Source organism: Crocodylus siamensis, chromosome 1, assembly GCF_052110815.1.
Source record: "Crocodylus siamensis isolate JL-2025a chromosome 1, ASM5211081v1, whole genome shotgun sequence".
NCBI classification, from domain to species: Eukaryota; Metazoa; Chordata; order Crocodylia; family Crocodylidae; genus Crocodylus; species Crocodylus siamensis.
In genome coordinates, this window is record NC_143395.1 from 103,457,109 (window position 1) to 103,745,466 (window position 288,358).

The 288,358-nt window shown below is 43.1% G+C and overlaps 1 protein-coding gene, 2 long non-coding RNA genes and 2 other non-coding genes across 7 annotated transcripts; 1 reads left to right on the forward strand and 4 right to left on the reverse strand.

Annotated features, from left to right (window-relative positions):
• Positions 1–22,053: 22,053 nt before the first annotated feature.
• TRNAL-UAA (transfer RNA leucine (anticodon UAA)) lies at positions 22,054–22,136 on the reverse strand. The gene has a single exon. It is a non-coding gene; the product is annotated as a tRNA-Leu (tRNA).
• Positions 22,137–32,425: 10,289 nt separating this feature from the next.
• On the reverse strand, positions 32,426–69,543 carry LOC149873123 (uncharacterized). Its single transcript, XR_016439838.1, has 4 exons — positions 69,425–69,543; positions 68,355–68,451; positions 34,005–34,090; positions 32,426–32,793 (listed from the first exon to the last, which is right to left on the reverse strand). It is a non-coding gene; the product is annotated as an uncharacterized LOC149873123 (long non-coding RNA).
• Positions 69,544–97,602: 28,059 nt separating this feature from the next.
• On the reverse strand, positions 97,603–163,555 carry LOC149873124 (uncharacterized). Of its 2 annotated transcripts, XR_016439839.1 has the most exons (5): positions 163,245–163,555; positions 101,703–101,784; positions 100,411–100,605; positions 99,481–99,615; positions 97,603–98,552 (listed from the first exon to the last, which is right to left on the reverse strand). It is a non-coding gene; the product is annotated as an uncharacterized LOC149873124 (long non-coding RNA). The 2 variants fall into 2 exon arrangements; XR_016439840.1 differs by lacking the exon at positions 100,411–100,605.
• Positions 163,556–164,376: 821 nt separating this feature from the next.
• MOXD1 (monooxygenase DBH like 1) lies at positions 164,377–235,455 on the reverse strand. 2 transcript variants are annotated; one of them, XM_090039244.1, is made up of 12 exons: positions 235,099–235,453; positions 213,405–213,551; positions 209,845–210,012; positions 209,635–209,718; positions 189,957–190,136; positions 186,871–186,973; positions 183,106–183,272; positions 181,188–181,379; positions 177,556–177,615; positions 172,305–172,447; positions 165,322–165,490; positions 164,377–164,857 (listed from the first exon to the last, which is right to left on the reverse strand). In XM_090039244.1, exons 1-12 carry the CDS (start codon positions 235,351–235,353, stop codon positions 164,693–164,695), a joined length of 1,833 nt encoding a protein of 610 aa, XP_089895370.1. In that variant the 5' UTR covers positions 235,354–235,453; the 3' UTR covers positions 164,377–164,692. The 2 variants fall into 2 exon arrangements, with proteins under 2 accessions (XP_089895370.1, XP_089895379.1); XM_090039253.1 differs by lacking the exon at positions 189,957–190,136 and having other exon boundaries at positions 235,099–235,455.
• Positions 216,866–216,974, forward strand: TRNAL-CAA (transfer RNA leucine (anticodon CAA)). Its single transcript has 2 exons — positions 216,866–216,903; positions 216,929–216,974. It is a non-coding gene; the product is annotated as a tRNA-Leu (tRNA).
• Positions 235,456–288,358: the final 52,903 nt, after the last annotated feature.

Below are 288,358 nucleotides of genomic sequence, written 5' to 3' on the forward strand. Positions count from 1 at the left end.
TAATTAATTTAAAATTCTGTGCCTCAATTTTTGAGTTATATGGGTTTCAAATAATTGTCACAGCTATCATGTGAAAAGTAACATGTGAAAAGTTTGGTTGTGATCTTCAGAGAAAAGGTGTTAAGGTACTTCCTCAGCCTGACGAAGGGTGTTTGTGCCTGAAAGCTCACTAAAAAGAATTTTCTGCCTGTTTGAGCTAGTCTAATAAAAGATATCGGATTACCCAAAGAACCTTGTCTGCCTATGTCCTTAGACCAACATGGCTACAACCTATACCCTTCAAGAAACACAAAGCAGTCAATGGTCTGCTTTTAATTCATTTGCATAAGTTTGTAACTGATAGGTGGAAAAATCTTAGGTACAATATTAGGTAAAACATATTAGGTACAAACATGCTGTGCAAATGTGTTAAATTTGGGAAGGCAAATTTTCTTATTTTTTTTTATTACCACAAGAAACCATGATTCTACTGAACCTGCAGTTTTTTGGGTGTATATTGAAATGAAATGAATATACACCACAATGCAGTGCTTTTCAAGCACAAATTACTCTGAAATACATCTGGTACAGAACATACTGAGTTTGAGAACAGCCTGTGGCCCAGTATCTGATTTGTTATTCTACACTGCTCGAATTTGTAAATAAATACTCTTTCCACAATGCGATAATCCCTTTAAGCCATCTGGAAGAGAGACTTTAAGTATCTTAAAGAAACAGGAGCAAAGGAATTGCAAAACAGAATACCACTGCTTGTTTAATTTAATATTGTAGATGGCTTTCAGAGCCAAAATCCCACTATTAACTCAGTGAGAGTGTAGAACTGTGGGCTTTGAGTAGTGATTAGAATATTAATAAACTTGGCTGTAGTTGCTATACATGGAAACCAACTAATATTTAAAGAGCCAGGACAGTTGCTTATACTTCCACTTGCTTATTGCCTTTCTGAACCATATTATAATGTGTCAGTGTTTAAACTTGTGACCCTTAGTCACCATGGAAAAGATTACAAAATCTGTGAAAAAGCAAAGGACAAAGGAGATGAGAAGCTAGGCATAGAGACAAGATATAAAAGCAGGCAGCCAAACAGGTGGAATACAAGTCTAGTTATGAGCAAGTTTTAATTTAGGAAAGGAAAATACAGGATAAAACAGTTATGGTTGTGCACTACTTCTCAGGTAAATCATGGAAGCAAAAGATGGTAAAGGTCTTTGGGGAAAAGACTCAATTACCACCCATTTACTGATGACCTGGATAATACTTTTGTTTTCCTTCTTGAGAAGACAGGGGGTTTTGTGATATCTTTTATTGAATAAGCTGTGGAATTGGGAGAAAGCTTTGACAAGCTGTTAGGTGTCTTTAGGTTGAGTACCATGAAGGCTGAGTATCATGAAGTTTTTTAAGTACTTTGAGACTGTCCCTTTCCAAGACATTTATTTTTGAAGAATTTGCTTTAAAGCTAGCTGTTGATTAAAACAAGTTCTATATTAGATCTCCTTGTCCTCTCTGCTGTAAGTAAATGAAAACTAAATGGCATGTTTTTATGGTGGAGGGCCTGGAAGCTAAGTCTTCATACCTCCAATCATGAGGCAGTCTCCCCACAGGTGCGTCAGTGGAATCAGGCAGTTTTTTGGGTGGCTGATACAAGATTGAATCAGAACTGCCACGTCTAGTAATACCAATGTTCCTGTTCAATTGATGTCAATTCTCTAGTACATAAGTCTGATTTAGTTAGCAGTATCTTATAAGAGACCTCTTCTATTGAGTATGGCCTCTTAAGATCTTGAAGACAGAAAGCTAGCAGCAACGCGTCTTCCTCAGAACATACTACAGTCCATTTGTCACTATTCTCAACACCATTATCATATATAAGAGACTGAGTCTAAAGCATGTTTTTCAAATAAAAGGAAAACATCCAGACATTTTTGTAAGAAAGAAATATTTTGGGATACACTCCCTTGATTTTTTTTTTTTTTTTTAATTATTATTTATTTATTTTTAACTGCTTGATAATTTGCAATCTTCATGACTCTCAACAATTAAAACTCATTAGCAAGGTTCTATTACAGGAAACCCTCACTATTTGGGGGTTCAGCATTCGTGGTTTCAAATATTCGTGAATGCCGAACCCGCATCTTAAATAAACTTAAAGGAGCTCCTCACTCGCTGCCACTGGGCTCCTGCCAGTGCTGCTGCACTCCCGCCACCAGGCCCCTACCGTCCCCAGCACAGCCAAGCCACCCCACCTCCCAGCCTCTGGGGCACTGAGTTCATGAATGCAGACACTGTTCATGAACCTAGTGCCTTATTCACAAATTTTGCCATTCACAGCAGATATGTGAACATATCCCCCACAAATGGTGAGGGACACCTCTTTATAAATAAAATTAAAAAAAAAAAAAAAAAAAAGAGAGTAGAGGACTAGAGATCTCACTCACAACGGAATATTTTCTTTAGCATTCTGCTGTCACAGAATTATAGATGTTAGACAACGGAAGGACATGCATGATCATATTGGTGATTTCCAAAAAACGTGAGGATCATTTCACAGCAGATACTCTTCTGCGCCTTGTCCAATCTAACCTTAAATAATATAAACAATAGGACCTTCATGATTCTTCTTAAGATGTGTACCACGTTGAACTGTGAGAAATCCTCTTAATTAGCTCATGTTTTCTTGTGCCTTAATGCCGAGTGCCTGACAGTCAGACTCCTAACATGCAACAATAAACACAGTTTCAGGCATTTGTTCTGCAGTTCTAAATACTTCAACCATAATTTTGTTTTTTTCATGAAGCAGGCTCACAGGTTTATGTACTCTGTTGATATTACACCAATATTGTCCTGTAAACAGTTCATCATTATTCATGTGGGTTATTCTCAGGACAGCATGAATATTTTTAAAAGATTAATACCATATATAAGTGATGTGTTGGCTTGTGAAAAGAGCTGTATTAGCAGCCTGAAGGGCACAAATCCACAACTCACCTGAAAGAAGAGGTACAGCCTAAGCATTGGCATCATATGCTTACCCCCACTGCCCTACACTGTATTACAATCCTCATCTAGAAGGACTATTTCTGGCCCTGCTTCATGTAAATAACTTAAACGTATGCTTTAAGTTCATCCCTCTTCAGAAAAGCATATGTTACAGTTCCACATATATTTAAGTGCTCAGCTGTAGAGGGGATATTGGGAACTCCAGAACTGAGAGGTTTCTCTAATTATTCTTGAACAATTTGGCTGAGACCACCAGCAAGTGTGCCAACAGATGCCAGCTGAAGTGGTTTCAGTGGTGTGTACACCACTGGGAGCTGAACTAAGGTTAAGAACTTCTCTCTCATAAACCACTAAACAATTGTCATATGGTAATGTATGCTCAGTTGTATGAATTATGCTGTTGCATTTACTTTTGCGACTGAAAATTTGCAGCTGGACACATTTCTTCTCACTCTCCCTTGGTTAAAAGGGAATAAAATGGAGATGATTTAAATCCTTGCTGTGAGTGCATCTCAATAAGGTTATAGAAGCTCCAGGAGAAATTTTTTTTTTTTTAAATATTTTTTTCCTAAATATTTCTCAGACTGAAAGAAACCAACTCCAATCCTTTCACAAGTATGGGCTTCCTGAGGTTTCCCCTGTTCCCCTGCTTTACAATGCCTTTAGCTACCTCAAATTAAAAGGGAATCATTGCGCATTTTGTGGTCTGACCATCATCTCAAGCTTCTAGTCACTGACCAATGTTTACAGTTTTCAATTAAGGTCAGAGGAACTATTTTTTAAACAAAAGATAAGAAATTATCATACCAGGAAAGTGACATTTTTACAATAAATCTAATTATTATGATTGACTCTGCTTGTTTGTTCATTAAAAAATGAAGCAGAATGGTCAATGTCTGCCAGGGAAAATACTTTCAGCCATTTCAATTGCTGTTTTAATTGGCCAGGCCTTCCTGCCAGATTATCCTCTAATCTGTGCAAGAATGTTGTTTGGAAAAGATGAAGTATGCCTGACTTGGAGGCCCCATTCATCACTTCAGCACATTCTAGGCCCCATAACTTTCCTTCAGCACACCCAGATCACTTTACTTTTCTAGACTGTATAAAAGACTTATTTGTCACTATCATCTTGCTGAAATGTCTGAGAAAATCAGCGTGTCATGATCTAAAGAGAAGAAGCATGACAGAGCTCATCACCCTCTCCTCCCCCTGAAAAATAGCTTGTGGTTACATTCTCTCACAGAAGCTGTTTTGTTTGACTAACATTACCTGAAAAATTATGGTCAAATTGGCTTTACGGTCAAGAACTCAGACCACCCCTCAGACCACGTCTACACATGTGCTTAACTGCAGAGTATGCTAATTAGCTGCGGAGTAAAATGTCACCATCTACATGTGCAACACTATTAGGCCACAGTAAACCAATTAATGCCACCGTAAGTACTGTTGGGGATAGTACTATTTTACGGAAGGGTAATTAACTGTGACTAAATGTACATCTGCTGCCTAGCCACATGATTCCGCACTTTCAGTACCCTCATGCTGCAGCTAGCCCCTTCACTTTCTAACAGTGCCCTCCAGAGCCTGGGGCCATCCACCTGTGCCTCCTGCCAGCCCAGGCCTAGCAGGGCAGGAGTTGCTCCACCCCAGGTCAAATTGCTCCACCCCAGTTCAAATTGCTGCTGTTCCAAGTGCATGTGTAGATACTGCACCAAGGAGTACTTTACTCTGGCTCAAACTGCTCTGGAGTTTATTGCTTCAAATTATTTGCACACGCTCAGAGTCTTCAAATTAATATCACATATTTAATTGAAACTCTTTTTGATACTGTATGAATAAGCAAGAGTTTTTAGGCCTTTACTGCTTCTGTTCTCTCAATTTAAAAGCATTAAAGCAACTGTCCAAGTTAGACAAAGTTCTGCCCTGTAACTTAACATGCTTGATTTTCTTAGGATGTATCTGAACCTAACCACGTGAGCCTGAAGTTAAGACTGAGGATTAAAAATGTCAAACAAGCCTAAGAAATTTTTAAACTATTAAATAAAACTATTCATGTGATGAAGACACTAGATCTAGGTTCAGTTCCTTGCTCTACTAAAGACTTCCTGTGTAATTCTGGCCATATTACCTAACCATAGGGATCTTATTAATAGAAATATTATAGGGATCTTTTCCAATGATGTACTTGAAAAGGATAGGAAATTTGAGGGGGAAACAAATATTGGAATAAGCTATAACATAGACTAGCATGGAACAGCATAAAGTGTTACAATGATTTTCTTGCTGCTTATCTGAGAACACCTGCAGAGATGGCCCTCAACCTAGTGAGGTGGAGTGGGGCCTAGGAGCGGCCGTGATCCCTCTAACGCCCCCCTACCGTGTCAATTAGGCAATCCCCCACCCTCCATCCTCGCCCGCCACGTCTTTGCTGGTTAATGGTTCAATTAGGGAGGCTGCCTTTTATCTCCTAACCCACGGTATTTGCTGAACTATCCCCTGTTCCGTATGAGGTGACTCGGTGCACCCCAGCCTTATGGGCAATGCGTGCCTCCTAACTCCCCTTTAGCACGCCCCAAGCCTCGCTGCTCTTCTGGATGTCGTCAGGTTCTTCTCTTCTCTGCACCCTGCCCGGCACCCCGGGCTTGTCACGCAACCAACACCCCTCTCTGATGCCCTCAGGCTTGTCACACAACCGACACCCCTTGCCTGGCACCCCCTGGGCTTGTCAGGCAACCAACGCCCCTCTACTCATTAGCCCTATTGGGCTTACTGGTGGTGCTTTTACCCACTGGGGTCGGTGGCCTAAGCCTTTCCTGGCCCCTCTGGGTTCCTGTCAATAATAAGTGTCCAATTAGGCTCAGCCAACCTAAGCCTTACCTGGCCTCTCTGGCCCTTTTGGGTCCTGTCAATAATATGTGTCCAACTAGGCTCAGGCGGCCAGAGCCTTACCTGGCCCCTGTGGGTTCCTACTACTGCAGAAACCCTCCGGAACACCTTCTAGGCTGCACCCCTCCTGGGGTGACTGTCAATCATACATGCCCCTCTTGGGGTTGCTTCTTGCTACCCGTGCCCCGCCTGGGGCCTCCCTTCAACACATGCCTGCTCCCACAGCTTCTCGGCACCTTCCCCAGGCTCTATATAGCCACAGATTCGCCCTCACTGGGCTAGTCACCTTTACAGCACCCACCCTAGGCTTTCACTTGTGTGGCTCCCACACCTGAAGCCCAAGACAAGTCCCTACAGGCTTCACTCTGGTGCTGGGACCCTTGGGCGGAGTCCTCTGCCCTGCTTGGGCCTCTCACTATCACCCATACAGGGCTACCCGCTGTGCCGCCTCGGCACTGAACAGTGGTGCCATCCCAGGCACCACTCGTTTGCCCACACAGGGCACCAGGAACCCCCAAGCAACTGGGGAGTTCCCGTGAGACCTCCTCACACCCTTACAGCCTCACCCAGTCCTCCGGTTTTAGCAATATCAAACAGGGAACACAAAAGCCATGAGCCAACCGGCTGCTACACAACAATAAACTTTCTGGCTATAACATAAGGTCCAGGTCCCACCTGGCTTTCCAGTAAAGCCTCCTAGTCAGGGTTCTCTCCACCCATGCCGTGATGCAGCCACTCACCCTATCAATCTGCTCACCTCAGCTCAACTCCCCTGCAAAGCTCCTGCTCCTACAGCTGCCAAAAGGGAACTGCTAGCTGGGCTTCAGCCTGGGCTGTTTATAAAGGCCTGGCCCTGCCCCCTTCTGGTCACCTGACCAGTACGGTTGACCCAGCAACCATCACCTGAGCTGCCCCCTGTGATTGGCAGCTGCCCTTATCCCTTCATAGGAACAGGGCACCTGCGTGACCCCGTGACACCTAGCAACATATGGAATATATCTTGTTTTTACCTGAGTCATCTGAGTGTCATTCATAGCTACTAAGCTTAAAAATGAGAGAGACCTTGTCACTATCAAAGGAAGGAAGGAAGGTTTTAGATATGAAGAAGTGGCTCCAGGCTCCAATACCTGATACAAGTGTCAGTTATAATGACAGAAAGGGACCTATCGCAGAAGTAGTAGCCCTAAAATTATTCATTAATGATATTTCAGTCTGGCACTTGTGAAAAATGTAGTCATCACCAGGGATCCTGATTTTCCCTGATAAAAAAATTACAAATCCTCTGATAAAAAATTGCAAATTCTCTGATAAAAAATCCAAAATCCCTGATCAAAATTAAAGGCCCCCCCACAGCCCCCCCTGGCCTGCTAGTGCCCCTCACTCTCTGCCACCACCTCCCCAGTTCTGCTCATGCCCCTTACTTCCCCCACAACAGCCCCCCAGCCCCACACATGCAGACGCAGTATACAGACACACAGACAAACACCCCCCCCAACCAGGTAGGTGTGTGTGGGGAGAAACAAAGGGCCTGGGGAGCAGATTAAGCATGGGGGAGGAGAGCATCTCTGTACCTGCTCCCAGGATGGGGGTGACCTGCAGGTCATACACATGCCACCCGGGCGGAGAGGGGAGAAGCTCACATGCAGCGACTGCCACCATGCCACTGCCTCTGGGGGGAAGCTGGCTGGGGGCTGAGGGAGCAAGAATGTGTTGGGGGAAGACATGGAGTGCCAGGCACTCCTGGTGGGGCTTTGCTCAACAATTTCCCATCCCTCAGCCCAGACGGGTGAGCAGGCGGGGTGGGGGGAAACAGGCCACGACCTGGGGCAGGGCAGCAGAGTGGCAAGGGGCACTGCCAGCCCCATGCAACACAGTGCAGTACCCCCTAACCTCAGCTCACTCTGTGCCCACTTCCAGGAGCAGGACCAGGGGGGAGAGGGCAGGGTTGCCCCTCTGTGGGCCTCACACATACTTCCCAGCTTGGGGGGGAGGGGGATGCATGCAGCAGCCATCACCACCAGCACTGCACTGCTGCCATCACACTTCACATCGCTAGCCCATGGCCAGAGGTGGGAAAGCTGCATAGGACATGGTGGTGAGATGGCAGCCACTGCATTTGAGCCCAGGCTCCCCCCGTGTTGGGCAGGCACCGCCCAGTGGTGGAAAAGCTGCATGGGACATGGGGCGTGGTGATGTGGTGGTGGCCACTATATGTGAGCTTCCCCCCCGCCACCCCTGCTGGCTAAGCAGACACATGAGGCCTGCAAAGGGGCACTGCTGCCCTTACCCCTGCTCTGGGCAAGCTGCCATAAGTCATTATATTTACTGTGCAGTATAGATATGCACATGTAGACACATGCCCATACTACACAGTAATTTTGGTTACTACGCAGTAAATGTGCGTGTGTAGACATACCCACTATAATCTACCTGATTCCTGGAATTCTTTCTACAAACTACAGGTGCTAATGACTCTTCATCCTTTTTATAGATCTTTATCTTCCATTAATCAAGCTTCTTTTCTTCTGCTAATACTTCTCTGCTACCCTTGGAATTTTGTCCCTCCATCCAATGTCACAGCTCTACCCACTATTCTTAAAAATTTCCTTTCCTCAGGCCTGAAGAAGAGTGCTTTGCATTCACAAGCTTGCCTAACTTTATGCCAACCATACAGTTGGTCCAATAAAAGATATCACCCAAAGCTGTCCTTACCCCTCATATAATTTCTGGACCATCATGGCTAAAACATTACTCTAACACTACCCTGCATACCAACACTAAGAGGAGGGCTATACCTAAGTCCCAATCCTGTCACCAATTGAGCACACATGCACTTAAATGGACAAAGTGGTGCTTCTGGAGTTCTGCAGTGTGCCTGTTCACAGGCAGTTTTATTGTGGTGAGTGTACTAAGCAGGAAAAGGAGGGAATTTCTTCACAGAAATTGAAGTATGTAGAGGTAGTGCTGCAAGATGCTGTGAAAGAGTTAACACTGGACTTCATCTCTCCTGCTTACTGTACCAGAAACAAGCTGTCAGTCATCTTGCATCACCATTTCTGCAGGAAAAAGCCAGCTGTAGGCCATGACTCTAGCTTTTAAAATATTTAAAAATGCAAGAGGCTTCCAAGAATGATCACTCTTCAAGTATCTAATGGGATGACAACACATAAAGCAGATCACTATGCAGCAAACATTTTACCTATGTCATAACATAGGTAATGGAACCTGGGTGTGATGATAGTTTTGAAACTGTGATGAAAACATGCCATAAAATGCACAAAGGACCAGGCAGCTTCATGCTCATTTCTACCAATATCATTTATTTTATTAGAAAAAGCATGAAAAGACTTTTTTCTTTCCTTTTTGCCACTAATAAATTATGGAATGGGTTCATACACACACACACACACACACACACTCACACATATATTTGGTTGGATTTGAACAGGTCTCAGTACTAAACATGACATAAACTTAGATGTGTTTTCCATGAATTTAAATCTTTCATAACTCTTCAGCATCTATACAACAAAAACAAAAACTAACACATCAAAGAAAAAAGAAGTAGATTAAGGGCATGTTGCACAGCTTTTTTTGTCTCTGGACATTTCACAGTAAATCTTCATGCCACTTTTTATTCTCTCCATCCACAAGGCACAACCATATTATAAGGATGGCCATGGGAGTAGGAAAGTCAGGAATATACCAAAAAGTATATGCTAGTTTTATTTTCTAACAATTCTTTTTATTAAATCAAAAGGTGGGTGGGCTTTTTAAATTGGAAGTTAATGTCCTTTTCTTGCTGATCTGTTGTAAGTTTGAAGATTTTTATTTTTCTGATGGCTGTTTTGAGATGTCATGGTTTAATTTATGCTATATTTTATTCTTGGATTTCAAAAGCAGAAAGTAGGACAAGTATTGTATTAAACGTATTTAAAATAATGCTATAGTTATTATTATATATTAGATACATAATTATATGTGGATATAAAATAATGCAATGGAAACAATGAAACAATAGAGAACGTGCACAGAGACACATATATAAAATGAAAAAAAGAGACCGTTATTTTGTAACTATTTTCAGAGAGCATATCGAGACTATGTTTTATTTTTATGATTTATTTTTATAGCAGTCTTAGAATATTTGTCTTCTTTGATTGGCTGGTGGTGATTTATTTTGGATTCAAAGGAATTGTCAATGTAATGACTGCCATTCTTAGGGTGGAGAGGACTTTTTTTGTTCTGTGACATTTTTTAAACTTGGTCAGATCCTAGATTGATTAGTCTTCTCTGGAAGTCTGTTCCATAGCCAGATGCCTTTAATGGAAAATGCTTGCTAGAGACCATAATTCACAATATAGTTTATAAAGTGCCCAGTGGATGCAGGAGGTAGAATTGTTATTACTGTTAGTTATTTTTACTTTAGTAGCATCTACAAGATCGTCAGGTAATCAGAGCCACAATGTGCCACACAATGTACAAATAAGTAAAATAAAGATGATACTAGCCTTATCCCTATAGATGTGAGGGGAGCCTGCTATAATGTGCTGGAAATTAATTGAATCTTCAGGAGTATGGACATTGATGTGCTCTGGCAATCTTCCGTGTCACATGTCCGTGTCTCTGTGTGTCCCTGTGCTGAAAAAATGGCTGTGGGGCACTTTGAAATAAAACACATTTGATGAGCTTTAGCTCAAAGCACCCCCCCACCATTATTTTAGTGCGGGACACTGATACATATGACATGCAGACACTTTTTATTAATGTGGCTCACTAATTAAAGTGCTCAATGCCATGTCCCAAAACACGTGTAAAAATGCTTATACAGCTCATAGTCAGATCTGGATTTTATTCCTACTTTATCCAGTAGTTTGCTATTTTAGAACAGGTAGAAGTTCTGGAAACTCAGGATCTTCTTCCCTCTGTCTATAATCATAATAACATTTACTAACATTTGTGTGCTTTGAGAATCTGGAGGGGAAGGTGTTCAGGATGAATACAGTATTATTAATGATAGCAGTATATGAAACTTAGCTTGGACTCTTATATTTCAAGGAGAAAAATTCCCCTTGAAATGAGGTTGTACATTTGCTATAAAAGTATTAGGAATAACACAAATAGCTTTTCTCTCAGTCCCATTATTGTTACTACTGCCAATGAAGGCATTTTTGATCACACAACACTTTCTCAGTTGGACATCTCTGGGGATCATGTGGGCAACATTCTACAATCCAAGTCTATCAATCAAAGACTGAAAATGATGCATTTTCACCTTTTGACCTGTTCACTCTAACAATAAAAAACAAATTCTTTCATGATCCTTTGCAACACTTTGTTTTAAAGTCAGTTCAAAGGGGTTTTTTTGTGGTTTTTTTTCCCTCCCAACAAAGAAGCACTATGAAGCCAACATAACTGTTTCCACATCAAGGACAGATTTCTTTGGCAGACAATCTGTTAAAAAATAAGGCACTAGCCATGACTCCTAATTGTTGCAGGTGTTTAATACTGGAGATACACACACACACACACACACACACACACACACACACACACACACACGCAAAGCATAGAAAGTTTACAAAAGTAAGAGAAAGACAAGGGTAAAATGTACTTTGCAGTTTGCCTAGCTTCATAAGTGCCATTTTTGCACATATGCACAGTTTGTGGTACTACTGCATGTGTAGTGTGGATGCTAAGCACACTCAGTAGGCTATATACTGATTGGGCTGGTATGCCTGCGTATGCTGGTTATGTGTAAATCACAAAGTTGTTTCTAACAAAAGAACATGTTACAGACTGGACGGGGAGGGCCCTCATGTTTATGGCTAGCAGCCAAGTGTTTAAGGTAATCACTCAGGAGATTCAAGGCACTTGGGTATGTCAAGTGAAACAGGATGCTTTCTAAGGTGCCCTTCCCAAAGTTCTTACAATCAAATTTTATATTATGGAATATGTGAGAACTACAAGTAATTGAGGAGAACATGGTAAGTAAGAATTGAGATTATTATTACAACTTAGTTTTGTCATGTACACATCTGGATGAGAAGGAGAATGATAGTACTGTTGGCAGCAATAGGAAAAAGGAAGTGGAGATGGGTTAGGAGGAAAGCTAAGGAGGTTAGGTTTTCATGCTGAGCTTGAACTGACCTTGAGCTGTTCAAGATGAAAAGTCAGAGAAAGAATGAAATGTGAAACTGAACAGAAAGAAACAGGTCTAGAGTGGAAAAAATCAAATGGAGATAGAATTGTCAGTACTGGGCTGATAGATGGATCCATGCAAATGGTTCAGGTCATCTAAGGCTATGGTGGTATGGAAGGAGTGGGTAAAAGCTGTTGGGGGACATTGAATTATGACACATTAAAACCTGCCTAACATCTGACTCCCCAGAAACCTCTCCACTATTTACCAGCTACCTTCATCCTCCCTCCGCCCCCAACCTGTCTCTCACCCACTGACTCCTCAGTTTTACATCTTCGCTGACTGGCTTTCTTGCATGCAGACCAGCGTCCGTCTTCTTTATTATTCATTCCATCCAGGAAGAGCACACACCAACTGCAGATGCTTCCTCAGCCTAACAAAGGGTATTTATACCTGAAAGCTTGCAAAGAATTTTTCAAACTATTTGAGTTGGTCTAATAAAAAATATCAGATTTACCCACAGAACTTTGTCTGCTGAATTTTAAGCATGCAATTACATACTACAGAAGTAAGACTGCTTGTAAATAAATTACTACATTGTGTCACCATAACACTTCACTCTGCTGCCTGGAAGACCTGTTGCCCTAATTGGGAGTCCTCGTAATTTACGTTCATTATTGTTGTGTATATGGGGAATCAAAATGCAGGAAAAGACTGTTAGAAGCATGAGTATTTTCTTGAAACAAAATGTATCAGATGCATTTAAAGTGCTGTCTGAGAAAGGCTGGACAGGAGTGACTGGTTGAATACTCTTTTTCTGTGGAGTAGACACGTGTTGTTTTGGGAAATAGAACCACCATCTTTTTTTTAATTGTTTTAGTGGAGTTGAATATTTTTACATGATTTTTAAAGTTGTTCAAAAGGTTGTTAGCTTGCAAATCAGTTAGGAACATTCCATAGGCTTCGGCTGGGATCTGGACCGCTGGGATGCCAGCACGCTGTGGGCAGAATTTTTTTACTGCAGTGAAGAGACTTCCTTTGAAAAAAACAAGCAAATATATGTGAGTAGGTTACATATTTCTGCGGTTGACATATTTTGTGGCTAAAAATATCTAGAGCCCATATCCCACCTTCAGATTCAGCCTCAGAGGCTGACCCAGTTTCAGAATATAGTTTTTCTGTGTGGCTCATCTTTTCTTGTGTCTGAAAATAACGTGAAAAAAGAGAAACCTTAGACCTAAGTATCTGACTTGGCAGGCTCCTGCTTTCCTCTATTTCATTTTAAAAGGTGATTGGTCCAGTTGTCTCTATTTAAGGACAAACATGCAGAGCTTGGATAGCTCTTGAAAAATCTGAACCTGAAGAGTTCCTAAAATCTGATATTTGGACTGGCCAAACTAAAAAAAAACATATTCCTTGGCATTAAAGACTGCAACATTACAGGAACAGATTTTCCCAGCTTGTTGGCAAGTTTACTTTGCTTGTTCATACTTTACCGTTGTGACTTTCTCAACATAAAAGAACCCAAACAATTTTACATAACTAGGCTGATGGCCAAATTCCTACAAGATCTGGACTAGAGGAGAGGTGGGGGAAATGTTTCATTTAGACCCCAGTTCTCTTTGTTGCCAGCTGGAAATAACGCAATGATGATGTAATTAAAATTGAGACAAAAAACTGGGTGGCATCATAGTCCACCAAGCTCCTCAGGGGTATTCACATTCACATTTGACCTCAGCTATCACAAACTGATATATTTTTTAAATTTTAAGAACTAAACTGATTCATAAAATCTAGTAACAACCAATAAATAAAGCTATAGAGCATAGGTGGTCAACAAGTGGGATGAGCAGCCTCTGTGTGGCACTTGAAAGATTGAGAAGGGAATAGACAGCACAGCAGCAGAGAGGGAAGCAGAAAGTAGAGCAGCAGATCAGCCAGGGAATACAGGGCAGGAAGCAGAAAGAAAAGCAGCATTTCAGGCAAGAGAAAGGGATCAGGGTGGTACTCAGGGAAGGTTCAGGGCTAATTTGTGCTACATGTGACAAAAATGGACAACAGCCATAGACAAAAGCAAGCAACTAGTAATCCCTGTAGACAGTCCTGCACTACTGTACACGGAGAATATTTTTTCCGAGTCACATGGTGGTTCATTACTGTAGCCCAGGTACACCCGCGGGGGGGGTGTGCCCTCTCCTCGGATGACAGTGGTGTGGGTCAGGCAGGGTGCTGATGGAGGGGGTGGCTACTAGAGCAGTTCCCTCTCCTCTCTACAGAGCCAGGACGAGACTGAGCGCTTAACTATATACAATTTATTACTATAATAAATGCTTAAGATAAAACATGAAATATTTGCAATAAAGCTTAGCATATATAATATTCCACAATACACATAAAACATATAACTTACAACATATATAATAATTAATACATTTAACAACATAGTTAAGTTTACAACATGATAAACACATATGAAGACTCCACTTATATAACCTGAAGTAGTTGATAATATTTCCTGCACCTACCAAGTAACAGTAAAACATTCATATGTAGCCCAGGTGTACACGGGTTTGTACTTCCCTCTCCAATTGAGGGAATTATTGGCAGGGAAGTGTGCTGTGAAGGGACACGACAGCCCAGTGGCCACCTCTGTCCCCTACAGAGTCATAGTTTCATAGTTTCATAGTAGTTTGGGGTCAGAAGGGACATGAACAGATCATCTAGTCTGACCCCCTGCCACTGGTAGGAGCACATGCTGGGATCACACAACCCCAGACAGGTGTTCGTCCAACCTCTTTTTGAATTTACCCAAGCTAGGAGTGAGGACCACTTACCCTAGGAAGTTGGTTCCAGATTATAGTCACCCTAACAGTGAACTAGTGCCTCCTAATCTCTAACCTGAACCTACTGTCCAGCAGCTTCTGGCCACTGTTCCTCGTCACCCCAGGTGCTGCTGGGGGGAATAAGGCTATTTGCTGTTGATCTCCCCTAATAAGTTTGTAGGCAGCCACCAAATCCCCCCACAGCCTCCGCTTGCTGAGGCTGAACAGGTCCAGATCCCTCAATCAGGTCGCTCAGAGTCAAGTCCAGTCAATCAATTACTTAACTATATACAGGTTTATTATTACAACAAAACCGTTAAAGGGTAAGGACATAGATTATATATATATATGTACAAATTTACAAAACAATAAACCCTATAATACATATATGTATATATAAAGATATACACACACCCAGTTATCATCTAAAAATACAGACGAACTATAGAACAAACCATACCAAAGGATATTGATTGGGCAACCTTATGACTCTATTCATATACAAACTATTACTTCAAATTATTCACATAAACTGTAAGGCACAGTCCACAAATATAATCAACAGTCCTTAGACTACCTGGGTGCCCTCCAGGGCAGGGGCCCCACCCCCAAGGTACCACTACAGGAAAGGAGGTGGGGGGAAAGAAAAAGGAGAGGAAGACCCCAAAGACTCCTAAGCTGCCCCACTATCACCCAGGAGTGGCCCACGTGGTGCCCCTTCACAACCTTTGTGGGGGGGGCTTCCCCTCTGGGGACCCTCTCTCCAGGGTAACTTACTGCTTCACAGTCCCAGAGGGTTGCCTCTTGTTCTCCAAGTCACGTTCTGTTCCCCACCGGGTTTTCCTGCTGCCTGACTCTGCTGCTGCCATCCTGGCTTAGGGTCACAGGCACCTCTGTGTGTAGTGGCTGCATCACCTTGTACTAGGGGTTGGAGGCCTGGACAGCCTTGTGCAGCACCAGGACTTGGTTTGTTCCTGGACCTCTGGGCAGCATTGTCTGCACTGAACTGCTGCCCTGTGTCAGCAGCTGTAGACCTGAGCCACCTCAAGAAGCTACCAGGGTTTCTCATCCTCCCGCTGTGCCTCCTGAACTGAGCTCCCAGCTTCATTCTGGGGGTTGAGGACCTGAGCCACCCCAGGGGCTTCAAAGATCCTGCTCCATGCACTGGCCTGTGCACCATGTCTCTGGCCGCATGCAACAGGTTGCAGACCCAAGCCACCGCATGCAGCTCCCATGAGGGTCTGGACACCGTGCTGCACACCTAAAGCCTAACTGCTGGAGCTGTGCCACACTCTCTGCTCATAGAAGTCTTCAGGGGCTCTTCCTGGGCTACTGCTGAGCCCTGCTGAGCAGCTCTGCTCAGCTTTTCTAAGCCCTGCTCTTCTCTCTTCTCTGTCCCCGACGCATCTCCTCATGCTGGGCACACAGCTCCTTTTATATGCTCCAAGTCTCCATCCCTGAAGTCTTCCGGACCTGACAGTTTGCAGTCTTCAATCAGGTCCAGGGGAGCTCTTCTCCCCCTCCCCTCAGGAAAGGGGTGTGATGTTATTTCTCTTGCTGCCTCCTGGTTGGTGGATGGGCTCCACCAATCAAAACACAGGATTTCAAGCCTGGGATTCAACCCAAGCTTTGAAAGGTAAACCTACTACACATATTAACACATTAAGAACATATAAACCATATAAACTTCCTTAAAGCTATATAGACCTTGACACAAGAATCACCCAAAATAGGGAATGCACTCAGTACCTCCCCGAGGGGTTTCCTTGGAGCCCCTCCCACAATGGAGGGTGGAGGCCGCAGAACCTCCTGTCCTGTTCCCACCTCCTCTGCGGGGCCCGCTGCCCCAGCAACTCATGCTTCCTCTCTGAAGCAGCCAAGGCTCATCCCCTGGAGGCTGATCCTCTCTCCAGTGACGCCTTCAGCTCTCCTCAATGACCTGGCACCCCACACTGGGCAGCCCAGGGCTCTTTCTCTCTCATGGCAGCTGAACCCTTACAGGCTCTGGGTCCCCAGTCTAAGACTGGGGGGCCTCCCTTTCCTGGGCTCTGCTCTGGGCACCGGGTCTCTTTTAGTTAAAGGTGGAGCCGCACTGCAGGGCTCTAGCCACTCGGCCTAGGCCAGGGCTAAGCTACATGTGCTGACCTGTGCACTGGGTGAGGCCTGAGCAGCCCTGAGCTACTCCCAGGGAGGATTCTTCATGTGCCAATCCACACACCATGTGGAGCCCAAGCAGCTGCTCCCAGGGCCAGCTCTCCATGTGCTGATCTCTACGTTGTGTGGGGCCCAAGCAGCCTCAAGCTGCTCCCAGGGCCAGCTCTCTGTGTGCCGATCTGCACACCAACTGCCCAGCCGCTTGCTGGGTTTGCAGGCTCAAGGTTCCTCAAATGGCCCCTAGAGCCTGATCCCCAGGTGCCGATTTGCACACTGCTGAAGCTTAAGCAGGGTCCCAAGGATGGCTGTCTCTGGAGCGCCTCTCTCCTCGCTGTCCCTCATCATCTCTTTCCAGTGTGCTGAGCACACTACCCTTTTATACTCTTCAGGGGCTCCACCCCCAAAGTTCTCCAGATCTGGCTGGCACAGTTCCAATTCAGGTCCAGCTGTTCCTCGCCCCCTCCCTTCGGAAAAGGTGGGGCATTACTTCCCTTGTGCTGCCTCCGGATTGGTGGGTGGGCTCCACCAATCAAACATCAGACCCTCGATCCTGAGACTCAATCCAAGCTCCAAAAAGGTAAGCCTGCTACATTACTTTATACCCTGCAACTTATGCTCTTAAAATGGGAATGTAATCTGTTTATATATATGATCATCCATTTTCATAGATGTCTCATCATTTGCACACTAAGAGTAAAGAAGTGAGTAGATTTTATTTTAGTTTATGTGCCTGGATCCCATTCATCCAAGTTTGTATTAAGGAGAAGTAATGGACTCACCATCTTCTCTCAAAAGGGCTGGATCTGGAAAAAGCAGGTGGAGATCTCTGCGTCAGCTATGAAATAGAAATGTAAGTTAAACTGCTGTTTTTTACCTTTGCATTGTTTAACTTATTGTGGCTTTTAATTTTCCTTTCTTACCTATTAGATGTTACACTGAGGGTTGAACAGACATTTCCACTCCATCACATATTTATGCTATTTCAGCATAAGGAATAACTTATTTGTGTGGTGATACACAAATAGTATACAAAGCTTCCCTTTTATTAGGTACCATTTCTACCACTAGCTTCAAAGCAAAGTAACAGGCTGCTGTGTTTTTATTTCTCTTGATATATCTTAAACTTTGTTCCCTTGTCATCATTGATTGAGGGATGGGGAAAAGGTTTTTGTATTTGTAGAGATGACTTCTGAGGTTTAATCCAAGAATCAGTACCTCACATTCATGGTGCTCCCAGGAGATTCCAAATCCATTCCTGAAATGTAACAACATTAATTATGTGACTATGCAATAATCTATGAGTACAAAAGAGTCCTTATAAGGTGTCACCTCAGCTTGTTAGACAGGAGAAGTTATGTTAGTGAACAGAACACTGGGTGCATCTACAGGTGCATTTATGCCGGAGCAGTTTACTTGTGAATAAACCACTTGCAGGTACACCAGCATGGGGCCACCCCTCCGTGTGGACACCCAGTTGACCGTCACCCTGCTGAAGCTGGCCATTCCCACCGGCCTGTGGTATGTCAGCCACCTCTTTGGCATGGATAAGGCCATTGCCGGGGAGGCCATCCTGGAGCTGTGCAGTACCCTCCAGGACATACTGGGGGACACAGTCCTCCACTTGCATGACATCCTGGTGGTGGTGGTGGGGTTCCATACCCCGGGATTCCCACACTGCAAGTTGCTCATAGACAACACTGCAAGGCTTTCTTCCCAGGCTTAAATAACCTTTTAGACATGGCATATACATATGTAGATAACATAACATTTTTTTAACTTTAAATATATTACCTTCAACTGAAAATACATGGGATAGAATTTTTAAAGAAAAATGCAAACCTCTTCCCTTGGGATGAAGCAGAGGGAATGCCATTTCCCAGAATAGTTAGGTGGTACCCATTTTGGGACCAGGGAAGTTAAGTCTTAAACTCATTATATGATGTTCGGCAAATTATTTTGCATTTCTGTTTCAGTTTGTCCCCTTCTGTAATATGTGGATAATACTTATGTCATGAAACAATGTGAGGATCAGCTAGTTAAACTGATCTATAATACAAATACAAATATTATATTTATTGGAGGAAAGCTATTATTAGCTCCAATAAAAAATATTATATTTTTTAATTAATTCTAATAAATCTTTCATTCATTGGAAAAAAAATTCTTTCCCTCAGGAATCCAAACTATGAAATAACTTGTGACTTTATGGGCAAAGACACTAAAGGAATTTCTAGGACTATAACCATCTTGTAAACCTCGCTGTCTTAGCCATGTCTGCCTTACTGAAAAATGCTTGAGGCCACCCAGAAACATCAAAGAGCTCAAAAAACAATCAAAAATGGCAAAAGCTAAATAGACTTTTGAGTCTACGCTAAAACTAACTGAATGAATTATAAACTATTTACAATGATTTACACTAAACTAACAGGACAGAGAAAGGTAACAATTACTTCCATAAATCCTCAGGTAGGTGGACAGTAAATGTTTGAAGGCCTATTGGTGAGTTATTTTTATTCTTCATTTATAGGATGTAGAGCTCCAGGGAACTGAAGCATGCTCTCTGTTGACAAGAGCAGCTTCAGAAGGTTTTATGGCTTTTGTAGCAAGGCCTAGATTGGGGTTCTGCGGAGACAATGTCAGAAAGAAAATATTTTAGTGTTATTTTATCACAGTCCTTTTGTTCCTTTTTTTAACTCTCCTTTTTTGCTCCAAGTATTAGTTTTACATTGGAGCAATTTCTTTTTTATCCTAAATCAAAGACCTATCACCAATGGCAACAAACAGCCCTACAGGCAATATTTTTTCATAGCATGACAATTACTTTTTTATTTTTTTTCCTGTGTGAATTCAGCATGCTAGAGGTCACACACACTCCTCGTCCAAAGCAGCTCAGATTGTACCAACACCAGGTGAACAGTGTCTTTGTTTAAAAGATTAAATGTCATGCAGTGAAGGATCACCATCTGGTCCACTGTGTGAATCTCAGGCTGTGCCATTCATGTACACCTGTGGAATTCCCTGTCACCAGAGGTCATTGATTCAGATATACTGTGGTTGAATTTATAAAAAAGGAATGGGCAATTTTATAATCAATAACATCTGTGAGATGCAAGCCATGATAAGGGGAAAAAATATCAGTTTTCTGAGCAGCAAGGGATTTCTGCAATGGTCAGGAGCCCAATTTCTTACATTGTCTCAATTTCTTACATTGATAAGGTAAAAAATTCAGGCCAATTTTTTACCTTATCAATGTAAGAAAAAGAAACAGCTTCCTGCAGGACTAACATAGCTTCCTAAATTCTGCTTCTGTTTTTCAGAGCTTGAAATAATCATCATAAATTTGACTCTTATTCTTGATATAAACCAATTTGGAGACAAACACGGGGCAAGACATACAAAAAATTAGCAAACAAAGGATCTTCACTGTTTGTAGCCTGCCCTTTGTCAGAATTATAGCAGTAAAGTCTCTCATTTGATTTCAGAGATTCCCTCACTTAACTGCCCAAAAGAAACTGCACTCCATTCAGGACTGATTGCTTAGAAATCCCAGACAATGAAATGTTATATCTCTCGTGCACCAGTAGCAGAACTGAGCATATCAGCAGCAGGTCAAAGGAATGACATGCCATTGAAAAATGGTGAAAAAAACTTCTCTCCTATGGCTACTCTTCACTCTCCCGGTGGGATCCTCCCCAGGGTAATGACAGAAAGTTGTCTGCACATTAACTGCTTCCCTTTTAGTTCAAGCAGGTTGACGGGAGTCATTCGTACCCTGAAAGGCAGAAAGTCAAGTGAGCCGAACTCCCTTGGACTACCGCTCAAGCACTCACAGATTTGTTATACAAAAACGAGAGGGAAAGGGGGAACTTTCAAAGATATGTATGTCTGAAATTCAATGACATTGAGCATCTAGGCACTGTCCATGCATGGGAGCCAAAACATAGTGGTATGTGCTGTAATAGATAGACTGGTCATGCTTAATAAAAGCTGTACTAAACTGAGGAGCAAATGAGTATACACATTGACAATTCAGCCTGGCCACAGTAGATACAGGCAGCAGGAGCTCATGAATCCATAGCAGCACATTAAAGAGTGGCATGTTCTCTTGCTTAAAATGAGCAGCATGCACTCCAAAGCCCTGCTTCTGGATGCCAGCAGATATGTAGAGTACTAGCCACTTTGCTGATGTACTGACCAGGCTCCTTGTGACATTCTCCCTCCCTGCACTCATAGTTTCATAGTTTCACAGATGTTAAGGGCTGGAAGGGACCTTACAGATCATTGGATCCAAGCCCCTTTGCACTTGGGCAGGAATGACTGCTGGGGTCAGATGACCTCAGCAAGGTGGACATCAAAATGCTTTTCAAAGATTGCCAGGGTGGGTGACTGTACCACCTCTGGGGGGAGCCCATTCCAAACCCTCAGCACTCGACTTATAAAGGTTTTCCTTATATCCAGTCTGAAGCAATCTTCAATCAGTTTGTGCCCATGCTTTCTTGTCCTCCCTTGGGGGGCCTTGGTGAACAGATGCTCCCCCAGGCCCTGATATACGACACTAATATATGCTGCCACCAAGTGCCCTCTGAGTCTTCTCTTCTCCACACTGTACAATCCCAAGTGTTTCAGACTCTCCTCATATGACCTGGTCTCTAGACCTCTAATCATGCACGTGGCCCTCCTTTGGACTCTCTCGAGCTTCTACTGCATCCTTCCTGAAGCGCAGCACCCAGAACTGGATGCAGAACTCCAGCTGCGGTCTCACCGCTGAGTACAGTGGGAGGATGACATCCTTAGTCTTGCTTGAGATGCCTCGCTGTATGCATCCCAGTGTTTGATTAGCTCTGCCAGGCACAGTATCTATAGCATTGGCAGTTTATGTTCAATTTGTGGTTTATCATGACACCCAGGTCTCATTCAGTTGTGGTGCTGGCATGCATAGCGCTGCTGAGCCTTTAAGCGTGGTGTGGATTATTTCTCCATATTAAACATCAGCAGGCAAGCCTGTCCAAGTTGTCTACACTTCCCCATAGTTTGGTGCCCTAAAACAGCAGCTACCAGGAGTGGGATTTGAACCCACGCAGACACATGTCCACAGGATCTTAAGTCCAGCGCCTTAACCACTCGGCCATCCTGGTATAGGTCAGGCAATTTGGAAATAGGCTCTAGGTTTCCACATAGGGTACCAACCATAGTAATCTGTTAGGATCCTGTAAGGGGGGAGATAAAGAAGGCGGAAGACTCTACACTCACAGCGTCTTCTTCTTCTATGTACTTGCACAGGAACTAGCTCAGCACTGTAGTCCACTGGTTAGGACTGGAGGCTGAGAGCCTGGAGTCCATGGGCATTTATAGACATGCTCTGGGACAGGGGAAGGGAAGCACGGTGCTTTAATTAGTGCACCTCTGAGAGCTGCGCTAATTAAAGCACCCAAAGCATCATGCGTGTCAATGTCTACATGCTGAAAAAATGGCAATAGGGCACTTTGAACTAAAGCTTGTTGAATAAGTTTAGTTTAAAGCACCCCACCACCATTTTTCAGCATGGGGAACACTGATACACATGACACTGGAGTCATCTGGAGCACGGTAATTACCACACTTCAACAGACTCAATTAATCAAGTCAGCTCCAATGTGCTTGCCATTACAGCATGTCGGAGAACCTTCCCTGCACATGTATAGGAGCCCAATGGCTCTTATATTAAATCCTGGATTTTCTGCTAAGTAGCAGGATGGCTTTGGACAAGTCATTTTACCCCTGCCTAAGCATAATGCCTACCGTAATGAGTCCTTTAAGCTCCACTGTAATACTACAACTCATTCCTTATGGAGCTTTGTGAAACAGTCACTTCAGATGATGCCTAATCAGTGGTCTGTATATCATATTGAAACCCAAACCACATTCTTCATCAAGTTTGTCACTACTTTTCCTTTCAAGCAAAACTGAATCAAGTTTAACAGGAACTTGGCCTGGTTTATATATTGTGTCACTATTCTGCATGTATATGAGTCTTTCACCGTTTTAATATGAAATCAGGTGGAACCTGGAAATTTAATTTGAGCTTTGTTTTGACGTTTCTAAGGTGATGGTCAACAAGAACTACCAGGAAGGAAACCCATGTGGGTACAAAAAAGTTAACATTGTATGGAAGTTTTAGTTGTGCCTCATTATCTAAAGCCTCAAACAAATGCTTTGCCACTTTGAGAAGGAAAAATGGTAACTATACATCTAAATCCCATTATTTAAAATAGTATTTTAATGTTCCAGTACTCTGTACCTTCAATTTTTGTGTCTTAATCTGTACTGAGATCTAATTTGAAAAGACCTATACCAAGATGGCTTTAACAATTAAAGCTGGCTGCACAGACTTCAGGGAGTTGTGTTGCTCTGGATGGGCAAAGTTTGACACATCCGACAATTGTATTTCAGGTGTATTCATTTGTTTTCCAGGAACAAAGCTCTCCAGAATACAAAAGCGGTTGTTATACCAACAGTTAAGCATAGCAAATGACATACCAGATATTTTCTGAGTCTTTGATGATTGTAATTGTATAGTTATTGATTTTGCTTTCTTCATCTAATTTCCTTTAAAATGCATTAAGTGTGTTGTAACATTTCAAGTTCTGGTGCATGATTTGTGCTGGAGGGCAGGGGAGGCGGGAGTACGCAAACAGAAGAGGCAAGGAGACCATAAAACAATCCCTATGGTGACACTTGCGAAAATGCCTGTCAGCTTGTCTGTTCTCTGGTCGTTTTGCCTTCTATTTTCAAGGCAAGGGGTTTTACAAAGTGAATTATCTTCATGCAGATGAAAATAACCACTTATTTTGGTAAAATTTATAACACCAGATTCTACTTTTAGCAAGGAAATGCAAACAAAGCTGGGAGACAGCTTGTTCCCTGACCCCAAATTCATTCTATGTTGCTATAGCATCACTCCTGAGAAAATGGGACTGGCTGCTTTCCTCTCCTTAGACCTACTCAATGGGCTTTTGTCAGCTGTTGAATTATAGCATTAAAATTTAAATACTAGGGATTTAATGGAGGATTATTATGACACCCTGGTGCATTCTGTGTGTTGCTGTTGGCAACAAACCCAAGGAATGAGTGAAAGAAATAAAAACGAGGAGCTGTCCATTTAAAATCATGCTGGTACTAGTACACATTTTGCATGGAGGAAAATATTTTCTAACTTCAACTATTATTATTGTCACATGAAAGGAGAGTATGTAGCCAAATGTGTTACAAATACTTTTCAATCATTAAGTATCACTGACAGCTGAACTCTCCTCCAGAGCCGTTATCTTTTCCTTGAAATTTGTTTTTCTAACTTATTGTGCAAAATAAATTTATCAGCAGCCAGAAAATGTGCAAGCAACAAAACATCATTAATCTTGTTTCATTTGCTCAATGAATAGTAAAAGTTCTTTAGAAATATTGGTTGTCAAACATGTCAAAGTAAACAGTCAGAGCAACAACTAAATGTTTTGACCATGACTTCCTTGTATCCATATGGGAAGTTTTGGAAAAAATATCCTATGTTGATAAAAGTTCAAGCACAAGTCGCTGAATAGACGAGAGAATGTTGTGTCATGCTTATGCATCAGGGTCATAGTTTTCATGAATTTGTATAAAAAATGCCTATTTAATGGGGGGAGAGAGAGAGAGAGAGAGAAAGAAAAAGAGACAGACAGAAATTTCTTATTTTTTAATTAATGCAATGTGGCTAAAAGTAATGTTTTATTTCCTGTTGCCTGTAACCAATTTGCTTTGGTGTTATTAAGGAGGAAATAATTATATAACAATATAATCTGTTCCATTTAAAGAGGCATTAAAGATTCCCATGTGAAGCTTATCTTTTTTCTCTACCTGATCTTCTACTTTTCACAAAACAATAAAGACTAAATTAATTTCAGGTCTAGCAACACTAACTTCTGAGGAGTCACACAGGGCATCATTTTGACCCATTTTCTTTTTCTAGTTATTTATATGTGTAACATAATGAAGTATAAGTTTTACATAATTTAAAATACTTCGTAACAATACCACTTGGACGAAAACTTCAGACAGCAAGTCAGCATATTCTTCTTGTAGTTTCATGCGAAATACTTAAAAAGCTGGCAGTCTAGAGACCTAGATGAAATACATATCTAAGGCTAATTCCCAATTTTCACAATGTAATGGGGAGCAGTCATACTGTACTCCTTTCATGATACAAAGGGCAAGGACATTAAACATGACCCTGAACTAGTCCACTTGTGTTGACTGAAAGACACCTCTAATAATAAATAGTCCCATTGGTGAATGCAGCTGGAATAGAAGGAAAGAAGGTGAATGTAGCAGACAATAAGAATACACACTGAACGAACATCAACAGCAGCAGCATGTATGGGCAGACACACTTCGTGGGATATTCAAGAGGCCCTAAGAAAATGTAGTGAGGACAGTCAGAGAAAGGGATCATGCTGCTGTTTTCCCTCCACAAATGAAAAACATAAGATTATACGTCTGATCATATCTTGGATTATTCTTGTACATATGATGATGCAGTCTCATTAAGTTAGCTGTCATTAGAGAACCATAAAACATAAAAGACTAGCTATACTTGAATACAAATAAATGTACCTTGGAAAAATCCCTGGCTGGGGTCATATCTAGGGCTGTAGTTTTGTGCATACTCGCCCATCTTGTAAGTGCCATCTTTCAATATCTTGAGGAATAAATACCTGATGGTTTACTGTACTTTTTTGTTCTGATGAATGACAAAAACTATGCCAACAAAAACCTGTAAGTGGCATAAATATTTGTCCTTAAAAATGAGGGATCACAGAGACTGCCTAATAACTTGGAAAAAAAAATAAACACAAAACCACGAATGACAGTATGACATAGTAGATGGTAGATCATCCCACTCAAGGCTTTGTCTAGCCAGGTCTTAAAAACCTCCAAGGATGGAGATAAACATGAACACTGATCTCTTACTGGGATAGTCTTGTTGTAACTGCAAAACACAACAGTCTGATCTTGCTTATGGGTGTCTTCAGTCAATGGAAACAAGAGAGATTCAGTAAAGAGAATTTAAAAATAACAACAGAATGCCTACTCTGTCTGAATTTTCTTCAGAGATAATCCTAGGCGGTCATTAGATCTGTGGGGAAAAATCTTTTCACTTCACTATTTTAAGGTAATTGTCCTAATGTGTTACCACTAAAGTAATTTAGAGTGAACCTGCCCTGATCTTACTTAGGAGTCTCATTTCTTTATCAAGGACCTAACATAACTAAAACATTCTGGATTTCAGTTTCATAGGTTATAAAGCTATTTTTACTAAATTCCATTAAATCTCAGGCTATTTTTCTGTCCCTTTCCATGCAGAATCAACATAATAGCCCATATTTGTAGTGTAAGGACCCCCTATAGTCTCAAACTGTACAGAACCAATGGGAGGAGGGGAACTTCAATTCCATCAATTTAGTTGAATCCTCATGCACTATTTTTAAAATGTTGGGGGGGTTTCCCAAAATTTAGGTGACCCAGTTTTTATACACAACACATTCACTTTTGTACAAGTCAAACATTTAATTAATGGACATTGAATAAACATTTCCAAATCAAGCCAATCCTAATAATTTCCTTACTTTTTGCCAGGTTTTGCTCTTACCTGCATATTTGTAAACTTGGATTAATTTTAATGAGGTCAATAAAAGAATCCCAGTCCAGTGAGGTAAATTAAACCAGATTCAGGACCATGAGCTCCATTGTCATTTCCAAAGCAAGACATGCTCCTGTTGCAGAGTTAAGAGTTTTTTTCACCCGGAAATAGAAGAGCATAAAAAAAATATATCTCACTTGTGTGGCTGACTTCGCAGAAATTCTCAGGTAAGCGGGGGAAATTCCCGTTTCTTTTAGTAAGGTTATTCTCCGCCCTGAGTATGTGGGCACTCCTTTACTCTTCTTTCTCAGACAGGGAAAACCAAAGGAGATTGATGCTGGCAGATACTTTGAACTGCTAGGACTGGCTGCATCTGAACCTGGTACAGACAAGTGCAGAGTTAATGGGATTATTTTGTTCCAGAAAAGTCTCTCTAGTGCTTTCTTTACTGATCACACCATTGTGCTCAATCTCTGACTTCCTTTTCTTGTGGCCACTCCCTTCCTATCTCTTGAAATAAGTCTTGGAAGACTTCTAGGTTGATGGCAAGTCTCTCTCTCTTTGTCTCCTTTTCTGTCTTATGTAGATTATTATAGTACATCATCCTTCACAAATAGCTACATTTTTTGCTGGCCATTTTCTTCATGGGGCTCCATAATTCTTCCTTAATGTGGCTTTTAGAAGTCTGTCATTGAGACAGATGCTCTGTACATTAGTTAGAAGGATTTAAAAATATATATACATATTGGAAGGGAGAAATTAGTGTTTTAATCCTACACTGAAGTATATATTAGATATTGCTACCTAGTATTTTGTATTGCTGCTTCAGGTCCCAGCTGAGATTAAGACTCCACTGTGGTAGGCATTGTACAAATATATAATAAGAGATAATCCTGGCCCCAGAGAGTTTACAATCTGCAAAGACAAAACAGACAAAGCATGGCAGAGAAACAAAATCCCAGAGAGGTGGAGTTGTTTAAGGTCACACACAGTAGGTTAGTGTTCTGGGAATGGAGCCGAGTCTCTTCAGTGCCTGGTAGAGCTAACTGAAAGATGTATGAATTATTTAATATTTTTTTTTTTTTAGATCAACACATTAAAGTTCTTCCCAGTTTCCACATTTTAAAATGGATCATTTTTCTGCTTTTTGGTGAAATTTTAAAGTAAGATTTTTACCAGAATTGTTTTCAAGTCATTTGGGGGAAAACTCAGGTTCCAATAAGCCATTTAGATAAACATGAAGGCGAGGTACAGACATTCCAAAAGCCCACAGCGGAAATGATCTAAGTTGCACAGTTTTCTGTAAGAGGTGTAGTTTAGATCAGTAGTGAACAGACCACACATTCCCCCTTTGGTGGTGGGTGGACATGCAGGCTGCCTATCCTAGATGGGGTGCCATCATTTTTAAACCACTCTATGTGTGCTGAACTTCTATTATGGGTTTAGACTGGCTTCCAATCACTTATGCCAGTAAACGTGACATGTCTGTACCTGGCCTACGTGGTAGTAATATCACTGAAAATGCCATGAAAACAGAAGAAAGTAATTGATAACATCAACACAGATGCAATATTGTTTTGTGGAAAAGGCTATTTTGAATATTAAAAGAACTGAAATGCAAACAATTCAGGTGGCTCCTGACCTTAGTCTGTTACTGTATCTTGTGTACTATGCTCTGTATACCTTTTTAATAAAGTTCTCATATTTGTTCTGTTTTGGTCTTTCAACAGATAATAACAATCTATAAACCATGTATGAAGACTTCATTTAAGCCATTTAATGTATCATGTGATTTTCACTTCTATGATGAAATTGTACTTAATAACAATCTGAGCATCCTCTCTTATGATGAATTAATAGTCATGTGAGATAGTAATAAAATAACTGTCTAAAATATCAAGCAGCATGGGTCAAATTTACCCTCAGCTAAAAGAATAATCAGGAAGGAAGTTCACTCTAGGATGCTTCGGACACTGTATAATCATATTTCTGTTCTATGGCTTTAAGGTCAATTGGATCTAAACAGATCCTTAATTTTCCTACAATCTTTTAAGAAGGGCATTGGCTACTGGGTTTTGTTTTGTTTTCAATTTCTAGTTCTTGTTCCAAATTTATCCTCAGTTTGGTTGTATTGCCAGTGGAATGCTTCTTGGTAAATGCATTGCTAAGTGTTTGCTCTTTTGCAACTGCATTTAGTAAGCACTTCCTAAGAATCCAAGGCTTCAGGGTGTAAATAAAAGCCTGTTTTATGTTACAATAATGTTTTGTATAATCCACTTCCTTCTGCTGAATTAAGAATGACTTTATCTGTGACCGATTCTTTGCTTTTTTAATAACTTAGAGCTGATGTAATGGTACTATCTGCAGTATAAATATTCGGGACATTGGCTTTCCTTTGCATGAGCATAATGTCTAGTCTACTAACTACATGCATTAGTGATTTGTCAAAGCTTGCCTCATTCTGATAGTCTTTTATGGTGTAATATGCTAAGGTATTGAACTTAAGCTCATTTAAATTCCTTAGTTCATTTTTGGGAAAAACTTCCACTGACTGTGTTTTTAAAATGGCACATTTCACCATCCTACCGTTGTGCATTCACTCTATTTGACCACTTTATTTGACTTGGTGACTACCTCAACAATTATATATTTCACAGCTATTCACTTGTGCACAGTTTCCTTCCATTCTAGCGTGGATAATTTATTCCACCCATTTTGTTCTCACTAATCTGATTTTACATACCCTAACAAATTTCCTCTCTTACCACAGACCAAGCATATCTTGTCTGGTATGGGACACTGCTTGCCATTGTCATGGCACCCACTACAAATCATATAGTCCCCCACTCTTAAATTTCACTGAGCATTACTACTGCAGAACATACTGTGACACTAATTTGTTAGGAAATCACATTCTGGGGGGAAAGATTACTTCTTTTTTTCTGATGGCACATTCTTCTTTGTCTGGTAATAGGTTTATAGTTTTTTGTAACATTTCATGCCGCCTGATTATTTTTGAAGGGGACTCCCAATTTAAAACATCTTGGAAGCACTTTTGTGTTTTGTGGCCAGAAGGATTTAGTCCTTTAATATGTTAACAAGACTGTCGATACAGAAATCTATCACCAAGTGACCCATTCCTCTTTAGTGCCTGTCTCATCAAGATACTTTTCCTAAATACTTTCCTGCATGAAGACATTCTTGGTTTCGTGTAGTTTTTCCTGCAGTCTGTGGTCTGTGTACCAAACTGATGTATCTGAATGTCCTCAGGACATTGTGGCTTTGGCATGCAGAGTTTACCACTGCCAGGTTATTCTAGGAGAGAGGCCCAGCTTCTTACACCCTTTGGTTTTACCTGCCGTGTGTCCAGTGAAAAAAAAGGGAGAGCACAGAAATTAAACGTTTGTTTTCTTCTGGAGACTGCCACAGCTCCTCCTTGGGTACGACTGCACCTCTGGCCTCAACACTGAAAGAACATTTGCCATGTTTTTACTTGCTTCTGGAACACTATAGTCAGACTGTAACTAAGTACAGACATTCAAAAAGCCTGAGATGGAAGCACTTTAATATAGCACTTTACTCAAAGCAGTCTAGATAAATCAGAACTGAACAGACCACACGTGCTTGGTTTGGTGGGGGCTGCTCAGAGTCTGGCTGCAGTGGCTAAGGCCAGCAGGCTGGGGAGCACTCCCATATGCCTCCCAGGAAGCTGTGGGAGGATGCTGAGCCCAGCTAAGTAGCCCCCCTCCCCCTCCGACTGGCCAGAGGGCCTCTCTCCCCAGCTCACCACCCCCAACTAGCTGGAGCTGGGGAGTGGCGGAGGAGGTGGAAGGAGCCCCTCTGCCACAAGGACCCCTCCAGCTTGCAGGCTTGGGTCTTGGTGGGGGCTGGGCTGGGTTCACACAGCAGAGGCTCCATTTCCACCCCTCCAGCCATGGTTCCTGCTGCAGTAAAAAGTGGTGCAGCCCTGAGATGTACCTTCTAGCTTCAGCTGAGGGAATGGAGCCTCTCTGCTGCACAGATTTCCCCTCCCCACCCCCCACAAAAGCTTGTGAGCACAGATCTTGGTGGGGGCTGGGCCAAGTCCATGCAGCAGAGAGGTTCTTTTCCCCCAAGCTGCAGCTAGGAGCCACAGCTCGGACCTGTGCCACTTTCTGCCATACTGGGAATTATGGTTGGGTGTGTGTGGGGGTGGGGGGGAGGGATTGGGGTGAAAGGGACCCCTCTGCTGCCTAGACCTGGTGCAGCCCCCACCAAGACCTGAGTCTGCAACCTGGGGTGGGAGGATCTATGTGGCTCCTTTCCCCCACCCACTTCCCGCCAGGCCATGCAAGCAGGAGACAGAGCCTTTTCTATTTCTCCTCTGTGACAGCTCAGGGTCACGTGTATGTAGAAAAAAGGGCTGTGCTACTGCCAATCTGAAAACTAGGGCCTGGCGAAAAAAAACCCAAACGCAAACCCAAAGTTCTTTAGGTCTGATGTCTAGTTCTGGTTCCTGCTTTGTTTTATTTTCCTTTGATTCTATTTTTATGTAGGAATAAAAAAAAAAAGGAATTGTGGAGCTCTCTGCAGACATTCATAATGGAAGCAAGGCCAATGGTCAAAAATCTCTCCTTCCTTCAATTCATGCCACCCTGTTTTCTTCAGTGAAATAGCACAAGGACAACTGAGGTTAAAATATAGCCATGAGAAGAAAATAAAGTAGAAATAAGTTGCATGTTTACTGGAATTAAACTGAAATTGTACTGGAGTAACAAGCAATGCTCAGAGTAATTCCAGATTTTAAACTGCATCTTGCCCAGTTGTTTCCTAGCCAGGCGTCATTATTTTTGATGAGCTCATTTAAATATTTCATTTTATTCCTCAATTTGTGGACAGCTGGAACATTACATTTAAATTCCAGCTGTTATTCTTCATATGAATTCAGGAAAAATCCAAATCCCAGCCTATTATGTTTGTAAGCAAGAAATGCTTCTCTGCAAACTAGATAATACTCTTTCCCCCTTTTACTTAGAAAAATATACCACATAGGAATTCAGAAACTGCCACATCAGACCAATAGTCAATCTAGTCCAGAGTCCTGTTACTAACAGGGGGATAACTAACAAATACTTCAGAGGAAAATGCAAGAAATATATGTGTCTCATGGTTTTCCTTTGCCACATTTTGTATTCCTTCTAAAAGCAAGTTTTAATCCTTTCTATGCAGACACACAACTTTTTAATATTCCTATCATAAGCAGTCTCATTTATTTTTATGTGATTGCTCAGTGCAGTTAAACTAAGCATCTACGTAAACATTTGGAAGTCAAAGCCCAACATAGCTGTAGCTTTCCTTATCCATGCAAATATCCAATCTTACCCAAAAAAAATACAAGTAAGCTCTTGGTCTCAATGTTAATGGGAGTATTTACACAAGATGCAACATTGGTGGAACAATGAGCAACGGCAACATAGGTCATCACTACGGTGATGTAACATCAGCGGGCATGAACCGTGATGCCACCGTTAATGTGCAGATGGGTCAGGAATGACCTGTGTGGCACCAAGACTGCATAGTACCAGAAGTTACTTGCTAAAGCGAGTAGTAAATGACTGTGCAGTAACAACTGTGCAGTCAGGCATATGTGTAGACATGCCCACTGAGTAACAAGGAGTTCCACAGATTAATCAGGGGTGTACTTGGTAGCTGTGTTGGTCTGAGACAAAAAGACTTACAAAAAACTAGAACTCTTACTTCCAAAATGATACCTTTTATTAGACCAACTGGGAAATCACAAGAAAATTGTCTTCTTCTGCAAGCTTTTGGGATCAGAGTAACTTCATCAGGCTCTGGGGAAAGTATAGATGGTACAAGATGATAAAAAGTCCCCATAGGTAGGAAATAAACTTCATTTTTACACAGAGGGAGCTGAAGATGGAAGGCTGTCTCTATCTGGGTCCATGAGAGTGTTTTTGTGAATTGTGCTGAGTAGCTATTTGATGTGTAGATCAGGTATAATTCCTTCCTTGGAGGTGTCAGATGGCAGGCAGCGAGGTAAAAAATCTATCTTGTCGTTCTGCAGTGACGTTTAAAATCCAAAATCAGCTAAAATTTGGCCTCTTCTATGTTTCAGGGGTGTACTTGGTAGCTGTGTTGGTCTGAGACAAGAAGACATACAAAAAACTAGAACTCATTGTGGAAAATAAATTGATTTATCAGTTTTACATCATTCATCTTTCAGTATCATTAAATACCCTTTTTTCTTGTATGATGAAAAATTGTAAATGAATGTGCCCAACATTATTTTTATGTGATTTTTAAATTATTTTCTATACCACCATCACATCTGCTCTTCTTCTTGTTCTCTCTAGCTAGGTACAGACATTCAAAAACCTGAGGTGGAATCACTGAAACCTATACAGGTTTCTATAGATGGCATAGGTTAGATCAGGAGGAAATGGAGCTGAAGTTCACCCTTTCTGCGGGTAGGCAATGTGGGGGGAAATGTAGGCTGACTGCATTGGCCAAGGCCAGCAGGTTGTGGGTCCTCAAGCATACCTCCCAGTGTGACCTGCAGCCTCACCAGGCTGCCAGAGATTGCCAAGTGCTGCTGAGTGCCCCTTGCTCATATGGGGATTCCTGGGTGGGTTTCTGCCCACTCACCCAGGGACCCCCATGCACCCCGCAAGCTGGTACAGAACCAGGGAGATAGGCATGGCTGAGAGCCCCTTCCCATCACCCCTGTTAGCATCCATCTTGTGCTTACTTGGCTCTGTGAGAGCCTGGGGGACAGGGCTGGCTGGGCACTTGGTTGGAATATCTTAGCATGGGGTGGCTCCCTGTGAAGTGGGGTTAGCAGGGTCCTGCAAAGGTGCCTGAGATGCTGGCAGACAGTGACCTAACTTGATCTGCTAGCAGACCTGGTACTAAAGTTTGATTCATCTGTCAAACCTAGACAGATTAAGTCTAATATTACATCAATCCAGGTCTATATTAGACTGGGATCTGCCATTGTAAACCAGTCTACGTGTTCCAAAATTCTGTTCTATTATAGGTATAGAGCGGCTTCTGACCACTTAAACAGGAAAAATGTATAATGTCTGTAGCTGGCCTCTAAACTCAAAATTCCCACGGTCTTCTTGTATATGTGTCTTTATCTTTAATAATTTTTTGTTACCCCTTCTTAACCTTTTGGGAATTGTCACTAGAATTGAACATGGTATCTCACATGAGAAGGTAACACTGATTTATATAACAGAGTTATAATATTTTAGGGTTTATTTTCTATTTTATTCTTTGTTTATTCTAACATCACTTGTTTTGTTTAACAACAGATACCTACTGAAAAGGAAAAAAAATGCTTGTTTACCTGGCTGACCTAACAGAAGTTCTGGTAGTGAGTAGAAAGACTGGCATGTTTTTCTGATGACACTCTTCTGTCCCCTCCTTTTTTTGCTTTTGTTCCATACACAATCAAGTGGTATTTGTTAAGAAAAGCAAAGGGAAAAAAAGGTCTCTAATTGTTCTTAACATTAGATTTCTCTCTTCCTGGTGAACTCAAAATTAAAGGAAACCAGCAATGTAAAAGTTTTTGGGTTTTTTCCCCCCCCGGGCAAAAGAATCAGCTTGTCTATCCAAATTATTCTTCTGCACTACATACTTTCTCCCATATAAAAAAATCAAACCAAAATCAAAATAAATAGCTTAGTGCACAATCAAAGGTACCTTGCTCTCTTTAGTCCCTGAATTCAGAATCTGTTAACCTCATGGTATCAGTTAAAGAAGTCAGAGGCATAACAACCAGGTTCTGTACTCTGGGTGGTGGCAATGGCACCAGTTCTGCAGTGGTGGCAGCTGCTGTTCTTTTGCTCGCCCTCAGTGAGTCCACCACTCATCATGTTGATGAAAGAAGTAATACATGACTGTGTCAGCATGAAAAAGAACAGTAAAACATGCTAAGTTTTTGGTGCTATCATCAGGCTCTGAAAAATCTGGAGATCTGCATTAGCAACTCAAGAAAAATAGAAACGGACTCTTTTGAAACAATAGATCACCCAAGCTTGCAATTTGTTAGTTGATTAAAATATTACTTTTTTAACTGACTGGTCATTTGTACTGGGTAGGCCTCAAAATGTTTGGAGGGAACTTTAGTTTGATTTGGACAAATATTAGCATGTTCCATACAGCCCTTTGAGCATGCAAAACTAGTCTGGCATTCTCTCCAGGGCAGGAATTTTGGTGAGACTTCTGGTACTTCCTCCTTCTGGACAGCCAGTAACTCCACAAGAACATCCTGTCTCCAAGTATCCTGGCATTTCCAATGCTAGTTAAAACCAGGAATTTCCAAGGCAAATGAAAAGGAAGAGGAATTTTATATTGCTATTGATAATTAATTTTGCCATTCCTACAGGAAAAAAATTCAAAGCCACTGTCCCTGTTAAAGAAAGTATTCCTACTATTTCTGTCACTGAGGGGGGACCTGGTGACTGTCTATAAACTCACTAGGGGGGACCAAAAGGGTTTAGGGGAGACGCTGTTTCCCCTAGCGCCCTCTGGCATGACAAGGAACAATGGACACAAATTATTAGAGAGTAGATTTAGATTAGACATCCGCAAGAACTACTTCACAGTTAGGGCGGCTAGGATCTGGAACCAACTTCCAAGGGAAGTGGTGCTGGCTCCTACCCTGGGGCTCTTTAAGAAGAGGCTTGATGACTACCTGGCTGGACTCATTTGAGTCCAGTCTTTTTCTCCCGCCCAGGCGGGGGGTCGGGCTTGAAGATCTACAAGGCCCCTTCCGACCCGACTTCTATGATTATTCTATGATTCTATGACTATGAAATGAAGTTAAAGCCTTCTAATCCGAGCTGCACAACTTGGGTCCAAGCTGCACATTTCATTCTTGATGACATATGTTACAGAAAGTGAGTAAACTTAATTTCCAGATTAGAAATCCAAAAATAGGACAAAAAACACCACTGAAATCTGCATTTGGCCCTAAGCCATGCAATAGTACATATATTCTAATACCACAGGACTAAGTAATAAGTTAACAAGCTCTTTTAGCCTTGCTCTTAGCAACAAGTAGTTGAGTCAGTACACACTGTTACAGACACAAGCAGGATAAGTGAACCACTGCCTAAGCTGTCAACTGTAGAGTGTGGATTAGGTTATGGAGAAAATAAAAATATTAAACGAAGTGTCCCTGATAAATATTGACTCTCTGGCAGGTTCAAAACCCTTAATGTTAAATAAAAATACTTGGTTTCTTAGTGACACTTGACCTATGAAGTCATCTCCAATAATGTTATAATACTTTGGAACAGGAACAAAAAACAAATGAACCACTCTCACTCGGCCAAATCATTACAACAGACTTTGACTAATTCTCTCCACATTCTCCCTCCGTGCTATTTACCACCCAGCATCTGAACCTTGTCTTCTCTGTGTTATGTGCTTGTCTCTTTCTTTTTTTCAAGCTCACAGAATCGCAATTGTAAACATATCTAGTAGTTAAGTAACTACTGCAAGAAAAAAACCAAGTAACAAAACAATGTAGAAAAGAGAGGGAAAGATGAAATAATACAGTATATCACAGGAAGGAAATATCCCTTTCCTTTATATTTTTAAACAACAACAAATAATCCTTTGAATATATTTTGTCTGAATTAAATTTAATGCTTTTTGTAAAAACTAGCAACCTTATACTCTTATTTAGTGAGGACCATCCTTCTTTTCATAGGTTTCATACATTTGTGTCAGAAGAGACCTTAATAGATCATCGAGTCCAGCCCTGGGCAGGAAAGGGCACTGGGGATAGGTGACCCCAGCTGGGTGCTTGTCCAGACTCCTCTTAAAGACCTCCAAGGTAGGGAAGAGCACACCTCCCTTGGAAGCCCATTCCAGATTCTGGTAACCCTTACTGTAAATAAGTTCTTCCTGATGTGTAATATAAATCTGCTCTCTGTTAGTTTGTGACCATTATTTCTAGTAACTCCAAGGGGTGCCCTGGTAAACAGAGCATCTCCTATTCCTTGCTTTCTCCCCCTGATGAATTTGTAGACAGCCACTAGATTTCCTCTCAGCCTTCTCTTGCAGAGGCTGAAGAGATCCAGGGCCCTCAATCTCTCCTCATAGGACCTTACCTCCAGGCTCCTAACCATTTGAGTAGCCCTCTTCTGGACTTTCTCAAGGTTTTCCACATCTCTCTTGAAATGCGGCACCTAAAACTGAATTCAGTACTCTAGCTGCAGCCTTACCAGTGCCGCATAGAGGCAAAGTATCACCTCCCTAAACCTGTTTGTGATGCACCTGCTAATGCATGATAGAGTGCGGTTAGCTTTACTGATCACTTTGTTACATTGTCGGCTCATGTTCATCTTGGAGTCGACTATGACTCCGAGATCCCTTTCTGCGGTTGTGCTACTTAGGAAGCCATCTCCCAGCCTGTAGGTGTGTTGGTGATTCTTTCTCCCTAGGTGTAGCACTTTACACTTATCTTTGTTAAACTGCATCCTCTTCTGTTCTACCCACTTTTCCAACCTGTGCAAATCTGCCTGAATCTGTTCCCTGCCCAGTAGTGTGTTTACATTGCCCCATAATTTGGTGTGGTCCACAAATTTGAACAGAGTGCTCATCCAGATCACTGATGAAGATATTGAACAGCACCGGTCCAAGGACTGAACTATGGGGGAACCCACTGCCCACATCTTTCCTGGTCGATATTGACCTATCCACCACCACTCTCTGGGTATGTCCCTTAAGCCAATTCACCACCCACCTGACCGTGTAATCATCTACGTTGCAGCCATTTAGTTTACTTATGTGAATGGGATAAGACAGTGTATCGAAGGCCTTTTCTCATACATCTGCTTGGTGTAATTTCACCCTAAGTATTGTTATGACATATGGTGGCACATTTATTTTGCTTGTAATGGCTTTATAATTCTAAGCTATATTCCTTTAAAATGGGAAATACTGGTAGACAAAAGTCAGACTCTCAAAATGGATATATTTTTGCAATTGTAATTGTACTTATTGTATCTAATTTAGAACCTGGTCCTGAAAATACTGTCAACTGCAGTTCTTACCTTAGGATGATTTTGTCATCCTGAGGTTGAGTAGCACCATGCAAATTGTACAAATGAAACTAATAAAATACTTGTGCAGGAACACCCTATGTATAAGGGTACCTGGTTTCTATCTTGAATAGGGACATAAACATCAACGTTCCTTGTTGGAGTGAATGTGAGAATAGTTAATCTCTGTGTCTTTCTTTATAATAGTGTAACTCTACTGATCTCAATGTAGCATAAAACTGAAATAATACATTGATAAATTAGGCCCCTTTTTTAACCTCTATGGTTAAGATTATGTGTCCATGGAGAGATAAAGGGGAATAAAAACACATCTATTGTTCCCTCATGCTGGTTACTCTGACTACTAATTCTCCCTTGAGCAGATGACTTAGCAATTGGCCAGGGTCTTTTCTCCACTTTGCACTGGCCAGACAAGTTGAGCTGGTGTGGAAGTTTAATATTATGTTGTATGACAGCAGGAAATTATAACCGTTTATCATCTAGGAGCACAGAAGGATCCTTGTGTGGGAGTTTTACTTCAGAGGTCCACCTGTGAAGCACAATGTCTTCCAAGACCACTCCACTTGTGTAATGCTTTAGGCTCAGGCTATCTCTAATTACAGGTAACAATGATCTAGATCCCAGTTTTTTTTAGTTAACTAAAATTTAAGTCCTGCTACATAAAAAACTATTGAACTGAGCCTGATGCTCTTTGTATACACCATGAAACTTATGGTGACAGATGTAATATCAAAGTTTTGATTCTTTGCATGGTAAGTTTTAATTCTACGCATCCTAATCTTTAGTTCAGTGATTCTTAACCAGGATACTGAAGTGCCTGGCTATCCTTTCATGGGTATCATGCAATGTTAGCATTGTTAGATATGCAAACATGATTCCCAAGATAAACTCAACAATTTCAAATAAGAATAAGAATTAAAGAAATCCTGACCTGTTGTGGACTTTCTGAGTTCTTTGCAGTAGAAAAATATTTGTATCATTTGTCCATAATCAAAAAATGAGTCTAAACTAAGACCTGGGTACCTTTCCAAGGGGTACCTTTAGTCTAACGAGAGATGCCTTGAGTCTATAAAGGTCGGGAACAACTGTTTTAATTAATCTATAAAAGTGAACTGGCCACAAATGACTATCATAATGACAGTAACAAAAATCAAATAAATAATACAAGTTAAACATGAATAATAGAAACCAAAACAATATATTGCTGAAAAGAAATGGCTAAGAAAACAAAATCATGAGGACAGGAACAAAGCATCAGTTTGAGGGGAATATGGTAACTTTCAAATTTTTTGTTGTTGTGAACTGAGGATTTTCCATAATGAATCACATAAAGTAGATTAAATGTGATATTATATGCAAATTAAGCAGAGCATTAAAAAGTAAATGGACTATAGGAGGGACTTCATTCTTGACTCCAATTATTTATTTTAAATACTAATAGGCCAGTTGTTCAGAACTAGTCTTTTTTGGATTAGCTGCACTTGTTCTTTTTTCCTCCTATCATTGGAAGACTTTAAAGATTAAAGTGCTGGATGCCATATAAGGTTATTGATAGACCACTACTCTTTGTTTCTTGAACCATCCAAAAATGGTCCTATGAAGCATAGATGAAACTGATGTTTCTAACCCAAATGACAAATAAATACTTTTACGCAAAGATATACAACTTAGCAATGCAATAATGGGTCATATTTTCCCAGGCCTTGATGACAAGTAATCATGCTTGAAAAAATGAATCAGAAACTTACTGCCATTACTAGTCAGGTAGATTAATGCAGGCAATATGGTAGAACTGTTTAGGAAAGATCTGAAGGTATTATTTAGTGGATGTTCATCATATTAATTACCTGTATACATGTACATTCCTGAATACAATCCACTGAAAAGCAAGCCATTGTTGTAATATGTACTATATTAATGTCATTGATATGTAAATTCTGCTTTCACTGAAGTAGTGTGTGTTGGGAAAGGGGACAGGAAAGGAAGGCAATAATACTTTCCTTTATAAAATTTACAACTCATGGTCATTCCATTTCTGGTTTCCAAGTGCTAGTACATGTAGAAGTGCAGTGGGATCCAGTCATCACTTCAGTTTTGCCTGGTCACACCCTTTATCTGTCAGGCATCACCAACCATGTTAGCTAATCTTTCTCTAGTAAAAGCAGTCATTGAGCTGTATCTTATGTGGTTACAGAAAAGAGGGGAATGGGCTCCCAGCACAGGGGCCAACTTAACTTAGCACTAAAGGTATGCAAGCCCATACTTAATTCTAAAAAAAAGTCTGAAACTATCAAGCCCTTCCTGCTATTTTGAATAGTTAGAATCTTAACCCCCTCCCCCTCCCCAAAAAGCCCTCCATAATATTTGATGGATTTAAGCCATTAAGATGAGCCTTCCGGATAAAAAAGTGTATTCCAAGTTTTAGCTTGACCTGAATTAAAATGTCTGGGTTATAAAATAACTATAAAACAAGGTTTATAATGGAAATAGCAACTGACCTTTGGCAGTTGTAGCGCTAAGAGTTACCGCTATAATATTAAGTTACAACTGTTCCCTGGGCACAGGCCGACAAGTTATATAACAGTAACCATTGCCTGATTACTCAATCTCTTTACCTAACCCTAATTGCATGCTGGACTTCAGGCTCCCATAATAGTTCTCTTCTACAATATGCTCAGAGAAGCTGTCCCTGACGCCACTAAACCCAACTACTGCTGCCTTTCAACAGACCAATAATATGCTGCTTATGACTACCACCCACACTAAGGGACATTATTTTGTTTTTCCTTCTCTCCTTTCCTAGCTGGCAACAGATTCCTGCCTGAAATGACCTAGTCCTGGAAAAAATTTGAGCAAATAATAGATGCATAAACTACAGGTACAGTACATACTGTACTTTAATTCTTGGCATATATGTGAGACAACCACCCAGCTGCAGGAAAGAAAATAAACCAAATTCAAATGTGTGATATAAAACTTTATTTTTTACTCAGGTTTTCTGGAAATAATCTATGCCCCAACAGCAGATCTTGAGAGTGTTTTTTATATCTTGCCTCAGCTCTGTAATACAAGAACTGTCTTGTAGTATGCAGAATTTGAAAGGATTTAGAGGCCAAAATTTTTACATTTGGCTGGCTAAATTTAGGAAGCCTACTACTATGCTGAAGTGCCTAAATATAGGTCTGATTTTCAAAAGTGCTGAGTATTCAATAGCTGTCTCTTAAGTACTCTATACTCAGTGCTTTTGAAAATTGGGTCATTTTTTAAGGCACTGAAATTAGCATTTTAGAGTTCAAATTTCAGTATCCATTTTGAAAAACTTTAAGTTTCAGAGTTGCAGAGCAGCCACGACTCCTACTGATTTCATCTGGAACTTATAACTTAGTAATTGGATACAGAGGCCTCCAGTCAAGATCAGATCACCATTATACTAGCCAACAAACAAAAAAGCAGTGAGATATAGTCTCCATCATATGAAAATATTAAATGTTAACCATAGAATCATAAAATCTGAGGTTTGGCAAGGACCTCAAGAATCAGATAATCCACCACTGCACAAATGCAGGTTGCACTATTCTGACATCATCCCTATCAAATGCTTCTCTGACCTCTTGAAAGATTGAAAGAGGCCAATGAAAGAAGAGCCTCTCCAGCAGAGGTGGGCAAAATACGGCCCACAAATCCGGCTCTCCAACTGATCGGATCCAGCCCACAGGTGGGTGCCTGTCTATTGATTGGATCTGGCCCATGATGCTCTCCCTGGGGTTGATCCCCACCTGCTTCCACCTGGAGCAGCCCATGCTTTGCCCGCTGATGGCCCCCTTCACACACATATGGCCCCCCACACACTCACTCTGCATGCCCACTCCCCCATATGCACATGCCCAGCTCCCAGACACACCCCACCTACCTTACATACTCTCCTCACACACAATATACAAAAGTAAGACTTTATTTTGAGCTATTATGCAATCACACTACTCCTAAATGAGGGCAAAAATTATTTTTGAATTAAAATTAAAATGTTATAATTTCATAGTTAGTTTCATAGTTAGTAGGGTTGGAAGGGACCTGAGCAGATCATCAAGTCCGACCCCCCTGCCATGGCAGGAAAGAGTACTGGGGTCAAACCAGTTTGATTTTTAGTAAACAACTTACTTTTTATTTATAATTTGTTAAAATGATATCTTTTGAAAGATTTTGTATGTGCATCCCTCGACAGCTCACCAAAACTCATTAAGTGGCTTACCAGCTGAAATAATTGTCCATCCGTGCTCTACAGCAATGGTGGCCAGCCTGGACTTCATGGGACCCAAATGGCATGGGCAGCCTCTGTGTGGCACGTGGTAGGTCAGAAAGGAAGCAGGGAACACAGAGATCGGTAAGGCAGGGAGCAGAAAGCAGATCAACAGATAGGGCATGGCAAGATAATCAGAGTGGCACTCAGGAAGGGTCCAGGTTTTACCACTTTGTGGCATGCCTACAAAAAATCTTGGCTTCCACTGCTCTACAGCTTCCCTACTTAGCTTGTTTCACTCTCTTACTATCCTACTTGTTCTGATAGTATGGAAATGTTTCTGCTTTGCCATCTAAATCTGCTTTGCTGATGTTTAAATCCATTGCCTCATATCCTGCCCCCCAGGAACAAGCGAAAAGTTGTTCTTCCTGTTCTTTATGGCAGACTTTAAACATTTGAAAACTGCTACCGCGTCTCCCTTTATTTTTTTTCCCTCCAAACTAAATATGCCTAGCTCTTTCACCCTTTCCTCTAATACCTTACATTCTCTTTTATCATCTTTGTTGCTCCTCTCTGGACTCTCTCCAGTTTTTCTATATTTTTTCTTAAAATGAAGAGCCCAGAACTGCATACAGTGTTCTGGCTGAGACCTAACCAGCACTGAGAAGATTATCACCTACCATGTCTATCACCTTACATACAATATTCTTCTTAATGCATTTCAAAATTGTATGTATTTTGTTTGGTTTGGTTTGGTGGGGGAGGGATTGTGACTGCATCACACTACTGACTCATACTGATTCTGTGATTTCTCAAAACCTCCATATCCTTCTTAACAATACTGTGGCCTAGTCAGTTATTTCCCATTCTGCATTTGTGAATTTGGTTTTTCTTCTTTAGATACAGAATCTTACATTTTTCTTTGCACATAGCCCGTTTCTTCCATTTCTTAAGATCTTCCTAATTGATTGTAATCCTCCTAGTTTTATGTCTTCCACAAAATGACCAAGAAGCCATTTCTGGCAGCCAAGTCATTAATAAAACTGCTAAACAGCACTGGACCTAGAACAGATCTCTGCAATCCCACTTGAAACCTCCTGCCATTCTGCCATTAATCCATGTCTAGTTACTCATTGCTTGTGGTTATTCAGGCAATTACATGTCTGCCCAACAGTAATAAAATCTACCCCACATTTCTCCAGTTTATTTATGAGAACATCATGTGGGACTACATCAGGAGCCTTATTAAAATCCAGATACTTTATGTCCACCATTGTCTCTTCACCCACCAAACCAGGAACCCTAGCAAAGAAGGATACCAAATTGATTTGACAGAATTTGTTCTTAAAAAATCCGTGGTCACTGCTAGAGAAATCTGGATAAATTCTTTCAAATCTTTTAGTTTACCTACCTACAGTAGTTTATAAGGGAGCAATACATAAAGTATCACACTGAACAATGAAAATCCAGATCATGGAAAGAACAGAGACTTCTGGGACATGGAAGTGAAACAGATTCTTCCTCATTCCATGGAACTACAGAGTTTAAGGCTCATTCTGAAAGCAACCATCTTGCAGACTTACTATAATTGCCAGAAGAATCTGGTCCATCCGGCCAAACATACTGACTGCTGAGTCACCTTCCTGGCAAGTCAGCACGGATAAAGAATTCAACTACCTCATGATGCTCCTGTCACATAGCACATGGAGCTTTCTCAGAAATCTGCTTGGCAGAGTTTCAGCACAGGAAATACTTGAGTGAAAGGCCCTGGATGCATCAAGATGTTTAAAGAATTCCCAAGTTCTATGCATTGAACAAATATGATAATTAACGATGGGAATGTCAGGAAACGTGGCATTTTGAGAACAGCTTGTTACCCCTTCTGACCTGAACAGCTAGCCAATAGTTTGGTCTCGTGGATTGTTTCTGTCAGGAGGAGTAATTGATGCCACAGTCAGGTATTCTCCTATTGCACTCCTATTTATTAACAAAGAAAGAACAGAAAATGTCTATTCCTTTGATTGTAGTAGGAATCACGCAACCAGAGGTGATTTCTTTGCTCAGCACTCTGCCCAAAAGCACATCCTCTCTCCTCATGTTTCTCTTCCCATACCACCTTAGTGCTTCTGAGACACTTCCTACATCCAACAACATTTGACAAAACCCTGCCACTCACATAGCTCAGTCTACTTAGAGGTCTTCCATGGCCGTGTCCACATATGGTATGGATGTTTGGTTCCCCGGGGAACTAGTCGTGGCACACCTTGTGCCACCGCTAGTTGTCCCCAGGGAATGCCCATGCCACGAGCCCTCTGGTGCATGGCAAGTTACTCTGGGAGTAGTATGGGAAGCTGGGGCCGGCACTGGGCTGGCCCTGGCAGCCTTACCTAGGGTCCTGGGAGCTTCCCAGAGCTACAGCAGCAGTAATTCTGCCATGCAGAGCCTGACTGGCAGTCACAGCATGGCTCCAGGTGGCCCAGCTCTGCTTTTGAGTGGTGTTCACTGCCCATGCATGCACGGGTATGCTTTTTTTCTCTACAGGTTTTTTTGACCCCTGGATATCCAGAGGTCAAAAAGCCCCTCCATGCTGTTCCCTTATAGTGTGGAGAACAACTGAACATGTGGTATGTGGCAGTGCAGATATGGACACGGTCCATGTAGCTAATGTTTTGGGTGCCCTCCTAGCTTGTTTTAGCTGTTTTAACAGCAAAAAAGGAGATTAAATGCTTTAAATATGGGTAATGAATAAAGGGCAGTTGTCACACCCAGAAGTTTACTGAAGGTTCAGCCACCCTCCTTCATAGGGTTTTGTAAAAACATTGTAGTGTACTTGTAAGGAGCTCTCTGTGTTGCAGGACTCTGCAGTAGCTGCTGCTTCAGTCACTACATGTATTGCATTGTGATCAATCACGGAGGCACCTTTCTTTGCCTCCTTGTATATGCTCCTCCATACATGTGGGGAAGACGCAACTTATATGTGTCTATGCATCTGTCAGTCTAAATGCTCATATGGCAACAAATGTTGTATCTCAGCACTTGTCAAGTAATTAAAACGTAACAACAATTGAAAAAATCCCTTTCTCGGGCCCAGTGACTGAAGTCCTTGAAGCACTGCCAGTTTTTGCTGGTAGTTGCAGCTTCTTAATTTTAGGGATGGCTTTACACCATCCTCCTCATTGTGCAGAACAGCCTCAGACTCTTCTGCATAATGCCAGGGGCTCCTGTGGGGCTATCCACCAGTTAGGAATACCCAGAGTTCAGTGTAATTCCAGGATCTTGTTATGGTGTTTCTAACATGTCCTGAATATTAATTGCTGTTGGAGGAACCAGATATGGAGACTACAAACTATAAGAGTCTCGTGCTAGACACAGATGGACACCTAGCTGAAAAGGGAAGAGAGCATATTAAAGAACTTGGCCCTAAGTTTGTTGTATGTATGTCAAATTGCCTTGCTTTCTCCCTAGTTCAGTGGTTCTCAAACCCTTTAGGCTCCAGGCACCCTCAGAAAATACCAGATTTAATTTCCATTCATTTTTGTTGACCAAAAAATGATAGAGAAATTCTATTGAAAATAACTCAGAAAAATCACAGGTCAGAATGTTTTTTGACACTATGGATTCCTATTAGAAATGCATTTATTTTGTGAATCATGTTAGCTAACAGTGTGGTTCCCTTGAAAAGATCTCAAGATGCCCCAGGGTACCAAAACATACTAACTGAGGATCGCTGCCCTAGTTAATCTCATTTGGTGGTATTTTGAGCAAGTTTCCCACTATTTAAATCTTCCTAATTTCCTTTGTAATAGCCACACCTTTAATATCTTTACCTGCATAAAAGTGAACCAATTTATTTAATGAACACTTAATGCACATATGTTTCCTGGCATCAAAGGTATAGCTAGCTGGGTTGGGAATGTGGTGATGAGTTTACCTATTTGTTTACAGTGGCTTTGCGTGTCATTCCTTTTAAACATAATATTGAGTAATGAAGTTGGCACCATCTAGAGAGAACAGACACCTTTTGCTAAGGACATAAAGAATTCAGCTACCTCTTGATGTTCAACATGCAATAAAACAGATGAAGATTTTTCACTGACTCTTTTCCCTCTTCTCTAATACCTTCCAACCATGTGTGAGCAATTTTTTCAGAGTTATTTATTTGTTCAATTTTACCTTTTTTTCTATTCATCCATTGCCTGAAATACACATCACTTTTTTTACCAAAACAATTTACTAATTGTTTAAAATAATGTGATCAAAATAGTAAAGTTTGGACTTTTTGCAGAAATGCTCACTTGCACTCTTGCTTTGAACATTTGCTGTTCATAACTGAAAGCTCACACTGTATGGTTGTTCTTCTAAATCATGTGGTATTGGGTCTGTTATCTCATTGAATGAGTCAAGTCAGACAGTTAAAATTGATCCCAAAACGGCAACCCGGGCCTTTTCATGAAAATACGTTTGCACAAGGCTTTCATTTTCTGTGACAGTACAGTTATGACATTTATGCCCACTATGGATTTGTTCCAGCGGTGCAATCCTAAATTATACAAATGCAATGATCGGTATATATCATCGTCAAGAAAAAAGTGGTGAGCGAGAAATTTGACTGCAACCCTTTAATTGGTTGGCAAGGTAAAGTCTGGTTCTCCCTGGCTAAGTACAGACAGTCAAAAAGCCTGAAGTTGAATCAATTCAGTCTTTGCAGGTAGTTTAAGCTGTGTAGATTAAATGAATAAGCAAGTGAACAGACATTCACTTTTGATTCCAGAAATGCAAACATCTTCCTGCAGTGGCTCAGGCCAGCAACTGGGATGCACTAGAGCATGCCTCCCCTGTGAGGAGGGGTTTGTGGGGCCAGTGCAAAGCATTCTGGGATGCTGGATGATTGAGAGTTAACTTTAATCCGGAGGGAATTTGGAACAGGAGTTCAATAAACTGATTTAACCTAAATCAGTTACGTCTGATACTACATCCATCTGGGTTTAACTTAAACCAGTTTTGACTATCTTGAAAGCAGTTTGTGTGCCCTGAGCTTCTGTTGTGTTACAGATATGAACGAGTTTCTGATCACTTATGCTGGTTTATGTGTAATTTCTGTCCCTGTTACAGCACAATAAGGCCCACATCCCAACTGGAGTCTTTGGCAGGTGCTGAATTACACATCATAGCTAGCAATAACAGTAGGACAGGGAATGCAGGGGAATTTGATCTTGCACTAGTGAATGTTGCTTATGGCTGTTACTTTTGCTAAACTATACAGCAAATATAAAATCAAACTGATGGGGAATGAGAGGAGTGCCTTCCTTCCATGGCATACTTCTTTTCATATACTGGATACATATTCTCTGTGATGGTTTTACAGGAGGAAGTGAAAAGGAAATAATATTAAGATGAATGCATTTTTAGAAAATCAACATGTTTGTATTCCCAAAAGTTGATTTATGAAATTCTCTTCTAAAGGTTGGGAGTGAGCTGATGAAGCAAACCAACGCCTGACAAAGTAAACTGAGAATTGTTAAAATGCACATGCATGCCATCAACCTCAATCAGCATTCACTTACTTGAATAAGTAATAGAAGCACATACAGCAATTGCATTTGAAGGGGAGAGTGTGAACTTATTTCACTACTGCTGCTTTTTACTACCTGCTTTTTACAAGTTCTAATGGCTAAAACTCATAGATTATAGGGAAAGAGTCTTAGGTCTTGTTTTCATTCAGTTCTTATTCAGACTAACTTCCCCTAGCTTCAGAGAAAGTTTGTCTGAATAAAAACTGAATAAGGCCCTCTGTATTTCAACATGGAAATCAGAGCTGGGAATTTTTAAGGTTATCCGGGAATGCCTCAACATTTTTCTTTAAGGGTTCTATGAAAACTGGACATGAAGGCAGACAGAAACAAAAAAACCCTAGCCCACATAAATGATTTATCACAATCAAATCTTTCAGAGTTATGCTAATTTCACACCCACTGTCTCTGACTACTGGGTAAGAGGATTACTGAACTTCATTGTAAAATAATATTTTCTTCAAACCAATCTCCATTTCTATGTGCTTCACAGTGGCATTACTTCATAGCCTAGATATCTACTATCAAGCAAACAGACTGGCCAGCCCAAGAAACAAACATAGTAGTCAGTCAATAATTGATTGCAGACATCTGCTGAGTGCAGGGCCCACATTCTGCAGTGTTTGTATTAAAGAGCTTTAGTGGCTAGACAGCAGGACTGACTGGTTTAGAATCTGTTACTATAACAGTCCCTCAAGGCAATGACGCACAGATGTAGAGAGGAAGCAGGTTGTCTAATTTATAAGCCGCGCTCCCTCTTCCTGCTCCCCCACCACCACCCTGACATGCCAAATAGCCCAAGTGTCTAATTCCACCTTTAAAAAAGTGTTTGGAAGGAAAAACAAAGTTATTCATAAATTCTGATTACAGCTTACACAGCCTCATCTGTTTGCTTCCTTCAGCATTCTCTTGTTTACTTGCACTTTATGGGTGAGATTTTGACATTTAGCCACGGACTGGAGCAAAGGCCAATGCAGATGCATATCACCCCAAGAAAGGCTCTGGGAAATGATTTTGGTTCAAGAGGCCACTCCTATATTTTACTCCTATAGCACTCCTAGTGCACACAGAGGTCTCCAAGCTATAGCATCTCTTGGTACTGCATTCACAAAGATGATAGAAGCTGCTCTCCACAATGTACCTGGATCACAAAGGGTTTCGTGGGGTCTCCCTATCCCCTTCACCCTCTGGTTTCACTCACCAATAGACATGGATTTTTTTTTATTTCCCAACCAAGAACAGCAAAGGTATTTGAAGGGGGGGTGGGTTTCCATTCCCCTACAAGCTGACTCTTTAGTGAAGGATGGTCTCTGGGCCAGATTCTGACCTCAGTTACACTGATCTAAATCTTGGTAAATTCAGTGGATTTGCCTGTATGAGCACATGTGTAAATGCCATTGGAATCTGGTCCTTTGCCTCTTTACAAAGGCAGGGTTTAAGCAGAGTTATGGCTCTGTCTGTCTGCCCCCTGGTGTTGCTGTTCAAGACTAGCCTGCAACAGCTGAAGCTGGGTGAGTAATTTAGTTTTAAATTCATCAAGTGACAAATGTTTACTTTATTTAAAAAGCATAACTTAAAAACAAAGAGTGGGGGAGATTTTAGACATATTGTAAAAATCAGAAAAGTTAGAGGAGTCTTACAAGTCATGCTTTTATTCTAATATTGTCAGATGCTCCCTGGATTTTCTGGTTTGGTTCAAAAAAGAGTTTTCAAATAACTAAACTGTGGTAAACAAAGAACTTTAAGAATTATCTGAAGAATGTAACCTTGTATCTATATACAAATCTTTTGCAAGTAATCCCATTTTCTGCATGTGCTTCTTTTTTTCTTTTACTGATATTTTTTATTTAGTCTTGTTCATCATCATTGGATTTTTTCATGAACTGCATACTTAATATTCTTTACTTGTGCTGTGTGACTTTGCTCCCTGACTGGATGAAAGTTCCTAAAGTAATGATTAGCAAATATTCTTGTTTGTGCCCAGGTACCCTTGTTCACCTGTAAACATGGGAATTTAGGTGAAGAACAGCTATTTCCTAACCATTTTTTAAAGTTAACTGGTCTAAAGAGGAAGCGTAGAAATATAGTTTGGATTGAGATGGCTGGAATGAGGAAAAATGCTTATAAACACTCTGTTCGCAGTCATCAATCACCTCTAACTTATTACAATAAGTCTCATATTACAATATTTTTATACCAAACAGGTTCACATAATTCAGATATATTTTGGATAAGCATCAGTCTGCTTGTTGCTTATTTAAAAGCACCTTTGGAGATCTTTCAGTTACACCCCCACCCCATCAGTATTAATTAATCCAAGCATAGACAGAAAATAACTATTATCACTTATTGCACATTTATTTCATAGATTTCATATTTCATAGATTTCATAGACATTAGGGCTGGAAGGGACCTCGGGAGATCATCAAGTCCAGCCCCCTGCCCAAAGGGCAGGAAGTCAGCTGGGGTCATAGGATCCCAGCAAGATAAGCATCCAATTTGCTCTTGAAGGTGTTCAATGTAGGTGCTTGAACCACCTCTACTGGCAGACTGTTCCAGACCTTGGGGGCTCGGACAGTAAAGAAATTCTTCCTTATGTCCAGCCTGAAACGGTCTTATATTTAAAAGCTCCACTTTTGCTGGAGTTCCCTGTGATTTCATGGTTTCATAGTTTCTAGGGTTGGACGGGACCTGAGCAGATCATCTAGTTCGACCCCCTGCCATGGCAGGAAAGAGTACTGGGGTCAAACGACCCCAGCAAGGTGTTCATCCAGCCTCCTCTTAAAGACCCCCAGGGTAGGAGCCAGCACCACTTCTCTTGGAAGTTGGTTCCAGATCCTAACTGCCCTGTCCGTGAAGTAGTGCCTCCTGATATCCAGCCTAAATCTACCCTCTGCCAGCTTGAGACCATTATTCTTGGTCACTCCTGGCGGTGCTCAGGGGAACAGTGACTCCCCCAGTGCCTGCTGATCCCCCTCTGACTAGTTTGTAACAGGCCACAAGATCCCCCCTCAGCCTTCTCTTGTGGAGGCTGAACAGGTTCAGGTCCCGTAGCCTCTCCTCGTAGGGCCTGCCCTGCTGCCCCCGGATTCCTAGCTGTAAAGGTCCAGGAGGAAGCAAGCAACCCTGAGAGTGAGTGGTTCAGCGGTAGAAAACTTGTCTATCACACAGAAGGTGTGGGTTTAGTTCCTGAATGCTTATACAAATGGCTGAACTCAGTCTGGCCTTTGGATTCTGTCTCGGTAGCCTAAAGCAGGGATGGATGGTCTAGACAGCCTCCACTCTTCCAAAAAACTCCTGCCTAGGCATATGTATCAAAGGTCTGGGTGACTTCTCATACATACATCATGATCTGGAAAGATCAACAGTTGTCAAATATGCATTAAATTTAGTACCTCTTGGCATTTATAGATGTGCTCTGGGAAGTGGGGGAAGGGTGCTAAAGCATGAAAAGTGTCACATGTCTTATCACCCCTTTGCTGAAAAATGGCAGCGGGGTGCTTCGAACTTAAACTTGTTAAACGAGCTTTAGGTAAAATGCCCCGCTACCATTTTTCAGCATAGCAACACTGATACACATGGTGCTGGAATCTACAGGAGCACAGTAATTACCATGCTCCAGCAAACTCAAGCGCTGTAATTACAGCATGTTGGAGAAGCTTCCCTGCATGTGTATAACAGCACTCCATTGTGAGGTTCTAGAAAAAGGTGCATTAGCATATTTGAATGTACATTAGCAAAAGAACACAGGTTTTCCGTGACACTTTCATGTGCATTAAAATAGGCTAATGTTTATTAAAGCCCACATGTAGGTGCACCCATTGATAACTTTTTATCAGAAACTGTCCTGTTACCTTTACTGATTTTGAATAATGCCATATTCCACTGGAGTCAATGGAACCACTCACTGAGTATGGTGCTACCTAGTTGTTAGGGTTTTAAGCATCTGGTCCATTATAACCAAGTTTTCTAATTATTATATCCTAGTTAGTTAACTGCATGTATTGGAGCTTACCGCTTCTGAAACCAGAATTCAAGCCTTAATTTTTGTTAACATTATAAAAAATATGTGAGAATAATAAGTCCTTTCCTCACCCTGTTTCTGTTTCTCTGCGTGAGTACACATTTATTTTTATCTTCAGCAGAGGTTCCCTTTTTAGCCTTGGCACAACTACCTTTCTTTCATTACAGGTACTAGTGAGGTCATCTTTTTGAGCCCATGAAACTACTCCTGTGACTTAAGAAACTCCTTGCAAGGAGTTTATGGATTTTGTCAGACTCCAACATCCTCTTTGCCTGAGCAACCACAGGCTGGCCAAGAGTAGATCTTGGGTAAAGCCTTCAAGAAGATGATTCTGCTATTTCACAGTGATCTTTGAGGATTTGAAATTTGTTTTCATTTTACAATGAAATGAAAAAAATGTTCACAAAATTGAATTGTTCAACCCTTTGCTCTGTGTGAAACAAAATTCAATTTTTCATTACTTATCACTCCAAATATGAAAGATGATGGACATGAACTTCAATTTTCCACATTCAAAGTTAGTGTATTTAGGTGCAGGGCAATTTGGGCTACAAATACTTACCAGGACTTAGATAAGTTTCAGGCACAATCCAGTGTGCTGCTACACCAGTAGCCAGAAATTACTCTAGGCATTTAAAATTTGGATCTCAAAGTTTCCTAGTTATTTCCATTTTTGTTTCTGGAGGTTTGTTATTTTGAGTACCTAGAGCCTGCTTAAGCTCATTATAATCCAATTTTGATCACAGCAAGTGCCTAAGAAGATGTCTAAGTGACCTGAGGGGCCTGCTCTAAAACACATTAGATGCATGTGTCTTAGAATTGGTAAGAGTCTTGTACTGACCACACTAAATTAAATGCTAAATAATTTATAAAATGGAAACACTTGTGGTGGCTGTGGTTGAAGCATACTTAACTCACATCAACCACACTAAATTCAGTTAAAAAATGACAATCCTGGCAAAGCCTGCCTTTTGCCCATTAGCCTATTGGTTAAAGCAAGGGTGTCAAACGTCTCGTCTAGGCATGTTGGTTCAATAAAATTATCTATAAGTATGTGCCTAGCATCCCTATAGAGTCAATGAGCATTCATCCCACAGTGCCATTCCATCTGGCCCACTGGAAGATGGAGGGCTGGGCTAGAGCTGTGGTCTGCCACAGAATCTGGGGACACTGGACCCTTAAGTACATGGCTTTCTGTGGTAGGAAGGTAAGCAAAGCTCTCGGTCACCTTGCAACTGCTGGATCCCTAGTGCTGCCCCCAGGCCTTGGTGTTGCCCCCAGGCCTTGTCACTGCCCCCAGACCCACTGCAGCTAACACTGGCCCTGTGGATCCAGGAAGAGGTTCAGATCCAAGCCTGGTGCCTGGGTTGAGTTTGACACCCATGAGTTAAATCACTAGAAAACTTAGGTTAAGCACACATCTCTAGTTCCAGACCTTAGCACCATTAAACTTTTCGGAGGAGTGTCAGCCTCCCCATTCACTACAGGGATCCTACATGCACAAATGTAGATCACTTTCTTGGGCCATCATGCCTAGATTTAGGACACTTAGATGTACCTCCAAAATTAAATTGGATTATAGAATCATAGAACATTAGGGTTGGAAGGGACCTCAGGAGGTCATCTAGTCCTACTCAAAGTAAGGCCATCCCCAACTATATTGTCCCACCCAAAGCTCTGCCTAGTCAGTTCCTAAAAACCTCCAAGGATGGAGAGTCCACAACCTCTCTGAGTAACCTGTGCCAGTGTTTTACTTACCCTACTCATGAGAAAGTTTTTCCTAATCTAAACTTCCCTTGTTGCAGCTTAAGACCATTGCTCCTTGTTCTGTCATCTGCCACCACTGAAAACACCTTCTTTGAAACTACCCTTCTTGTATTTGAAGGTTTCTATTAAAACCCTCCTTAGTCTTCTTTTCTCCATACCAAATAAGCCCAGTTCTCTCAGCCTATCCTCATAAGTCACATTCCCTAGCCCCACAACCATTTTTGCTATTCTCCTCTGGATTCTCTCCAATTTGTCCAAATCCTTTGTGTAGTGGGGTGCCCAAAACTGGACACAGTACACCAGATATGGCCTCACCAGTGCCAAGGGGAATAATTACTTCCCTTGACCTGCTAGCAACACTCCTACTAATGGAGCTTAGTGTACCATTGGCCTTCTTGGCAACAAGGGCACACTATTGGCTCATATTCAGCTTCTTGTCCACTGTAACCCTCAGGTCTTTTTCTGCAGCTTAGCAGCATGTTCATCAACATTAGGTTAGCAAGACATTTGGCTGGGATGGTTTAGTCAGGGATGATCCTGCTTTGAGCAAGGGCCTGGACTAGGTCACCTTGTGAGGTCTCTTCCAGCCCTGTTTTCCTATGATCCTATGATCAAGTGTTACAAACTCTCTGACTTTCTCTCTCACTGCCATGTAACAGTCTGACTTCAGTGAACTGACCCTCTCTCATCTGAAATATGCACTGCCTCAATTTCCAAGAAAATAGTCTAACATATCAGCATTTTATCAGAAAAAACTCAATGTGTTTTGTAACATAGGACCACATTTCCAAATTTTTGTAGCTCAGCTCTGCCTACAGAAGTCACATACCTACATTACCACTTAAAAAAAACTATAGGCAAAGGAATTCTGGACTTTGGAGGGCAGGGGGAAGGCTGAATGCCTTAAGAAAGATTCATTATAATGATTTTTTCCATCCTGTTCATTGTGTACCTTCCAAGCGAACATCACTGAAATATGAAATGAGTTTCCTATTATAATTCAGGATGTTCTATTCTCCTCAAGAGCAATTTCACCAAAATGTACTCAGTCCTTATTAAGACAAAACTTCATTTTTCAGATGAGAAAACTGAGGCATGGGGTAGTAAAATGATTTGTTCTCAGTGTAGTGACAGGATCCAAGGATCCAAGCTAGGCTGTCTTTGGTGTATTGATGTTTGTATTGCTGCTACCATAACCTCATATATTTCCATGAAAGAGATTTTTCCCCCCTTTTTCATTATTTTTTCAGGCTGAAGAAAGCCATGTTAAGCAGAAATGGGGTCAGGTCTGGATTTTAAATGTCCTTTCTCACAATTTGTATGGAATCCAGATTCCAGTTTGGCTTGTGATAAAGAAAGATCTAACTGCAATGTTCTGATCCAGATTTATGTAGAGTTTTCAAAACAAAAAAATCATGGGTTTGGATTCAGGGGAGGGGGAATCAGGACCATCTCCAATACTGATGGAGAATTTATTAGCAAAATTCATTCTACCATTCTGGCTAAGCATGATTTTTCTATCCCAAATGTGCAAAAAGTCTCAGAGTTGGATAGTTTGTAAAGCTCTAGCTGATTTCTACCTTTCAGATGCTTACCTCCAAACTCCAAATCTTTCCTCCCCTAAGTTATTTTATACCATTGTTGTCTTCTTCTATAAAATGTTGTTTCTGTGTAGCTAAGGGATTTATTAATGGCAGTGTATTATGAAACAGCATATCAAGTCCACCAGTAAAAAAATGGAATATGGGTTTCAGTTAAGACCATTGTTTGCATACAAAGGGAGTAAACAGATTAATTAAAGTTGCACTTTTTCTGTAGTTGCTTGGCTCTAACAGTGTGTTTTATATGGATTTCCAGATGACTGGCATCCCTGCTGCATGCATACGCACAGGAGTACACCTCAAACCCTTAAAATCTACTGCTGAGGTCTGAGATGACGTAGAAAGAGCAAAATCTTTCCTAATGCTTAAACTCTCCTGCTGATTCAGAACATTCAGCACCTCATTAGTGTGAGCTATTTGTTTGCCAAAAAATGCCAGGTCACAAAAGGAAATCCAACTCATCTCACACAGAGGAGAATCTGTCTCCATCTAGTGCTTATTATCCTGTATTCACATTCAGCTGTGTTACCTAATGTGAAAGTCTCAGATTCTAAATAGAGTAAATGAAAGGAAGGAGCACATTTTGCAATAGAGAATCTTCAAAACCAAACTGCTTGCTTGTGGTACATCACAAGAAGTGCAAGTTTACCATGTTCACAGATAATAATTAACATTTACATCCTGTCAACAAGAGAAGACAAAGGCAAACACGTTCTTTAATTTGTTCTTTGGTGGAAAACAAAAGCTGCGATGGGGTGAGCAATAGAAAGTCTTTGGATCCACTTCTAATATTCAGTTTTGTTTGTCAGATTGTTATGCTCCAATGACTTTAATTGAAATATGTTTATTTGATAGTTAGTAGGGTCAGAAGGGACCTGAGCAGATCATCGAGTCCAACCCCCTGCCATGGCAGGAAAGAGTACTGGGGTCAAATGACCCTGGCAAAGTGTGCATCTAGCCTCTTCTTAAAGACTCCCCGGGTAGGAGCCAGCACCACTTCTCTTGGAAGTTGTTGACAACCCCCCTCCCAATTGTTGACAAATAGAAAAGATAAAAAAAATATCATTTTGGGCCAAGGAAAACATTTTGTTTGACCTGAAAAGAAACATATTGCTCCAAATCACAGCCTATTTAAGGTTTTATAATTTTTGGAAAATGCATCTGAAGGAAATTTCTAAACAAAAAAAAATGTTTTAAGTACTTCAAGCTTGGGGCTTTTTTGTTTTGTTTTGTTTTCTTTTTTCTCCTAATCTGAACGATGTAGCAAAACTGAAACAATGTGGCAAAACATTTTTATTACCATATTTGCATTTTTCACCTGTCTTTAAATTATTGCCAGTCCTACTGGTCCTGCATTAACTCAATACAGGAGGTGGTCCAATGAGTAGAAGACAGAATTACCTGTAGATCAAAAAGCAACTGATCTTTTCTCATTTGTCTCTAAAGTCTGCATCTGTACAGATGATATCTCTCTTGACAACAAGACAATGTGAAGGATGCTCAGCTGAGACCACTGTGGCACAGAAGGCATTTCAAGCCCCAGTGGGCATGTCTACATGTGATGCTATGTCACCATAGCAATGTGTTACAGCGACATATCATCAATGGGCAAAAACCATGATGCCGCCGCTACATTGCCATAGTGACGTGCTCCCTTGGCTACAGCGATGTAGCGGATAAAAATTACCCTGTGCTGTGCGGACAGCATAGTATGTGCTGTTACTGTGCCATCATTTAGTACTTTCTTTTGGAGGTGGTGCCATAGAGCTCATAGACATCAGGGCTGGAAGGGACCTTGCAAGATCATCGGTTCCAGACCCTGCCCAAAGGGCAGGAAGTCAGCTGGGGTCAAATGATTCCAGCAAGGTAAGTATCCAAGTGGTTTTTGAAAGTATCCAGAGTAGGTGCTTGCACCACCTCTGGGGGGCATCTAGTATAGGCCCTGTGGACTCAGACAGAAAATAAGTTTTTCCTTATGTCCAACCTAGAACGGTCTTTCAGGAGTTTGTGACCATGGGGCACTTGTAGACATGCCCAGTGTATCACATGGAAAATCTGAGTTTTTCAACTAGAAAAAATAGCCTCTGGGTCCACAGTTTCACTGATGCTGCAATATAATAACTAGCATATAATATAATAACTAGTATAGTCTCTAGATTCTGGCTCATTTAAGAATGAATTTTCTGAAGTTTCTAAGTGAGATGTGCCCGGTATATAACAAAGAGGTACACACAGCTTAAGATGCTTATTCCAGAAAGTAGTATCTTGGTGAAAACTATAGCAATTGTGGTCCATACAGAATCAGAGGGCATACCAATTATATTTGCCTTTGGGAAGAGATACTATTGTACATGCTACTACAGCTGTTGCTTTTGGCACATCCTAGATACTGCACAACAGAAAAAAAATGGAAAGGGTAAATAAATATGAACTGGTACAGCATCTCAAGTAAACAGGGATCACAGTAACAAATTGGCTAATCTAAGTATAGAGCCAAAGCCTGATATAGCAATAAACACAGAAGCATGAAACTTTCAGTGCTTCAATACTGTACTTGTATTGAGGCAGGCTTTGTAGTTCAGTGACTGCTAAGTGTCTCACCAGTAAAGAGGCTGTTGGTTGTAGCCATGTTGACCTAAGGACATAGGCAGATAAGGTTCTTTGGGTCAATGTGATATCTTTTATTTTCCAACTAAATAGTTGGAAAAATTGTTCTTTGCCAGAACCTGAAGAAGGGTGCTTGTGCCCAAAAGAACAATGTTTCCAACTATTTAGTTGATCTAATAAAAGCTATCACATCTGCCCAAAGAATCTTGTCTGTCATCAGTAAAGAACCACCACATTGTGTTATATGATGATGCAGGGGAGTGGCACAAACAAGCCTTGGATCTACATGTCAGTAGGCATGTCAGTAATGCAGGTGGACTGCCTCAAGTTTCTCAGAGGCAGAGACAAGTAGGCGACCCCAAATACCAGAAACATGGGCAATGCCAACAGCTCTGAATTTCACTGGGAGCCAACTGTACAAAACAAGTCTCTCTTTAGTGTTAAGAATACAGTCTTTTATGCTACTGATTATTCAGACACAAAAGCATGTGTTCTCAGATTCCTGCGATTTCTCATCACCATTCTCAGTACCATTCATTCCTTTTCTACCATGGAATATCCAGCTATATCCTCCCCATTTACTTAAACAAAAGACACCCTAGAAAAAGATCTGATCCTGAAACATACTGAACATCTTTTACATCCAGTATTAAAACTACGTGAGATTTGACCCTGCTCTGCAGCATTCCTTCAAGCATGGGCTTCTGGTTTTCAGAACGATAGCTCTACAAGCATCCAACTGCCTGTAACAGAAAGAGACTGGCTCAGAAGCTGTGCCGAAACTTGTGATGAGCCATTTGGAAGATCTGCAGTAGCAAGGAATTGTCAATTCTCCTAATTTATGTTTGCCTTTGAAGCAAACACAACATCCCTGCAAGTGTGCAAACATGTAAATATGATCATCTTTCCAGTAGAGTGTAGCCAGCCTAAAGCTCAATGGAACTGATTTTTCAGAGAGCACTACCTTTCCTTCTTGCAAACTGGAAAAACAAATTGCACGTAATTCTTTGAATGCAATTATACTAAGGGAACTTTCTGGCATACTTTCACTCAAAATGTTCACTTCTCCTCAGCTCTCATTATTCATTAGAAACCATGCTGTGTTGCCAACAGATTGTTTATGGGAAGCTTTCAAAAGAAATATATAATTGACGCAAAAAAAAAGCAAACCCTTTTAATCAGTTTCTCATGCCAAAGATTAGCTGTGATCCTATCATGTGCATATAATCAAATCCAAGAGGAGGTACTAACTCAAAGGTACTTAATTATAGTACCATTAATTAGCCTAAACTCAATTTACCTGGTAAGTTCTGATGGGACAAGGAGAAACTGGGTCAGTGTATTGCAGCCTGTCTTCAGGAGCCTCATCAAATGGATATAAGTGAGTGTTGTGAAGGAGAATGCAATAATATCAATTGGGAAATATAACTAGACAAAAGATTTCGTGTCTTAGGCTTTCAGAGGGAATGCTTGCCAGTCCTTCCCTCTCAAGACCTTAAAAGCTAAACATTCGCAAATGCTTCATCGTTAAAAGGATGAGATGACATGTTTTTGCTACCCTTTTGCCATGTGAAGGATCTTTCCAGGAGATTTGAAATGTTATGAATCTGCTTTCTCTAGTGCTCCTCTCCTTTGTGCAACAGAACAACTTTTGTACCTAAGCTCTCAGAGTTCATGGCTGATGGTCAGGATACATGGACAACCAAGGCCACCTAACTGTGATTCTAGCCATATACTTGTAAGTTGGGCTGTCAGATGATGTTCATGTTAATAAATGCCCTTATCATGCTGAGATGATGCTTGATTACAAAGCAGGAGCCAGCAGTGTATCTAAGATTGAGAGAATGGGGCACTAGCCCTGAGTACTGACTTGGAGGTGGTGCCTGTATGTTCCCTTACCTCTCCCTCTCCTTTCTCTTCCTCCAACCCTCCGGAGTCTTTTCCACAGTAGGCAAAGTCCAGCCATTGAAGCCAGGCGAGAGCAGCCCCATGCCCCTTAGTACATTTTAGGGAGAGGGGGACAAGCAGGGCTTCAGGAGTGGTTCTGTGGAGTCCATGCTGGCTGGGCTGCTGCACCAGTGAGCAATGGATTCATCCAAATACAGAGAGGAGGGGCAAGTAAGATTTTGCTTCCCCTCCCTAGTCTTCCTTACTCTCCAGTGGTCAGCATAATATCCCACCTCACCCCTGTCCCCTCTACCCCCACTTCTGCCCAGGGTATTGGAATATTTCACTATGCATTTGACAGAAGGTTCCCCAATCATTACTGGCAAATTAAACAAATCTTCCTCCTCCTCAATTTTTCATTACCTCATAATTCGTTGTCCCAAACCCAGTCTGGCTGAACATATAGGGCCAGATTCTATATTACCCATGAAGCATGAGTGTGATTCTGTCCCACTTAGCCTAAGTCCCTGAAAGACTGCTGATACAGAAAGTGGATGTATGGTCCTCCTCCTTTTTGCTTTTTTTTGTGATGATGCTATGGTATAAAGGTAGATGTAATAATGGATTGAAGGGACATGAACATGATGGAATACAATCTGACCCACAGACTTGAAAACATGTCTTAAAACTCAACAAATTAAGTTACCAGGAATTACCTCCAGGTTTGGGAACCCTCCTACTAAGAAAACTCACATGTATATACTAGCTGTTTTCAGCTGCTAGTAGGAAATATCACCTGGGATTTAAGATATAAAGAATCCAAACCACAAAGGCTTATCAAGCAAAATCAGCAATTCAGATTGTATCCAGAAACATAATGGAAACTAGTTCAAGATCTAGACTGCGTATGCTACAGGAGGCTGAATGGTAAAGAAATCGCTACTATACTAGAAGATATTGTTATAATTAATCTGACGGTGACAAAACATGGAAAACTGTCACAAGGTCCAGAATTAGCACCATCCAAAACTGTCACAAGGTCCAAGAGATTTCAGCCCTCTGCTTGACAAGCTCAAAATGACACTCTTTGATACTACTGCAAGAGCTGTTGGATGTAAAGAAGGATATAAAAAGACTTGTGGTTCTGGTCTGCTTTACGAAAAGAAGGATTTTGGGTAGATGTGATTAGGGTGGTGTGAAGCTTCAGTAGTCGATTCGATTCGGAGGAGTTTTGGCTCGATTCGGTTTGACTCTGAATCAGGAATCAAATCAGGAGACCCATTAATCTCTGAATCCAAATCAAATCAGAAGCCTCCAAATTGATTCGGAAAGATTCAGAGAGATTCAGCTATAGACTGTACAGGCAGGCATTAGGCAATGCTGGCAGGTGCAGCTGGGGAAGCAGCCAGACAAGGCCCAGCTTGAGCTGGCAGTCTCGGGAGAAGCTGTGGCTCATCCAGCTGCTCCCCCAGCTGCCTGCCCCTGCTCTGGGCAAGGCAGGCAGTGCTGGCAGCCCTGGGAGAAGCTGCAGGGCCTGGGGGGAATGATTGGGACTGGGAGATCGAACTGAGAAGTGGGGAATTGAACCAGGAGCTAGGGAATCGAATTGGAAGCTGGGGGCTTCCAATTGGGGGCTGGGGGATTGAACAGGGGCTTCCCGTCAGCTCCTGGTTCAATTCCCCGCTCCTGGTTCGATCCCACAGCTCCCGATCATTCCCCCACCTCTCTGGTCATTCCCCCTGGCTCCCAATCATTCCCCCCAGCCCCCATGGTTTCTCCTGGGGCTGCCAGCACTGCCTGCCTCACCCCAGCAGGGGTGCAACCAGGGGAGCAGCCAGATGAGCTGCATCTTGAGCCAGTAGCCCCAGGAGAAGCCACAGGGGCTGGGGGGAATGATCGGGGGCTGTGGGAACAAATAGTGGTTTCCCTGCAGCTCCCAGTTGGATTCTCCAGTTCCTGGTTTGATCTCCCAGCTCCCTGAGCATTTTCCCTAGCTCCCGATCATTCCCCCCAGCCTCTGAGGTTTCTCCCAGGGCTGCCAGCACTGCCTGCTTTGCCCCAGTGGAGCGGGGGGCAGCCAGATGAGGCGAGGCTTCTCCCGGGGCTGCTGGCTCAAGCCAGGGCTCATCCAGCTACTCTTACCGGCACTGCCTGCCTGTATAGTCTAAGGCCAAATGAGATTCAGTTCCAAATACCTTTGGATTCAAATTCAGCCAAACTGAATCAGGATAGTGATTTGAATCACCAAATCAAATCACTGTCCCTCCAAGTCAGCAAATACTTTCCACTTTGCAGAGGCTTAGATGTGATATCTTTTATGAGACCAACTGAGAGTTGGAAAAAGTTCTTTGCAAGCTTTCGGGCACAATCACCCTTCTTCAGGCACAGGAAGTCTCTGCTGTTCTGAGACTCCAAGGAATAAAAGAAGGCACGGTTCCTCCTGTCATAGAGACAAATAACACCTCCACCATTTTCTCCAGGCCATTAGCATTAGCTTGTCGTAGCCAGAGAAAAGACAGATAACTTCTAGGGATGAGGTATTGATAGCATCCTTTCAGACTGCAGGCCTGAAAAAATGTAAACATGATTGTTCCTTTTATTTTACAAAGAGTAAAGGCGGCAGTATTTCTTGTGTTACATGTGTTACTTGTCCACCTGCTTCTCACAGCAGACCCATTATGGAATGTGGTAGACTGCACAGCGCAGACATTTATGTACAGAACGGAAACATTTCCTGCATGCAGTTCCTTGCTTCCCTCAAATGTAATTTATGCATTCATTACCCTGCAGTAGCGTAACTAGGATGGAGAGAGCACCACCCCCAGGCACCAATGCAGAGGGGATACCAGCAGCATCCTATTTTGCCTCTCCTGTCCTGACATTATTCAGGAACAGGAACTGCCATGGTGATGCCATGCTAAGGTGAACATCAGCAAGAACATGTCACTTTTCCCCTTGTCTTATTTTGGAAAAAGAGACCTAAGTTTTTAGCTTCAGTTTTAAGCACCTTCTTGGGTAAGAGCAACGAGATCAACAGAGAATGATTTGTAGGACATTTCCTTTGTTTTCCAAAAGAACTTTCTAACAAATAGCATCTGGAAGTATGGTTTCAATTTGGCTGTTGAAATGTGGGTCAAACTAAGTTGCCAAGACATTCTTTCTTGTCACACACTGCTCAGGCTCTGAAGTTGCATAGAGGCATATATCTACGCTGCCTGCATGGTGAGCCCAGGAATGCTGCCAGGAATATGACCCACCCATTCAGGAGCAATTAGGCAGTGTAGCCAGTTTAGAACAGCCCTGACTGCATGCCAAGAAGCATAACAGAGTCAAAGAGCCTGACAGCAGTGCTGGGTGGGTGTGCAGGGCCTTGCTAAATTACATTGCCTAATTTCCTGGCGTAAGCTCAGGATGACAAGGAGCAAGCAGACAGAGAGTGCTTCTTGCTGGTGCTCCTGGCCTTGCCACAGAGTCACTGTAACCCTAAATGTCTTATGAGTGCTACACTCTGTTCACTGTTACGGTGTGATTATGTAGCAGAGGTTTTCAAGTAAGCTTAGCACAGTTCATTATGGTGCAGCAGGCAATGGTTGCCCCTTTGGCAATTTACTAGAGCAGCTACATGCATGAGCTGTAGGGTCACATATCAAGCGTCTTTTGTTTGTGTTGAAAACACACAAGTTCAGCCACCCTCGGACTGGGAATGCCACTAATTGGCTAAATCCACTCCAGAATGTACGTCCATCGGCTGGCAGAGCGCAAGACAGCTTACGTCACTCTGCCTTTATGAGCACGGTTCAAGCCAGAAGAACAGCAGAGAAGTGGCAGCACCTCTCTTTAAATGTGCATCATCAGCACTAAATTCTGCATCAATACCGCTGCACTACAAAATGTTCTTTATTCCCTTGGCTCCAAGAACCTCTAGACTGCCCAAATCACCCACCACACACCCACCAAAAACTGTAAGTCTCTAAAAATGTAATCAAGATTTTCAGAAAAATATAAATTAACACTGGCATGCTATTATTGCTCAACAACAAAGGCACAACTGTTTGCCTCTATTGTGCCTGCTATGCATGTAAGAAATCCATGTGCTATAGGCAACAAATTCATTTGCTAGGTAAATGACAGCTAAGGACCTGGGGCTAGGACTGGAACTTGGTCTTTAATCTACATGTTTGCAACAGAGAGGAGCTGACAGCTCGTGGTGTTGGTAGGTCTGTCTTCCTATCTGTTGACTAGCTGTTACAGAACCACATGTTCACAAATACATATAAATATGAAAATACAGTACATTGTACAAGCTCATGGGATAGGGACATGTTTCAGGAGAAGTTATAGCTCAGTGGTAGATTATGTCTTGCTTATCATTACAAATACATGTATCAGGAGTGCTCAGATTTTTCACAATTGGGCCCACATCTTAAATAAACAGATTGTCTCATAGACCTCCTTCCCTGCAACTTGTTGTCGCACCAATAATCTTCTCATCTACTGATGATCATATAAAAGCCTTTGATAAGTAGAATAGCTGCTTGCATGGAAAAATAATATTAAGAAAATATCTAATTCCTCATGTTTTATATGAGTCAGCAGACAAAAACAAAGAAGAAAACGAACACAACGTGACTAGCCAAATCTCCATGAACCACTAATAAGGGCCCCATATCTTAACAGGAGTCCTCAGACCACAATTTTGAGAATAGGTCTTATATTGATCAAGTTCAAGTCAGATGAATATTGTCTGATAGCAGGAAAGTGATTATGACAGCACTGGAATCCAAATCACTAGTTGCATTTAAAACTAAATTGGACAATGCATCATAAGTATACCTAAAAGAGGAAACAATCCAGCATGGATGTTAGTTGGACTAGAAGAACTATTAATTCTTTCTTGCCTCATCCTTGTAAAACTGCATAATTTGGAAGTGGTCAATTCAGAGATGAGTTTTAGTAGACCATAATTAACAGACTGGAAGGGTATATCCATCACTATGAAAGTTTCTATGCAGTGTTCTTTTTATATCCAGGCTGTATATCACTCATTGGGACAAATTCTATTCTTGGTTACACTCACTCAAGTCCAGAGTAACTTGATGGTGCCAGTTGTCTTCAGTAGGATTATTCCAGATTTATCTTGTTTAAAGAGAGATGAAGCTGTTCCGGAAAGTTTGATGCTGAGCTTTATATTAAACTTAGTATATTATATTCCTGAACTTTCCGAAAAGTTGAGACTGGAGATGGCATCTCTAAGTAATTCATTATATAATGTAGCTAGGTATATTACAGCAGATATATGTTAATATTTCTGTTGCTTATACTTATGAGTTTCTTGCATATATATGTGTGTGACTGTGTGCCTGTCTAGAATATATGGGGAAGTGGTATCTATAGGATACATTGTAGGGAAAAGACTGAAACATCATTTCTGTTCCTGCTTCACAGTGTTAATAATTTGTCCCCTATTTTCATCTTCCCGCTGGGCTGCCCTTTCTTCAATGCATGTCCCAGGTGACTCTGGCCTATATTGAAGTTTTAAGATAGCAAAATAGGCTTATATGCATCAATAAAAAGAAAGTATTTTCAATTGCCATCTAAGAAATATTTTACTAAAAATCTATAACACCTGTTGTGGGTGCCAAATGGCAAACCCACCTTCTTAGGCCTCTACCTACTTGCTTCCCTTGTTTCCTCTAGGGTTCCCCCTATCCTTCTAAAGGTCTCTTTCTACAGGTCTCTGTGGCCATGGGTCTTGCCTTCCCTAGTTCTGGGTCTGCTCCCCAGTCTTTGTGAGTCTTTGCCTCTGTAGCAGATTCTGGGCTCAAGCTCCAGTCTATGTCCTCTGCCATCTGAACAAACTGTGTCCAAGGTTTGGGGTGTCCCCAGGCACTCTGCCTCTTCTACAACCACAGTGCAGTCCTCCAGGGAACAAAACAAAAAGAAGGAAAGGGACAAAGTCATACATGTCCACTTTAACTTAAAAATGCTCCATCTGGGGTTAACCTAACCCTGAAGGAGTGTTTACCAACAGAAACCAAAGACACAAGGGATATTCATGTCATTCAATATGGACTCTAAGGCTGCCTTCACCCTGACTGCTGTTGAGTCCTTCCTTTGTAGCTCTGAGTCCTGGCCCCAGACTCTTCCATTAGGAGCTCTATCCCTTGTAGCTCCCATAGGCAGACTGCATCTCTCTAGCTTGGGGCTTGGGATTATAAACCCCGTTCTGGGGCAGCTGACTCTCCTCTTCCACTCCAAGTCTATCCGGCACTGTTTGCACCTGTGCTGGGAGGCCATTTTATTTCAGGTTTCTCCACCTGCCAGCTTGACTCAAGGAAAAAGTGGGGAGAGTGAAAGAGGGCCTCTTCAGTAATGGGATAATGGCCCCATTACAAAAACACAGTGAAAATTCAATTGTCCCTGAAACACTTAGGGGCACATTCTGGAAGGCATATAGATTTCTAAAAGATGCTGATAGGCATCCAGTAAAATTTTCAAAAGTATTTAAGCAGATATGGCACTTAGGAGGTTTTTGAAAACCCTCTGATGTCCACATGTATATTTTTATGCACCTATGTACCTCTACCCATTAGTGTGCCAAAGCTTGAAGTCGAATCAAAGCTTCAATGTGTTAAAAAAAAAAGACTTTAGTCCTGGATTATTGGCAACAACGACACAGACTAGCTAATGACACCAAAACAATATACAAAACATAGTTTTCCAGTTTCTCATTAGAATCAGACGTGTTTCTACACTTTATCAAATTTTATACTGTGACATTCCTCAAATTCAGCAGCATCATGTAAAAATATGTGTGGGGAGGAACGTGCTCTGTGGCAAAAGGAACTCAGAACTGGTCCCTCCCTGAACAAAAACAGATGGAAAAAACTGGAAAAACATATGTAAACCACATCAGTGATACATGACCTACATCAAACCTCCCTCCAAAACATCCCAGGCAAGAACCACATCAGAAAAAACTTCCTTTTAGTGAGATCTATTAGACCAGCAGCTTACAAGAAGGAGGGCATGACCCAAAAGTGGGTAACCAAAGGGCAATCCTGAGTCCATCCTATCAACTGAAAAAGCAGTAAATCACAGTAGTTATTGGGTACATCTATACAAGAGACAACTGCACAGTGGTTACTGCATATTTATGTAGAATTCGTATAATCAAGTACTAAATAAATGTGTAGTAACCAGTGTTACTGTGCAGTAGCACCAGCAAATGCCTTTTTAGTGATGCTTCTGCGCAGTGGCCTAATAATACAGCACAGTAGCATATTAACATTGTTGGTGCTGTGACACACTACTATGTAGTATTATTCAGCTACTGCGTGGCCAACTTCTCATGCAGATGTGCCCACTAAAAACAAGGAGAGGTTCACTACTTTTCCTGGCAGGTATAGCTGTTCCAACCCCTGCTTCATCTCCTTTTCTATGATTCAGGAAAACTACTCCCCAGCTTTCTGGAGCTCTGACCGAGGGTCAAGGGCCCATCCATAGATAGCATCACATATTGATGCTGAATACAGCATCAAGGGCCCATCCAGAGGGATGACCAGTCTGTTAGGGCAGTACTGTTTATGTGCAAGACAACAGGCATGCCAGGGGAGGTAGAAGAAGGAAACAAATCTATTTCATCACAAAAATACCAGGCCCTTTTATACAGAAACAACACACTTTCCTAAGTAAGCAGCTCTTACCTTTGCTTATCACCCTAGCACTGGACCACTAGATTCCTCACTCCATGCTATAGGCTAAACAGCAAAATGAAGGGCCTATTGTACTGTGTAACTAATCTCTCTCCACCTGGTTCACCTACATAGCATGGATAAAAACAGCACTGAAGGCATGACAACTGGGGAGCATACCCGGGATCACTGTACTCTGGCTGAAGTGCTGCCACAGCTTGACAACTCTTGTGATCCCTAGACGAGGCTATCTTGTACTACTGTCCCACAACCATCCTGCTGTGTAGATGTACCCTAAGCCTATCCACAATCAAAAATGTTCACATGATACCAACCCCACAAACTTTTCTGCTGTCAAAATAAATTTGGTAAACTGCAGGGTGATTTTGCAGTCATGTAGCTCCTGATCAAAAAAGCTTTGAGAACTACTGTATTGAACTGTGAGAAGGGGTAAGAACACTATGTATGACTGAAAACATTTTTACCAATATATTTCCCAAATATACTACATAAAATACAAATTGAAATAGGAATCCACTAGCATGGCTCTGCTAATTAAATGACCCTCTTATTACAGTCTTTCTGCCTCTCAGTATGCCCCCTTTAATGTTACCTTTAGTAAAAAGTTCAAAGTATTGAAGAAATTATACTTCAGTAGTCTCATTTCTTAGAGCTTCTCTCGAAAAGGAAGTTTAATCACCATAAATTAACATCAGGTTCATTAATGGTCATCCCATGATCAGGTAGAATCTGACTGTGCCATGGTCTGACCATGAAGCTGAATGGCCACCTAAAAAGCATTTGACCATATATCATAGAAACATTCTGGATTTAAAGAGCAAGCGTTTGAGTAGCAATTCTTACTACTTATCTCTAATTGTGATGAGCCTATGACCTCAGCCACATACACTGATGTATGATACATAATATTAGGTAACACCACACAGTATGTATGGGCTCTGTTAATCCCATTTTCAATTTGTCAAACAGATTGGCAACACAGACAAAATTACTGATCCTTTGTTTTCAGCATCATGGCACCTATTGGAGAGGAAGTGAAATCAGGAAGACTCAACTTCCTACTTTATTTAGACACAAAGATGCTGAAATTTAGCTGTTTCTGCTCTCATAATGTAGTTTTTATTACTATATATTATTTGTATTACTCACTCCCTCTGCTCAGCAATTATCCTTTGTTCTTGCATACCATATGGCCCCAAAAAAGACATGTACCTTGTTTTAGGATAGGTAGGTTGAAGAGATGTGGTGCAGCTAAATTGCAGATCTTTCAGCAGAATTGTTGAAGAAAGAATAGCTTGATTAGTGGAACCTCAAGACAAATAAAAGGGGAGTGGGTCATTAAACCCTGAATTATATATAATGTTTTAAATGACACAAATGCTATACATTATACTGATTTTTACTGTCTGTGCTGATTAAGCTATTTGGCTACACCTACACAAAAATAGATTTAAAAAAAATTATCCTAATCTTTCTTGCTCTGGCCAAAGTCCAATTTTGGATAATTGCATGCAGTACATTCTTTATATATGAATTTACCATATTCTAAATATAGGACATACACTTAATACAGCAAGACAGATTTTTTTTTAATAACATGCACAAGCATATGTAGATGCTAAATAAACCACCAAAAGGAATCGTGTTCTCTGAACAATGAAACAGGTAGATACTGATAACCACATACGAAGGGTAATGGAAATCCTACAGAAGAACCACAGAGTTCAAAGTACGTCACTATGTTCCCTAGTTCATGCCAAAGTCTACATGCTCACACACATTTCTGTAAATCAGATTTCATTTTCTGTACATTTTGCTTATTCAACTAAAAGGACAAAGAAAAATAATCAAAATGTTCCTGCATTTTACCTTAAAAGTCTCCACATATATTTGCCGATTAAAACATTTGATGCAAGTCATTGGGGCTCCAATCCAAAAAAGCTCTTAAAATATATATATTTAACACTGAGCACATGAGCCATCCTGCTGAGACAAAGGGATTTCTCAGATTCAGACAGTTAAGCACATGCTTACTTGCTTTGATAGTATAGGGCCTTATGTTTGTGCAAAACATAAAAAGCCAGGTTTTGCTCCTGAACTGTTCCAGTCATCAGCAGCATGCACATCTGCAAACAGAAGTTCCCCACAAAGATATACATTTCCAGTATAATCAATACAAGCACACTTTTAAATAGGACTCAACCCTTCAAGCACTAAGTACTCTGGCCATGATTCTGCCAGGTACTGCCCACACACTTAACTTTGACCATGGGAATACTCACATAATTGAAGTGACTATTTAAGTACTTCGCAAGGTCTGGGCCAGAGTTTTCAGGAACCTGCCAAAGAAGAAGGTAGATATGAATAACTCTACTCTGTTTTAAAATTGAGTAGAGTGTCTGCTGTGAGTCTCAATATTTAGACCTCCTGATCTTGATAAAAACCTAAGGCCCTTTCAACTCTATAAAATGTCACAACATGAGTTCACATGCAGTATTACCAAAGACAACGGCTTTGATATTTTATTAGTATTTACTTTAAAGCGGTATGCTTTTCATGACATCAACTGTAGCATAATAAATAACAACCATTCCACTGGTTTCAACATCTTAGGGCTGGTTTTGTGCCAAAAAGTGTTCTGACAGTTTGTTACGTGTATCACACTACAAATCCTCCAGCCATATATGCTGCAGAAAGGCACGGAGCAGGAAACCCAGTCCTAGGACCACTGTGGGACTAACCAGGATGCTGGTATAATCTGCAGTAATGCCTGGGTTCACCTTATGCCTGGCTGCCCACAGGTACGAATAGTCCTTCTGACAGCCACTGTTCACCCAAGCTTAAGGATGTCTTGGCCTCACTCTCTCCTCCTCCTCCCCCCTCCAGATGAGTGAGAAGGACTAGTATAGAAGCTGAAATAGCATTTCTGTGGTGTTCTGGGTCTGAGCCACACAGGGGGAATCCTCAAAAAACTGGTTAAACCCACTTTCTGGCTGCTTTGTGCCAAATATACTGAAGGATCCCGTCCTGGATCTTGAAGAATAATATATAATCATAACGTGTCTAGCTATAAGCTTCAGTGGAAACGTGCAGAACAGCATATACTGAAACAGTGGTGCTTTCTTTAAACCAGCTTGAACCAACTTACACTGGTTATATTTGAGCAGATGAAAAGAATCTCTAATTAAGTGGTTACAACACTTTGCATAAACATTCTCAGGTAACTAATGAAAACACATTGAAAACATAGGAAACTGATTCTTTCACCTCTCTCTGCTCCATGGAGATGGAATATTGTATAACATGGATTCTGCCCTGTGTTTTTCATTCCAACAGAAGTTTTCTTTGTCAGACTTCTGCAATCAGATTACTAATGAATCAATAAATGTCCCTTTTAAATTTGTTCTATTGACATGATTTTTTTTTTCAAATTTGGGGCATCTTGCGCCAAAAAACTAAAGATAGGTACATATTCAAGTAGCCAAATTTTCAGCTCAAAGAATGTCTGCAAGATATACATCTCTATCATGGGTTATACAGTATATTCTCATATGATTCTCACAGAACTTAATCTCATTTCATTATGCATGAGAGAGGTCCCAAGAGTCTTTAGAATGAAATGGACTTCTAATAAAAATAACACCACTGGCTGTGCTAGCCTTCAGATGCTCTCCAAGGAGACAAATTTATCAAAGGATGCCTGGAATTTACTGTTAATGGTTGTTAATATGCCAGGAAATCACTAGAAATTCCCAGTAATGATGAATATACTGTACTCTAGGTTAAAAGGAACTCTGAACGGTTCCCACCCTGAACAAAAACAAGTGGAAAAACTCATGTAAATCTCAGGCAAACCACATCAGTGATACAGGAACCACATCAAGACCTCACAAACATCTTGTGAACATCTTGCGAACCACATCAGTCATGTATACAGAAAAGTGGACATGTCAAACTCATGTCAGTTCCTTTGCAATATACCAGTGCCCTTGGCAACATGCAAAAGCCACCTCTAAATCACTTACATGAAAATTATTTACGCCAAATACACTCACATAGATGTAATTCTTTCCTTCTTCCTTCTTTCCTGCCTTCTTCACTACTTCTGGTGTGGGTGCCTCTGGCTCCAGTAGGCCATCCTCTGCTTGACCATCACTAAGGTGAGCATGGTGGTCATCTTCAACTTAGAAACCAGTAACAACTATGCTTTGTTAGCAAACCTTGCCATAGTTTGTCTTTGCTTTTCTGAGTCAAGAGAGGGGCCTGAGCCTTAGTCAGAAGCTGTTTCCTTTTGATCTCAGTTGCCTTGCTTGGGAAACTGTCCTGCCTCCTATCACAGCCTGGCCTGGGTCTGGGGGGGGCGGGGAAGGGTTACCTTGTACCTGAGACCTCATGCCAAGCATCTAAGATTTCCAGAACTGCTGTAAGATCCACAAACCTTCCCTACATTAGGGGGAACTGAGTCTCACCTTGAAGAACCTCATCTCCTCCTTAGCTAGGTTCATACCATCAAGCTGATTGATGTCCTCAACCCAACCTGGTGCACCTGGCTCCCAGTTGAGGCCCTGGATACATGGTTTGGCCAGTGCCACATCCACTTCACCTTTCACTCCTGGCTGAAGTGAAGGCAGCCCTCCCATGGACACTGTCACTGCCCTGGAAGATAATCTTCATGAGCAATGAGTCCTCCCTGTATAGAGCTTTCTGGACAATCCATCTCCATTGCTGCCTTTCATCTTGGCCATGGATAGCAATTATGTTGGTAGGCCCAGTGCTCTGCATGCCCAAAGATAGTGGCATTGGCTCTGATTTGAAAGCCTATTCCAAAAAAAAAGGGACAAATGGGTGGATTTTCAAATTGTGTCATGACCTGGAAGTGGTACCTAGTAGTGGTGGCACAGGAGCAGGCCTGCCTGGCCTGGCGCACCTGATATAAACTGCCCATCATGAAGACTGATGTCCTTCAGTGGCAGCTCCTACAAGGGACCTGGGTCACTGGGACTTTTATTCTCCAACTTCACCCAACAATGTCGGTGGCCTGGCTCTACTGTGAGACGGAGGTGGAGGAGCCATTCTTCCACATCTTCCTTGACTGTAGCCACTCTTTACTGTACACAGTAGCCTCTTTTATGTACTGGACTAAGGCCTCTCTGAGACAATAAACATTGTCTCTGTCCTATACTGGGCTGCTCAGTGGAGCACTACCTTCTTGACCAACTTCTTGGGGGTGGGGTGCAGATTTGAAGAACCACAGTGGCCAGCTCTAATAATGTGCTCCACTTTTTCACGTTCTTCATCAGGATGTGGACTTTTTGGGGGGGGGTTGAGTTTGGTAATTTTGCCCAGCAGCACAAGGCAGATCATTTTGTAATGTGGTAGGCATTGATGGAGCACTACTGTTGAATATGGCCAGCAGCTCAAAACAGTGTGACCATGACCTATCTAAACAGGAAAAAGGAGTTTAATTCCTTAGATAGAGTGCAGTGTTAACTGAAGAAGCTTTCCTGTCTAGCCCCTTGAGGGGTTATGAATCCTTCTCTTTCAATTTTTTTTACTTTTTAAATTTTTTACTTTTAAACGGTTTAAAATCTCTTTCTTGCTTTCTTTCTCTCTTTCTTTCTGTCTGTCTGTCTTTTGCTAAATACTTATCCGCTCGGTCAGATTTTTGAGTGAAAGGTAAACACAATATAAAATTTAGAACACACGGACCTTGTAATGTCAAAAACGACAAAACTGCAAAAAGGAAACTTTTAAGGGGGTTGAGTAAAATTTGAGGCACGTCGTGCTCTAATATAAGATCCAGGTAATATTTTTATACTTTTCTGCCGTTTTTACTTCATTTCATGTGATTCATAGATAGTTTGTGCCTTAGAGGCAATGGAGCATTAGAGTTGGCTCTATGACATTCAAGCAGTGGTAGAAAAGACATGGGGCAGAATTCTATCTCCCTTAGTGGACAGCCAAAATATAGATTGCAGTCTACCCTGAGTTTACCAGACTAAAGTGTAGGAGCAATTCTACTACCCCCTCTCGGTCCATATGGAAAAGGATTGACCGCTGGAGATGCACAGACATCTTTCTATTCCCAGAACGGGGGGCCCTTAGATACTGAGAGGGGAAAATAGATTTACTCCTACATTCAGATTTGACTGCAAGCTGCATTTGGCTGTCCAGTAAGCAAGAAAAAAAAATGTCCCTAAAACAAGCTGGTTATTTATAGCTGAAGAACTGATTACTATAATTAATTATCACAAGTTAGATACAGAAAAGACAAATCCGATTACTAGGACAACCTTCTTTCTATACAGGACTTGATTCAAACTGATTTTCATTTAGGCATATCCAGGTCCAGAGGATACATCATATAGTAAAATGAGCTTGGGCCAAGAATAATGGACAAAAACCTCATCAGCAAAGGTTCTACAAATGTCAAAGTTTTATTAAAGGATTTTCATCATTAAGTTACAGAAAGAGCACACTGAAAACACTCTGTATTTGAGTGTTAGACATACCTAACATACTCCTTGTACCTCAGCAGAGCTTATAAAAATATAAGCAAATATTCATAAGGCAGGCCCAATTAATTTAACCTTATTCCTTTCCGAGATTTCTTTAAATAATAAACATCGTGCTTTCCCTGGGAAATTCTCCCCCAGACATGCAAATAAACTCACTATTTTTTATAAATCTGTGCAAGTAAAGACAGTGCTTTACAAACACATATGTGAAGGTTTCTACGTCAATAAAATCACAGTTGACATTTCACCAATATGATACATGAAATAAAGCCTCAATTTAACAAAGCATATGCATAACTTTAAACATATGCATAACTTTAAGCAGGCAAATAATAGTTATGCCTACACGCTTTTGTCAAATAATAACTTATCAGTTTAGGGACAATAATGCAGGTCTGTGGGGTTATAGATATGTCTACAAGGAGAACTTGTCATCAGTTGCAAAAGCTTTTTCATAACACTAATCGTCACCCTGTGGAGGAAATTGAAGAAGGCATGGCATGTCCTCTTTTCTCAAAGATGTGATATTTGAATCATGGTACAGTGCTTTGTGGTGCAAATGTGTAAGAGGGTTTATGTTGCCTGATCTTCCCCACTGTTCCCAGTTTTCACTAACTGCAGTGGATCTTCCATATGCAATAGAACTGCAGGATTAAAGCCTCTATTTACTAATCTTCAAAGTATCTCAGTTCATTTGCAAACTCAAGTGTGGCTGGCTGGGGACATTTCCAACTTTAATAAGAACAATTTGTACAGCCTTAGTGAACTCCCATTCAACCTCTTTGGTATTAAGGCTTAGGCTCACTTTCACTAGTGCTAAGAGTTGTGGGTGATAATCATCTTTGTTTTCCACTTCCCTAATTGACCTTCTTGAGTCAAATCATTTTTTTAAACAAGAACAATATATTTCTAAATCCCATCAAAGCTCTGCTCACTTTTTCACTCATCACTAAGAATGGAACGTAAGTTCTCATCTCAGACCCTCATATCTATTTATTTCTGTCCATGAGCAATCTTTCTCTTTTTGCTGCTAAAACTGGAGTAAACTTCATTTTGTATCAGAAGTTTTGCAGGCCTCCTATCAGGCCTCCTATCATAGCTTTTTGTTACCAGGCCTGCCAGACATCTCTAAATGTTAGAAGGTGCTGTTGGAAAAGTTATTTCAGAAACAGAGATGGCAGCAATAAATTACAAGCAACAACAACAAAGAAACTCAAGCAGAAAGACTGCTGTCCAAAGAACTGCAGGTCTTTTGCTTAGTCCTAGAATAAAAAGGGCATGTAGATCTTGCAGTAGGATTTGCCATTTCCTCATGTATAGGCATGTTTTCTAAAGATGAAAATAACACTGTCTCCTCTTCCACCTTAAGAAGTGTGGGTAACGTAGCTAGAGAACTGAAAACTGGGCCCAAGATTCATCTTGTTTCCCTTCTCTTTCTGGATGATCTAGATCTCTGAAATTAAACTGGAGTTTCATTCCTTTGTGTTTCTCTTAACAGCCCCTGAGCAAAAAAGAAAAATGAATTAAAAAAATAACAAATTGTACCTGTAAATGCAAGAGTGGCAGAGACATCTTTGCTAACCTTCTCTCTGTCAGGCTACTGATCAAGTATTGAGTTTTCTAAGGAAATCAGTAACAGCCCTTGGATGATCTTCTTAGAGCTGGCATCTTCTTAATAGCTTTAGAAGAATAGTTGAATCTTTTTCAGAGGTGTCTGCTGGCTGGAGATACTATGGGTTTAAAGTTTCAGCCAGCAAAGGGCCTGTGATTAAACTCCAAGGAGCCACTTCCAGCACTCTTCTGACATCTGCATCTTCTGTAAAACATTTCTATTAGAGCCTGGGACCACAATCAGACTCAGAAAATACTTTAAGCAGTTTCAAACTAACTTTGCCATGAGTTTTATGAAGCGTCTTACAAGAAACAAGCCTTTTCATGTATTGAAGCAGGTCTACTTTTGCAGCCAAAAATACCCAACCCCTATATCCAACTAACATGCACAGTTTGCTTTACTGTTCCATATAGGAGGTGTCACTGAGAAAATTCTGAGCTCAGTAGATATTACCAGTTCATTTCACACACTAAAACAAGCAGACCATAAGGTTTTCTAAAAGTGAATTGTCTGCCCCATCCATTAAAAACAGAAGAAATCCCCAAGGGGGACTAATAGTACTGGCTTGAAACAAGGATTGTCTGGGCAGACAGTGTGCAATCTTCTCCAATTCAATTCATTTCTGTCCCGGAATTTTGGTTCTTGATCACAGTTCTAGGCCTGGCAGAGTAAGATGATTGGGGTGGAGGGGGTGAGGGGAGTGCTAATAGCAAACAGAACAGCAGCACTGTTACTTCCAGCTGCAGTTTTGATAGATGAACAATACCAGGTTCATCCTAGTCAAATTGCAGCAGTAGCAGCTTATGCAGCAAACTGAGAAAAGAACAGGATTTGAGATAGCTAAATCTGGGCCACTTGTGGATACCTTTAAAAGTGTTATGTGTTGTTACATTTGCCTGTGGATTGCAAGAAGGAACCGAGAACAAGTGGAGAGTATGGCTCTCTGAATAAACAAGCTTGATCATTCTATAAGCTTAACTGATTGGTCTTTTGAGACCAACACATGGTACCAGGGGTGGGGTGTGAAGAAAGAAAAAAAATGGAGCAACTCAGAATTCCAGAGGTGTTAAGGCTGTCCAGCAAACCTAAGGCAATGCACAAACAATACAGAAAGGAGGGCATCACTGCGAAGCAGGCAAGTGGAGGCCAAAGAGAACTGCTTGAAGAAACAATGGTCAGCTGCAAATGCTGTGAGGGTTACCACAAGCCCATGCAATGCCCTGCATTTGGCAAGCAGTGCAACAAATGCAAAAGATTTGATCACTTTGCTAGAGTTTGCAGAAAGGAGCAGGATGCACCATACAAGAAACAGCAGGTGGATCCTCTATGTAATGAGGAAAGGGAAGAATTCCTCATTGGCACAATGCAAAAAGAAGTTCATTCTCCTGAGGATTGGACAGTCAATCACCCTGAACACCAGTCGATTAATTGTAACTTTTAAATTAGATACAGGGGCACAGGTCAGTGTAATACCAGAATGTTATTCAAAAAATGAAAACTAAATCTGTGTACTATGGGAGTAAGCAAGTGAGACTTAGAGCATATAATGGGAACATGATTGCAACTAAGGTTGTTTTTGCACTGCATGTTAGACACAAGAGTAATATAGTAAAAATTCAGTATGTAACGGTCCCGGGAAAGCTAGTACAATTATTGGGTTGTGAACACTGCTAGGCTTGATTAAGAGAAGGGATACCATTGAGGGACTAGAAAGCAAGAATACAGAAAAAGAGTTTTATGACGTGTTTCAAGACATAGGGAAACTGTCAACTGAGTACAAGATAGTATTAAGAATACATGAGGGGCATTTAGGCATTCATAGATTCAGAATGTAAGAGGCTGGAAGGGACCTCGGAAGATCATTAGGTCCAACCCCCTGCATGAAGCAGGAAAGACAACTGGGGTCAGGTGACCCCAGCAACGTGACTGTCCAATCGCCTCTTGAAGATTTCCAGGGTAGATTATTGCACAACCTCTGCAGGGAGTATATTCCACAGTCTGGACACCCTAGTTGTGAAGTACTTTTTCCTAATCTTGAGCCTGAAACAGTCTTCCAGGAATTTGTGACCATTACTCCTAGTTTTCCCCAAGGGTGCCCTGGTGAACAGTTGTTCACTGAGCCCTTGATGTACACCTCTGATGTAGCAGTAAGCTACTACCAAGTCCTTTCTCAGCCTTCTTTTTTTTCAGATTGGAGAGTCCTAGATCCCTCAGCCTTTCCTCGTTTGGCTTGCCATGCAAGTCTCTGATCATACAGGTGGCCCTTCTCTAGACTCTCTCAAGCTTTACCAGGTCCTTCTTAAAGTGTGGCACCCAGAACTAGATACAGTACTCCAGCTGCGGTCTCACCACTGCCAAGTAGCAAATGCAAAAACAGAGCAAGGGCTGCTCTATATTAGCCCAACTTAAATAATGACAAAGAAGATGCTGTAAAACAAGGGTGGACAAAACATGTCCCATAGGCCATATTCAGCCTGCCAGACAATTCCATCCAGTCTGTGGTCCCTCTCTGTAAGCTCCCTGTAAGCCCTGGGCCTGGGCTGCCCCTCTGCAAACTGGTGAAGGAGGTTTGGCTCTGGTTGCTACCACCCCCCACCCCAGTCTGGCCTGACCCACCCCAGCCCCAAGCCAAGGGGCACTAGAGACAAGAAGCTTCTGCCCAGCGGAGCCTTTTGCTTAGCCACCCTGAGGCTGTTCCCAGCCTCCCTGCCTGCAGGGAAATGCAGGTGATTGCCTCACTGGCCTGGGACCAGGGACTCCAGCTGGGGGGAAAGGGGTGGGAGTGCAGGGAGCTGTGTGCTATGGAGATGGGCTGGGCTGATCCTACATGCCGCAGGGGCTGTGTGCTATGGGGCTTGGTTGGGCTGCAGCTGCATGTTATGGGGCTGGATGGGGATGGCTCCATACACTGCTATCATCTGCGCCCAGGGACTGGGGTGGGAGCATGGGAGCTGTGCACTATGGAGCTGAGTGCAGCTGGCCCCACACCCTGCCACCATGTGTGGTTGGGGACTCAGGTGGGAGCATCATAGGGCCGGGTGGGTCTGGCCCCACATGCTGCTACCACCTGTGGCTGAGAACTGGGGTGGGAGCACAGGGAGCTATATGCTTTGGGGTCAGGCAGGGCTGGCCCCCCTCACTGCCACCACATATAGCTCCATGGACTTGCACACTCTGGGGACTCCGAGGCTGCCCCTACTCACCATCCCACACACCCCACATCCATCATACCCCCAACATACACTCAAACCCTCCCATAACCTACAGTTCCCACACAGACTCCCACACCCCCAACCCCTTATCATACCCACACCCCATCCCTAACTGTATCAGGATGGCTAAGTGGTGGAGGCGTTGGACATAAGATCCAGTGGATATATGTCTCTGTGGGCTCAAACCCCACTCCTGGTAGTTGCTGTTTTGGGCTGGACTCCATGATCTCCTAAAATCCCTTCCAGCCCTAATGTGTATGAATCCTCCTATACAGCCCCACCTACATATACCCCCATATATAGAAGTAAATCTGTACTTTGAGTTGTTATGTAATTGCCTCTAAATACATAACACAAAGATATTTTTTAAATAAAATTAAAATAAATTATAGTAGGTGTTAGATTTTGTAATAGTTTCATACTTGGTAGGGTCAGAAGGGACCTAAGCAGATCATCAAGTCCAACCCCCTGCCATGGCAGGAAAGAGTACTTGGGATAAACAACCCTGGCAAGGTGTTCATCCAGCCTCCTTTTAAAGAGTCCCAGGGTAGGAGCCAGCACCACTTCTCTTGGAAGTTGGTTCCAGATCCTAGCCACCCTGACAGTGAAGTAGTGCCTCATGGTATCTAGCCTGAATCTACCCCCTGCCAGCTTGTGACCTTTATTTCTTGTCACTCCTAGTAGTTCTTGGGGGAACAGGGACTTTCCCATTGCCTGCTGGTTCCCCCTGACTAGTCTGTAAATGGCCAACAGATCTCCCCTCAGCCTTCTCTTGTGGAGGCTGAACAGGTTCAGGTCCCGTAGCCTCTCCTCATAGGACCTGCCCTGCTGACCCCGATCATGTGAGTGGCCCTCCTCTGGACCCTCTCGATGCTGTCCTCATCCCTCCTGAAGTGCGGCGCCTAAAACTGAACGCAGTACTCCAACTGCAGCCTGACCAGTGTCTCATAGAGGGGAAGGATCACCTCCTTGGACCTGCTCGTGATGCATCTGTGGATGCATGACAAGGTGCGGTTAGCCTTTCTGACCACGTCCCCACATTGGCAGCTCATGTTCATTTTGGAATCAATAATGGCACCAAAATCCTTTTCTGCCTCTGTACTGATGAGAAGGGAGTTCCCCAGCCTGTAGATATGCTCCTGGTTCTTCCTCCCCAGATGCAGTACCTTGCACTTGTCAGTGTTGAAACCCATCTGCCCACCCCTGCAACCTGCCCAGGTCCAATAGCAGCCTATTCCTCCCTTCTAGCGTGGCCACTTCTCCCCACATCTTAGTGTCATCTACGAATTTGAACAGGGTGCTTTTTACCCCCTCGTCCAAGTCAGATGAAAATGTTGAACAGTGCGGGCCTGAGGACCGAGCCCTGTGGAACCCCACTGCCCACATCCCTCCAGGTCAAATAAGACCCACCCACCACCATTCTCTGGGTGCAGCCCTCCAACCAATAAGTGACCCATCTCACTGTGTAGGTGTCAACGCTACAGTCTCCTAGTTTTTTAATGATAATAGGGTGAGAGACAGTGTCGAAGGCTTTCCTAATGTCCAGAAAGACTATGTCCACTGCAACACCTATGTGTAAGTATTTTGTGACCGGGTCATAGAAGGCCACCAGGTTGGTCTGACAGGACCTGCCTCTAATGAACCCAGGTTGCTTGCCCCTAAGCATAATCTCCCTTGCTGGCCCCTCGTGGACATGCGCCAAGATAATTCTCTCAAAAAGCTTACCCAGGACTGAGGTAAGACTAACTGGCCTATAGTTTCCTGGGTCTTCCTTCCTCCCTTTTTTGAAACTGGGAACCACACTGGCCCTTTTCCAGACCTCTGGCACCATGCCAGAGCACCACGAGTGCTCGTAAAGCTGTGCCAGGGGTCCCACAATGACCTCTGCTAATTCCTTCAGCACTCTAGGGTGGAGATCATCAGGACCTCCTGATTTAAATATGTCCAGTCCCTCCAGAAGTTCCCTGACTAGGTCCTCTCTGACCCGTGGTCTGGGTGTGCCTTCCCTGGGGCCTACAGGGATCCCAGTGTGGGGGATGACCTGGTCCCTGCTCAGAAAAATGGAGGCAAAGAAATTGTTAAATACGTTAGCTTTGCTGTCTGGTGCGAGAACCAGATTTTCTAGCGTGTCCTGCAGAGGCCCCACATTACCCAGCACCTTCTTTTTACCCCCTATGTATTTAAAAAAGGACTTCTTGTTGTAATTGATTTGGGTCACTAGTCCTATTTCCATCTCCACCTTGGCCTTCCTGACCATCCCCCTACAGTTCTGAGCAACAGAGGTATAGTCCTCCGTGGTGATGGCCCCTCCCTTCCATTGGGTGTACGCCTCCTTTTTAGCTAGGAGATGTTCCCAGATGCTTTTGGTGAGCCATGGGGGCTTTTGCACCCTCTTGCTTCTTTTAGTATATGATTTGGGTTTTTTTCCGGTTTCAAGAGGGCACCCCCTCCCCCCCCACACACACACACGCACAAAGGAGTATTTCTAGGGCAATGGGACGGACTTCTGGTGGCAAAGGTCAGAGGTTAGGGGTGGGACTTCCAGTGCCAAGATGGCAACCAGAGGGTAAGGCATGTGTCAAGGAGCAGGGCTTCCCATGCGGCCCTCGGCATCTTACCCATACTTGTTAAGCAGTCCTCCAGCTGAAATAATTGCCTACCCCTGCTGTAAAGGTTTGTACAATGTGCCTAAAATAGTTCAGTTTAAAGAAAAGAGCCCATGATGATCATGAAGGATCCCATAGTTCTGTGGTGATGACTGTCAAACTCAAGCTGAACTGTGCCTACTCACACAGTCTCAGTGGAGGGGAGAAGGGGGTGAATAGTGGAGAGGTACCTGGGGAGTCAGATGTCAGGCAGGTTATAATGTGTCATAAATCCAATGTCTATATTTAGTCCATGATTTTTAGTATCCAGGAGGTTGACGAAGTGGAGTTCATAGGCTCGTCTCTGGGAAGTGTTTTGTAAGTTTCCTTTGAGGATTAGAACTGAGAGATTGGAAAGAGAGTGGTTTTCTTGTGATAAATGTGCCCCCACAGTTAATTGGGGATTAATGTGCCCCCACAGTTAATGTGCCCCCACAGTTTCTTGTTTTTGATAGATTTCCAGTGTGCCTTCATTCTGGTGCACGGTTGCTATTTGGTCTCTCCTATGTATTTTCCATCAGGGTATTTGGTGCATTGGATGAGATATATTACATTTCTGGAGGTGCAGCTGTAAGAGCTGGGAATGCTGATAGCTCTGTTGTGGGGTGTAGTGATTGTGGGAGTGGTGGAGATGTGCTGGCAGGTTTTGCATTTCTTGTCATGGCATGGTCTGGATCCATTTAGCATAGTTTGGGGCTGAGGAAGTTTGCTTCTGGTGATGAGGTTAGTGAGGTTCAGTGATTGTTTGAAGGCTAGGATGGGTGGATCTGGAAAATTTCTTTACGAATAGGTTCTCTTTCTAGTATGGGTTTGTCACAGGCCACTAAGGTGCCTGCTCCTTTAAGAGCAGAAACTGCCCAGGGAGAGGGCCCTATGAATCAGACAGAAACCCCACAGGTGCAGGTTATATGGCAGCAGGCTAACAAGGGGATTAGCCTGCACCTGCACCCCGTCAGCTGACCGGAAGAAGGCAGGGCCCTGGGCACATATAAACCCCAGGGTTGAGACCAACAGGCATTAGTTCTCTGGTAGCAGCCAGGGGAAGGAGCCTCCAGGGAAGAATTGCCCAGAGATGCTGTGGCTGTCTGATATCATGCAACTAGGGCTAATGGGGACCTCACCAAGTACCCTGGCCTACAAGGCACTGGGGGGGAAAATTTGACTCTTGAAAGTGACAGAGCGCATCCTGAACTGCTTGTTTTATGTTATAGCCCAGGGGCTCGTATTTTGGTTGCTGTTTTTAAATCAGTGGACTGGGCTGAGGTTATGGGGGAAAGAGGAGGCCACATTGGGGGCCCACTACAGTGTGGGGACCTCAGTGCCAACATGGGCATGGTGACAAAGGGGCTGAGGAGAGCCCAGCACCAGGGTGGGCACAGAGACAGAGTTGCGGAGAACCCAGTGCCAGTGTGGGCGCGGTGACAGAGGGGCTATGGAGAGCCCTGTGCCAGTGTGGGTGCAGAGACAGGGCTGTGGAGAGCCTGGTGATGACAGGAGGCTAAGCCATAGCAAGGTCCCAAAGATGCAATGTTTAAATACCATCTGCAAGGCTTGGGATGTGGTAAAGGGATGGTCTTGGAGCCACGCATCTAGCCCATAAGGCTGAGAATGTCCCATGAGGCGACCATTTTTTAGCAGGACCCAAAAGGGGTCCAAGAACCCCCAGGGTTCAGTGGGGTCCATCAGGACCATGTCCAAACACAAACTCGAGGGCATTCTCCCTTTTTATCATAATTACCAACAAGATGTGGCAAGAGAGGAAAAGGGTGCTTGTTGGGCAAGATTGACACAGTCACAGAGCCCTAGGGGCATCACGTCTATCCCTGGGGACCCCATCCCATGACAGGGTTGTCATTGTTTGAGGATTTTCCATATGGATTCGAGGGGCGGGGGTGATATGTCATAACCAGCGATGTGCGATTTGTGGGGGGTTTACTTCTGTACTGCAGCAATTCTTCATGTGGTATCCAGGTGGCCTCTGGCTTCTTTACTTTTCATTCCATCCAGGAAGAGCACATACCAACTGCAGAAACTTCCTCAGCCTGACCAAGGGTTTTTAAACTGGAGAGCTTGCTTAATTTTTTTTCCAACTATATAAGTTGGTTTAATAAAAGATACAAGATTCACCCAAAGAACCTTGTCTGCTTAATGTTGAACAAGTATTTGAAATTAGATAAGGCTGTATATGAAGTCTCCCCTTACTCAGTCAGCTGTGACAGAATAGGGAGGGGTGGGGTCAGGTATGTCATCTTTACAACTATTTTCCACAGATGAAGGGCTGTCCGGAAAACAGTGTTTATAAAAACATTCCTGTGCTGATTGTCTGCATTCCCCAGGGGAGGAGAGGAGGCAACATCCACTGAAAATCTGAGGAGACCAGTGAATGAATGAATACCTTCTTGGTGCTGCTGAGCTCAGCCCTCAATGAGATGACTATAACCTGGAAAGTGGAAAGGAATGTGATGGCCTCCGCTCTGTTTGGCAGCATTTACTGTAAGGATGCACAAATTCAAAGAGTAGCAGACAGTCTTTTTTTCCACACCAAGGTAACTCATTTTGCCACGGAAGTGTGGGAAGCTGAATATGCAAACCATGCAGTCTTGTATCCAGCCTGTGGATAAACAGATATCTGCCAAGGCTAGCCATCCCTTCCTCACCCTACATGAATCCAGAATTTTTTATCACCCAGTTTCAAAAAAAAAACAAAACAAAGAAGACTAAGTCAGTGATTCTCAACCCATGGCACCTTGGGGTACTGCAAAATTATTTTAAGGGTGCCATGCAGTGTCACTCCAGATTAGCACTGTTAGATGTGCAAACGCTTGCACATGATTCACAAAATAAAACCAAGGATTTCAAATAGGAAGCCACTGTGTCAAAAGCATTTTGACCTATTGTGGCCTGTCTGTTTCTTTTGCAACAGAAAAAAAATCTTGATTATTTTTCCAAAGTCAAGAAACAGGAGTGAAAGCAGCTGGCATTTCTGAGGTATGCCTAGAGTCCAATGAGGGATGCCTTCAGTCTAAAAAGGTTGAGAACATTGGCCTAAGCAATAACTCGTGCATTTCTAGGTACCAGACTGACAAAGAGGAAGTATAACTGTGTGTATATTTATCAACAGAATGTCTGGTTGTAAATCATGTAATTTTAAATACAAAAAATGGGCTTTCTCTATTTCCGTTTGACTACTTACCATGAACAACTTGTGCCTCCATGGCTGTGGGGGGGCATGGCAGCGGTGGGAGTGTGGCAGCAGCAGGAGCATGGTGGCGATGAATGGTGGAGCTCCCATAGATGCTGCCGGCACTTTTGGCACTGGGGGGTGGGGGGGGTGGTGAACACCAACCAAGGGTCAGCAACATCAGTGGCAGCCAGCAGGGATTGCAGATGGCCCGCAGATGCCACTGGCAGTGTCGATGGCATCTTTTTGTAGGGGGGTGCACTGCCATGCTCAGGGGTACACCCCCTATGCGTGCACCCCCTATGCGTTGCCCCTGCTACTTATTATGAAGCTTTTTGTTTGTGTATGCAAAGATGGCACATAACTGCAATGTCATTTGTGCACACAAATGCACTCACATAGTATCTTAAATCTATCCTTATAAAAAGGCATAACAGCTGTTTTTAACAACTGTAAGAAAATTACTTTTTCAATTAAAAAATGTACTTGTCACAAATATTAGTTGAGAACTTACAGTATTTTCAAGCCACAGAATGGGAAAACTACTGTTACAGATATTTGCACATCATCCAAAATATCTGTGCGTCACTTGCATAGTTACGTGAAATAGTTCACATTATTGTCAACATCGTGACGGATGCATATGATTGGCATATGTTTTTCATTACTCACAGCTTAATGTCAAAACTTTAGAGCAAATACTGGAAGAGCTATAAGCACAAGTAGCAATAGCTTTCTCTCATGCCCCCCACCAAGAGCAACAGCAGCTAAAATGGAAACTCAGAATAAAGATGGGCAAAAATTAAAGTAATTTTAAATCTTCAGTTGTGAAAATCATCAAAAAAGTCTAGATGCTATCTGAAGTTCAACAGAACTATCTAAACTGTTGAGTCTACAAAGGTGGTCTGGAAACCAGCATTTTCATAAGGAGAACAGATTTTCTTATGGAAAATACCTGTTGCAAAATTAGACCTTCTTGCCACCTCCACAACCATTGGTTTATTTTTAATGAAAATGTGCTTATTCATAACTACATACTGGAATGCTTACACTAGAGCTGAAGGAAAAGCTTAACACTGCCGCCCCCCCTCCCCCACCAACCCCCCCCCCCATCCAACAACAACCTTCCCCTGGCCCTGATTTGTTTTTATTCCCTTACAGAAGAACAAAGGTTTGACTTGCTTTAATTTATACATTTGTGTTATTTGTTATTGGTAAGTATTTGGGTGGCCACTAGTTATTCTTGAAAGTGTTTTTGATCCTGCACAAATGTTTATTCCTCTAAAAAAGATTTATACAAACTTCACTGTAACTGTTTTTTTCTGTTTAAAAGAAAAGATTCACTCATAGGAGAAGACAGAAGAAGAAACAACATCCTGTGGTTTAACGAACAGTTGGAGGTTGAAGAGTGATGGAGGGGTTGGATTTGGGGTTGGCTTTTAAGGACTATCAATAGAAATGGCACCAAGCGATCTGTGCTGTCCACTATCTCCTAGCCCAAGGCTAGGGACAGAAATTACACATAAACCAGTATAAATGATCAGAAACCAGTTCAAATTTGTAACAATGGTTTTGAAAATGGCTGAAAGTGGTTTAAGAAAAACCTGGATGGAAGCAGCATTAAACTTAACTGATTTAGGTTACATCAGTTTATTGAAATTCTATCCCAGATCCCCTCCAGATTCAGGTTAAATCACAGTCCTGCAAGCTGGCCTTGGCCCAAGCTGTCTGCTCCAGGTGAGCAGGGAGACCTGCTCTAGCACCCCTTGGCACACGGCTTTAACTCAAAAGATAAAAAAATCATGACTCAGACAAAATAATCCCATGAGATCGCCACCATCCCCATCATATTTTTTAAAATATTAATGATGATTTTGGTGAGTCATCTAAGTTTTGATCTCCCCTACAGCATCTTTATTTGGGTATGACTACAACAGTCAAATGTATAGAGCAAGGGGTCTTGGGCTCCCAATTCAGGAGTTCTGGCTGGAAGAACTGACTGCAGTCACATTAAAACAATTTATAGAAATACTGCCTGGCAATGGAGTTTCCCAACTTCCCCAAATGCCAGTTCATTGTTTAGCCCTACCTCAGCAGAGGCATAGATGTGCCCCAGCCTCACTTCTTGCTGGGCTTCCCTTGGATAGTTGGGTGGTTCTATATAAGGGTTATCTTTTCTCCTCATGAAAATGGTTTTGGCTGCCTGTTCTTTTCCACTGAGAACCTTCTGAATAATGGTGAGTAGGTTTCAGTGGACAGACAAAATGAAACATGAGCTACAAACAAAAAGCTTCCAAAAGAAGCGCTTTTCAAGTCAACAAATTTCAAAAACTATTTATTTTAATCACAATGATGTGAGTTTTAATGTACTTTCTAATGTTCATAGAGACTTAAAGCCTAAAAATGTTAAAAATTGCTTAGGGGAGCATGGGGAGAAGGACTGTTTCCTAGTTGCTACCCTTAACGCAGGCCAATGCATATCTGGCCCTCCCTCAGGGTTGCTTTAGGGAAGCAGACAATAGATCAAGTGTCTTGTCTTTTACCTACAATGTGATCTGTGATGTGCAGAGGGACTCTGCAAACTGCAGCAAGAAAGGAACAGCATCTGTTCAGATTGCTCTCACTGTGCACCAAAGTAATTCCTAAAGTTTTAGGGAAGGCAGTGTCACCATCCACTTCCAAAGGATAACCGGACTGTTGCTCCCTCACAAGGCAGGGTTCAGGGGACATATTTTCAAATCTCAGTCAAATTCTCCTTTCCTTCTTGCTCTCACCAGCTTTAAAATCTCATAGGGTACATCTACACATGCACGTTTATTGCACAGTAACCTAAATTACTGCACAGTATGGATGTGTATCTACACGTGCACGCCCGTACTGTGCCGTAACAATGGCAACTTACACCAACATTTGATACCTGTATGATGCAGGTGTCAAATTTACACCAGCTTAGTTACCATGCAGTAATGCACATGTAGATGTCTTACTGCGCAGTAACATGGGAGCTTCCTGGCTAGGTCTGCCCAGCCACTAGGTGACCAGGTAAAGCCCAACCCCTGGGCTTCTGCCTGACCCCTCTCCTGCTGCTGGGCTGGACTGCTCACTGCAGGGTATAAAATCCTGGAGCCATTTTGTGCCTTGAGGCACAGACTTCAGGGAGCCAACAGGAGCTGCTTGAAACTGCAGCACCCCAGCAAGCCCCATGAACCCGTCCTGGACAGCCTGCAGGCTGCGTTTGCCAGGTCTGTCCCACTCCCTAGCTGCTGCCTGGTGAGTGCTGCAAATGGCTGCAGTTTATTCCACCCCTTGCCCAGCCCTGTGATCCCACCAGGGCCAGCACCTGCTCCCCACTGCTGCTCACCCCCCACATCTCTGTCTTTGCAGGACCATGGTGGAGCACCTCGGCCATGCGGCTCTGACTCCCCGGCTGTGTCTTTGCAGAGGTGCTGTTCCCAACCCTCCAGGGCCAGCATCACAGGGCCAACTGCATGAGGGCCCAGTCAGCTTGCATGGGGCCTGACATCCACCTCCTCCCCCAAGGTGCCCTGGAGCAGGGAGTGCAGGAGGAGGGGGTTGGCCAGAGGCACCCACAGCCAATGCCCTGGGCCCAGCTGACAGGTGCATGGCTGTCCTGGGGCCTAGTCAGAGGGGGCCTGGTGGGGCCATCAGGGCCAGCACCATGATGAACAGCAGTGCAGGGTCCTGGTAATTGCTGGCAGGAGCTGGGCTGAAGCAGTGGGGCACTGGGTGCACTGGAAGGGCAGGGGCAGCCATGGCATAAGGAGACAGGGTGGGCAGGGAGGGAGCTGCCACATGCTGCATGGGAGGGGCTGGGTAGGGATCAGAGGGTGGGGGTGTGCTTTTGAAATGCCTGCCAAGTGCTGGCTGCTGCCTCTCGCATCAGCATGGCTGCCAAGTGCTGGCAGTCATGTGAGCAGAGGCTGGAGTTCTCCCCAGTAGCCACAGGGGCACATGACAGGCTGCTCTGACATGGGACTGAATCTAGTCCCAGGTTGCCTGCATTTGTAGATGCCAGGTCTATTGCTGCACAGTAAATGTAATGCAACACAAATGCACATGTATATGCACCCATGGTTGCCTTCAGGTTAGACCCCATTGACTTAGAACCTCCCTGGATATTTACCTTAGATTTAAAGAGATAATCCACAAACTGTCTAATAAAATAAGCCACAGGATGTTTTGACTTCTCCAAGTAGCACACAGCATATTAGAGCAGGCACCTGAAGCATTCAGACCCTTAGCTGTGACTGTCCCTCTCCTAACATCATGTGTTTGTTCTTATCCAGAGTCAAGTTTCCAAAAAACACAGGATGCATCTACATGTTCATTAATGCACCTTAGATACTGTACATTTAATTTAGTACTTCCTTAATAAAGTACTAATTAAATGGGCAGTACCTAAAGTTACTGTACAGTAGCACCAGTACACAGTTATTTAGTGATGCTTATTGTGCATTAGCTTAATAACCAGGGATCATGGTTTTTCCTTTTCTTTTTTTTAAATCCCCAGTTTTCGGTTAAAAAATGTAACCCCAAATCCACATTTTTCCATGATTAAAATGAAACACTACTATTATAGTTTTTGCTGTGACACTACTGTGCAGTGTTATTAAGCCAATGTGCAATAAGTGTCTCGTGTAGACGCACCCACTATGGAAGAGCAATGTGCAACAGGACAAATCTATGTAGGCAGTCTCTCAGGTAGATCTTTTTGTACATTTTCAGGGACTCCATTTGCTTGTATAGAAATAAATGACATACCATACATTCTGAGTGGTTCACAGAAAATATTCCTACAGGTAAACAATTGTGAAGTTGGGGCGGGGAAGAGGGAGGTGTTTAAACTTGCCTGTAAATCACTGTATGACACAGTTTTCCTCTGGAAACAGAGTTCAGAGAGAACTGGCCTAAATTCAAGTTCAAAATAATTTATCTTCTCAATATCATTTTGCCAGCAGGCTGTGGATCTCTTAAGGATATGGTGTTAATTCCTTTTATTATGGTTTTTCTTTTTTTACTAGAGTAGTTTTTGGATAACGGGAAAGAAGTGTTCAGTGCTCTTCCCTCCTGCCTTGCAAATGTGTGAATTCCAGGGACAACATGAAATTGCTCAGTTGTCAAACATTTGTGACTGTTTCAGATGCCCAGATTCCACTTTTTGGTACTTAGCATGATCCTTAATTATGCATTTTATTATCAACATGAATGCCACAGTGCAGAATTAGGTATTTCATTAGGTGCACATTTAAAAGGAAAAAATGGCATATTGCTTTAAGCATTGTCTGTACCTTAGAGTATTAATGTCCAATTTCTGTTTGTGTCACTTCAGACACATCCTTTAAGAAAAGTGAGGCAAGTCACCTTATTTGTGTAATAGTGGTGATACCTTGCTACTAGGAACATGGTATAATTTATATGCCTTCTGTGAACATGCAGAAGGATCGCAAACGATTGCATGCCTCAACTATTACACTGCATATTTTAAATCATCTCCCTTTACTGCCTTAGAAATGATTGCCTACCTATGCTAAAGGTCAAGATAGTATAATTCTGATGCTAGCTAACATAAGTGAAAACTTCTATCATTATTATAGTCAGACACTATAGAGCTTCAAAACACATCAGAATAACACTGATGTAAGATGATCAAAACTGAAAATGCAAGCTAGGCAACTATAATGATGGCCAAAGGGTACGTATTCACTGTAGAATCAGCCCCCACCTATCCACACAAGAAAACTATCCAGAAACTCAAGGGTACCTATAAGTCTAGAAGAAGAGTTTTGGCTCTGGTTTTCCTTCAATTTGGGCTGGCAATTTTCTTATTTTACTGGAGAACTGAGACTAATTAAGCCAAGGTACTGTTAGTCCTTCAGCTCTACTCCCCACTCCAGCTGAGCTGTATCCCACCCATCCTGGCTCAGTATTCCAACCCCATTCTCCTGCTCTGTTTCAACAATATTCCATCCAAGAAAGTTAGACTACTAATCACTTTTTTCATGACTGAGACCCAATTCTTCACAGGTGTTTAGATACTTAATTCCCACTGGAAACAGAATCCCACAATGCTGCTGCAGGCCACTGCTTCCAACCTGGTCCCCACCACAGGACACAAATCTCTACTCCTAAAAGCACCCAAGGCACTTGTGCTTACTTGGCCACTTACCCCTGTCCTCAACAGTGATGGAGAGGAGAAAATTCTGTTGTGAGGGTAGGCACAGGTAAGAGAACAGCAAGGAGGTTGCTGAGGGGTCACTAGGAAGGGGATGGGTAGCTTGATGCAGTTTTGTGCCTCCAATCCCCCATGTGGCCTGAGCTAGATAAGACCTCCACAGGCTGGGTCCAAAGAAAGATGGCTGAGCTCTGTATAAAGATACTGAAGTGTCTAAGTAGCTTTAAGGATCTGGGACTGTATTCCTAACAACATTTTTAATAAAAACTTTTACTACTGAGCACCATTTGCTTTCACCCTCAGCACTGTCTGCACAAAACAATGACTAGCTCTCCTTGGAAGTGAGTTACATAAAGTATTATTCATGTTAGTGCCACAGACAATAGCTAGACTGCAGGAGACAGAGGAAGATAACATAAACATGAATTTATTGAGTGGCCTGGTTTAAATCATTGCTAAAATACTCATGGTGAATACTACCAAAAATCCATCCTAAAGCAAGAGCTCATGTAGCTAGATGCAGCTGGTCTTGATAGGGGGTTGCCATTATGAATGCTCCAGCTGGGCTAGGTTAACTCAGGCTGACCCTAGTGAAGATGTGTCCAATATATTCAGACAATTATGTAAGCTAAATTATTCAAAATGCATGAGTTTGCAAGTCTAAACTAGACAACTTGTGGACATAAGATTTCTCACTTCTCTTTAACACACCATCAAAGCTTTCACTTCCATCCAAGCACACTGAAACAGCAGTAACAATTGACTGGCTGGTACAATCAAAGATGCTGATTTTTCAAGTGGAGACAGGAGAGTCATCTTGCTGAGGTCGCCTGACTCCACCTGTCTTCCTGCCTGGTGTAGGGCGGTGGACATCAGAGGTCTCTTCCAGCTCCTAACAATCTATGAATCTAATTACATTTAATTGCAAAGTTAAGGACTGTCATGGTCATGAAATGGCTGATTTTAAGGCAATTGTAAATGTGCCCGTCTCCAATGATTGGATTTTGCACCGTCTGGGCCTGGAGAGCTGGTTTGCTCACCAAGGAACCTCATGTAGACCCCGGAGGGTTCCTTGATTACCTTCTTAGTGTCCTCCAAACTCACCTGCTATGACTTTGGATGGCCTTTCAGTGAAGGGGGTCCCCTCTGAGGATGTTGTCATGTGTCCTGGCGGATGTCTACGGGGCTCCAACATCCCCTACACTCCAGCCATATGCCAACCTATGAGACGAGCCTCAGGATCTTTTGCGGCTAGCCCCTGTTGATGTCTTCCTTGGTTCCCACGTGTCCTCTTTCACGGACAAATGCCTGACCAGACCTGAAGGGTCTGCTGACACTTTGCCTCCGGGGTTGTCTCTCTCGATGCCTTGCGCGTTCTACGACAGATGCTGTTGGCCCTCGCCACATTCTCCCATGGTCTTTTGTCTCCAAGTGGGGTCTCTAATTCCCTGAGCCTGGTGTGGTGTGCTAGGCTAACCTGCTCTAGGCAGGGAACTAAAATAGATCCAACTCAGAAAGAAAAACATGAACAGAACACTCACCACTGGAAAACCCCATGCTGTGGGAACAACCCAATGTGAAAGAAAAAGGAATTAAAGACAAGACTATAAGGGGAATGAGACAAAGAGGAGAAAAAAAAGAGAAGAGGAGGGACTGTGGGGAAAGTCCTGTGCTTCCTTCACCCCTAATGCCCCTAGACTAACGCACTCCCTGGGTCGGGACCCGCACCTTCACCCCAGGCAGGGTTTCTCTTATCTCCTCTGGGATCCGCCTCCGCCCTGGGGTCATGGCACCGGCCGCCTCTGGCAGGAGCTCCCTCACTGGCTCTTGCCATCGCCTCTGCTGGCCTCCCTGCTGGCTCCTTTGATCCCCATCAGTCTTCCCTGGCACAGGGATCTCCTGCAGTTCCTGCTGCTGTCTCTGCTGCTGCCAGCCTCAGGGGCTGGATATGCTCTGCCCAGCGGTTCTCCGATGCTCCTCTGGCACTTGGCATCCTCCTTCTCACACTCTCGGGGCCAGTCTCTTCATGATGTCACCCGGCTACAGCTGGACATGGCCACAGCTGATAAACCACTCGGGCAGTTTTCCCTGGTGCACCTCCTCACTTCTTTGGACCCCTGCAACAGGTAGGTTTTTTCCTTCTTTTACTTTCATCTGGGGTCTTCCTCCAGATAAGGCTTCCCCCTTGCCTGATCCTGCATCCCTGGGACAATAAACAATGGTTTCTGCCTTTAAAAATTTCAAATCTATCCTCTGAGTGCAGTGTGCCCATGACATGCAGGTGGCCATCTCCTTATAAATGGCCACCAGCTTGGAAAACAAATGGGCCTAGAGAATTAATTTTCGGTATTCCTACCCCCCACGCCTTCCAAAGTCCATAGTGTTCTGGAGAGAATCAAGGAACTGGAATGAACTGGAAAGAAACGTGTTGATGTCTCTTTTCTCCGAAGGTACTTCACACAATAAGTGAACACATAAAATCCATGTTTATTTTCTTTTAAATATATTTTTGAAAATATGATGCGATCCAAAATATGTGTTTTTGATTTTGCATGCCGTAGCTGGGCCATGAGTGATGTATTTTATCCATATTCATAACAGCATACAAACTTTCTATTCATAGCTTTCCCCACAGTATAAATTTTGGTGGGTATGCTGGAATTTCCTTGTGCGGCCTATGGTAATCCTTTACCTGAGGGCTTGCTTCAAATAAAAGTTTACATTCCTTTGACAGATCACTTCAAATGTAGAGGAATGAGGTATGTGTGTCTTCCATTAAATAACTACATTTACATGTTCAATGAGGGAGGCACATAGCGTTCTTAGACTGGACTGGCTGTAGGAATGTCCAACCCCATTTCCTCTCATAAATATTTCATAATAGAAAAGACTTTAAAAATATGCCAGTTCAAACTGCGGATTGACCCCTCCAATTTCAGCCACTGTAGCTGGGAGAGATTGAAATAAACACCACAAGTAAGCAGTGCCTAGCAGTAGGCAGTCATCTGTGGCAACCACAACCTCCTCTTTGGTCTTAGGGAAGATAGTTTCATTTGGAGGCTATTACAAGAAGGGTGTGGTGACAGATGGGTGGTGGGTGGTCAGGGGTAGGCATCAAAGATATAACAGAAGAAGAAGAAAAAAATCCTTGGAAAAACTTCCAGGTCTGGAGCTCAGTTTTATTTGACTTCATCTAACACAAACAAACATCTGTTACTTTGACGAGAGTGTGTCATAGCAATTAAAGGTGGCCATGGATAAACAAAACAAAACGGTAAATGGAATAAATGCTGACAAAGTCCCGGACTAGTTAGTATCCTAGAATATGTCATTGTTTGTTACAGCGTATATGTCACTGGTATTTTTGATGATCCTGGCCAATCCCATTCATTTGACTTTTATTAGCTATTTGTATCAACACACTTTGTTTGGCAATTTTCCTTTGAGCTGACACCAAGCTGAAACTAACCAGCTACCAAAACATCCATAAGAAGGAAAGCAATGCAGGAAATCAGGAGGAGCTTGTTATTTTGCTGGAATCCAAAGCCACAGATTTCTGCGGTTCCCTCCTGCCTTGGCAACTTAGCCCTAATAAGATATCCTCTCATGTCTTTGATATCCTTCAGTGAGGTGACATGTTGTTTAACCCCAGGAAAAAGGTAAAACACAGAGGGCTCTTTCTCTCCAGTAGCACTAGTGACATTCCAGTGCAGTGGAATAGTAATGAAATATCTCGTGTTTCCCAGATACGGGTCTTAGGTTTCCCGTAAGTGCCTGTCAGGAGGACAATATTTTTTTACTACTGCTCTTGATTTCTATCAAGGCTACTTGTAATCCTCTCTAAATGGCCATAATGAGCATGTGCAAACTTGGCAACTGTAAAATTGGTATCAGAGACTCAGACTGTCACTTAAAACTGAGAAATAGTTAAATGACTGCTTTCTTTGTGACATTTTGTGGTTGATATGTAGCTAGGAGGACTCATTTTCCTCTAACTTCCCTTTAAATGAGGAATATTTGTCTTGAAGCTTTATAGAGGTACACTGTTATAAAATATGGGGAAGTAAGGGTACAATCACGCACAACGTGTTTATGATAAATTAGCATAATAATTATAGAGACTGTGTCTGGGAAACTAAAATTGCTTTTACAAACTTTAATTAATTGAGTGGTCCAAGACATTTATGATCTATATTCAAATAGTAGCCACATTCTATACTTGTTGAAACTGAGGCCCATATAAATAACTTACCAATTGTCATGGAGGAAATTGGTGGTAAACTCAAAAGGTGCTCCAAATGGGGTCATATAGGAATTACATTTGTATTGGTAGAAATGTTAGTCCTGTAAGTGATCATAACGGATAGTTTGATTTAAAAATGGTGCATCAGAAGAAATATAAATCTTGTTTGATGATGGTTAAGTCTATTCTGATTAGGGGACAGACTAGTTTAGTGAGTGTTTGTATAGTTGCCTAGTGATACAAGGTTCCCCACTGACCTCTGATGTTCCAGTGTGCATTGTTCCTGCCCCCCCATAAGGGAGATGCTCAGGCATATGGGATGCGCTTGACTGCACAGCTAAGCAGGGGAAAAACTCTGGCCCCTGGCCATCTCAGGGTCAGGAAAGCCTATCCTTTCTCCCCAGCCCTTTCTTGTACTGCAAGCTGCAGGGAGATGTGGGGGGTTGAGGTAGCTGTTTCCCCTGCACATGACCTTCTTTGGACTTGAGACCTTAGGCCAGAGCCCTTAGTCCCTCAAAAACCCCACCCCAAAGCATCCTAAGACCCACATGCAGACCTGAACAAGAAACCAAAAAATCTCCAAGACCCAAAGACCCAGGACACCAAGATTCAGGCACATCCAGATCCCCAGAACCAAAGATCCAGACCCCAGCATATTCTGGAGCTAGTGCTGGTGTTTCAGGTCTCGAGCAGGGGGGACACAAATGGGAATGGGCCAGAAGACAGATAACCCTGCCAAATTCAGGGCTTGCGGGGCCACTGAGAGCAGATACCTGAACTATGTTAACTTGAGGCATGGGTGAGCACTGCTAGCACAGGTGCTGGCAGAAGGTGGATGCCTGTAAAACGTTCAGGACTTGGGAAGGGTGGGTGGCCTGCCATGCTGAGGCCAGCAGATGGATAGCTCTGGAAAGTTTGGGGTTTGGGTGTGGACATGGAAAGTTGTGTTTTGGTCACTCCAGAGTGCAGGATACATGTGACAAGACCCAGACTCAGCTGGGAATGAGAGGAAACCATGCACCAAGACCTACACCCATGTACCCCAACCTACACCCTCTCAGCCAAACTGTCACCCACTGTGACATCTGGGCTCACCCACAGACACACAGACCCCTGGGGAACCACCAAACATCATGGCAGAGCTGGCCCATCTCCCTCAGTAACCTACAACCTGAGGCAGAACTGAAGTGTTGAGGAGATAAGAGATCTCATCATCATCTGCAGTGAAGAAAAAACCCAAGACCACATCTATAGTGTGCACTGCAACAAGGTATGTGAGCAGACCACTGCAGAGTTGAGAGCATGGGGTCATGACTGGAACTGGTCACAGTGCAGAGGCAAAACAAAATGGATGAAGACCAGCTTCAGGTGAACTCATGACACCAGCCAGACCTTCAGAAGCAGGAAGCACACCATGCTCTTCTCTGAGGAGCTCTCCCACATTCTTAATTGCAGGGTATCTGTTGCCACCCTGCACACCCTGCTGCAGCCACTGGCAGGAAGCCTCCAGCAGCAGGTTATGTAGGAGGGCCCCAAGGAGACAGGAAACTGGATGCATAGGAGTAACTCCTGGGGGGACACAGGGGAACCAGGAGGTACAGTGCAGCTGAAGTTGGATCTCAGCTCTCTCAACCTCTTCCAGGGCAGCAGGGCCAAGAGTACCAAGAAGCAGGACTCAGGGGACAGTTCCAACAACATAGGGGCTCATGCCCTGCTTTTCGATCACCATGCCATGCTATCCACATCACAGGCGGCACTAGGATGAGAACAACTCCTCTGATATTTCCCATGTCAGGGCCAAGGGTGTTCCAGTCCCTTTCCCCTGGTGGCTTCTCAGAGGCCCTTCCACTGACAGACACCACCCACCAGTCCCCCTGGTCTCAGCATGGAGAGCCAAGAAGCATCCACCCCTCTTTAGGATTCCAGCATGGGAGGCTGAAGAGCACCCACTCCCAGTCCTGGTCTCAGCATGGGTCCTGAACAGTGCCCACCCTTTCTCTTGGTCCCAGTGGTGATTCTGATGGTGCTGAAGCAGGGCCTGCTGCATGGGAAGATAGAGGTCATCAGTGCACTGTGTGGATGTGACAGGTGCAGAGTAAACCCCATACCTTCTTGAGAAACATGGTCTATACACATAGATAGGAGGACAGTGTGGTAGCAGGGTGTCAAGGCCCTATTGCCAATAGCCCACCACGCAAGATCGCTACCTGAGGGGGTAATAAGGCTCCTCCCCACTCATTTCCCTTGGTGGCAAGTGACTTCTACTGAGTACCACCCTGCTTAAACCCCCCAACCAGCCAGTTGTTGTTCAGACCCTATGCATGGAGCATCCCCATGTATGCAGACTGTGTAACCAGATAGCCTTTGCAACATGCCTTAAACATCAACAAATTTGGATTACATCTCATCAGTGAGTATAAAAATTACAGAATTAAGAATCCCTACACCTAGCACTTCAGACTTAATTTCTAGATTTGAATTAAATTGGATTATTCAATAATTGAATTAGGTAAAATAATTTGATCAGATTATTTCCAAAGAGAAACAGGTACCAAAGAAGACAGATAGTCTCTAAAGGCACTTATACGCATGCTTGAGGAGGCGGGGGAGAGAGAGCTCTGAGATCCACTAATTAAAGCACTTGGAGTGTCACGTGTATCAGCATCCCCGCACTGAAAAATGGTGGCAGGGTACTTTGACTAAAGCTCATCAAACAAGCCTTACATGTGACACTGGAGTGCAGTAATTACCAGTTCTAGCAGGTTCGATTAATCGAGTCTTCTCTGATGCACTGTAAGTACAGTGTGTCACAGCAGCCTCACTGCACATGTATAGGTGCCCTAATATTTTCAGGACTCAAACTTCATAGGGTTTTTTAGGTTAAGTGCTACTCTGAGAATTTTGTCCTGATATATAGCCAATAGCTGGTGCTGTGAAAGCACTGTAAAACGCCTCTCTCAAGAGGGATTTCAAAATACTTTACATGCTGCATGTACATACACAGACAGTAAGGAACACTGAAATGCAACTGTCCTTGAGGTTAAAAGCCACATTTGTGAATGCCTACAATTTTGCAATGGCAGGCACTGAGGCACTGCAGCCCTGGAACTTTTCGACACTGTATTATGAGGCTACAATGCAATATCACAACATCATTATGCTCCAACACAAAAGCTTCTCTCTGCTGCCCCTGTGAAGCATGAGATTCAGTATTTTTATTCATGGACCCTTATTCTAATACTCTTATTCTAAATCTGACAGGGGCAAAAGGTAGAAATACTGCTGAGTACACTTGAAAGACTGCTGCACTTCCTTAGTCAAAAGACAGATCAAAGACTTTTGGGTGGGTGGAGGGGGGGAGAAAATTCTCACATCTTCTTTGATGTCATTATTTGTTGCTGGCTCTAGGAAATATTTTCATGTATTAAGTGGAATGATCAGAGCAAATATAAAATAAAGAAGAAAATCCTATTTATGAGATGTTAAAATTCTGTTTACTTTCTTGCAGAAAACACTGAAGTGCACTAAAGTCCAGATTTCCTTCTTTTTAAAGTCCATTAGCAGATTTAGCTATCTTTGATCTAATGGTAAGCCTCTTTGCACAGAAGAGATGACATAATTAATCATGTATTGCATAATAGAAACATGTTATAATTAACTATTTGCACTTCTCAGTATGCACACTACTCACGTTAATGGCCTACTTAAAAACATTCCGAAACATTTAGAAATACCCGTTCTGCACACAATCAGTCATCCTTCTGGTCAAGTGTCTTGTTTCTGATGGTTACCAGTATCAGGTACACCTGAGAAAGTAAAGGAAAAAAGTCACAAAACATCAGTGCAGAATAATTTGCTATTTGGAGAAACTTCTTAATTCCCTTAATTTGGTGTCTAGTTTGCACCTTGGAATAGAATTCAAATCCTAGTTGGATAAAGATATGGATGTTCTTGCTATACATGTTTATAATGGATCATTTGCTCTTGAGTGTTACTAAACTTTTTTACTTTAGTGATATCTTTTGGCAGTGACTTCAGCAAGGATGTATGACCTATGTGCAGTACTAAAGACTATAGTATAGATAAAAAAATATGCTTTAAAATACTGTAGACCAGGATGAAAATAAAACCATGTTCAAAGGCAAATATCCTGTTTGGCCTATTCACTTGAATTGTCCTATTTACTTGATCAGGGCTATTTCAGTCAGTAAAATATGGAAGATTAAGGCAATGGGAGTGAAGAGTGCTCAGAATCTTGAGGTTTGAGTCATACTTTCATTCCCTTAAAAAAATGGCATCAGTTATCTGAGTTTAATGCATGGGAGATCCACCTAAATTATAATTTCAATGTTTACAGAAGGTCTTTTAATGTTAGAAATTATTCAAACTGTTGATAGTATTTAACATTTGAAATAAAGATATAGGTGAAAGAGCACACTGAACAATACATTTATTCATATGATAAGTCCAGAGCTATAACCAATTAAATGTACAGTTTGAATCACAATTTGATTATAAGAACTCTAGGGCAGAGCTCAGCTCTAGGCTCAGCTGAGTTTAAATAACATCACTTTTCAGTCTAAATTTCCTGTGTATCCCATCCCAGTGTATTTTATATGTATATGTACAATGGACATCTTAATAACAATTCACAGTAGACCATACAATCCCTATTCATTGTGCAAAGTCAGTAGGTAAATCAAACAAAGAAGGAAGAGATAGAAAGAAACAGACCAGCAAACCAGTTATGATGGTGCAAACTATTTTTCATCATGCCTAATCCTGAAGTGCATTGGAAGTAGAAGACCCAGCAGAGTGCCAGTCAGATTCCTGTGTCTGTCTGATCCTTGTTGTCTTCCCCTCCAGCCTCTGCAAAAAATGAACAGGCTTTTATGTCTTTCAAATCCCATGAATGATGCCTTTCCATTCAAAATAATCCAAAAGTTGGAAAGAAGTATGACAGATCAGTTTCCTCAGCTACAAAAGTGTTTTCTTGTTAGTCCTACATTCACTTGTCCTTGTTTATGTTGGAAAACTGAGGTCAGGGATAATTAAAACATTCAGTCTTCCATTTCAAACTTCTTTATAAATATTGTTGCTGTAACATTTGCGTGTGGTTTCTGATGTTAATAAATGAAATAACTGCTCCTCCTTTATACTATTTTTTACCTTACAAAAATGCAGTCATTTTTTTCAGCATGGAATGCAATCATCCAGTGCATGGATTGCCAGTTGTTCCAGTAGAAAATTTGCCAGTGATGGGTTTCATTAGGATTCAATTGATTCTCTTTTCCTGGGTTCTAACTCCTCAACTCCTCTCTCTAAGATAGTACCAACCTTAACAGAAGCCTGGGTATCTTTACTTCAACTATATCTGATGCACCAATCCCTTTTAAGTAACTTCTCCCTATTGTGGAGTGACTTGAGAACTTCCTGTGCTGTTCAGAAGTGGCTTGGTGCTTTCATGTTACCAAATATCCTATCATAAAGTCCAGTAATACAAAGATGTCTTTAGCTGCTTGAATATGCCATGGGGGTTCAATTTGGTTTAATTCTCCCTAAACTGAAACGTTGGATTTTTTAAAACACTGCTTCATTTTAGGGAGAATTAAACCAAGTTAAACCTCTGTCATGTGTACACAAGGGTGGGGGCCCAATTCTTACCTGCCTCTTCAGTGGTGGGGTGGGGGGACACAGAGCTGCTGGTGGGATGAGCAGTCCCTGAGCTGCATGGGGGCTCCCTAGGAAGCACTTGCCCACTGGCACCTAACCTGGGCAGTCCTGGAGGGTACCGCAGCCATGGAGGGAAGCACCGGCCCTACCACAGCCACAGAGGGAAGCACTGGGCCCCCTGCACAGCTGAGGCAGGCAGGCAGAGTGGAAAAAAAGAAAAGAAAAGAAAAGATTAGGCTCACTGCTTTTTTTTCCCCCTTCAGTAGAGCCTGCCTGCATGGGCTGCTGCTGGGTCCCATAGGCCCCAAGTTGCATGAGGCCCACCAAGCCCTGAGCACGTTGGCTTCCAGCACCCCGTGCACTGTTGCACTTTGTTAGGTACGAAATTAAAACACCTCTGAGGTGTTAAAGGGGTACAAAAGGGCATTTAAGTTGCTTTAAACGCCAATTTTGTGGCATGTACAAAGGCTCTTTAAGCTATTTGCATAATGTGTCAATCTTTACCATCCCATTTTACAGCTATTTGGAAAATCTCACCATTCTGAAGATAATGAAGCTGTTCTACCACATAAATTTGGCTAAAAATCTGTGTGCAATAACTCTTCCCCAGTTTTATTTCCTTTCCGCAGTTCTTTATTTTTTCACCCCATTATTTACACTTCTTGCAACTCTTTATTGCAACCCATTATTTGCAACTCTTTCCCTATTCTCCTTTATAATGGTCTTTTGAACAATGAATTTTTCATGTTTTCTTCCTAACCAAGTTAATTCATTTGTTTTCATATCAGGTGAAAGCTGGGGGACAAGTGTAAAAAATTTTAATCCTAAAATATTTCAATAATCATGATCCATTCTGTAGTGCATGCATCCAGATATATGAGTCAACATTAAAGAAAAGTGTTTGCAAACATGATTCCTGGCAGTATTAATGATCTCATCTACAGTGACATAAGATTACCAGCATCCAGAGCTCAAGGAGGCTGAGTCTCAGAAATGTCCTGTACTTTTTAACATAAAAATACCATAAAACACATAACCATTGCTTCTGGCTGTAAAATATTCTTACATATATGTACTAAGCTGAGGAAAATTACACTTCCAAAGAGTCTGTATGATTTAGAGAGCCAAATTATCTTATACCTGTACAATGCTGTCCACATTAATTCACAAGGAAGAAAATAGTAGGAATGCATCATAGCAGGCCCATACAGCCTAAAAGGATCCTGCCAGCTGTATTCAAGCTATTTTTCATAACTTTGTTAAGTGTAAGGGAAATTACTTACGAGCTCATCCCTTTTCTTTCAACTAGAAAACCATTCTTCTATCAGTACAAAGGAATTCAGAGACACTTCAGATAATCCATAACTGAATGAAAATAGAAAAGCAGAATGAAGCACAATACTATGCTTAATAATAGCCTTTAATTATAATAATAGCTTTTAATTATTATGCTTAATAATAGCCATAATATCAACTTCCCCATTCACTCAGACTGAAGAAGGATCACATGTTGGATCTGAATTGGGCACTCCTTCATGGAGAAGTACAATGCCGACTAACAAGAAGAGAGAACTGGTAGAAAAAGCAATTCTCAAGACCTTTAGGTATTTTTGAGAAGACTCTCAAGTATAATGACAAAACAGAATTTAGTCTTTCAATAGACTGAGTGTTGTAGTACTATATTTGCCATTGTGGCAGGTATTCGTTTTGCTAATGGAAATGCGGTAGGCAGGAGATCACACTCAACCTTGCATATCCCTAAGTGAGCCCAAATCTCCAACAAAAACAGAGTTTAGGTTAGTATTTTTTTTCTGGTAGTCTGTTTATAGCATCCATTCTGCACTGGAAAATGGAGAGCATGGGAAACTGAGGAAACCACTTTTTTTGACAGCTTGACTTCACAAAATTGTTCCTCCCCTCCCCCCAAGAAACCCCCCTCTCAGAGTATCAGGATTACTTTCCCTTCTGAAATGAGTATGGCTATGCATATTTGCTGCAAGCTATTTACAATTTTTCCATGTAAATCGATGTGCTAAGTTTCTATTATGAACTGCACACACCGTGGCCTCATATAGTTAGTGGAAACAAGTTAGAAAAATACAATAATAGAAAATTATGGCTGGAAGGAACTTCAGGAGACCACTTAGTCCAACACCCTACTCAAAGCAGAACCATCCCCAACTATATAATTCCAGCCATGGCTTTGTCCAGCCGGGTCTTAAAAATCTTCAAGGATGGAGATTCTACAGCCTATCTGGGTAACCTGTTCCAGTGATTTACTGTCCTCCTAGAGAGAAAGTTCTACCTAATATCTAACCTAAACTTCCCTTGCTGCGACTTGAGACCATTGCTTCTTGTTCTGTCATTTGCCACCACTGAGAACAGTCCAGCTCCATCCTCTTTGGAATCACTGTCCAGGTAGCTGAAGGCTGCTACTGAGTCCCCCCTCAGTCTTCTCTTCTCCAGACAAAATAAGAACAGTTCCCTCAGCTTCTCCTCAGAATTCATGTGCCCCCTAACCATTTTCATTGTCCTTTGCTGCTTTCTCTGCAATTTTTCTACATCCTTTTTGTAGTGGGAGGCCCAAAACCACACAATACTCCAGATGTGGCCTCAGAGGGGAAGAATCACTTCCCTTGATCAGCTGGTAACACTTCTACCAATGCAGCTGAATACACTGTTCACCTTCTTTCCAACAAGGGAACACTATTGGCTTATATTCAGCTTATTATCCACTGTAACCCGCTGGTCCTTTTCTGCAAAGCTGATGCTTAGACAGTCGATTCCCCAGCCTGTACCAGTGCATGGGACTGTTCTGTCTTAAGTGCAGAACTTTGCACTTCTCCTTATTGAGCCACATGAGATTGCTTTTGGTCCAATCCTCCAGTTTCTCTAGGTCTCTCTGAATCCTAGCCCTATCCTCCAGAGTATCTACTAATCTCCCCAGCTTGCTGTAATCTGGAAACATCCCATCTTCCAGATCATTGATGAAGATATTGAAGAAAACCAGTCCCCAGGACTGACCTCTGGGACACTCCACTTAATACCAGCTGCCAAGTACACACAGAGCCATTGATTACTATCCTTTGAGCATGACAATACAGCCAGTTTTCTATCCATCTTACAGTCCATTCATCCAACCTATATTTCCTTAGCTTGCTTGTGAGATTGTTATAGAAGAACATGTTGAAAGTCTTGCTAAAGTCAAGATATATCATGTCCACTGCTCTCCCCACATTCACAGAGCCAGTCATTTTGTCATAAAGGGCAATCAGTTTGATCAGGTATGACTTGCCCTTGGTGAATTCATGCTGACTTTTTCTGATCATCTTGTCCGCCAAGTGCTTAGCAATGGATTCCTTGAGGACCTGGTCTATGACTGCTCCAGGGACTGAGGTGAGGTTGATTGGTCTGCACTTCCCCAGGTCCTCCTTCTTCCCTTTCTTCAAAATTGGTACTACATTTTCCCTTTTCCAGTCATCCCAGACCTCTCCTGACTGCCGTGAGTTTTCAAAGATAATGGCCAGCAGCTCTGCAATCACAGTTGCCAACTCCCTCAGGACCCTCGGGTGCATCCCATCCAACCCCATGGATTTATACATGCCAAACTTTTCAAAACAGTCCTTAACCTGTTCTCTCCCCACTGTTGGCTGCTCACTTCCTCCCCAAACTGTGTTGCCAGGTGTAGTAGTCTGGAACATGACCTTGCCTGTAAAGATTGATGTGAAAAAGACATTGAATCCTTCAGCCTTTTCCACATCATCTCTCAGTAAGTTGCCATGCCTACCCCATTCAGTAAGGAACCCACTCTTTCCCTGATCTTCCTCTTGTTGGTGACATGCTTGTAGAAACCCTTCTTGTTACCCTTCACATCCCTTGTTAGCCACAACTCTAATTTCACTTTGTTTTTTCTGATTACATCCCTGCATGGCCTACTAATACTTTATACTCCTCTGTAGGCATTTGTTCAAGTTTCCACTTCTTGTAAGCTTTCTTTTTGTGTTTTAGGTCACTGAAGAGCTCCCTGCTAAGCCAAGCTGGTCTTGGTAGTAGTTGCCATACTTACTTGTCTTCCTACACAACAGAATGGTTCTTTCCTGTGCCCTCAGTAAGATTTCTTTAAAATACAACCAGTCTCATGGACATCTTTGCTCCTCAGACTGGCCTCCCAGGAGACCTGCCTATAAGGTCCCTGAAGGATTCAAAGGCTGAAGTCCAGGATTATTCTGCTGTTTTCCTTTCTTGCTTTCTTCAAGATTCTGAACTCAATCAACTCATAGTCACTGCTGCCCAAGTTGCAATCTGCTTCTACGATCCTCACCAATTCTTTCCTGTTTGTGAATAGCAAGTTAAGAGGAGCTAGGCTCCTCTCCAACAATTGTACCCAACACTTTCCAAAAACTTCCTGGATTGCACGTGCACTGCTGTATTGCCATTCCAGCAGGTGTCTGGATGATTGAATTCCCCCATGAGAACCAGGGCTTGTGATCTAGAAACTTCTGCTAGCTATCTGAAGAAAGCCTCATCCACCTCATCATCCTGGTCTGGTGGTCTCTAGCAGTGGGACCAGAGGAAGGCTTAACTGAGACCTTGTGGGTCAAACTTCAAGGAGGGCAGGGGAGAAGGATATGGTGGTTGGGGTTTACTACAGGCCACCACATCAGGAGGAAAAGCTGGATCTGGAATTTTCCAGGCAGCTGGGGAAGGCTGTGCGTACAAAGGATGTTGTGGTCATGGGTGATATAAATTACCCTGTGGTCTATAGCAGACTCTCACTATAACATAACCATTGTTGCTCTCCCCTGACCTGAACCCAGAGACTTTCAACAAGCCTACTTCTAGTTTCATAGTAGATCCCACAAGAACAGCCCAGCCAAGACAGGCAATGAGCACAAGAAATACCCAGCTAAGAGACAGGGGCCCAGGTAGCCCTGGGATTAGGGGGGGCAGTGCATGCACCTTCAAGAGGCCTTAAATGCCTCTACACTAATGCTCTTAGTATGGGGAACAAGCAGGAGGAACTTGCCCTCCTGATAGCTAACACCAACCCAGACATAATGGGGCTCACTTAAACTTAGTGGGATCCAATGCATGACTGGGCAGTAAACATCAGGGGCTATAGACTGTACAGGAGGGATAGAACAGGGAGGAAATGTGGGGGTGTGGTGCTCTACATCAAAGAGCAATACACATCCTCACCAAACAGCACTGGGTCAGAGGAGAGGCAGACTGAAGTGCTCTGGGTCCATATACAAGGGGGGAATCGGGGAAAGGGATTTAACTGTAGAGGTTTACTACAGGCCACCCAACCAGGGGTAAGAGCTGGACATGGAATTCTCAGGTCAGATTGCAGAGGCAGTTAAGTCAAGGGTCCTCATGGGTGACCTAAACTATCTGGGCATCTGCTAGGAAGAGCAGTTAGCCAGGGCTGACTGCTCACGTAGGTTCCTAGCTGAGTTACAGGACCTCCATCTAACCCAGGAGGTGGACAGTCCCACCAGGGAAAACACCTTGTTGGACCTGGTCCTGGCCATGGGCGATGATCTGGTGAGTGCACTGTAAGTTCTCGACCACCTGGGCAATAGCGATCATCACCTACTGGAATTCACCATCCAGTGCAGGGTGTCAAAGGCCTGCAGTGAGGCAGCAGTCCTGGACTTCAGGAGGGCAGATTTCAATGAGGTAAGGAGACTAGTCAGGGAGGCACTGAGGCCCCAGAAGAGAGGCGATTTGGGAGTCCAGGAAGAGTGGTTGTTCCTTAAGGAAATGATCCTCTAAGCCCAAAGGGTGGCAATCCCCATGCAGATCAAAGGGGATAGGAGTGCTCAAAAGCCCCCCATGGCTCACCAAAAGCATCCACAAATGTCTCAAAACTAAAAAGGAGGCATACACCCAATGGAAGGGAGTGGTCATCATGAAGGAGGATTATACCTCCACTGCTCAAGACTGTAGGGGGGCTGTTAGGAAGGCTGTTAGGAAAGCTGTAGAGATGGAACTGGGACTAGAGACCTGGATCAAGGACAACAAGAAGTCCTTTTTTAAATACATAGGAGGTTGTGACAGGAGTATTGCTACTGGAGCCTTTCTGTTGGTGACTCCACCCTCCTGTTATGGGCCAACCACCTGCTTACTCTCCTGCCATGCCTTGATCTTAATTGATTGATGCAATTAGTGGGAGACTGCCCACTTTATGCACCGCGGTGCTAGCGGGTGCTATCTGTGGCTCCTTTTCCTTCCCTACACCGTAGCCCAAGCCTTGCAGATAGTGCTGATGTGGTTTTCACCTGGGCCCTGTTGCAACTTGGCCCTCTCCTTTACCTCCTTGGGGCTTCTTGCAGCCCCCTTACTCTGGGGCTTCCCCCTGCCCCCTTACTCTGGGGCTGGGGTCAATGCATCCCAAATACTGCACCCTCTCTGGCGCCAGGGTCCCCACGCTACCACAGAGTCCTTATGAGGCCTCCTCCAATCCCTAATTGCCTCACCCAGTCCTCCGGTCAAAACAGCGAACACAAAAACACAAAGCCCCTGGGCTATAATGTAAAAAACTCGACTGTCCAGCCAAACAACATTCAATCCCTACCGGGAAAACACTCCAACCCCCAGCAGCAACCAGGGACTACTCACGTAGTCAGGGTTCTCCCCTCTGTCTGCACTGGCCGAGCTCCTCCTCCCTTGGCCGCCAGAGAGGAACTCCCCTCCTAGCCTCCCACCTGGGCTTATATGGGCCAGGCCCTGCCCTTTCCTGTCAGCTGGCTCCCCAGTGGTTGTCCTGGCAACCAGCACCTGTTACTCCAGCTGCCCTGGTAACTGGCAGCTGGGCCTCCCTCTTCTTGCCACTAGGGGTCTCTCCCAAGCTGTTTTCTGCTCTCAAGCACAGGGCACCTGAGCGCTCTGTGACAGGGTAAAAAGAAGGTACCAGGTAATGTAGGGCCTCTGCAGGACATGCCAAGAAATCTGGTGGTCACACCAGATGAAAAAACTAACCTGTTTAACAATTTCTTTGCCTCCATCTTTTTGGGCAGGGACTGGGGCATACCCCTGACTGGGATCCCTGAAGGACCCAGGGGAGGCACTGCCAGGCCCAGGATCAGTGAGGACCTAGTCAGAGAACTTCTGGTGGGTATAGACGTGTTCAAGTTAGCAGGTCCTGACGATCTCCATCCCAGGGTGCTGAGGGAATTAGCAGAGGTCATTGTGGGACCCCAGCGCAGCTTTATAAGCATTCGTGGTGCTCTGGTGAGGTGCCAGAGGACTGGAAAATGGCCAGTGTGGTTCCCATTTCAAAAAAGGGAGGAAGGAGGACCCAGGAAACTACAGGCCCATTAGTCTTACCTCAGTCCTGAGGAAACTCTTTGAGAAAATTATCCAGAAGCACATCTGCGAGGAACCAACAGGGGAGATCATGCTTAGGGGCAACCAACATGGGTTCATTCGAGGCAGGTCCTGTCAGACCAATCTGGTGGCTTTCTACAACCAGGTCACAAATTCCTTGGACACAGGTGTCACGGTGGATGTAGTCTTTCTGGACTTTAGGAAGGGCTTCAACACTGTCTCACACCCCATTCTCATTAAGAAATTAGGTGAGTATGGCATCAATACCTACACAGTCAGATGGGTCGCAAATTGGTTGGAGGACTGAACCCAGAGAGTGGTGGTGGATGGGTCTTTTTCAACCTGGAGGGATGTGGGCAGTGGGCTCAGTCCTCAGGCCTGCACTGTTCAACATCTTCATCAGCAACTTGGACGAGGGGGTGAAAAGCACCTTGTTCAAATTCATGTATGACACTAAAATGTGGGGAGAAGTGGGCACACTGGAAGAGAGGGACAGGCTGCAACTAGATCTAGACAGGTTACAGGGGTGGGCGGATAAGAACAGGATGGGATTCAATACTGACAAGTTCAAGGTACCAAAATGAACATGGGCTGTCAATGTGGGGACGTGGTCAGAAAGGCTAACCGCACCTTGTCATGCATCCACAGATACATCAAGAGCAGGTCAAAGGAGGTGATCCTTCCCCTCTATGCGACACTGGTCAGGCTGCAGTTGGAGTACCGCGTCCAGTTCTGGGCGCCACACTTCAGGAGGGATGAGGACAGCATCAAGAGGGTCCAGAGGAGGGCCACTCGCATCATCGGGGGCAGCAGGACAGACCCTGTAAGCGGAGGCTACGGGACCTGAACCTGTTCAGCCTCCACAAGAGAAGGCTGAGAGGAGATCTGGTGGCCATCTACAAACTGGCTAAGGAGGACCAGCAGGCTATGAGAGAGTCCCTGTTCCCCGAGCACTAACAGGAGTGACAAGGAATAATGGCCATAGGTTGACCAAGAGTAGATTCAGACTAGACATCAGGAGGTGCTACTTTACAGTTAGGGCAGCTAGGATCTGGAACCAACTTCCAAGGGAAGTGGTGCTTGCTCCTACCCTGGGGTCTTCAAAAGGAGGCTAGATAATCACCTAGCTGGGGTCATTTGACCCCAGCATTCTTTCCTGCCCATGGCAGGGGGTCGGACTTGTTGATCTGCTCAGGTCTCTTCATGATCTGCTCAGGTTCCAATCCTACCTACTATGAAACTAGGGATCGAGGAGAACACCACCTAGTTTAAAGCCCTCCGCAATAGGTTAGTGAGCCTGTCTGTGAAGATGTTCTTCCATCTCTTTGTTAGGTGGATCCCTGTTGTTTGACCGCAGTCTTTCACTGTGGTAACTAATTTTCTTTCAGGTAAGAAACAGTTTTGTATATGAAAAAAGAAACCTGCTTTAGAATAGTAGGTGCCAAAACCTGGTTTCATCAAAATGAATGGAAAATTTGTCATTCATTGACTTCAATACAATACATGTGAGATTTGGTCATAGTGGCTGCTTACAGATATTAAAAAAAAAAAAAAAAAACACAAAAAATTGGCCCTTTAAACTTTGCATGCTCCCACACTGGGTGCAGTGCATGCCCAGAAGAGATATTGTGTTGGTTAGACATAATTTGCCCAACATCTGTATAGATTGGGGGCTTTAATGGGGCTTTTTGGGTACTTTATAGGCCTGTGCGAAGCGGAAAGTATTCGCTTTGGATTCAGCGATTTGGTGATTTGAATCGCTGTCCTGATTCAATTTAGCTAAGTCCAAATCCAAAAATATTTGGTGCTGAATCTTATTCAACCATAAACTATGCAGGCAGGCAGTGCTGGCTGGAGCAGCTTGGGGAGCAGATGGATGAGCCTCAGCTTGAGCCGACAGCCCCAAGAGAAGCCGTGGCTCACTGGCTGCTCCCCCAGCTGTCCCTCGCTGGGGCAAGGCAGGCAGTGCTGGCAGCCCTGGGAGAAGTGGCAGGGGCTGAGGGAATGATCGGGAGCTGAGGGAACTGAGGGGAATGATTGGGGGCTGGGGGAATGAACAGGGTCTTCCCCTCAGCTCCCGGTTTGATTCCCCAGCTTGTAGTTCGATCCCCCAGCTCCCAAATCATCCCCTCCAGCTCCCCGATCATTCCCCCAGCTCCCACAGCTTCTCTTGGGGCTGCCAGCGCTGCTTGCTTCATCCTGGCAGGGAGGCAGCTGGGGGAGCCCCAGCTTGAGCCAGCAGCCCTGAAAGAAGCCATGGGGGATGAGGTAATGAACAGGGGCTTCTCCCCAGCTCCCAGTTCAATCCAGCTTCCCAGTCATTCCCCTGAGCCCCCACAACTTCTCCTGGGGCTGCCGGCTCAAGCCAGGCTCGTCCGGCTGCTCCCCCAGCTACTTCCACCAGCACTGCCTACTGTCTGCCTGTCTCTGAATTGATTCGGAGGCTTCTGATTCAATTCGGAGATATTAATGGGTATCCCAATTCGATTTAGATTTGGAGATTCAGCCGTCAAATCAGGCCAAATCTCCTCCAAATTGAACTGGCTACCGAAGCTTTGCACAGGCCTAGTGTTTTTATCTAATAGCTGACTGAACCGGCTTTAGATAAAAGCACAAAAAGCCCACTAAAACACCCAATCTATACAGACTCTGAAGAGCTGGGTCCAACTAACATGCTGCTTCTTTTGGTAAAGCACTTTTTTTCCCATGTCTGTCAGAAGCCTGTGATTCCATTACACATCTCACAGTTGACCTACTCTCTGGGTTGAGAAGTGGAGCATGACTTCAGCAAAGCTGGCTAGAAGAATTGGGCCAAACTGTATTCACTGCTAGAGTCGTGTGTGTGAAACTCAGCTGAAGTTAGTAAATGAACCATTGTATTATATCAAACAATTACATGAATCAGATTACAGCCTGTAAAATGGAATTACCTTTAAACATTTGTTTTGATCCATTCCCTGGTACTTATCAGATTTAAATTTTTGGCAGCCATAGTCATTGTTTTCCCCACTAAAAATCCACTCTGAATTACTTCAAGATTATACTTTTATCTTATCGCTATGCACAGAAAACCAAAAATTCCTTGATAACTGTAATCTACATATGAGCTGCCTGTAGGATTGAAAGATTACCTCTCCCTTGAAATCATATCCTATTTGGGTATGGCTTAGGCTATCTCAAAAAACTGCATTTCCATTTCATACTTTCTATTCCAATTTGTAATGTAACCATTTTTTCAAGACCAGCAAAATAATACAGACTTCAATATTTCTGAAGTAATATGGAAATTCTACTAGATCACTCACTTATGGAATGAAATAGTGCAGAGGTAACCTTTGCAATTTGTCTCTTGGTTCACTATCAAGCTGGTTCTTGAATAGTGGAGCTTATCAGATAGGAGCAGATTCCACTATTCATCCCCAAACTGTGCCTAACAGCTGGTACTATGGAGTGGGCAGGCAGAAAATTGAGTGACTCTTGTAGGCTGTGAACAGATGTAACTTTAAACCATTTAGAAAGAGAAGGAGACTGGAAATGTACTTCATCTGTTCCAAATTAACTATTACTTACTGTAGTGGTATAAGTGAGCTAAACTATTGTAACTTTAACATTGAATGAAACAAGATTATAGTTATAATGGTTTTCACTTTATGCTGATATAATTATCTGTGTCCATTTTCTTAATATTAACTTTTCAGCTGACTCCCAGTAGATTTGAAGAAGATGCCTTACCTGTGTCCATTTTCTTAATATTAACTTTTCAGCTGACTCCCAGTAGATTTGAAGAAGATGCCTAAAAGCATGCCTCTTTTTTAGTTTTACCTACTACCTACTTCCTGGTTTTCCATTTATTGCTCCAGGTCCTTTAAAGAGTGGCTATTATTGGACCAGGCAGGATAGTGAAGAACAATTTTATAGTTATCATGTAAAACCTCTTATTCCTAGGCAGATGTCAGGCAAGTTTTCTCCCTTGTTCCCTCAGTGTCAGTGGAGGATTTCATTGTGAAATGATACATTTAATACATAATTAGTGATATCCTAATCTCATGCTATGGTAGATAGCATGTTATTTGTCTGTTAGCCTTGTGCTTCATACCTTACTATGCAGCCAAAATATGAAGAAGTAGCTTGAATAGGTAGCTTAAACATGTGCATATTTTTATGCACTTGTGCACTCTATGACTTGTTGCCAAGATGGGTACTCCTAAAATTAGACTTCCAAGAAATCTATCTCATCGGGTGAAGGCAAGAGAAGAGTACGGAACAGGAATGAGACAATGTCCCATTGAGTACTGAGGATATGAATTTATTTTTCATTTCAACTAGTCACAAAGAAATCATCAGGAACCCAAAGTAAAATTAGTCATGAGTTTTAACATTGGCGAGCTCTCAGTACTATGTACTTATTGCATGTTCCAACAATCTGCAGTTAGTCCAAGCTAATAATCACAGGGAACATAGATAAACATGACTTACGCTATTTCTCATAAGTGTAAATGAAACAGAACACAAAAATAAAAAATACCTAAAGTATAAACACATCTGCTTTTCCAGCAGCCACATCTGACTCTTCCAGCAATTTTTCATTTTGTGTTCTCTTTAACTTTCTTTCTATTCAGTTTTTAGAAAGCTTAATACAGTAACATGAATGTATTCATCAGTTCAACCATTACACATCCAGGAATTCTTAGTAGCTATATAAACAGTTTTAAGTTACAGACAGCTCGTTCCAAGAATATACCTCTTCTAAGAAAGTAGCCACCCACTTAAAGTCTGGGAAACAAAAATGGCACTAGAAAATAGAACTCAGTGAACAATTTCACTTGCATAAACATCAGCTAGAAAAGCAGAAGGGAACAGAAATGAAACTCAGACCTGTTTTGCAGTGCTTGAAAGGGCAAATATTATCTGCCCGTCCTAAGATATTTGACCAAATTAGCTATAAATCAAGAACAATTTTAAAACATTCTAGAGACCCTCCTTTATAATACTGCAACCTTGAGAATTCCTGAGATTCTTCAACTGCTGGATATTAGTGTTATATAGAGGAAACTGAGTACCAAGTAGAAAATCATAGGAACATAGGGGCCTCCCAACCTATCGAGTCCTGTGAATGTAGGGAAACATTTGTCTCCAAATCCCCCAAGAGTCTTTGCCAATCTGACCTGTGTAAAGATTCTTTCCTAACCCCAAATCTGATGACTGGTTAAGCCCACGACTCAGCCACCCAAGAGGGTCTATGTACCATTAAGAGCACCAGAGCATCCCAGCCAAATGTCCATCTCTAGTCATACTCAGAGTCCAATGATTCAGAAGAAGGTGAAAAAATACCAATGAAAATAGACCAACTCCCTCTCTGCCACAAAAAAACCCCCAAACAAAACCAAACAAACTATGTACCAAAATGCAAAATAATTTATGGAGGAAAATAAAAAAATTTCTGGGCTACACTGACAACCAACAGTATTCATTAAATATAGCATTACTATAGAGCTCACACATACAAAAGCATTTGTTCTTTCTGTGTTTTTATTAAAATCATTCCACCAGCTATCTCAGTACTACAATGGGCTTTGTGCATCTGCAAGCTCATATAACCAAATGTGACAGACAAAGTTGATCATATCCAGAAGTGGATGCAGGATTTTACAAAGCAGGGTGTGGCAGTAGTGACCAGTACTGCTGGGGTGTCTGCACCCTGGCTCCCAGCCTCCTCCCCCACTCACCAGGGTGCGCAGATCATGTCATTGGACCAGCAGATAAAAGTTACCTCTCCTTCCCCTCCCTGCTCAAAGGCAAGTCCTCTCCCTTCCCACTTCCCTGCTGCTGCTGCTGCCATCCCTCCAGTGAGCTACTCCAGATAGGCAACCAGGGGGCTATGTTAAGCCCTGGACAGCAGAAGCAGCAGCAGCAGGCACACAGGTTCTCCCTCCCTGTGCCTGCTTCTGGGCTGGCAAGGAATATGTGGAGGTCCAAGCATCAAATGGGAACCCACATACCACTGCCGCTGTCCTGAGCACAGGATTTGTGCAGCCTGGCTCAGCTCCCTGCATCCCCAGGACAGTGGGGACAGCTGTAGTAGCAGGGAAGGAAGAGGAAGTGGAAGGGATGCACCTCTGAGCATGGAGGGGAAGGTAGGAAGGAGAGTTGTACCTTCTTTTGGAACTTAAAAAGGTCCCTACTGTTACTTCTACCATATGGTCAGAAATGGATTTGCAGCCATACCACTGCACCCCCTCTGGACCTGTCTCAAATCGTATCATCCTGTAGTAGTTGACCTAACAGAAAATAAAGGACTTACACTTCAACTTATGGAAGATTTCCATTTTTTCAGAGTCAAGATCTGTGTGCACGTGCATGTTTTTAGTGCATGTGCGCGTGGATTCATTCTATCGCCTTTGTTCTCATCCTTCCAGCTGTGCCCCCTACCCCCCCCCCAAAAAATACATATATATAAATCTTCCAGACCATCTTCCAACATGAAAATATTACATTGCCTTCACTAAGCAAAGCAGAATTGGTGGCAAGCTTACTCTGTGTCACATATTTGCATTAATGAGAATAAAAGAAAAGAGTTGACAGTACATTGGATCAGAGCCCCTTCAGCTGACAAAGTCGCACATCCTCCATTAATACCTTTTAGAAATAGTATTTCAGTATTTTCTTGAGCTTCAAATCTCTTGGTAACCATAAATTTATCAGTTTATTTTTTTTCTGACTCAGTGTAACCATTTAAGATAAAGGTATCAAATCTGCTTTAAATAAATAACAAAACTCCCATTGATTTTAATGTAATGCAGCCATCCCAAGGCCAAAACTTTTTGTTTTGCAGTTGTATTGTATACTACCAGTATTACACACCACACTTTTTATTCAGTGAATTATGCTTCATTTCAGGAGCCAAGGTGCCTTGTTGTGATCTCACACCAGTGAGAATCAGTAGTGATTTCACCAACGTCAGTGGAATTACACTGCTGTAAAACTATATAATTTTTTTCAGAATAAACTCTAGTTTCTGCAGGACATTGTATTGGGACACAACACTATTGTAAGACTCTATCTATACTACACTGGCCTAAGAAACCATGTTTTCATTTAAAATAGTTTGAGGAAAGGGTACTGTGATTTAAAGGCTTATAAAAACAGTTACCAAGATTAAATTAATAAGATTAAAGAGATTTCCTGTGCATTAAGTAGGCCATTACCAATTTAACTCATTCTTGGTGCGTGTTGTCCAGTTCTCCACTAATTTTATAGTAATAGACCTCATCCTAGCTACAAGCAAACAGTGGCAACTCTTTCTTTGAGAGAGGTAAATGAAAAATCTTATCTGGCAAATTCTGGTGTATTCATTCATACATGTGTTATTTGGAGATTGTTCAGCTTTTCACATCCTGAAGACATTATAGACCAATTTTCAACAATTATTTTATGGTGTAATGAAATGTGTCCTACAGCCAGATACGCAACAGCATTAAAATCATTCACTGATTAAAGGAAGAAGCATCTACCTGACTCACATGAATGTTGGTGTAATTGGAGTTGTACGTATGGAGGGAGGTGTCATCGGTTGTGATCTTGAGGTACAGATGTTAAAAAAAGGGATTTATTTTAGCAGTTGATTTCTCATTACAAGTAGCTAAGCTTTCTTTTCACAAACAAGAGATTTGACTATCAGTCCAAATCTGGTCCTTTGACATTAGATTTTCTGTACTCTGCTAGGCAAATATACTATTTACATAGGACCACATAGCCCCATAGCCCTTACCTTCACATCCCCATTCTTCATTCATTTCTATTTAATTTGGCCCTTTTTTGTTTTGCTTTTGTATTTTTACTCAGGTGCAAGCACTTTGTATCCTAATGGAATTGAAGGTTCAGTAGTAAATTCATTAAATGCCAGAAGATCCATGACTCCACCCATAAAATCCCAAGAAGTAAAACCTGCAAAGATAAGGTTTTAAATGCTGATCAGCTGCCCCTCTGAATACCAGGTGCAGACCCTTAGCTTGCTTTTCTGACTAACTTGCTTATTTAAAAGCTAGTTAATACTGGAACTATTTTTTTATTTATTTTCTTTACAGCGACTGGGCTAAAGCCTGCCTTCTCTTACATCTATGTAAAACCACAAGTGTAAATAAAAGGGAAAAGCACTCAAATTCTGCTTTCAGTCCCATCAGCATAGTCCCATTGAGACCAGACTAGCATCAAAGTGAAGGAAGGACAAAATTAGCCTATCATAATTCTGAAAATATTTCTCTTTCTTTTCCTCAGATCAAAATGCAGACTATATTTCAGTGGCTTGAATGTAGGCCACACTGTATAGCCTGTTGTAGTGCTTTTTAGAGACACTGGGCTGCCTTCAGCTCTTCCCCTACCTCTTCCTCCAACTCCTGCTGTACATTTGAACTTAGAAAAAGCATTTCCTTCTCTTCAGATGCCTTTATTTTGCAGCTGACATACAATATCAGGAACATGAACATCTGCCATCCTAACAGATTGTATTAGATCTTTTACAGCCCGTATAATGAAGTGCTGTTCACTCATTAACAGGAAAGGACAAAATCATTTTAAAATGTTTCCATTAATGCTTCTCAGCATTGTCTCTGACAGCAGGGAGGAGAAAATAGTGTCCTACCTTGTAGGTTTTCAAATGTGGAGCTGCTTTGGCTTTGCAGTCCAATGACATTCAGCCTGCTCAGCCATTTCCTTGCAGGGTTTTTTGGGAGGAGGGGGCAGAGCAAGGAGAAGGAGAAGCAGGGGCAAGGGAGGGAAGACTATGAGGAGCTATGGGTTGTAATACAGTCAGAAAACTCCATTTTGTCCCCTTCTCCTCCCAACTCTTTGATTTTCTTCCATCTGAAGGGATCAGGGAAGGATTTGTTTAACCTTGGACTAGATCGAATTGAAGTGTTGCTGACTGATGGAACAAAAATGCTGAGGTTCTGAGCCAATGTGTCTTTACCTGAAGGTACCATAAGAAGGAAAAATTAAATGCCAAAGTACAAAATGGAGACTATCTGGCAAGACAGTAGAATGACAGACAAAGAGATGCAAAAAACTAGAACTCTTGGTGCCAGAACAATACCTTTTATTAGACCAAATTTGGCATCAGCCATGTTTCAGGAGTGTACTTGGTAGCTGTGTTGGTCTGAGACAAAAAGACATACAAAAAACTATAACTCTTGGTTCCAAAATTATACCTTTTATTAGATCAACTGGAAAATCACAAGAAAATTGTCCTTTTATGCAAGCTTTCGGGATAAAAGTCCCTTCATCAGGTTCTGGGAAAAGTATAGATGGTACACATGGAAGAGCTGAGAGTTAGAGTAGTTCATACGTTACATGTGAGTCAATAATTACTGCTGCAATAAAAAAATCTATTCTGGCAAATCTATTTTAGGATGTCATATATAAGATATGAGAGGTAATCATTCCGCTTTAACAGCACTGCTGAAATTCCAGCTAGAATACCATGCCTGGTTTTGGTCACCACACTTTCAAAGGAATATAAAGAGACCAGAGAGAGGCCAGAGGACAGCAACAAGAATAGTAAAAGGTTCAGAACATTTGACCTGGAGGGAAGTCAACAGAACTGGTTTTTAATGTAGAGAAGGGAATAACTTCCCACCATCTAAAAGGCTATGATAAAAGTGACGGTGACCGGTTGATACTCTTGCCTACTGGAGAATGACTAGATGAATCAACTTAATTTGCAGTGAAAAAGGTTTAGCTTTGATGTTAAGAAAATCTTTCTAACTGTTAGGATGATGAAATACTGAAACAAGCTAATTAGGGAGGTAATGAAATTACCTTGATACACACTTGATAATCTCTTTGTGGTAGCTTTCAAACGTCCATTCCACAAGCCTATCACAATTTTAAAACAATTATATAAAACTGTGTGTGTCTACAATGTTAAACAATCAACCAATTTATAGGAGCAATATCATTAACTGCTACACCAGCTCACCTTCACAGCACCACCTGTCATGTACAGTATTACTTTTTTTATGAGAGAGAGCCAGAACTTCAGCTGCACTAAGTTTAACAATCATAGCAGGTAAGTTAAACAGGGAAGAAAGATTGCTTTATGCCACGTTCCTGTTACCCTGATCCTAGACTGGCCAGTGTCCCACAGTCTCTGGTATAGCTTAGAGGGTCCCTAAATGCCTGTTCTGGTTTATACTGACTGCAGAGGTCTCTTGAAGATTCCTGAGCAAGCTAATGATACGGCATCCGATAATGTCTTCTTCTCCATCCTAGCCTCTTCTGCTTCTATCCGGCACCTGGGCTTCATTCATGGTGGCTTATGTTGTTCTTATCTTTTGCTTTAAAGATGCTTTGTGCTATTGGGATGATATAAAATGAGCCAAGTGTTTCATATATTCTCAGACATCACTTTCTGCCATGTCAACACACCAATCATTAAAAAAAAAAAATTAAAAGCTTTTCTGCTTTTTTTTTAAGAAGCAACAAAAGGTCCCACTAGACTCCTCTTTGCTATGAAGAGACAAAACTTTCAATGAGTCTAAATGACTTAAGTGCTTTTGATAGTGTGGTGATGACATAATATTTGGTGACATATTTGTAGTATGCTCTCCCATAAATAAGAGAGCAATTAATATGATTTCCAGTCATCTCCTTGCCTTCAATTAAAATAAAAGGTTTAGGGCATGGTTTGAAAGTATTCTTTTTTTCTAGGTTTCCTCACAAATACTATGTTACACTTGTCTCTTGATCAAAAAGTAACATTACGATCTCCCTCTGATGGTAAACTTTGGTATTTACAAAAGAAAAACCTTTCAAGTGAGTTTGTAATCTTCACCCAGCATTTTCCTGGTCTAGTAAGTAATAAGTAATTATAGTTTTAGAAACAGAATCTTCTTGAGAATTAATTCAATTTTGTATTTGAATATTCAACCCTGATACCTGTGTATGTACATGCATACACACACACACACACACACACACACACACACACACACACGCATTAATGAGTTGGTGCACTCTTTTAACCTTATAAGGAAACGTGATTTCCACTCCAGTCGGTTTACAGTCTAGTCCAAATGCAAGCAAAGCAGTTCAGGTATATATATATATACACAGAAAAGAATACCTATCACATAGCAACATAATGTGTTGCTAGTGTATATATTCGTTACAGATCTACGCACTCACAGTGGGTCAGGCTCCTGCCTTTGCCAAATTCAGCTCAGCATGGAAGGTATGGCTTCCTTATCTTCAATGTACCTGTAGTCTAACTTACATTAAAACAAGTTAAAAGCTTCTCTAATTCTTTATGGATGGATCCTCAAAAGTATTTAGGTGCCTAGTCTGTATTTGGGTACTTAAATCTTACTGAATGGCATTTAAGTAGAAGTTGGCAATGCATACTTTTGTGGATCTGTGCCAAAAGGATCAAACACAGCTGTAAACTGACACCACAAAGCAAAGGTCTTTTCTGCCTCTAACATTCACATTGAAGTGGATTGCTTGTGTAGAAACCAGTTTCCTGGTACCATGCTTGATGGGAGTAATCTTTCCTTCTCCAATTAATTCCTGGTCAAGAAAAAATGGAGATTGGTCTCCTTCTATCATTCAGATGACAGAGAAAGGTTGGAATTGGGCCAGAGAGCATGCATTTTACTCAAGGTGTGGGGAGAACATGTACAACTGAGAATACAGATGAAGGAAGCCAAGAACAAATTTTGCTTTGGTTTCACTATTACATGGTAGTTATTGCATGATTGCAGAATTTCCACATTTTTGTGATTTGATTCTCATTTGGCAAATATGTCAGTGACTATTCTACCACTTTTGTTGGCTTACCCAGAAAATACCACCAAAAGTTTTCAGCATTTTCATAGAATCATAGAAGTTAGGGTTGGAAGGGATTTCCAGAGGTAATCTAGTCCAGCTCCCTACCTGAGGTACTATCATCCCTATCCAAACCATCTGATACAAACCATAATCTAAAGTCTACATAAGACTGCCATCAACTCTGACACAACAGATCTAACACGCTAACCTTGTACAGGTAAAGCAGGGGAGCCATAGCAGCCAAAGTCCTGCTTCTGTGAAATGTTGTCAATATATGCTCAATAGACCCTGGATAGAAGGCGATGCCCCTGTGACAGGAGGCAAGCCTGGGGATGAGTTGGCCTGCCCATCTGTTCCTATAGGGCAGTACGCACAGTCTTTCCTGCCATGACTTTGCTGTTCCCATAACTGGTGGAAAATGCAGGGGACTACTCATTACAGGCCCCGATGCCAGTGGACACTATCCACTGCTCCAGACCTCCCCTACATAGTGACCCATGCCTCTCAGATGACATCATAATTTCTTACTATACTATACACTTGGCCTAAAGCCTGACCAAGCTTAGCCCTCATTGTCAGGTGTTTTTCACACACACATTCACACCACCCTCCTCCCACAGGGTCTCTTTCTCACATTGAGAACTTGTTCCGCCCTGCTCTCTCTTGGAGTGGCTCCCGTAGACCTTGGGGCTTTATCCAGATCATGTCTTGGGTGGCAGACTTAAAGTCTGTTGGGCCTCTCCTGTGCCCCTCACCTGGGTAATGGCCAGCCAAGTTCCCAACTCAGGCCAAGCTTGCCTTGGCTCCTTTCACGGCAACTCTACATAAACATATACAAACACACACTGGGCCCCTGGCCCCACATATTGGGCTCCCAGCCCTCAGTTCCCCTGTCACTAGAGCTCCACACTGCCACCTCACTGGGGCTAACTATATGCCCCTTCATGGGCTTGGTGTCTTACACCCCCAGGGTCTCAGATGCCTTTCCTTCAGCATGCCTGGCACCATAGTGTGTATATTCTCCACTGTATAGTGGAGGCTGCAGTTTTAAGGTGCCCCTACCCACTTTTCACCAGGGCAGTAACTGACCTGGCATTTCCTGAAGGCAACGCCACCACTAGGAACCCCAGCAGGCCACCCTTCCCCTTCAGGATGCAGTTTCAAGTCATACCCAAGACCAGGAGCCTCCAAACCATCCCCCAGAGCTCCTGCCTTTTCCTCCAAGGTATTCCAGGAGCAGCTCAGACTGATGTTGCCTCCTTGGCTGCTCCACCCAGACTGCTGCCTTTCTTGTAGAACAGTGAAAGAATGCATGCACCATATGACAAAATGTGAGAAGTTTCTAGAGGGTTTGAACTCTCAACCTTGATGAAAGCATGACCTACTTTTAAGATCTGGGCATGTGCAGTGTATAATGGTAATGCAACTGTTTAGCAATGTTAATATGTTAATCAATAAGGCAGTTACGATAATGCTGCTTGTATTGAGTTGAAATAGATCTAATTGATTGGTTCTTTTAAGTACTGCCCGGGTCTGAATTTGATTGGGTATTGTGCAAAGGGCAATGATTGGACCATTGGGTGAGTGACAGGTGGTGTGATTAGAAGGCTATAAATCCTGTCCAGAGCAACCAACAGGGGTTCTGGGGGCTCAGGCTCAGCCTTGCTCTCATCCATTGCAGAGATGTCTGCCATGGATAGCTCTGTTGTTGAGGTTGTGGACACTCAGACTCCCACTGTCAGTGAGGTGGAGAAGTTTGAGGAGTGGCTGGAGCCACATCTTAGACAGAAGCGTGCCTGGTTTTAGTAAGGGATGTGACCTTCTGCAAAGATGGAGATTCTGTGCTACTGCTGGGTGACATGCATCTCAGAGAGGAAATGGGCTGAGAAGGCAGCAAGAAAGCTATGCTTTGGTGCATGTTAGCATGTGTCAGGAGCTTGTCTAACAAGGCAAAGGAAGAGGTTGCCTTGAAGGAGAGCCTGAGCCAGAGGTTGGCGGACATAGACTTAGATAAGGCTGTCGAACTTGAGTATCTGCAAAGTGAGATTGACGCTTTTCAGGCTAGTTGTATGAAGGATGCTCAAGACATTTGCAGTTTGAGGGAGGATTTGAAAGCCAGACAGAAGCAGCTCAGGTTGGAAACGTGTGACAGGAAGAGGTGAAAGCAGGAGGCTTCTGATTTAAATCTGTGGGCACTGACAGTTATACAGCTCCCCACTGTAACTCATGGTGCTGTTGGGTCCTCAGGATTGGGAGATGAGCTGCAGTTTACAGTGGCTGTGTCTTTGCAGCCAGTCTCTCCCTAGCCCTGTCCCTTCTGCTTCCAAGCCCAAGTGCTGTCTTCAGAATGGGAGGAGGGAAAGGGTACCGAGGGAGCTTGTTCTGGGGGTTGCCCAGCTAGTGCTGAAGGGTGGGGTGGGAGTATTGGAGCTCCAAGGAGGCTTCTCTCCAATCCACCCACCCCATCCTCCAGCACCACTTGGGCAACCCCTAGAAGAAGCTCCCTCGGCTCCCTTCTTTCCCTCTCATTTTGAAGACAGCATGGGGAGCAGAGCTCAGCTGCATCAGCCAAGCCCCGCTCCTGGCCGCACTGACAGACATTAATGAAGGCATTCTGCTTTGGAGCACCTTCATCCAAACCCTTCTATAATGAGTTCAGACTGTCACACAATTGGCCATTTTTAAAGCTCTCTTCAAGCATGCAGTTCTGTCAGTACAAGGCTGTAAAGTGTTTTCAGTGGCCAGTTGCATGACAAACTGTCACATCTGCCAGCAGCCACTGTCACATCACTCTGTGATCTACCAACACTCCCAAATCCCTTCCATAGTACTGCCCTCCAGGTAGGTGTCATTCTTTTTATATCTGTTTTTTTATTATTATTATTCCTTCTGAAGTGTAGCACCTTGCATTTGTTATCATGGTTCATTTGTGAAGAGGAGCTAAAGAGTAGAAAGGTTGTGGCAGTGCTAGGTGTCCAAAAGCACTTGCTTGGATGAGTTAAAAGAGTCCTATGGGACACTGAAGCATCCTTATTGTTACCTGCAGGATCTCTTATCCCACTGCTACCCGCCTCTTCACATATCTCAGTAGAACCAAGACCTAATAAATAAGAATAAGAAATTCAAACAAAAGCTCAGAACAACAAATACTCTGATGAATATCACCTATGAATATTTTACAAATAGTTAACATGGACATGCAAAGAAGTGATGAATAATTCCTGATATATTCACAAAGAGAAAAAAATAAGTTCTTAATGGGGGCAAGTAAGAGGCTAAATTGGATGGATTTTTTTTTTGTAAGGTCTACTTTGATGATGGGTAAAATTTAAAAGCTCCTAAGCAACTTGCAACTGTAAGTCCGATTGGGTCTCAGTGAGACTTAGGCCCTAAGTGCCCAAGAAGCTTTGGAAAATTGGGTTTAGATTCCTCTGTCATGTAACAAGGAACCCTAACCCTCTTATTGGGAGGAGAGGACCAGGAAAGAAAAATCAGTGAGGCCCCTTTAAAACCAGAACATTTGTAGCCCAAAAGGGAGGGAGATTTTTAGTAGCAGAGATAATCCTTGCCAGAGTGAGTGGAGTGGTAGAAGTCCCAGCTGCCAGAAGAGAAACCATGCTGAAGGTAAGAGCAGGGTTTGGAATAGAGGGGGATTTGGGTGGACAGCCCCCCCCACCCCCCGCATAAGAGATGAGAGTCCCCAGCCCACCTTGCACCTTTCTAAGCAGTTAAGGTGGTGCCAGTGGCAGCGGTGGCAGTGTCTCCATCTGGCTTCCAGATGCCATCACTGCAAACCCCCAAACCTCCTGCCCACCCCAAGAGTTGGAGTGTAATTTGAACTCTGGGTAAGAGCAGAGACCTCCTGAGGCAAAGCAACTGGCTTTGGTCTAGGGACTTATCCCTGCAGAGCCCAGTTTGCAAATAGCTGGTTGCAGAACCCATCAATGAGAGGCAATGGGGAGAGTAGCAGCACTTGGGCCAGGTGAATAGGAAGCCCAGTCAGCTGATCAAAGGGGGAGGGGCTGACTGGGATATAAAACTCTCCTCCAGTCCAACAGACTGGCCCCAGTGGCAGAGAAAGGGGGAATTCTCCAGGGAGGCAAGGATGAATGCAAGTCCAGCAAGAAGGGCTTCAGCTCCTCTGCTGGTGGAGGCAGAGTGAGTGCATGCACTGTGAACTTTTTATTTTAACCCAGAAGGGATCCTGGGGAATGAGTGTACGCAGAAGATGGAGGACTCTTATGCTATCTGCTAGCACCTGATAGATTGGGGTAGCTGTGTAGGCCTGTGGCTTATTTTCTGTGTGTGTGTGTGTGTGTGTGGTTGCTCCTAGGAAAGGAAGATAGGCAGAATCCTCAGCCAGGCTGGGGCCTGGGAGGAGGCCAAAGCCCAGACAGGCCAGGGGCCTAAAATAAAGCAACGCAGGTGGGAGCATGACCTGGGGCTGAAGTCCTAGTCATAGGCAGAGAAGGTAAGGGAAAGAGGAGGGTAGATCCCCACATAAACTAGCCAGACCTGTAGCCTGCGGACAAGTAGGGGGGGAAGCAAAGCACCCACAGCTGGGCTCCAATTACCCAAAGCAGCCTCTAAGATAGCATATTACTTCCAACATCGAGGCATGGCAGGTTGGAGAGAGGAGCCAGATTATGGGGCTGGGATAGGCAGATGGGCATAGTACAGTCACAAGGGGGCATTGTGACCATTCCTTGCAGGTCATTTGAAGTAGTTTTGAAAATATTCCTCCCCCAGCAATCCTTAGCATTAATTTGTCTACTAGCAAAATATTTTTACAGCATCTTATTTTAAAAGAAAATATATTAATACAGAACAAGGAAAGAAAGACTCAGAAGAAAAGAAAAGTGCAAGATAATCAATATAATTAAAGAATCAGGAAAGCCTGCAGGCAGGGACTGGTTGTCTGAAAGTAGATAAGAGCAGCCATGCCTTGCAGCTTTTGGTATATCAGCATCCAAGGACAAGGCTAAATTCCTGCAGAAGCCCAGTTTCTCCCTTTACCATAAAATTTTTGGACTTGTAGAGCATACGCTCTTTAGGAGAAGGATTGGTTTTGAGCCAATTGTGACAGGTCTTTAAGCTGTTAAATTCAGCCTCCCTTTAGCTTCTCATGTACACTTTGCACAAGAACCTCTCATAATTAAGAGTCCCTGAAGCTAGAAAAGCACCTCCTTTCCCTGTCCTCCCACAGAACATACTTGGCCTCAGAGGGACTATGGGACCAGGGTTGCCAACCCTTCAGGACTGCCCAAGAGTCTCCAATTAGATGCAAATCTCCAGGAGACTGCTGAGAGTCACCCAGGAGATAAATGATAGATAATAATAAATATTAAATGTTGAATCCAATTTATACAATAGCTCAGTGAGTTTTTAAAATGTAATAGTAATGTGCATTTGCCTTCCTGACAAAGTCTATGCACTATAATATGTAACTGATATAAGCAAGCACATGGGCTTGTTCTTATTGTCTCATGGGTACACTGGTGTTCTGGAAACCACCCAGAATAGATTCAAACAACGCTGGCAACCCTATACGGGACATGGAAGATGGGACCACCATTCTCCTCTGTCCTGTGAAAGTAAATATGATAATACCTGAAAGGCTGCTCCCCTACCTAAATACATGACTACCACGAGAAGGATATAAAGAATAAGTAGAGAATCTACAAAGAATGTAAGAAAGGAATAATCAGCAAAGGGAGTTGTATATCAGAGGTCAAGCAGTGCAAAAACATAGTGGCTGAGTTAGACCTTGTAAAGAATGTTAAAACAAATAGCAAAACTATCTTCAGCTATATAAACAGAGAGACAAAGGAAAGAAATGGGGCCATTATGTAGTGAGGATGGAGTACAAATTAGGAATGATTTAGGTATAATCCAACAATTAAATTAGTACTTTAGTTTTGAATAAGGATGATGTTGAACATGGATCATGTGAAGGAGAGTATGAAAACAGGAAATAACTACAAACACTATGGAAGCAAAACTTAAAAAGAGGGGTACTTCAAGGTCCAGTTGGAGGCTGATTATATTTGCACTGATGACCTTGGCACAAAATGGAGGACTATGTTGATTAAATTTGTTGACAACTCAAAGTTGGGAGGTATTGTCAATGCACAGGAGGACTGGGATATCATACAGAAAGAAATGGGTAACCTTGAGCATTGAGATGAAATTTAGTTAATACAATGCAAGGCCCTCCATGAACAACAAAATCTTCTGTTACAAAGCTAGGAGCTCAGTGGGTAGAAATGATTGAGTATGTGAATGACCTTGGGATACTAGATGATCACAAGATGCTTATAAACTGCCAAAGTTATGTAGGTTTGAAAAAGGGCAAATGACACCTGAGATGTTTTAGGAGAAGCATTTCCAGCAGATAGGAAATATTAGTACCATTGTACAGGTTACTCATTAGACCTCATCTGGATTACTGTGAGTAATTCAAGAAGGATGAAATGTCCTAGTAGCCCTTCTCTATACCCAGTCGAGGGAGTGGAGAACTTACAGAGGGAACTAAAAGAGCTTGGCTTGCATAAGCCCCTCCTACATGTTCAATATACTACACAACTAACTGGTGAATCATACAATTAACTTAGACTGGCCACATATGAGCCACAAGCATAAAGTAACTGTCACACAATTAATTGGTAGGACACACTGACACCAGCCACATGGGCAAAGTAAGTATCACTTGATTAAAAATGACTAGCTATAAAAAGACCCAGCCAGCTATAAATTCATGCTTGAAAATGCTGTAATAACTTTTTAGCTGGTTTTCTATCCAGTTTTAATTTGAACATGTAGCTGGGAAATTTCTAGTTTAGCAAAACAAATGCTGAGAGAGAATATGATTGCTCTCCATAAATGTATCAGGAACAGGGTAAACACTAAAGAAGAAAAAGGAACTATTTAAGCAGGAGGACTAGGTTACCACAAAAACAATATATATTTATGCTAGAACTTAATTATATATGAAATATATATAACAGGCTCTTGGCAAGTAAAGATGCCATGGGATAACATGCACAAGCCCCACATTGGAGCTTTCTGTCCTGCATGATTGTGGGATCAAGCATTAGATCCCATCATGTCTTATAACCCATGCGGGGGGAGCCTGTGAATGTCCAAATTTGCAAATAAATATTTGCTCTTGAGTATGTCTTGTGGGACCTTGCCATCCGAACACTGTGTGCTATGATGTATTTTGGAGACCAAGAAGGGGTTCAATGACAAGCTTCAGTCATAACTTTAACTCCTTTTGACATTTTGTTTTTATGCAGATTTTTTCCCCTTTTTTCTTTGTCCCTTTCGGAAAAATACTACAGAATATATTGATATTAGAGCAGCACCCTGAGGCCCCATCAGGGTAGAAGCCATGTTGTGTTGAATACTGTTCAGACACTAGGGACAGACCTTCAGAAAGACAAAGCCTAAATTGATTCACTCATTGCAGGTTAGTCTAAGCTGTGCAGCTTAAAGTGGTTACTAGCTGGACAGGCATGTTCTGTTAAACCAGGAAAAGCAGGCACATGCCTGCTGTGGCTTAAGTCAGAAGCTGGGGGGGGCGGGGGGCTGCTAGAGTATGCCTGCCAGCCATTGCCAAAGGGGAGGGAAGAGAGACACCCTCCAAGGCTCTCACCGCTCCCCACTGGAGTGGAGGGGGCATGGCCAGGCACCAGCTTGGCAGGGGGGAGAGGACCAGCTGATACCAGACTGAGCAGTGGGGATGGGGAAAAAAGTATTTTCTCTGAAGCAAGCATGTATCGAACACAGTAATTTGCAAAGCCTACAACAGGAAGCTACCAAAAATCTTTACCTGAGATAAGATACAGCCTAGTAAAACACTGCATACACAACTTACTCTAACTTAAAATGTAAACCAGGAAGCAAGGGAAAGCCTTGCATAAGTCTTAGACAATCCTGTGTCTCCTTGCATCCAGGCATTCAGAAAGGCTTTGTTTAGGCATTCACATCTTTTGCAGGTTCTGCTTTATCATGTAAATGTAGCTCTCTGCATTCTTTGATGAAGCTGTTTGAAACTTCACTTAACTACATCTCCAGCACATAGTGATGATCAGGGATCCTGGTTTTCCGTTTCCCACAAAACAAACAGAGAAAACCATGGATTTACCATTTTTATCAGAGAAAACATGGATTTTCTCTTTTAGAAGAGAAACCCACGGATTTCCCCCTTTTGCAAAGAGCTCTGCAGGCTGACAGAGTTCCAGCCTACAAGAGCTGTTTGCAAAAGGGGTGAGGAAACACTCAACCCTGCCAGGAGGGGAAGGGAGGGGGGAAGGGCAGGACTCAACACTCACTCTAACTGGAGACTGCTTCAGGCTCAGTCTTCTTGCTGGAGGTAAGTTGGTCTTGGGGGTTGTGGGGCAGGGCTGGGGGGGAAGCTGGCTAGGGGCTGAGGAAGCAGAGAGGTTTGCAGCCAGCCAGGCACTCTGGCTGGGAGGGGGTTTGCAGCCTTCCCACTCCCAGCTGGAGTACTCAGCTTGCTGGAAAACCCTGCTACTCCTGGCCTGCTGCAAACCTCCCCACTCCTTCAGCCCCAGCCAACTTGGACACTCTCCAAGTGGGCACTCTGGCTGGGAGGGGGGTTTTCCAGCTTGCCAGGAGTGGCAGAGGTTTGCAGCTAGTTGAGCACTGTGGCTGGGAGCAGGCAGGCTGCAAACCCCCTCCCAGCTGGAGTGCCCGGCCAGCTGCAAACCCTGGGTTGCAAACGCTGTGCTCCCCACCCTGCTGCCCTCACCCAGGATCTCCAGAGCACAGAGTGTGCAACTGGTGCAGCAGGGCACAGCAGAGCCATGCATAAAAGCTGCCTGCTGCTGAAGGTTCTGTGCTGCCCTGGCCACACTTCCTCTACGTACATTGGGGCAATGCTCATCTGCCCTGCCCCCAACCCCCACACAATTCTGGGTGGCGCGGATCCCTCCCTACCTCTCAGGAGTGCATGCTACCACTGGGAGCTGGCCCTGCCTGAGCCTGCAGCAGGCAGGCTGCAGTGGGGGAGCCAGCTCATGGTCCTGCTGTAGCAGCCGCTGCCTTCCACTGGGGGCAGGTGGCTGCAGGCCTGGGTCCGTCACCCCAGAGCCCTGGCACCTGGGGGCCCTGTCCAGCAGGGCTGGGGGGGGGCATTTAATTTTAACCACTGATTTTGGGGTTTTTATCAGAGAATTTGTGATTTATTTATTTTTTTTATCACCAGGACTCCTGGTGATGATGATGATGATCAGGGATAGTTGATTGAATCAGCTTTAGATAAAAGTGGCGATGAGCCCCAGTGAAGCAACAAATCTATACAGATTCTGGGGAGATGAGTCAAACAAATGTGCTGCTTCCTTTGGTAAAGCATTTGGGGGGGGAGGGGCGTTCTTTGATGGGTTTTTTGGTTTTTGGGTTTTTTTGGTCCCTCCCTCCCCCCGTCTGTTGGAAGCCTTAGAGTCCTAGAAAGGGAACTAAGAAACAGTCCAAAAGATTCACACTTTGCAGAGGCATGAGATTACACCTCTGCCTTCCAGCTCAGTGTTGCATTCTTCAAGTCACAGGATTTCATAGCTGCCCTCATTTTCATTTTATGAACCCATGAAAAGTGTGAACGCATCTCATGTAGAAATCAGAACATAAAAATGAAGATAAGGAACTGAAAGAATGCCACCAGGCTAGGAAACTCATTTAGGATCTTGTCTAAAGCCTGTTAAAGCAAGCAATTCCTATTGAACTCAATTGACTTTGAATAGGCCCTTAAAATATTAATAAAAGACATTAACAGGGGTGTGTGTACTCACGTACATTTGGAGCTGATTCAAAAGGGCAGCAGATGTTATGATACAATAAATGATAAAAACTTCCTGAACAAGTTCTCTAACCAACAGCCTATTACAGGGATTGGCCACTGTTTCATGCTGCTGCTTGTAACCTAGCCACCCCTGTGGGCTGCCAGTCCTCTTTGCAGCACCTTGCTTCACAGTCCCCAAGTTGCCTGCTGCTGCCTCTTAATGTGTCACTGCCTCCATCATGTACCAGTGACTCCTGTCCCTGATGGCACTGGGGAGGGCCAAATGCAGCTGCAATGGTAAGCAGTTGTTTGAGGTGGAGGGGGGACAGAAAGCAGCAGGGAGGGCTATGGCAGGGAGCAGTGGCACAGTGTCAGGCTGAGATCCATGCTGGCTGGATCCAGTCACGCTGCTGGCCGAAGGTTGTCAAACCCTGGTCTATTATACAAAAGATGGGCAGCAGCTACTCCTCTTCTGACTATCTTTTAAAAGGAAAGAGACAGTCATTTATACACCAAGGAGCCTAAGTGGCAGAGCAGTTTTAGACAATGTATATCAGTTTCACATTGGCATCTGATTCACATAACTAATTGAATCCAAAAAACATAGGATTTCAGACTCTTCCTATCATCATTTCTTATAGATTGGCTTAGGCATCCCCTTCACCCTCTCAATGTGCTCATTGTTGTAAGTCACATGCTGAGTTACCTAGCTCTCCGTCTTCACTGTGTAGAGAACACATGCCCCTGTCACACCAGGTCATGGGCATCCAGGTCTGGGGTTACTTGGCCCAGGTTTGTGGCTGTGGCCTGACCTCTGTCCCAGTTTGTTACTTCCATGGCTGCAGCTGGGCACCTAAATATTAGGTGCATTGTTGGTCATTGTTGCCACCTCAAAGTCCCTTTGTGGATTTGGACCTTAGTCCAGATGTATTCATAACATTGTCACCTTGACCCATCCTCCTTCATCATCCCAAGTTATTATTCCCGTGTGTTTCAAATTATCTGCATTTAATTTGAAAGATCTTTTCTCACATGTTTGAACAGTATTCAGCACAACATGGCTTCTATCCTGATTGCGGCCTCTGGGCACTGCTTTAATATGTTCTGTAGTATTTTTCCAAAAGGGGCACAGAAAAAAAGGGGGAAAGAACGTAAAAATAAGATGCCAGGCCAATCAAAGAGTTACAGGTCTGACTGAAACCTGCCACTGAACCCATACCTGGCCCCCAAAATACATCATAGCACACAGTGTTCTTAATGGCAGGGTCCCACAAGACATACTCAAGAGCAAATATTTATTTCACAAATTTGGACTATGTGGAGGAATATAAATATTTTGTGCATTGCCTGGGCTATTTTGTGATACAAGAATATCACAAATGCACATAGAATATCACGTACAATTATCACTGGGCAAACTGTGCATATACAAACCTAATGCTTTGTGTTTCGTTTTCTAGTAATGATAACTCTGAGATAAATATAGGTGTATCCTCCAGCAGCATGCCTGAAAGCTCTGAGTAACTTGATTGCTGGCCAACCACATCAGTATTGTACTGTTTACGGTCCTTTACTCGCATTCATAGTCAGGCCCACAGCGTTTGGAAAGTTCAAGTGGACTGGGTGTTCTTGGCCAAGGATCAGGTGTTTTTCCACAGCTGGGATGGGAAGTCAAGTGGGTACTCATGAATGGGAGGAGAACTGGATATGTTCCTATAGCTGGGACAAGGTAATTTTTTGGTCAGAGGTGTAAGCTAAAGTAAGGACTGGTTGTACACATACCTTTTTGGGAAGAAATGAGAGGAACTTTTCTGCTGAAAATCTGATATTTGAGAGGCAAAATAGCAGAAGTGTAGCTGGGCAGCTCCATGTCCAAGGAGCAGCTATGCATGAAGCAGCACCAGCTGCCTTTGGGCTAACTGCAGCAGTGCAGTCAGTGGCTATTGGCAGCAGCCACTACTTTGGACACTGCTCTCAAAGGCAACGACTGGGACTGTTGTCCCCAACTGCCCTGCTTCAGTTAACTCTACTGCAAAATAGTTCTGATAAAGATGTATTTGCTATTTCTGTTTTAAGAGGTACTAGCTACCTACCCACCACACAAATTCATTAAGCCAAGAAGTGTAGTTTCAGGAAACTGAAAAGTAATACCTGGTTCACCCTGAAAAAGAGCCACTGTATAGACTAATGCAAGAAATTCCCTATTGCCCTTAGCAATAAAATTATTCACCCTGTTTTTAGCTCAAACATAACACTGGCCTCTATATCTTCGCGTGAAATGAAATGCACAGCTTGACTTTAAGTTGCATACTATTTGTCCTTAAATAATTACACATGAATAACATCAAATGCCTCCTTGTTCTCAAATTATGACACACAAAAACTAAGAAAGTATTCATAATTTTCACTCCCTCAGTCAAGTCCCACCCCTAAGCTTTTCTGCCCTCCAGACTGCAGATTTTTGTGCAAGCTTTTGCAGTCTTTCATCATAAGCAAACTGAGCCATAACTAATTATGTTTGTTTCCATTTGGAGTCCTTTCAGCCTCTGCTGTATCATTTTTTAAGGTGAAGCTTCAGAAGTAGACACTAAATTGTGTGCTTCACCTCTCAAGAGGAGTTGTGGCACAAAGTTGGCTTGATGTACCTCCTGGATGCAGGGGTACAGCAGAGATCAGAATAGCTGGTAGGGCTACATTATCTTTTAGCTCAGCAGCCTAGTGGTTTGAGAGTGGGCAACCTAGTAAACCTCCTTTGCCCAGAGCAGGTTTTGATCCAGTTTCTAGCAAAGGGCCCTAACCAAAGGGCTTGCTCAGTTTACCCTCTAATCATTTTCTAGAATTCGGCCCATAGGGCAGCCACAGGGGGTGGGGGGTGATATATGCAGCTAGGAAAAAAGCAAGCCAGAGAGGAGCATGACTTGGGCACTGCCCTGGAAGAAAGGCTGGCCTTGGCCTGTGCTATCAATGAGGCACAAACTGTCTCACTGCTGTCTATCCAGTGAACAATAATTACAAATTAATAACAAGCTAGTGGGGGCAAAAGCAGGGCCCAGGGTCACCTCCCTTCCAGGGAAGCATCTAACTCACTGAGCCATGCTTCCTCTGTCTTGCTCTGCTTCTGCCAACCCATTATCCAGTCTTACCTGTTTCTTCCTGTCATTTCCGAACACACTGCCTTGATTCTTCTGTTCTGTTTTCCCTCCAGTAATGGGCTGCTCTCTGTACATTGCTCTCATGCCTTCATGGGTTACCTTCACTTCTCAAGATTCATCCACACGATCATCCTTTTCATCTGATTGATTTTAGGTTATTAGTGCAGCCTCATGCTGTATTTGTCCAAGTGTAGCCAGAAATAAAATGAGTCAAGCCACTGATGCAAGTAAGAGTACAACTGCCATACTAGCCAGCACTGATAATATTTTACTATATGATATATTTTAACCATAAAGTCAAACTAAGAATTAGTTGCCGTCAGCAGATTCAACAAACAGAAGTTTAAGCTTGGATTCTCATGTGCACATTCAACTCTCACATTCAAATGTCTCACAGTTTAGCTTTCCTTTCCCCCATCCCATGTTCAAAATCTTATCTAAACTCCATATTGTATATAGCTTCACTTCTAGACCTTTATATTCTTTGCCCTACGCCCCATCAGCCATACTTCATGCATATATTGTTTGTATTACAAAGCCCTCATAGTCACAGAGCTGGTGTTGAGAGCTCCCTGCTGGCAGGAGCTGGGGAGCTTGTTCCCCGCTCAGCTCGGCACGTGTTCCCCACCCAGCTCCATGCTCACAGGGCTGTGTGGGGAACAATCTTTCCAGGACCTGCTCCGATTGTGGAACTGTCCAGGTCAGGGGCAGGTCCCAGCCCCATGGCCCAATCAGTAGGGCTGTGCAAAACAGCACTGTATTGTTTTGACTTCCATTTTGGTGTTTCAATGGGACAGTGTTTTGTTTCAAGTTTTGTTTAATTTCAAAACCACTGTTCCATTCTGTTTCATTTCATTGAAACTTTCGCTTTTTCACTGTTTCTCTCATAGATTATAATGGGGAAGCACAGAACTGCCTATAATTTTGTCATTTCCTGCCTGATTATGATGAAACTTGCAGGGATGGTAGCCCCTTCTAAGGTCACAAAGCCTGCCAAATTTCAGAGATAAGTGCAGGGTTTTCTGGGAAACTGTACCTCAGGCTGATGATAAGCAAAACTCATGACATAGGTGACACTGTGTGTGTCTTAAGGTTCACCCTCACTGGCACTGGGGCCTCTACATAGCACAGTTGTGTGCCCCAATGAGGCTTCAGCCTGGTCCACCACTTTAAATGACAAGAAGTAATAACTTAGTAAGCAGCACAGTAGCACCAGCAGTATCTCAGGCAGCCAAACTGTCACAGAACCTTTCTTTCCTCTCCTGCAGGAGTTTCTTCTCCAGCATGTGTGTTAAGGTTCACCCTCACTGGTGCTGAGGCCTCTACAAGACACGGTAGTGTAGTCCAGTAAGGTCTCCTCCTCCCCTACAGACTCAATCGGGTCCACCATTTTAATGACAACAGGTAATAAAATAACTTAGTGAGCAGCAGCACAGTAGCACCAGCAGCATATCAGGCAGCCACACTGACTGTTACACACTAGAGCCTTTTTTTTCTCTCTTGCAGGAGCTTCTTCTCCAGCAGCTGCCAGAGAACTCTCCCTGCCAGCCCCAGCCCTGGGGCTTAGATGTGCCCAGGGCCCTGTGTCCTTCTAGTCAGGTGCTAGGGATTTTGGTCTAAGGACATAGCACTGTCAGACAAGGTCTTTTCCTTTGGGTCAGTCTAATCTGGTATCTTTTAGCAGACCAACTGAGTAGTTACAGAAATATATCTTAGCAAGGTTTTGGGTTGGAAAACCCTTTGTCAGGTGAGGAAGCACCTGTAGTTGGTGTGTTTGTACATGCTGTTCCTGGATGGAAGGAATAGTAAAGAAGTCAGAGGCTGGCATGCAATGCAGGCAAGAAAGCCAGTCAGTGAAAATGCAAATGGAGGCATCAGGGGATGAGGGACAGGCTGGGGTGGAGGGGGAAAAGGGGATGTAGCAGTGCAGGTAAAATTGGAGAGGTACCTGGGGAGTCAGATGTTCAGCAGGTTCTCCTCCTCCTTCCTCATGGCCCCATCCCATACCTCCAAGTTCATACTGGCACAGGACCTCAACAGGGACAGGTTCTTCCTTTGCTGGCTGGTGATGCAGTGAGTGTCCCCTCCAGCTCTAAGAGTGGGGCATTAAATGACTTTTAAAAACTGAATAAAGGAAATAGGTGCAGACAGAGTGAAGACAGTGGCATTCACTCCATCTGCACCTGGAGCTTGGGGACCCCCAGCAGTGGGAGGTTCACCTTGAGGAACACCAGCTGCTCCACCAAACCAGGATCCAAGCAGGTGTGGTGGGGTGTGACTGCATCACTATGCTAAACATCTTCTCACCCGGAACACTGGTCAGTGGACAGGACAGGTGTTCCCAGGCAACCATGGCCATATCCAGCCACATCTGGCTGTGACTTCTGCAGTAGGCCAAGGGTTTGCACAGCGGTGGCTCCACATCCTCGGCAAGATAGGCAGCCACCAAGGCCTGAGTGCTACCCTCGCTACAGGGATCACCTGGCTAAGGAGGGCATCGCCAGTGCTAAGGGTCTCGGTGACCTCGAGGAAGGGCTTGAGGACCACCAAAATCTGGGATATGGTGTTCCACTCAGCTCTCTTAAGGGGGCCACTGATCCCAATCTCCCAGAGCAAGGCCATCTCTTGGATGGCCTTTTGTTGCTCCACCAGCTTCTTGAGCATCAGGTATGTGGAGTTCCACTGAGTCTCCATATCCTGCATGATTTGTGCTGCGGGATGTTCATTCTGCTTGTTTGTCCCGCAGCATCTTGCCCCCCTTGATTCTCTGGTGGAAGTAGCCTGCCACCTTCCTGCATTTGGAAATGAGCTTGCTGGAGGTGCTGGCACCATCACCGGAAGCATTGTCCTCCCTCCAAGGCATCCCTGACAATGAGGTGGAACTTGTGTGGCATCGTGGACCACCTTGACCATATTGGCCCGATTGATGGTGACCATGAGTCCATGGATGAGCTCACCCTGCCCAACAAGCCACCCCTTCACCAAGTGGTTTCATGGTCCGTATGATTTCTGTTGCTGTGTGGGACTCATCCATCACCTCAGCTTGAAGAAGAGCTCACCGGTGTCCTGACTGGTCACACCAGTGCCCTGTGTGGGAGAGGTGTGATCTCCAACCCGACTGCTCCAGATGTCTGAGGTGAAGTGTAAGGCCATCTGCAGACCTGCCTTTCACAGCTCCTCCCTCACGTACTCCCTGCATGCCTCATAGAGGTATGACACCACCATCCTGCTGAATGTGGTGCATACAGGCACTTGATTGGATGGGGCCATGAGTGCCATGAGCCACCTGAGCCCTGGCCACTCAACTAAGGATAAGGGCTGGCCATCAACACCAAGCATCTCCCCAATGCTTTGGGTGATCTCGCTCACCTTTGCAATGCACCTCCCTTTCTGTCTACCTTACCCCCACTGTTTCAGGGTGGCCTGCCTCTGCATTGCGGGGATGGGGGCTTTAGCACGAGAGAGGGAATTCCCTTTGGGCATGCTCCCACTGGTTCCAGGCTGAGGAGGAGCAAGGGCAAGAGGGGTGGTGCCTGCAGAGATGCATCAGCATCCCTGTGTTGCTCATGTGTTTTGTTCCCTTGCCCCGGCTAGTTTTGGCTCAGCAGTGCAGGTAGATAATGTGTGTCGGATCATCTGCCAGTTCAAAATCTGCCTAGGCCACACTATCCGCTCACTTCTGGAGTGTGGGTGCATGCATAGATGCTGCAATTTCCCCCTTCTCAGCTGGCAGAGGCACAGCAACAGGAGGAGTAGACTCAGCTGAGTTGCTTGCCTCCACAACATCTTCCTCGGCCTCCTCTGAAATGCCTTCTGGGGAAGGAGACCTGGCTCTAGGGGAAACTTGGGTGTGGAGCACAAAATCAGCTGATTCCATCCCCTTCCCCAGAATTTCCCTTGCTAGGGCACTGAGATCCAGCTCCAGATCTTCCTCTGGCACTGGAAGGCTCAGCATCAAAAGTGAAATGGGGGTGGAGGAGACTGTCATGCTGGTGCTGCTGCTTGTTGTCATGGTGGTAGTGGGGGGCAGAGGTATGGCTGGTGCTCTTGGAGGGGATGCAGTCACAGGCACAGACACGGGCAGTGGCATTGGCTCTGCCCCCCTCTCCTTGCTACTTCTGGAAGGCTCATCCCTACTAATTGTAGGAAAGAGGCTGCATCTCAGTTTGGGGGGGGAGGGTGGAACTTACATCTCTCCCTCTACTTTCTCTTCTGCCCCTCTCCAAAGTCTTGCCAGCTGCCTTTCTACCACGCTTCATGTGTGTTTCATAGTATCTTGCTTTTATACAAATATATAAATGTATCTCCATTCCTATATAAATTCTATAAGGTGCATAGTATAAGCCACAAGGTATAAATGTATAGATATAAAATATAAATGTATCTCCCTTCCTATATAAATTCTATAGTGTAATATACAATATAATTATAACATTGAAAAGAATAAATCAATGAATATAATAATAAAATAAAATTGTCTAGAAGAAAGCAAAGGTATTGTGGAATCCCACGTCCTAGGCTAGCTAACATGTAGGAAATCATTCAAATCACTGTCTAACACTACTGAGCTGCTGGAAGATAGTTCAGTAACTGTCAGACGCTGCAGAAAGCAGGCTAGTTCAAATAATGCTGCTTTTTATGCTGATTTTCCATCCCTCCCCCAGAGCACTGGGATTGGAAGGGACCTCAGGGAGGGATCACAGTCACTGGCCAGCTACACTGTCAATAATGAGAGCAGTCCTTCTGCCCTCATCCCCTGTCTTCCTCCTCCCTCTCCTTACTTTTTGTTTCCCTGCAGGCAAGCCCAGCTTGAGCTTCGAAACTTGAAATGTTTCAAAACTTTTGAAACATTTTGACTGCCCTCATTTCGTTTTGAGGCTGTTTCAAAGCCCTTCATTTCATTTCGATTGTATTGTTTTGAGCTCAAAACAAGTCAAAACAGCATCAAAACATAAGAGCCAGTGAAATTTCGCACAGCCCTTCCAATCAGGCAATCAAGACACAGAGCTTGGAAAGAGCTGCAGGGGTGGGGCAGGTCCCAGCTCCCTGCCCCACCCGCCTGTGTGGCAGCTAGTAATGAGCTCTGTGCTGGGTGAGAAATTCCCCTAGGGTGGTCATCATAGAGGACAACCCAGTGCCTTTATGTCCTCTATTTTTCTCTTCTCTTGAAAAGGCACCCAGTTTCATATCAATAGAGGACAGAGGACAACCAGACTGTCCTTTAAGATGGCCACCCTAATCCCAACCAGGGGCTCGCTGCTAGCTGCCCCACTGGCAGATTGGAGCAGGGGGCTGGGACCTGCCGCTCTCCTGCAGCTCGTTCCAAGTCCTTTGTCATGATCAGGTCACTCTTCTGACCTTCAGGGCTGAGTTTTATACCCTTTTCCTACAAACTGCAAATTATAGTTCCACCAAATAAACCACCAACCCCAAACATACAAATTCACTGACCTTGGGTATATCAGGACTGCCTGTTCATCAGGTCTATTTCTTCCACACCAAAGCAAGTGCTGCTCCAAACCCCCTATTTCCTGCCCTGTTCTCCAGGATTGGTCACTGGCTCATGTCTAAATGTAGGTGGTGCTTCTCCACAATTTTCCTGGTTTTGGATTCAGTAGAGCAGAGGTTTCCAACCACTGGGCTATGGTCTGGTATCGGGCCATGAAAGGTTGGCTGCTGGGTTGTGGTATGAGCTTTAACCACTGCTAGCAACAGTTCTATGCCCAGGCCATGCCCACACCATGCTGATTGGTTGGACAAAAATGTCCTCACTCAGCCAATGACTGTGACTTTAGCTTTTGAAATTGGACCATGATAACTGTGGCTAGTAACTTCTGTATCAAATGCAATGGCTAAGAGATGATCAAGCAAACTTCAATGGATTTTTTTTCAGAAAGAGTGCTTCTGCAAAAAGGTGCAATGACATTCTGAATGGCAGAGGAGAACTGCCTCTGAGTCTCGCAATCTCCCCTCCTCCCCCATTTAAAAATTAAATTTAAATATGTAAATTAGATTGTTTCTATACCCGGTCTGCCAAAATTCTTTGATTGAGTTTGCTGGTCTACAGTATAAAAAAGGTTGGGAACCACTGCAGTAGAGGACACATCATCAACCTTCAGGGACAGATTTATTCCATTAATAAATAGACTAATGGGGAAGGATGTAGCTGGGAGCCAACTATGAAGTACAACTGCTTAAGATCTTTGATTGTAACTAACTGCTCACAGCCAGTTCTGTATAACCAACATGCTGAGAGTCTACAAGACTATAAAGGGCCAAGATCCTTACAAGAGTCAAAGAATCATATAAATATAAGGTTGAATGGGGCCTCGGGAGGTCATCTAGCCCAACATCCTGCTCGAACTAGGACCATCCACAGCTATAGCATTCCATCCAAGGTTTTGTCTAGCTGGATCTTAAAAAACTACAAGAATGGAGAGTCCATAGCCGCTCTGGGTAACCTGTTCCAATGCTTTACTATCTTTCTTGTGAAAGTTCTAATGTCTAACCTGAACTTCCCTTGCTGAAACTTGAGCTCCTTGTTCTGTCATCTGCCACCACTGAGAACAGTCTAGCTCCATCCTCTTTTGAACCACACTTCAGGTACTTGAAGGCTGTTATTAAATCCCCCCTCAGTCTTCTCTTCTTTAGACTAAATAAGCCCAGTTCCCCCCCAGCCTCTCCTCATAAGTTATGTGCCCCAACCTCATGACCATTTTCATTGGCCTCTGCTGGACTCTCTTCAATTTGTCTACATACTTTCTATAGTGGGGGCAGGAGGTCCAAAACTGGACACGGTACTCCAGATGTGACCTTATTAGTTCTGAATACAGCGGAATAATCACTTCCCATGATCTGTTGGCAATGTTCCTACTAATAGAACCAAGTATGCCATTAGCCTTCTTCACAAGAAAGGCACACTGTTGGCATATATTCAGGTTATTATCCACTGTAACCTGCTGGTCCTTTTCTGCAGAGCTGATGCTTAGACAGTCAATTCCCCAGCCTGTACTGGTGTGTGGGATTTTTCTATCCTGAGTGCAGGACTTTGCACATGTCCTTATTGAACCGCATGAGATCTCTTCTGGTCCAATCCTCCAGTTTTTCTAGGTGTCTCTGAATCCAAGTCCTACCCTCCAGCATATCTACTACTACTCCCATCTTGGTGTCATCTGCAAACTTGAGGGTGCACTCCATCCCATTTTCCAGGTCATTGACAAAGACATTGAACAGGACAGGCCCCAGGACTGACCCCTGGGTAACCTCACTCAATACCGTCTGCCAACTAGACATCAAGCCATGGATTGCTATCCTCTGAGTCCAACAATCCAGACAGTTTTTATCCATGTTACAGCCCATTTATCCAACCCGTACTTCCTCAGCTTGTTTGTGAGAATGTTGGAAAAGACCATATCAGAAGCCTTTCTAAAGTCAAGGTATATCACGTCTACTGCTCTCCTCGCATCCAGAGCCAGTCATCTCACTGTAGAAGGCTATCAGGTTGGTCAGGCATGACTTGTAGTGAATCTATGCTGATTGTTTCCTAATCACTTTCTTTTCCTCCAAGTACTTCGAAATGGATTTCTTGAGGGCCTGCTTCATGATTTTTCCAGGTGCTGAGGTGAGGCTGACCTACCTGCAGTTTCCCAGAACTTCCTTCTTTCATTTTTTAAAGATGGCCACTATATTTGTCCTTTTCCAGTCATCTGGGACGAAGCCCAATCACCATGAGTTTTCAAAGATGATGGTCAGTGGCTCTGAAATCATGTTGCCCAACTCCCTCAGCACCCTTAGTTCATCACACCCAACTCCATGAACTCGTAAACATCCTGCTTTTCTAAATAGTCCATAACCTGTTCTTTTGCCACTGTGAGCTGCCCACCTTCTCCCCAAACTGTGCTTCCAGGTGCAGTAGTATGGGAGTTGACTTTGTCTGTGAAGAGTGAGGTAATAAAGGCATTGAGTACTTCAAACTTTTCCACATCATCTGTTACTAGGTTGCCTCCCGAATTTAGTAAGGGACTCACTCTCCTTGATTCTCCTCTTGTTGCTGACATACTTGTAGAAACCCATTTTCACATCCCTTGCTAGCCGCAACTTTAACTGCACTTTGGCCTTCCTGATTTCATCCCTGCATGCATCTTATACTCCTCCCTGGATGTTTTTCAAAATTTCCACTTCTTATACACTCCCCTGTTGTGCTTTAGCTCATTGAAGAGTTCCATGCTACATCAAGCTGGTCCTCTGCCTTATTTGCTAATCTTCCTGCACATCAGGATGGCTTGTTCCTTGTTTGTGAGCAGGAGACCAAGGAGAGCATGGCCCCTACTTGACCTCTCCAAGATTTGTACCAAGGTGTTACCAGCACTCTCCAAAACCTTTCTGGATTGTTTGTGCACTGCTGTATTGCCCTCCCAGGAGATGTCAGGGTGATTGAAGTCCCCCATGAGAACCAGGGCCTGTGATCTGGAAACTTCTGCTAGCTCAGGGGCAGGCAAAATATGGCCCAAGGGCTGGATACAGCCCACCAGGCACTTTTATCCCGCTCTCAGCACTTCCCAACAAAATGTGCCCCACCCTCATGGACAGAAGGGCCTGGTCTGGCCAGCAGCAACTTACAGGGAGGGCTGCTGCTGCACCTGCCCCATGGGAACCTGCTTGGCTTCCCAGACATCCAGTTCACTTGGGCAGCAGGTAGGGAACTGACAGGGCTGGTGCCTGGGGTGGGGGTGATGTTGTTGCAGGTAGGTGGAAGCGCGGAGCCCAGGGTGGTGGCAGGAGTGCAGAGCTCAGCTGGGCAGGGTGTGGGTGTGAGGGAGGGTAGGGGGTGTGGGGACCCCCCAACACACTCCCCCACATGGCATAGCCCTCACTGGCAGCAGCAGCAGCAGGTGCAGGTGCTCAGGTCGATTGTGCCTGGTGCAGGTCTTGGCACTCAGCGCTGTACAGGTAGTGAGGAGCGCAGGCTGCCCTGCCACTCCCCTCCATGCCATGTTCATGCAGCTACCACACTGACACCAGGGGAAGCTTCACACTGGAGCCAGCTGCCTTCCCCAAACCCTGCTGTGCAGGTCCTTGGACTCCATCAGGAGTGGAGGGAGCCCTGCCTCCTGCTTCCCTGCGGAGTGTAGCATGGGGCTTCCCCAGTGCAAGTGTGGGAGCTGCAGGTGTGCGGTGCAGAGCCCCCCCAGTACAGGCAGTGGGGTCGGCTGCACTTCTTGCCCTCACCCCATGCAACATGGGCTGGAGCCATACCCTACTGGGCGCCAGTGCCTGCACCAGGCATGAGTGCCTTAAGCCCCCATGCCTGCTGCTGCTGCTGGCAGTGGGGGCTGCATGCCATGGGGAGGGGAATGTGTAGGGGGTCCCCACACCCCCTCATCCTCCCTCACCCAATAAACCTCACACACCCACATCCCACCCACACAACCCACTACATATGCACACACCCCAACATACAAGACTTATTCTACTGTGCATTAGTGTGGCAGGCAAAACCTACCACGCGTTAACTTCATTAAAAGCTAATGCACAATAGCACCAATCACAGCACATTAAGTTGGTACCTGCCATTACAGGTAACAACTTAATATGCCATAATAATAGTGCATTAATGAATGTGTAGACACCCTGAAGGTTTTTTCCAATGCACTGAGGCTGCTGAGCCAATCTGTGCTAGTTTCAGTACTAATGCCTGCTGTTGTTTTCACCCTTTTCTGGATAGCTCAACTCATTTAGAGGATTAGATTTGTTTCTCTAAGGATCTTTCCTATAAACTGGAATCACATGGCGCACAAATGATCCTATCTGTAATTAGTCTTTAATGCCTTCAGGGTCACGTGTGAATCCCAGAGTTCTCAACCTGATAACACTCCCTCTTCTACTTCTTGGTTTTAGGCAAGAAAAAGGTGTGTTTTAATAGTTTCACCGTATCTGCAGATACTGTACGCATTGTATACTTTTCAGTGTTTTCAGTCATATTCCCCACCCACAGTGTTTAATATACTTCCCATCCTTGTTTGCTCCAAGGACTAGTAATGATACTGTTCCTTCATTTTGGGCACAGACAGAAGTGCAGCTTCCTGCTGTAACTGAGAATGCTTTGCAGGAAATGTTCTGAATTACAATGATCCCCAGATCAAACAGAAGTTCACTCTTGGTTCAAGGGAGGAGGGGAATCTAGCTGCTGGCTGGGAGCCTGCAGGCCATTTCCCCTAGGAATAGCCCCTCCTCTCTCCCAGCTTGTCCCTGTTCAGAATGGGATGGGGAAGGAAGGAAAGGGAGTTCATTCTAGGAGTTTCCAAGCCAGCACTGGAGGGTGGGGTGGGTGTATTGGAGCACTGCCCCCCCCCCCCCGCCCTAGGTGAGGGAGTTCCAATACACTAGCCTCACCCTCCAGTGGGGGCTAAAAAAACCCCAGACCAAACGCCCTTTGCTCCCTTTCCCCACTCCCATTATGAAAACAGCTCAGGGCTGGGAGGCAGACAGATAGGAGTTACAGAACACGCTCTATTTTGAAACATCTTCATTTGACCCCTCATGTAATGAGGGTGCAGAGTTTTACCTGATCAGCCTTTTATGAAGCAGTCTGCAGCTGTTCACTTGCACTTGATCATGGCTATAGACTGCTTTCTGTTGCCAAATGGGGCAAAAATTGTCATTTCTCTCTGCGCTCTTTCTCTCCTTTGACCTCTATGGCTAACATTATCAACACATCCAGTTCTTTCTTTTACTAATTCCATGCTTGTGCACTATTTGAGCATTCCTGGTGGTTAGAGCACCATTTTTCTCCCCATTTGTCTCAATAAATACACTCTTTGCTGCGAGTCTCATGGGATGGGCACATAAGTTCTTGAAGGCAAGTGAGACAGAGGATTTGCAGTCCATCAGCTACTCCATGGCAACAGCCTATGTGTACACTCTTACCCTGTGTTAAATGAAAATTAACTCATTGTACCTTATCTGTTTTCAGAAATGTTGAATACCAAACATCTCACAAGATTGTGTAGTGCTCAGATACCAGGGCCCCTGGAAGTGCATCTGACTAAAAGAATTGCCATAAGAAAGCAGTGGTCCATACAGTCCATTGGCCTGCCTATCTATAACAGAGACTTGAACTGGATGCTTCAGAGAAAAGTCTAAGTGCTATGTTCAAAATCAAAGCAATAATATGTAAGTCTGTCCTTCATTTTCATTGAAAATACCTTTGATTTTTGTATTCTGAGATTTACCTGATTTACCTTTTCAGTAACATTCATTATTTGGAAGCCTCCATCATTTCTCTAGTATAAGCTAAACAATCCCAATTTTTTCAATTTCTCTTTATGTTGTAGGTTTCTGATCACTTTTGTCCAATGTCCAGGTCTTACCAGACAACATCAAGGGCAAAATTCTATTTTACTTAAGAGAGAAAAATATTGAGATGATACAGCTGCAACTAGCTTAGTATTTTAGCCATATGTATGCAGATTGACTTTCTGGCATGTCCTCCAAACTCCAAAGTGAAGATTATGAAGTTCAGACAAACTCTGAATTTCTCAGCTAAAAGATAAGAGTGATTTTCTTACCACCTCAGGGTGCTTAAGTGCCCCATTAAAGGAATAGGATCACTAACTGACCATTACATCCCCAGTTTACCAGGTCACTTTATTACTATATTTTCTACTGCAATATACAACCAGTAGGAGTAACATTCTCCAAATACCAATTTTAGTAAAGAGGAGGAGAACATAATCAATTTGAGGTGCAAGTTAGTTGTGCTGCTCTTTTCAAATAATCTGCCACTGCACAAACAAAGATTTTGCTATCAGAGTGCCTACCAAGCTGACAGTATTGTTATACCGTAACTTAAGGCAAAGTCAATTTCTTCAGTTCAGCAGGATATGAAAAGCTCCTACATATTTTCAGACAATTTTACTACTATGCCAGTGTCCATCTAGGTCATCATATCAAGCTCCCTGATTGTTCAATCCACTGTGATCTACGTAAGTTGTTTTAACAGCCATGTAACAACAGCAAACACTTGCCTTTCTCCTTCCTGTGTCACTGAGCTTCTCACTTTACCCAAGAGCTACTGGCAACTTGCCACAGACAGTAGACTCACTGCCTTGACTCGGTCATATTTATTAACTCAGTCTGGGTAAACACAGCTGATCAGCAGCAGTCAGTGTACCTTACTCAGCTTTTTTTTCCCCTAACAAATTCTAGTCATAGTAGCCAACTGTCTTATTTGAAGTTACTATTTCAATTAGGCTATGCAGGAAGAACTGGTGTCAATAAGTGAGACCTGTGCAAAAACCAGTTTCCAAAACAATCTTTTTGTGAATTCTAAAGACTCCTAGGAAATAACCTTTCTAGCTCAACTTCAGCAAATATAAATTAACCAATATAGGATGTAACTGGTGCGTAGAATGGAATAAAGAATAAATGTCTTGAATCTCAAGACAAAAAGTACACCGTAAGAGCACAATATGTTTCAGAGAGTTTAATCAGTTCTGTTTTCTAAAAGTTAATGTGTATATATTTTATAAACATTAGTTTCAATTCATAAAAAACTGTCTACAAGACATAGAATGCCCATCAAACTTTCACCATCAACTTTTAAGATGGTCCTTACACCAGAGTTTGAGTCACATCAGGAACAAATCATAGCACTTATAAAGAGCTCTGGCCTCTTGCAGAATACACTGAAGGTAAAAGCATTTATTTATTTCTAGTAGTTGATTGCCATTGCTGGCTGAAGTGCTGCTTATCTTGGTTTGTATTTCATTGTGAAGGACTGAGTTATTAACCTGAAGTATCCCAAGGAAGGTGTATGTTCCCAGATATATAGATATTGAACTAGTCAGCAAAAAAACCCTGAATTTACTAAGATTCTATGTTTGTTGTTGAACTGCCTGTCAAGGCATTGAACTATCCCCATTTGTATTTCCTATTTTACACTTTTGTCTTAAAATATGTAGCCATCTTGTTGAGTGCTGAAATTCCTTGTGAACAGGGCTTTATATTAGACTTTTGCCAGACATGCCCTTAATTGCTGGGAGACATCTGCTGGTATCGTGCATGGATACTCTGAGGAGAAAATGGAATCTTTCCTTTGCTGACATCTGTGATGTAAAGCTGCAATATTAGTCACATCAGATTTGAATTATTCTTTGATTCTTTATTAAACCAAGATGTTTCCTGTTTGGTCTATAAAGTCATTTAAGGTTAGATTTTGCCACTGCTACTTACATTTGTCCACAAGTAGTTTCACTACTTGGCTGGTGGATTAGATTTTGCTTGAGATGAAACTGCTGCCCTTATTCACCTCCATGGGAACATGTGATTCCAGAGACTGGTGAACAGACATAGAGAGGGATGTATACCATCTTATTTACCTCTGGAGAAGATGGGCAGAAAATAAGTACATAGGAGTGTAGAATGGGTAGAGGGAGCTCCAGTGTCCCAGTTTACCCCCCAACCCAAGTGGAAAACCTCTTAGTTTTTGTTTTAATTTAGCAAAAACATTAACCTCTGATCCATGAATGCTACATTAGGGGTCCATCCCCTCTGTTCTTGGACCTGATCACAAAATTCTTTTTGGTTTTAAGTGATCAAGATTCTGGACTAGGGAAAGATATTCACAGCCAGCTGATGGCTGGCAGGACAGCTGTGGAGTAAGCTGTGTGTTTAGGACAGGAAATAGCACAAAGAAGGAGCAGTCTGTATGTATACTGTGGATACATGAAGAACTCTTGGTTTTCCAGTAAAACTGAATGTCATTTGAGGACAGACACAAATCCTTCCCAGAAGGAACTATGCAGTATTTTCCACTATTTAAATAGGAGAAGAAGATTATATATTATTGGTACTTGCTCCTTTCTGGAATTAAGTTGGTTGTGTGAGAACAGTAGAATTGAACAGGAATCAAGTTAGTGCTTTTTATCAGAAGGCTGATATTCCCCAATCTAGTCCTGTGGTCCATGGAAGTGATGGGTGACTCATAAAAATGTCCAAGGTAAATTTACAAATGAAGTGACAGTTCAATTCCAAAGTCTAGAAATAACAACTAAATTTCTAACAGCTATCTAACAAAAGGCTGGAGAGCAGCAGAGTAAGGACCCTGGACTTCAGAAAAGCAGACTTCAACTCACCCAGGGAACTTATGGGCAGGAGCCCCTGGGAAGCCAATCTGAAGGGAGAGGAGTCCAGGAGAGCTGGCTGTACTTTAAAGAAGCCTTATTAAGGGATCAGGAACAAACCATCCTGATATGCAGGAAGACTAGTAAATATGGCAGAGGACCAGCTTGGCATAGCAGGGAAGTCGTCAATGAACTAAAGCACAAAAAGGGGCCGTATAAGAAGTGGAAACTTAGACAAACAGCTAGGGAGGAGTACAAGCAGGCATGTAGGGATGAAATTAGGAAGGCCAAAATGCAGTGGTGTTGCAGCTAGGAAGGGATGTGAAAGGTAATAAGAAAGGTGTCTAGAAGTATGTTGGTAGCGAGAACAGTATCAAGGAAAGTGTGGGTCCCTTACTGAATGAGGGAGGCAACCTACTGAAAGAGGAGAGAGAAAAGGCTGAAGTGCATAATGCCTTTTTTGCCTCAGTCATCACAGGCAAGGTCAGGTCCCAGACTACTGCACTGAACAGCTCAGTTTGGGGAGATGAGCAGCCAACAGTGGTGAAAGAACAGGTTAAGGACTACTTAGAAAAGCTGGACATGTACGGGCCCCTGGGGCCAGATGGGATGCACCTGAGGGCGATGAGGGTGTTGGCTGATGTGATTGCAGAGCCATTGGCCATCATCTTCAAAAACTCATTGTGATCAGGAGAGATCCTGGATGACTGGAAAAGGGCAAACATAGTGCCCATATTTAAGAAAGAGAAAAGGGAGGATCCAGAGAACTACAGACCAGTCAGCCTCACTTCAGTTCCTGGAAAAATCATACAGCAGATCCTCCAGGAATCCATTTCTAATCACATGGAGGAGAACATGATTAGGAAAAGTCAGCATGAATTCACAGAGGGCAAATCATGCCTGACTAACTTGATTGCCTTTTATGACTGACTGTAGATGCAGGGAAACCGGTGGATGTGGTGTATCTTGATTTTAGCAAGGCTTTTGATATGTTCTCCCACAACAATCTCACAGGCAAGTTAAGGTAGCATGGGCTGGATGAATGGACTTTAAGCTAGACAGAAAACTAGCTGGACCATTGGACTCAGAGGATAATAGTTAATGGCCTGATGTCTAGCTGGAAGCTGATATCAAACGGAGTGCCCCAGGGGTCAGCCCTGGGGCCAGTTTTGTTCAATATCTTCATCAAGAACCTAGAAAATGGCACAGAGTTTACCCTCAGCAAGTTTGCAGGTGACACCAAGATGGGGGGGAGAGGTAGATACCCTGAAGGATAACGCTAGAATTCAGAGTGACCTCAACAAATTGGAGGATTGGGCAAAAGGAATCTCATGATGTTCAACAAGGACAAGTGCAAAGTCCTGCACTTATGATGGGACAACCCCATGCTGTGTGACTGGGCAGCAGCTCTGTAGAAAAGAACCTGAGGATTACAGTGGATAATAAACTGAATATGAGCCAGCAGTGTGCCCTTGTTACCAAGAAAGCTAATGGCATACTAGGCTGCATTGGTAGGAGTACTGCCAGCAGGGGAAGATAACTGATAATTCCCCTCTATTCAGCACTTCTACAGCCACATCTGTACTGTGTTCAGTTTTGGGCCCCCACTACAGAAAGGATGTGGATAAATTGGAAAGAGTCCAGCAGAGGGCAAAAAAAATAGTGGGGGTGGGGTGGGGTGGCACATGTGGGAGGAGAGGATGAGGGAATTGGGCTTATTTAATCTAGAGAAGACTGAGAAGGGATTTAATAGCAGCCTTCAACTACCTGAATTGGGGTTGAAAAGAGGATGGAGCTGGACTGTTCTCAGCAGTGGCAGATGACAGAACAAGGAGCAATGGCCTCAAGTTGCAGCAAGGCAAGTTTAGGTGAGATATGAGGAAAAACTCTCACAAAGGGGGCTGGAAAAGCACTGGAACAGATTACCCAGAGAGGTTGTGGAAGCTCCATTCTTGGAGGTTTTTAAGACCTGGCTGGACAAAGCCTTGGCTGGAATGATCTAGTTGGGGATGGTTCTGCTTTGAGTAGGGGGTTGGACTAGATGATCTCCTGAGGCCCCTTCACATCCCAGTTTTTTTATAAGTCTTTGATCAATGTGGTAGAATAGTTCACAACTGATCAAAACACTAAAGTAAAAAAATGATCATTTTGGACAGTGTCTCAAATTGGCATCTTAAATGTGAGATCTTAAGAAAAAACTGCTTCTATTTAATTTTTGCAGTTTGATGCTAGGGAAATATGTTGTGTAGTGGAAAAGAGGATGAGGAAAGAGGTATTCTTAGTAAAAGCTATTGTGGTCTTGCTCCATACATAGAACTTTGTAGGTAACAATTACAGTGGAATAAAATAAACAAGAGAAGTATGCACAACTAGGTCTTTGATGCATTATGAGATCTTTTTTCAGTAACAGGGTTACTGTAAGCAGGACTCATATTATTAAAATTTCTCAACACTTATCATAGAATCATAGACAAGTAGGGTTGGAAGAGACCTCTGGAGGTCATCTAGTCCACCCCACTGCCTGGGGCAGAATCATGCCTATCCAAGCCATCCTATACACATCCTTGTTTAACCTGTTACTAAAACTACATAGTTAACCTGCCACACAAAGAGAAGGCATAGCAACCTAACCTGCCACAGGTAAAGCAGGGGGAGAATGGCAGCCAGCATCCTGCTGCTGCAAAGGTTTTTAAAGTATTTTCAGACTCTGCTTTCACACTTCAATTTTTTGGCCAAATGTTCAATGGAAAACGTTATCTGTTTCTGAAAACAAGTCTGCTTAAGATGCATTGTTTTGCTCACAGTAAAACAAACAAACCAAAAACCTGCTGATCTTTTCTTTGAGATGCTTCAGCTTCCACTTGCTTTTGAACTGAGAGAATACTCCTTTGGAGACAGCTTTCAAAATTTCTCCCTGAGCAAGTCCTGAAATATCACAGTATTTCAGTTTCTGTCTCTTCCCCGCTCTCCCAGCTGAACACACATTTGCTCCAGTCAATACTTTCAAATAATCTTAGTAAGTAAACCTTGCCTCATAGTTCAGCAAAGGTGAAAACACTAGCAGGAGGGAGTTGGGTTTTTCTTTTTTGCAACAAGACCACAAGAGGGCACCCCTCTCTTTTACTTGTGATAAATAATTACGACTCCCTCCAGTAGAAATGAAGAAAGCTTAACCTGCTGAGCATTTTGACAAATGGATGTGAAAGAAAATATTTTAGTAAATCTATTTATTTGGTCCTGACATGATGCAGGGTATCTCACAATGAAGTTGCTCATCCTGTAGCTGAGTTAGAAACTGTATCTTAAATTGATCCATTGAACCATGCTCATCTCTCTGCAAGGGAGTTATTCTCTACAGATACCACAAGATGGCAGCTCCTCCATTCCGAACTTGACCTCCTTTGATATTACAGGTGTCCAGGTTGTAGCAGTATTGGTCTAGAGCAGGGGTTCATAACCTGGTCTGTGGATAGATTTCAGGGGGTTTGTGAACTTGGATGGGAAAAAAATTACATCTTTATTTTCACTAACCTCTAACTGAAATTTAGCATTTCCTTCAATTATAAATGTAGGCAAAATGAATGTATTTTGATAACTGTATTTTAATACAATTGGTTTCCTTTGTAATCCTATGTATTTTATTTTATGCATTTAAAAACATTATTCTGAGAAGAGGTCCATAGGCTTCATCAGACTGCCAAAGGGGTCCATGGCACAAAAAAGGTTAAGAACTCCTGGTCTAGAGGAAAAAGCAATTGGGGCTTATGGACAGAGGTGATATCTTTTATTAGATCAACAAGATTTTTGCAAAAAATTGCAAATTACTTTAGATAATCTTTTCTCCATTGCCTGATGAAGGGTATTTGTGCCTGAAAGCTTGCATTTCAAGATTTTTTTTTTTTTTTGCAAAAATCTTGTTGGAATAATAAAAGATATCACCTTTGTCCATGAGCCCCGATTGCTTTTTGCTACTACATAAACTTATGGTACTCCAGTTTGAATTATTAGTTTTTTTGTAGTTTTGTTTGGTGGTTTTAAATTTTCAGAGGAGGTTCCCTTAAAAATAAGGTTCAGTCTACACACAGGTTTTGGCCATTGAGATTAGGGGTGTCCTATTTTAGTGACAGTTTTACCAGCCTAGTCCCTAGTGCAGATATAGCATAACAGTATAAAGGTGCCTTATACACATTTATCACTCTCCCATGGAATGGGAAATAAATGGGATAGTGGTATATGCATCTTTATATTGCTATAATTGTTTGCCCTGGTGGGAGTTACAGTGTTTTATACTATTTTGTACTACTTGAAGTGGCACACCTTTTGTATATAGACAAGGCCTAAAAATAATTTGCTTCACTTGGGAAAATGAATATTTTCATATTATCACACCCTTTCCTTTGGGCTAAAAGAATAGCTAAGGGCAGAAGGCAGGGCAGGCTGTCACCTTTCGGTGCCTATACACTTGCTTAGGGGTGGGAAGGGTGTTTTAATTAGAGAAGTTCATGGAGAGTTGCTCTAATTAAAACACTACAATGTCACGTGTAGTAAGTCCGAGTAAATTTAAAAATGGCCACAGGATGCTTTACCTAATGCTTATTCAACAAACTTTAGTTAAAGCATCCCAGTGACCATTTTGAAACCTGCAGGAGCTTATACAAGTGACGCTGCAGCAGCAATGCTAGAGCATTCTAATTCAAATTCAGGGATGGCAGGCCTATAGCAGAAAGTCTAAATTAATTATCTGCATTGGTCTTTACTCAACAGGATATTGCAGTTTCCCACACTCCCAATAACTAACACTCACCCAATAAAATTAAACCTAATGTCATGGGGAACCAGTCAGGCAACAGTTTCCAGACCTGCTGCTAGACCCAGATTGCTATTTCCCCTGCAGTTAAAAGGGCATCCAATTGTCCTGCTTATGGAACTACTTGCTGCAACTGTTTCCATCAGCAAAGGCATAGTGTTATGGGAAGATAGATTGAAGGATAAAGGCACCCAGGAGAGGTGGGAGCTTCTAAGGGGCACAATATTGGAAGCCCAAGAAGAAGGGCAAGAGACCAATGTGGCTGCACAAGTTGCTTCTAAAATGCCTCAAATGTAAAAGGAAAGCATGCAGGAAATGGAAGAATGGGCAGGTCAATGCATACCAAGAAATAGCAAGAACCTGCAGGGACAAAATGAGGAAGGCAAAGATAAAGAATGAGCTGCACCTGGGAAAGGAAGTTAAGGACAACAAGAGGTTCTGTAAGAGTGTTGGCCAGAAAGGAAGGACCAAGGAAGCTGTGGGTCCTCTGTTAACAAGCCCAGGGGAACTCCTAACTGAAGATACAAAGAAGACAGAGCTACTCAACAACTACTTTGCTTCAGTTTTCACACACACACACAAAAAAAGTGCTAGACACCTAATAGAAATTATCTGGATAAGGAAGGGAGCAAGCTGAGGGAGGAGATAACAAAAGAGGTGACCTGTTCATAAGACCTGTTGGTGGGTCTGAATGAATTCACCTCATCAGCAGGGCTGGATGAGCTTCATCTCAGAGTCCTGAAGGAACTGACAGGGATCTTGGAGCTCTTGGCAGTGATCTTCATTAAGTCATGGGAGATGTGTCAGGTACCCAAGGACCGGAAAAGAGCCAGTGTAGTTCCCCTCTTTAAAGGCTGATCACAAGCAGCCAGCATGAATTTATGAAAAATAAATCATGTCATACAAACCTGATTTCTTCCTTTGAAAATGTACTTGAGTGGATGAAAGGAATGCTGTGGATATAGTGTATCTGGACTTTAGCAAGGCTTTTGACAAGATCCTGTACAGCCTTCTCACAAACAAATTGGAGAATTGTGGGCTGAATAAAACTACCACAAGGTGGATACATGACTCGCTCAATAGCTGTAAGCAAACGGTAATTATTAATGGGTCAGAATGGCAGGAGGTTTTGAGTGGAGTCTCAGAGGGGTCTGTCCTGGACTTGGTGCTCTTCATTGTGTTTATTAATCATTTGGATGCTGGCATAGAAAGCTTCTTAAGCAAATTCTATTCTATCTAGCACTGGTGAGGTCACATCTGGAGTACCATGACCAGTTTTGGGCCACCCACTATAGAAAGGATGTAGACAAATTGGAGAGAGTCCAGCAGAGGGCAACGAAAATAGGGGGCTGGGGCACATGACTTATGACGAGAGGCTGAGGGAACTGGGTTTCTTTAGTGTGGAGAAGAGAAGACTGAGGGGGGATTCAATAGCAGCCTTCAGCTACCTGGAGGGTGATTCCAAAGAGATTGGAGCTAGACTCTTCTCAGTGGTGGCAGATAACAGAAGGAGCAATGGTCTCAAGTTGCAGCAAGTGAAGTTTAGTTGAGATATGAGGAAAAACTCTCACAAGGGGGGCTGGAAAAGCACTGGAACATGTTACCCAGAAAGGCTGTGGAAGCTCCATCCTTGGAGGTTTTTAAGACCGGGCTGGACAAAGCCTTGGCTGGAATTATATAGTTGGGGATGGTTCTGCTTTGAATAGGGTGTTTGACTAGGTGACCTCCTGAAGTCCCTTCCAACCCTAATTTTCTATGATTCTGTGATTTTTAAATGGAGCTACAAGGGTGGAGATGATGCAGTCAGGTGGAGGGCAGCAAAATCACAGATGCATTAGACAGATATGAGATTTAAGAGGGACAGGGGGAAATCATGAAGACAGGTCAGGAAGAGGGCAGCAAGTATATCAGTTAGGACCTAGGTGGCTAGGCAAGAAACCCAGCAGGATGTTTGCCTAATACAGTTGTGCAAAGCTGATTTGATTCAGAGGAGATTCGGCCCGATTCGGTGGCCGAATCTCTGAATCTCAATCAAATTGGGAGACCAATTAAAAGGTTCAAATTGATTTCATAGATTTCATTGACATTAGGGCTGGAAGGGACCTCGGGAGATCATCGAGTCCAGCCCCCCGCCCAAAGGGCAGGAAGTCAGCTGGGGTCATAGGATCCCAGCAAGATAAGCAGCCAATTTACTCTTGAAGGTGTTCAATGTAGGTGCTTGAACCACCTCCGCTGGCAGACTGTTCCAGACCTTGGGGGCTCGGATAGTAAAGAAATTCTTCCTTATGTCCAGCCTGAAACGGTCTTGCAGGAGTTTGTGACCGTTCGACCTCGTCATCCCTTGGGGCGCTCTGGTGAACAGATGTTCCCCCAGATCCTGGTGGTCACCCCTGATAAACTTATAGGTGGCCATCAGATCACCCCTGAGCCTGCACTTTTCCAGGCTAAAGAGTCCCATGGCCCTCAGCCTGTCATCGTAAGATCTGTTTTCCTGACCTCTGATCATGCGCGTGGCTCTCCTCTGGACTCTCTCAAGCTTCTCCACATCCTTTTTGAATTGTGGAGCCCAAAACTGGACACAGTACTCCAGCTGCAGCCTCACCAAGGCCGAGTACAAGGGGAGAATGACGTCCCAGGATTTGCTCGAGAAGCATCTATGGATGCACGCCAGCATTTTGGTCGCTTTACTAGCCGCAGCATCGCATTGGAGGCTCATGTTCATCTTGTGGTCAATGATGACCCCCAAGTCTTTTTCTTCTGTAGTGCTAACCAACGTAGCACTGCCGAGCCTATAAGGGTGCTGCAGGTTTTTCCTCCCAAGGTGGAGAACCTTGCATTTTTCGGTGTTAAACACCATGAGGTTCTTGTCTGCCCATTTGCTGAGCTTGTCCAGGTCAGCCTGGATCACCCGCCTATCTTCTGGCATGGAAGCTTTGCCCCAAAGTTTGGTGTCATCGGCGAACTTGGCCAGTCCACTCCTAACTCCAATGTCCACATCATTAATGAAGATGTTGAACAGGATGGGTCCCAGGACAGAGCCTTGAGGGACCCCACTGGTTACAGGGCACCACGATGAGTGACTGCCATCAATCACAACCCTCTGGGTCTGACCACGAAGCCAATTTCCCAGCCAGCGGATCGTGGTGGAGCCAAGGCCACAACTGGGCAGTTTGGCCAAGAGGTGATCATGGCATACCAGAGCAAAAGCTTTTTTGAAGTCAAGATATATGAAACCTCCAAATCCATTCAGAAAAGATTCAGTGATTTGGGTAGTCCCTGCTCACTGCTACAGGGACCTGGGCTCCGTGTCAGTAAATAGTGAATGCGGGGATGGGGGGAGGAGGAGGGGAGCAGGGACCATGGGAGGACCCCTGCCAAGCTTCATCCCCTGCCTGCTCTCCCAGCCCCCTTGAGCACCCCCGAACACTGCCCACTCTGCCAGTTCACCCCGCCCCCATGGCTGTCCCCGCCCAGCTCCAGCGTCCTGGCACTTCAAAAAAATAAAATAAAAAAGCCCCACACTTACCAGCTGCTACAGGGCAGTGGGTGGCAGCGAGGATTGCCCCACCCCCGCCCTGGCGGGAGCTAATGAGTACAGGGCTTTTGTTTTTTTGTTTGTTTGTTTGTTTGTTTTTAAGTGTTGGGACACTGGGGCTGGGCGAGGCAGCCATTGACGGGACTGAGAGAGTGGGTGGAGGATGGAGCCTGTTCAATTTGGAGATTTAGTGGCAGGCAAATCTCAGAATCAGATTTGGCCAAATTGATTTCGTATAGTGATTTGAATCACCAAAGTGAATCTCTGTCCCCCGAATCAGTCAAATCTGAAGCAAATACTAGCCGCTTCACACAAGCCTATTGCCTAAGAGGGCAGCAGGAGAAGGTAGGTTGCAGTAGCTATAAGAAAGACAGTTCTCAGCTGTGTAAACAAAGCACAAGTTAGTGGCAGTAACCTAGAATCCAAGTATTGTTTGAAGAGGGAATTCTGCTTTTTCCATTTCTGATGAACTGGAAGATTATCAGCTTTGATGCAAGATATTGCAGAGATAAGGCCCTCAAGAGAAGACAGATTCTTTCCTTTCAACATTCTTTCCCTTAACATTGCCAGAAGTAATCATGCCTACATGAAATTTATTATGAACTACCTTTCCTTAGGGAAATTTTTTTCTGAAATGTTGGAAAGAAATTAGACAAGAGATGATATATTTGTTGTTTTCATTTCTGCTTTGGGGTTTTTTCATTCTTTTTTTTATTCCATTTGACTCTATAAAATTGTATCACTGAAGACACTGAAAAATAAATTTTAAAAAATGAGGAAAAGATATTGTTAATACTAATATCACAGCTGCAGCCTGCCCCAGCTGATGGCAGGGAGAAACTGTGCTAGATGCTGTATGTAGTCATAGTAAGTAGCCTGTGCCCTATGGGGTTTACCATCCAAATAGGCAAGCAGAGTGGGAGAAAGGAAATACAATATGCCCATTTTAGAGATGGCGAAGGGATGCATAGAGAGAATAAACAACTTGCCAAAGATCAAACAGAAAGCCTGTCAGAAGATTTCTGATGCCTCTTTCTGTATTTAAATACAGGGCCGTCTTTCTAGCGATAAAATATACTTCCTAATCCAGTAAAATTGAGGAGATGGAGAGTGAAAGTCTTTAAAAGAAAGGATTGAGTCCTGGCCTTGCAGGATTGAACATTTTGCCCAAAAGGAGTTTAAAGAAATCATTGTTCTGCACTGGTCTGGACCTGAAGTGAATTCCATCCATTCTGGCTGCAACTGATCTCCATCTGGCTACACAAATCAAGGACAATAAAAGGTCCTTTTTCAGATACGTGGGAAGTCGGAAGAAAAACAAGTGCAACATTGGACCCCTGCTGAACCAATTGGAGCAGCTGACAACCAACACCCAGGAAAAAGCCAACCTGCTTAATGATTACTTTGCATTGGTTTTTCACCAGTCCAAAGGGACCAGCATGCCTAACATGACCAGAGTGAGGGTGAATATATACCCACCTTTGGTGTAGATCTTGTGAGGGAGCACTTTGAGAGGCTGAACCCCCATAAATCAGCTGGTCCGGATAGATTGCACCCAAGAGTGCTAAATGAACTGGCAGATGTGACAGCAGGGCTATTGGCAAGGATATTTGAGAACTCATGGTGCTCGGGTCAAGTACCAGAAGATCAGAAAAGGGCCCATGTGGTGCCTATCTTCAAGAAAGGGAAGAAAGAGGATCTGGGAAACTACAGACCAACCAGTTTGACCTCAATCCCTGGAAAGATCTTGGAAAAAAATGATCAAAGAAACCATACTCCACAGGCTAACAGAAGGCAACATCCTGAGGGACAGCTAGCGCGTGTTTGTTGTGGGTAGGTATCATTTCTTTTTATAACCAGGTGAAGTATCCCCTAGACAAAGAGGAAAAGGTGATATCATATATATGGACTTTAAAAAAACCTTTGACCTGGTGTGATATGATGTCCTCATGGAAAAATTGGGCAACTGCAGCCTCGACTACACTACAAGTCTGATGGCTGTGGAACTGGCTCCGAGGTTGGATCCAGAGAGTGGTAGTTGATGGAACCAAATCAACATGGTACTCAGTGACCAGTGGTGTTCCCCAAGGCTCCATTCTTACACCTGTACTCTTTCATGTCTTTATAAATGATCTGGACTCTGGTGTCAGAAGCGGACTGGCTGATGACACCAAGCTTTGGGGAAGAGTGCCCGCACTTGAGGATAGGCTGGTGATCCAGGCTGACCTCGATAGGTTTGCAAGGTGGGCAGATGAAAACCTGATGGCACTCAATACGGAGAAATGCGAAGTGCTCCACCTTGGGGTGGGGTGTGGAGGGGAATCCACATCACACTTTTAGGCTTGGCAATGCTACACTCCACTCACCAGGTGCTGCCAGGCAGGGAGGTGATCCCTGCTGCCCTCCTCTGCCCCATGCTGCATGGGGGGCTAGGCCACGAACCCCCTGACCTGTACCTGCTGTCCTAGCTCCCCCCCATGACTGCCCCAACCAGCCCAGCTCCCAACCCTTTAAAAATCAAACAACAACTCCGGACTCACTGGCTGCTGCAGTGGCCTTGGTGCTTGTGGAAGAGCCCCCGCCCCCCCCACAGCACAGGGCCGTGGCAGGCAGCAGGGATCACCTGCTCCTACCAGGCAGGAGCCAGTGAGCCCAGGGTTTTTGTTATTTAAAGGGCTGGGAGCTGGGGCAGCCATCAGGGGTCTGGGAGAGTGGGCAGAGGTTGGGGGTCTTGTGGCAGAGTCCCCATGCAGCATAGGGCAGAGAGGGGCAGCAGGGATTGTCTCCTTGCCTGGCAGCAGCTGGTGAGCGTGGGCTTTTTTTCCTCAAAAAGCCAGGAGCTGGGGCCGGGTGGGGCAGCCATTGAGAACGGGCAGGGGATGGGGCCTGTGTGATTGGGAGATTCGACTGATTCAGCAGCAGCTGAATCTACGAATTAGTTTTGGTCAAATTGATTCAGGACAGTGATTCGAATCATCAAATCGAATCACTGTCCCCCAGATCAGCCAAATCAGAATCCAAAGTCAATACTAGCCACTTCGCACAGGCGTAATGACAAGGTCCAATGGTCACAAACTCCTGCAAGGCTGCTTTAGGCTGGACATAAGGAAAAACTTCTTACTGTCTGAGCCCCCAAGGCCTGCAATAGGTTCCCCCCAGAGGCCGTGGAAGCACCCACTCTGGACACTTTTTAAGAAACAGTTGGATGCTTATCTTGCTGGGATCCTTTTACCCTAGCTGACCTCCTGCCCTTTCAGCAGGGGACTGGACCCAATGACGTTACGTGGTCCTTTCCAGCCCTAATGTCTAGGAAATTATTCTTTTAATATTCATACACTTCAAATGTAGGTGTGCAGCTTCACACTACATGAGATGTGGATTTAAATTTACACCCATATCTCATTATACGTATTCAACATTTGCATATTGTTTTGATGCTGTAAAGAGCTACCTAAACACTAAGACTTATAATCAAGGCAGACCATATGTTTTACACTTATGCATCCAGCCTGCTAAAAATATTTGCATAACTACTGAGACACAGTTCAACTTAGGCAGGCAGTTTGAGTACAGCTGGTTCTATTAACAGTATTAGCATAAGAGAAATAAAAAATAAACATTTACACATTTTTTGAAAACTTCTCAGGCCTCTTACCTTCCTGCCTTGTCTAATAATCTCCCTTACACTTTTCCATATTTGTATTTTATCTGATTGCTTCGAAAATCCCTTGAATAATACTTGTTTTTTTCTAGTACTATCATTTTATACCTTTCCTTGTGGTGCTCACAGCTGTGGTATGCAGGCCTTCACAAGCATTAATAAATTTATCCTCCATTTCGGAGAGGCTTGGAAAGATTGACTTTTATTAGTAGATGTTTTGGATGGGGAATCCAGGAAAAAGATGACAAAGTTGAGATGGAAATACAAAGCGCCCGAGCGAGGGACTAACAATCGAGGGGTGGGGGAGAGGAGGGGAACATGACTAGGTTACATACCATACAATGTTAGCCAATTAAGCCCAGGGGCGGTGGGATGTGGAAGGGGGAAGGGCGGGGGGTCGCGACGCTGAGAGGGAAAGGAGATAGATACACACGTACCCGTTACAGTGGTCCACGATGTTGAAGGAAGTGGCTCGGAGTGAGCGTCTCAGTCCATAAAGTCCGATCGCGGGGGTCCTCTTCGGGTGGGGCGGGGTCGTCCGTGGCGGCGAAGTCCTTTCGATGCAAAGCGAGGTGGGGGGGGGGGGGGGGGGTTCAGGCGGCGGCGTCCTCCGGGTCCGGTCCGGCGGCGGCTGGTCTGGAGGGGTCGATGTACTGGCGGTGGCCCGTGATGTGCTCCACGTAGATGTCGCGGGACCAGCGGATGGTGTCGGACACCATGAGGCAGCGCATCAGCTTGCCGTAGCAGCGGGAAACGCGGCAGGCGCGGAGGACGCTCTCGTTGCTGGGGTCCCAGGCTCTGAGCGTCCCCACGATGAGCGTGTCCACTGTCACGTCGTAGCCACGGCTCCTCAGGGTGTCGGCCAGTCTATTACTTTACTATTACAGCAGAGGATGAGAAAGTTGCCCAAGGGCAAACAAGAAGTTGTGGCCAAGGCAAGAATTGAATTCAGAGCTGCTTAGTTCCAGCTCAGTGTCTAAACTATAACATCAGCCTTTCTCTTCTTACACCTTTCAAATATATGAACATTTAATTTATTAATGTTATGTAGTCCTTCCCATCTCACCTCCCCTTACTCCGGTTGTATTCTTGCTTAACCAGAAAATACATATTTACTCTTTAAATCTCTTTTCATAGAGGAATTCTCCCCTGTGCAGATGGAAAATGGTGCAACTGTGTCAGTTCACACCTTCAATGAATTTAGCCTGTTGTGTTTAAAATGCACTCTGGGTCTAATATTCTAGTTACTCCAGTTTCACAAGAGTTGCTCAGACTAGGAATAGCATCACCATCTTAATAAATTTACATCACACCTACTGCCCAAAACTTCTAGAGCTTTTATGGCCTTGGCAGCACGTTACAACCTTGTAAATTACTGTCCAATGGAAGTCCAAAGTTTCTTTCACCATCACTGAATCTCAGGACTATTCCTTCCCATTAATGACTCTATATTCAATAACTTTTTGAAACACTAGTGTGTATTTTTCTAGTCAAAAATACATATTATTATTTCCTGCCTATATTTATAACTTTTTAAAGCCATCTACCTGACTGGGAGGCCCAGCTTGGAGGAGCAAGGAAAGGTACATATAGGAACTGAAATGCAATTGTTTTGTTTTCATTGATGCTGCATTAACTTGTATTTTTTAAAACGTGCCATAAGTATAGCTTAAGGCCTAGTAACAGAAAAGATGGAAATGTAAAACATGGCATAACTCTATAGCAAGTGTGTTCCAAACCAGTTGTGACAGAGATCAGTACAATATGCCAAACAAAATGCATGAGTTTTGCTGAACCTCTCAGTGTGCCTGTATTTTACAGCACCTGAGTCTGACAGAACAACTGTAATAGCAGATATTTTTAGTAAGTGAACTATAGTTATGATGCTTATGTTTAAAATAATTAAAACATACCTTGTACATACTTATGGGAGATCACTGTTTGCCTCAGAGCTGTCTCATAATAAATATTACCACTAGTAAAGGCTTGTGAAGTAGGTTTACATCGCATTCAGTTACACATTGTAAGATTCTCCTAATAGCAAATCAGCTATAAAACTTGATACCATCTTGATATAAAGAGACATATACTGGATGGCCTGCAAAATCCATCTAGTGCTTCATCCTACTCCCATTAAAGTCAACAGAAGACTCGAGAGTCCATGATAACCTTGAGCATAAGGCTTATTTATCTAATGCATTTTATTAAAATTCTTTGTAGCTGTGATTGAAGCAGTTCAAATAAAAACAAGACATTTATTTCAAACCATCACTGAAATTTCCACTAAAACCAGTCCAAAAAGCCAAAATTCCGTTTCTCTTAAAACTTCCCTTCACCTCCACCCCTATCTTCTTTATTGTTAGCCTCTGCATTTCAAATTACTGACACAGACTAAAAGTTGAAATAAAAAGCAAATCCTGCATAGTACTGCCTCCCTGGTGTATCTATCCCAAGTGCCTCTTGTAATGAGAATCCAAACATTTGAGCTTTACGTGAAACTAGTGATAAGAGAATTGTTCACCAATTTGTGTAAAGTTCTGTGTCTGTTGTTCAGGGTTTTGGTATTAATAGACAGGCTTGTAGAAAATGGCTAGGAGAGAGAGAGACATTCACTACAGATGGAATCTTTATCTGGCCTAAGTCAAGATTTCAATAGGACTAGAGCCTTCTGTTGAAAAGTACCCTGCTAACTTGAAAAGCAACTGGAAACAGAAAGTTGGTTAATCGTTATCTACTGTCGGTACACTAAGAAAATAATTGCTTCTGACCAATATAAGTAAGAGGCATAGTAGAAAAAAGGTCTGTGGTACTCTTCTTTAAAGGAATTGTAAAACGCCTATAATGAGACCGCCTCAAGGTTAATTAGTAATAAAACCAGCTACAACTTCTGGCCAATGTCTGACTCATGAAGGTGGAAGATGCAGAAGGCCCTAAAAAGGTGATATATATAACCCATGGGGGACATAAAAAAAAGGAGAGAACATTTGTACAAAAGACTGTTCACTTAGCCAGTGATTCTGAATCCCTAGGGCTATGTTTAAAGTCCTGTATGTGTTTCACAGGAAGTTTTCTGTCTTACAATCCACCTCAGCCCTACAGTGAACCCTATGATGGTAAAATCACAATCTGTTGTTATAGGATGTCACAAATTCAGAAGTAGATAACTTGTCTGGCTCCAAAAGCTGGAGGGGCCTATAAAAGGCAACATTGGTTTAAAGAGTAAAATATTATAAGTTAGCAAGGAAAATCATGGAGAAAACACTAGGAAAGAAACACACACACAGTAGCATAATCTAATGTCAAGTCTTGAACCTTGCTGAACTATCAAAATTTGCAAGGAGAAGATATGTCTCCAAGCTAACTTCAATGCTAGCATATAATACAATATATGGCATAAAGTTAGCAAAGACAATATATGGCTTCAGTTAGACTGAAATTGAAGAAAAGGAAAAAATATATCAAGGTGATAAGCACTCACAACTTCAAACTAATTTCAGTAAGCTCTGGTGTTGCCTAGCATCTTTGAAAACAAACAAAAATAGGTTTACTGTGCCTTTAATGAGAGACAAGGTTTTTATTATGATATCCTTTATTGAACCAAGCTGTTGAATCAGCTTTCAGGCCTCAAGTGCCTTTCCACAGGTCATATTGTGCCAGGTCACCTGAGGAAGGGCACTTGAGGCCTGAAAGCTTGTCCAACAGCTCTCCCAACTATAGAGTTGGTCCAATAAAAAATAACACAAAAAAAATCAGTCCAGGAAATGTATTTGAAAGATCATGGCTACAACAACCCTGGGCGCATCTACACGTGATCTACACGGCTACATTGCCGTGTGCAATCTGTGACACAGCAGCTATGTTGCCATAACAATGTGCTCCCTCGTTATAGTGTTGCTACAGCTAAAAATAACCATGTGCTGCCAACATGGCACAGTACGGGATGTTACTGCGCCATCATTTAGTACTTCCAAAAGGAAGTAACAGTAACAGCCTGTCCACAGGGAGAGAGTCTATATGTGCCCCTATGGTGCCATAGTACTTCCAAAAGGAAGTACTAAATGGCAGCACGGTAACAATGATGCCATCGGGCATGCGTAGACGTGCCCCCTGAATACTTAATATCACCCCCAGTACAAGGAAGTATTTTAAGCCTCTGGTACCTTTATAACGCAGACCTGGCAGGTGCTATTAAAAGATTTGAATGATAAATAAACTCAGTATCCTTTTTCAAATTTAGGAATGATCAAAAGATTACCTGTATTGAAATCTCATTAATCTCAAAACCCAAAACCAAGCATGCTCTTGAGAGCTAACAAAGTTTACAGTATAATGCATCACTAGGCACAGAAGCAGGCATTCAGTATATGGTCTTCACACAGCGTTTTTTCCTCCCTCCAGAATATTTCAAGTACAATACTTACTATATTTTACATTTAATTACAAATCCTGTTGTTCTAGGTTGATGTATATTAGAAAGGCACAACTAAGTCAGTCAGCGATGAAAACAAATCACAGAAATTTAAGCTTTTACAAAGTAAGGTTCAGGTTTTTTTTATATACAAAGTTCTTTTCTGAAGATGCATTTCTTACCTTTTTCTCCTCCCAGTGACAGCACCCACTTCTGATACTTCTTCCCAATGGTTTCAACTTGATTTCTGGCAACTTCTCTTCAGACTTCCAGAGTTTTTTCCTATTACAAGTCTAGTCCGTAATGCAACATTTGCATAAATGTTACTAGCTCTTTTTACTGGAAGGTTCCTGGATCAGTATTGCTCATCCATATTTTTATTTACCTGTGAAGCAAATTTTCCATTCCTGCCTCTTCTAGAAAGTTGAAAACCAAGGCAGGCTAAGCACAAATGACCTGTTGGCATATACAGAAGCTCTTACTGGTGTATTGGCAGTTATATATCACATTGTTTCTGACCCCGTTTCATTTTATGTTGTACCATAACAAACTGCTTGTTAATGGCAATTACCCAGTTGTTCAAATTTCATTAAGTTAGGTGCCCCTGGAAAGAAAGTCCCCCATATCAAATCAAACAGCAGCCATTTATTTCAAGTGAATGGAAAATAACCATATGACTGCTTTATTTATTATTATTTCAAACCAAGTCAACACAGGTCTGATGCCAGAAGCACAAGTCCACTAGCAAATGTATGAGAGAGCACACTGTTTGAATAGACCTGCCCTGTTTGATTTACATTTTCTTTACTTGTTTTCTCTTTTCGCATAAGAAGGAGGTGACAAAATGTGTTCCACTCTTATGATATGTGTAGCTATGCAGGACGGGGCCTTTGAGATTTTCTTTTATAGCTGGATTAAATGTGCAGACAGCAGATTCAAATCTAACTAAAGGGTGGATGGAATTTGCCCAACTAAAAAACTGAACTGAACGAAGAATTATTATTTTTTAAAAAACCCTTCAAAAATAAATAAAAAAATCACAATGCAGTTATTCATCATAAATTAGTCAACTAGTCTCCCTCGGGCAGGTTAAATAGAAATATCCTCTGTTCATATGATACCACTTAAATTATTAACCTTCTATACTGAAACTCTAAGGGTTTGCATTTGACAAAAAAAGTGACGGTACTGGATGTTTCCTTCTACCTACCTTTCCCTTACTGTATCCATGTAGAAGCAGTAAAACAATCCATAAAACTGTGCAAGTATGTGAAGCAACCACCAAAACAAAATAATACAGCACACACTATGAAGGTTAGCTAATTCAGTTTTAGTTTATTAATTTTCCCAAATACATAACTGCTTATAGAAACATGGTGTGAAAAGACAATATAAGATGTAACAAAATTGTATGGGAAGCCATTTGAGCTATTTATTGTACCAGTGTGCCTATTGTTATTTATACATACTGTACACTGAAAAGCAAATAGACACAGGTTTCAGTTGTAGTAAACACCTTTTTTGAGCTTGTCAATTTAGTTTATTAATATGTAAAAAAATAAATCTACAATAGCAACAGTGCAAACATATCAGAACCTGCATGGCATAAAGAACACACAAATACAAATTATTATACAAAGGGCCCCTTTTTCCCTAGGGTACATATTGTGACACATGCAATGAACAACAGGCTAAGGAAGACATTACAGTGTAAACAGGAGGATGAGCTACATATTATTGGCTCAGTCTTGTATGGCTTCTCTATATCAGGGGGTATTGCAGTCATGCCCTGGATCTGTAATTTAAAACAGTATTAAAAATGATCAGATTTCATATTCTATCAGAATCAGCGTTTCTATTTTCTTGTCCACATATCCCAACAGTTTCATCACAAATTGTTACTGCTTAGGGGTGTGGACAGACAAAACAACTGGAACATTTCAAAATGAAACACACTTGGGAATGTTTAAAAAAAATAACTGTTTCACCCAGGAGACACACATACCATGCCTGTGGCATTCCTCCAGCTGAAATATTTTAAAATGATGCAACCTCCTCTGGTGTCAGCAGGGCTAGGAGGAGAGGAGGGAAAGAGCAAGGAGGATTTCCCCACTGCTAGGATCCCAACTTTTGAGACCCAAATCCCCCAGACTTCTCTCCCTCTCAGCTAAGCTGAAAATGCTCAGCTCTGGTGGGGGCCCCAGAAGTCAGAGGTCTGGTAGGGGAGGCAGCAGGGGGATAATGGATACTAAGACTTACCGACCATTCAGCATTGTCAGTCTTTGAACATCTCACATTCACTGGTAGTCTAAGAACAAGCTCATTGTAGGAGATACCCTCTGATTTGGACCATTTAAACTTGTTCATTGCATCCGTGAAAGAGAGATTTTTATATTGCTTCGGACTCTTGATAATGAAAGGCCAAGTCCTGAATAATAAGAAAACACACCACAAAATTGAAATTTGTAAGGAAAAGTTTTGGGAAAGCCCTTTCATGAAAACAAATCGATCATTAGGCTTTGATTCTATCCTTATTGCTTGTAGATTTTATGTTGACAATTACTGATACTCAGTTAGTCAACACTGTCTGTCTGTCTGTATGCGTGTACGTATGTATGCCTATTCATGAATGCTACCTGACACCCACACAAAGGCAGCTCTTCAGCTGAAGTAAACTGATAGCCCCACTAACTTCAGTGGATTTATGACAAGGTACATCAGCTAAGAATCTGCAATTTTTCTACAATAAAAAGCACAAAGAAAATTATCACAGCTTCTACCTACAAATTCTCTACGAATGGAACAAGAGAAGGAAACCCCATCCAGATCTTTCATATAACAAAATACGTTGCGCTTAATACAGTGTTGTGCCAGCACTTGATACAAAGCACTGGCTACCATCAGTCAGTGGTTCCCTGATTCTCTATCTAGTCCTGGTCACCGTGTAAATTTAGAGAAAACTAAAGGCTGCTCTAACACGTGCTAGCTGGCAATGGTCTCCAGAGGAAACAAATAGAGATGGTCAGAATGCAGAAGCCTTTGGCCAATTCTCCACTCTTCCATTAGTTCCTGACACATCCCAAAAACTCACATTCTTTAACATCACTAGGAAGAGGGACAGGCTGCTACCTTCTGTCTCTGAGATGCAGGGCTACTCCTGAGAGCATCTTGATGAAGAGTCTTAAGGTTGCCAAAAGACTGACCAGAAGATCCCTATACTGGTCCACAAATTGGAGGTCTTTTCTGTGAGTAGGTGTAATTGCAATATGAAAACAGGTATCCTGAAGGTTAGCAGATGCAAATCAATCTTTCTTCTGTGGAGATACTGTGACAATAGATACTGTAACTATCAGGAACTTGAGTTTTGTGCTTTCTTAGGTCCAGGGCAGCAACCTCATCCCCCTTCCTCTTTGGGATCAGAAAATAACCTGTATAGAATTCCTCTACTCTGAAGTGCAAGAGCCATTCATGTATATAGAAGAGAAAGAAGCCACATGCTGAAGCAAAATCTCAAAAGAATGGTCCCTAAAAAGTATAGGGAGGGTGATTTGGAATGGGCAGTAAGCTGAACTGGAACATACATGCTGCCACAGTGACATACAACACCCACTAGCCTACTGTAATTTTGGCACTGGCTGATACAGTCACCCAGGCAATTGTTGAAGGGGTAGTAAAAAAGACAGGTACTCTGAAGAGCAGAAGGCATCTCTTGACTGCACTGTCAAGCATTCTGTTTGTTACCAGATGGAGGTGAGTGGCAGATGGGAGGAAGATTGTATGGCCAAAGACTGTTATCTGGCATGAAACCTCTGGCACTCCCTAGGAATTTCTACAGACCAGAAGTAAATGGAGGAACAGGAGTGGAGATACATGGGCATGCATCAAGGTAGAGATATGCATGCCTCATTTTCAGAACTGGGCATTATAGTTTCATAGTAGCTAGGGTCAGGAGGGACCTGAACAGATCATCTGGCCTGACCCCCTGCCACAGCCAGGAATGAATACTGGGTTCACAAGACCCCAGACAGGTGATCATCCAACCTCCTCTTGAATTTGCCCAAGGTAGGGGCGAGGACTACTTCCCTGGGAAGTTGGTTCCAGATTTTGGCCACCCTAACTGTAAAATATTGCCTCCTGATGTCTAACCTAAACCTATTCTCCATCAGCTTATTACCGTTGTTCCTCACCACCCCAGGTGGTGCTGGGGAGAAAAGGGCTCTTCCTATTTGCTGTTGATCTCCACTGATGAGTTTGTAGGCAGCCACCAGGTCCCCCCTCAGCCTCCTCTTGCCGAGGCTGAACAGGTTCAGGTCTCTCAGTCTCCCCTCATAGGGCCTGTCCTGCTACCCTCTCACCAAGTGGCTGGCCCTCCTCTGAACCCTCTCCAGGCTGGCCACATCCTTTTTAAAGTGCAGTGCCCAGTACCTGACACAGTACTTCAACTGCAGCCTGACCAAAGTTGCATAGAGAGGGAGTATCACCTCTCTGGACTGACTTGAGATGCACCTTTGGATGCATGACAAAGTATGGCAGCCCTTGCTGGCTGCAGTCTGGCATTGGCGGCTCATGTTCATCTTGGCGTCAATAATGACGCCAAGATCCCCTTCTGCCTCTGTGCTTTCAAGAGGGGAACTCCCCAGCCTGTATTATATTGTCAAGGAACATTAGATCAAGTGGTGAATTGATTATGGTCAAAACTTTATTCAATCCAGCTTGATGTCCAGTTGCTCTTTGGATGGGGGCATGAGTTTATCTTTTTAAAATATTTTAGTCAGACTTGTATCCCGCCTTCTACCTATGCCAGATTCATTTCAAAGCGTAAGTGGAAAGTAAAATTCTACTCTCACACCTGTTAACCCAAGAGCAACCCAGCTAGTCTTTCCAGATTGCATTGGCCACAGCCAAGGCTGGGATTTTGTTAATCCTCCTGCTGGGCCTAAAAAACCCAGATATGTCTGTCTAGATCGTGTTGCTTACTGGGTCAAACCAAAAGCCACATTTGGGATCAGGAAGGAATTTTACCCTACAGTCACTCTGGCATAGATTCTGGGGGAATTTGGAGTCAGGGGGTATGGTCCATTTCCTTGCATCTTGAGTGTATTTTAATTGGCAGGACAGTGGCAGTATCCTCCTCCCCTTGCTTTACCTGTTGCAAACTGAAGTGTACATTTGATGTTTCAGGCAGTAGGTGCATGAGGCTTGTTCCCAACATGTTAAAGAATTGATTAGATATACACTTATCTAGAATAGATTACACAGCGATAATCCCGACATGAGCTGGGTGTTAGAGTAAGTGACCTCGTGAGGTCTCTTCCAACCCTACTTTTTTGTGATTCTGCGATTTCACTTGCACGCATCTTAATTTGCAACACTATCTACACAATCAGTATCAGGCACAAAGAGTCAGTCAGTTTTGTGGATCATTTTGGTGTTATAAATCTGGAATAACTTCAGGAAATTCAATGGAGTTACAACAATGTAAAACAGGTGTAAAAGACATCATCCTAATACCACTTAATGCAAAACGAACTGTGTATTAAATCAATTCATCTATATTATGAGCTTTAATAATGCTGTTAGTTACAGTGCCATTTCAGACAGACACTCTGCATATGTACTCTATTCAAAACATAAATTTTTCCTCAGGCAAAACCTGCATTTTCTTTCTTAAATATAGTCATTATGAATGAACATTCAAGACACCACACTTCATTTGTTAGAATATTCTCTTATAAGCTAAGAAACCTGATTTACTAGTGTTAAATTAGAAAATGTGTTTCTCTAATGTCAAAAGGGATTATAAACAGAGACAACACAATAGCTGAAGGAGGTATTGCATTCTAGTTCCATCATATTCTTTTCCCTTGACAGTTTTTAGAACTGGATTTAATCATTTTGTACAGCAAAGCTTTTTGGAATAACAGCCGTATAAGACTTTATTTTAAAAAGTCTACTGTATGTTTTATATACAGGCATTTCACATTCCAAAATTTAAAGAATCACTGTTAGGCTATGAATCGTATTTATAAACCATATCATATAAATCCTTTCTTATAACTTAGTTTATTGAGACTAATTATTAATAACACCATTTACCATCCATCATTCAATAATGCATTATATTTTTCATTCTTTATTTTTATAGTTTACTCAACTTCGGCAGTATAACTGAACTGAACCATTTTTACTTTGGATTTTTAATCACTTTCAGGTTTTCAGCTTCCTGACTGAATTCCTAATATTGAAAGGAACATTTCAATTATAAAAAATATAGCTATTCCTTGATTTAAGAAAATGTGCTCACTTTGGGGTCTAACAATCTTCTCTCTCTTCTGCAAAATTTGAGTATCGTACTGTGCTAAAAACAAGGTTCCCAACCCAAATATTTTTTAAGGACAATCTGCAAACTTTTTACTGGTAGAAAAACATTTGTATTGGCGTGGGTTTTTACTGTCAGTAAAAAAAGTCTTGGTCTGGTAAGCCTGTATGACTGCAACAATGCTTTTACACCCTGCTGCTCCCATGACAGGGGTCCCTACTCACCCCATACCCTGACATCCCTGATTGCTCCGTTCTGCTCCGAGCCCTGACAGCTTTATTGCCCCCTCTGTCCCCCACCCATCCCAGCATAGACCCCGAAAGAATCCTATCTGCAACCCAGGATGTGAAGCAGTAGAAGCACACAGCCAGAGTGCAACAAATCTGGAAAGTGCTGAGAGAAGGCTTCCTGCAGGGTGCTGCACTTCCACTCACAAATCAGGTGGTAGTACTCTGTGCATCAATCAAGCTCCAGCTGTTCAGTCTCTTTCACAAAGCAGCTAGAGCTTGATTGTTTTTATGGAAGGCTTGAATTTATTTGTGGATACTCATGGGTGTTCTTATGCTGAATTTGTACTGACTGTCTGGTACAGACAGTTGCCAAGCCTGGCAAGAAAACATACAATTAGTTTAGACTCTGGGGGTGCATCCAGATATGCATGGACATTTGGTTCTCCAGGGACAAGCAGCAGTGGTGCATCTTGTGCCACTGTTACTAGTCCCTGGGGAACGCCCATGCCACATGTGCTTTGGTCTGCAGCAAGTTTCCTCAGCAGCCTTACCTGGGGTCCTGGGAGCATCCTGGGGCTGCAGCCATGACGATTCTGCTGTGCAGAGCCTGGCCGGCAACTGCAGCACAGCTCCAGGTGGCCCGGTTCCGGTTTTCAGCAGAAACCAAGCCTGTGGCCAAGCCTGTGTTGCTCCGGGGCTTTTTTCCCACATTTTTTGTTTGCCCACTGGATTAAAAAAAAACCCAGGGGCAAAAAAAACCAGCACAGCGCACGCTCAGGAAGAACACCAGACTGTGTGGTATGTGGCACTGCAAATGTGTTTGCAGCACCACATACTGCACAACAGTGCTCATCTGGATTTGCCGTGGGAGTCTAAGACTATTATTTTACCTCCTAGTAAGCATTGTTTTCCTCTGCTAGCTGTCCCACTGAAGGTAATGGGGGCAGTCAGAAACATTAAAAGTGTTTTCCTTTTCAATGTGTATTTTATTGTATTTTAAAAAATAATTAGAAACTTAATTATGAAGATGGGTGGCTGGCTATAAAGAATTTCTTTCTAAAACTAGAGTTATGTTGTGAAACATTTGGGATTTTTTTCAGGATAATCATAACAGAAGGCTAGCAGGGGCTCTTCTACTTTAAAGGCCAAACCACAAAACATCTTTTAACCTTATGAGCACCACACCCACTGTAAATTTATTTACCCGGTGGTTTACCACAGGGATTTCAAGCCACCTGAATATTCCATGAAACTTAAGGGTGTTTGTCATAGGTCCTTAGCTGTTAAAAGGCTGACACTTTTTTTACAGTCGTGCTTTGAATTTCTGTGGACTGTCAAAGTGGTTAGAGCCCCCCCCCCTAAAATATTACCATTTTTATTACCCAAGCCAATATTCATGGTCTTGTGGGTTGTTTCCATTAGGAAGAAAAAAACTGACGATGGATTCAAGTATCTCTGATGCAATCCTGGTTATTTAAGGAAAAAGTACTAAATCCTGTTTTCTTGAACACTTTTGGAGTCAAGCAGGCCAGAGACAGTTTCTTTACTCACACTCCCAAGCCTCTTTCAACTATCAATTATCCTTGAGAAATTAGCTTCTCTCAGTCCCATACTCCAAGGATTTGGTCTGTCTGTCTCTAGGTCTGCTGTTTCTCTTTTCACTTCTCTGGTGTTTCAGCTGCTTCTCTCCCTCCATCACAAACACACAGTGGGTGCATCTACACATGCTATTAGCACAGGGCAATAAATGCCGGCATATATCCTATACACATCAGACACAGTGTGCACCTGTGACTTGGCTGTGTGCACCTGTGACTTTGCATTTCTCCCTGCATAAGTTGTGCCTGTACTTGTACCAGAAAAAATGTCCTGGGATTGGTGTATATGCATATCACCTTTCTAATCAGGGTTTAGTTAGCATGTAGAGATGTTTTTTTGCAATCTACCAGGATAAATTGTTATTGCCACTAATCCAGGAAAATGGTTTATCCTGGGATAAGTGCAATGTCTGTTTGCACCAGGGTTATTACACTTTTTCCCAGTACAAACCTGCCAAGCTGTGTTCTCTTTGCTGCTGCAGAGCAGCAATGCAGCTTAGAAGGCTGACTTGTATAAATGACTAGGTTGTGTCTTTCTTACCCAGCTGTCTCTTCCTCTATCATCCTTTCCTATCACTACTGTCTCCAAAATGTTCTATCTTTAGATGACAACAGTCATTCTAGGGATTGATTCCCTTCTCAGTTGCACTTGAAATATACCACTTTAATGTAAGTAGTTAACTTCTGCTTTACTCTGGTTAACCAGAAGCCTAACACTAAGGCCCATAAGCACTGAGAAAATTACCTGTTTTTTAATATTTGCCAGCAAAAGGTGGCCCCTCCCCAGACTTCTCTTTAGTGGGGATGAATGCATTTAACTTAAGAGTAGAGTTGTGGGAATAATTGGGTTTTGTTTTTTGTTTAATTTGGCAACTGAACAAAATAATAACAATAGCAACAAAACCATCATCACCACCACCAAGAATAAACAGTATGGATCAACTCAAAACAATCATTTTTCATTGAAAAAATGAAAAAACAAACCTCTTCATCCTAATCATAGGAAACATTTTGTTCAAACATTTTGCAGCCCCAAATGAACTGATACATGAATAAAAATATAAGTTCTTTTCTATTTCTATTTTCCTCACTTACCTGACTGGTTTATATATTTCCTTAACACCAATAAAGTAGAGTTGCTCCATTATGTCTGGAATACTTGCACATCGTGTCAGATTGATTCTTGGGTAGTACAATAGATAGGACAGGCACATTTCATTTCTGGTGCTCAGACCACCCTAAAATGGAGATGTTTTAGCAATATGGGTTTCAGATATTGTAGATAAAGAAAGTGATTAATATTAACTAATTAAGACTAACTTGTAAACAGCATGGAAACAAAGAAAATAGCAGACAAATTTGACAGAATAACTTTACATATTCAATTATCAAGGGACAAAGAATCTGTAACTAAAAATGCTCATATAATGTATTTTATGATATAAAAAATAAATGATAACAAGAGCAACTAACAGCATGTAATTGTTGGAGTTATTTGGCCTCAGCTGCGCTGGACAGACAATAATCTCAGTTGTCTTTTATGGTACATCATTTAGAATTTATATAATATTAGGTCTACAGAAAGCCTTTGTGGTGATTTTCAGTCACATGTCCTAAATTCCTGAATTCTATCTGCAAAAAGTTCTACTGATTTTGCAGAATGAGCCAAACTTGATCTGGAAAAAACCTAACAGGTTGTCACCACGGACTACGCAAGGGGAACAAAGTAAACAGGACTTCTCCCTGCAGGTGATTCCATAAGCCAACCTTAAAGTATGCCAGAACTGAATAATTAAATCCTCATTTGTTGTCTATAGCTAATAAACAACAACAACAACAAAATACTGACAGATTCAATTCTGTACAAGGGTCAACAATATTACAATGTGTCTTGTGTTTTTGGTTTTTTGGGTGTTTTGTTTTTAGCTTTTTCTCTTTGGCTGATTTTTAGAGCCCTAAACCAACTTTGGGAAGTAAGAAAAATGGTAATTGTGTAATTACATACTAGTATTCAACTTCCTATAGCTCCAAGTGTGCATTATTACTATTTATATAGTATAATATAACATAGTAGGTTGGTTGAGCAAAATGCAGAAAAAAAGGAAGAAAAAAAAAATTTTTAATTACAGTTTGGTCTCATAGTTTCACAGTTAGTAGGGTTGGAAGGGACCTGAGCAGATCATCAAGTCCGACCCCCTGCCATGGCAGGAAAGAGTACTGGAATCTTTCTAGTCACTCCTGGTAGAGCTCAGGGGAACAGGGACTCCCCAGTGCCTGCTGATCCCCTCTGACTAGTTTGTAACAGGCCACTGGATCCCCCCTCAGCCTTCTCTTGTAGAGGCTGAACAGATTCAAGTCCTGTAGCCTCTCCTCGTAGGCCCTGCCCTGCTGCCCCCTGATCATGCGAATGGCCCTCCTCTGGACCCTCTCCATGTTGTCCACATCCCTCTTAAAGTGGGGTGCCCAGAACTGGACGCAGTACTCCAACTGCGGCCTGACCAGTGCCGCATAGAGGGGGAGGATCACCTTCTTGGGCCTGCTTGAGATGCATCTGTGAATGCATGACAAGGTGCAGTTGGCCTTCCTGACTGCATCCCCACACTGCCGGCCCATGTTCATCTTGGCATCGATGATGACTCCAAGATCTTTTTCCACCGATGACATCTGATAACCTCTTGGTGTCATCAGCAAATTTGAACAGGGTGCTTTTTACCCCCTTGCCCAAGTCACTGATGAAGATGTTGAACCCCACTGCTCACACCCCTCCAGGTCGAAAATGACCCATCTACCACTAGTCTCTGGGTGCGGCCCTCCAGCCAGTTGGTGACCCATTTGACTGTGTAGGTGTCAACACCACAGTCCCCCAGTTTTTTAATGAGAACAAGGTGAGAGACAGTGTCGAAGGCCTTCCAAAAGTCCTGCATCTAAGGATTTGGTGACCTGGTTGTAGAAGGCCACCAGGTTGATCTGATAGGATCTGCCTCTAATGAACCTGTGTTTGTTGCCCCTAAGCATAATCTCTCCTGCTGGCCCCTCATGGACATGTGCCAGAATAATTCTCTCAAAAATCTTACCCAGGATTGAGGTAAGACTAACTGGCCTATAGTTTCCTGGGTCCTCCTTCCTCCCTTTTTTGAAGATAGGAACTACATTGGCCCTTTTCCAGTCTTCTGGCACCACACCAGAGCATCACGAGTGCTCGTAAAGCTGTGCCGGGGTCCCGCAATGACCTCAGCTAATTTCCTCAGTACTCTGGGTTGGACATCGTCCGGACCAGCTGATTTAAATACATCCAGTCCCTCCAGAAGTTCCCTGATGAGATTCTCACTGACCCTTGGCCTCGGTGCGCCTCTCCTGGGGCCTGAGGGGGCCCAGTGGCGCGGGCTAATCCAGTCCCTGCTCAGGAAAATGGAGGCAAAGAAGTCATTAAATAGGTTAGCTTTGTCATCTGGTGTGACGACCAAATTTCCTAGCATGTCTTGCAGGGGCCCCATGTTACCAGGTACCTTCTTTTTGTCCCCTATGTATTTAAAAAAGGACTTCTTGTTGTCCTTAATCCGGGAAGCTAGTCCCAGTTCCATCTCCACCTTGGCCTTCCTGACTGCCCCCCTGCAACCCCGAGCAACTGCAGTATAGACCTCCCTGGTGATGGCCCCTCCCTTCCATTGGGTGTGCGCCTCCCTTTTAGCTAGGAGACATTCCGAGGTGCTTTTGGTGAGCCACGGGGGCTTTTGCGCCCTCCTGTTTGCCTCAATCCGTGTTGGGATTGCCTGTCTTTGGGCTTGGAGGATTGTATCCTTAAGGAGTGACCACTCTTCTTTGACACCTGGCTCCCCTCAGTGCTTCCCTGACTGTTCTCTTTAGCTCATTGAAGTCCGCCTCCTGAAATCTAGGGCTGCTGCCTTGCTGCAGGCCTTTGCCACCTTGCGCTGGATGGTGAATTCCAGCAGGCGATGATCGCTGTCACCCAGGTGGTTGAGCACCCGCAGCCCCCTTACCAGCTCGTCACCGGTGGCCAGCACCAGGTCCAACAAGGCGTCTCCCCTGGTGGGGATGTGCACCTCCTGGGTTAGATGGAGGTCCTGCATTTTCGCTAGAAACCTACATGAACGGTCAGACCTGGCTGACTGCTCTTCCCAGCAGTTCTAATGATTTATATTCTCACCACAAATATAATTTAGTTAGATCAGGTCATTTTTCACATCAGTGTCCTAAGGTGCATCCTAATGACTGTGCATGTGCAGTGGCATGTGTTCCCTGCAAAACAAATAGCAGTAGCACATATTTCTGCCACTGCTATTTGTCCTGGGCCATGCCCCTGCATGCGCACTCCAGGGCAGGGCAAATTGTCCTGGGTGAGATAGGGCAGGCCCCCTCACCTGGGGTTCTGGGGGTTTCTTGGGCCAGCAGTGTTGCCATACTGGCCACTTGGAGCCTGGCTGGCAGCCAGAGCATGGCTCTGGCTGCTCAGGCTCCATTTCTGGCAGCACACACTCCTGCTACATGTGCTTCACCACTCTTTTAGCACCAATTTTTTTCTTGACAATAGGATCTACTGGTGTCAAAAAGACCCACCAGGCTGTTAATTTGCACTGCAGTAAGTGTCTGTACATGTGACACGTGCAGTTTGCAGTGCTACAAACGGCACATGCATGCTTTTCGGTATGCTCCCCTAGTGTCCATATGCTATGTGGAGTACTCTAACTAGGACCTTCCTCTATACACAGGCATTCAACTCGAGTTTCATATAGTTTCTGACTCATTCTGACTCTTATCAGAGAGGGGTCAGTGCCAGAAGTAGGTAGATGGGCATTTGCAGGAATATGGTCATGCTGGTCCTAATGCTTCACATTTTACAGTAGCTATGTACAGTGGAAAGCTCACTGAACAGTTCTCTAGCCCCTCTCTTTCTCTGGCTGAGGAGTCAGGCTACCAATAGACTTCCTGTCACACCTTAGTTTTTAGATCCCTCTGCCAGAGCTCACAAAACACAGAATATTATTCATCTAATTGGAAGATAGGATGACTAGCCTCCCTGAGTCAATATGCCTCACAAAGACATCTACCTGGAACTACCTGGAAAAACCAGTAGTTTTGAAGAAGGGAAAGGTCTTCACTTTTATATACATTGGCCATATCTGGTCCCTAATTCAATCAACACACTCAAGTGCTCATGCTAATGGGACTCCTGAGACCATGCGAAAACTAAACCTGTGCGGAAACCTTTGCAGAATTAGGGTCCTGTGTGGTATTTGTACAAATTCATTCTACTTTTCATTATACATGTTTGAGCCAAGCACCATATTTTATTACTATGCTGAGCAGCAAACAGACTCAGAAGACAACATCCAAAGTACCAAGACAACGTAGCTCCTGCAAGTACATACAATTTTAACTATCTAACTACTATGAGTCAAACTCCTTATTCAGACCAGTCTTTGAGTGTTTTCCGTGAGGAATGACTAAGTAAAGACTTCAGAACTTACCTTATATTAATTAGGCATTTATAAGCATAAGCATTTTTCAGCAATAAATAGACCTGGTAGTTAGGCTGCCATATTTTACTTTAAGATTAGTGATTATGCCTCCCTTTGGGCTTGGAGGATTGTTCCAAATATTTCCTACCATTGTACTGTGTGCAGGAGAGCAAATGCAAGCAAAGATTATTCAAATGTGCTGATACATGTACCTATGTTTTGCCTGACGATGGCTTTACTAAGGGCTGTAATTTTTAGTCCTGAAATTGTTTCTTATTCTAAGGAATAAAGAGCCAAAACAATAACTGTTGCATGCACACAAGTGCCCACACATTCATTCTGCTGCACATGAACTTACTCCAATGAACATATGCTTAATAAATATACTGATTAAACCAGAATTTTGAGGCAGAGAGAAGCTAACAAACTAATACGCTCATACGAATAATTTGACAGAATATCTATATTTTGCATGCTAAAAATATGATGCAATCAGAAACATTGATAGATTGTGCAATTCTGATTTTCAGGAACCTTTAAAAAACATAGTCTCTTTTAATATTTTATTCATATAAATTTGTTGTGGAAAAGGTCAGGCTAGAGATGGTTCCTCATGGCTTTAAAAACCCATGAATCCATGAAAGATCAGCTTCTGAAAGACTGATGTCTTGCTGTTCAGTTACTATTAGAAAACATGAAATTACATGCACTAATTTCTGTATAAATTAGCAAATAGCCTTAATGCCCTTTACCCATGTCATACTCTTTAAAATTCAAAACTGTTTTGCTTCCAAATAAGATGATATTGTTTACAAGCTTATTTCAAAGAAATCTATCCTTGTTATCAATTTATGTGCAATATTTCTTACCCATGTCATATGTATTCGATCTGTAGTATTGTAGCGACATTCTGTAATTAAATTATCTCCCTGAAAAACAAGATTTAAGAAATTGAGAGTTATGAAATTATAATAACCTTGGGTTCCTGTGATGGTTTACTATTGCAAAACTTTAACAAATATGGTCAGAAAATAAAGAAGTCCGGGGATGTGAATTTTTGAGGGAACAGAAGATTAATGAGCTAGCCTAGACTGAACCTTTGGTTTAGAGCATTCAATGTTCATAATGGCCCAGATCCCCAGCTGGTTTAAATCATTTTAGCAAGACAAATAAGCTATATCTAATTACCCCATTTGACAACATAAGCTATCATTTGAACTGTGGCTGCACACAAAATATCTAGTCAGGATTAGGCCTTACTTTGTGGAGCACTGTGCCTGCATAAGAAGACATAACTTTTGAACCAAATCCTTTACAGTGTCTGAATATGGATATTCTGTTCCAGAGCCAAATCATCTTGCCAACTTCAACGAAACTAGCCATGTGAAGAAAGGGAAGAAGATTTTCCACATAAGAAAAGTACTATATTATTGCCAAGATTAGCAGTGGAGGAGTGTCAGGTTAAGATTAAAACACATTGACAGATTTATGTGGAGACAGTTTCATACTTATTGTCTCAGGTTTGTGCCATGTTTCACTTTCTTGACAACTGAACTGATCTACGGGGTTTTTAAATAACAGAAAAAGCAGTGAATTCATCTTTTATATCCGATGAGGTACAATTCTCAAAACCAGCTTCATCTAAGAAACGGTAGAAATATTAGAGAACAGGGCAAGTAGTAGAAATCTGATATCTGAGAATTCACAAATCAGACCGATCTGGGGACTGCTGTGCATCTTTTGCTTATTGCCAGCTAAAGTATTTGGCTATTGTCAACTGCTGATTTAATCCCTCTTTAAACAATCAGGAGATTATCTTCAGAAGTTCAAAATCTTCTCACTGAATGGTTCTGATATTGCATACAGCTATGAGTAATAATAAAATTGTGCAATGGGTTTGTGCAGTAGGAAGAATGGGCTTGTTGGCTTTAGGATCAGTGTTTATCTTAATTATACTCCGATTCTTTGAAGAGTGAAATTCAGTTTTGTATCAGCTAAGCAAAGATTGATGAGACTGAGGACCTCTGGGCCAAGTATTCATTCAGTGTAGACTTACATCAATGGAGCTACGCAATGCAAACTTGCATCTGGTAACATCAGTGGAACTATACTGATTTGCACCAGCCATGGGCATCTGAGTATGATAGCCAGCAAAGTTTCTTTTGTCTGGTGATTATTTATTTCAGTTTCAAATTCAGAAGAAGTATCTAGCACTTTCATGGAACAAATAATCTAGACTCCAAAAAATTTGGGTTATATATTCAAGACCCAACAGGGGGAGAGAGAGACAGAGAGAGAGACAATGCTTTCAGTGATTTCAATATTATTAATTATTATGAGTTTATTATTTATTTGTATTGTGCTAGGGCTAACATGATAGAAATCTAAATACTAATCATAATATATTTTCAGGTAATTAATATTGTCATAGGCATCTAGAAGGTCGACTTCAAAAAATCTTAGGCTGAAGGAAGGCCAGGGAATGTTGAATTCAAGTTTCACTTCACCTCTCCTTTTTGAGTTGCTGATAATAATGTTCCCAAACAAATTCCCTTTTCTAGTCTCTTTCCTATATTCTTTAATTTAAAAGGGCTTTTTCTTTTTTAATAATGCTCATGGATTTTCCCTGAAAATACCACAGGCTTTTCTGAAAAGATATTTAGACCTGTAACCGTCTTAGTACTCACTTCCCTTTTCCAAGCCCCTACAGCATGCATTTTCTGGCAGTGGAAGACCTAGTTATTCTTTGAAGTCTCACTGTAATGCAAGCAAAGGGACTTCAAAAGGCATATGCTGTTTTCCTCTACAAGATCAGCTGAAGCTAAGTAGACTAGCTTTGTTGAAGAAGTTGAATATGCAAGTAGACAAAGGTTCCCATTTCTTTTTTTCTTTTTTTTTTACCTAAAGAGGACAAGTATCAGAAAAGCCTGATATGGAGAAGGAAAGAGAAGATATGAAGAGGGAAGAGAGAATACGGATCATTTTAAGCTTTACTCCTATTATGCACAAAAAAATGGCCATTCTAATAGCCTTTTTTTTTTTTTTGCTATCTTCACCTCAGTTTCTGGTATAAGGCACAATCCTGTAAAAATTATGTAGATCTTTAATGTTACATGGGTGAGTAATAGCACAGAAGTCAGTAGGATTTTCCATGTTCATGAAGGTACTGGATATGACCAAAGTGCTTTTCCATACCAAGGTCTCAGCTTGAGTGTCTTACAAAAACTACCAAATAAAAGTGCCAGTTAAAGCTAACAAGAGTTATTTTGCTATTATTTATTCATATAAATTTTATATACATTTATTATTTTTAATTAATAATTTATCCTAATGAATATTAACCCCTTTTTCTGTCTCACGGAAGAATAGATCCTAATTTAATCAAATGTATTTTCTGTACAATGCACTCACGATTTATGCATGAATTCTTTTCAAACTGTGCCCGTAAGTGTGCAAAGTGCCTCTTGGTGCAAATAAGATGGCATAATTTGTTGCCCTAAGGAGATTCAGTTACTCAGAGCAAGCTAGTACAGGGCATGATGGAGCAATGAGTTATTTCCCCTAGAGCAACAAATAAAAAATTTAAGATAAGCAGAAGACTTAGTTGGCTGATTGCTACTGTATGAAAGCCTAAACACAAAAAGTTCTTTTCAAGTATCTGATATTCAAGAGATGCCAGTTAATTATAACTTGTCAGAAAAGGTATGTGATGCTATTTCCATTCTGAGTCGATGAGTGCAGAGTTGGAATACTGTAAATTTATACTTTATTTTTCACAAACATCTATGATAGATAGTAAATTTTAATTAGTCAAATGTTTGTGGAAACCAGACACACAACGGATAAGAACCTAATCAAGGATAATTCACAAAACACTTTTCACAGACGAGCCTACGAATGTCACTTCATCAAACTCTGGGATGCAAAAAGTCATGGACTAAATATAGACATTGGATTTATGACACATTACAACCTGCCTGACATGAGTCCCCAAGTACCTCTCCATTATCTACCAGCTACATTCATTCCCCTTCCCCTGGTCTGTCTCTCACCCACTGACTCCTCAATTTACATCTTCATTGACTGCCTCTCTTGCATACATACCAGCCCAGCCTCTGGCTTCTTTACTATTCTTTCCATCCAGGAAGAGCACACACCAACTGCAGATGTTTCCTTAGCCTGACAAAGGGTATTTAAACCCAAAAGCTTGCTAAGAAGTATTTTTTCAAATATTTGAGTTGGTCTAATAAAAGATATAAAATTTACCCAAAGAACATTGTCTACCTATGTCCTTAGACCAACACAACTACAACCTACACCCCTGTAATCAAAGATAATTCATTTAAAGTGTGGGTGAATATTCATGGACACTGGTTTGAAAGACATTGAAAAATGCAACAAGAGAGCAAGTCATTTCACAAAAATTAATTCTAACCAGGAGCAAATATTAGTTTGTGTAGCTCTCACACTATCCTGAGAAATAGAATTAAGAGATTCATACAGGCAAGATGGTTCTTTCCTCCTTTAGATACTGAAACTCCTGGAAGTTGAAGTCAAACGCATCGTCATATGCAAGCAGCTTCTGTTCCTCGCCCTTGCGGAAATGGCGCATCCTGATGACTCTACCAGCAAGATGGGCATGGAGAAGAACAGCAAATACATGTATCCCACTTGGTAGTTCATCACTCAAAGCCTGATAGAAGAACATTAATGAAAACTTCAGCATATCATGAGCAGATAAATGAGGACATTCAATAAATAATTGAATTGTGCTGCCCCTCAGTTTACCATAATAGAAGCAACACCCAATATGATGCAACGGCAAAACTTCGATGTAAACTGAAAACTGAAATGCTACCATATAAAATAAAACAATTATTTTACAGATGTATTACCCCAGGATGTGTAGTACATCTCTAATTACCATTTTGAATACCATATGTGAAATAAACATCCAACAGATTATAAATTTTGAGAAGTACAGTATTAAAAATGGTATGTACTTAGCACTCACATATTGCTGCTGGCTATGAGTATATACTTTTTTATTTCAACAAATGATTTTTTGTGTTGTTTAAATATTACTACGTAGCATATACTAAGTGAGGCAATCTAAAGTGAGATATTGGAATTAATATTTAAAATACGTTTTGAAGTATCAGGTGAGCTAACAACAGAACAGTGTAGAATTTTCATTCCAGGTCAAAACAATTTAAAAGTGTATTCTGACAGAACAATAGGCGAGACTAAAACAGATCTTACCGTCTGAAAATTGTGCCCTATCCCCTTCCCCAAATATCAAGTGGAACGGGTGTTCAGACAGATTCAAATTTATTCTGAGACTTTTGTTCCTGTTTTGATCCCAGACTAAAAACCACGTGCTTTCAAATTAATTTCACATGTACCAAATGGCAGGAGCCCCATAAGAACAGAGGCTTTCACTGTTTGCAGGATGCATCCTGGCTAAAACCACATGCAACAATTTGGTACCATAAAATATATACCCAAATCTTAGCCATAGTTTGGCCTTAAACCAAAACTCTAGTACAAACAACAGATACAGATTTAGCCCATATCTAGATGCAGCAAAATATCATTGAAAATACCCTGTGGTAACATGAACTACTTTACACTATATCTCCATAAATTGAAATGATTTGTATAGGCTCATTCTTAATATTAAATTATAGAGCTCTTAACAAAACCAATGGATTAGTTCATGAATAATTTTACACGTTGGGCAATACAGCAAAACCTCAGTACCTGTATATCTTCATTTTCACTCATTGGTCTAACACTATTTTTCAGACTGGAACCTCAATATATTGAACTTTTCACTTTTTCATAGTTCTTAATTAATTTCTGTCTTGAATTCTTCCTAGTTAATTTTCTATACAATGATGATTTAAAAATGTTTTATGTAGTAGAAAATTGAAGCATACATTAAATAATGTTATATTTAATATCACTCTGTAGTACAGAAAGAATATTGGGCTGAGATGTCATGGGTGCTAAGGCATGTGGTTGACAACCCAGAGGTCACAAGTTCAAAGATGCTCATAGTGTGGTCCTAGCAGACTTCAGCATAATCTGTGAATTCTGCAAAACACCATGTCACAAGGATGTGAAAAAGGAAGTGGAGAATATTGAACAGTAGGTTATTACTTTACTAGAATAGTATGAGAAAAGGCAACAACATAAACTTAAAAAGAAAAAGAAAAAAGAAGAATACAAATAACAGTTGTTACATGAAAACTCAGGTTTTAACATCCAGAAATATCCACAGTATTAGAATCTAATAGAAGGCTAATATCTTTGTTCAAATAGCTTTAACTAACAGTTGTTAATCTTCCCAAGAAGTTAATTTAAATATGCATCCTAAATTACAACTAATCGTATCTGACAGGAGACATACATACTTCTTCCAGACATTCCAGAGTGCAGTGACCCTCTGACATGAATTCAGGCATACCCGGTGGGATATTGTGGAAGAGGCTGACCCAAAGACCAGCTTCAATAACCCCAGCGTCATATTTCCTTAAAACTGGAGTATAAATTAGCCTCAGCCCAGAGTTATCTATCAACCCTGCAACAAAAGAGCATTGTCAACTGTGACTATAAATCAGCATAAAAAATCTAATCACTTTAAGTTTCTCTGATTTGCTCATAGGCTTTTACATGAAGATTGAGGGGATTAAACTAGAGGTGAGTCAAACATCACAAGAATCTGGAAAGCAATAAATAAAGACAAGTCACAAGGGAGCTGTTAAACAGGATGTGTTGATATCTGCATTGCTTAAACCTGCATGATAAATGTGTCACCTCTTGCCCCCATGTTAAATTTTTCTAACTTGCCTAACATGAAAATCAGAGGACCAAAAAACCAGATTATATGTGTTACCTTTGAAAGTAAACCATAAAACCGCAGGTTTGTGTGATTTCAAAACAAAACCTTTCAAGAACAGCTGAAGGGAATTTTTGTTAGTTTTTGTTCTTTTGTTTCTTAAGGCAGCAAGGTACCTCTACTGTCTTCCAGTTATGAGTTTGTCTCTTCATGACTACCCTCATCACCATTTTTTTATCTGTGTTGGATTGACTGAAACCTGTCACAATTCTGCATTTAACTGGGCGCATCTACACAAAATGCTACTGTGCAGTGGTTGCTGTGCATTTATTCAGTACTTGTATAATTAAGTACTAAATAAACATGCAGTAATTAGAGTTACTGTACATTATAGAATCATAGAAAATTAGGGTAGGAAGGGACCTCGGGAGCACTGGCAAAACCTTTTAAGTGACGTTACTGCGCAGTAGCTTAATAATACTGTGCAGTTGTGTATTAGCACTGTTTGTGCTGTGACATGTTACTGCACAGTATTATTCAGCTACTGTGCAGTTAGCGAAGACCAAACACATGTCATTCACAGTCTCTCTGATGCCCAGCAGTCCAGGGAGCCATGATAAGGTGTTTTCAAAAAAATCCTAAATCTCAAAAAGTGAGGAAAATCCCAGGTAAAGGCAGAAAAGGAACCAGGTGAGTAATTTTTAATCACAGAATCATATAATATTACAATTCATGATATTTATAGAGTATGGCTAGGCTCCATGCACACTGTTGCATTGTTGAACTGAACAAAACACCATGTGTCTGAGTTTTCTATAGATACTCCAGGGATATGCGGTCTTCCTGGCCATGTTTACATTAATATGAAGTAATTTAAGGAATGTAAGAAGAGTAACATATTTTAAGTCAAAATGATTTTTTTCTAAGACAATCTGACCCATCTAAATATTTTACAATACTTATATGCCTGTTTATCTAATTTACCTGGGTCAAGCAAGTGCCTCTAATGATTTTTCTTTGTATTTTTTCTGTAATGTGTTAAGTCTTTCTCTAAGGTATTCTTATTAGACAGCATATTACTGAAAAAGCAGGCCTTCCATTGTATGTTTTTTTGTATTATTTTTCCAGTTATTTCTTTTTTTTTTATTCCCCTTTTTAAAGTTTAGCCTTAGGGTAGGTGCACGCATTTACATCATAAAATCTACAAATTAGATTCAGCCCTTAGGAACATAATTGAAAGTTAGTGTTCTTACATTCCTAAATGCCTAAGTCATTCATAGGCTGAGATTCTGATCTAACCTGTGCAGACATTACAATTAGATCAACCTAACTAGAGCTAGGTGGAGCTAAGTGCTGGTCTGTACACGTTCAGGGAAGTTAGACTGGGCAAAAAATGGCTGACCCAATCTAAATTAGTTCACCTGAGGAACTGAACTAATTTAGATTAGGAATGACTTAGGTTGATCTAATGAATATGTGTACATGTTCACAGCACAGCCCCAAGACTGGGAAAGCCCAGCCACTTGCCCCAGCCCCAGGACTCTGCTGTTCTTATTCTCTCCCAACTTGACTGGGCTATTTTTACTTCCCTGATGTCCCCCCAGGATGGATAACATCCCCTATGGACCAACCAATTACCCAGCAGACCTTGTAGCACCCCCCCACCATAGACCTACCAAACCGCCTAGGAACCCACTAGTCCACTCCTGTCATCCTGCCTGCCTATACCCCACTCTGACTTAGATAGGGTTCCCAACACAGTTCCCAGCACTCATGAACTTTCTGCACAATCAGGATCCTATCTACAATCACACAACTTTAAGCCAGGTAATTGTAGATTGGGACCCATGAATGGGTGCACATACCACTAGGCATAGCCCAGAAAATACAGTCCAGGAACTGAGGGGAGGCAAACATAACTTTCCGACACCTTTGTGCCTTCATGATTCTGGGCTGCTTCAGAGACTAAAACATCTCCATCTTAAATTAAAGCAACATAAATTAAAGCAGGTCTACCCTGATTTATAGTATCCTCTTTGTAGCAGCATATATTGTAGGCCCACCCTCTCCCATTCTTGCATGACTTCTGCACCAGGGCAGATTGTGACTGTAGGAGGAGAAAGCACAGGGCCACAAGATTTTGCCCAACCTGTGCCAACTTCCTCAGACCCTTGTGAGCTATTTATGACAATGTATAAGGGTACAGAATCCTTCTATTGTTTCTACAGTTAAATAGTAAATTCAATCTGCTCATTATTTCAGAGTGTGTATACATAGTATTTCTAATAAAAACATAAACAATAAAAAATCTTTTTGCAGACTGTAATTGTAGACAGGTGATATTTGATCAAAAATCATTTAAATGTCACTGACAGTAACAAGGATAACTGTACTGAATGTGAACTGATACGCAGAATCAGGTAGATTTAGGTAGATATGATTGTAGTATCACAGAACTGACACAGAGAGGATCCCTTAAATTATTCAGACAGGATTTAATATGAACATATGAGCTCACTAAGTCCTGTTTGTTCAGCTAAGTGGGAGGTAAGAGGTGCCATTTACCAGTTTATTCTCAGGTGTGGTAACTCAACACATCTTTGTTTAAGGATGAAAACACTACTAATCTTTTCGGAAGCTGGATTTGAAGTGTCCTACATTTTCTGGGATGACAGTCAAAAATTCCCTTTGTTTATTTTTAGTTTAAGTAACTTCCTTCGTTCTTTGTGAACATTATATATTATAAGGGGAAAGTAAATCTTCAAGATCTGCTTCCTTTATCCTGTGAATGATCTCCCATCCTGAGTATTTAAAACCTGCCTCCAATTGTAGTAGTCCTCTCTTACTGTTTTAAAAAAAACTTGCTTCCTGATACCTATGTTGCCAGAATTTCTTGTTGGGTGTGCTTCAGACTCACTCCATTTAGGCAAATTAGGTACAGTTATCTTTCAATTAAGTAAACTCCCAATGTAAGGAATAGAATAATGTGATCTGAAAAATCTCATGGTTGAGTTATATTATAGATGTACTTCATGTTAGATATACTTCACGAATGGAGTTGTATTTACTTCATGAAAAAGCTGGAACCAGGATACTTTGTACATCAAAACTCCCACTAATTTTAGTGGAGGTTTCTGGTGTGGGTGGAACAAAATATTGGGACTGATAATGATTATTATAGTAAAATGGGCTTAGATTATATATAGACTTAAATATATGGATTTATGGTTTGTTGCTAATGCCTAGTTTTGTTCAGATATTCTGATTAATGTATGGAGACACTTTGATCTGCATTACCGTCTGTAATCCTGAATATTATGGTAAGTATGAAGGAACTTACCTTCTAGATATGATGGATTGTCATAATGGACTTCCATAAGCACATACTGAGGGTCTGTTGCTGTGCCAATGGATAAACCAACATGAGGAGGATATGTAAAGCCCTAGAATTTGAAACATGCATGTCTGGTTAATAGGATTCTTGTTCTGACCTCAAGTCAGTTTTGTTTTGATCAATAAAGCAATGATACAACAGTAAACAATTATATAAACTATGGAAAAGCAGCACTTCACTGCTTCTGAAACTTACTGGACACAGCATCATGGAATAATATATACTATGAAATACTACTGAATGCAATATACTAAACCACTTAACCCATATAAACCATTAGCCATACTGTTCACTAATATTATTCACTAAAATATTATTCATTTTATGTTGGTTGCCTGGGTTGCTAAAGGAAATAAAATAAAAGGTGTTAACGTTGCATCACCAAGAGAGTCAATTTACTTATGAAAGCTTGAAACTAAAGGAAAGGGTCCGCAGTTTTTAAAACTAAAATTACCAGGGATTATTCTGGTTGTATGATTTTAGTGTTCTTCCACGCATAGGTTATTGTATTCTGAGTAAAATGATTTGACCCACAAAAGTGACCCTATATCTATTAATGGAGGTCACTTACTAACTTCAGCTTACTAAAAATAAAATTGCACTGTCTCTCAGCTTCAAATAATCTTTTTTTTTACATTTGCATTCTAATGTCCTATCGTTCTAGGGTTTTATATACACTAGGGCTAGGGACAGACATTCAAAAAGCCTGAGCCTGAATTGATTCAATCTTTGCAGGTTAGTCTAACCTGGCTAGGCTGAACTGGTTTGCAATCATACAGACAATCCCTCTGGACTGAGGAAATTCAGGCACATACCTGCAGTGGCTCAGGCTAGAAGCCAGGGGGTGCTGGAGTGAGCCCTCCCTTCTCTTGTACAGAGTTGACCTGAGAGGGTTGTGAGGGTGTGGTGAGGCCCTGGCAGGACTCTCTCTTTAGGGAGGTCTGTCTTCAGGGTCCCAGGCTTTTTCCTGCTGCCTACTCATGGGGCTGGAGTGTTGCCAGCCCCTAGCTAGCACTCTGAGGCAAGGGGTGTGTGCAGTGCATGCATCTGCTGGTGATATGGAGTTTTTCACTCTCCCTCCCTGCTTCTGTATACTGTCTGCAGCAAACAGACAGGCAAGAAAGTGGGGAGGGGAGAAGGGGGGCTGATAACAGTGTTTATCACCACTATCTCAGTGTTTATTGCTCCATTAAGAAAACAGAGAGACACTACTAGCTACTGTTGATTCAGCACAGACACAGCACGTGTTCTGCTGGCTAATACACAAGACACCTCAGCAAGACAGAGGGGAAGGGGGAATTTGTACTTATCAGGGAGTGTGGAGGAGCGGGGTGGGAGGAGCAAACAGCTCTTCTCAAACAGTGTTTCCAAGGAAGGACCTGTTGATTAACTCCAAAAAGCCTGACTGCCTTGATTGCCTCCCACAACACGGACTGTAGCCAGCATATGGTCTTCTAGCTAATGCAGAGGTGTCTGTGTAAGGCAGAGGGGACAGGGGAATAATCCCTGCTTAGCAGGGAAAAGCCAGGCAGACACAGAGAGAAAGGGCCAGCCCTCCTGTGAAGCAGAGAGCATGCTGGGATGCTGGGGGTGTCTGGTTTATCTTAAACCACCAAGGGGTCTGGGACAGACATTGCATAAGCCAGTTTGACCCAAATCAGTTAAGTCTGATACTACATTAGACCAGGTTTATCTCAAACTGGTTTCAGCCATTTTCAAACAGGTTTATGTGCACTGTACATCTGTTCTGTTACAGGTTTAAACCAGTTTCTGATAATTTAAACTGATTTATGTGTAATGTCTGTCCCTAGCCTAATGGATTAAGCATTACAATAATCCTATAAATACTAAAAAATATATCATTCCTATTTTAACATATGGGGGAGCTGAGACACTGGGAAGGTCAATGGCACATTCAGAGCTGAATTCAGGACCCCTATTTCCCACTTCAGTGTATTAACAGCAGGGTTATCCTTGTAAAGGCCTTCAATAACCTTGCTAAAACCATAATTTACTGATAAGGGTTTCTTATTTCACTTGAACCAAGCCAGTACAAAGACAAACCTTAAGCCAGAGTACAGCCCAAATGAGGAAAGCATACATTGTACAGTGTACAAAAGTGGCTTAAAGGTCTCCTTTGAACTGCCCTGCTGCTGTCGGCAACTGTCATTCAGTTCTAGTTCTACAGTAATGCAGCATTTCTAGGACAGTTCTAACTGCAGAGCCAGCCTTACAGCACTGTGGTCAGGGGTACCAAATATACACAAACTTAGATATGTAAGAGCAGCTCACACTCACAGCAACACTCTCCCCACACCCCAGGCAGGAGAAGTAATGCCCAGCCCAAACCACCCTTCACCTCCAGCTGCTGCTCAGGAGGAGCTATGCTGGGCATGTGTGGGCAGGGTGGCACCTGTTACAGTCCACCTGCCTTGCTCCCACACAGAAGCAGTGGTGCCTGCCTGCCTGGTACACCATGCTACTCCACATCCCTGCCGGACTGAGCCCCATGCCCCTGCCAGCCTGCCTCTGCCTGCAGCAGCACTGCAGCAGTTGGAGGTATGGGGGTGGGGGAGGGAGAAGAGAGGTGCCAAAACACAGGTTTGCCCAGGGTGCCATTTTCCGTAAAGCTGACTAACTGGAACATCTACAGCAGACAGAACATCCCTCCATCAGATTCCACCTATTCCCCACCCCTCCCATTCTAACTCTCTCACCAGTTGCTTTCAGGAGGATGGCACAATGCCATTTCCTCCTCACCATGTTGCTCTCAAGAGGTGGTATCCTGGACGAAGCCCCTGCATATCCCTGCATGCCAAAGTAGTGATGCCATATAAAGAAGGACTGTGAATTCCTATTCTTCCTATTAAACCACTGTCCAGGTAATCAATGGCAAGGAATAATGTCAGAGAAAATTTGCAAATAATATGGAAGTGCTCATGCCCAAAGCACTGTAGCATAAGATTTAATTCCCAGGTGCCACAATGGAGAAACCTACATTGTGCACACACTCATTTAATAAAGCATCCTACCTCTCCTCCAATGGCCCAAGCAAAAATGACTGTCTCGCATGTGAGAAAAGAATCTGGCATGTTGGGGTGGTAGCACTCATGGCCATAGTCCAGAACGCTGTCATTCAGATTGCTACTACATTGATAGAGCAGGATATGATGTACTAGGCTCTCATGGCCCTTCTGAATCAAGGGTTCCACCTGATGACATAAACAAAGACATCTTGAGTAGCACTAGTTTTAGTAACAGCAAACATTTAGACAAGACCAAAAAAATGTATGGTGTGTTTATATTAATAGAATAGACTTAGTTATAAAAATGGGAACCTGGTTGCAGTGTTTAAAGTGCTACTTAAATGCTCTGCAAGATCAAGAAATATGGCTACTAAGATCAGGAACATGACAACTCAATAGAAGTTTGAGGGAACTAAGCCAACAGTCAAGCAATTTTGATTTAGAGACTTCAGAAAGTTTCACACTGCTAGTAGGAGCCTCTGGAAGCTCCAACTATCAAGAAACAAATCCAGCAGCACTTGATATTAGTTCAGATGCTATATAGTCATTATGGTATTAATGAGAAAATAGAATTAATTTTCCAAAATTTTACACTGTGGAGACTTCTTTAACATGAAGTGGCCCCTCAAAATTAGATGTAGCAGGAATGTGCTAGAGGGTACTTGGGGCTGCCTGGGAGCCTGTTGTTAAAATTCTGCCTCTGAACTTAAGGACAGGCTGGAGAGAGACTGACTGGAGTGCTCATTCTGTCTGGACGCTGCTAAATCATTCCTGCCAGAGATGGCATTCCTAGGGCAAGCATGAATACTTCTGAAGAACGAATTATTATACTTTTTCAACAGAACAATTTCCGCTCAGTATGACAATATTTGGAAATATTTTTAAAAAAGGAAGACCTCCCGCCTCACTCCCTATCCAAGGTCTTCATCCCATCTAACTCATGCTCCTTCAAATTATATGAAGTGAGCAAGTACTGTCCCATACTGTCAAAATACTCAGTTCATTTTTCAGGGACTATGCGTTCTCCTGACATATAACCCTTAATATGTTGTCCTGTTTGTCCTTAAATTATACTTTAAATGGGAAAATGAATAAATACTCCAGATCTGTATAACTCTGTATAAATAAAGACGTTTCTGGTACAGGGGAAGCTTGTAACAGGGATAAGGAAAAACACTTTTGAATGATTTGTTGAAATATTTGTACATCGTTACTGTCTTCAGCTATCAATGTCATTGTACCTTATGAAATGATTATGTAAAATCCAGACCATCTAAAGCTTATAATGTGCACGTAAATACCCCTCCACAGGAGAATACTTGTACCAGACAGTACTATGCTACAGCAGTTGATTAGTTTACTGCACCCTAATAGGGGCACGCATATACTGTGATGCTTTACTGCAGAGATAATTAGTCAACTGCAGTAAAGCACGTGTGTACATACACTCAGTGTTCCCACGGTGAGGAGATTTCACCTGGACTAATGATGATTCAACATTCTTTCTTGACCTGATATTGTTTCCTGCCCTGAGCTCTTTGTAGAGCAGCTACGTATCTGTCCAAGATGAGCAAACTCAAAAACCACATCTATCACTTTGTCTTAGAAGTTATATAATAGTAGATACCCCAAGAATTCAGAAAGTCCATGGAACTTATGAATGGATTCAGTAGAAAGGTTATGGGAAATGTTTTCCCTTTATCTACCAAGGAAATAAGGGTACTCTTGTCCAAACATGTGATGTTCCTGCCTGCTGCTGCAGGATCCCGGCACCTGCTGTGCTTACACTTACTACTTCAAAACCAACTTCCCTTCAAAGCAATGGGACATCACCAAAGTTAGAAATTCCCATCCTGTCATCAACATCTTATTGGAAGTTATCTAAACAAGAATATACTATTTCAAATGAACATTTTTGTTTGGCTTTCTTTGACTGTCTCAAAAAATCATTTAAAAACAAACAATTTAAGAATCCTTGACTCGTGTTTCTACAATGCATTTTGTGGGAGGTTTTCAGGTTCATTTATAAATATGCATTGTTAAAAATATTAGTGAACCAGTAGACAACTTCTAACTCAGATAATTGGCTCCTTACCCCTACCTTGCCAATTCTTACCCAGTTCTTTTAGGCCAAATAATGGAAGGAGCATTTGGCCATCAATTAGTTGCTATGATTTAAGGTGAAAGAGAAGGTAGAAGAGTAATTCATGTGTTACTACAATATTAGGTTCCTTGCTTTCTTCACTCTTTAGTAGCTTTTCTGTGGTAATTTAGCTGTTGCTGAAATGCAAGTGAGAAACAGCTGTCAAAGTTCGTCTCTATGCCATGTCATAAATAAGCCTTGAGGAAATATTGAGTACCAGAGTATGTCAGTCAGTTCTTTGCCCATAGGCAATAGGGAATTTTCTGCTTGACTTTCCATACTACCAGAGGCTTGAAGACCAAAACACCCACATCTAACCCAAATCAAAATGCTAAAAGCCTTTGGGATTCTAAAAAGTACATAGAAATTCTAAATTCTTTTATTTTTCAAAAGAATCTCCTGGCTTTCTTTTTATTAATTTCTGCCACTAATTCATGCCAATTTCCTTACTGCTCTACTCCTTCCTTGGCATGGAAGGTTGTGCATTGACTGAAATGCAAAGAATGCCCTTTATTAGAGGAACATGTTCTAAGATTTCCCTCACCCAAGTAAGATCTTCATGAAAAACGATTAACTGAGTACAAAATCCTAGGTATATAAATTATGGTTGTGTTTCCCCTTACTGATCATTAAAAATATGAGTTGTTAACACTGTGCCATTGTCTCAAAAACACTTTCTGTTTTACCTACAGGAAATTACAGAACTGATTTTTTCCACCTGCTGATGTAAACTGATATGTCTTCAGAACAGCAGAGTATCTGCAAGTATTTTTATTCAGCTTCAAACAATGCAGCAGTGGTGATCTTTTAACATGCTATAAAAAGTAGAACCCCACATTTTTACTATTTCTGTAAAAAATCCTGAAACATTTTCATAAAAAAACTTCTGTTTATAGAGAAAGAAAACATTGGGAGTTTCTAAGTGGCTGATAAAGTCCTAAAACGTAGGAGTTTTTTTCCAAATATATGCCCTCTGCAAGCTAAAAAATGCCTTCTGTACCTCAAACTATAGAGGTTATAGTGTTTGACCTGTCTGGCCAATCTTGATTGGGTAAACCGTGAGGATTTTAATTGTTTGTCTAGCTATAGTTCTACAGTTTGTAAAGCCCATTTTTGCAACACAAAACACCTCAAAAGACTTTCAGTAGTTTAGGATCATTCAGTAGTTTCACACCACAGTCTGATTATTTTCATCATAATCTGAGTCTGCAACAGTACTCAAATTAAGGATTTAGCAGAATGCCAAACTTGGGTGCACAACCCAAATTCTTCATACCTATTGAACCCATAGTAATTTCTTGAAGTCAACGGTGATTCGTCCTATTTACAAAGCAATAGTTGGGAGCAGTATCTGGCCTCTTCCAGAATCTAATACCAAATTATCTAAATAAACTAGTTCATGACTAGTTTCTTTTTTTGCATATTATTCCTCCATCTACTGCCAAAACACAACCATAATATAACATAAATATCAAGTTTTGACTCCCAGCCCGCTATAAACTAGCTTCAAGGCACTGATGTGAGAATAACTAAGCAGGATGAAAGTTCAAATTATTCTAATGCTTTAAGAAATTATGTCTTCTACTAAGGAATATGTTAATCAGAAATCTTGGAAATCATACTTTCTGCTTGTTCTTCTTTTCCATTCGTTTTTGTTTGCTTTGCTTCCTTTGATGTTACAGCTGTAGTTGTTTGTCCAAATGATCTAAGCCAGCAGAATATACTCAACCTCAATTCCCTTAAAAAAATCTCAGTAGCTCATCTGGGCAACTAAAATTAGGAAAACAAATTTTAGATTTCTGTATGTGTGTGTTTGCGTGCGTGTGTGTTTGTGTATAGAAATTCCAGTCTTTCATTGTGCATAGAAATGCCAGCTTTTTTCATTTGTTTTTATTCAAAAGATGTTTTCAATTTCATTTTTATGCTTTAAAATCTTCATATAAAGATGTGCCTGCCATTAAGTATTACATATTTATATAAGAGTCCTGGCCTAATTCTGTATCTATTTACTTTGAATTAGCATGAGGAATACCTAAAACACAATAGAGACCATACAGGAATAGTTTCGCTAAAATAGTGGGTCTGAATAATGCTCCACATCCATTAATCAGAAGCAAAGGTACCTCTGCAATTCCTGCACCAAAGTCTGTAATACTGGCACTGCAAACTGTCAAAAAGGGCTCAGCTTCAACAAAGACTAGTTTTGTCTTAGGCTTCTGCAATGTGTACCAGGGTGTAAATGTGCCCAGTGACTGTTTCAACCTGGAAAAATTAATCTATGGTCTTACCAGGATTGACAGCCCTTTCACACGAGCAAAACTACCTAGAGCCCTTTGACTCCCGTGAGAACATAGCCATGTAATACCTGCATCCTTTGTCTGACCACACCTTCTGTAGAACCTATACTCTACTGTCAGGAAGGTACTATAGGAGGATGTACGCTCCAGGGTAAATGCCATTTAGCAAGATCAAGGTCTTACTTAATAGCTTTGAAAATATAAATACATTTGATTGCAGCTCTACTGCACACCCATATTGCATTGCTCAATGGGGCAGATTAACATTCTAAAATGTAAAAAACTGGATTGGAAAGAAATTACTTAAAATATGCATTTACTGTTGATGTTCAGGCTAGTTTGCTGCTTGGAATACTTACTTTATCTGTCTATTTTCATCAAGCCTATGAATGACCAACAGGTAAAACGAATGGCAGCACTTCATAAACTGTCCATGAAACTCCAGTACTCTGCCTGTTTTTCACTGGAGAATTCAGTGATGCTTTGATCTCCACAGGCTCTGGAGATGTACTATGATGTTCTTAGGCTAGGTACAGACATGCGAGGAGGTTAAGGGGAGTTTAGATTGCATTAAAAATGCAGACTTTGCTTTCCTCCTGAATCCCCCACTCCTCTCACCTGCTAGATGCCTGCCCCCCACCCTCCCAGTCTGACTTAGCTTAGGTTGGGGGGAAAGGAGGGTATTCTTAACTTGATCTGACCTCCTTCTAACCCCCACAGATGTCTGTATGTACCCTTAGGGTCCACCTTTGCCTTCCCTAGGCCATTGCCCATCACATCTTTTATTATTAATTGGGTCATTTCCCTGATTTAAATGATGAACTCTTCAAGCTAGGGACTATGTCTTCTGCTTAGGTGCAGTTCAACATTTTCTGTTGAATTTTTTTTCATGAAAAATTGAGTTTATGAATAAACAAAAAAATCAAAACCAGGAAATAGTTGCATATATTTAAAACATTGAGGAAACTGGAATTTGAGAAAAAACTTAATATTTTTCACTAGAAATTTCTATTAAAATTAGGATATATTTTGGTTTCTATTTTTGGCAGGAAAAAGCCACATTTTCTGATCCCCTCTGTTTCTTATGCTGATTAATACATCATCACACAACTCAGGGCAAGTCTCCTGGATAGAATCCTCTGGAATTGGCTCTTTGTAACTGGAGTTAAAGCCTGGTTCCAGGATGCCAATCTGCAGAGCTCATTTTTATCATAGAGGTCATTTTTATCATAGATCCGAAGAACTCAATGAGTTTGGAGGCCACAAACCTGTCCCCATTATGGCCTTGCAAAGACCTCCAGCCAGTGGAGAATATTTGTCAGAAAGTATTAAACTCACAAATGGTCAGGAGTCTTTGCCCACCTCCCATGTGCATTCTTAAAGAAAAATAATCTAAACAGTGACTTTTCGGATATGAACCCCCCTCTGAAGTCTGCATCCAGTCCAGTAGTAATTCTTTCTGTATTTCTAGCTAATCAGTTTTCATTTCTGCCCTTTTATGTGCACACAAACACACACCCCTATACTCCCACCCCCACACTCCCACTCCCACTCCCACACACATGTGGGGGTGGGGGAGTGCATATATATCCTTTGAGTGGGTTGGAGTGGACTTGATGGGACCTTTGGAGCCCAGCCCAAAGGGATTCAGGTTTATTTTGGTCCTGATTGACCATGCCACCTGCTACCCCAAGGCAGTGGAGATCCACTTGGCTTCAGCACAAACAGTGGCCATGGAGCTACTACGGATTTTCTCCCAGCTGGGCATTCCTAAAGAGGTTTTAATGGACCAGGTCATTTCCTTCATGTCCCACTTAGTACAGGAGGTCTGGGACTTACTGAAACTCCATTCAGTAAAGACTTCAGTGTATCATGGATGGCGGTGTCAAAAGGTTTAATCAAACACTAAAGGGGATGTTGAGTATCAAAGGAGCCACAAAATTATTACCCTACTTGTTGTTCACCATAAAAGAGGTTCCACAGCTGTCCCTGGGCTTGTTGCCCTTTGATTTATTGAATGAAAGACCTCCTACAAGAGTCCTGGCAGGCCCACAGGACAGAAGCACAAAACATAGCTCAGTATGTGTTGAAACTGTGGGAATAGTTAGACTTGATGGAGGCCCTCACAAGGAAAAATCTTGAAATGGCCCAACGAAAGTAAAAACAGCAAGATAATAAAAATGCTCAGCTCCATGTCTACCAGCTAGGGGATTGAGTCTCCCTTCCTCTGAAAGTAAGTTACTAGTAAAGTGGCAAGAACCTTTTGAGGTCCTGCAGAGGGTAGGCCAGGTAAATTAAGAGGTTCACTTGGCTGGGGAAATGGTGAGATTCACAGATGTACCACATTAACTTGCTAAAACCCTGGAAGGCTTTAGAGGTCTGTCTGGGCTGTATGAATCTACTGGAAGCTGGCCTGGAGACTTTGGACCCGCTCCTGGATCTGATAGTTGACCTCGAGCTAGGGGAGACCTCGACCCCAACTCAGTGGGCTGGAATAAAGAGCCTCCTGAAAGAATTTAAGGAGGTGTTTACTGTGGGTTTAGGCTGGACTACATTAATCAAACACTGGATTATCTTGTAGCCAGGCTCTGCAATTCAAAAGGTGTACTTGAGAATACCTGCCTGACTGAGAGAATTGGTGAAACAAGAAGCTAAGTAGATACTGGACTTAGGGAGGTTAATGAGTAATATCCTGCCTGCTCAGGGACACAGAGCTAGCTGAGAGGGATGATTGCCTGGTCTAGAAGAAGTTAAAAGCTCCCACAGATGGGAGCTGAGGAAGACAGGGAAGCCCGCAGTCTGAGGAGGCAGCACAGAGCCGGGATAGCCCTTTCCAGGTCCAAGGAAGGACCGCAGGCTTAAATAAATCCTTTGTAGCTTCTTTATGTGTTGATTTTGTTATGGATGTTGGTTTTCTTGTAGAGACAGGTTTGCCCAAGAGAAAATAACAAGCTGAGTAACAACCCATTATGGAGTTTCTTTGCTGAGCCTCTAAATCACATTATTTGAATTGTGTGTATATTTGTGCGCAGTATAAATTTGTGCAGAGTATACATTCTGGAACCCTATGTATATCTGCTTGTATATATATGTCAGTGTCATCTTCTTGGACTTCCAGAAGGCCTTTGACACAGTGTCCCACCCAATTCTGGTGGGCAAGCTGAGGGACTGCGGCATTGACGAATGCACAGTCACATGGGTGGCAAACTAGCTCCAGGGGGGCACCCAGAGGGTGGTGGTGGACGGGTCGATGTCGACCTGGGAGGGTGTGGGCAGAGGAGTCCCCCAGGGCTCAGTCCTTGGGCCGGTGATGTTCAACATCTTCATTAGCGACGTGGACAAGGGTATGGAGAGAACCCTGTTCAAGTTCACTGATGATACCAAGCTGCGGGGTAAAGTGAATACACTGGCAGGCAGAGACCGCATCCAGGCAGACCTGGATAGGTTAGAGAAGTGGGCGGATCTGAACAGGATGCGGTTCAACAAGGACAAGTGCAGGGTGCTGCACCTGGGGAGAGGGAACCAGCATTTATGGTTATAGGTTGGGGCTGACCCTCTCAGCAGCACAGAGGCAGAGAGGGATGTTGGAGTCAGGACTGACTTCAGGATGAATATGAGTTGCCAATGCGATGAAGCAATAGGCAGAGCCAACTGGGAAATAACCCAAATAAGACCCAAATCGGGAAAAAAAAGGATCATCCTGCAATAGAAGTAACCAAACAATATGAAGAGGTAGATTTCCACTAGAGGATGGAAATTTTCCAGATGAAATACAGAGGCTGCAGAAAACTTTAGAAATGTAAACCTTCATGATTTCTTTTAGTATTTGGGGTGTTCCTTCAGTAAGAGTCTGACAAGGTCTCAAATTGCAGTAACTTTTGTTTTGTTTGTTTATTTTTTAAATTGCAGTGTTGGAGTTTGGGTTTAATTGGTTTTGGAGATAATTTAAACCATATCAGAAGGTCACTGAAGAAAAATTCTGTAATCACTGTGAGGAAAATGTGTTTACTATGTTAATGGAAAATATTGTTCAGGGCACTGACATTTTCTGTTTATGGTAAAAATAAAATAAAGCACACTTGTTGGCCTATTGCCTGTGTTGCCTAATGCAGTAAAGGCCTCTCTTTAAATTTGACTAATATAGCTCAATAAGACTTGATTACAATACTGTAGTTTGAAGCTTCAGAATTTCCACTTGAATAGAATATGCAAGTATATCTATTTTTTCTGATTGGTCATAGTCCAAAAATGTAGGGTCCAAAATGGAAAATATCTCCCCTAGTTTGGCTCCATGAGATTGGGGTTAGCCTGGATTTCATCCATTCTCTGGGTGAGCACAATCAGTTTGGCCATTGAACCCTAATCTTCTCACCCCACCATCACTGAGTATGCTAGATGGCTGGCCACTACCACTCCTACATGCCCTTCTTGTTCCCTCAATGGTCTGGCTCAGTTGGGCTATGGTATAGGGTCTAGTATCCCCACAAATGCAGGTAGCATATGCACATTCATCTACTGGGATGTTTGCTGGACTCACAAACTATTTGTGTACAAACATCTAGCCAGAACAGGAGTCTATGAGCCCTACCTCATGGACCTCCCTGATTTTTACAGGGTCTACATATCCCATTAGGTATGGGCCCTCCCACCTTGCCTCAGACAAAAGTATGGAGTATCCAGTGTTCATCTGTGGGCAGTCCTGATATTGGTGACATTTCTCCCCACATTAGAAGCACAGAATCTGAGCCTCTTTTCCTCCTCCTGGACTTCAGGGATGCCCCAGGTGACTTTCTGCTCTGATACCCTCACTCAAGGGCTCTTCTCCTGTGTGAGGCCTTGGAGGAGCTGGAGGTAATGTCCCCACCAGAAGTCTCCCTAGATACCTGTCTGGTTTGCCATGGAACCCCATCTTCCTCAGGCTGGTAGGTTGCCAGCTTTCCCAGGGATCCTGGCAGTCTAACTCTGCCATTGTTAAGTCCACTATCATATGTGTAGCTTACTCCAGGCTGGCTACCTGGTGGTGATATACCCACTTCTGCGTTTTTACTGGGAGGATGGCACAGAATTGTTCTAAAGTCACTAGCTCTATGACCTCCACAGCTGACCAGGAGTCCAGGTTTAGCCATTAATTGCATGAGTGTTTTAGCTTCTGGGCCAGGTCCCAAAGCTATGCACTCAGTTCCTAAGCTGCTAACTAAAACTTGAAGCAATAGACCTTTGTGAGACCCAACCAATCCAGTATGGCCACTTTGAGGGTCTTCTAATTCCAGGCTGACTCTGCTTCCAAGGCCCAGTAAGTGGCCTATACCTCCTGCTTCAACAAAGGGACCACCCTCAGAGTCTTCATGTCCTGTGGCCACTGATATGTCTCTGCTATTGACTCAAAAGTGGCATGGGCATCACTGCATGGAGCTTTGCATATATCACTGCTATAAGCTTTGCATATATATATTGCATTATCAGACGTAAATGCTGAGAGATCTTGTTAAATAACAGCCCCTCCCCACCCCACCCCCAGCTGGGCTCCTGCCCCTGAGTTACAAACTCCTATGGGGGGGGGGAGGGGTGTGTGTGTGTGTGTGTGTGTGTGTGTGTGTGTGTGTGTGTCTAGCTATTGCTATTGTAACAGAAAGGCTGGGACTCTGTTCCTTTAAGGAAAAAGTAGCCCAGTGAGGAAGCTCTGCAGGCCAGGCAGGGAGCAGCAACTGCAGGCCACTGTGGCAACAGGGCAATTGGGGCAATTAGCAGGCACCTGCAGCCATCCCAGGCAGTCTGCTGACTGGAAAGGGGCAGAGCCCTTGGAGGATATAAGCTAGAGGCTTGGGCTAGTGAGTTTAGTCTCTCCCTGGCAGCCATAGGTTGAAAAGCTCGTGGCTGCAGGGCTCCTGAAGGGACTGTGGTTCTGCATATGGATCCCCGATGAGACAGGGAGTGTTCACTAGGATAATAGCCCAGGGCTTGGAGGCTATCCTCGGTAAGAGGTGAGGGAAAGTTTTCCCTCTTGAAGGGGAAGAGGGCTGCTTCCCCTTTTGGTATTTATGTTGTAGCCCAGGGGCTTATGTTTATGTTGTAATTATACTGGTGAATTGGGTTGGGACTGTAGGGGCAGTATACAGAGATCCCATTAGTGCCCAAGGGGCACATGATCACCTTGAGCTCTACCAGAGGCAGGATCAAGGCTCAAGTGACTGTTGAGCCTGAAGGGGGCAGAGAGTGAGGCCACAGAGCCAGACAGAGTATAGGGGCCTGGCAACTAAGAGGGGCACAACCAGACAGGGGCTCAGCACCCAAGCGGCACAGCTATACAGGGACCTGGGCCCCAGCAGATTGGGGTCAGAGGCCCAGTACCCGGAAGGGCCAAACCACAGCTATTGCCTCAAAGCTATATCCGACACAGTGGGTTTAGGCTGGAAGGCCTGGCTAGAGTAAAGAGGCGGAGGACAAGGAGGCCAAAGCCCCAACAGGATTGAACAATACTATAGTAACAAGTGAGGCTTGGGGCTTGATGTAGCTGAAACCACACAATTAGCCCCTCAGGCTTCAGGTGCTCTGCAGGGCACGGTCAGCTAGAGAGGCCCAGCAAGGGACCTGGTGCTAGAGAGGTTCAGCAAGGGGCTGGGGAGCAGTAGAGGCCAGTAGGGAGCTAAGAAATCCCAGTGGGAGTCTAGTTGGACTGGGGTCCATGCAAAGGCCCGTTAGCAGCATCCCTCTTATTTTTATTCCATCAAGTCATGGCAAGTGAGAAGGGAAGAAACCCTAAGAGCAGAGTGGGGTATGGTCACGGAGCCACCAAGGGGTGTCAGAGTTGTCCCTGGGATCCCAATGCGCTACTCCTATCTATCTATCTATCTATATCTCTCTCCTAAATGAAATACAGAGGGGTTTCTTCAGTGTGAGTTTGACAACAAAATCTCCAATTGATATAACTTTTATTTTGTTTGGCTGGTTTTTAAATTGTATTGTTGGAGTTTGTATTTAATTGGTTTTGGGGATAATGTAAACCATCTAGAAAGGTCACTGAACAACAATTCTATGCTAACTGTGAAGAAAATATCTTTACCATGTGAATGGAAAATATTGTTCAAAGCACTAACATTTTCTGTTCATGGTAAAAATAAAATAAAGCACGTTGGTTGGCCTATTGCCTGTGTTGCCTAATGCAGTAAAGGCATCTCTTTAAAAACTGACTAATATAGCTCAATAAGACTTGATTACTGTACTGTAGTTTGAAGCTGCAGAATTCCCACTTGAATAAAATATGCAATCCCAGCTAAATACTACTGCTTGCATTTCTAAATTTATCCTTCTTTCCTTCCCCCACAAATTGTCATAATTTAAATAAAAATACTAATGATGATTATGTTTTCCACAGAGGTACTATGTGCCACTATACAACAATAAATTAAATTACTGTAAATGAATAAAAGGAAACAAAAACAAAACAAAAATGCTTGCAAGAGAAAAGTATTCAAAAAAGGCATGATAGAGGGGATTTTTGTTACAATTGTCATCCAGTGTGCTCTTAACTTTCAACTGATCATTTTGAACTCTTTGACCAGAAAGAGATTCAGAACTTAAAGGAAAAATAATAAGAGGGGGTGCATCTACACAAGATACGGTGCAGTAACTGAATAGTACTGCGTGATTGTGCGTCACAGCACCAACAGTGCTAATACACTACTGTACAAGATTATTAAGCTCCCGAAGGAGGAGCACCACTAAAAAAATATATGACTGAAAATTTAAGACTGTAGTAACAGTGAAGAAAAAAAAAAGCAACCCTGAGGAGTTTTATGATGAAATGTCTGGGTAAAAAAATCCCAGTCAAAACAAAACAAAAACACGGTCTCTTCAGCTATCTTATCTGGCAGTCCAAGCATAAAGACTAGAGATATTGTAGTTGTGGTACTCAATATGCAGATTCACTTCAGCTCGATTTTGTTTAGTACATGTAGTCAATAATATCATTACCTCTTTGTGAAAATAATATTACAATAAAATAATGTATAACAAAATACATTATTTTGAAAAATCATGTAAGATCAGTACTGGTATTTGTTTAAAATGTTATTTTATTTTGCCAGGAAAATGTATTTAATTAATGTACTTCCTTTTTTTATTCACAAGGTATTCATGAATAGATCAGGATTTACTTCTTTAGTTTGCTACTAAAAATTTGACTTGTGGGTATACACTTTTAACTTTGAGGAATGATGACAAATTTTATATGTGCTCAATCAGTTTAGTAACAATGCATTTTTCCTGTTGCCTTATGTGAGTGTACAAGGAGTTCTGTTGAATATTCATATGTGAGAATTTACATGCAATTCCAAAATGTGCTTTATGGCAATAACCATAAAAGTAAAACCCAAATAAATCCACATTCTAGCAAGGGGAGCACCCAAGAATTAAATATAGCCAAAAAATGGATTAAAATTATAGGTAAATGTCAGAATGAAAAAGCCACACAATTAGCCCCTCAGGCTACATGAGACACTGACTACACAGTCATTACTGCGCAAGTATACACCAGCACTAAACGATTGCACAGTAACGAGTTATTGTGCAATATTGTCACCAAACAGCTTTTAGGTGCTGCTGACTTCGCAGTAGCTCATTACTACTGAGCGGTAGCATTGCATCATGCTTCACGCCACACAATGCTACTGTGCCAATTGTTGGCACTGGATTTATAGCCCAAATACTTTGTTTTGGGCAGACCTAAGCTCTCAGACTGACCACAACCTCTCCATTCAATAATAGGAAAAATGTATTGGATTACAGTGATAACAGATAAGAATAATGCAAACAATTCTATACTGCAAATGTTCTCAGTGCACAGAATGGTGCCTGGTATCCAGACCCTGGGAGCTGAGTGAAGAGGCTTGGGTCTGCAACCTCTGGCATGGGGCCAGAGACAATGCACATGCCAGTGCAGAGAGTAGGATCTTTGGAGTGCTTAAGTGGCTCAGGTCCCCAACCCCCAGCATGAGGCTAAGAGCTCAGTGCAGGAGGTGCTGCACGGAGGGTCCAAGAGCGGACTGAGCCACGGTGCTGCACAAGGCAGCCCAGGCCTCCAACCCATAGCAAAAGGTTGTGTCCAGGGAACCAGACAGTGCTCAGGCTACCGAGCCAGTGGATAGGCTTGAGCCAGAGGCCCCAGAAGCCCTGCATAGCGGAGCCCCATTCCAGGGGACAGCGACCCCCAAAGCCCTCTGCAGGCAAGTGGCACAGAGGACGAGCAGCTTGGCACAGAGGACGAGCAGCTTGGCACAGAGGATGAGCAGCTTGGCTTCAGGCTTGGGAACTGTGAGTTGCAGGGAAAAAGAATTCCCACAGGGGAGGGGGAATATCCCCTGGCTAGTTAAGGGCTCCTGAAAGCAGAGGTCCCACTGGGAGGGCCCCTCTAAAGTTACCAGCTTCCTTGAAGGGTTTAGGAAAAGGCCCAAGGGCACTGGGGTTTCCCCTCAGGATTAAGTTTATCATTGATGTTCTTGCGCTGAAGTGGTGTGATATTGTGCCTTATATTTTGTGAACTCTCGTGTTTTTAAATTAGTAGATAAGTAGAGTGTTAATTTTATAAAACTTTGACTAGCACTCTACTGGGACTCCCTTTTGCTATTATTGGTCTGTTGTTTACTTGTATTTATTTGTGGCTTATTTATTGTTCACCTATACTTACCTATAGTTTACCTGTTGGTTATCTATGTTTATTTTGGGGTTTATCTATTTCAGATCAGATACTTACCTGTCACTTACCTGTATCTGGAGCACTGGTGTAAGGTTTTATAGCATTTACCCAGAGGGTCTTGTTTATGTTATTTGTTTGGATATCACATATCTGTAAATGTACGTGTATGTGTGTGTGTGTACACGTGTATGTACATGGACATGTGTGTATATGTATATATGTTTATATCCATGTTTCTTTTCCTTGTGATAAGCTAATGTAAATAAATTTGTATCTAGTTAAGTCCCCTGACTGTCCTGCCCTGCTTCTATAGAGACGGAGGAAAACTGAGCGGTCTGCAGTTCCCCCAGAGCACACCTGCCAGCTAACAATTCCCTTCAACTGGAGATGGGGTGTATGTACCAGAGTATACCTGAGCCACACTAAAAAACTGTACACAGAGCTAGAAGTGAAAGGGGTGTAAAGAGACAGAGGGATCAAGAGGGAAAGGAGACAGTAATATTAAGCATAGCATGAAGATGACCACACAAATCTAATTAAAAAATTTGGAAGTTCAGTCCCAGAGAATTAGGCTGTATGTGAGTGTGCCCCCTTCAGTATGCTGGAATTTATTTAAGAGTTTAAATTAAGGTACTCGCTCTTAGTAAGACGTCAATGGAGTGTAGAGATACCTGAATCAGCTTTAAAATAGCTGGATCTGTAAAGGTAAAAGTCTAAGCATGACTCTGCAGAGTTAAACAAGAGGTAATTAACTGTCAACAACCGAGGTATTTCAGCAAAGGGAATAGTTGTAAACTAGAGGTGTGTCTTAATGAAGGTATTTGACTGCTGCACTGAAGCCATTTTTTTCAATGAATAAGAATAAGGGAATGATTATTTTGACACCTTATACATATAACTTTGTCTGCTCCAGCGTGCCAGAAATCCAGCAGGTTAATCAAGTCTGCTCTGCATGTGAGCTAACACACACTGCACTGCATCACATGCAGTTGTATAAGTGATGAAAGTCATGTCAGTGCACAGAAAATGGCAGTGGTGTGCTTTTGAACCTTCTATGTGTTCTAATTCAAAAGTGCGTCGCGGCCATTTTTTCAATGCTGATGCACATTTTACCATTTAAAGGAATGCATGCACTGCAACAACTTAACTGATCAGACCTGGTAGACTCAGATGGGTTTTTTTTGATGATGACCACAAATGACACCATCCACACAACAATAGAGTAGTCACATAATCCCTATTATTAAGCAATACAGAAAAAAAGACACTTCAGGGAAGATTATACCCAAGAAGAATTATGCAATCTGATCACACAAAAAATAAGGTTTTAATTGGAAAAGTCTGAATTTCAAGCCAGTTCAGTAATGTGTTTTTTGATATTGTGAAATCTAATGGGCCTATTCAGAATTGCAGTGAAGAGAGAGGCTAGATCAAAGAGCAGATAGCGTGCAAGTTTTGTGGCACATGATACTGACTTTGCTGACAGTCTAATTTTGCTGGCTTGCAATGGCTTTGCACAGGCAATATATGACTAAAATACAGAACGTTTGTTTTGTTTCAGAATGCATTATGCAATTTGCCAGAACTGTTACGTTAAGCAAACGTAAAAGTTCAGGCCGTAGAACAACAAACAATTACTGCCTAGTAAGTATCATTCAAGATAAAAATCAGTGCCCCCATTTAACTACCAAAAACTACAGACTGTCTCTCTGGCTTTCAATCAATCAGTCTCTCAAACTGGAGTCCCTTTGTATTTCTTCACACTGGGGTCTTTGGTATTGCTAAAACATTCCCTTATTAAAAAGCCCAGTTACCCATGGCAACCAGATTTTAGAGAGTTTCTGCTTCCTGATCAGAGATTACTATAAATCTGAAAAATGAAGCTTAACCAGCAGCTGCTGGTCTGTTTCACTGTAGATACATTTTGATGGTGATTTCCTAGTGAAATGAACACTAGAAATGTGAGCGCTAATATTACCTAGGCGGATGACTGATCTTCAATTTTTTCAGTGAATTTTCAATAATGTGTTTTTCTTGGCAATATATATGGCCTGTTCTGATTATCCTCACACTCATCTTTTAAAGGTAAATAGTAAAAAGAACAGTGCTTTTAAAAAATTTGAACTGTTTGAAAACTAAAATTAAAAAAAAGCTTTTATAATAGGATAAACCAAGGGTACTCAAAATTATTTTCCTTTCCTCAGCAAAGTTGTGTTAAAAATTCTTTATTGTGGTCTCCCCCATTACCAAACATATTGATGCTTAGCAATTAATTTTTACCAATGCCAATATGATAGCCTAAAATTGATCTTATTTTACTTGATGCCAGTGGTGACGTGTAGGGGGTGCATGTGCATTCCCTGAAAATGCCGCGGTGCACCCCCTGTCAGCCAGCATTCCTGGGCAGGGGGGCAGGTGAGAGCACTAGTGCCTGCCCTGAGAGCTCCGGCCAGGGAGTGGGGTCTCACCCAGAAGTGTCAGTAGCACACCCAGACGTGCCAGTGGGTGCCGCTGCCACTTGCAGGTCAGTAGGATCAGCAGTGGGGTACCACTGCCGGGTCAGCAGGATCATCTCCGCCCAGTCGGGATCAGTCACAGCGCAACTCCTCACCCCACCCCAGTCGATGACTGGCCACTGGCGGCAGGTGCCTCCCTGACTCAAGAGGCACCAGTCACCCATGCTTAATGCACTTAGAAATACCTGACTTTTGTCACACCATTTGTGTTTTCGATTGTATCCCACAGGTTCACTCACCTAAGTCTAAACCTATTTCATCACTGGTATATATGTTTGCTCCATTTTCATGAGTAATATTGAATAATGCATGATAAAGGATGGCATGAAAAGGATGTTGGATAAGTATCTTTGGAAAAGTTTGAGTACTTATCTGAATATCACCCATATTCTTTGAATATCTATAGAGTCTGCAAAACTGGGCTATGAATTGCATTGGAGCAAACCCGCTGAAGGGCAAAACAATTTACAAATAACCTTGGAATAGCACATGCATGCATTTGCAAATAAGTCCAACAATGTTGAACATACATCTGTAGTTAATATTTTGAACTTATATAATTTGAAAACAGATAACAAGTATGAGTCATTCTCATACTTTAATATTGCAGGCCATATTCTATTTTACATATGCACATGTATATATGTTAAGCGATGATTAATTTCAGTGGGCAGAGCTAAAGTAACTGAAGACAGAAAGTTGGATCTAACTTTCTGCAGTAGCACAGCAATGACAATCATGGAATTCACAACATTACACTTACTATGTATCTCATAAAAATACCAGAGAAAATGTTTAGGTTGAGTTTTCATAGTCATATTCTTATAATCTCATTGAACTCAGAAATGTGGTATAAATGGGAGTTGACCAACACACATGCTAAAAGGTCAAGGGTGCCTGCAGATGTGCAGGGAGGCTGCTCTGATGCACTGTAATTACAACAGATCAGAGCAGACTTGATTAATCGAGTCTGCTGAAGCATCCTAATTAACACACTCCATCCAGCCTCCAGGTCTAATGTATCAGTGTCTCCACACTTCAAAATGGTGGTGGGGGTGTTTTAACTAAAGCTTGCTCAACATGAAACAATAGATTCTATGAAAAAATTAAATCTTAGGCCTGGTACTGCAACCCTTATTCTCTCAAATAGTCAAATGCAAGTCTGTAGGCTAAAGTTATGTAGGATTAGGCTTCTTTTGATTAGCTTCATCTTATTTTCTTTCCCCGTAACTAAAATCTCTTAACTAATTTCTCTCTGTTCTTTTGGGCTAGATACAGACATTAAAAAAGCCCAAGGCCACATTGATCCAAGTTACATGGATTTTGGTATGCAGTATAGTTTAGCTCAGTAGCAAACGGAATGCACATTTGCTCTTTGGTGGTGGAGGGCAGTGGGCACATCTTAGACTGGGTTGTGCCATTTCTAAACCAGTCTATGTGTGCCAAACTTCTGTTTTGGTATGGGTACAGACTGGTTTTCAATCCCTTACACCAGTAAAAGTGTAATGTCTGTACCTGGCCTTGATATCTATTTATGGAGGTACAGTGATTTTATTATTATATTTTACACACTTTCAATCAAAGACATAAGCACATGCATGCAGGATGGCTATACCTGGCTTATTCACATAAGTATCTAAAGGTTGGGATATTTATATGAACTATCTATGCCAAGTCAGCTAGAATCATTGTAAGGATGGTCTGCTCTGTGTGGTATGAAGTATATCATATTCTTGGTCTTGTGAGAGAGTAGAATAACCATATTTTTCACTTCATTTTGTGCTTTAAGTTCCATCCTGAAACAGAAGTTACAGAGCCTGAAGAAAAAATATTGTAGGTCTTAGTGTTGAGAGGTAGTTAGCTGTGTTAGTCTGAAGTTAGGCAGATGGCAGGGTAGGTGAATACTTTAAAGACTAACTTTCAAAATGCATAATCTTTCATTGGTGGCAGCCTATGTTATCTGATGGCAAGTCCATTCATAGCACCTAAATGCCCTGGCATCTTGTCAAATCCATAGCATCTGATGATGTTAGCAGTTCCCTACAAGCGTTTATTCCTTTCTGAATGAGTTAGTCTTTAAAGTGCTATCCTGCTCTGCCTGCTGTCAGATCTTAATGCTGAAATCAGTTTGGATGTTTTTTTCTAACCCAAATAGTTCACACATTCTATTAAAAATGCATTTGCCTATTAAGAACAATTTAGGATCATGGCCCAGATTTTCGGTTGTGCAATACAACTTCAGCTCCACTTAATGCAGTGCAGAATTGTTGATTTAAACCAGTAGGCTCTATATTTTAACATGAGCAGAGAGGTAGTTAGGCATGTTAGTCCGAACTCAGAGAAAGCAGCATACGGACACACTTTTGTAGACTAACTAAATAAGACATATATTGAGAGCACAAGCTTTCATGAACCCAAGTTCACAAGTATCTGATGAACTGAACATGAGTTCACAAGAGTTCACAAAAGCTTGTGTTCTCTCTATGTCTGTGTGTGTATATATATATAACTAAGATGTGTATGTAGACACACACACACACACACCTTATTCAGTTAGTTTATAAAGATGCATATGTACCTTGTCTTCTATTTTAAGCTCCCTCTCTCTATTTTAATATAATATAAAAAAGGAAAAGCCAAAAATTCTGAAGTATAATTTGAAACTGGTTAAAATATTTTGACAAAATTTCACTTTACTGAAGTCAAAATATTTTATGGAGGCATGTTGTTTTTGACCAAATTTTCATTGGGAAAGGGTATTTTGTGAGGAAAGAGAAGGAAAGGAGGAGGCAGAGAAAGATTCTTGGACCCTGTATGGAGCCTGGTGGTTAGACACTGACCTAAGATGTGGGAACTCTTGCTTCATACCCTTCCTTCCACTCCCTCCCTTCCACACACATGTTTTTGTGAAAGCATTTGAGGGTGTTCGTTCCAATATGTAATAAAAAGTTTTTTCTAAAGCTCAAAACAGTCATCCTCTGGACAGCTCTACATAGACATATAAATTGAACTCTTCAGAAGAGAATAGGTCACTTACCTTTATCACGTGATGTTTTTCATGATGTATAGGTATCTTAAACATTTGGCACCAATATGTTGTGTCTTTTTCTGGTATAGGCACCTGTCTTAATAAAAGGGATAGAAATAACTGAGTTGACAGCCACATGATTTTCATGTCATTTCAGTCAACAAGTTTGGCAACTACCTGACTCCCTTGCATATATAAATAAAAACCAAAGTAACTTACGTGTTTATTTGTCAGGTCAAAATATGGCAATGAGGAAGATATAATATTTGTTTTCTCTGGGTTCAGTAAACGTAGACTCTTCGACCCACGATTAGATCCATGATAATTTTGACCTGCTTCTCCAAAATCTTTGTGGTGGTAGGCCCATATCACCCGCATTGTGCTCTCCTTAGGGAAAAGAGAGTAAACTTTTTAATTGGAAAAAAGCCTTCCCTCACAGTTGAGTTCCACCAATTCCTAAGGCGGTGTTACTGCATTGTAGCAATGGCAATTTATATGAGGTGTGGATATGTACTAGGGCTGTGCAAAGCAGCACCATTTCGTTTTGACATTTCAATGGAATGGTGGTTCATTTTGAGTTTTGTTTCATTTCAAAACCACTGTTCTATTTTGTTTCATCAAAACTGTTTTGCTGTTTCACCCATAGGCTATAATAAGGAAGCACGAAAGTGCCTATAACTTTGTCATTTCTTGCTCAATACAATTAATACAATTAACCTTGCAATACAATTAACCCTTTCTGAGGTTGTGAAGCCTGCCAAGTTTCAAGGAGATATGTGTAGGGGTTTCTGGGAAACTGAATCTCAAAGTGCTGTCAAGCAAAACTCAGGTCATGTATGTGTTAAGGCAAAAGATATTGCAGAATCCCACTGACTGCGCCTGAGACTGCATCCTCTCCAAGGGCAAGTGGAAATCAATTCAATGGTAGTAGTAGACTTTGTTGCCTAACACTCCTGAGCTGCTGGAAGATAGCTCAGTACCTTTCAGATCCCAAGGCAGAAAGCAGGCTAGTTCAAACAATGCTGTTTGAACTAGCTTTTATGCTGTTTTTCCATCCCTCCCCCAGAACACTGGGAATGGAAGGGACCTCAGGGAAGGTCCCTGGCCAGCAACACAGTCAGTATGAGAGCAGTCCTTCCCCCCTCTTCACCTTCCCTCTCCTTATTTTCTATTTCCCTGCAGGCAAGCCCAGCTTGAGCTTCGAAACTTGAAACGTTTTGAAAATTTTGAAACATTTCAGCTGCTCTCATTTTGTTTCAAGGCTGCTTAGAAGCCTTTTGTTTCATTTTGATTTCGCTGTTTCAAGCTTGAAACAAGCCAAAACAGCATTGAAATGAAACAGCAAGTGAAATTTCACACAGCCCTAGTATATACCCTTTCCAATACCAACTTTGGTTTTAAAATCAACCCTTATGTTCCTACAGTTACTCTCTTCTAACCGCTTTCTTAACATAGGCTTATGAAGATGGTTAAGTCATTCTTCAGTATATCCAGTAGTTTATTCTGCCATTGAGGCATGCTCTCAAGGTACATATGTTGCTTCTATTAGTTAGGTTTAGATTCATTCATAGAACATGGAACAGATCCTTAAGGAGGTAATTGACTGAGCAAATTAAGCAAATATCACCATACAGATATTACCAGTGATCCTCCATAGATCAACTATCAAAATAAGAACCATCAACACAAAACAATCCTAGGGCCCTACTATATAAAGCTTTGAATGAAATGGTGGCTGAGTGTCCCCAAATCCCACTGAAGCCAGGCAATTCACCATCTTAAAAGAATAATTCAGCATCTCACAAGATGAGCTCCTAAGTATGCCACTGTGGCAGAGCACAATTGATGCCTGCCATTTTAAGGGCTGAGAGGAGGCAGCAGGGCAGCCGGAAGATGTGGGCCAGCCCTAATGAGGTAGTCACATGACTGCAGAAGGGCATTGTGATAGGAGGAAGCAGCCTCCATTTTCGGTCAGACCCTCAGAGGAGCCAGCAGTTTGGTGGCAATAGCCAGAGAGGGAACACCACCCAGCTAAGCTGCTGTTCATGGAACATTCCTAGTGGTAAAGGCAGGATATATGGGGATGGCAGGAGGCTCCTGGTCCTGGCGCATGACATAAAACTACATCCTGCTGGGGTAGGATGGTCTGATGGGTCCACTCGTGGAGGGGGGTGGTCCCTAGAAAATGCCAGGCCAGGTGCCTCCCCAGTGAAAGGCAGGGATGGGGTGCCTTGAAGCCCCAGCCCCAACATCTTGGTGGGTTACTCAGATGTAGGGCCAGGCATAGGGGCCAGGCATGTCTACAGACACCTGAGCTCCATGGGCTGTAAGATCCTGGAGACCCCAGAAAGGGGGCAGAGAGAGATCATCCCCAGTGAGGAGGCAGAACTATGTGTGATGGCCCACACAGAATAGGGTGCAAAGATTGGTTGTGAGGGGTGTAGAGTAGGGTTGCAGCGGTGACCTGAAGGGCTGCACTGAGAGTGAGCTGAGTAGGGCTGCAGGGGCGGCCTGAAGGGAAGCACATGGGCCAGCCCCCATAAGAACATAAACCTAGGAGAGTGGCCGAGAGAGGGGCTAGTGACTGAGTTCAGCCCAGTGTGAGACAAGAGGCCGGCGGTCACATAAAGTAGGATCTGTGTGAGGGCAGCCTGAAGAGCAGCATGTGGACCCACCAGTGAGTAGGAAAGCCTGAAGGGCCATTAACAGTAGGTCCCAAGGAGAACCCAAAGGAGCTGGGTGGAGTAGGATGGCTTGAGAGTGGCCCAGTGAGGGGCAGTATGAGCGAGGCCCAGAAATGAGGGCCTGTGAACGGAAGAGTGTTAGGAAAGAATGCTAGAAGCCTGGCAAGGGGCACAGTTTGATCCAGCCACAGGCCAGAGCTATTACTAACTTATGATGTAATCTGCAAGGCATGGGACACATTCTAGGGTAGGTTGGAGCTATGTATAATGTTTCTAGACATCGGGGGACTAAATGGGCAGCCTAGTGTCCATCCTAGTTAACTAAATGATAATTAGTTATACTGGGGCAGGTTTTGAGCTGGTATAGACTGTGAGAGCTCCGCTGACATTCATGGAGGCATGATAGTCTATCCCAGCCTCCTTTAGTTGTCAACTAGAATTATTAAGCATTGTATAATGAACACAACAAGATTGTTTTAAAGTTTCCTATCACACCACATTTTCTAGAGTTAGAAAATAAATCACTGTGGTATATGACTTGATGCAAGTGTTCCTTCTTGATCTGTAAGCTTTAATCTTATTGTCAGTGAGTTTGCAAATTCTAATACTGATAAGAAAAAGTAAACAGAGTAGGGAAATCACTGTCATGTAAATAATAGGACTTGCTATGGACAGTAAAGACATTTATCAAAACACTCTTCAGCTATTAAAAAAAACCCCCAAAAATCAGGAATTGAAATACTGCATATGTTTATTCTACTATATTCACAAAGTTTTTAGACTGAAATCAAGAATAAAGGATTAATAGATGAGGGTTTTGAGAAAATTATTCCAGAAAGATAAGAGGTAGAAAAGAAACAGAAATTCAAATTTAAGTAAACTTGCATACTAAAGTATGCACAAACATACATGTTTAAGCTGAAAAGTAGAATCTGGGGGAAGTATGTCCATAAGCCAGATGAGAAAATATTGCACTTGAATGCTTGATTTTTTTTTACAATCTAAGAATTTTTAATAACTTTCTTCACAAAAGCATAGCTCTATTTAATCTATCTTACTGACTTGATCTCTCTTTGTAGAAGCAGACTACCTTACCGTTATAGGCTTATCATTTGTATCACAAGTTTGCAGCTCTCTACTAAAAGCCAATATCGTATGTGTACTATTTTCCATGGCGTACTCCAGATGGTAATCCTGTTGAGGGTCTCTTTTCAAAGCTCTGTTCTCATCTGTGAAATAATCCTATTGAAAAATATAAAACAAAAACATTTCCTGTAATTCATTATAATCTAATATTAAATATAAGAACATTTTTTGGTCCAAAAACAAAATTATTTAATCACGTGTTAAAAGATTTATTGAAGGGGACAGCCAAAAAATGATCTCCATCTTTTTCCAGAAGATGAGACTTAGTGGGAAATAGCTGAGTTTACATAAAGGCAGAGCCTTTAATAATGGGAGGAATAAATTGCTTGTGACTAAGTACCTACTAAAACCAAAGAGGATCTCTAAAAGACAATAAGCCCAACTCATCTTTACTGGAACATGACTGATTTGAATGGAATTACAGCAACAATGAATTTTTTCTTATGTTCACCTCAAAACCACCCCCATTTCCTTTCACCCCAGCCTTTTGTTCCTTTTTTCCCCACAAAAAAGTATTTCAGATGAAAAAAACCAACCTTTGATGATCCAGTCACCCTAGAGTTAACAAGTGTATTTACTGAAAGTCTGTATTAAACAGGAAAATTCATGTCATGAGACCTTAGTTTGCTTATACCAGTACCAGTCTAAAAAGCACATTGTTCATATGGGAGCCCATTGGAATGTTTTGCTGGGTTGCTTTCTTCCGAAGAAAGATGATCACAGTCTTCAGTGCAGGAGAAGTATCATATAATGCAGAAGCTGCTTTAGTAATGTCATGTCATTAACCTTTTCACCCCTGAATTCTTTGCTGCCATGTGCAGCTGCTTGCTAGCTTCGCCTAATTCCCCCAGGCTGACCCATCCCTTCCTATTGACAGCCATGTAGCTTTAATGAAAAGGGCCTTCCATAGGCTCGTGAACAAGTGGAGCCACATAATCTAAGTTGCCCTTCTTTGAGTTGTAGGCTCTTTCTGCACAGTTTTCTGCTCTGCGCACTGAACCATAGAGAGGAACATCTGGCCTTCAGTTACATAAACATCAGGAGAAAACTGCTTCCCCAGAACATGGTAGTTTTCTCCCTCATGCCAAAGGATTTTGTTTGAAGAATAATTTTAAACTAGTAGGTGCTTCTGGGGCCAAATAGTTTTTAGACGGATTCTATTATTTACATTTTCTAGGCTCCAGAAACATAATCTGTCACTTGGCTACAAAATAGAGTTTTGAAAGCATTTGGACATGAAGGTTTAGGAAACTGAATGCTATCCTAGAGAGCCAGAGTCTATGCTTGCGCCTGCCAAAAAGGTACCATGTGATACCTGGCAGGTCTCTTTCGCTGCCTTTTTTTCACATTTGGTCATTATTTTTTTTTTCTAATTTTATGGTGCCCACCTTTAAGAATGATAAATCCCAATTGAAACGGAAGACTATGGGATTTATACTTTGAATACATACACTACTATATATAGTAGCAGCAGCAGTTTATTTACAGTTTTTGTTAAAGCAATAGAACAAAACTAACAATAGCACAGTACAAAATATAGCATTGTGATTACTGTTAAAAGCATACATTGATATTATCAGTTTAAACTACACTAAAAAATATATAGTTTATATGATAAAAATATATAAACTGAAGCAATATACAATAGTGGAGATAAAATAAAATAAAAACAGCAGCAATCTATTTGATTTTAGCATATATTTTTTCTACAAGAAATGCAAATATGCCTAAGTTGTTAGAGGAGCAACACTGATTTTTATTTTATTAGCTCTGGATTTAAAACTTCTCACTAATGGAAAATCTGCCCTTATTTCTTTATAGAACGAATGAGACCACAAACAGTCATTTAGGTTAACTATTTCATTCTTCCCTAAGAACATATCCTATCTGTATATGGAATCCGATATTACCCATAAAAACTGGACACTTTTACCTTCGTACCCTGTGCCTTGGGTACCTCTCTGCAAAACGGAAATAATACCACCTACCTGATGTCAATGTTTTGGAAATTACCATGTTGTTCCAATTATAAGTTTAACCTGCATATAAAGCAACTCTACAGTTTCAGTTTCCAGTTTAGGAAAATTGATTTTTCCCTGGAATGTAAGTTGATAACTACAGGTAAAGACCTTACAAAATCATGCAAAGAAAGTAAAGAACTAAGAAAAGGATCCAAAGAGTTAACTGCTCTGAAAAAATACTAAAATAAAACCTGCACTGAAAAAATGTCTGACTTGGTATTATTATACAGGCACAAAAATATTGCAAGTACAAAAGTTAAGACTTTTTGGAGTAAAAGTATATGTTGACCCCAGGAATAAACTGAATACCACTTTTATAATTATTTTAGAAGAAAAGAAGATAGATTTATAATCTGAATTATTCAGTAATGTTTACAGATCACTCAGATACTGTTGCAATGAATGCCATAGAAAATGCTGTGAGTACACTCATCAGTCTGTATGCAAAGCAAGGCTTGAATGCAGAAATGTAAATAAGACCAAGTATCACAATTTGACAATACAGGTGAAACAAAATATTGAGGACCTTTTCATTGAGTACCATCCATCCAGAGGAAGAATGTAAAAAGAGTAGTGTATATATGTGTGTGTGTATGTATTACACACACACACACACACACACAGAGTATATAAACATGTAACTAAAAACTGTAAAATAAGTACATATTCAAAAGGGAGCCAAATTTAAAGATGCATAGGCAATCTTAGGTCTGGCATTCCCTGAATACTGACTGTACAGTCTTAGCAATCTTTTATACCTAGTATTTTGTGTGCAATATTCATGTATAAGATGTTCTGTGGTCTACTACCAATCAGAACTTTTAGCCTCATAGTTAACTTCCAAAAAACTAGAACTCAGTGTCATCTTAGCAAGAAGCTTGCTTCACAGAAAACGAGTTCGTTTATTTTTTTTAAGATGGGTGGCTCCCAAGAAAACAACAGAAAATGGGAAAGACAGTTTTAGTTGGACAAGAAAGATTTAGAAATCAATTCTATTCTTGGGTCAGATCATCAGCTCATTTAAATCTGACATAGCTGCATTCTGATATAATACTTCTAAAGTAATGCTATGGTTATTCATAGTACATCACAAAGCAGTTACTTATTTAAAATGTCTAATTTTTACATGAATTTTAGAACCTGGTCAGAAAAATTGATAGCATCTTTGTTTTTCTAAATTTATTCTTCAGCAGTAATTTCCACATTGGATTTGGGATGTGAGGTAGGTGTGCAATGAGGACACTGTTTCTTGCTCCTAGGCTTGCATCGATAGGGACACACAGACCTGAAATTTTTAACTGTGTGCACACAAGTGTCACAGGAGCACTTAGGTGCCCTGTTCCTAGATAGGAAGAAGGGTAGCTGCCCATCACTAAGGGAACCAGCTATGTCAGGATGGCCGAGTGGTCTAAGGCGCCAGACTCAAGGGTTTGTCTTACCTTCTCCTGGGTGTTCTGGTCTCTATATGGAGGCGTGGGTTCAAATCCCACTTCTGACATACAGTTTTTCTCTTCCAGGTTGGTGGACCTCCTTTGGCGGGCTTTAAACTAGGCTTGTCGGGGGAGGGGGAAGATGAGGGCGGAGGAGATGATGAACTACCAGGCCCAGCAACAGCCAGCGAGCCCAGATCAATGGTCAAAAGGGAGAAACAGGTAAGTGATGGGGGACGGAGCATTGCTGAGACTAGGGGGTCAGTGGGCACAACCGTTGGAGGCCTCAATTGCCTCTACACGAATGCTCGAAGTATGGGGAAGAAGCAGGAGGAACTCGCCCTCCTCCTAGCTGTCACCAGCCCTGACATAGTAGGGATCACAGAAACGTGGTGGGACTCATCACATGACTGGGCGGTGAGTGTCAAGGGCTATAGGCTATACAGGAGGGACAGGATAGGAAGGAAAGGTGGAGGAGTAGCACTCTACATCAAGGAGGAATATACTTCCTCGTTAATTAGCAAGGGGGTAGAGGGGGGGCACTCTGAGGTGCTCTGGGTTAGAGTAAAAGGCAGTCCAGGGGAGAGAGACTTAACGGTGGGAGTCTACTATAGACCTCCCAACCAGGGAGAAGAGCTCGACCAGGAATTCTTAGGTCAGCTCACAGAGGCAGTGAGGGCTAAGGATGTGGTCATCATGGGGGACCTGAACTTCCCAGACATCTGCTGGGAGGAGCAGTCAGCCAAGTCTGATCGCTCACGTCGGTTCTTAGCCAGAGTGCAGGACCTCCATCTAACCCAGGAGGTGCACAGTCCCACCAGGGGAGACGCCTTGTTGGACCTGGTGCTGGCCACGGGTGATGACCTGGTGAGGGGGCTGCGGGTGATGGGCCACCTGGGAGACAGTGATCATCGCTTGCTGGAATTCACCATCCAGCGTAAGGTGGCAAAGGGCTGCAGCAAGGCAACAGCCCTAGACTTTAGGAGGGCTGACTTCAACAAGCTAAGGAGGATCGTTGGGGAAGCGCTGAGGACCCAGAGGGGAAGGGAATCAGATGTCGAAGGTGAGTGGTTGCTCCTTAAGGAGACGATCCTCCATGCCCAAAGGGAGGTAATCCCAACAAGGGTCAAAGGGAGCAGGAGGGCACATAAACCCCCATGGCTCACTAAGAGCATCCGGGAATGTCTCCTTGCTAAAAGGGAGGCATATACCCAATGGAGAGATGGGGTCATCACCAAGAAGGACTATGTTACAGTCGCCCGAGGATGTAGGGGGGCAGTCAGGAGGGCCAAGGCAGAGATGGAGATAGGACTAGCTTCCCGGATTAAGGACAATAAGAAGTCCTTCTTCAAATACATAGGGGGTAAAAAGAGGGTCCCGGGTAATGTGGGGCCCCTGCAGGACACGATGGGCAACTTAGTCATCACGCCAGATGATAAAGCTAACATATTTAACGATTTCTTTGCCTCTGTCTTCCTAAGTAGGGACCAGTTCAGCCACCTCCCTGCTGGGCCCCCCTCGGGCCCCGGGAGAGACACGCCTGGGCCAGGGGTTAGCGAGGAGTTAGTTAGGGTACTTCTGGAGAGGCTGGACGTGTTCAAGTCCGCTGGTCCGGACGATCTTCACCCTAGGGTTCTACAGGAACTGGCCGAGGTCATTGCGGGACCCCTGGCGCGGCTCTATGAGCACTCGTGGTGCTCTGGCGAGGTGCCGGAGGACTGGAAGAGGGCCAATGTGGTCCCTATCTTCAAAAAGGGAAAAAAAGAGGACCCGGGAAATTACAGGCCAGTTAGTCTGACCTCAATCCCGGGTAAGCTCTTTGAAAAAATTATCCTGGCACACATCCAGGAGGGCCTTGCGGGGGAATGCATGCTCAGGGGCAACCAACATGGGTTCATCAGTGGCAGGTCTTGTCAGACCAACCTGGTGGCCTTTTACAATCAGGTCACCAAATCATTAGACGCAGGGGTTGCTGTGGATGTAGTCTTTCTGGACTTCCGGAAGGCTTTCGACACTGTCTCTCACCCTGTCCTCATCAAAAAGCTGGGAGACTGTGGTGTCGATGCCCACACGGTCAAATGGGTCGCCAACTGGTTGGAGGGCCGCACCCAGAGGGTGGTAGTGGATGGGTTCTTCTCGACCTGGAAGGACGTGGGCAGTGGGGTTCCGCAGGGCTTGGTCCTCGGGCCCACACTGTTCAACATCTTCATCAGTGACTTGGATGACGGGGTAGAAAGCACCCTGTTCAAGTTTGCTGATGACACTAAGATGTGGGGGGATGTGGGTGCACTAGAAGGGTGCAATAGGCTACAAGATGACCTTGACAGGTTGCAACGGTGGGCGGATGAGAATAGGATGGGGTTTAACACTGATAAGTGCAAGGTGTTGCACATGGGGAGGAAGAACCGGCACCACACTTACAGGTTGGGGAACTCCCCTCTTGCCAGCACGGAGACGGAAAAGGATCTTGGAGTCGTCATTGACTCCACGATGAACATGGGCCGGCAGTGTGGGGAGGCAGTCAAGAAGGCCAACCGTACCCTGTCATGCATCCACAGATGCATCTCGAGCAGGTCCAGGGAGGTGATCCTCCCCCTCTATGCGGCACTGGTCAGGCCGCAGCTGGAGTACTGCATCCAGTTCTGGGCGCCACACTTCAAGAGGGACATGGACGATATGGAAAGAGTTCAGAGGAGGGCCACTCGTATGATCAAGGGTCAGCAGGGCAGGCCTTATGAGGAGAGGCTACGGGACCTGAACCTGTTTAGCCTTCACAAGAGAAGGTTAAGGGGGGACCTTGTGGCCTGCTACAAACTGGCCAGGGGGGATCAGCAGGTATTGGGGGAGTCCTTGTTCCCCCATGTGCTGCCAGGAGTGACCAGGAATAACGGTCACAAGCTGGCGGAGGGTAAGTTTAGATTAGATATTAGGAGGCGCTACTTCACAGTCAGGGCGGCTAGGGCCTGGACCCAGCTTCCAGGGGAAGTGGTGCAGGCTCCTAGCCTGGGGATTTTTAAAAGGAAGTTAGATGAGCACCTTGCCGGGGTCATCTGACCCCGGTGCTCTTTCCTGCCAAGGCAGGGGGTTGGACTAGATGATCTACCTAGGTCCCTTCCGACTCTAGCTACTTTGAAACTATGAAACTATGAAACCCAGGTGATGGTTGCCGGGACAACCAAGCTGGTCATGAGACCAGAAGGGGGCAGGGCCGGGCCTTTATAAACAGGGGGGCAGGGCTGGAGCCTAGAGAGCAGTTCCTTTCTGGCAGCTGTAGGAGCAGGAGCTTTGCAGGGGAGTTGAGCTGAGGCAAGCAGATTGATAGGGTGAGCGGCTGCATCACGGCGTGGGTGGAGAGAACCCTGACTAGGAGGCTTTACTGGAAGGCCAGGCGGGACCTGGACCTTATGTTATAGCCAGAAGGTTTATTGTTGTGTTGCAGCTGGTTGGCTCCTAGCTTTTGTGTTCCCTGTTTGATATTGCTAACACCGGAGGACTGGGTGAGGCTGTAGGGGTGCGAGGAGGCCTCACGGGAGCTCCCCAGTTGCTTAGGGGTTCCCGGTGCCCTGTGTGGGCAAACGAGTAGTGCCAGGCACGGCACAGTTGTTTGGCGCCAGGTGGTGCAGAGTCGGTGATTACGGAAAGACCAGCAAAAGCAGAGAGAAGCTGCAGGAGCAAGCGAATACTCGAGAGGAGCCCCAGGGAGGGCACATTGAGGGAAGCAAGCCCAAGAGGGGTGTGGATTATTGACAGGCACTCTAAGAGGGGTCCGGCCTAGAAGGCGTTCTGGAGGGTTTCCACCGTAACAGGAACCCCGAGGAACCAAAAAGGCCAGGTAAGGCTTCGGCCGCCTGAGCCTTGCCGGGCACATATTATTGACAGGAACCCAGAAGGGCCAGAAAGGCCAGGTAAGGCTCAGGTCACCTGAGCCTAATTGAATACTTATTATCAACAGGAACCCAGAGGGGCCAGGAAAGGCTTAGGCCGCCGACCCCAGTGGGCAAAAGCACCACCAGTAAGCCCGATTGGGCTAATGAGTAGAGGGGCGCCGGTTGCGTGACAAGCCCAGGGGGCACCAGATGAGGGGCGCCGGTTGCATGACAAGCCCAGGGGGTGCCAGACGAGGTCCGGAAGAGCAGCGAGGCTTGAGGCGTGCTAAAGGGGAGGTAGGAGGCACGCATAGCCCTTAAGGCTGGGGTGTACCGACTCACCCCATATGGAACAGGGGATAGTTCAGCATATACCGTGTATTAGGAGATAAAAGGCAGCCTCCCTAATTGAACCATATAACAGCAAAGACGTGGCGGGCGAGTATAGAGGGTGCTGGATTGCCTAATTGACACGTTAGGGGGCACTAGCGAGACCACGGCCGCTCCTAGGCCCAACGCTGTGAAAACAAGTAGGCATGGCTGTAACAGTGAGCACACATGCTGGTAGTTACAGGCATACCTCGGAGATATTGCCGGTTCAGTTCCAGACCACCACAATAAAGCGAATATCACAATAAAGCAAGTCACAGGAATTTTTTGGTTTCCCAGTGCATATAAAAGTTATGTTTACACTATACTGTAGTCTATTAAGTGTGCAATAGCATTATGTCTAAAAAAACAATGTACATACCTTAATTAAAAAAATACTTTATTGCTAAAAAATGCTAACCATCATCTGAGCCTTCAGCGAGTCGTAACCTTTTTGCTGGTGGAGGGTCTTGACTTGATGTTGATGGTTGCTGACTGATCAGGGTGGTGGATGCTGAAGTTTGAAATATTGTGAGAATTACCAAAATGTGACACAGACACGAAGTGAGCAAATGCTGTTAGAAAAATGGCGCCGATAGACTTGCTCGACGCAGGGTTGCCACAAACTTTCAATTTGTAAAAAACGCAATATCTGTGAAGCGCAATAAAGCGAACCACAATAAAACAAGGTATGCCTGTATACAGTTAATAATGCACAGACCTAACACCAGCTGGAAACTTTTCAGTGAAATATTTTTTTCATAAGAAAAACGCTGTTTCATTAAAACTGAAACACTTCACGAAAATGCATCAATTTTGATGAACTGGTTGACAAAACAGTTTTTATGGCTGGAGTGGATTTTCTAACTTGAGAGCAAGAGAGAGAAAATACTACTACAACCCACAGAGAGAGAACTGTTTTGGTCAGGAAAAAAATGCCCCAACAATATTCTGCTTTGGTGGGGAAAAAAGCTTGAAAATTTTTGTTTTTATTTAATTGTAGAACAAAAAATTTGAAAATAATCATGAAACAGACTTGCTGTTTTCCAGTTAGTGGCTTGGGTGACTGTATACGTATGAACAAGTCTGTGTGGAAAAGTGGATACATGAGTGTATATGAATAAGACTCAGTAGGAGCAGAGAAAAAGTAGTTGAGAGATCTGAGGACAATGTGTATTGAGAGGGAACAGGTGGATTCTGTGTTCAGTTTTATTCTGGAATTGTTGGACGTGTTTTCTCAGGTGGAATTAATGGACCTGTTCCGGAGCCTGTACTCAGGGAATAAGATGGCAGGTGTTTCACATGGATCTGATTGATAATACTAAGTACTTGTACTGAGTGATTAATAGGGTTTATGAAGAGGAAATTAAAGGGGGTTTCAGTGCAGAGACTGACTCATGGGGCAAATATATGGATTTGTAGTAGGGCTGTGGATCCATTCCTGAGTTTGCTTGAGGCCCATCAAAATGTCACTAGGTATGAATTTTGTGCACTGCTAAAGTAACTGTGAAATAGACCAGTAGGAAGTGTATCCCCTTACGACCAGACACAAATGGTAGAAAAAGGAAAGTTTCTGTCTCAGAACTCAATGATTAGAAAAAGCAAAGTATACCAAAGAATTCTCATCTTAACACATGGCCCAATTCCTTTGCTTAGCTGGGGAAACAAAGGCAAAAAGTCCTACCTAAACGCCACTAAGCTTACTAAATTTCTGTATCAGGGCTTGGACACAGATAGTAGGTATTCAGGATGTCACATTAGCTCTGATCTGAAGCTACTTATCTTGTTCTCCGGAATCTCAGCTTTCATTTGAAAAATATGGACCTATCTTTACTTGAAAGTTAATTAGAATGAAGGCACAGTATAAATTCAAAGCACAATAGCTTTGAAAATCAGTTAAGATAAATTGGAACAAGGCACTCATTTCAGAAAAAGAGAATCCACACATGGGGTTAACCAGGAACAGATATTGTACAAGGTTTTACTGGCTCATTTATGCCTGTCGGGAACGAGGAAAAAAATTAATTGGGCATAGGTATACACAGAGCCATCCCGAGGTGTGTGCAGGGCCCAGGGCATATCAGCCTGTGCGGGGACAGGGGGATGGCAAGCAGGGCAGGTGGCGAGTGGCCACCACACGGCAGCCACAGGGGAGCTAGTGGCTTGTGGCGGCTGCAGTGGAGCTGGAAGTGTGCAGTGGCTGCAGTAGGGCCTATAGAGTTCCCCCAGTTTGTCCCCCCTACCCCCACCAAAGGGACGGACCTGGGTATGTAAGCAAAATATTTGTAGTGTAAAATAGCCCACAGGCATTTCTGCTTTAATCAAATCCACTTCACCTTTCTAAAGTGTTCTCCACAAGTGTATCAGATAAAAAAAAATAAAAAAATCTAGGTTTCTACACACAGGCTGCGTCTCCACAGAACGCTAACCATGCAGGCATTACTGTTCAGTCATTTAGTAGTTGTATAAACCCCATAACTCCCCAAACAAGTACTAAATGACTATGAATTACTTTGCAGTAGCACTGACCAACACCTTTTTTGTGACGTTACTGCACAGTAGCCTAATACTACTGCACAGTAGCATCAGATCATGGTTTTTGCCAAGTGACGCTACTGCGCAGTAGTGTCAGCTATGCCATCAACATCTTGTGTAGACACGGCAACAGAGTTATATTTAGGGCCTGGTTTAAATTGGGATTTTGCATTTTTTGTAAAAATAACAAAATTAAGTGATTTTCATGAAAAATGTAATTTGCCACAAAATGACATGATATAGCTAATAGTTCCCCAGAAAGCAGCCATGTCATGGCATTTTGTTGCAACAAGATGGAAAAAGTGTGTGTGTGTGTTGGGGGGGGGGAGGGTTAGTGTATGGCCAAACATGGAGGCGGGTGGTGGGTTGGTGCCGGGCCGGGTCCTGCATGCATGGAACCAGCCTGGCCCAACAGCACGCAGGACCCGGCTGATTGCAACATGTGGTCCCTGCGCAGTGTGCTCTGTGGGGCAGCATGTGTGCACCTGTGAGGGGAGAAGCTGTGGCCCTGTGTGTGGAAGCTGTGGACCCTGCAGGGGGGGCAATCTGTGTGCTGTGCAGGGGTCTGCACCCTGTGTGGGGGCAGGGGATCCACCCTTCCTGAGACGCTGCCCCCACACCCACAGTCCCTTCACAATCCACCACACCCAATCTACCCACAACACACACAATCCACCCACAACATCCACACTGCCAAGCCACCCCTACAAACCCCTCACCCACATACCCAGCCAGAAAGCCCTAACCCCTACGCAAGCCCCATACCTCCCCAAACCTCAGCCCACAAACACCACACCCATCCACAAACTCCCCCAACACCCCCTCCAAATTTCTTAATATTTGTAAATATATCAATAAAATATTGCCCAACTGATCTCTGTATATATAGTAGCACTTCATTTCAATAGCAGAAGGACACTATTTTGGGTATTTTAATGAGAGAATTTGGGTTTCTTATCAGAGTATTTGCAATTTTTAAACAGGGAACACCAGGATCTCTGCTGGTGAGACAAGTGGCAAGATCCTTGCAGAGGAGAGTGTCCAGGGCCAGCCCTGGGGATCCAGTTGGAGGGCAGACAAGGTAGCTGACCTCTTAGCCATTTGGAGCCAAGAGGATACAATTTGACAGTTCAAAGCAGGCCACTGCAAGAAGCACATCTTCTGGGCAATAGCTGCCCAGATGGCAGAATGGGGGCAGCCAATTCTGGTCTGGCTGGTGCGCAGCCACAGGGCTGCAGGTCCAAGGGGGAAGATACTGTTGCAGGTGGCAGCAGATCACAGCCAGGCAGCAGCCCCCAATGCCAGACTGCTGCTGTGGGTAGAGGGTGCAGGAGCCACTCCAAGTTACAGCTACTTCAGCAGTCCAGCTGACACAAAGGGTAGTGGCACAAGAGGTCGTGACCCCAGATACCAAGTGGCTGGGCCTCAGATGCTCCTGAGGGCAAGTAGCCCTGAGCTGCTCACCAGGGCAGGTTTTTGATATTGCTGGGGCCAGCACAGGTGTTGAACCAAGCCTCTAGCTCCACCTGGTCATTTTGTCCCAAGTGGCACAACTTGCCCCACACCAAAGTGTATGTTCAGGCACGTGCACAGAGGCAAAAATGCCTGGCACAAATTTGTGCTGCTCCTGTTTGAGCTGCTGCAAGTGCACATGCCTGCATGTGTGCACACGCCCTTACTGTCTGCCTCCCTACCACCTCTCCCACCATTTTCCCCCTCACCATCTGCCCCACTACTACTGCTTTCCCTACTGTAGCAAGGGGGAGGGCATTTGAGATGACCATCCAATAATTAGATTCTACACATGGAAAATTAAAACAAATTGATACATTTTCTATGAGTAGAATCTAATTACTTGGGGAGGGTCTGAAAATCAGGGTTATCTTGGATGTGGGTAGTGATGTTATCTTATTCTGTCTACAAAATAGGAATAAACTGTACCAGAATAACTGCATCCACATTGCCTAAAGTGCCTAATTTTCTACTGTATATAAGGCTATGGTGGTACAAATATTCCAAAATTTGCAGATCTCTGGTCATAATGAATATTAGCAGCAGTAGAAACTGGACCAATTTACTGATTCTATGCTTATTATTCATCAATTACATCAAAAAAGTAATGCCTGATTCTCGTTTTTGTTGTTTCTGCAGATATTCACCATACACTTATACAAAATAAATTCACACTAGGCTGAAAACATTAGTAAATCTGACTGGTAAAAATTTTCATTAGTGCTACATGAGTATAAATGATTACAGAAGAAGGAATATGCCAGAGAGCCAGACCTCTTATTGCTATTACAAAAACTTAGATTTGGTTGTTCATAGAACAAATGTTGAAAACACACAGTATTACAGCTAATCCTTGGGAAGAAAGCACTAGTCTTCATACATGTCAGCACAGACTTTCACTTGTTTTGAACATTTTAGCCTTTGAACCAATTTAACATGTTTGAAATGTGACACGCTTAAAGTTTCTGCACTGCCTAAAGTAATATTGTATAAATCAACATTAGCAAAACTTAGCACAAAATTTATATCAGTTAACTAATTAGATGGTTTTGTCACTGCAAGCCATTTAGGAAGTGAAGCAACACATGGAAAGTTAAGTCTTACAGATTGTGCAAGTTGTTCTGCCTCATTCACCACAGAAGAAAGTAATGAAGTTAAATCACTTCTTGCATTCCATTAACCTTTATCTCTTTCATATAAAAGCTGTGCCATAGATATGGTCTCTGATTGGTGCTATACAAAACAGAAGGGAGAGTAATTTCTTATGGATGTAATAAAAGATGTAAATAGGGTCTGTTTTATCCTTGAAGAATGTAAGCACAGCTGCACAAGGAACCTTGAGGGGAAAAAAATTTGCCAGCTGTCATCACATACTTGAACAGGTGTTTATAAGAAAAAAACCCTCAAAAACTTTACAATGTCTAAGAATGGGGGAGGGTTTATGATGTCCATTTCCGATAATAAATTTTACATAGCACCCTTCAACCCATTTGCAATTCACAAACTATGAACCTATCCTGCAACTGCACTGCAGGTTTAACATGCATGTAAGAGTCAGCCTTTATATTTTATAAACACTATTGTGTTCTCCAAAGAACACTTGCATTTCAGTGGGTCATTGAATGGATGTAAGGGGTAAAACAGCCATAGGAAACCAGAGAAAGAGTGTAGGCAAAATAAAGTGTTTCCCAGTTATTTCCAGCTTAGAGGACACTGCTAACTGGAGTAAGGTAAAATGGCCACAAAAATACTTTAGCATGGGTGAGGTCCAGGGCTTGATATGATCAGTGAAGACAATTAGGGACTTGTAACTCAGCAGTAACTTGACACAGCAGACTTTATGACTTAGGATATTTAGGCAAGACAAATTATTCTAGACAATCCAAGAACTGACCAAAACTTTTGTCTGGAATCTGCACCAAACCAAAGCTTTGCAAGATTGAGAAAATGTGTGGTGAAGTTTGTCTTAATTATTGCATTTCATGCAGATGAAATCCTGCAGCTCTTCCTTCCAGCAGACTCTGGATAATACCATAAGAGGTTGTTTTCATATTGTGTCTAGCAGGAAGCAGACAGAACATAATTTTACAATAAGAAGACAAAACATTTTTTTTCAATTCCAAGTGAGTTTCACCTTTATTTTAAGGCAAAGATTCTACTCAGTTCTCACTTTATTAAAAATCGAATGATCAATAGGAAACTTACACACAGGAAAAGTCTGTAAGTATTAATCTCTCTGTCAAACGGAGAAGATTCTAGCCAACTCCCCACCCCAACCCTCAGCCAAAAATCAGATGGACAAGCTAAGCTGACAACAAGCAAACTACTGCAGGCAAAGTCTAAAGAGCACTTTGCAAGTTAATCTACCACCTGTGGGAAGTCTATGTTTAATTACTACTGGTTCTATATAAAAACACTAAAATAAGTAAAGTTTCAGTGCTACAAAACCCCAAACCCCAAATTTTATTTATGTGAGTTGTCCTAATATACCATAGTTATTCCAGGTGTAACTGATTAAGTTAGTGGAATTACACCAGGGTACACACAGCCTATTGACGTGAATTGAACTATTCATTTGAGGTAATGCTAGAAGAATTTGTCCCCAAAATAAATAATGTTTAAACACATGTGCATGTGTCTATATACAAATAAGCCATTCATGTATGTCATATAAACCCAGAAATGGGGAGACATTAATAATTCGCTTTCTGCATGACCTGCATGATCTGCTCCAAGATGGATCTAAACTCTGCCATGACACCCCTTGGTTTCTGTGAAACTAAGAGAAATTTAGACGTTTTTATTATGACCCTGCACAAAAGGAAGATAGGAGGGCTCTTTAATATAGCGTACTCTTTAATCTAGCACATACAAGCAAGATCCACTGGCTAGAAGTCAAAATAAGGTGCTTTTAATAAAGAGGGTTATTAAACACTGGAACAGATACGCGATGATTCAATAAATTCTCCCTCATCTGAATCCTGAAAATCAAGTCTGTCAATCTAAAAGATGTTCCATATCACATTATGGAATGAGATGAAGAACTACAACTAATAAGGATGAACTGCACAAAGCGTGTAAAAATTTACTTTAAGGGGAATAAGGAGCTCTTTGTCACTAGGAGTAGTCCTCACTCAGGATCCAGATTTATAAAAGGTAGATGATATCCCATTTTTAATTACTTAAAATTACCATACTGGGGCACAGGTTTCCAAAAGAACATAAGGAATCTTGAAGCACAGCTGTCAATGAGACCCGTCCTCCAAAATCCCTTTGGCACTTTTGAAAATCTTTGCCTTTTATACCTGAAATCCTTACTCTATTTTTATGCCTTGTGCACTGCTATATTTTTTTGGATTCCCAGGTCAGTGTATTTGTTCATATTATAACTGATATGTGAAACTCTGACAGGTGGAGAATGCAGGTTTATAAGAAACTTTAAAAAATATATAATCTCCTCTCCAAATATATAATAATATATAATCTCCAAAGAACTGAAGCCTGCAATGGATATGTACAAAGGTAACCTATACCTATCTCTCCATCACTTTGCCTCATCAGGGCTGGGGTGACATGGGCACTAAGGTGCATGGTTGACAAGTTGCAACTTTGAGGGCACAGCAAAAGCACTCATTGGGAGGTTCTGTCAGATTTCAATGAATCTGCAAATTCTACTAAGTACCTTGTTACACAAGGACATGAAAAAGGAAAGGAACCTTACCTCATCCATGGCAGTTCTTGCGAAGGAGATGAAGCACCCTCTAGCCAGTTGCAGTAGAGCATCCCCATATTAATTCCAAGAAGGCCTCAGTCATATGGAGATTTTTCCACATTGTCCAAAGGCATGAATTACCTCCAACAAAGCTCCAGCTAAGATATGCCAGTACGGCACACACCCTGCACCTCCCCTTTGGGTGCCTTTCAGTATGTTTTCTAAACACCTCTTTTGTTGTTGTTAGCATGAGTGCACTTAAAAGCAGCATATAGTTAAGCGCTGAGAATGCTCACTGTTTTCTGTCTTTTAAAATCCATTCCAAACACTGCTCTATGAGCAATTAAGCTAACTCTATGGGATACATTTGATAACAGATATTCTTTAGTTTGGGTGACAGTTAACAAGCAATTCTGTAATGAAGAATAAAGTACTTTTTAGTAACCCACAGTCTCTATTCACTAATGATGTATACTCTGAGTAAGGACTATTTTTGTGTAAGTTCAACAGAAGACTCTAACAATGCAATCCTCTTGTATAACTTGCACAAAATAGGCATTCATCAAGGAGGATTACTCTCCCAAAATGGGGCTCTCAGAGGCTACGTGCTGTGAGTGGGGATGCACTATTCCAGACAGGGGTGGAGACCAAGGAAAAGGCATGGATCTAGCTTGAAAATGCATGCTGTGTCAATTCATAAGCACAAAGGAGATGCTTAGATGGCCGGAGGGGTGTGTGTGGGGGGGTGTTCCTTGTAAAACTGGTTGCAAAAGTTAAGACTGCCCCAAGCACTTTTGTGGAGAGTAAGTATAATTTATGTTGAAAGTGGCCTTGGCAATATTACACAGGTAACATTTTTTTAAGCATGAGTTGCTCTTTGACAGTTTTTCCAAGGTACTAGGAACAAATAGTTCCCAACTTTTCTACAATGTCAGGCACCATTCCATATTTTTGCCTTGATCAAACATGTTCTTCTCAGCCCTGCATATTCTGCAGCTCTGCCCCAACACCACCCTCTGAACATGCCAGATTTGGCTGTAGCTCGGTCATTGTTCTTCACAGTTCTCCAACTTTTCCTTTTCTTAGCCTGTATTTATCTCCTCTTTCTATTTTCCCACCTCCTTGTATAAAAATGAAGTTGCCATTGGAATAATGTCATGAGACTTATCTGCATCTTAGCAAAATCCAAGTCCCCACTATGACTTTTGAATTCCTGAAATGCTGAGATTCCAACACAAGGTTTTTCCACCCCTCATAAGTAGTTAACACTTTTTAAAATGATGCTAGCCCTGGGTGAAGCCATGTATCTATTCCCAGCTCCTGCCCCCCTTCCCAGAGCCACACTTTTCTATGGTATTATTGTACCTTTCAGTCTGATTGATCTACCTAAACTGAATAATGAAATTGTCTTACAGGTACTTTCTGCCCTTTGCTCACCATACCAAATAATCCCTTCTGTTGCTCCATGGTCCTGATGAAACAAAAAGTTGTAATGTCAAAATCAAAGGAACACTTAAAATAATTAAAGATTAACATCTAATATAAAGCCGAAGGCATGTCACAATGAGCCAGATCACAGGTCCATCCAGCCCAGCATGCTGTAAATCACACTGGCAGAGCTGATACTACAGGAAAGACATGGACTTATCCAGACTGCCCCTTTACTTTGTTGGCCGCAACCACAATTTTCATATTTGATATCTAGTGATGGACTCATCCTGCACAAATTAATCCTATCTTCATTTGACGTTGGTGAAACAATCAGCCTCAACAACATTCCACATTAATTTACGGTTCCATAAATTAATTACATGCTGAGTGACAAAGAAATTCCCTTTGTTTGTTTTAAACAACTTCCTAATAATTTCATTGTATATCCTCTAGTTCTGGTATTGTAAGAAATGGTAAACAGTAAATGCTTATTTCCTTTCTCTGCACTATTCATTATCTTACAGATCTCTATCCTACCCCTCACTCATCTTTCTCCAACCTGAAAAGTTCTAGTCTAGTTTCTTCAAATGAAAGCCTCTCCTTATCCCCTTCTCCCATCATCCTTGCTGTCTATTATATCCTTTTAGAGATTGCAGAACCAAAACCCTCAAAATTCACGATGTAGGTATGCCACAGATTTATGCAGAAAGATAACATTTTTTTATTTTGTTTTTAGTTCCCTCAATAATAACTATTTGCCTTTTTGACTGCTGCTGAAGACTGAGGAGATACTTTGAGAGGACTAACCACCATAATTCCAAGATATGTCTTGAGTATTACCAGGTAATGTAGGGCTCATCATTGTGTATGTGCCTCAGGTTATTTTTCTTATGTGCATCATTTTGTATCTATAAATATTGAACTTCACCTGGTGTTTTGCTGCCCTTTCATTCAAATGTACAAGATTTTTCTGCAGTTCTTCAGAATCAACTTTGTTTTTTAGCACTTTTTAAAATTTTGTATCATCCGCAAACTTGGCTACCCCACTCACTATTCATGTCCTTTTCCAAATCATTTATGAACATGTTAAATAGACTGTGTTAAACAGCATAGCCACTTGGGCTAGGTACAGACATTCAAAAAGCCAACGTAAAATAGATCTAAGTTGCATGGTTTTCTGTAAGCAGCATATCTTAGATCCATAGTGAGCAGAACAAATGTTCCCCCCTTTTTGAGGGTAGGAGGGAATCTCAGGCTGCCTACCTTAGACTGGGTTCTGCTATTTTTAAACCAGTCTGCGGTTGCCCAACTTCTATTCTATTACAGGTTAAGAGACTGGTTTCCAATCATGTTTACTAGTAAAAGTGTAATGTCTGTACCTGGCCTCAGGAAACCCCACCTCTAATCTCTCTCCACTGTGAGAACTGACCATCTATTCTTTGTTTCCTGTCTGTTATATATCCACAACCTGAAATATTATTCTTCCTTTTTCATTTACTTATTTTTTTGACAGACACTTCCCAGTGATGCTGGTTGTTGTAGTTGTGGGGATATTTGTGAAAGGAAGATAAGTATATGCAAGGAAAATGATTTTTTGTAGCCTGGGAGTCATCTGCAAGCTTTCATCCACCTTAGTAAATGGATATTTTACAGAGTAATTGACAGAATCCAATTTTAACATATTGATCACTATATTTTCCACTGTGGTTATAACATCTATTCTCAGGTGAAGACATTTCTCTTCTTGTGACTTTTTAAAAATGGAAAGAAGGTCAGAGCTGGTAAAAGAAAACGGGTAAGGACCTACAGCTTTACAAGAAACTTGTGATTTTAGTATTCACCTTGAAACACTTTAAAGGGACCAGATTTCTGCTTGTCTTTTGAAAATTAGACTTTGTTTAAGGTATGTCAGAACTTTAATACACCCATAAAAGATCCCCTTTTCAAAATGTAGGCCAAGACACATTGTACTATTGATGACCATGGAGCACAAGCAGTTTGTTATAATGGAATAAAGAAAATGCAATTCCACCTTCCTTATTACAGAGGAGATGCATTTTATAGCTTTGAACTGGTCATACAATACATACACCATCAAAGTCATCCTCCTCCAGTAAGTGTGAAACAATTGTCCTATTTAGAAATATTTACTGGAGATGATGATATCAAAAGCATAAAATATTTTAAATGGCTTTGATAATATTGTAGCCGTGTAATAGTTGGGTTGGGTACAGTTCAAATAAGATTCTAAAGCTATCAGTCTCTAAAGGCTTCCTGGTACCCTGTTGTCCTGTTTTGAAACAAACTGATTTTTTTCTTTAAAGCTTGTTTTTTGGATTTTATTTCTGTTCTTACAAGAATAATTAAGTAGGATCTTGCCTTAGGGCTGAGCAAAGGAAGAATGGGAAAAAGACACCAGCCAGCTTACTAAATACTGGCATTTCAGCCAGACACTGTCTCTGTTTCACACTTCAGCAGAATAAGCCATTGCACTTGCATAGCATATGCTTATGAGTCAAATGTGCAGTTCAAGAAAAACAGCATTATGTATTTTGTAACAGCATGAAGTCATTAGTATCAATCATCTTTTTGTCCCAGTTGCAATTTACTGTGGATAGGAATGAACAAAACATTTTGAAGTATAATAGATTACTGTACATTTTAATAAGGATGGGGAAGGAAGGAGAGTACAAACAATACACACAAAAATGATTCTAGTCCTAGAGAAAATGCTTTACAGTAAGAGACGTAGAGTGCTTAATCTTTTTAGTTTATCAGGAAGGAGACCGAGTGATGACTTGATTTCAGTATAGTCGTCTGTTCTTCCCAGGAGAAAATGCAGGGAGCTAAAAAGATATTTAATCTAGGGGAGAAAGGGAAAACAACAACAACAAAATTGTAAAAACTCACAACCCTCCCCCCCAAACAAAAGAAATAAAAAAGAAACGATAGCTACAAATGGCCAAACACACATAAATTCAAAGTAAGGCAAAACTAACTTTTTAAAACTGTATTGAAATCCAGAGGTAAATGATGGATTCCCATGATGCTCATTAGCCAAACACAAGTTATGCTTTGGTCAAATGCAACTTATTGGACTCAGTACACAGGGTAACAGGATGTCCTGTGATACACAAACTGGGTGAACTACCAGTCCATTCTGGTCTGAAATGCTGTGAATCTATGAAGTATATTTCTAGATAACTAAATTACTATCATTTGGTTTTGTGTTTTACTTAGATTTAGAATCTCTGGAAAAAAAACATACCTTCAGTTTAAAAGCAGCAGCAAAGAAAATACCTTGCTGATGGAAATCATAGGTTTTAATTTAAGTAAGATAAATATCAGCCTACACTGGAGTCAGGAAAGTAAAGAAAAAACTCCATAGTGTTAGTTGTGTTAAAATGTTCAAAATATCAGTTCATCTTAGAAACTCTATTTGTTAAGCAGATGCCAGGGAGAATGGTTAGGACTCAAGCTTTCCTACTGAAATTTTAAAGATTCGACATGCTTAAAATAAACGTTCTCTGGTAGGTAAGGAATAACTTTAATGATTAATTACTTTTAGTAGTTCATGGAGGGAAAAAAAGAAAGGTCATTCCTTTAAAGCTAGATTCTGACACCTTCCATTCATGTTGAGTACTACTGTACCTCTGAGTGTTTTCTTTGAAGTCAATGATACTACTAGGAAAATAAACTACGGTGCAGGCAAATAAGGGTGACTCAATCTGTAGCCATTAGACCCGATTCCTTTGGCTTAAACCAATTTGCCCTGATGTAACCACTGGCTTTAAAGGGCTAGCTCCAGATTTACACTGGTGAAGGAAGATGCTGCTCAGTGATTCTCTTACCTAACCGTTATCTCCCCAGTTTGTAAGCCCTGTTGGGACAGTTTTACTAGCTGCATACCAATGAAGCTGAGATGATAGGTCCTCAACTCCCGTTTCAAAAACTTAAGCAATGCCTAGCAAACTTTTCAACTTTAAAACAAGTTGTCAGGGAAGAGCCCGTGAAATTGTCTTGGAAGCCTGTCACATTGAGAGCTAGGTTTAGCAAAAGCAGAAACACCCAGGGTGCCATTGTCGACTTCTGCTGTTGAAACAGAAAAAACCTAGGGCTGCTTTGAGCACATAGGGGATGAGCAGTAAATGAGGATGTCAACAGGTGAAGAGGCTGCACCCCTGCTCCCCCAGCTTGGGTTGGGATTGCTAAATGGGTTGGAAAGAAGGTGAAAGGGACCTGGGATGATCACTAAGAGCCCAATTCTCAGCGCTCTGACTAAACCACTAAAAGAAAGTTTTTTACTAGTTGTGCCCCAGTGAGGCTGAAGTGCTAGGTCTTCCACCCATTTCAAAGACTTAAGCAGTGCCTAGGGAACTTTCCAACCTTAAAATGGTGTTAAAACAAGTTGTTCAGAAAGACGCAATGATTTTGGCTGCCCTCTACTTCCCAGCTGAAAAGTTAGCTCAGGAGGACCAGCGGGGAGGAGGTGGGGAAAAAGGAAGGCACAGGCAGTGGTAGTAATTCTGAATAAGCAGGTGTCGTGGGCAGGAGCAGGGGTAGGGACACAGAGACAGGTGGGGTAGGGGCAGGGGTACTGCCACCAAAAGCAGCCGGGCAGAGGCAGGAGTAGAGCCAGGGGCAGAGAAAGAGGCAGGGACAAGGGCAGGTGACGCTGGCCCCCGTGGAAAGCTGTGCCAGGTGGGGAGGCAAGGAGCAGGGCAGCGGGAGCGCGGGGAAGGGGAGAGGCCGGGAGGCGGCGCTCACCTGCAGGTAGGGCTGCCCCCTGTCCACGCCGCCCAGGGCGATGTCGGCGCGGGCCATGCCGCCGGCGGGCGAGAGCCCGAAGCCCACGTAGCCGTGGGTGCGCACCTCGAGGCGGAAGGCGGCGCGGGAGCCGCGCTGGCCCCAGAGCAAGCGGTAGTTGCCCGCGCTGTCCAGCAGCGCGCTGTGCGGGTAGCCGCGCGGGGCGGTCGCATGGCCCAGCAGGGCGCACAGCAGCGGCAGCGGCCAGGGGCGCATCCTCCCGTACCCGCACCCGCATCCACCAGCCGCGGCGGGGCCGGCCCTGGCACTGCGGCCGGGCGGGCGGCTGCGGCGGGGGATGTCCTGCTCACCCCGCCCCCGGGGCGGAGCGGGTCCCCGCGCGGGGCTGGGGGCGCGGGAGCTCCCGCACCTGGCGGGGCCGGGCGGGGCACTGGGGCACGGCCGGCCCCTCGGGGAGGAGAAAGCAAGACCCCCCCCCCCCCGCGGGAGGCGCTGTGGCGAAGACGGTGCGGGGCTGTGAGGGGCAGGGGAGCCCTCGGGAAGGCTGACGGGTGTTTGCCCCGGGACTGAAGGCGGCGCCTCAAGCCTCGGCTCAAGGCAGCCCTCGGACACGGCCGGCCCCGCTCCCCCCATGCACTGCAGGCACCGCTCCCAGCCCCGGGCACCCCCTCCCCCAGACACTCAAGGCACTCTTCCTTAGAAATAAGGCAGCCCTCTCTAGACTCCAGGCACCCACTGCTTAGACTCAAGGCAGTCCTCCACAGACTCAAGGCACGCCTCCTTAAAAACAGGGCACCCCCGCCTGAAATGCGAGGCAGTGGCACCCCTCCGTAGACTCAAGGCACTCCTTAGGAACAAGGCACCCACTGTATAGATGCAAGGCCTGCCTCCATAGGCTCAAGACACCCCTGCACACACTCATGGCACCCCTCCGCAGACTCAAGGCAGTCCTCCTTAGAAACAAGACACCCCCCCTTTTTAAATGCGAGGCAGTGGCACCCCTCTTTAGACTCAAGGTACGCCCCAGAGACTCAAGGCACTCCTGAAATACAGGGCATCCCTCTTTACATAGGTGACCGGTAGGGAGTGCATGTGCTCCCTGCCCTGAAGGGGCTGGTGCCCCCCCCCGACAACTGACACTGATGCTGTTGGTAGGGCTAGTGTCCCACCCTCACCCCCCTGACAGGGCCACCACCATCAGCAGCTTCTGCAGGAGCCCCCAACCCCAGATTCAGGAGGCACCAGTCACTCATGCCTCTTTAGACAAAAAGCACTCACTCCTTAGATGCAAGGCACCCCCCCACAGACTCAAGGCATATCTCCTTAGATGCAAGGCACCCTTTGGTATACCCAAGGTACCCATCCTTACACTCAAGGCACTTCTTAGATGCAAGGCAGCCCTCCATATACTACAGGCACCCCTTGGAAAATGCCAGCTCCTATTTTTTCACTCATTTTTTTATTGCAGAAAAAATAATACAGCAATTCTTTTGTTGCAAAATAACACCCCCCCCCAAAAACAAACAAACAAAACAAAACCCCACCAAAACTCAGAAAGACAACACTGGTAGTAAACTAACAATGATAGCGAAGCCACAGTACCATAATTCTCAGGGCAAGTCAAACCCTACCCACCATATACTCCACGTTCTGGTCTGGCTTGTACACCCTATGCTGAAGCCCTTTTTCAAATAAAAAAGGCCCTGTGCTGAGAGGTAGGAATACTGACATGCAAAGAGGTGTAAATATCATTATTATATTCTATTAGTGATTAATTTTAAGGCTACAGTATCTCTGGACTTCCAATGATAAAATGAGAAATCACCTTGTCACCCAAATTTAACTCAATCACATGGCAATTCTAAGCCACGTGGTTCCTGTGAACCCAGTGGTTCCCAACCTTTTTAGACTCATGACACCCCTCCTTAGACTCAAGGCACCCCTTGGAAATGCCAGCTCTTTAACTTTTACCCACTTTTTTGATGACATGACCACAGAAAAATAGCAGAGCAATTCTTCTGTTGCAAAAAACTCAGAAAACCCACAACAAGTCAGAATATTTTGAACACTATGAATTCCTATTTGAAATCTCTGAGTTTTTATCTTGTGAATTGTGTTTCCACACCTAACAGCGTTAAACATTGTGGGTGCTTATACATGAGTGTGGAGGTTGCTCCCACGTGTTGGAATTCCAGTGCGTGGGATTAATCAAGTATGCCAGAGCATGGTAATTGTTGCGCTCCAGCAGCCTGCTGCATTTCATGTATCAGTGCCCCGGCATTTAAAAAGGGTGGCAGGGTCACTTTATCTTAAGCTTGTCAAACAAGCTTAGTTCATGTGCTCCCACCACCATTTTAAGCGCAGGGACATTGATACATGAGATGTGGCAGTGCTTTAATTAGAGTGGCTCTCAGATCTGCTCTAATTAAAGCACCTCCCTACCCCCAGATCATGTGTAAAAGTGCACTGTGTGGCACCCTGAGGGATCCTTGAAAGGATTTCAAGGTGCCTTTGGATGCTGTAGCACCCTGATTGAGAATCACTGGCTTAAGATGTCAACATCTTGTTTTCAAAAAGCCGCTTATAAAGTATTTCAGCAGGGCAAGTCCCTGTCCCAGAGCAACTCATCTTCACCACTCTCCATCTCAGAGAGAGAAGGCAGAAGGTGTTTTCTTATGGTTTCCAGCAGGTTCACCAAACAGGGCAGCTGTTCTGAAGTGGATACCCCAGGAGCCTTCAAAGAGCATTGCCTCCAGGCTCTCTCCCATTTTCTTGTTTCTGCTTTTTAAAATGTTTGCTTTTAGAACATATCCATCACAGGTCTGGTGTGTTAATTCATCTGGAAATCAATTATCATGACCATGCAAAGATGTGCTCAGAGAAGAGACCAAGGGACTTCTTAGAAGTGGAGACCAGTCATTTTGGGTAGAGGAGGGGAAGAAAAGAATGATCCCACCAGAATTGACACACGGATTCAGGATGGAACAATTAAGTGTATTTATTGTTTCTCAGCTACTGTTGTTCACTGTTTTCTTCCTTTCCTCCTTAGCAATATTCTCAATCCACTTTTACAAACGCATGTTACATATTATGCAACCAGAAGGAAAACGGGAAATAAATAGAATCAACACCAGAAATTTTACCACAGTGCACTGAAACTCCGTGGTGTCTATTAGGAAGTTAAATCTATTATTCTCAACTTCAAGCAGAAAGAACTGTTAGAAGGATGATGGCCAGAAGTATAGTGCACTGAAAAAAAAAAAAATTTACAGTCTACATTTATAGTCACAATTACTTTGTGTCTGAGTACTTTACAAGTAAATTAAGAGATGTCTCATTATCATTATTTTACAGAGCAGGGATCAGAGATGGCAGGCACATCTATACAAGCTCCTTTACTCAAGATTAGAGCAAATTACTGCACAGTAAGCATCACCATCTACAAGTGCAGATGGTTATTGAGCAGTAATTTGCTCTAATCATGAATACATTTTCTCTGCCTAAATTCAAGTAGCAAATTTACTCAAGAGTAATTACTTCACAGTATGGCACATGTAGATGGCCAACCAGGAGCAAATGTGCTGCTGGTCAGCAAGGCAACAGAGATTGCTCCCTGCCTCCAAGAGCTACCTTCTCCAATGGGGGGACTCTGCCACCAAAGCCTGGGTGGAGGCAATGTTCCCTTGCCCCAGCAGGAAGGAGCTCCCAGCTGTGGCTTTGTGATCACGATTCAGGAGTGGAGTCTGAGACAGTCTCATCTTCCAACCCCTACTTTGCTAGAGCTGGGGAGCCTCTCCTGCTGGCTTCAGACTCTCGTAAGGGATCCTGGAGCCCAGCAGGGAGCCTCTCTTGCCGTCTGCATGCTGCGCTGCTGATGGTCCAACTGCTGCCTGCAGGTCCCACTCCTTCAGGTTCTTCTGGGGCAATTCCTCCTGCCCTGCTGGCCCAGCTCTTTGAAACTCCTTCCTTGTGGTCCATCACTGCTCTCTCAAGTCAGCTGTGCTGCCTCTTTAATCCCCCTCCAGGTGACCCAAGGGGCCAATCAGGGAACATGGAAGGTGAGTCTCTGGGCCTGATTGGTGGGGAAAGGGAATCCCAAACCCTCCAATCATCTTTTGCACTGTCAAACCCCCTGGGCCAAATCACTACCAGCTAGCCATCACAAGGTATATAGGAGCAGGATGAAAACAAATGAAAGCATGGGGCCATTGCTTAACTCAGGACAGCTGGTTACCCACACTCAGGAGAAAACTGAACCCCTGAATGACTACTTTGCTTTGGTATTTCACTGGACTAAGGAGAAAATGATACTAGATAAGGTTTAGAATGCACATGATGGGAATGACCACCTTCCTACTGTTGACGCTGAGCTGGTGCATGATCAGTTAGTTAGAAGTGTTAGACATTTATAAGCCAGCAGGGCTGGATGAACTTCATCTGAAAATGCAGAAGGAGATGGCTGAAATCATTGTGGGACCTTTGGCAAGACTCTTCCAAAATTCATGGTGCTCAAGGGAGGTCCCTGAAGCCTGGAAGATGGCCAGTGTTGTGCCCATCTTCAAGAAGGGGAAGAGAGAGGACCCAGGCAACTATAGGCCAGTTAGCGTAACTTCTACCTCAGGGAAAATCCTGGAAAAATTCATCAGGGAGTCTATATGTGATATGCTTGCAGAAATTAGGATTCTGAATGACAGCCAGCATGGCTTTGTCATGGGCAATCTCCTTCTATGACCAGTCTCCTTCTATGACCAGGTAACTTGCCACCTGGATAAGAGAGAAGAGATCGACATTGTGTACCTAGACTTCAAAAAAGACCTTTGATCTGGTATCCCATGATGTTCTCACAGGAAAATTGGAAGATTGTGGGCTTAACTGTGTGGCAGTTAGGTGGGTAGGAAGCTGGTTGTGGGGTAGGACCCAGAGAGTTCTAATGAACTGTATCATCCTGGTGAGAAATGGCCAGTGGTGTCCCTCAGGGGTCTGTGCTTGTTCCAGTGCTTTTCAACACGTTAATCAATGATTTAGATGTGGAGGTAAAGAGCTCCTAGCCAACTTCATGAACAAAACCAAGTTATGGGGGGAGCATGGCCATGCTTGAAAATAAGCTGCAGACACAGGCAGACCTAGACAGGCTGGCAAGTTGGGTGGATTGGAACCAGATTACATAGGTGTAAAGTGCTCCATCTTAGGACAAAAAATCCCCAACACACGTACAGGCTCATTGGCACTGTGTGAGTTCGTGCCGAATTATGTAAGGACTGAATTAAGCACATGCTCAGACCTGGATGTTCAATTTAAAACTTTTATTGTTTCACAAAGTCACAAAGTAAGGAGGTCTGTTGGTTCAAGAGGTTCCCAAATCAAGCCCTTGCTTTCTAACCCGAAGGCTAGGTGCGGCTGCCTGATTCAGTAGTCTCAGAACTGGTCAACAGCTCATTTAAAAGGAGTCCCTTATCTTTTTTTTTAGACAAAAGATAACTGTCCCCATTCTGACTGAGGCATCTAACATAACTTTACTATTACTTATATATGATAATACATATACATATGCATTTCTGATTCTTACTTCTATTGGTTACTAGTTAACCCATCTATATTATAATATCAGGTGACATGCTCTTTATTATAAGCTTTGTGGCAGGCCAGTAGGGAGCGTTCCTGCGTTGAGCCGCCCACCTCCCTACGCCCGACCACCTTTCAGGCTCCGAATGCCTCCTTAGGGGCGCCTTATGCTTGGCCGACCCCTCTCCCAGAGCACACTTGCTAGTCTGAGGGTAACATCGCCGCCACCACCCCGAGAAGGGATTGTCTCGGCCCTGTGTCCTTGGGGAAACACAGGCCTAATAGTCCGACGGGTACTCAACCCAGTACAGGCAGTTGGGGCACTTCCCCAAGTCAGGGGGCAAAAAGTAAAGTCTCCCTTAGTCCGCAGACCTAAGGCGTCTCTTAGGCATAATTTAGACCCACCCCTCAGTAAGTCTCCCACACCAGTCAAAAAGGAGAACTTTAATGATTACAAGAGGTAGGGTAAACTAGGGTACAGGATTGAACAATATCTTAGAAATCCTAAAGAGCAAACTGTGTGGCTGAGGTAGCCTTTTGATTACGCATCTGTGTTACTCCCAGCTAAATATCTAATCAGATTGAGTAGCTTACTCACAAGCATCTTCCAAAGCCTGGTGAAGTTTCCCTTTGGGGGCACGCAGTTCCTTGCTCATGAGTTTTGGGGTGAGAGAGCTAGTTTCAGATGGTAAAGCTCCCCTGTGTCCCCCGCATGGCTGCTGCTTCACGTCCTGGCCGAAGAGAGAGCCCACCTCCTTCCCCCCCTAACTTATATAGCCCCTGTGACCTCATTCACCTGGTCCAGTGGAGGTCAGCCCCAGTTGGCTGTCAGCCAACCAATTTGAAATACATCACCTGTTACCGGGCAGATTCCAGCTCCCCAGGTAAAACCCCTTACCCAGGTAATTGATGCAAGACAGGTAGGCAGAGGGAGCAGGTTTCCCCCCTCCCTCAGGAATGCAGCCAGCTCAAGTTACCTAAATAGACAGGTTGAGGATGCGGTCCCCTGTGTGCAGGGCCCACCCTAATCAAATGGTTGCAGCCCAGAGATTTTAGTCACAGTGTCACAGGGCAGAGATTTTTGGGGAGAAACCAAGGTGGCTTTCTGCCACAATCTTTACGCTTCTTATGTTAATTCTTAATGACCTAACTACAACATGTACCAGACTTTGCTTGCGTAATATAGAGTTATTTTTTATCATTGCAGTTTAGCCATGCGGTTTCCTGTTTTCACGATAGAAGCTGCCTGCTTGCAATTTTTATCACACTGTCAGAATTTTATCCAAGGGTCAGAAGGTGATTACCAAAATGTCAATCGCTGACTTCTCAACCTCCTTGAAGCATTCTGGGAGTTTTAGTGCATTGTTAATTATGCTAGGCTTTGCTTAGCATAAGCACTATCTCGTATCACCTCTTCCTCCTTGATAAAAATTGCTAGTTCTGATTGAGAAAGTATAGTATATCCTTTTAGCAAAACTTTAATAAAACTTCAATCGTAATACAAACTACAAGAAGACTTAAAAAGATAACAAAAATCCACACGATATCTCCCATTTGCCAAATAAGATTAGACATTCCTTCTGTAACTCTATTTGAAGTCTGCATATGTCTAATAATTGTTTCCTTAGCTTGTTGGGCAATATCACCCAGCCAATTCAAAGGTTTACTAAGTCCTTCCAAGATTGCTCTTAAATATTCAGGAGCTTGACTAATCATTGAAATATTTTGATAAATTACAGAAATAAACTCGGCTAAATTTTTTTAATATATTTTCCTGAAGAAAGCCATATTTCTATTTTATTGCCCAACCTTTGTAATTTCAACACATCAATTCCTTGTTTATGTAATGTCAAATCTAAATCCTTTAATAAAATTTGCCAAAAATCTGCTTGTATTAAATTAGGTTCTTGTATTATCATATGTGCTTTTCCATGATGAATATAAATGCTTTGTCCCTTATATGTAATTAAAGAACTTCCTTGAATAATAGAACAATTAAATTCTAGGCATAGGACTGTACCTGAAGTAAATTTCCATGTACATACCCCTCTTTGTTTTAAATTTAGAGGTGTCTGACAATCTCCCACAGCTGATATGGAAGCTACATCATAAAGGGTTCCAAGTACTATTACAATATCTTCTTAAAGGGTTATTTTTTGCTGAATCACTGGGACTGAACATTGATAAAATGTCCAAGGAATCTTCCAGTTCGAAGAATTGCATCGGTTGTATTACATTGGTTCATAGTTCAAAAAACTGTAAGCTTTCCAATGGGTGTATTTAAAGTCAGTCCATCCATTCCTGTAAGATTATAAATCAGAGTTCTAGTCTCATCCAACTTACAGTAGAAATGTTCAAAACATCCAGCAGGAATGCCCAAATTATTAATCCATTGCGTATAGCGGTCAGTAGTAAACTTAGTGCCATTCATTACTACAAAGCATGTCGTATTAACCCAACATATCGAATCTTGTGCGCAGTCTGTATACTTATCTTCAGCATTCATTACGACAAAAAATCCCAGGATACATAGAAATATTCTGATGCTTTCCATAATGACAATATCTTTTCTTCTTCCTGCAATTTAAGCACAAGGGAAGCACTCGCTTCTCGATTACTTTTGGATGAACTTACATTTTGTAGTAGGTGACAGCCATTTGAAAACTTTCCCAATTGTCTTGCCTTTGACTGAGGAATATGAAACTAAGTTTCAGTACCAGGTGGAAATTTTACTTGATTTTTATGTTTTTGTACTATTGTCTGAGGAAAAGGTACATGATTTAAACCATAACTTACATTATAAATAATTACACACTCTGGATAAATTTTGGTCCACCCTTTAAAATGTTCTGAGTTTAATTCTTTACGCAGCAAGGTCTTAAAGATTCCATTAGCTCTCTCTATTACCCCATTACTTTGAGGAGTATATGGTGCAACATCCCCCATGAATATTACCAGTCTTGGGATTACTCCAATCGGCTATTTGTGCTGCCACTCTGACAACACAAATAATCTTTGGGACTAAGAGTCAAAGGAAGGAAAGCATTCTGTATATTTGGGATTCTTATTTTTATTCAAAACTTTCTGGCAGACCCTATAAGAATCAAAATACCAGAAGCTACCGGATAAATTGCTTTAATAGCTCCGCCAACTTTACTTAAAATTGTATCTAAAGTATACAATTCCTTGTGGTGACAAAACCACAAAGATCCTCTGACAAACTCATAAAGTCTAATATCTCATATTATACAATATACCTCAATTCCTGTGCATCATATATCCTACCTTCTGAAAATTATCTAGATCTTCCTGCATATTTCGGGCTGGTACAGGCCATTTTAACAAATTCGTAAACCCATTCTTTTCCACAACTACAGCCCCCTGCTCCCTGTAGCTTCTGCTTTCTCCACAGCAGTCTCTGCCTGCTTCTCTGCAGCATCAGCCTTCTACTTCTCTTTAGGCTTGGTCTCTGTGCCAGCAGCCGCCTCTTTTCATGCGGTCTCTGGAACTGGCTCTTCTGCCACTACCTTCTCTTGTTACCTGTTTCTCAACAAAATCTACATCCGAGGGCACATGTAGAACAGTGGTGATATTCCGTTAACAACCACTGCTTCTGCTCATAATTATCCAAGTCAAAACTGACAGGACTTGGTCAAATCCTTAATCAAGTTCTCTACCACGTTATTGTGCCCGCCTTTCTTCGTAAGGCTTTCCAATCCTGCCTTTCTCCGTAAGGCTTTCTAACTTCTCCTTTTCAGGATTCCGAAAGGCCAATTAGTCACCTAGGGCTGCTATACTCCTTTCCCTGAGGGGCATAACCACTGGTCTTGTGTGTAGATACCTATCTACAAGCACTTGGTTATTTTCCTATAACCAAACTTATCATCTAGGCCCGCTATACTCCTTTCCCCAAAGGGTATAACTATATCCTATCACAACTTCTCTTCTGCGTAGACACCCATCCACAAGTACTTAGTACTGATTGGCAAGCCTCTCTTGCCAATTCCCGGGTTTCCTAAATTCTGACTATCTTAGTCCTCTTATAAAATTCTTATTTTCTGTAATTACTCTATTGTAGTCCCTACAATAGATAACCCTATGCACACTCCCGTGAATAGGCAATTCTTACTACCCATAGTTACTCTATTGTGTTCCTTACAATGGGTAACCCTACTCACACTCCTGTGAATAGGCAATTTTTACCCGGTTGAATCTGAAATCTGAAAATCCAAAAATTCCTCGCTGTCTTCTAGCGGGAATCGGGATGCTCCTTCTTCTTTCTTCGCTTTGTGAAACAGATTCTTTGGATACCACTACAACCTCTTTGGGGTTAAGGGTATCCTGCCGACTATGCCAAATTGTGTGAGTTCGTGCCGACTTACGTAAGGACTGAATTAAGCACAGGCTCAGACGTGGATGTTCAATTTAAAACTTTTATTGTTTCACAAAGTCACAAAGTAAGGAGGTCTGTTGGTTCAAGAGGTTCCCAAATCAAGCCCTTGCTTTCTAACCCGAAGGCTAGGTGCGGCTGCCTGATTCAGTAGTCTCAGAACTGGTCAACAGCTCATTTAAAAGGAGTCCCTTATCTTTTTTTTTAGACAAAAGATACAAAACTGTCCACACTCTGACAGTGAGGCATCTAACATAACTTTACTATTACTTATATATGATAATACATATACATATGCATTTCTGATTCTTACTTCTATTGGTTACTAGTTAACCCATCTATATTATAATATCAGGTGACACACTCTTTATTATAATCTTTGTGGCGGGCCAGTAGGGAGCGCTCCTGCGTTGAGCCACCCACCTCCCTTCTCCCGCACACCTTCCAGGCTCCGAATGCCTCCCTAGGGGCGCCTTATGCTTGGCCGACCCCTCTCCCGGAGAACTTTATTCATTACAAGGGGTAGGGTAAACTAGGGTACAGGATTGAACAATATCTTAGAAATCCTAAAGAGCAAACAGTATGGCTGAGGTAGCCTTTTGATTACGCATCTGTGTTACTCCCAGCTAAATATCTAATCAGATTGAGTAGCTTACTCACAAGCATCTTCCAAAGCCTGGTGAAGTTTCCCTTTGGGGGCACGCAGTTCCTTGCTCATGAGTTTTGGGGTGAGAGAGCTAGTTTTAGATGGTAAAGCTCCTCTGTGTCCCCCGCATGGCTGCTGCTTCACGTCCTGGCCGAAGAGAGAGCCCACCTCCTTCCCCCCCTAACTTATATAGCCCCTGTGACCTCATTCACCTGGTCCAGTGGAGGTCAGCCCCAGTTGGCTGTCAGCCAACCAATTTGAAATACATCACCTGTTACCGGGCAGATTCCAGCTCCCCAGGTAAAACCCCTTACCCAGGTAATTGATGCAAGACAGGTAGGCAGAGGGAGCAGGTTTCCCCCCTCCCTCAGGAATGCAGCCAGCTCAAGTTACCTAAATAGACAGGTTGAGGATGCGGTCCCCTGTGTGCAGGGCCCACCCTAATCAAATGGTTGCAGCCCAGAGATTTTAGTCACAGTGTCACAGGGCAGAGATTTTTGGGGAGAAACCAAGGTGGCTTTCTGCCACAATCTTTACGCTTCTTATGTTAATTCTTAATGACCTAACTACAACATGTACCAGACTTTGCTTGCGTAATATAGAGTTATTTTTTATCATTGCAGTTTAGCTCTGCGGTTTCCTGTTTTCACGATAAAAATTGCAAGCAGGCAGCTTCTATCAGACTGTCAAAATTTTATCCAAGGGTCAGAAGGTGATTACCAAAATGTCAATCACTGACTTCTCAACCTCCTTGAAGCATTCTGGGAGTTTAAGTGCATTGTTAACTATGCTAGGCCTTGCTTAGCATAAGCACTATCTCACAGGCACCATATTGACAACAAGCATGACTGAAAGGGACCTAGGGTAATAATTTCATAGATTTCATAGACATCAGGGCTGGAAGGGACCTTGGGAGATCATCGAGTCCAGCCCCCTGCCCAAAGGGCAGGAAGTCAGCTGGGGTCATAGGATCCCAGCAAGATAAGCATCCAATTTACTCTTGAAGGTGTTCAATGTAGGTGCTTGAACCACGTCCGATGGCAGGCTGTTCCAGAACTTAGGGGCTCGGACACTAAAGAAATTCTTCCTTATGTCCAGCCTGAAACGGTCTTGCAGGAGTTTATGACCGTTCGACCTAGTCATCCCTTGGGGCGCTCTGGTGAACAAATGTTCCCCCAGATCCTGGTGGTCACCCCTGATAAACTTCTAGGTGGCCATCAGATCACCCCTGAGCCTGTGCTTTTCCAGGCTAAAGAGTCCCATGTCTCTCAGCCTATCATCGTAAGATCTGTTTTCCTGACCTCTGATCATGCGCGTGGCTCTTCTCCGGACTCTCTCAAGCTTCTCCACATCCTTTTTGAATTGTGGAGCCCAAAACTGGATGCAGTACTCCAGCTGCGGCCTCACCAAGGCCGAGTACAAGGGGAGAATGATGTCCCGGGATTTGCTCGAGAAGCATCTATGGATGCAAGCCAGCGTTTTGGTCGCTTTACTAGCCGCAGCATCGCATTGCAGGCTCATGTTCATCTTGTGGTCAATGATGACTCCCAAGTCTCTGTCTTCTGTAGTGCTATCCAACGTAGCACTGCCGAGCCTATAAGGATGCTGCAGGTTTTTCCTCCTGTTGCTGGCACAAGGTGCCCGAGGGAGGTAACAATTGGGTTTGTTGCCCGGTGTGCGTCGCGCCAAATAAACACACAGGGGGGAGAAGCAGACAGAGTTTATTTGAGCTTAAGTAAAAGGCACAGGGAGACTGTATGGTCTTAAATCCTGCGCACTTAACCCTGCAACAGCAGGATTTTATACCTCGGTCAGTTTCACTGTCAGTGATTTTTTACCAGCTGGCCCCTCTCTTCCTCCCCTTTCTCTCCTCCTTTCTCTCTCTGAGCGGTGCCCTTGCATTTCACAGATAACAGTTTTAGCTCACCTGCTTTCCAGAAGGACAGGAAATTGCAGGCTCCATAGAAAGGGTTACGAAGGTTGGGCAAGCGGGGCTGGGTTTGACTTGTCTGAGCCTGGAGCAGAAGGACTTCCTCGACACTCTTGGTCTTCCATCCCTCTGAGTTACCCAGGGTTATGCCCAGTGACACCAACACTCCCAAGGTGGAGAACCTTGCATTTTTCAGTGTTAAACACCATCAGGTTCTTGTCTGCCCATTTGCTGAGCTCGTCCAGGTCATCCTGGATCACCCACCTATCTTCTGGCGTGGATGCTTTGCCCCAAAGTTTGGTATCATCAGCGAACTTGGCCAGCCCGCTTCTGACTCCAATGTTCACATCATTAATGAAGATGTTGAACAGTATGGGTCCAAGGACAGAGCCTTGAGGGACCCCACTGGTCACAGGGCACCACGATGAGTGACTGCCATCAATTACAACCCTCTGGGTCCGACCACGGAGCCAATTTCCCAGCCAGCGGATCATGGTGGAGCCAAGGCCACAACTGGCCAGTTTGGCCAAGAGGTGATCACGGGATACCAGATCAAAAGCTTTTTTGAAGTCAAGATATATGACATCAATCTCTTCTCCCTCGTCCAGGTGATAGGTCACCTGGTCGTAGAAGGAAATGAGATTGGTCAAACAAGACCTACCCGCAACAAACCCGTGCTGGCTACCCCTTAGGATGTTAGCCTGGGCCAGTCCCTCAAGGATGGCCTCCTTAATAAACTTTTCTAAGATCTTCCCCAGGATAGAAGTCAGGCTAATGGGCCTGTAGTTAGCCGGATCCACTCTCCTCCCTTTCTTGAAGATCGGCACCACACTGGCCTTCTTCCAGTCTTCGGGCACTACACCAGAGTGCCAGGAGTTTTCAAAGATCTGTGCCAGGGGCTGGGCTATGACTCTCGCCAGCTCCTTGAGTACCCTGGGGTGCAGATTGTCAAGGCCGGCTGACTTGAAGGTATCCAGCTTCTCAAGGTGTTCTTTCACGAGGTCAGCATTTATGGAGGGTAGGGGATCCCCATCACCCGGATCTCCCTGTCCCATAGCAGGCATGGGCGTCCCATGGGACTGATGAAAGAGTGACGCAAAGTACCTATTTAATAGGTTGGCTTTTTCCTGGGCGTCAGTTGTCAGTTGCCCCATCTGGTTTTGCAGGGGTCCAACATTGCCCTTGCTTTTCCTCCGGCTCCCCACATATCTGAAAAAGGACTTTTTGTTATCCTTGATGCTTGAAGCTAGTTGGAATTCGGTTGGAGCCTTGGCTTTCCTGGTTTGCTCCCTGCAGGACCGGACCAGTGCAGAATAATCCTCCTTGGAGGTGAATCCTGTCCTCCATCCTTTGTAGGCTTTCCTTTTTAGCCGCAGGAGGTCCGCTAGGTCCCTGGAGAGCCAGGAAGGCTGCTGTGCCTTCTTGCTGCCTTTCCTCCGTGTTGGAATAGATTTAGCTTGTGCATTGAGGATCGCTTCCTTGAGAAGCAACCACTCTTCTTGATCTCCCATCTCCCTGGGGTCATGGTCCCTAAGGGCCTGACCGACAAGCCTCTTGAGCTTGTCAAAGTCGGCTTTTCTGAAGTCAAGGACTTCTGTGTTGCTGACTGACTTGCCAGCTTTACGGCGGATGGTGAAGGTGATCAGCTCATGGTCGCTGTCACCCAGCTTCCCATCTATCACTAGGTCACCGATTAGGTTGTCCCCCGTAGCCAGTACCAGGTCGAGCAGCACTTTGCCTCTCATTGGCCCATAGACTTCTTGAGTCAGGTAGAGGTCATCCACGCATGAGAGAAAGCTTTGCGACCGCTCGGATTTTGCTGAGTAATCTTCCCACGAGATGTCCGGGTAATTGAAGTCACCCATGACAACCAAGGTCCTGGAGCAAGCGGTCTCAGTCAGTTCCCGGGCGAACTCCTGGTCAAGCTCAGGACTTCGAGTGGGAGGTCTGTAGTAGACTCCCACTGTTGTATCCCCTGTGCCGTATTCCCCATGAATTTTTACCCAGAGGGTCTCTAGCTGTCCATGCCGGTCGCCAATATCAGCTTGCAGGGACATGTAGCTTTCCTTCACATAGAGAGCTACACCCCCGCCCCTTTTGTCAACACGATTCCTCCTGTAGAGGGTATAGCCCTCTATACCCATGGTCCAGTCATGGGTGGAGTCCCACCAGGTCTCCGTTATCCCAGTGACGTTATAAATCTTTGCACTGAGCAGGAGGATGAGCTCCTCCTGCTTGTTGCCCAGGCTCCTGGCATTAGTGTACAGGCAGGCAAGTATGCCCTTGGGGGCTCTTGCCTTGCCCACAGATTGTGCCAGGGCTGGGGCAGGGGTGGGCTCCCTTAAGTGCCTTGTTCTGCTGGCTTTGCAAGGGTTGCTCAGCAGGCCAGCAGTGGCAGTAGTCCCCCCATCCCCCAGTGGTCTACTAATAGACCATAGTATGAACATAAGCCATCAGTGTGATGCTGTAGGCATCAGGGCAAACAATACTCTGGCATGCATCAACCAATGCATCTCAAGGAAAACCAAGGACGTGATTCTTCCACTTTATTCAGCATTGGTGAGACCACAGCTGGAGTAGTATGTCCAGTTCTGGGCACCGCACTTCAGCAAGGACATGGAAAAGCTTGAGAGATTCCAGAGAAGAGCCACCCATGCGATCAGAGATTTGCAAGACAAGTCATATGAGGAAAGGCTGAGGCACTTGGGCCTTTTCAGCCTAAAAAAGAGTAGGCTGAGACAGGACTTGGTAGCAGCTTACCACTTCATCAGGGGAATACATCAAGGGCTTGGTGAACAACTGTTCACTGGAGCACCCTTGGGGAAAAACAGGAGAAATGGCCCCAAACTCTTGGAAGACGATTTCAGGCTTAACACTAGGAAAAACTTCTTCACAGTCAGGGTGTCCAGACCGTGGAATAAGCTCCCTCCGGAGGTGGTGCAATTGCCTACCCTGAAAATCTTCAAGAGGAGACTGGATGGTCACTTCTCTGGGGTCACATGACCCCCGTTGTCTTCCTTGCCCAGTGCAGGGGGCTGGACCCAATGATCTTGCAAGGTCCCTTCCAGCGCCTTGCAATCTATGAATCTATGGTGGCAGAGCTCACCCCGGCAGCAGGCAACTCCTGGGGGCAGGAAGCAATGTTCTAGCCCTAGTCAGGACATAGCTATCTCCTGGCTCATGCTCCTTGCCAGCTCCTGAGCTAGTACACAGGGGGAGCCTAGAGCTCCCCTGGCTACTGCAGGGGGCTAGTGTAGGGCCAGCAGTTGTAGGGAGCAGACTACTGCCATTAGAAGCAAATCTGCTCCCTCTTCCCCAAACATGTAGATGCCTGCCTAGGATGGATTTACTCTAGAGTAAAGCCACCTGGAGGTATTTGCACATGTAGACATGCCCATTGGGTACATCTACATGAGACACTTTACTGCACAGAAGACTAATCTGCTGCACAGTATACATTACTGTCTACATATACACAGCAATTAGTGTGCAGTAGACTGATTTACTGTGCTGCTGAATAGTCCCATCAGATACAAGTGGTATCCAGCAGTGCAGTAAATTTTGGTGCTTAAATGCACATGTAGACACTGATGTCAGGATTAGTTTATTCAAACTCAAATTGAGCCAAAGTATATTTAGTCTCATTATTTGCACGTATAGATGCTCTCACTGGGCGCGTCTACACGCGATGCCGTAATGTGCAGTACAATTAATCTACTTCTCATTAATGCTCATTAAGCATCACAAAAAATCCGTTTGCCTTTGCTACTGTGCAGTAGCACAGGCTAATGTGCCTTTATGTAGTACCTCATATTAGAAGTACTGAACTTAATGTGCAGTAGCAAAGGCGCATTAATGCACGTGTAGACATGTCCACTGAGGTCCAAATTTTATTCCATCTTTTATGTACATAAGTGGACTTGGGTACTAAAATGTGATTTTGTTCCACCCTGCTATCATTCCTGAAAAACTGCTAGTACAAATGGTGAGTTAGTCCTTTTCCTCCTTGCTGCCTTTTTGTGATTCAGCCTTAAAGATAACATGTTACAAAAGTAGATGCTTTAATGGATTTTCATGGATTAATACTTGGTAGAACAGAACCACATTTAAGTTCCCAAGTCCACTTAAATGCCCAGAAGGTGGAATAGACTCTGGCTCTAAGTGACTCGCCCAGAAACAATACTGGAAGTCTGTGGCCGAGCCAGAAACCGAACGCAAATATCCAAACTTCTATTTCTTTCCGTACTTGAAATCCCAACCCATTTAAGTGAATCTGGATGTTTTAATTACTATACAAGGAGCACGTCTACTTATGCACGTTATTACATGTGCATCAGCAGCTACATGTGTGCATCAATTACTGTACAGTAGATTAATGTAAAGCATCGTGGGTGCGTAGTACGGACAGCTACAGGTACTAGCCAGCAACGCTTTACATCAATGCACCTGAACACATGGGTAGATGCTGACCCAGAAGCAAACTGTTCCCAGTCAGCCCAGGCAGCAGAGGCCACAACTGCTGCTTGGCTTAGGAAGCAGATGTCCTCGACTCCAGGGGAAGCTCCAAGTGATATGGAACTTGAGGCCAGCCTTAAGCTTTGTATCACTTGGAGCTGCCCCTGGAGCAAGGGGCAGCTTTTGCTCCACCCCACAGAGTCCAGGCCTGAACTTCTGTGTCCCCTGCCAGCCCAGGGCTGGCAACTAGGCGGCTGAGGCTGCAGCCTGGAGCTCCACCTGAATGCTGCAGGGGAGGCAGAGCAGGTCAAGAGCAGACCTGGATTAGGTTTCTCCTATTGGGCTCAATATGCTTCTGATCTGAGCACACATGTAGACATGCACCCAGGCACAGTTTAATTTGCCTGAATTTTCTGTGCAGAAAATATAGGCACATTAATTGCACATGTAAACAGGCCCAAGTTGAAACTCACATAAAATTCCATATCATATGCCACTGGTAGATCTAATTCTAACTATTGCTAAAAATATGTCTCAGAAATTGTAAAGGCTGAAATCAACATAAAAGAAAAATTGGCATAGAACCAGATCTAGAAAAATCTTAGTCACCAAAATAGTTCCATCTGGCCCTTAATTTCTAAATAATAGAAAATTAGTTTAAGAATGGAGTTATTCTATTTTGCTTGTTTGAATTAAATTTTATCTGAGTTTAGATGGCTGTCTGCCAATCAGATGAAAGAGAACATTAATTTTGTGAAAACTAATCAAACCATGACATTTAACAAATTAGTAATGACTTGTCTTTAGGTTCAGAAAGGAACTGCTCATCAACCCAACCAGGAACCTACCATTTAGCAAAAATATTCTACAAGCATCAGCATAGAGCATCCAGAATAGCTCCACATATTGTGACTTTGCGGATGTAATGTATATAAAATAATTCTGGAAAACAAACCTAAATAATAGGAAGTTATAGGAAATGGGAGGGAAGAATAGAAAATTAGAATGGTAGGATTGGAAGACACTTCAAGATCATCTAGTCCAACTCAAAAATATTTCAAAAAGTAATAAATGATCCTACTTCAGTTGTTATAACTGATAGCCTCTAACTGATGCTAAGGGTATGAGATAAGGCTCCTGGACAGCAAGTTATGCAAACAGAAAAAATGATGTGATTAATGTTTTGGTTTGAATACCTGTGAATGCTATTAATCTGAACAGGAATTAGAACCAAAATATAGTAGTGGTAGTCTTACCGTGCCCATACCCAACTTTTAATATCACAAGTCAGAGGTGTTTGTTGGGGTTATTTGGGGTCTTTTTTGGGAAGGGAGAAGGCGACTACAAATTCAGTGAAGTCATTTGTTCTTAGGTTTAGTCCTTTGGACCTACTTGAAGCATATATCCAATGGAAACACTGACAAATGCTTGAAATTATAATCATGTGAACACTAGAGAAGTAACACCATTCTGCATCATTCCAGTAACACAAAGAATGACTGAAACACATAACTGGCAGAAGACATATTTACTATTCAAGCTCAAGTGAATTGCTAAAGACATACTTCTATGGAGTCCATTATATTTTAAAACAAAAAAAGCCAAGTAATAATAAGTAATAAAAACAATAAACCTGCTAGCGCTTAATGACTTTACACTGCTTCTATTTAGAAAGACTGAAATGTAAAATATCTTTAAAATGCCTGAAATGTCTTGTACACAGTACAGAATATTATAATACAGAGAGACCCATACAAGAGCACAGGTAATCCTTATTGAGTTGAGTAAGAAGTGATAAAGGTCCCACCTCTTTTAGATAAACTGGGAATTGTTTTAAGGGGCAGATTGAGAAGTCAGTGTTAGTTTAGACACTAACTAGTAAAAACAGGATTGAGTTTATAGTATCTCTAAAGGAAGCTCCATATAAAACTACATGTGTATAGAAAACATCTGCATCCACAAGCCACACTTGTGTCAAATTCTCTATCCCAGCTGTAATAAATGGAAACAATCACAAAGCTTAAAATATACCTCCAATGAACCAGGCCACACTTAAGGTCATTTCAGTACATTCAGCTAACTGCAACCACAGCAGGATCACTGAGAGACTCAGAAAAACTCCAAGGCCTCAAATAGAGCTGGTCAGAAAAAAATGCTGATTTGGTGAAATGGGAACATTTTGCAGAGGCGGTTCAGTTTCACCAAAGTATCAGCCAAAGTTTGGTTTCCTGTCAGTTTGACAGCCTGGCTCTCTGGTAACTGGTGGATTTGCTGTAAGAAGCTCAGACTTCCAGTATATCCATGGTTGTTGAGCCAGGAAAAGAGACTGCCCTGTATTTGGAAGCCCAGAGTTATGCCTAAAGCAAAGCACCAGGTGAAGCAAGCCTTTCATTTTTGTGGAGAATTTTAAAAACTTAGGGGGTGTTCATTTCTATTTAGTAATAAAATAAAATTTCAAAAGCCTCTTTGAAACCAAATGACCTTTCTCTATATAGCTCGTGGTCAATAGTTAATAAAATCTTTGTTATCCATTATCAGATAAGGTCCATGTTCTGACCTGTAACAGCAGTGTAACCTGACAGTGACCCAGACTGGAAAAACAGCACTTTCTTCTTTCCAGTCTCATATGTGAGATGTTCCTTCAAATAAATAAATCATTCTTATAGATATATGCACCTGATCTGCAAATAGAAGAACAAGGCCTCAAAAATGATTACTATATATGTCCCTAGTAACTATAGAAGTGTAACCAGGGTACACCCAAGGGCGTGCCCTATTCTCAGTGTGAACGAGACTGGTAGGCAGGAGGGGGTGCTGTGAAAGGGATGCCAGAACTTCAAGTGAATCCCTCTTTCCTCGATAGAGTTAGCCCAAGCCCAAACTTCTTACCTATATACAATTTATTGAGTTTCCAAGATATATATATATATAAAACTCTTTAAGATAGATATAATTACAGCTACAGATACAAATATACACATAAAGGTCTGTTAGCTGGAGGAAGTCGGCCCTAGGGAGGGCATTTGGGTAAGCACCCATGCCTCAGGCCCAGAAGAGGGGGGATCCTGGGACAGTCAATCCAGCAAGCTTATACCACAAGTGGGTTAGCTAATAAAGACATCCTTATAGAGCCCATTATACACAATTAATGCACCCAACTATTTATAACACCAGCAATAACAATAGATACCAAATAGGAAACATAATTATACCAGATATTATACATACTCTCTCTGGGTTCCAACCACTTAGTCTCTCAAATGGGATATGGTCTTCTCCCCATAGGCCCGCTCTCCCCCAGGGTCCCTTGCCCAGGGGCACCTCCCCTGTGGGACCCAGGATCCCGGTAACTCACGGTCGTTCCTCTGGGGGCTGTCGATCTGGCCTCTGGGTCCCCACACTGTCTCAAGCCTACTAGAGCCATTGGCCTCAAGTTAAGGGTTCTTCCCTCTGGGCCCTGTGCACCACGTTGGGCACCCAGGGAGCTCCTATGAGAGCTAAGCCCCCACTGGCTCCAGTTGCCCAGCCTCATGCCAGGGGTCTTTCCCCTTCCTGGGCTCTACCGTGGGCATTGGGGCTCTTCTAGTTTAATGCTGAGCAATACTGCAGTACTCTGGTTATCCAGCCTAGAGCCAGGGCTAACTTGAGCAGCCTTGGGGTGCTCCCAGGGCTGACTCCCCATGCACCAATTTATTCACCATGTGGGGCCTGAGCAGCCTCCTATGGCTACCCTAAGCGTGTGCAGGGTCCAGATGATGGTCTTCTCTGGAGCCTGTCTCTTGCTGCATCTGCCCAGCATGCTAAGCATGCTGGGCTTTTATTTATGCTGGAGGCACTGCCTCTTAAGTCTGCTGGACCTACAAAGTACAGTCTTTAATAAGGTCCAGGGTCTCCTTGCCCCCATTCCAAGCAGGACCAGGGCAAGACCCTCCCAGCTCTTGCCTGATTGGTGGAAATGTTCCACCAATCCAAAGTGTCTTCCTCCAAGCTGGGCTTGCCAGGCAAAAGCAGCAAGCCTGCCGCAGAAGGAAAGCCTATTTCCCTTCCCGCCTACCTGGCTGTTAGGCACTCTGGCTCTATGCTCTGTCATAGTCCTAACCTCCAACTAATCTCTATCCTAATCTCCAACCTATATTCCTTTTGCTGTATTTTGAAGCTATTGCTCCTGTTCTGTCCCCTATAGCCATAGAGAATAATCTATCTCTGTCCTCTCTATAATCACCCTTCTGGTATTTGGAGACAGTTATCAACCACCCCTCCCACTGTCTTGTCTTCTCCAGGCTAAATAGTCCTTATTCTTTCAGGCTTTCTTCGTAGTTCAAGGTCTGCATCCTTCTTGAAGTGTTTCCTTCTTGAAAACTGGGCACTGTAATGCAGGCGAGGCCTCACCAATGCTGAATGGAGTGGAAGAATCACTTCTCTTGATTTGCAAATGACGATCCTGTTAATACAATCCAGTACACTGTTGGGTGTTCTTTGCAACAAGAGAAAATTGTTGGCTCATATTTAGTTTATGGCCCACTGTAACCTCCAGGACCTCCTCTGCAATACAGCAGCCTAGCCAGTTGTTGCCCAGTCAGTATTGCATGCAATAATTCCATTCCAAATGCAGGACTTAGAATTCAACAGGGACAAGTGCAATCTGGCTTATTGTGGACCATTTTCCAAGTCCTCCTGGATCCTAGTATTACCCTCCAGAGTGAGAGTCTGCAACACAGTTCAGCAAGTTCTCAAAATCCTATCATCTGTTACCATTATGAAAATGATCTCACTAACTGCCTCTTAGTGTAACATGACACTATCAACTCAAATATTGCTAATATGCAGAAGACTGCCATCTCTTCTTATACTTTATATTACAAGCAAGGCTATAAGCTACATAAAGCTTACTGGTACATCAAAGCAAATAGAACACTTTTTGGAGATATTTTTGATGAAAGCCAGTGTCTTTTGTTCTAGGAGACATTCTACCTATCTATTCCAAAATCTTCTCAACTACAAAGAAAGAGGGAACAGATCACAGCTGAAACAACAACCTCTGACCATTAGAAGGAATTAGGCAGACTCTGACCATAAGGAGGAATGTTGAGCCTTAGCCAATGAACTTCTGTGCAAAAAAACAAACCTAAACAACAACTCTGATCTAAAAATGATACTGTACTCAATCCAAAACTGTGTTGTTTTTTTTCATTTATAAATAAGAACTGTAAACTTCCTGCAAATAAGTTTAAATGCCGTTTAAAATGTAAATGCAGATAGGATGATGGGCAGCATAGTGGTGTAGTATGCAGAAGCTCAACCTCTTGCCCACAGGTAACAGGGCTCCGCACAGGTCTGGGAATCTGACTCCTTCCATCTCCTTGGAAAGCAACTTAACCTTTTTGTGCTTCCTTGTTCCCATTTTTAAAATAGAGATGACACCTAAATAGGTATCTTGGAAGGTAAATAGGAAGCTGTTACTGTTTAAAAAGGTTTATATATTAGTATTAAAATGTCAACTAACAAGATAAAAATCTCATAGTAAGAATAGTTGAAACCATACAACCTTTTTTTTTTATTTGCCTGGAAAATTAATAGGGCATTACTACTGAATGTGGTAAGAAGTTAGTTTTTCTACAAGCTGTAGTTCAGATTACTTTATTGTAACATTTAGCAGCTCATTAGTTCCACTAGCCCTGAAGTGCAAAAGAGAGTTTTCTACATCATGCCTACCTCCGTCAAGGACCACACCAACAAGCACCAGCCGTTTCCCCCCTTAAAAAAACAAAGGCAGTAGTGCACAGAGCACCAGTCTCCAGCGAACAACCCGCCTCTGCCCCATACACAAATCCAGGGGGCACGTGCCCCCTATGGCTACCCTAAGCGTGTGCGCAGCAGCGGGGACCTGCCCCCCTGCGCCCCTAAACAAGACGACCATGGCTCGGACCCATTACCTGCCCTGGCCCCAGGATCCCATTCACACTTGCCCCTGTCCAACTTCCTCATCGTGAGGGCCTTGATTTCTCCCACCTGCAACCCTTCTTTCTCCCCCCCACAGACCTGTCTCCCTCTCCAAAAACTTAGCTGCTGGGTGCTGCTCTACCACATTTCCAGTTTCAAAAAAGAGTACACCTGTGGGAGGGTAATATGATTGTGTGGGGAGGCAGTGATATGCCTGTTCCCTGCCCCTGCCACTCACTTCCAAGCCATAGCCTCCCTAGCCCTGTTGCTGCCACTCAGTCCTGACCCACAGTATCCCGCATCCTGCCAGGGTGTGCAGGAGTTGTGTCTCCCCCAGCCCCCCACTCTCCAAACGCCACACACACCCCCAAAGCCCCCCACACCTTCACAACTCCTTCACCCTCACCCCGAACCATAAAAAGTAGCTGCATAATTTTGAGCGTTTCCATGCATGTTTTTGAAGTTTTAGCTGTGCAATTAAAATCACAATTAATTGCAACTAATTTTTTTAATCACGCAACTAACCGTGATCATATTTTTGAAGTGTTTGATGGACTTAATTGTCACATCTTTTAGATACCTAAGCCAAAAGTAGTCCCAGGAGGAGTAAGTTAAAACTCTCTAAAACCTTTCCTGTTACTCATTCACTGATAAATTTCCATAATTTGGAAGTAAAATATTTCTGTTTTCACAGATATTTCAAATTGCATGAATTAACCAGTGGAAGCTAAGAATAATGATTTACAATTACCTACACAAAAAGCAAAAAAAGACCTTAGATCAACATCAAGAGATCAAAGGATGAAGCAATAAAGCAAGTTCCCCAACAAAACATGGATTAAAACATGTGGGAACTTGTATTCCATGTAGACTGCAATTTCTCTTTTTAGGTGGAGTCTATTTTCAGAACACTTATAGGAATCAGAGCTAGTTAGTGCCAGTTTTTGCTCTTCAGAAGAAGGTGGTAACTAATAGGAATCAATTTGTGATATACCTGCTTAACACAATACATTTCCCTATCACTATTTCTTCCAAGTATGATTTCAATAAACTGTGTTATAAATCAACACTCTTCTATTCCCCCAACCCTATATCTATTTTTCTGCAAATTTCATACCCTGCATATACTGTCTAAACTACAGGATATTTTTCTCTACCATTAAGTATTTTAAACCATTTTAACCACAAGTTGATATCATCACATGCAGCTGAGCTAAACACTTTGCTGAAGTTAGAGGGGGACATCCGTGGCTTTGTGGAACATTTTGAGGTTTCTATACTTGAGGCTTTGTGGCATTGGCACAAGTTAGAACAGTTTCAGGGCTCCTCTAATTTCTGCCAGTAGCAACAGTTTCTAGGAGCTTCCTGGCTCAGCATTCCTACAGAATACAGCAAAATCCATCCTTACACCTTCCAGCTTTTGAAACACCCGTGGCACCCCACATGCATTAGGAGGGGAAGGGCAGAAATGAATAGTATAGAGGTCACTATTGTGGCTTTATTCTACAGGGAATTCCCAACTGGTTTTTAAAGCAGTTCTTTATCTCTAGTGTGTTTTCAAAGCACTGTGGTCTGGATTTATATATTGTTCTTGGGAGACCATAAAGAAATAAAGCTAAAAGTATAAGTGAAAAATGTGAGTTCACCCAAATAGTTGTTACATCACTGCTGGAGCAATACAGTAATTCAATTAAACAACAAGTATGCCTCTATCTTTTCTTATTAATATTATGTTAATTATAGTTTGAAAAGCCAGAGGCAAGCAGGTTTTCCCCACCACGAGACTAGGAAGAGAGAGGAGACAAGTGATTGTAAGAAAGTTGTCAGGGCTTATGGGTTATACTAAAATGTAATCCACTGCTTCCTCTAGGTAATGCTTAACTTTGAGATTCTCTTGGGGGTTATATACAGACGTTTCATATGAGGCAGTCCTTACTGATTCAAGTCAAAACATGGAACACAGGAGGAGCAGCACAGCCCTGCATTCATGTCACCCTTCAAAGCTGTGTTTCTGCTCCTCTTCCAGTAGTTGGCCAGGGAATGCACAGAGCCTGATGGACCTGTCCCAACAAATTCCCGACTAATGACATACCGTTAAACTCAGAAAGGCAATAAAGCAGGCTGATAATTCCCAAGAAAAAATAATTCCCAATTCTTATCTGCTTAATACACCCTCATCAAGTTTCTTAGTCAGCAACCCCAGTCAAGCAAAGCACTGAAAAACATTCTTAAATAGTGTGCTGGTTTAAAGTCCCAGGTACCTCTGGTCATGGGACTTCCCCAGTGCTGTTTGGTGAGGCTGTACAGAAGTGATATGGAATAATGGAAGCCATCCATAGGGAATGTTGCCTTTATACATTGCTGACGCACACTTTTTTTGAATGGTCAATCAGCAATTTCTGCCTTTACTATTTCCTTTATTGCTTTCATCTATAGATATGCAGTGCATTTTGCCTTTTTTGATAATAAGGAAGGAAATAAAGGTGAAAGAACATGAGCTGTGCATGCTGTGGCAGAATACCATCTCTGTCTCTCCCCAAACTCTGCTATCTGACAATTTGGTTACCTTGGTCACCGCAGAGGGCAAACACCTCTGGCCCCATCGGCTTCAGATAACCCTGAGTTGTAACCTGAGATGGATACATTCCAGAGGGAGAGGAAAACCTGCTCCCTCTGCCTATGTGACTGGCCACACATACCTGGGTGTGGGGCTTAAACTCCCTGTTGTTCTTGCTAAGCAATGCCAACATGACTGGGAGGGGGCTAACGACCCTGCCAGTCTACTCAGCAACCAGTGATGCATTTCAAATTGGTTGGCTGGCAGCCAACAGTCGCTGGCCTTCATTGGATCAGGTAAATGAGGTCATAAGGGCTATACGAGTGAAGGACTGCCCAGGAGAAGGAGGGGCAGCAGCCATGATGAAAACTCACAGAGAAGCTAGACCACCTGAAACTGTCTGTCTTTCTTGAAAGTCATGGTCAAGGAACTGTCTCCTTTCAGAGGGAATCTCCACCTGCCTCTGGATGATACCTGTGAGTAAGCTACTTGAGATCTAATTAGATACATAGCTTGCAGTAACACAAATACGTAATCAAAGGCTACCATGCCACTGTTTGCTCCAAGGCATTTCTCTGATATTGCTTTACCCTGTACCCTATTCCAAACCTAGTCCTTGTAACCAGTAAAGTTCTCCTTTGTACCTGGTGTGGTAGACTTATTGGGACAGGGTCTAAATTATGCCTTGGGGTCCCCTTGGTTCAGCTGACTCAGGGAGACCACTAGCTGCGCTTCAGACTGAGGGAAACACCCAAGTTCTTGCAGTGGGTCATGTACCCTCAAGGACTACTAGGCCTGTGTTTCCCAGAGAGTGCAGGTCCAAGATCAGTCCAGACTCTAGGTGTTGGTGGCATTATTCCCAGGCTCACAGGTCTGCTCCAGGAAGGGTGTCAGCCAGATGTGAGGCACCTGCAGGGAGGCAGTTGGAGCCTGGAAGGTGGTTGGGTGCAGAGGTGGGTGGCTCAACGCAGGAGCACCCTGTACTAGCCTGCCACACATGCATGACCAGAAATAGACATATGTTTGTTACTTTGAAGGCATGCTTCTCTAATATATACAAAAACTGACATGTGCCTCACGAATTTGTGGTACAAATTCTATATTTGCAATGAAACTTAAAACACTCAGAGGATACAGGAGTATGGATGATTCCATCAGGTTCAACTTTCAAATAAAATTGATCAAGTACATCTGCAAAAAAAAATTTTTCTGAGTAGAAGAGAGAAACTGGGTTTGGAAAAGTAGAAAAATACAGAACAAGAAAATCCATACAAGCAGGAAAATATACTAGCACACAGGTTAAAATACCATTCAACAACAGCATCTATGTAGAGAGAGAAGGGAAAACTATAAATGAATGGCTGAGAATCTCCAGCAACTGGAACCAATTACAGAGTCTATATCAGTAGCATTACTTGGGATGGGCAAGTAGGCCACCAACCCCAGACACCAACTTAATAGGGATACCAGAATTGCACCCTTACCCCTGTGGCATCCAAACTGGCAGCAGAAGCAGCTCCATCATGTTGCTCTTGTAGCTACATGCACAGACCCTGCACTGCTAGTGTAGGAGCAACAGAAAGGGTGGACAGATTACACTGCAGCTGCAGTTGTGGCTGTAGCTGTGGTGGGGGACTGTTTTTGAGTTTTTGACAGGTAAGCCTCCCAACCTCGGTGTTCTTGCAACCCCCTCTCATCCAGTGCTTAGTGGGATCTCTCTGTTTCCCATCCCTTCTCCTCTGGCCCTTTCTCCTCTCCTGCAGGGTTTGCATATTATGCCTCTAGTTCTTATTCTGTCTCTTGCAGCAAGCTCTTCTATGAAGCTAGAGAACAATCTTACTTTCTTCACTTCAGTTTCCTGGTTTGTAAAAAGGGGATAATGCTGCCAAGAGGTTTTTATTAGTTCATGTATATAAAATATCTGGAATGATAAGCATTATTATTAATAAAAGAATGGCAAAAGTAAATACAAGAGAAAAGTTACAAACAAGTTAAAATGATGAAATTAACAGTTGATAATATTAGCAAATTCAAATGCAAAAACAAGCTATTTGATCTTGGTTGACATTATTACCATATACTAACTTCAGGATTGATGAACTGTGTTCATCTGCGTAGGAAACATTTTAACACAGCCAAAAGAAAGGTCTTTCATCTGGTGTAAAAAGAATGCAACTTACTCTTGGAAAACAGGGAAAATATCCTGAAATCAGTGACTAAAAGGAACTTAGGGATCATGATAGATAACCACATGAACATGAGGTTCCCGTAGGCGGTGGTGACAAAGAAAGCTGATGCAATCCTTGGATATATAAACAAAGAAAAAGGAATATCCAGCAGAAGAAGGATGGCGGTGTCAACAAATGGTTCTGGCTAGACCTTTGCTTGAATGTGCAATGTTCTTTAATTTATCAAACAGACATAACAACATGGGTGGAAGCAGATGCTACATAAATTCAAACTAAAAATTGTCGGCAATTTTTTTTTTCAGTGAAGGTAACTAACTTGTAGAACAACTTACCAAAATACATGCTAGGTTTTCCATCACTTGAAAACTACATTAAGAACTAGCTGACATTTCAAAAGATACACCCTAGCTCAGTCATGGATTTGAACTTGTTGCTGGAATTATTGTGTGAAATTCTGTGGCTTTTATTATTCGGAGAACAGACTACATGGGCATAATAATCTATCTGATTATAAAAGATATGAATGATGCGAAGACTTTAAGGGGAAAGAAAATACACTGGTTTATCGCAATGTCATTATTACAAATGTGCTATTATTAATTTAGAACAATTCAGTTTCCACTTAGGTATGCAAATGTAATTGATTATATTTTGCAGGTATGAAAATACTGTGGACAAAGTGGACAAAGCCCTGGAGAAATGGTCAAGAGACCAGAAGTCTATTCCTGGATTTTCCTTTGACCTGTTATGTGACCATGGACAAGTGTGTTTACTTCTCTATGACTTTGTTTCCCTTTTTACTCTCTCCATTTCACATAGATTTTGATAATAAGCCTCTCTGGCACAAGGAGTGTTTCTCACCATGTGACTATATGGCACCTGGCAGGGTGATCTTCCAGTCCTACTTAGGCTTGTCAAACGCTGCTGAAAACATTCTGGATATTTTGTGGCATATGCATATGTATATGGCACAAAATATCCAGAATGTTTTCAACATATACATTAAATGCACTGACAACTTGTATACCTTATTTTAAAGATCAATGCTATACTGTATGGATGACTACAACAGAAAAATATTAGTGAATAGACTGTGTAATTTATATAATGAGGAAAATTTTTAGTAATGCAGATATTTTTCTAAGGCATTAGAAGAGAATAATATTTCAAGTATTGCAATAAGAACACTAACTATAAGGATTTCCAGCTGCTGATTTTCACAATCATAAAATGTTTTCAAATTTGGGCTGACTTAGCCAAAACCTGTCTCTTCCAACTAAAACTAAAGACAGTTTCTTGTAGCACACAATACAAATCCAAAGTATGAATACATGTTATTTCAATTTTCAGCAATGACAGGTTTGCTAGTATACACATAAATGAATCTTGCTACACACAAGTAATCCTTCCACATGACTATATAGCTTGAAATCAGCTTGTCAATACACATATGCAGCTGCTGGGTTAGGCCTTAGTTAATATTTTGTGGTGAAAATGTGAATGGATTTAGGTCTATGGCTTTTTTAAAATTCATCAGATGAATATAATGACAGGATTGGGCAAGGGAAGGGCTGGGGGAGTGGGGGAGGGATGAAAGTTCAGATAGAGGTTGACTTTTTTGCCTGCTGCTTCTTGCAACCAAGGCTTTAATTCTTTTTGTATTAGTCATAAATCGTTAAGTGAAGCACAGATACCACATTTTGCCAAAACACTTCCAGGTTGTGGGAAAAGAACCAATCGCTTCTCATAACAGAACTCAGCTGGACTTCCAGGAATGGCAGCTCTTTAAGTTAAAAGCTGACAAGGAAAAATATAGCCTTATTTCTTTGTTTTTATGAAAACATTTCCTTTTGAAAATGAATATGAACATTTTATGACTTGATTCATATATTTATCTCTGTGTCAAGTTCTGCATTCAGGAAGGGCTGGAAAAGAGAGCCAGAAGTTTTTACATCCACTCTCTTTTTAATAAGAACCAAGTGCAAGAGTTGCTCTTGAGCCTGACTGAATGCAGTGACTGCTACCTCTTTTCCCCAGGGTGCACAGAATTGCAAAATGAATAGAGGGCTAACACAGGGCCCCCAGCACCTAACCTTTTTCTTTCCCTCTATGTACCTGTAACCCAGCCGGTACTCCAAGAGGTACCCCCTCTCCAATTGAAGGGATCAAAGCAGGTGCACAAGTGCTGTGGGAGGTGTAGGGACTCTCCTCCCCTATAGAGCAGAGCCAGACCACCAATGGGGACTTAACCATATACCTTTTAATACTGGGAACATAACAGGCATAAATCAGAGGGTATAGTGGACACTACAGCGCCCCAAGGGGGCAGGATTCAACAAAGGTTAGACACTTACAATCACTGACAAAACAGGGTTAACAAAATATAAAACTCAAACAGCAGAACAAACAATATGGGGTGGTGAAATATACAAAGGGCACAAAATGCAAAATGTCAAGGAAACATAGGGCCTTGGTACCTGGAGGGGGAGAAAGGGGGGAACACAATGGCCCCTTTCCACTGCCAGAAGATTTGCTTCTTGTTATCTCACTCACCTCAGCTAGGACTTGAACTCAATTTCCCACATGGTAGGCAGGAATGCTGCCACACAGCCACCACTGGTGACACTACTGTAGCCTGCTAGGGATCTTGACCTTCCTGGAGCCTGGCCTCACGTCAAGCTGCCTGGCCTCTGATTGGAGGAGCTGGAAGCAGAGCTGGGAACCCCTCAGGTCACTGCTCAGATCCTTCTTGGAGCTGGGGAGCCTCTCCCGCTGGCTGCAGCCTCTCCTTGGGGATCCTGGAGCCCAGTCGGGAGCCTCTCCTGCCGGCCACGCTGCTGAGGGTCCCACTGCTGCCTGCAGGTCCTGCTCTTTCAGGCTCTTCTGGGGCACTGCTCCTACCCCACTGGCTCAGCTCTTACCAGCTCTGTGAAGCCCCTTCCTTGTTGTCCCTTGCTGGTCTCTCCACTGAGTCAGCTCACGCTGCCCCTTTTATCCCCCTCCAGGTGACCCAAGGGGCCAATTGGGACACAGGGGGGTGAGCCTCTGGGGCCTGACTGGTGCGGAAAGGGAATCTCATCATCCAATCATCTTTTGCCCTTTCAAAATCCCTGGGCTAGGTCACTGCCAGCCAGCCTGTCACTAACCTGTTAACAGAGCTGGCCAGAATCCATAGCCTATAACATAGGCAGTGGGAATGCATCTTCTGCACAATCAGACATTCCTAGCCTGGGGACAGAAGTTGCACATAAACTGGTATAAGAGATCAGAAATGTGTTCAGAACTGTAACATAACAGAAGTTCAGCGTGCATAAACCACTTTCAAAATGGCTGAAACCAGTTTAAAATAAACCTGGATGGATGTTGTATCAGACTTAACTGATTTAGGTTAAATCAGTTTATTGAACTTCTGTCCCAGATCCCCTTCAGATTCAAGTTAATTCACAGTCTCACAGCATCCCAGGATGGTTTGCACCTCCCCACAACCCCTCTTTGCAGAGTACGTGGACTAGCCTTGGCCCAAGCTATCTGCTCCAGTTCAGCAGGGAGGCATGCTCTAGCCCTCCCTGGCTTCTGGCTGGGGCACTGCAGGCATATAGCTGCATTTCCAGAATCAAAATGAATGCCTGTTCACTTGCTCATCAGTTCAATGTACACAGCTTAGTCTAACCTGCAAAGATTGAATTGATTCTGCCTTGGGCTTTTTGACTGTTTTTACTTAGCCCATAAAGACATTTTGGAGAATGCACATGCAATTTACTCACTGAAGTTGCACAGGCAAGTGGACATGTAATACATTTTTGTATATACACATGATTCTCAATCACAGGGGAAAAAAATCTCTAAAAATTGTTTTGTTTTAGTTTGGTTTGGTTTTTTTCCAAAATGGTTTTCTGCTATTCTTGATTTAAATCTCTGCTCTTCCATTCTGGTGTTGGGTTTTCAGGTGACTGAACTTCATTGGTGATGTGTAATAATATGGCATGTGAAGTGACTTGCAAACAAAAAGCTCTGGAAGTAAAAAAGAATATGTTGTGAACAGGGCTAAATTTTCCACAGATTAAGTGAAAGACAACTGGTTTTTGAAATCAGATTGAATGAGATGTGCAAGAAGTGTAATGGTTTTAGAGGGTAAAATCCTTGTTTTCCTTAAGTTAACATAGTCATGGTTTCCCAAAAAGCACTTAAATCCCCCTTACTCTACACCACCTGCTAGAAGTGTTGATTCTATTAAAGAGGGCCTTTCAGCTGCAGTTAGGGACCAGGAAAAACAAAAAAACCCATTAAGACAGGCTGGGCTCAGAGGCTGTGATACTCAGAAATCACTGTGGGTCCAAGATGCTTACAAGGGGTTTTCTTTCTTTTCTGACCACCCTCCGCATAACACAAAACACACTACTTTAGCCCTTTCCCAGAGTTCCTGATCCCAAAGCCATTGCACTTAATAGTGCAATTCCAAATCTCCATGCTCATTTCATAAACCATACCATAGCACCACTTAACAAATGTCATTTATATAAAACATGGTACTAAATATTTATAGTCAACCTATAAATTAAACTTTTTAGCAATGTTCAGGTAACCTCTGCAGGGATTTGCACGTTTCACTGGACTTGTGAGTCTCACTCGAAATATAAATATTGCTATTATCAAGAGGTGGCAAGACTACTTATTGTGGAGGTGTTTTGATTTGGCTTGTGGTTTCGGTTGGCTTAACCCACTGTTGTTTTTGCCTAACAGATTCTCTCAGGAAATGGCCACCCGAATGGTCTTCAAGAGCCTCCCTTCTGGAAGCTAGGAATATGATCTATTCTTTCTCTGTATGTCTGTTTGGGGGGAAAACATCATCAGATCTTGTGACAACAACCTTAACAGCTTTCTCAACATCACCATACATTTTAGATCTGCATAAAACATCTCTACTCTTCACTTAGATTAACATTTTACATCTCAAAAAAAAAGATCCACTTACCCTTTTTAACCTAGCTATAACATCTTAAGAAATCAAAACAAAATCCATCTAGGACTGGATATTTCCCTTTGTGGGATATTGCAAAGGCGTAACTGCTAAAGTTTGCTCCCAGGGCAAACCACTGCTGGCGGGCTTAATGTGGAAGCTGCTGCCTAATTGTGTGTGGAGTGGGGATTTAGAAGTCAAAACTCAGGAACCAAAAAAAACAGGAGCTAGAAGCCACCATAATGTCAGGAAGTTTGAATAAAAAACCCCCTGCAACATCCCAGCCAGTTGGGAAGACAAGCCAGTTTCCAGGAAAGAAGCACCATGAGACCACATTACAACCAGCTGACCCACAGGAACACCCAGTCATCGGATGTGAGCAGAAAGTCTGTGGTCCAGAGAACAATTAAACAAGGAATGAAAGAAATCATGTCACTGACTCCTGTTGAGTTACACAAGGTCTGTAACTTTTTTAATGGCAAGTCTTGTGTTAGCATAATATATGCAGAATAGGAAATCTAAATATGTGACTGCATATTAAGTACTTTTCAGAATGACCCCACAGACAGAGTTTTGAGGGTGTGTGTATTACTTCTTGAGAACACATCAATGATTTATTCATAATAGATAAGGACCTACTTAATTCATGGTTTCACAGATTTCATGGAAACTGCAAAATCCAGGGTTGTCCATAAAATCTGTGAAATCAAGAAAAATAAACTTAATAAAAATAAAATGCTGGCTCCCCAGTGGGAGCCAATGGTCCTTGCTACTGGGAAGGGAAAACACTGGCAGGTGGGGCAGCAGACAAGACGGCAGCTACCCTCTTATACCCTCCTTCCATCAGTGGGCCTCTCTGCCAATCCGTGCTGAGTGGTAAGGCCACATGAAGGGCAGCCAGCAATCAAGATGGAGGCTTCCCCCTTGTCCCTCTTTTCCCTTACCCAGGGCCTCTTCACCAATCAGTGCCAAAGGGAAGGGCCACTCTGCTAATCAGTGCTGGGGGCAGGACAACTGCAAAATGACCGTGGAATTAGAACTTTATGCTGTGATCAACCCACAAAAGTTGATAAACTCCCGCAATTTAGATAAACCCCTACTTATAGGGGAACATACTTAGAAAGTTGCATCTTTATTAGCTTCTAAAGTAAATCTTCAGTGGAGTTGGCTCTTTTGCAAGGAGGATCTGCTCATAAATTAGAACTAGCAACAATAATAATTAATCTCTGCAAAATGTGTTTATTAAAAAAAAAGAGTACTTTCCAAGAAATAGAGTTCTTTAGAAAATGACTCAAAAGGGCATGTTGCTTTTATTCTTCTTTAGCCATGAACCTGCTGAAAAGACAAATTAAACAGTTGGATTATGCCATAATTGCCCAAATTGTTGGATTCGTGCATAAAATATCATGAATATCATGACTAAATAAGCTGGATGTGAATGTCCCATAGGAACAATGATTTTGGAGAAAACACGTGCTGTGTTTGACAAGTAGTTTATGACTAGATGTGGAAAGGGGATGACATTATTATATCTCAATGAAATTCTTGGTCCAGGGGCTTTTCTCTGTTCATAGTGTGAGATGGTAACACAAAAAGGCAGGGATGGGAGTTCAAAGGCAAGGATGACAGATACTCCTCTTCAAGCTGAAGTTTGACATTAATGCAAGGACAATGAAGGAAGGCTGCTTTCAAGGTGTAACTAAGGTATTCCAAGGGCTGTGTATCTAGCTTTGGCTCCATGGTGTGATAATCTAGGAGTATGGGAGAATGCCACCATCTAATCCTCTGGAGTTGCAAGAGATGCCATCAAAGGCCATCTGAAATATTAGGCATCTTGTGCTTCCTGTTTAGGGTTACATGTCACATGGCAATTACAACCCTTCCTTTCAATTCAAGGAACACTACAGGCTATAGGTAAAGGAACCAGGGAGTCAAGGTCCTTAACCCGCTTTAGAAAGTCTTCCCACAGGGAACCTGCAGTGACATGTATTCTATATGTGTGCAGAAAAGCTTGCACAAATTCAGAAGTGTAATGAGACAGAGATGGAGCTGAGGCTCAATAGGGAGCCATTAATTAAGTCAGGGGTGGGCAAAGTGGCAGGTCTGGCTTATGGAAATCACAGTCCTGCTAAGAAAGAAGAAATAGTCGTACAAACAATGGAAGTTTGGGACAGGTGCCAAAGAGGGCTATACAACAACTGTCTGCACATTTAGGGAACAAATTAGAAAGGCTAAGGTGGCAACTGAACTTAAATTATCAATGGGAATCAAGGACAACAAGAAGTACTTTTTTAGGTACATAGGGAACAGGAGGAAAACAAATAGGAGTGTGGGGCCATTGATCAGCATCTCAGGACAGCTGGTGACTGGCACTCATTGAACTCCTGAACGACTACTTTGCCTCAGTATTTCACTGGGCCAAGGGGAAATTCATGCCAGATAGGATACATAATGAGCAGAGCAGGAATGACTGCCTTCCTACTGTTGCTAGTGAACTGGTGTGTGATCAATTAAAGAGATTAGACGTATATAAGTCAGCAGGGCCAGATGAACTCTCTCTGAGAGTGCTGAAGGAGCTAGTGAAGTCATTGTGGAACCCCTGGTGAAGCTCTTCTAAAACTCGTGGTGCTCCGAAGAGTTTCCTGAGGACTGGAAGAGGGCCAATGTTGTACCCATCTTCAAAAAGGGAAAGAGGGAGGACCCAGGTAGCTATAGGCCAATTAATTTAACTTTAACCCAGGGAAAATCCTGGAAAAATTCATCAAGGAATCTATATGCATTAGGCTTGCAGAAAGTAGGATTCTGAATGACAGCCAGCATGGCACTGTTGTGGGCAGATCTTGCCTTACCAACCTAATTTCCTTTTATGATCAGGTAATTAGCCACCTGGATAGAAGAGAAGAGGTTAACATTATATACCTTGACTTCCAAAAAGCCTTTGATCTGGTATCTTACAATGTTCTCACAATGAAATTGGAGGATTGGGAGCTTAATGGTAAGACAGGTACGTAGCTATGAAGCTGGCCGTGGGGTAGGACCCAGAGAGTCCTAATGAACGGATATGTGTCATCCTGACGAGAAGTGGCCAGTGGTGTCCCATGGGGGTCAGTGCTTGGGTCTAGTACTTTTCAACAGCTTTATCAATTATTTGGATGTGAAGGTGGAGAGCTCACTGTCACAAGTTCATGGACGACACCAAGTTATGGGGAAGTGTGAGCATTCTTGAAGATAGGCTACAGATACAGGCAGGCAAGCTGGGTGGATTGGAACCAAATGAAGTGCAACATTGAGAAATGTAAAGTGCTCCACCTGGGGATGAAAAATCCCCTACACACCTACAGATTTGGCAGTGACAAACTGGCCAGCAACATGAATGAAAGGGCCCCCAAGGTAACAATAGACCATTGTGTGAATATGAGCTGGTAGTGCAACTCCGTAGCCAACAGGGCAAATAACACTGTGGCATGCATCAACTGATGCATCTCCAGCAAAACCAAGGAGGTGATTCTTCTGCTCTATTCAGCATTGGTAAGACTGCAGCTGGAGTACTGTGTCCAATTCTGGGTGCCGCACTTTAACAAGGACATGGTAAAACTTGAGAAAGTCCAGAGAAGGGCCAACTGCATGATCAGAGACTGGCACAACAAGCCATATGAAGAAAAGCTGAAGGACTTGGGACTCTTCAGCCCCAAGAAGAGAAGGCTAAGAGGGGACTTGGTAGCAGCTTACTGCTACATCAGGGAAATACATCAAGGGCTTGGCAAACAACTGTTCACCAGGGCACCCTTAAGGAAAACCAGAAGTAATGGTCACAACATCCTAGAAGACTGTTTCAGGCTCAACATTAGGAGAAACTTCTTCGCAGTTAGCATGTCCAGACTCTGGAATAAGCTCCCTCCAGTGGTGGTGCAATCACCTATGCTGGAAATCTTCAAGAGGAGACTGGACAGTCACCTCGCTGGGGTCACCTGACCCCAGTTGTCTTTCCTGCCTGGTGCAGGTGGCTGGATCAAATGAACTTCTGAGGTCCCTTCCTGCTTTACAATCTATGAATCTATGGCTGGACTGCATTTCCCAGCAACCCCTGCCTGCATCACTGAGGTCAGTTTCCATCAAGACCCCAGCAGTGGTGGCACTGTGACAGCACAGGGCCACAGTTTCCATGGAGACCGGTCCCAGCAGCACTGTCAGGGTGCACAACTAGGTGGGGAACTGCTTCACTGCCAGGGATGGGATCTTGCAATGCTGACATGGTGGTCCAGAGCCAAGGAAGAGCTGGCTGCCCTAATGCAGCATCCCATTCAGCTGTGCACCCTGCTGGCACTGGTCTCCATGGAAATCCTGGCCCCACATTGTCACAGTGTTGCCACTACTGAGGTCTCCACTGAAACCAGCTACAGTGACACAGGCTCCTGGGAAATGGAGTCCACTGTGGGCCCAATTTGATCCATGGGCTGTACTTTGCCCACCCCTGAATTAAGTGGAACACTCTCTTTATCTAATACTTGAATGAGTTTTTTTTCAAAGGGAAACCCTAATTTCAAACACCTGATTCCACAACAAAGATAAGGTAGTATTTGTTAGACCCTGACTCCATGAGGTGTCCAATGACTAAGGAGACGACAGTCCGATTCCTCATGGATCCTGGTATTTATTAGCCAGAGCAAGCAGGGAGCACACACCAGCACACATTGTTCGCAACAGCTTTATTCAGAATGGAGATAGCTTTGGGCGAGCTCCCTTACAGACACCCGGTCTATGAACACAGGGAGCAGCAACGAACAAAAGTTCTTTTCACATTTATACACTTTGGTTCATGTTTATTACCATTCATTCTACCCTCGCCCCTCCTATTTTCCACCCATTTCTCCTCCTGCCTTAAGCTCCGCCTCTGTTGACTGTTTGCTTTATTAGCATTGGATTGCCTATGCATTTCATTCATTTACATGTCTTTTTGCTATGAGTGCATGTCCAAGACCTTGACTCCTGCTCTTTGGGCGGACTTGGACCAAAACCTGAAAGCTTCTGGAGGCTTTTTCGCCAGTCACCATTCACCTTTTTGCATATGTTCATTCTATTACCAATTACCTGTTGTATTTCACATTCCAGTCTGTTTTTCTGTCTCAGGTTGTACTGTCTTCCACATTCCTAAAATGTCACTTCATTCACAGCAGACAGACTCACACAGATTCACTTGCTGCTTTTTCCTCATAAAATGGTTGACACAGTTAAGATCGTTACTTAGCATAAACAAATGACAGGCTTAGCTATCATTCTGCCTTGTGGTCAGCAGCTTTTGCTAGGCCACAGGTGAAGCCTTTTATTCAGCTGCAAATCCAGTGCTCCCTAAGATCCAAATATTGTCACCATAACAGTATTCTCTCCCCTCCCCCACCCCCCACAAGCTCTCACTTTAAGGTGGATGGTAATGACAGAAAATGGAGCACATTACCCATGGATCTGGCTACATGTCAAGTAAATTATATCCACAGCTAAGTCTTGTTTTATAGGCGACCTTCATGAGTGCTATGAGCCATCCTTCCTCTGCACATTTATAAAGAGGGACCAATAAATGACCCCATAAGTGAAAAACAATGTGGCTTTATTCTCTAATGGATCAAAACACGTGGATTGTAGATACAACTGATTATTGTAACATCTCAAATTTTAAATGTGGTCTTAAAGTCCTCAGTTGAGTTAGATGATTCAGATTCCAGAAAGAGAAATGTTCTCTTTTAAAATTAATAAATATGGTTAGTAAGTCACCAAATCCCATTTTTCTCAAAGACAGATGCAGAAGATCATGTGCTAGGTGACAAAATTATAAACTCTGTAGTCAGGTTCATTATATATGGGCAGGAATAATGAATTCAAGTAGAAAAATTGATTGTAATAATTCTCCACACAGACACAAAGACTTCCACTTACGATTTTTTTGTGTTGTTATTCAACAGAGCAATGAAACCTTCATGAAACCTTCGTTATATTCATAATACAGTTACTTATGTCTCAAGGGAGTTTGAACAGCCCTGTGTTCCTCCTTTTCCACTGTCACTGTAAGTAATATGGGCAAACGGAGACACAGAAAACAGAACAACAGTTTTTGCCTTACGTGTATGAATGTAGTTTGTGTATTGCATAGAGTCAAAGAAACTGAGGTTTACAGTCTCTCTTAGATGGTTCACTTCTTTCAAGAAGAAGGAACTGAAGTGGTTCCAGTAATTTGCAATGAAAAATAAGCTAGTAAAGGATGGCAGAGGCAAGAAAAGATCAGGAGCTCTATGAAAGGAAGGCACAGCTGTAAAAAGAGTAGGTAGTGAATTTGAAGACATGAGTAGCAATGTTGAGAGAAATGTGTTGTGTTTTTTCTAGGTGCCTGCCATCCCAGCAGCCTCTTTTTCTCCAATATGCAAACCTTTTTCTCTCTTTACTTCCTTCTTTTTCCTACTTTCATCCTCCTTTTTTCCCCCCTCCTATCTCTCCTCTATAGGCTAGGGGCAGTTGCATCTCAGGAGGTTCCACAGGCAGGGATGTGTGGGGAGCCGATCATGGCTTTGTCCTGGCCACTGGCCCCATGTCCTTGCAATCCCAGCCCCAGCCCTGCCTGCCCATCCCACTCCTGGATGCTGTCCATTGCCCCATTCTATCCGCCCAGTCAAGAACATCTTGTGCATGGGACTCCAAGGCCAGTCTCCATAAAGACCTCACCTGCGCACCCACACACTTACTCTGTCTGGCACCCCCAGTGGGTGAGGGTCAGGGTGCCCAGACATCAGGGACAGTTCCAGGGGCAGCAGCAATGAAGACACTGGCATTGAAGGCCAGATACAGTGAGCTACCACCACAGGGCTGCTGAGAAACTGAGTCCAGCCACAATGCCACCCCTGCTCTGCCATGTGCCTGGGGCAGCAGGACTGTCTGTACACACTATAGTTCGGGTGCCTGGGCCAGGCATGGCTGAAGGACCTGATGTAAGCTGGACAGAATCTCTTGGTTGGCCAGAGTATGGCCCGTAGGCTGTATTTTGCCCACCCTTGGACTAAAGGCTCATCTACTGTTCCACAATAAAACTTGTTGTTAGTTCTCATTCTTTATAAGCCTACCTTTATTGATCCTTTTAGTAAGCTGCCACAGATCACTATATGGTGATTCCTATATGGTGTCAAAAGTGGTGACTGAGAAAGAACTTGAAAGAATTTGAGTTCCAAACTGAAAAAAAAAGGAAAGGACAAGGGCATCTGTAAGTGATCTTCCTGCAAGGTAGTCTAAGGACAGTAATGGAGGTTTTGAAACCTTTGCCTTCTTCTCTTGGGGAATACAGCAGAGATCTGGAGGGCATGCAGCCAAAGGTTTGAGTGGCACATAGCAGGCATAGGGTCAGAGGAGAGAAATGACAAAGCCAAATCCTCAATCTTCTTTCATACCGTGTGGGAGGAAACTGGCTGCTTATAACTGTGCTTTTGGGAACTTGACAGAATCTCTGATATTTTGCAGACACTGACTTACAAGAAAAGCTATTCCATAAGAGAAGTTTGTGGCTTAGAAAGTAATATCCACTTATTCAGGAGAGCTCAGCATACCACTGAAGGTGGTAGAGATGGTACAGAGATGGTAGAATCAAGCAAAATCAATGAGGGAATAGATTTTACCCATGGGAAAGTAAGGAACAATGGTTTAATTTAAATTAGACACCACACCTAAGATTAATATTTTACCAAAGCATGAATATAGTAAATTAAAATTGAAACCAAAAGTGAGTCCAGAAGACGTCAAAATAACTGCCTATAACTGGAACAAATGTACCAGTGAAAGGGTAACATCCAATATAAAAATAGAGTATACAAACTTGCCATTCATTGTGGTACCCATGGAGGTGATGCCAGTATTGGGTCTGGCAGCTTGTGAGAAACTGAATTTAGTTAAGTGTATGCTTGCAATACAAGAAAAAAACACCCCAAGAATATGAGACACTCATGTTAAAGTACAAGGATTTATTTGAAGGTATAGGTTGCTCACCAGGTGTACATACAATACAGGTAAATAAGCAAGTGCATCCCCTGTTAAACATCCATGCATTCATCCATGCTCTCTGTGATACATTCAATGCAGAGTTAGCAAGAATGGAAAAATTACGAGTGATACAGAAAAGCCAGAAAACCACATAATGGGTAAGCTGCTTAGTTACGGCGGAGAAAAATAATGGTCAGTTCATCATGAATATGCCTTCATCAACAAGGCTGACAAATGAGAACATTTTAAATTGCCAGTTAGAGAAGAAAGAAATCAAGAAGACCCAATTCAGAGATGCACAATTGTTTTAGTAAATTGGATGCGCTCTTAGGATTTTGGTATCTGAAGTTCATTGAGGAAAGCACCTAATTCATGTACATTTAATGCTCCCTTTGGAAGGTAGGTTTCTGCATTTATCTTTCAGTATCAGCTCCACTCCTGAACCATGCCATAAAAATTATACATGTGATTTATGAAGGCATCCTTGGTGTAGACACCACTATGGATATTATCATCTGAGGCTCCACTAAAGAAGAACATGATCACAGGCTTCAGGAAGTGTTGAAGACTACTAGAGGTGCTAATCTGAAATTGATCAGAGAAAAGGACATGCTGGATGTAACTGAACTGACGTTTATAGGGGATAACATCTCTATTAGAGGGATGAAACCTGACAAGGCAAAAATTAAGGCCATTGAAATAATACCACATTCCCAGTTAAAGAAGAGGTGCAACTGTTTCTTGTCATGGTAAATTTTCTGGGCAAATTTGACACCCAGTACACTTCTCGAGAGTATAGCTGAATGGTGTTGAAATGCAGAACAGGAGGAATCATGCCTAGTGTTAAAGCAAAAGCTGATGCAAGATCCACTATAGAAGTTCTGTACACCTGGAAAACCTAAGCAAATTTCATCAACTGCATCAGTGTCAGAGGTTGGTAGTGTGATCCTGCAAAAATATAACAGTGATTGGCAACCAGTGGCATATGTTCCAGATCAACAACCAAGGCATAAACCAGATATTTACAAACTGATAAAGAGTTACTGGGAATACTGTTTGCTTGTGAGGGATTTCACCAATATATTCTAATCACACAACATATGTAGAAGCAGACCACAAACCTCTGTCAATATTGTTTAACAAGCCATTAAATGACTGTACTTTGAGGATTCAAAGCATGATGCTTAAGCTGCAAAGGTATGATTTAATTGTGAACTACACACCAAGTAAATTTGGCTGCTTGCACACATTAAAAACAAAACATAACAAAATGGTGCTTTCAACTCAGAGTGTTCCTGCACCAAGCCCCACACGTGCCCACAAGAGGCAGAGTCTTAGTTGGACTGAGCTTGCCTTACATCTGTAAAGATCAGGTGCTTTAGTGGGGCTTTTTTTGCCTAATAGCTGACTGAATCAGCTTTAGCTAAAAGTGCTAACCCTGCCCTACCCCCCACCCCGGGCAACTGAATTGCCTGATCTATACCCTGCAGAGCTGGGTCAAAGTAACACACCGCTTCTTCCGATAAAGTGCGGTTTCTTTCTTTTTTTCTGTAACCTGGGCAGTACTCCAAGAGGTACTCCCTCTCCAATTGAAGGGATCAAAGCAGGTGCACAAGTGCTGAGGGGGGTGTAGGGACTCTCCTCCCCCTATAGAGCAGAGCCAGACCACCAATGGAGCCTTAACCATATACCTTTTCAGGAGAGAACAATACTGGGAACATAACCAGCGTAAACCAGGGGGTATAGGCAACACTACAATGCCCTGAGAGGCAGGATTCAACAAAGGTTAGACACTCACAATCATAGACATATTTATCCAGTTGACAAAAGACAGGGTTAACAAAATATAAAACACAAACAGCAGAACAAACAATACTGGTGGGTGGAATATAAAATGCACAAAATACAAAATGTCAAGGAAAATAGGGCCTAGGTACCTGGAGGGAGAGAAAGCACAATAGCTCTTTTCCACTGTAAGAGGAATTTTTCCCTGTTAGCTCACTCACCCCAAGTCACCACAGCTAGGACTTGACCTCAGATTTCCCACAGGGTGGGCAGGAACCCAACACACAACCACCAGTTTCAGTGCTGTGTCAAGCTGCTAGGAGTCTTGACCTTCCCAGAGCCCCCGCCTCATGTCAAGCTGCTTGGCCTCTGATTGGAGGCGCTGGAAGCAGAGCTGGGAACCTCTCAGGTCACTGCTCAGATCCTTCCTGGAGCTGGGGAGCCTCTCCTGCTAGCTGCAGCCTCTCCTTGGGGGTCCTGGAGCCCAGCGGGGAGCCTCCCCTGCTGGCTGCACACCACGCTGCTGAGGGTCCCGCTGCTGCCTGCAGGTCCTGCTCCTTCAGGCTCTTCTGGGACAACTACTCCTGCCCCGCTGGCTCAGCTCTTGCCAGCTCTTGAAGCTCCTTCCTCGTGATCCCTCACTGGTCTCTCCTGAGTCAGCCACACTGCCCCTTTTACCCACTTCCAGGTGAGCCAAGGGGCCAATCAGGGGACACGGAGGGTGAGTCTCTGAGGCCTGATTGGTGAGGAAAAGGAATCCCAAATCCTTCAATCTTCTTTTACCCCTTCAAAACCCTGTGGGCCAAATCATTACCAGATTGGTAAGGAAAGGGGATCCCAAGTCCTCCAATCATTTTTTGCCCTTCAAAACCCCTGGGATAAGTCACTGCCAGCTAGCCCATCACAGCTCTTTTTCTTTTTTTTATGTCTGCAAGCAGCCTTTATGTTTATTGCAGATACAAACTCTAGAGCTATACTTCTGGCTATGAAACCAGAAAAGACCTCTAAGCTAGGGACAGAAGTTACACATAAGCCAGATTAAGTGATTAGAAACCAGTTCAAATCTTTAAGGCAACAGGGCTAGGGAAATTACATATAAACTGGTTTAAGTCATCAGAAGCTGGCTTAAACCTGTAACAGAACAGAATTTCAGCGCATATAAACTAGTTTCAAAATGGTTGAAACTGATTTAACATAAACCTGGTTGAATGTAGTGTCAGATTTAACTGATTTGGGTCAAACTGGTTTATGAAACTTCTGTACCAGCCCCCTTCCTGGTTCAAGTTAAATTACAGTCTTCCAGGTCCCAGCATGCTTTCTACCCCTGTGCTGTACTGTGCTGTCTGCTCTAGCAGAGAAGTGTTGGAGAGGGGGGGAGGCAATGACTGCCTTCTCCCCTCCCTCTACAAGCAAAACCTGGCTGGGGCCTAGGACCAGGTACTTGGAGTTAAATTTCCTTTCCCCCAAGTACAGAGCTGTCCTGCCCTGCCCTGCTAAAAACATACTGCTGACTATGACTGTGGACTAAAAATCCCAGAAGCACCTGGAAGCAGGAAGAGGAAGTGATGAGCAACCCTGCAGAGTCCTGCTGTTTTGATTCTGGTCTGAAAATTCAGAGACTCTGGGGGCAGCAAGAAGAGGAAGTGAACACCAGGGATCCTGGTATTCCCTGATGAAAAAAAATAGCAAATTCTCTTAAAAAGAAAATCACAAATTCTTTCATAAATACCCCCAAATCCATTATTAAATTTAAAGGCCCCCCACAACCTCCCTGGCCCTGCTGGTCCCCTCACTCCCCCATCCCTATCCCTGTCCCTGCCCGCCAGCCCTGCCGGAGGGGGCTCCCAGCTTCTAGGGCTACTGGGGCCAGGGACCCAGGTCTGCAACTCCCAATAGAAGGCAGCAACTGTTGCAGCAGAAGGAACATAGAGCCAGCTCCCTTACTACTGCCTAATGTGGGCTCAGATGGGGGCGAGGCTGCCTCCCAGCTGCAGTGCACACTCCCAAGGGGTGGTAGGACCCACGCCTCACAGTTCTGTGTGGTGGGGTGGAAGCAGAGTGGGTGCATGCTGCAGGCTCGTGCTCTGCACCCTGCTGCCCTTCCCCGGGGCCTCCACAATGCAGCATGCACCACCCAGCAAGGCAGGACACTGTGGGGATGCACAGGAAAACTGCTTGCCTTGGCAAGCTCCATGCTGCCCTGGCTACACTAACCCATGTGCATCGGGGCACTGCAGGGTTGTGCCCCTTGCTGTTGCCTCCACCTGTAGGGGAAGTGTGGCCACGGCAGCATGAAATTTGCAAAGGCAAGCAGCTTTCCTGCATGTCCCCACTGTGACCTGCCACACTGGGTTGCATGCACTGTGCTGCAGAGGACCTGGGGGAGGGCAGCAGGGTGGGGAGCATGAGCCTGCAGTGCCAATCTACTTTGCTCCTGCCTTGCACAAAGATATGGGAGATGCAGGTCCCCACTGTCTCCTGGGAGTGCATGCTGCAGGCTGGAGCCAGCCCCACCCCTCACCCCTAACAAGCCTGGCCTGGTGATAGCGTGCCACTCCTGGGCCACACACTGCTAGCGGGTACTCCAAGTGGGGTTTCCCACAACAAATCCCCACTCCCTCAGCTCCCAGGTACACTGTAAAACCATCCCCCCCACCTGCTCTTCTCCCAGCCCTGGCAGTCACCTACCCCTGCCACCCGGGTGCCAACCCTTCCAGCCCTGCCAGTGCCCCCCCAGGTATAAACCTGCAACCTCCAGCCCTGCCAGAGGTAGCCCCCAGCCCCCTGAAAGCCCCGCTTACCTTAGGTTCCAGGAAAAACTGTGAGCCTGAGCCAAGCCTTGACTGAGAGCCTCAGGCCCTGCCCTTTCCCCCTCTCCTTCCCCCCCACCCCCCACACAGGATTGGGAGTTTCCCACCTTTTCTGCAATCAGCTCTTGCAGGCTGGAACTCTGCCAGCCTGCAGAGCTCTTTGCAAAACTGGGAAATTGGCAGGTTTCTCTGCTAAAAGGTAAAATCCATTTTGTCTCTGAGAAAAATCAGGAAATCCATGGTTTTCTCTGTTTTCCTGTAAGAAATGGAAAACCTGGATCCCTGGTGAACACACAGCCCATGCTGGCTATGTGCCAGAGCCATGCTTTAGTCCCCCGCAGCTTCTGGCCTGAGCCACTGCAGGCACGTGGCTGCGTTTCCTGAATCAAAAGTGAATGTCTGTTGAGTTGTTTCTCATTTTAATCTCTGCAATTAAACTAACCTGCAAAGACTGAAATGATTCAGCATTGGAGTTTTTGACTGTTTGTACTTATCGCAGAAGTTCTGTGCACTTAAACAGATTTCAAAATGGCCAAAACTGATTTAAGATAAACCTGGTTGGATGAACTGAACTGATTTAGGTCAAACCAGTTTATGTAAATTCTGTCCCAGATCCCTTTCAGGTTCAGGTTAACTCACGGTCTCCCAGCATGCCTTGCAACCCTGGGCTATGCTGTCTGCTCCAGCAGAGCAGGGTTACTCCCATCCCTGTGCTCCCTAGCCAGAGAACTGTCACTGCTCCAGCTGGCTGAGAGGGGGGTGGAAGGAAACCCAGTCCAGACATCAGCAGCGGTCTGTCTGGCAGGGGCAAAGAAGCTTTACCCCACTCCCCACTTAAGCTCTGGCCGGCTTGCTGAGGGGGACCAGGGCCAGGTCCTAGCCACAGCCCCCACCCCGCTCTCTGCTCAAGCAGGAAGTGAGGTAATGCCTGGGAGGAGCTGCTCTGTCCCTGCCAGGCACACCATGGGTGGGGTCCCAGGAACAGGTTTAAACTCCCCCCCCCCACCCCGCCCCATTCTCTGCTTCAGTGGGGAGGAAAAGCCTGGCAGGATCTGCTTTCTCCTGCCAGGCAAACCCTGTCTGGGATCCCATGTGGGCCAGAGAAGGGGTTTAAACCCCCCTCCCCTTCCAACAAGCCAGCCCTGGGTCAGAGACTAGCTATACCCTATGCTCTCTGCTCAGGCAGGGAACAAGGAAAAGTCTAGAATGGGATGCTTGCCACCCCCCTGACAGACCCTGGCTAGGGTCCTGTGTGGGCCAGGAAAAGGGTTTAATTTCTCCCCCCACACTGCTAGGCAGCCAAGGTCTACCCACACCTCCCCAACTAGGCAGGGAGGAGGGAAAAGTCTAGCAGGGGCTTCTCCCCCTGCTCCCTAGGCAGACCCTGGATGAGGTCAGTGCAGGCCAAGTTGAGGGTTCAACCCCCGTCCTTCATCATACTCAGTGGGCCATCTGGGGCCTGGCCATGCCTCCCCCTCTGCTTGAGCAGGGTGGGGTGGGAAAAGCCTCAGAGGGCTTCTCTCCCAGCTTTCTTCCCTTCCCTTCCCTTCAGCAGTGCCTAGCAAGCTGGAAGGCATGCTGTAGCCCCCTGCCCCCACCCCCCAGCTTCTAGCCTGGGCCACTCCAGGCATGTGGCTATATTTCCAGAATTAAAGTGAATGTCTGTTCACTTGCATTTTAGAGTAGCCTGCAAAGATTGAATCAATTTAGATCAATTTATCCTTGGGGGGTTTTGATTGTCTGTACTTAGCCCTAGACTTTTGGAGGGCCAACTTCAACAAGCTGAGGAGACTAGTGGGGGAGGCACTGGGGTCCTTGAGGGCAGGGGAACTCAGTGTCCAGGATGAGTGGTCGGTCCTTAAGGAAACGATACTCAGGGCCCAAGGGGAGTCCATCCCAACAAGATGCAAGAGGGCCAAGGATGTCTGGGAGTGCCTGATTGCCAAAAAGGCGGCGTACACCCGGTGGAAGGGGGGTGCTATCTCCAAAGAGGAGTATATCTACTCTGCTTGGGCCTGTAGGGGGGCTGTCAGGAAAGCTAAGGCAGACATAGAGCTAGGACTAGTGTCCAAGATCAAGGAAAATAAAAAGTCCTTTTTCAAATACATAGGGAGGATGAAGAAGACATCGGGTAATGTGGGGCCCCTGCAAAGTACGCTGGGCAATCTGGTGGTTGCGCCAGAGGAGAAAGCGGACCTCTTTAACCAATTCTTCATGTCAATTTTCTTGTTCAGGGACCAGGACTTCCCCACTGTGATGCAGGACGGTCTTGAGGGGAACACCTCCAGACCTCAGGTTGGGGAGGACCGGGTTAGAGAGCTTCTGGAGGGGCTGGACATGTTCAACTATAGGCCCGTCAGTCTTACCTCTATCCTTGGGAAACTCTTTGAGAAGATACTCAAGGAGCACATCTGTGATGGGCCAGCTTCAGGGATGATGCGCAAGGGCAACCAGCACGGTTTCATTAGGGGCAGGTCATGTCAGACCAACCTGATTGCCTTTTATGATCAGGTCACAAAGGCAATGGATGCAGGTGTTGCTGTGGACGTAGTTTTTCTAGACTTCAGCAAGGCCTTTGACACCATCTCCCACCCCATCCTCATTAAAAAACTAGGAGACTGTGGCTTGGATGCCTACACAGTCAGATGGATTGCAGATTGGCTGAAGGGTCGTACTCAGAGGGTGGTGGTGGACCCCAGGGCTCGGTCCTGGGGCCTGTGCTGTTCAATTTCTTCATCAGCGATTTGGACGATGGGGTGAATTGCAACCTGTTTAAATTTGCTGATGATACCAAAATTTGGGGTGAGGTGAGCCCGCTAGTAGGGAGGGAAAGACTGCAACAAGACCTGGATAGGTTACAGGAGTGGGCTGACATAAACAGGATGCGTTTCAATACTGACAAGTGCAGGGTGCTGCACTTAGGCAGTAGAAACCAGCAGCCCACTTACAGAATGGGAAATTCCCTTCTTGAGGGCACGGAGGCAGAAAGGGATCTTGGAGTCATTATTGACTCCAAGATGAACATGGGCCGACAATGCGAGGTCATGGTTGGCAGGGCTAACTGTACCTTGTTGTGCATCCACAGGTGCATCTCAAGTACAGCCGGGGAGGTGATCCTCCCCCTCTATGCGATGCTGATCAGGCCACAGCTAGAGTACCGCATCCAGTTCTGTGTGCCCCACTTCAGGAGGGATGTGGACAATATTGAAAGGGTCCAGAGGAAGGCCACCCACATGATCCGGGGACAACAGGGCAGACCCTACAATGAAAGACTGCGGGACCTAAACCTGTTCAGCCTTCACAGGAGAAGGCTGAGGGGGGACCTGGTGATCATCTATAAACTCACTAGAGGGGACCAGAAGGGTTTAGGGGAGATGCTGTTTCCCATAGCGCCCCCTGGCATGACAAGGAACAATGGACACAAGTTATTAGAGAGTAGATTTAGATTAGACATCCACAAGAACTACTTCACAGTTAGGGTGGCTAGGAGCTGGAACCAACTTCCTAGGGAAGTGGTGCTGGTTCCTACCCTGGGGATCTTTAGGAAGAGGTTTGATGACGACCTGGCTGGACTCATTTGAGTCCAGTCTTTTCTCCCACCCAGGCGGGGGGTCAGACTTGAAGATCTACAAGGTCCCTTATGACCCTACTTCTATGATTCTATGATGATTCTATGACAGACATACAAACTTATATAGACTCAAGTCAGTCTCTATAGCAAATAGGAAACTGCAGCAAACAGAACCAGAGAAGGACAATACTTGGGGACTCCAGAAACAAATGATAGTTAAAGGCTGGCCAGAGTACCGAAGTGAATGCCACATAGATGTAACAGATGATAGCAATTTCAGACATGACTCTCAGTGATAGAAGGAATAGTTTTTAAAGGCAGTAAAATGGGGATACCGAGGAATCTGTGAAAAGAAATGCTACAGTAAGTCCATAAAGGTCTTTTAGGAATCAAGAAGTATAAAAACTGAGCGTGTGAAGTGACGTATTGGCCCAAGCTCAATGATAGTTTCATAGTTGGTAGGATCAGAAGGGACCTGAACAGATCATCAAGTCTGACCCCCTGCCATGGGCAAGAAAGAATGGTGGGGTCAAAGGACCCCAGCAAGGTGATTATCTAGCCTCCTTTTGAAGACCCCCAGGGTAGGAGCCAGCACCACTTCCCTTGGAAGTTGGCTCCAGATCCCAGCTGCCCTGACTGTGAAGTAGTGCTTCCTGATGTCCAGCCTGAACCTACTCTCAGTCAACTTATGTCAGTCAACCATTATTCCTAGTTACTCCTGGTAGTGCTCGGGGGAACAGGGTCTCTCCCGTTTCGTGCTGGTCCCCCTTGGTAAGTTTATAGATGGCCACCAGATCTCCTCTCATCCTTCTCTTGTGGAGGCTGAACAGGTTCATGTCCCATAGCGTCTCCTTGTAGGGCCTGCCCTACTGCCCCCAATCATGTGAGTGGCCCTCCTCCGGACCCTCTCCATGCTGTCTACATCCCTCTTGAAGTGTGGCGCCCAGAACTGGATGCAGTACTCCAACCGTGGCCTGACTAGTGTCACATAGAGCGGGAGGATCACCCCTTTGGACCTGCTTGAGATGCATCTGTGGATGCAAGACAAGGTGTGGTTGGCCCTAGTGACCACGTCCTCATATTGGTGGCCCATGTTCATCTTGGAATCAATAATGGATCCAAGATCCTTTTCTGCCTCTGTGCCGATGAGAAGGGAGTTCCCAGCCTATAGGTATGGTGCTGATTCTTCCTCCTCAGGTGCAATACCTTGCACTTGTCAGTATTTAAATCCATCCTATTGTTATCTGCCCACTCTTGTAAACTGTCTAGATCTAGTTGTAGCTTGTCCCTCCCATCTATGTGCCCACTTCTCCCCACATCTTAGTGTCATCTGGAAACTTGAACAAGGTGCTTTTCACCCCCTCATCCAAGTCTCTGATGAAGATGTTGAACAGTGCAGGCCCAAGGACTGAGCCCTGGGGGGACCCCACTGCTCACATCCCTCCAGCTTGAAAATGACCCGTGCACCAGCACTCTATGGGTGCAGTCCTCCAGCCAATTTGTGACCCAGCTGACTGTATAGCCATCAATGCCACAGTTGCCTAATTTTTTAATGAGAATGGGGTGGGAGACAGTTTCAAAGGCCAAACAAGATGACACTGCAAACACAGTAGAAAACTGTTTACTATTTCAGTTACATTAGCAGGCCAAGCCATGACAACCTCATCTGATTCTGTCCAAGGCATAGGAAAAGGTTGCAACTGATTGATTTATATTGAATTCAAAGATGTATTTAATAGTTACAAATTATTATTTCCTGTATTCAGTAGTAGGTGCTTTGTTCAGTACTAACAGGAAGTCAGTGCTAGTTAGCCTGATGGCCATAATTGCAAGGCATGGGATTCCAGGGGAAGTTTTCAGTGACAATGAGCCTCAGTTCTCTGGTGCTGAGTTTAAGAAATTTGGTTAGAATTGGGACTTTTGGCACAAATATATCAAGCCCCAATTATCCCCAACTGAATGAACTTGTGGCACAGTATCTTCAGACCATCAAAAGTCTACTGAAGAGATCATTTCACAGCAGGGGTTAACTTTCTGAAAGTGTCACTGCTGTTTCGAAGTACACTCGGGTCTCTCTTTATGCGAGAGTGGCATTCCAAAAAAACTTTGCATAAAATGAACCCATTATTACATGTAATAAATAGGGATATATACCAGCCTCACTATACTGCCCTACCCAAACCATGACAAATTCAAACAGTAATCACACAATACAATAACTGCTGTGCAGAGAGGCTGCAAGCAGCAGCATGCACAAGGGGTGCATCACCAGGGCAGCGCAGGGTGGGCTGGAGAGGCACCCAGAGAAGGGAAGCAGGGCAGCAGGGAATGCTGGCTGCTTGCCACTCCTGGCTTTTCCCTACTTCCCCTCCCTTCCCTGGGTGCCTCTCCAGCCTGGCAGGTGCGACCCAGTGCAGCTGGGAACAGTGGGGCTGCGTGGAGAAGCTATGAGTGCTCTGTTGCACCAAGTCTTGCCTGCTGAGCTGTGGAGGCACCCGGGGCACAGAGGCAGGGCAGAGCGGGACCATATCGAGAAGGTGCTTGATCTGCGCTGCAAGCAGTGGCATGCACAGCTGGCATATTGCCAAGGCAGCGCGGGGCGACCACCTTCTCTGTGCAGCCCTACTGTTCCCTGCCTTTGTGCCTCGGCAGCCCAAAGGGCATGACCTGGTGCAGCCGGGAGCTTGTAGCTTCTCCGCGCAGCCCCACTGTTCCCAGCTGCACCGTGTTGCACCCGCTGGGCTAGAGAGGCACTTGGGGCAGGGAAGCAGGGTGGCAGGGAATGGCAGATGCATGTCCTGGGGACACGCCTCCTGTGCCTGCCGGTCTTTGAGATGCTCAGCCCCGCACCACAGGAGGTGTGTGGCCAGGGCAATGGTGTGCAGGGTGCTGGGACCAGGCAGGGAGAGGAGCCGAGCTGGACCCAGGGCCCACTGTGCCCGTGTCCACCTCTTCCCCTTGGAAGTGCATGCGGTCGTGGGGAGTTGGCCCTCCCTGTCCCTGATGAGCCACCAGAGGCTCTGCCATGCTCCCCACTGAGGCCCTGCAGATGCACACTGAGGCCCCAGGTCCCAAGCAACCCCTGGCTAGACAGCAGCCCCAGCCCTGCCCAGCTCCCTCCCCCTCTTCTTACCTACCGGAGCTGCCTTCAAGACTACCTGGGGCCATGTGCATGTACTGTACATGCACATGGCATCCCACCATCTCACCGCCTTCCTTCCGCTTCCTCCCAGCTCCCTGCAGGCTGGAACTCTGTCAGCCTGCAGAGAGCTCATTGCTGGCTGACTGCGCATAAGATCAGATTTCTTTCACACAAAGCAAATTTCTGGTATAAATAAGGTTGTCACGTATAAACAAGTTCACACATGAATTAGCATAAAGACAGACCCAAGTGTACACCACCAGCAAATACCTGGTCACCAGCCCAGCTATGAATGGGTCAATGCATACATTCTAACCTGCTGATCTGTGACAGCTCACTAAAAGGCCAGAATGACACTTTCAGGGAGACAAAAGAAATTCAGAATCAGAAACAAAAATTATATTTTCACAGAGGAGAATGGAAAATTTCAGTACTAGAATCTAGGAACAGTGTGAGTCTGAGGCATGAAACCTCAAAGAAAAAGCACGGTACTGTCAAGTACCTAGTGCTATTGTTGTTTGACTTGACATTTTGCTTTATTTTTGCCTCATGTCTCTTTTCCTGTCAGTTTGGATTCTCCAGTTTGTCTTCAGTGCCAGACATCTGTCCACTTTCCACACTTTTTCCTTTAAGTGGCTGTGATTTCTTTGGCATGGTCAAGGGTTAATTCCGGGTCTCCCAATGGTCTCCATGTTTTGTTTTGGATTCCAGCCGCAATCTGGTCTCTTAACAAGGATTCACTTAGGGCTCAAAACTGCAATATTAGTTTTTCAATCTTGGATCAAGCACAAGCTTTTCTATAGTTTTGTTGCCTATTTGTTGTGCCAAGTTAAAAACATCTCTTGCTTGCTTTCTTTCTGGAGTGCAGTCTTCCTTACATTTTTGTCATAGCTGAAACAAATGCAACTGAAAAGTATTGAACAGGTCAAATCTATCAAGATCTTCTGTTGACAGGAATAAGGCTACTTTCTGATCATCTTTCCTTACCATTGGCATCCGTTACATGTAGCTATAGAGAGAGGTACTCTTTGAATTTCTTCCAGTGATCTAATATATTTTCAGAAAATATGAGATTTTAGATGCCCCCTTCTAGCACTCAGTCATTTTCTCTAATTTCTATTTATTCCTTGTACCACGATATTTGGAATCACTTGAAGCCCAAGATCCTTAAAATACAGCTTATTCATTCAGCAATCCCAGTTTCAACTTCGTGTATGTAACAAAATATGCATTGCTGCAGCCCGCCTTCCACTTTCTTGCCTCTGAAATGAAGCCACTAAATGCAGAGTTCCAAATCAGTGGCATGACAGAGTTAG

Bases quoted from the DNA above. Each gene is read 5' to 3' on its own strand.
- MOXD1 (XM_090039244.1), bottom strand. From the start codon at position 235,353: ATGCGCCCCTGGCCGCTGCCGCTGCTGTGCGCCCTGCTGGGCCATGCG. The intron at 209,719-209,844 runs GTAAGTTACTTT...TTATTAAGACAG, and splicing joins TTGACCTGACAAATAAACAC to GTGCCTATACCAGAAAAAGA. The intron at 164,858-165,321 runs GTAAGTCTTAGT...TTTAAATTACAG, and splicing joins CTGACAATGCTGAATGGTCG to ATCCAGGGCATGACTGCAAT.